Source organism: Plectropomus leopardus, chromosome 16 (assembly GCF_008729295.1).
Source record: "Plectropomus leopardus isolate mb chromosome 16, YSFRI_Pleo_2.0, whole genome shotgun sequence".
NCBI lineage: Eukaryota > Metazoa > Chordata > Actinopteri > Perciformes > Serranidae > Plectropomus > Plectropomus leopardus.
The window spans coordinates 26,700,493-26,949,429 of record NC_056478.1 but is presented as its reverse complement, the minus strand read 5'-3'; the positions used below and the strand labels follow the sequence as shown (position 1 = coordinate 26,949,429).

At 39.2% G+C, this 248,937-nt stretch overlaps 6 protein-coding genes and 1 long non-coding RNA gene across 11 annotated transcripts in view; 2 read left to right on the top strand and 5 right to left on the bottom strand.

The window, feature by feature from the left end:
- Nucleotides 1-5,522: 5,522 nt before the first annotated feature.
- LOC121955103 lies at nt 5,523-6,927 on the bottom strand. Its single transcript, XR_006106593.1, has 2 exons — nt 6,738-6,927; nt 5,523-5,935 (listed from the first exon to the last, which is right to left on the bottom strand). It is a non-coding gene; the product is annotated as an uncharacterized LOC121955103 (long non-coding RNA).
- Nucleotides 6,928-11,544: 4,617 nt separating this feature from the next.
- slc16a10 (solute carrier family 16 member 10) lies at nt 11,545-57,009 on the bottom strand. The gene is made up of 6 exons (XM_042503340.1): nt 56,310-57,009; nt 27,990-28,134; nt 24,885-25,311; nt 16,693-16,836; nt 15,658-15,886; nt 11,545-13,275 (listed from the first exon to the last, which is right to left on the bottom strand). Exons 1-6 carry the CDS (start codon nt 56,620-56,622, stop codon nt 13,046-13,048), a joined length of 1,488 nt encoding a protein of 495 aa, XP_042359274.1. The 5' UTR covers nt 56,623-57,009; the 3' UTR covers nt 11,545-13,045.
- A 2,724-nt stretch (nt 57,010-59,733) lies between these two features.
- On the bottom strand, nt 59,734-67,365 carry rpf2 (ribosome production factor 2 homolog). The gene is made up of 10 exons (XM_042503059.1): nt 67,257-67,365; nt 65,293-65,425; nt 64,181-64,218; nt 63,646-63,685; nt 63,462-63,543; nt 63,008-63,084; nt 62,447-62,546; nt 62,228-62,330; nt 61,884-62,028; nt 59,734-60,448 (listed from the first exon to the last, which is right to left on the bottom strand). The coding sequence occupies exons 1-10, from the start codon at nt 67,277-67,279 to the stop codon at nt 60,263-60,265; spliced, it is 927 nt and encodes a 308-aa protein (XP_042358993.1). The 5' UTR covers nt 67,280-67,365; the 3' UTR covers nt 59,734-60,262.
- A 2,681-nt stretch (nt 67,366-70,046) lies between these two features.
- amd1 (adenosylmethionine decarboxylase 1) lies at nt 70,047-85,192 on the bottom strand. The gene is made up of 9 exons (XM_042503058.1): nt 84,895-85,192; nt 78,165-78,251; nt 76,317-76,443; nt 75,743-75,845; nt 75,428-75,470; nt 75,032-75,176; nt 74,764-74,856; nt 73,769-73,924; nt 70,047-73,652 (listed from the first exon to the last, which is right to left on the bottom strand). Exons 1-9 carry the CDS (start codon nt 85,002-85,004, stop codon nt 73,509-73,511), a joined length of 1,008 nt encoding a protein of 335 aa, XP_042358992.1. The 5' UTR covers nt 85,005-85,192; the 3' UTR covers nt 70,047-73,508.
- Nucleotides 85,193-86,614: 1,422 nt separating this feature from the next.
- cdk19 (cyclin-dependent kinase 19) lies at nt 86,615-142,538 on the top strand. Its single transcript, XM_042503503.1, has 13 exons — nt 86,615-86,814; nt 92,801-92,876; nt 115,459-115,569; nt 118,207-118,347; nt 128,773-128,830; nt 131,771-131,902; nt 133,210-133,353; nt 133,954-134,023; nt 134,139-134,211; nt 135,739-135,836; nt 136,035-136,113; nt 137,677-137,922; nt 141,335-142,538. The coding sequence occupies exons 1-13, from the start codon at nt 86,687-86,689 to the stop codon at nt 141,458-141,460; spliced, it is 1,482 nt and encodes a 493-aa protein (XP_042359437.1). The 5' UTR covers nt 86,615-86,686; the 3' UTR covers nt 141,461-142,538.
- Nucleotides 142,539-168,263: 25,725 nt separating this feature from the next.
- On the top strand, nt 168,264-221,183 carry tab2 (TGF-beta activated kinase 1 (MAP3K7) binding protein 2). Of its 4 annotated transcripts, none has more exons than XM_042503193.1 (8): nt 168,264-168,623; nt 205,881-206,068; nt 207,301-208,993; nt 213,238-213,398; nt 215,488-215,581; nt 217,133-217,228; nt 218,079-218,159; nt 219,026-221,183. In XM_042503193.1, the coding sequence occupies exons 2-8, from the start codon at nt 205,967-205,969 to the stop codon at nt 219,163-219,165; spliced, it is 2,367 nt and encodes a 788-aa protein (XP_042359127.1). In that variant the 5' UTR covers nt 168,264-168,623; nt 205,881-205,966; the 3' UTR covers nt 219,166-221,183. The 4 variants fall into 4 exon arrangements, with proteins under 4 accessions (XP_042359127.1, XP_042359126.1, XP_042359129.1 ...); XM_042503192.1 differs by having other exon boundaries at nt 205,878-206,068; XM_042503195.1 differs by lacking the exon at nt 218,079-218,159 and having other exon boundaries at nt 205,878-206,068; nt 217,133-217,213.
- Nucleotides 221,184-237,882: 16,699 nt separating this feature from the next.
- Nucleotides 237,883-248,937, bottom strand: part of LOC121955573 (probable ribonuclease ZC3H12D) — a 13,074-nt gene continuing 2,019 nt past the window's right edge. For both annotated transcript variants that reach the window (XM_042503591.1, XM_042503592.1), the window contains exons 3-6: nt 245,378-245,517; nt 241,321-241,555; nt 241,052-241,158; nt 237,883-239,237 (exon numbers count right to left, since the gene is read on the bottom strand). In XM_042503591.1, the coding sequence (XP_042359525.1) occupies nt 238,342-239,237; nt 241,052-241,158; nt 241,321-241,555; nt 245,378-245,517 (1,378 nt within the window). In that variant the 3' untranslated portion in view covers nt 237,883-238,341. The remainder of the gene's footprint in view (nt 239,238-241,051; nt 241,159-241,320; nt 241,556-245,377; nt 245,518-248,937) is intronic.

Sequence of the window (248,937 nt, the reverse complement as noted above, 5' to 3'; positions counted from 1 at the left end):
CAGCCAACGTTGCCCAACTTAAGAGATGACACTATGAGAGCGAACATTGCCAGACAACCGGGGGAATCATCACGGCGGCGTCTTGCCAATGCTAGAACACAACAAACCTAAAAAAATCGAATCAAATATGCAGCTATCTCCATTGGACTAACACCCATATTCTAGATAAACTACAGGACTTCATGGGCGACTGTTTTTACAAGCTCACCGTCATGATCCCACCACATAAACAACCACACCTGAACGCGTCCACAGAAACAGACGAGGAAACCATCACAAGTCTGCTCGCATCTATCACCAGTCAACTCTCTATCCTGGAAATGTTACACACAGACATTAAAGAGCTCAGAGCCAGTCGTCTTTACAACACACAGTCACAACTCAAAACGATACAGACTGAGAATAACGAACTAAAACTGACTGTCGGCGCACTCGCTGCACAAGTTAAAACCATGTCAAACGGAAACAAAACCAGGAGAGAAACTATACTGGACCCGCAGAGCTGCAGCATAACCTCGTCTTCTCAGGGATCCAGAACAACAGCAGGACAATCGAGAACACACAGAAAACCTTAAACCTCCTGCACTGCATCAGACCCAAAAACATCGCTAAGTTTGAACATTTTAAACAGAAGGAACTCTTCAAAAGCCGTAGAAAGAGAGAAGAAAGGAACAAACCATGCAGTTAGAGATGTGCAAGTACACTTTTATCTGCATCTGTTCAGACGGCTGAAGTATATGTATCCAAATCCATACTCGGACGGGCGGTGCTTAAACGGGAAGTTGGCTGGATTTAATTAGGGACTGATGTTTCAAGCCGAAAATTTAGGACGATCACTAATTGAAAAGCTTTCCAATTTAAAATAAAACAGAGAACAGTCTCAGAATTGAGCTTGAGATTTTTTAAATATGAAAAATTAGATAACTTTTTTAACAACTTTTTAAGTTGTGATTGTTTAAAATTACAACCAGATAAGAAAGCTTCAGATCGAGGGATTTGATCACAAGAGTAAGAGCTATTTAAAGAGCAAAACAAGAACATAAACTTAAATGTATAAATGTTGGCACATGTATGGAACAGGTACAAATGAAAGAGTTTGATCAAGAGTTTTAAACAACTTTTTTTCTTTTTACTTGTGTGATGTTTTCGCTATTCAGTAAAACAGTGTTAATAATAAATAACCGAATGTGTTAAATAATTTGCCTGATGTGGTTTGTACGCAGTCAAAACATACCAAATTACACTGGACCATCTTCACACAACAAATAAACTGTGGGGATCACAGCACCTCCAGCTGAATAATGCCATTTAAAATCACACAAACAACGAAGATCTAACAGCATATCTCACCACAGCAACAGCACCACCATGGGACGGTGTTAAAGACCTCCCAACACCTAATACTCAAGATCACAACAAGCAGCTCCGTCAGGGAGCCGGCATGAGGTTACATCTCCCACACACACCCACACACACCCACACACACACACCCACACAGAGGGCACTCATCGCCAGCAACTCATTACCCCAACTCCACTAAAATTTGAACAATCTGCAAACTACATCATAAATTCCACAAAGAAACAAGTCCATTATGTCGCCCTCTGACACCCGCGTGCCAAAATCGTGTCACGCTCAAACCAACAGCTCAACACAGCAGTCAATACTTAACATTTAACAATAACAATAAAGTAGACCCGCTGATGAGGTTCGTGGAAAGCAGAAAAGGGCTTTTTTTCTGTTCTAGCTGTTGGCCAAGTTTTCCTTTCAGACCGCTCCTGGCTGATCGATCTTGTCTTATCTTTTCCTTCTCGAGATATGGTTAAGTCATCCAGTTGTTGTGATCCTAAATGTTTCTTTTCCAATTTCTGCTAAAGGGGTAAAGTGCTAAATCGAGTAGTTCAATAGTCTACACGATTCATCATGCAAACTGAAACATAAATGAACTACACATCAGTCCCTCTTCAGCTAAGGTAGAGCAAGACCTGCACTGGCAAAACCAAAATTATAAACCACCCCCAAAAAAATTAAAGCCGATGCACACTACAAGAAACCAAAACAGTAAGTTAAAAACATAAAACTTCAACCAAATAAACACATGCAACATATAACTCTAAAAAGGGGGTGTCTCAAGCCTGATTGATAAAAACAAACCACTAATCCACAAACATACTGCAGCAGACCCAGAAGGACGCTTTATCATCAATGGAACAATCAATAACATCTGTATTACAATTACGAGTATCTACGGCCCAAACACAGATGATCCAAAATCTCATCATAACTGTTTTACATCATTACAAAACTTATCAACATTAACTATAATCATTGGTAATGACTTCAACACAGCTATCAACCCAGCAGAAGATCATTCAATAACCTCCCATCACACCAAAAAGTGGCACTCAACACAAATAATCAAACGACACACGACGATAGTCAGAGGCAAAATCCATCAGCCAAGGAGCGCACTTACTTCTACGCATTTTCACATATTAACTTATTCTCAACAAGAAACTCCATAATGTCATAAAGCACAAAAAACACAAACTAAAACCAACCCAAGAGGGCAACTTAAGACAAGACAAGAATATGAGTCATACCTCAAGAAAGAATGGACATTATTTATGGGGAAAAAACAACTCAGTAAATGCATCACCAACACTAATCTGGGAGACAGATGAGAGGAAAGATCATCTCATATTCCACATATATAAAAAAGAAAGAAGAGGAAGCAGAAAACAAATGGGGGGGGGGGTATCAAATAGCCCTACAATTCCTATGCAGCCAACCCCACAGAACAAATACTAGCAGAAAGCAGAGACGCCAAAATCACTCATCTCATCAGAGCATCACCAGGGAACCACAAATTGTAAACAACATCCCCAGACAATACTACGAGTTATTCAGTATCAATAAAGTAAAAAAAACTGCAGAAATAGTTATCAAAAATAATTATCAAAAATTCCCCAACGGTTAGTAATATCATTCAAATTTTACTTCTCATGAAAACCATGTGTAATGGCGGTGCTTTGTAATCGCGGTAAATAGTGTCATACTGTAATGCATCGAGCAAAGCAAGCAGCGACGCAGCGACGCTGAACGTGCTGCTGATAGTTTAGTGATCAGCTGATGTCTTGTGCTGTTAACAGAGTCGAAGAACTATTAGCGCCTGAGACGGCTTCGCTGCAGGTGTGTGTGTGTGTGTGTGTGTGTGTGTGTGTGTGTGTGTGAGAGAGAGACACAGAAACAGCGAAGGAGCAGCTGCAGAGAGCAGCAGAGCCGCCAACCATAAAAACGCAGCAGAGACTCTCAGCAGAGTTTAATAGGTGACTATTTTGGCGCTGGGCGGGTGTTAATTTGGGACTCCACTAACAGTTTTTACTGTGATTTCAAAGCACGGTGATCACACATGGTTATCACGATAATTAAAATTTGAAAGATATCACTAACCACAGGGGAATTTCACCACAATTACCGTGATAACCGCTAACAGGTACATCCCTACTGTGTAAAATACAACACGTTTTGCAGCTACGGTCTGCAGACCGCAGACACTCCTCTGTGTGAGTGTAGTTCAACATTGAACCATTTTTAGCAGCCAAACTTATAGATTCCTGTAAAAACACTAACTGGATACTTTAGCTGATTATGATGATAATAAATCGTTTATTAGTTTATTTTTTAATAGTTTATTTGAGCTATGTAATTTAATAATAATCACAAATTATTAAGTCTGCTGATAGGCCACTGGCACTCTGGTGTTTGCGAGATGTAATTTTGATAATAGTCATAGTAATAATATTAATAATGATGGAAGAGCAAAGGGTGTTTGGGTGTGTGCCGCTGGGCCTCAAAAAACTTCTAAGGGAAAGACTGAAAAATATTGTTTTGGTTTCTTTTTAAGTAAAAGGCAATTGTTTGTACATTATAATGGGACGTTAGACTATCTAGTTTTCTCCTCTGTATATTACTATTACCCTTTAACAGAGCAAAATTATTTTATAAAAAAACATATCCAATTACTTGATTAATTGCAAGAATAATTGCGAGATTACTCGATTACTAAAATAACCGACAGCTGCAGCCCTAGTTACAATACCTTATCAAATACAACCACACAACAGACCACCATCACCACCCATGGCTTGATGTCGAACAACCGGTGTGCCGAGGTAGCAATTTCAGACATACCTTTCATCAGTGAAACAATCAAAAAACACAACTGCTTCAAAACAATGTAATATCCACAACTCTGACAGCCTCGTGGAAAGTCAATAAAATCAAAAACACTACATTCTCGCCCACCACACACACATTCATATGGCCACGATCGAGACTTCACTGCAAATGTATCACCTCTAACAGGCACTAACCGAAAGAAAAAGGCATCACACATCTTCACCACATCTGGGATCGCAACACTCTGTGTTTCAACAGCCCACAGACATATATAGCATTGGTAAACAATTCTTGCATTACATCCAATTAAAACATTAAATAATGGCAAAACCAGATTCAACACACCTCCGACAACCACTGCTACTGGACAAGATCAATAAAATCTCAAAATCTAACAAACAACTCTCAAAACTGTATAAACTCATATCCCCCACTGACAACACACCGTGTACTCCAACAAACAAACGGGAAAAAGACCTAAACATCCACACCGACACACAACACATAAATCTTCAACATGTCAAGAAACATTAACATTAGACTAATTCAATATAAGATCAGCCAAAGAACTCACATCATACCGCACAAGATGAACATAATGGGATTAATGGGATCAGACGCACAACACACTCACTGCACACTTAACACACCTGACAACTACCTCCATGCACTCTGGCTCTATTCACCGTATCAAACGTTTCTGGCAACAAGAAACCTTCACACCATCACAGTTCCTTGGTTGTACCATTACATTTTTCCCCTCTCTACGCAGATTTGGTGATCTACAGTAGATGCACTCAACACATGCTCAAATCAAGTCATAACACTCGTGGCCCTAACTATTGCCAAAAAACAATACTACTAAACTGGAAAAACACGTAAAAGGTAAACCCAAACCAGAGCATGTGAGCAGAGCAGGTGTGCAAACAGGAGGATTTTGGCTGGAGGCGGAGTGCCTTTTATAAAAAGCTGGAGCATCACCTTATCTCTCACTCCAATTTCACTCTGGTACCACCTAAACACAAAGTACTCCATAACCTCACTGTCAACCTCTTCATCAGGTAAACCACCTACTATGACATATATTTAGGTACTGTAGTGTTTAGTGTCCAGTCTGAATGACATCCATATTTCACCTTATGACCACTAACTGGTTACAGATAAATATTTTAAGTGGTTACAGATAAAAGCAATAAAATGCCAAGCTGTTGAACACTAAATTCTTCCTGGGTGACTCCGCAATTTTTTGTGTGGCACCTCTAGTCCTACCCTAGTGTAGTAGAAGAGACACTCTAGGTCCAAAAAGAGTAATACCTTAAATGACTCACAAAAGAAGTTGGTATTGTGTTGAACAGTTGACACATTTATTGCTCCACAACAAAAGAAAATACATTCACAGTGCTGATTAATGTTTTACAAAATAACAAAATATATCTCTTTAAGAAGAAAAAATTGGAAAAACAAAAGAATGAATCTCTGGGAGTTGGGCTCTCCAATGCTAATTGTCCCTTTGAGTTTGGAGTTTTGAGTGGTTCAATAGTTCAGTTTTCGTGTCCACAAGTGTGCTCGGTGTTCATTAATGCTATTATCTGGGTAGTGTGTGTATGCGTGCTCTTATCTGGAATCACAGTGAACGGTCAAACAAATCTGACATCTTCTGGCAGGCCACGCCGCTACGACCGTCCACAGTCTCATCAGGTTGAGCTCGCCATCACTGAGTTCAGCAGTAAATCTGGTGCTTCAAAAAATCAACCTACACAAAAAGTGCAGAACTGTAAGTTATCCTGTTCTTCTTCTAACACGAGACCTCATTAACTTCTTTCTTCTTCAATTAATTTTACAGTGTATAACCAAATACTGAGAATTTACTTTGAATAGAATGAAATTAAATGCCATGTATCACAACAATATGTGTTTTAGCAGCAAAATACACAAATTACCTAAAACAAATGACTTTAAATCAAGGTATTTTTTACAAAGTAAAGAATTGATTATCATACTAAACCCTTCAAGTATTTATTACACAGCTCTTTTTTAAAGGTTTATATACATATTTATAATTTTTTAAGACTCCAAACATGACTTGCCATGAATAATTGCTTTAAATTCACTTCAACACGTGTATCTTATAACTAAAATCAGTTACATTTATTAGGAGTTACATTAAAAAACAATGATAGTGAGTGGATTTCACATGTCAACAAAATAGATGAAATGCTCCTTGAGTATTTCGCTGCTGCTCTAGCAGACCTGAATCCGCAATTAGCTTAGCTAAGCGGTTAACTTGAGCTAGCATTTAGCATAACATTAGCACAATAATACGCCGCTAAACAAACAACATGCATTAGCAATTTGCGTTACCCACCCGCGCTAGCGATTAGCATCCTTTGAAACATTAATACAACGATACAGTGTGCATCAAAGTACACAAGAAAACATTCAACAGCCTTTTTTTCTCTATCTCCGACTGATTTTTAGAGAAGAGTATCTGGAGTTCAGCAGCGTTTAAGGGCTAGCAAACAACAACAGCTCAGCAAGAAAAGTGCGTCACTCACCGGAGTTTCAGGCGTCAGTAACTCGGCGGAAGTCATCTTATTCAGGTTCACGGCTCGTATTCCGATAGAAGAACAACTAATTGCCACAAGTATGGTTGAATACTCAAGTTTATGAGATTGAATCGTGACATTTGCAGCCAAACTCGCTGCGTTCACCGTGACTGAACAGGTATTCCTCGACGCGCCTTCTGGCCGTATCCCGGAAGTGACGTAGGAAGTGATGTCACGCACAGGTAACGCTCTTTATCACTTCTGGTCGTACCCATCGCGCTCCCTACTGGGAACCACATATAACTACATCTCTAAACAGCATATCAGGGATTAGTGGTCTGTATTTCATAGGGGGTTATAATAGTATGTTGTCCAAAATGTTAACGTACAGGATACGGTCCAAAAGGCAAAAAAACAACAAAAAACAGCAGTGCAGTATGCTGTCCAATATTTCATTAAAAAAAAGTCCGATTGTAGCTTGTATTCCAAAATGGCACAAAAAGTAATAGTATATATTACATTCTCCAAAATAGCATAAAAATATCAAAGCATAGTTTGAATAGTATTGAAAACTATGACTATGATGCCACACAATCCCACTATACTAATAATTAATTCAAAGTGCAAATAAAGTGTAAGCATGGGAGGGACTTAAACTTTGTAAAACCTCGGGAAGCTATTTCTATTTATTCTTTTTTGAAATTTAAATCTTCGCAACTTTATTTAAAAAAAATGAAAGTTGCTGGGAACGTGCTGTATATTATGTTTAATGTTTCAGTCTTGAGTAAACATTTGCTAAAGGCATTTAAACAAAGTTTTGTGTTGGGGTTTGTCATTCCAAATTATAAATAGTGACAGAAAGACGAATATCCTGAAAACATAAAAATACCTCTGGCCACAGTTATGGCTGATGTGGAGGCCTAATAAAATGAAACATATTTTGGTGGCAGTCTTTTACAGACCCCCTATAAGTACCCTTGGCTATCCACGTGTGGGGCATTCATTACCTCCCAAGCTGCCACTTACATTGAGAGTATTTGTTCTTTGAGTCAAGCCCCCCAGGCATCACTTCCTCTCAGACTGCTTACAAATCCCGCTTTCTTTAGAGACGTATGGACAACCATCATATCATAAAACATATGAGTGGTAGAGAATTTGGGTCTTATCATGGGAAGGATTCTAAGGGAGCCTAAACTCTGGGAACAAAAGTCCAAATGGACTCACTGGTGACTGTAAGGAAGAGGTGGTTAAATATTTCACGTTTGAAGTCGTAAAATATCTGTTTATGTTCTCTGGGTTCAGTTTTAGCTGACAGAATGCTGACAGCAGTATCCCTGGCTGTTGTTTTTCATCACTAAAGTGAACTGACTCAACGTTTGGCTGTTTATAGCTTTACTTTACATACAGTAAATGGAGCAGCTGATCAAACGATCTTTGGCACTTGTGTGTAAACCAAATGAAAGGCCAGAGATCAGAGATAACACGGTGTACCAGCCACAGTCACATGGAAAGATAAATTAGGAGAAAGTCACAGGAAATGTAAACATCTTGTTTTTTTTACTGTCTTGAAAATGCGGAAGTCTGATTGGGTTTACATAATGTTACATTGCATATACTGTCGTTCACCACACATTCTGCAGCACATAGGAAAGACAGGTAGAGTAATATTTAGTAGAAAACATTTTGGGTAACGCAAAAGAGATAAGCACAAAACAAAAGTAAGCAAAAGCGAAACAGAAATTAAAGACACAAAATAATGCTAAATCTGGATAAAAGAAGCAAAGATGCATTTCTTGCAGGAAAGCTTTACAGAAGTAAATGTTTCTGTACTTGCTGCAAAAACAAAATGCATTCAAATATACTGAGATTTGTAATAAAGCCAATGGTGACAGAGCCAAAATAATAACAGCAATTCATAACAAAATGTTACAAACTTTGGGGCAGCGCTAAGACAAAAAAAGAATAACAGACTAAAAAAAACAAAAACCTAAAGTCAGCTATAAACATGCATCATTATAAAAGACTGGATTAAAAGGCAACTTGTGATTTGATTTCAGTAGGAATATATATTTAGAGAGGAGAACAGATGTAAACTCTTGAAGTTTCTCATACCTAAAAACAAGGCATTTCTGGTTCTGAGCAGCATTAAAGAGCAAAACTTTTTACAGCTAGATCATCTTCTAAGACTTTGTAGTTTATTTGCGTTTCTCCACTCACACTCCAAAACTGCTCTGTCGGACTGCCTCTGATGGATCAACAGGGATGGCAGGAGAGTTTAGACGCGCGCAGAGCTCTACACATTTACAACATCTGAGGTAGAGAGTGTCACAGGTCTGCAGAGGGAAAAATCACAGGCTAACAGAAAAGCAGTGTTAGCAGGGGTGCACCCAGGAATTTTTTAATTGGGTGACCACGTGGGGGCGCTAAAAATCTTGGGCTGGTGCACAATAAAAATGTTGCCTAGATTTGGAGCGAAATTTAGCCCCCTCCCCACAAGCTACGCAGACATCGTTGGTACCAATGAATGTATATAAAGATGGATACCATGTGTCCACTTCCTCCCACTGGACAAAAATGAAACCAGAATATCCTGAATACGGTTGCTGCTAGCTTGTGATGACATTTAAAGCCCGGATCTCTGCAGTACCAAGGTACCACCCTATTCACCCAACCGACCAATCGCCACTGAACAAGAGCAAACTGACTGGCACACACAGCTGTCAATCATGACGCCAAATCTTGGTTTTGTACCACCAAATAACTAATATAGAAAAATGAACACTTGAAAAAACATTAGCGTGATAAGAACTACCTTAAACGACAGAAAACATTTTTAAGAAAAATGGTTAGATATGAGGTTTGAACATTTAGTTTGGCCAGACAATCAAAATGTTTTCAAAATGTTTTAGCTATACTGTAGTTTTGGATAGCTGATATGTCATCCAATTTTTATATACAGTCTATGGCTGGTACCAATGGATGCCTAGGGTTGTCTAGTTTCACCAGATACCATTACCCTTGCGTTAGCTTAAAAATTGCAAGTATCAGTGGGGCCATGGTCCCCACTGACCCCTCTTGGGAGCGCCACTGAGTTTTGGCGCACTGTTTTCCAAAAGGTCTCTGAGTTTTCCGACAGCGGTCAGACACTGTCAATAGTGACAGACTGATGAGTGACTTCCTAACATGTTCAGATGGTTCACTGACACGAGCTGTAGGTTTTAGGGAGACACATGACGGCAAGCAAACAGGATTAACACACTTTCAGCCATTTTCATTTCAGTACATTTTTGGTCTTCGGTAAATGAAATCAAGGCTTTAGGCAAATGCCCGTCAATTACAGTATGACATTCTCCACACAAACTTAAACAATAAATACAATATGAAAACATAAAACAAGCACCTTTCTGTTGAAGGTTAATGAACTGGGCACAGAGTTAATGATTGACTTGACTTCACTAATGGTCACGTAGTCAATGGTAAGTCAAACTCGTGTCCTCACTTCCATTCCAAATAGTGGACACTTAGTCTCGAAAATGATAAGATAATGTAGGTAAATGCAAAAAAAACCTTTTTATAAAGTGGTTAGGAACAGCATATACACCAGTGTTTTTGTTAGTCTTTGGTCCTTTTAAGAGGTCATCCATCCAAGCAGGTGATCTGTTGTTGATATGGGTATTTTATGACCCTCTATGACTGTGTCAGCTACTGGGCAAACTTCATTTTCTTTTTTATGCCAGGAAGCATATGAGTTTTTTTCCACTTTAACCAGAGGAACAGCATTGTGAATTTATGTCACACAATAAAAGTATGAACTTTTAATAATAATTTGACATTTTGGGAAATGCACTTAAGAGACTACAGAAAGTCTTTGTGCCTAGTCAATGAATAGTCCTGCATGCAACCACCCAGAACACCATAATTCATCATTTTTTATACTAATTATTGTCGTATAGATTGCACAAATGAAATCAAACATATTTGTAAGTGAGCTTGCTGAAGGTCCAATTTTGTTCCCTTTGGACAGAGCTAGCAAAGCTGTTTTTCCCAGTTTCCAGTCTTGGTGCAATGCCAAGCTAGGCTAAAATAGGTTAAGTTATGCTAAAATGAGCTATGCAAAACTGCACCAAATTAAGCTAAAATAAGCTAAAGTAAGCGAAAACAAATCTAATTTAAGCTAAAATAAACTAAGCTCAGCTAAACTGCTGATTTTAAAAATTTAACGGACAGATATGAGAGTGTTATTGATTTTATCATCAAAATGTTGGCAAGAAAGAGGTTAAGCATATTTTCCAAAATGTCCCACTGTTCCTTTAAAAATATTAATGTAAAACACTGACGAGGTTTTTCAGGCACACAGTTTGATTACAAGCAGCCCCCTTATGTTTGAATCAGTCACAGTGCAGTCAGGGCACAACAGACCCTCTATGGCACCGAGGGTCTCTATTAACTCCTCCATTCTTTCCACTCTCTGTGTTTTCTGTTTGTAGTCGTTATCATGGAATACACACCATGTACGCTTATTATAAATTTAAATAATTAAGGTCTTGAATGTGGATTTTACCCAGGTTCCACTACAAACAACCTCGAGATCTTTAAAGGAATACTTCACCCCCAAAATTATCATCTGTATATCAGCTACCAACTGCGTGATGCCTTGTACTTCTAAAGAAAATGTTGTTTTTCTCACATGCCTCCCAAGTGAATGAAGAATTCTTGATGAGTTGAAGTAAATGGAGGCCACGTTAAACAACAGCAAAACCATGAGAAAAAATCTGTTTACAAACTCTCGCACAGCTTGTGCAATATAATTCAAGTCTCATTTATCCAGTCGTATGCTCAGTACTTCCAAAAACACATGCATTTTTGCGAAAATGCTACGATTTAAAACACGTTAGTAAAAATGGTCTCAGGCACGCCGAGTTGCGTGTATCGGTTTGTGTAAGCGTTTGAACTCTGCTCAAGCAGAGCTCATATACACGCACCTACTCAGGCATGCTTAGAATGCGCTAATCATTAGGTGACGCGTTTTATATCGTTAACATTTCAGAAAAAATGCATGTGTTAAGCAAGTACTGCACCTACGACTGGTTAAATGAAAGTTGGGTTATTCTGCACAGGCTGTGTGAGAGTTTGTAAACAGACGTCTTGATATAGTTTTGCTGTTGTTAAACACGGACCCCAGTGACTTCATCAAGAAAGCATGGATTCTTCACCGTGGAGACATGCGAGAAAAAAACAGTTTCTTTCATGAATTTAACGTAACAGGAGGTATGTCACTGATAAACAAAAGATCATTTTGTGGGTAAATTATTCCTTTAATTAGGGTCCCTCCCGTTTCAGTTTATACTTTGCTTCAGTGGTGCATACAGAATCACCAAACTAATGTACTATTAAAGCTAATTGTGACTTGATGAATGTGGAGCCTTTGGGCCCCAGAGGGTCTAGGATCAAGCCTTGCCTTTTTAGTAATCCAGCCTTGAGTGCAGTCCATTGTATAAAGAAGAGATCTCCTGGATTACACAACATGCTTGTCTTGACATGTTGTGTAAGTGTTTCAGCTTGGACGTCAAATCATTGTGCTTCAACCTGCGTCCCTTAAAGTGTCCAAGCAAGTTCACACCCCAGACGATCCCAGACATCATGATTAACACTAATAATGACCTCCAGAGCACTCTTCTATATGTCCTCATGACATTTTATGGATATATTACCCCCAGTGTTTACAATTGAGGGGACACTGGAGACAGGGTGGCAGGGTTAAGGAGAAATCTACAGCAGATCAGTTTTCTTTCTTCTGATTCAAAACAAAGATGCTGATTGAGGCTACATCAAGTCACATTTCCAAACATAACTGGGTTCTTGTCTTGTATAATCCAATAAGTGTTCTTTTTATACCACATTTCTAACCTAAAACATATGATACTGTTGAAAACGGATTGTAAAGAACGGCACGAGTCCACCTTTCCCTTCTGAAGCTGTTTTGGTAAAGACACCAGCTAAAGATGTGTCAGCAGCTTTCCAACTGATTGCATAACAGGTATTCTTTCCCTTGTGAAAAAATATTAAATATGCCGTTTTCTTAAATTTCACTTATAACCTCAAGTTTTCCATGTTGTAATATTATACTACCTATCTAATGCATAGTTCCTCGGGATCACATTCATGTTAAACTTCAACCTATGACTCTATCTGATATGTTTCATCACTTTGGCATTTTCTCCAACTGAAGGCAGTCATTACAATCTTGGCTAAAAACACAGATACTGTATCTCAGTCCGACCCGTGTGCCTCTCTTTCAGTCTGTTTCAGCGGGGCACTTAGAGGACGGACTCTCCTGTTTTGCTTCGTGCATCTTCCTGAGTTTTCTCATGCTCGATCATCTTCTGGGTGACGTCCTGCTCCTTGTTCAGGGCCGCCTCCTTCTCCCTCCTCTTGCGCCTGGCCTCCACCCAGGGTATCAGACACAGCACGGCTCCTCCGAAGATCGGGGGGATGCCTGCCAAGTAGAAGGCCACGTCGTAGCTTCCCAGTCTGTCCCTCAGGAAACCTGTGAGCAGAGATGGGGAGAGAAAGACATGTGGATGTTACTACGATTCCAACTGGAAGTTTGACTAATCAAGTCAAAGTTTACTTAAAGGAATACTTTACTTACAAAATGGTCATTTGTATATCAATTACTCATCCCTCGTTACATTGAATTCATAAGGATTTTTTTGTCTTGCATGGTTATACAGTGAATTAGGAATCCAAAAACATAAAATTCTAGATGAATTAGAGTAAATTCTGAGCTAAGACTGAATACGTTAGACTTATACTGTTTGAGAGTTTGTTCTGATATAGTTTTGCTGTTGATAATTGTGCCCTTTTACTCAAATTCATCAATCATTTTCTCTCTTTTTTTTGATTCTTTGCTCACTGTGGAGGCGTGCAAGAAAAAGTTTTCTTCACAAAATCAGCAAAACACAAGGTGAGAAATTGATATACAAATAGGTGTTTTGAGGATGAAGTGTTCCTTTCAACCCTTCTTTTTAGTGCAACATCTACACATGAGTAGAAACAGCTGCTGTATGACACATAAGCATAACACTGACCATCATTCATGACACAGATCTTACTGAAGCCTGTGAGGGTCAATAATAAACATACTCGTCTGTAAGGATACTCATTCATTCATTGTCTGTAACCGCTTGTCCTCGCAAGGGTCACGGGGGGCTGGAGCCAATCCCAGCTGTCATCGGGCGGGAGGCGGGGTACACCCTGGACAGGTCGCCACACTATCGCAGGGCCGACACGTATGGACAGACAACCTTTCACGCTCACACGTATATTAGCTTATTTTTAGTACAAGGGGCTGCGAACTTATCAAAAGATCCGATGCCAAGAGTGAACATTGGGAATTGAGTCCCCACTCTCATGTTCATGTCTGTGTGCAAGCTTTTACATGCACTAAAGTAACGTGTAAGAATTGCAGAAAGGTTTCAATAACATGCTCCCTTGAACATTGTGTAACTGAGAGACTGTCTTTAATCGAAGTAGGGAGTTACAGAAACCTTATCTCCCTAACTAGATTTTTCCTGGAAACTGATGTAACTGGATTTCTGAGACAGTCACAGCTGATTACTGACCTGCTGCATGTGAACACAGATTTTTTAGTAAACATGTTACTGAAGCGCATGTTAAAATGTCATCAGTTTCCTGCGTAACTCAATTTCTCCCAGTAGCATGGTTTCATAGTTCCCTGTTCAGCTAGAGGGAAGTTCAATCCCTGTGTCTGCTAGCATTCACTTTGGTAAAGTTTCCCTGAGGGATGCTAAATCTGCAGCTGACCTCTGACCTCTAAGCATCTGAGGGGGAGAGTCACACTTTCTGTATCTCTGCATCTCTTACTAAGAAAAATGAATGCCTTGTCTTTCAGACAGTTAGAGCACATGAAGCTCACATGAGCTACTGATCTATATCAGGGGACTCCTTTAAACCAGCACAGTGCAGGTTTAGTCAATTGCATTCCAGCAATGAAGAGGTTGTGCATTTCCCACAGCTGTTAGCAAACAGTTTCTGCTTTTAATTTGCACCCTTCAAATTAAGCAACAAGGTGTTAAAATAAACACTAGGTGGTGCAAAAGGCCTGTGAATGTCAGTATGATATTCTTCTTTATCTCAGGACCTGGGCTTTATTAGGATGCTGAAATTATGCATTTTGTCTGGTGACAAGATCAGAGGGCAGAGGTCAAAAGGCCACTGTAGTTTTTGCATATATTCCATTATATTTGCATCTTCTGTTTAATAAGAAAATGTCCTCCATTATTTGTGAATCCTACCAAAAAAAAAATCTATTGATAAAGATATGTTAATGTAGAAGATCTTTTCTATAAAATAAAGCATTTATTTCAGTTAAAAATCATTAATACTGTTCAAGCACAGACAGATATTTGGCACTTTCAGTAAAATATTAATGAGACTGAGAAGAATGAGTAGTTACAAAAAAGCGTGACTTAACTACAAAGACATACATGATTTATTCACAAGATGAAGACAAAATGTAAAATGTATTCATTTTAATTATGAAAATTATAGCTGTCTTCTCCACCTTGCCTCTTTCAGTTGTATAATTTATTATTCATTAGGACTCCGTAGCCACACATAAACATGTTCTGTCAGTGCTTTTTAATAACTGTGATTTATATGTAACATTGTCTTGCAAAATAAACAATTAAATCTAATATTCGATTGATCACAGTGGAGAAAGCTTGTTTTCTTTGTTTTGCTTTCACAGAGAGGTCAGAGGTCAACCATGAAGAAGGGAAATAGTGACTTGCACAACAGCTCTACTGAATCACCATGCTTCAGTTTGAACATGGTTCATATCCACGATGACATGAGCATATCATATATTAAGTGGCTTGTTGAAATAGTGCAATTCCTGCTTTACCTGCGATGGGTGGCCCCACAGTCATGGGCACGGACATCAGGCCAAGCAGGAAGCCGATGGCCTGGGACACGTCTTTGTCTCCGACCAGCTCAAAGGCGATAGGGGCCATGATGCAAATGAAGCAGCCGTCAAACAGTCCCATCAGCAGGCACACTGCGATCAGCCCACCGAAGATGTTGCACAGAGGGATCATCATGGACATAAGGCCGATGACCAGGAAGGAAGCCACCTGAAAGGCCAAGAGAGAAGGGTGTATTTACGTTCTCACTCCTTTATCTAATGGGTTAACAGAGTGCCCCAGGGATGAGGCCCGTAAGCTAATGTCACCCTGGTTGCCTCACCAAAAAGCCTATGGGATTTTTCTATTGGATTTGGAATCATTACGGAAATTAAGCTCTGTGGTGAACACATGTTTATGATACTTACATGTTTTGTTCAGCAAGTTAATCTTCACAAATGAAAACCGCTTTCAGGATTTTGAAGCCTTACTGCAATCGCCAGAAGTAAAAACTACGGTCGGGTCTCTACCACTAACAGGCCCTTAAGCTGAATTCGGGGTGGGTGGCTCAGCGCAATAACGATTTGTAGTCTCATTTAGCCATTTCTTAGCAACCATCTTTGAAGACACATAAAAGCTTCAAAGTTCACAAGAGGGGTATTTACTGATTTATTTTATTAATTTCCAGGTTTTAAGACTTATTACAGGGGTTCTCTATAATCTTTATGCAGCAAATTTTGATTTTATTCAGTTCCCTTATAAGAGCTAAGTTTCCATACAAGTTCTTTGTTTGGATTTCAGAATCACATGTGTATCATTACACATGATCGTCTAAATGCCGTTTCATGTATTTTTCACATAAATAGAGGAACTTAAGTCATATTTAGTCAGCGGTTTTTAAAGTTTAAACTAATGTCAACTTGCTTTAATGCAATCCTATTAGGTTGCACTTCAATATGGATAAAAAAGGTTTTAAAAGTAATGTCATACTATACTGATAGAGTATATTTCCTCAAACTTTGAGGCCTGGCACTCACCTGCAGGTAGACTTTGTTGACTCCGTTAATATAGTCTGCGACCCTGCCGAAGATGAGACGGCCGACACCGGACGTGATGCCGATACACATGAGCAGAACTTCTTTATTGGCGTCTTGTCCAAAACGCTCCTCCACATGCTTCATCTAGGGAGAATTAAGAAAACAGATGAAGACAGCTGTCTTATGGCTCTACTCCAGGGCGACACCCAGGAGAAAAAATGTAAAAATGCAGAAGAGGAAATCCAACTGCAGGGGTGAAAAAAAGCTTAGCTTATAAAATATTTATAGTCTTTTTCAAAAAAATGTAAAATAATTTTGAGGGTTTTTTGGGAGGGTTTTTTATGATTTTCAGTTTTTTGGATGATTTTTTTCTTATTATTTAAAAATAGTAATTTTACTTTATTACTTTTAATACTTTAAGTACATTTTCGTGATTGTACTAACTTTTACGTGACTAACATTTTTAATGCAGGATTTTTACTTGTAACTGAGTATTTTCACATGGTGGTATTAGTACTTTTACTTAAGTAAAGCATCTGAATACTTCTTCCACCACTGGACAGAGCCATGGGTAAAACATGGTACCATCAGCAAAAAATGGACATTGCATTGCTCAGTTGGGTAGAAAATCAAAGAGAGAAATCAAAACCAGTGGAAAGTTAAATGTTAATCAAAATGTTGCTATTAACAGCATCAAAAGCCTGAAAGAAATTTACATGGAGTACAGCACAATGTTGATTTTCATCAAGAAAGTTCTTAATGTCATCCACAACAGCAGTTTATTTTTCCTCTAGACGCTCATACTTGTGAGTGAATCAAGTTTTACATTACATTACAACTTTTTCCATGTTGCTGACATGAAAACTTGTATTGGTAAATTCAGTGTTTCACATTCTATTTGTATCAAACAAGTTGGATATGTAAGCAAGGTTTTGAAGTATTTGAAGTATTTGGCAGTGTTGGGGCCAATTTAGTGATTCCACAGCTCTGTTCTGTATCAGCTATTTTTCAGGCGGGAGTTTGTTGTTACTACCATGTCACAACCTACTCATCAGCACTCTTATCCAACTCGTCTATATTATAACATTCCTCTTTTATCTTCTGTTTTTGCTACCAATGGATGTTAATTTCCACATCAGACTGTGAGAAAAGCAGCCCAGGTGTTCTTTTTACCAAATTACTCACTGCATGCGTCCCTTCTACCCCATAGCAACTTCTGTGAGGCCCAGAAGTTGAGAGCCAGTAGGAAAAGAAGGGTATGCTGTGTGGAGCACTGCCAGCTACTTTTACCTTCAGGCAGCAGCAGTCCCACTCAAAGGGCCTGTCTGTGTGCTGCCTCTATAACCCAGACCCCCCTTCATTCCCCCTGCAGGTCACACATCCATTTGCAAAGACCTCTGGATGACTTATCATCTTTGTCAATACACCACAACAACATGCTCTGTGTTAAGGAGTGTCCTGCTTAGAGGGGATTCCCACATCCAAGAAGCAATGCTTCAGGCATGACAACTGGAGGCCCAGCGTGTGTGTATGCATACATGCATCAGCAGAATAACTGATGATATTCAAATCAATTTAGGGATGACCCCAGGGGAGGAGACTTTCAAGGGAGATGCCAGATGTGACAGCCTACTGCCAGCTGGACTGTTTGAGATGTTCATATGTTAAATAGACAACTCCCTTTAGCTAGTTGCTGCCATTACAAAAGCATTGAGTTGTTTCAACATCTCCACAGTATCAAGAAATTATACATTAACAAAAAATATTGTTTGTTGATCAGTTTTCTTAACCAGAAAACCATGAAATTTTTAATAATACATATTTAAGATCAGTTGAATTCTACATAATAATATTGTGTAAGTTTTATGGTCAAGAACCCAAAGACATGACTGATGAATGAAGATATTGTTGAAACTAACTCTTCTGCAGCTTTGTGCAGATTTAAAATGTATTGCTTCCGTTTAAGTTTATTCTCTTGAGAGGAACATGGATGGTTTTTCATCTGTAAGAATTGGGCAGCAACTTCTGGCGTTAAAAAACGAAGACAACAAGGAAGTGCCAAAAAATACAATTCCTCCAATGACCACTTGAGGTTGGATCCAAGAGCAAGTCAATCCCCATACATCCCCATGTTAAAATGCCAAACTTTACAGCAGAAATAAACAAATGTTTAAAGCCTGGTACAAATAACAGTTCTGGTTTCTATCGTTAATTTTAACTTTCAGGACTGTGCAAGATGTGCATTTTTAAATATACCAACCGTTTAAATGTTATCAGGCCTTAAAGTCACACATTATTTAGGGCATGGCCATCCTTTAGTGACAGGTGGGTGCCATCAGTTGACAAGTTACTACCATGACAACAACGCTGGTTATTTAAAGTAACCATGGTGTATCCCCAGATTCACAGAGTATAGGCGTATAGATCCTCTGAGGAGTAGGATCTTCAATTTTTCCAGTTAGTAATGTTACATGTTGTTAATATGGTTTTAATCTTGTTTTTTACTGGTAAAGATTAGCAATAGCATGATCACAGTTAATCATGGACTGTAATGAACCATGCTAGCCAAGCTAGCAGCTAGCGTTAGGGTTAGTTCCACCTTCAAATATGGTCACTCCTGACTCCAAAATCTAAGATGGCAACAGCCAAAACGCCAAACTAAAGGCTTCGAAATGATGAATGACGACTGATGAATGGTGACTTCACAGTGGCAGAGTCCATTGTCTATGGTAGGAATGCACTGTGGTGCAATGTTTTGGCAATATAACTGAAATTAGAGAAAATGATCATCGATTAATAGATCAATAGAAAACAGATGTTCTGATATTTCATTGGCAAAACTATAAAACAATGAATCAATAAAATAAAGGGCAAAACAATCAATGCTGAAAACAATTAGTTGCAATCTTTAATGTAACTCTGCATCAGTCAGCCGCATTAGACCTTCATCAAGTCAAGTGGATCATTTCGCCAAGATGCTAGATAACACAAGAGTAGATGACAAGCAAGAAAAACGTGCACACAAGCAAAAACCCACTCTGATAAGATTCATGTGGTCAATTATATCTAGAGACAGACACTTCCTCTGTTGTGATGGCACACTTAGATTATTGGACAGACCTGACAAAGAAATCCATGAAGCATGGCACCTCTGTCACAGCGACCGGCTGAACGCCACTGGATGACATACCTTATTGAACTCTCTGACTCATTCACACGCTGCATCAATAATGTCTGTTATGTATTCGAGGCTTCCTGCGAGGTTGCAGGATGGTGCACCTCACGTGTTTACTCATTACAGATAAAAAAGCAAGAACAAAACAAAGTACAATTTTGCTCCTCCTATGTCCTCTGACAGATTAGATGGTGCTATAAATCTGCAGTGCTTATCTTCACTCCTGCTTCATCCAGTATCATGCTACTGTTTATCATGGAGCGCTTGTATTTATACACGAGCTGATCAATCAGTCAATTTCCGGTCTTCAAACGCTCCTTTAACCCCGACATTGAGGTTCACTAAAAAAATATATTATTCTTACAGCAATTTGTCCACTACTCCCTGAGTGACTGATACAATTATTTATTGTAGAGTGACTGATTGAGGACCACTGCATAAGACCTGAATAAAATTTAGCCAAAAATTTCAGCAGGATGTAGTCTGACTGTTTGTTTGTGTGTGTGTGTGTGTGTGTGTGAGTGTGTGTGTGTGTGTATGAGTGTCTTTCATCACATTTTCAGGAAAACAAGCTCACTCTGATGTGATGCAATTCAGAGCCTGGCATGGAACATCAAACCCTACAAAATAAATACACTCATTCACAGAAACACAAACACAGACACATGCGTTCAACACAGGCACAGCAGTTCAACTTCTAACTACTTCACGCAGACAACCAAATTAAACAGAATTGTTGTGATGTATTACATGTGTTGTTGGAGAATTCCACAAGAATTCAAATCAAACAAAACTAGACTATGTAGAACTTCCAGATTTGCATGATAATAATAATGATAATAATAATTTGAACATGGTATGTGTCAGAAACGTCGTTACAGTGGTGGAAATGTTTCACTCATTCTGCAAACACTGACCCTAGTGTTTATGTGTGAACTGCATCTTGAGGGTGTGTCGTCGTTTGGTCAGTCAACTCGCAATAAAGTAACCATTATGTGACGCATTACCAAATTTACCGCTCTCCATGGAAAATGCTTTGGATCTGTCAACTTCACATACCCCGATGGATCCAATGTATCTCTGTGATAACCCCAAACCACTAATCCACTTCCTACATTTCCCATAATGCCTTTGACCTACAGAACATGCCTGAACAAACCTTATGCTGCATTCATGTGATGTCGAAAGGTTGGGAGTTTGCGAGTTGGGAAGTCGTTCTTCTGAATTCATTGTGTTTATGTGCTTTGAGGTTGTAAAGTGGAAAACAACCTGGAAGCTACAAATAAGATGGGTTGCCATTGACATTAACACCATATTACACTTTACATTAGGTCAAAAATGTATATTTAATATGTGAATTAATAGTTTCTTACTATTGACCAAACATTGACTTTTGCCCACCATGTTTATGCAATTATAACAAAAATGGAAACCTGTGTTATAAAACAGTGTTGTTATCCATGTTAGTATACTCGCCTAAAACTACTAAAATTGCATGATATAACAAAATATATAATTTTTTACCGTAAATTGTTGACACTGTTTCCATACAGCCATTTATGCTGCCTTGAAACATCAAACGAAGTCACAACTCGGTAACTCGGGTACTGTAAAACGTTCCCAATTTCCCACTTATAATTACAACTTTGGAGATTCATTCATGTGCTTGTAATTCGTAAGTACAGTAAACATGATATTTCTGAGGAGTACATGAAGGCAAAATAACAGTAGTTTCTGGCAGGATTTATTCAATGTTGGTTTTCATCTCTTAACAAAAAAATATAGAATATTACCATACTCCTTTAAACTCCACAGTAAAGCTTTCTAACAGCAGTCAAACAGCTGTAATTAATAACATTAACAATGGCTGCCTTTCATTCAGATGTGTGTAAGTGAAGTGGAGCAATCAGTGATGTTAATAGTAGCACCTGTGCCTCTCCTGCTGTGAAATAAAAAAAACTATAGTATCTGGAATTAAATTGATATTTGACACTTGATAAGACACACATGGCACATCACCACCACCTTCTTTAAACCTGCTTTAACAGTGTGTTGGGGGGTGAATTTCCCCTTTCAGAGCCCCACTGTACACCAACCCACTTACTCTCTGCTCTCTCTATTCGCCTGTTTAATGGTCATTAAACCTCCAGCCCTCTTCGAGCCCACACGCCGCAGCCCTGTGGGTGCTCCTCATTAAACACACTGAAACAAGCTTACTTTTTAAGTAGAGACAGCTTCATACAGAACAATAGCATTCTGTGTGCTACTAGTGTAAATCTGTTAGGATTTAGCCGGGCTGATTCAAAAAAGAGGAGAGGATATACATTATCAGTCTGGCTGATAAACTTTCTCACGTGCTGTTCTTCAATATGTTCTTTTTGCAAAGTCAGCAGAGAGACGCTACCACACCTTTAATCAGCCCACGCATGGAGCAAACACAGCCATACCTGAAGGCTAACATCTTATCTCTAATCAGCAATTCATGGAAAAAGTGTGGGTCAAACACTGGACTTTAGTCTTTTATCGTCTTCACTTATGCGCGGCTTGATTTGGAAAGAGGAAAAACACACATGGAACTGTGGCAGTGTGGCTCTAAAAGGACACGTAAACACACCAGAGAAAGAAAAGGGGTGTTAAGGGCCTGTTTGGACTCCCTTCCTGAGTAGCTGAACAATACGCAGTTTGACCCATGTTTTTTCCCTCCTTCTTCCGATGCAGTGTCACAAGGCCGGTGTTTGGCCTTAAGTGCAGGGTGGGGGGAGCTCTGTGTCTGGGGAAGGACGGATGCGGGAGCCATAAGTCATGGGGTGGCGCTGAGGCTGCAGTCGAGCCCCTGCAGTGTCCCAGTCTGAGTAGCAGACACAGGAAAACAGACTGATCTCTCTCCAGCAACAGAGTCATCGTGTCCAAATAAACAGTCACCCCCTGAGTCCGTCCAACACATCCAGGATCGACTCTCCAGCCCTCCCAAGAAGGTGTTTTCTCAAATATCTTATTTTTCCATCGTAAAGCTGAAATAAAGGAACACTCAGGGAACGTGACACCTGTTTACAGAACTGTGTCCTGACTGAAATGAGAGATTGAGCCTTCCTGTCATACTTTCATCAGGACCACAAAGCTTAAGTATCTCATGTGGACAAATGCTGCTGTGAGGGGAATTAGGAAGCCGCTGTGACGTGCAGTTTGTCGGATGCAGTCACGTTGCCCGCTGTAGGCTTTTGTAAACAGTGTATTCCTATAAGCAGATATCTGCATATTTATGCCGAATCTGTAGGCAACGGGACGAGCGTTCTGGTTTCGATAAGTAATTCTATTGTAATCCAAGTAGTACTGATCAGTCACATTTTAACACCTTGGAACCAGCAATTATTACAATTAACTTTGTATGAGCTTTTTTAAATTGATCTACATTCATATGCAGATATCTGTTGATAAAGATTAGCCGAAATGACCGGTGAACGGAAGAGGAAGTCTTGACCCAAATATCGGCAGGCTACACCAGATCTCCAAAAATATATAGGCCCGTGCACCCACTCACACATTTTAACCATTAGGCTATTAGGTCAACATCTTCAAAATACTGGTGCCCCCAAGGATGGGACAGGGTGGGCCTTGCCCCCTTGACACAATTGCTGGCTTGGCAAAAATAATTGTAGGCACGTTCATTTTTTGAGCTAGCACAAAGGCAGTGGTATCTACTAAAACTAGACAACCCAAGGCATCAGTTTGTACCAACTATGTTTGCATAGCATGTTGGAAAGGGGGCTGAAAAACATTCCAACTTTAGGACACATTTTGGCGAGGGAATGACTGGTACAGCAAAGGGGTCCCTTGAACTCTTGCCTGGAGATGTCCCCACGAGTCTTCCCTAAACTTGAGAAGGCTTACTCCCAGTCAATATTTTTTTCCTTACAATAAATGTACTCCTTCACATTAAAGCTGTATATTTGTCTTTTTCTAGAGAAGGAAAACAAGCCTATTTGAAGAACAATGAGTTGCCTAACATGAATCAATACATAACAAATGAAACCCAACGTTTGTGGAACTCAAAAAATTAACTGTACAGGTAGTAGTCTATGCACATCAGATAAATAGTAACATTAACCGCTAAATTAAAAAAAACAAAGTACCAGTGTGCCATTCCTTAACACCCATGTTGACATATTTTTTCAAATAGCCTATATACTTCAATAAAATTCCTAAAATTCAGCATTTCAGTGGTCCCATCTGGCCACCCCTATGAAAACTTTCTGGGGGCGTAACTGCCTCAAAAACAAAATTTTGTTCACCCAGATAACAAAACCAATTGTCTCTACCAGTATCTGGTCATGGGAATAGTTTTGTTTTTATTTGTACGAATATTATGGAAAATATGTGCATAACTGCCTTAATCAAAGATCACATAAATAATATTTGTGAGGTAAAACCTGATGCCATTTGAGGTGTTTTTCTGACCATCTGCAGTGTATTAAATTAGAATAACAGTCTGTTGTTTCTTGTATAAAAGATTTTCAAGTGTCCTTAGAGGGCCTTTTTCTTATTTAGACCTTTCTAACAGGGACATGCATGTTGTTAAATGCTGGAGTGAATTCTAAAAGTCATAAACCATCTCATGGTAACACTCTGTACCATTGCTGAATGCCTGGAAGATCCTGGCTGGGGTTGAGACTTCCCCTTCTCACCTTTCACATTAATCAAGCTCACGTTGTGAGTATGTGTTTTGATATCTGTGTTGTTGAAGCTCTCTAGTTGACCTCACCCTTATTCCTCCCTCGTGCCAACAAACACATCCTCGAAAACATGAGATCAGGATACTGGGAAATCACACCATGGAATCCCTCTGCTGGCATTTACATGCTGTTAATCGTCATCAAACTGACCTTTGGCTTAGAGAGTGGGGTGATGATGCCCAGCAACACAAACAACACGAAAATACACATAAACTGTAAAGGTCGGTGACATCACATTTGATTGAGAGAGCAGATTAATGACGTATATAAAAAAAACACAAACTTACCAGGTGAACATAAGGCACAAAGTAGCCGTAGAGGGCTGCAGGGATACCGAAGGCCCAAATGCGATATCCCAAAGACCTCCAGATATTGATGTTAAAGATCTCGCTCATGGGCGGGCAGTTGCCTGTGCGGGTGCTTCTCGGCTTGACTGGCAGCAAGGGTTTGTAGGTGAAGCCAGCCAGCATCAACACGAACATAAGGATGCACAGGACGCGCATGGTGTTCTGAAGGCCCACTCTTTCCAGCAGGCCCGACAACACGAATGGCAAGGTGATGGTGAAGATGCTGCTGCCGGCCGTCACAATCCCGTTCACCAGACCGAGACGTTTCTTGAAGTAGTGGCCCAGGATAACCAGGCTGGGCTGGTAGGCAAAAGAGCAGCCGCAGGCGAACACAATGCCATAGGTGAAGTACATGGGACCCAGAGACCTGAGGGGATAAAAACAATCAAGATACATCACTGTAAAGCATTATGACTCACTGCTGAGATCAATATCTGCTTCAGGGAAACTATGATTTTTAAGCACGAAAATAATCAATGTGTCTTTTCCTAGCTTTTTTGTATCTGCACCTTCAAAAGCTGTCTAAATAATCACCTAAGAGAAAAAGTGAAATGATGCTGCCTTTTGAAACTGTACCAGCAGCAGAGATTTATTTATTATATTCATTTTCTTAGCACTTTTTTAATATGTTACATAGTGTCTAACTGTTTGTGATTCTACTGATCACAACATGTATATACACAAGCTGCTTTTTACAGGTTTTGATGATTCTGCTTACAGCTGGCTCAAATTAGTGATGTCAGTGGTTGACCGCCAAAAATATTTTGATAGATTATGGTCTCTGTTAATTTTGCTACTCTTCAGTATACTACACTCTGCAACATCCAGGTGTGGTGGGAGCTAGCTAGCAGTTCCACTCATTTGGTGATTACCACTAGTAATGCTGTCCCAACTAAACAGTGTTGCTGAGGAAAAATTGTGCCCACTCTCCAGTCTCCCCCCAGGTTGCCCCAGTGTGTAAGCAGCTTAACCCCTGTTTTTTAGTTCTTAAAAATTAACCAGTTAATTATGAGTTAACGAGTGCTAGGTTATCAAAGGTAAAATGAACCAAAACTGATATCCCTGATTTAAATCATACCTTTGTGTAGTCTGGAGTTCAAATCCCCAAATGACTTATAAAGGTGTCCCTCAAGTAACAATAATCGGCCCCCTTCCATTTACTTTATGAAGATAAAATGTATTTTTCAACAATTGCAATTTTATGCTGATGATATCAACTTTCGTTCCATCAGTTCTATGTCAGACTTTTTCCAGGTTACAGTCTGCTTGTGATACTTAGATCTATACTCTTAAAGCAAATGTAATCAATACAGAACATCATTATAAGTACTTTGGGTAGATAGCTGATTGTCCTAAAAACTCATGTTAAACACCTCACTTAAAAACCATTAATTCAAATGATTTTAATACTATTTGTGATTTTTTTAGTTATTGTGTCTGTAACCAAATAAATACAGCTTTGAAAAACAGATCAGTCCATACGCTGCTAAAGCTCTCTGGAGAATCTCTGGACTATCTTTAATACCACTTGTTTGTGGTAGGATTGTATTTTACATTGTTTGTTTCCCCTTTCTTTTCCTTTTCCACGTGTTTTGTTTTGTTTATACAATTACCACAGGATGGTTGTAAGACAGAAAAAGATAGTGTGTTATGATGATCCAAAGGCATGACACCAAAATAAATACAAATCGATGAATGAAAAGGCTATTACTAGGTACAATGTTTTTAAGTGTTTAACCTGTGTCAGCTGAGCCTTTCAAGCACGGCAAATTCCATCAAACAGCACATTCAAAAAGGTCAAATGATTTTAGTCTAGTGATCAAGGTACAAATAAAAACAGGATGGTGCCTCGAAGTGGTTTCAAAGTCCTGTGCAAAGTCTGTTTGTGTTTGTGAAATGCTTTTTGACAGCCACTTGATAAGCTCTATTTCAGTTGTTTTACTGCTTATTTATTGCACTTGAAAGTATTTAAGCAGGGGCTGAACACTTGCCGCTTTGTTTGGATCACACATTTCAGTGTGTCTGAGTGAGTATTTCCTCACGTGTGGACGCACGCAGTTCCAGGAAATTATTAACAACGGAGTGCTAAGTGCAAAGCAACCTACCCACAGAGTCTTGATAAAAGCTAAAAGGAGTATATGCTCAGCTTCCTGCTCAGCAGCAAACACTAGACAGACAATTAGCAACATATAAAGAACATATGGTTCCTATATCTTGAGGCAAGGTAGATTTAGGACTTTTTAATGCCACCCAGAATTAAGTTTAAGACAAATTTACAAATAACAATAATTAAAGAAGCACAATTTAATTTTGCCAAAATGTTTTTTTCTAACATAAAACATGACTTTTTTTGTCCAGTGGTTAGATTATCTACATCAAATGTTGAAAAAAAAACAAAACCCTTTTTTTGACTGGGACACATGGAAAACATGAACATGATTTATTATTGTAAAATTATCTGTTTGGTTTACCAACACAAGTGGGACATTTCTGGGCAATTATGTGTTTCTCAATCTGCATGAGTTTCCACTGCTATGATTCCTATTGTGATGACTTGAAAAAAGGAATATTATATCATTTAACAAAAAAATAGAGGTTTCCAATTACTTTAAGATTTTACAATGCAAAGTCAGAAAAAAAAGATTCATAAAATCCTATTTTCCATGTCTGAGCATTTTAGGACTTTTGAAAGATTAATTTAAATCATTTTAATAACAATTAAGGCCTTAATTTTAGATTCATGAATTATTATGTGACTCTGTAACTGGTAATTACTCTTATTAACAAGTTTGCCATGTGAACTTAAAGGGTGATTATATGTCGACATTGCCCCCCTCAAACAATGTACACCCTAACAGATATCCATGCAAGTCATGCTCCTAATCCGTCATTATACCTAGACTATTAAAGGTTAGATACATCTGTTGGTTAACTATTGTTTTTAACCTCAAACTAAGGTTACTGACTACCACAGCAATCTTGTAGGAGTGTATATGGTAAAAACATGTTGTCATTTTGAATCAAAAAACAGATTTTCTCCCTTACGTGACAAAGGAGCTGGCCAAAAGGCCGACAAGGCCGACAGCAGCGCCGCCCACTGCGGTAACTCTGCAGCCGAGGATGTCGGTGAAGACACTGACGATGGGAGAGCAGAAGAAGATCATCCCCATGGAGAGGGAGCCCACCCATGCTGCAGGAGAGAGAGAGAAAACAAGATGAGTGTATGAGAAGATCTCACACAACAAGCTGTAAGAGTAATTATCACTTCACATCCCAAACAGAAGACTGATTTAAGACACAAACAAAAGTGTTTCCAGGAAGACGCTGTTGCTTAATACTAATACCGGTGATAATAATAGGACACTGTTGATCTTGTATCCATGCACACATTTACTTACTTACTGACACACACACACACACACACACACACACACACACACACACACACACATACACACACACACCCTGTAGAGTCACTTTGTTCAGGCATCCACTCTTCAGATGTCCTAAAGGTCACAATTCCTTTTTTGGATCGTGTTCATTAATCATACGCTACATCGAATGAAAACATATTTGGGAAAAGCGACACAGAAACAATAATAAGACGACTAAGATGTGAAACAGCAGAAACACCCATTGAGTGGACGGGAACAAGTGAGCAGGAAAACACTTAGGTGTGATCTAAACACTAAGTAGTGTACACAGACACCATGGAGATGTCATCTTCCCTGTTGCATAGAAGCTACTGTAACATCTCACTGAACTCAGCCTGTCTCATGCACTGCTCATATGTTCTCCTACAAAAAATAGTGCAGCAAAATTCATACTAATCCTGCGTAATCATACGCCAGTAACTTGCGTAATACGCTTCGAGCCGTGTTCAGAACTGTGTGAACTTTGAGTGAACTAGCTGAGTTATTGAATTATTTCAAGATACATTGTGATCACCATATTTCCTTTTCTTCAACTAATTACAGTAACGACAGTAAAGACACCCCAAAATGTTTGTTTTTCTAAAACTAACCACAGTAACTTTACTTGCCTACATTTATAACAGAAAGTATAGCTTACAAACTGGAGTATGGAGTTTGAAAGACTTGGGTGTTTACCTGGCAGGAGGGGTCTAACAAAAAGATGATTGCATTATGGGAAATGCAGGATCCAGTGTTTTTAGAGCTTGACCAAGTGTATGCTATGGACTACAACTTAGAATATCTTCGCTGCTTCAATTTTGACTATTATTTTTTATCACTAAAGGGCACGTACCTGGAGGGGATGATGCATTTTCAGATTCAGATTCAGATTCAGATTCAGACAACTTTACTAATCCCAAAGGGTTATTCAGTCCCAAAGAGTATTTGCAGACAAAATCCTTACCCGATAGTATGTTATTGTCAAGGACAATTAACAACAATAAAAGATAAAAAAAATCCCAATTTCTTTGTTATATTCGAAGTCCCCCTCTCTATAAATGTATTAATGCTACATCACTAGCTTCTCACTTTAATGCTGTCATACTGCCAAACCCACCATTCACGTTTACATAAAATCCCTCTGTACTGCTTTAGCTGTGCTCACTGACCAGACCAGATTGTATTTTCTCAGGCAAAAAAAGAAAAAAATGGCACTACTCTTCAAAGCCTGTCTCTTATACCTTCCTTCCCCACCAGTATCTTTTTAGTCTAATACTAGAGCAGAAAACTGCTTACTTATTGTTCAAACAAAGCAATTCTTTTTTGATTACAAGTCAGATCTGCCTGTAAGAAATGTCAGTAGAGCAAAAACTCTCACCGCAGGAAACATCCGCAGTATTTGCTCAATGCCTAGTCAGCAGTCTTCTGTGAGTCTAAGTGAGTCTAAGGTTAAATACCACTGTCACATGCTGCAGCAGACCCATAATATAATGTATGTTAAGATATGTCGGGCACATTTACAACAATGCAGGTAATTTCAGGATATTAACAGCATTGGAAGAATCAATCATTTTAGTATTTATTTAAAGAATGTAGAGCCAAATAGTACTGATAGATAACTATGGGCAGACTCTCTAAGGTCTTATCACAAGTTGTTTTTATTTATTTTATGACAAATGGGCAGACATGCATGTGGTGACATATCCTTGGAAACAGATATTGCTATAGAAATGCTTCATAAATAGCAAGCTTTCAGCTATGTTGTTTTTATATTGCTTTTTTTATATTGCCTTTAAATCTCATCAACAAAAAGAAGTAAAAATGATGCTAGGGAGTGGACAAACAAGTAAAGCTTACACAAACGTACACAAATTGCGCAAACACTCGTGAGGTGCCCCTTGACCGTAAAAAGGATGGGGAAACCAGGAGTGAGTGACATGTTTTGGTAGGGTTGAGTGCCTGGGGCACTTTTAGCTCTCCAGTGAAATAACATATCCTACACTAGATAACTGTATCAGTATAGGCAGGGTTGAGCACGTGACACAGAATTTGTTTTTCTCAATTGTGACGCAAGGTCAGAGGAAACTTGTGGGAAAAAGTGGAGCAGTTGGAGTCTGAGTGTTTTTGTTGTCTGATTTTTAAGGAAGTTACGGGAGACCCCTGTGTCAAGTTTCAGGGTTATTACTGGTGTTACTGCTGTGTCTTATTCCCTCTGAATCTTCATTTCACCTCATGCTGTCACGGTATTATATGCTCTCAGGTTACCCCATAAGATAAATGTTATGAAGAAGTACACAGGTACAGGATAAAAACACCCTGCTACAGTATGAATCATAAGCAGCTTCTCCCTCATCAGACACTTTTGTTTTAGTGTGCTAAGAGTCTACAGCCAGGGTGTTATGCTAATTGTTAAAAAAAACAAACTTTATAAAAGGTAATATTTAAGGCGTTCTTCTTTTCTTAGCAGCCCTGGTTAAGTAAATGTATGAAATGAAATGTAGGCTAGTTATTTGACAATGTAAAATGCTCACAATGACAATATAAACATGTTTAGAAGAAACTGTTTATTCTGGTCAAATAATAATAATAATAATAATAATAATAATAATTTAATTTTTGTGGTTTTGGATCAGGCTGTGGATCTTGTGTTTACGGGTTGGGTCAGGTTGCGAAACTAATTTCTCATAAGTGTGGGTGGTGGGGCAGTTATGGATTTTGAAATTCAGACCTGTGCACAATTCACTGACAGGAATGACACCAGTGTTCAAAAAAAGATATCAATCATAATTTGTACCTGATCATGGCAATAAATCATAAGTAAGGGGCTCACTAAAGTTTTTACAGTTCATCCTGAGGGGAACATGCATGTCTATATGTATTTTTTTTCTATTTTCTGTCTTTTCTATATAATAGTTGTTGAAACACTTCACTAAACTAGAATAACTGCCTCACGGTTGCATGCCTTTCCCACCCAGTCAAGATGCAGTTTATGTCCATGTCTGTCAAGACTCAAATATGTATTGAAGACTTACAATAAATTTAATAAAAGGTACTAAGTGTATTTTTTGGCAAAAACACAAATGCTTAACATACATCTTCAACCCAGCAGCAGAGGAGTTCTATATAATCGGCACAGTTTCAAGGTGGGCACCAAAGATTTGTGTCACCAATTTGACAAAATTTGAAATATGGTCACAATCTTCCCTTCTGACCCTGAGTTATGACATTGAGTAATGGCTAGAAAAGAACATTTTGATGCCACAGTAAAGATGACCTTTACTTTTGGGAAATAAACTGTCATCATTCCATTATATTATTTTTGTCATGATTAGTGTGAATTTCTGGGACGGCCAAAAATTTGTTTTGTGAGCTTACAGGGTCCTTTGAACACCAAAATCTAATCCATTCATCGTTAAAGCCAAGTGGAATTTTGCACCACCGTAACAGAAATTTCTGATTTAAGATATTGTAATAAGATATTGTGTTCACGAGAATGCAATGTACGTATGGACAATTGAAATCATAATGCCTCCAGCCATGGCTGTCGCCAGCGTGGAGGCAGAAAAGCTTAAATGTCAGTCTGCTGGTGGTGCCAGAGGAAAAGTCAATGGATCATAAACGTCATTAGGATACATCATCTTTGGACCTTGAATGTCAGTAACAATATTCATAGCAATCTATCCAGGGTAAATTGTGATATTTCAATCCCAAGTGGTGGAACAACCAAGTGGGCAATATTACCAATCCATTTCTCTGGACCATGATTCGGCAAAAAAATACTTTCCAGGATATGCCAGTTTGTTTGCAGTTTTGTAGATGTCAGTTAAACCAAAGCAAGTTAAAGTATGAATTATTTTTAAATCTGCATTTAAGGACCACAGTCAGGTATTTTTTTTAGCAGATATTTGGGGTCTTCCCTGCCCATTTTCTACACCACTGTGGTCCAACTCATTGCCTAAAATGTGCAGATGCAGAATTTTAATTGATTGTCTTGTCAAAAACTTGGCCAAACTTGCTTACTCTCGGTTCTGGTTAGAGTTAAACCATGCCTGATGAGATCAAAAGATGTTTACTGGATACAGAGCAGCAATATCCCTCAGTCAAAAGCTGTACATATTTAAATTTCCACATATAGAAATACTGGCGTGTGACCTATATTTAGTTATCGTCCTCATGCTCAGAGCCCTGCTCTGGTTTCCCAGTGTGAGCCAACGCACAACTGAAGCTTCTACGGATCTATTCCAGACACTGTAGTCAGAAAAATGCCCAAACTCAATGGGGTCCACTCTGCCTGGTCTCATACTTGTAGGGATATCTGTCCGCTTTAAGCTACATAATGTAATAAATGGCAGTGAACAAGAAAGGCAAAGAATCCCTCAAGGACAACAGGAAATTGCTGCTGTGGTTTCATCTGCTGGCTCTCTCGATTTAAAAGCATTTACGCTTCAGACAAAGAGGAATTCCAGATTGAAAAATGTAATATCAGGATTCTCTCTGTCCCAGTGACATCCACCGTTACCCGCGGGCCCCGCTTGGACACTGACAGACAAGGCAGAGTTGCCCTAAGTCCTCTGTCTGCCTTGTTAAAGACTCCTTTGCTTGAAAACCCTCTGCTCTGAACCCAGTCACCCCACAATGACTCAACTTCCATGAAAACTGCAAACTATGCCTCTTGTAAACCAGTCTAAACGATGTGACACCTTTTGAGAGTTCTTGAACTGCAGATTTAAACTCTAGTCCTTGTTGTTTGGTGATTAATAGTCATTGAAGCTGTTATCATGCTGTGCTACCCATTTTGTACTGCCTAGAACAGTGGTTTCAAACAGTTTCATTTGACTTATACCAACAGCCTTATCAAGTGTTTACATAGCCTATTACTTTGAGCTATCTGTTTCACCAGTCAACGGAGTGATTACTCAGTACTTTGGACTAATTATTATAACTGATCAGTCAATACACTGAGCTAAAAATGTCAAAGTCTGTTACTTTGAACTAACCATTTCAGCGGTTTACTCAATACTTTGAGATAAAAATTCCAATTGATAACTCAATACTTTGAGCTAACTAATAGAACTGACTAGTCAATACTTTAAGCTAACTATGTCAAAGCCTATTATATACTTTGAGCTAACAATTTAATTTCAACAATCTATTAATTGCTTTGAATTAACTATTTCTACAGTCTATTCATTACTTTAAGCTAACGATTTCAAGTAAAGTAATACTTTGCGAGCTAACTATATCATATTATAGTTAGCTCAAAGTATTACTTTACATATAATATTAATTACTCTGAGCTAACTTTTTTCAAAAGTCTATTAACTACTTTGTGCTGACTATTTCAACTCAATTAATTACTTTGAGCTAACTATATCATATTACATTAATAACTTTGAGCTAAGTCTATTGATTACTTTAAGCTACGTATCTATCTCAACAGTTTATTTGTTACTTTCACCCAACTGTTTCAACTGTTTACTTTTAAACAATTTCAACAGTCTATTGATTATTTGGCCCAACTATTTCAGTCTTCTATTAATTATTTTGAAGTAACTATTTCAACCATGTATTTATAACTTTGAGCTAAGTATTTCAATTGTTTATACTATGAGCTAACATTTTCAACTGTTTACTTTATACTTTGAGCTAACTATTTTAATAGTCTATTAATTATTGAGCCAACTGTTTTAATCATCCATTCATTATTTTGACCTAAATACTTCAACTACCTATTCATTAACTATCTTAAAAGTCTATTCATTTATTAGAGCTAACTATTTCCAATGCCTATTCACGAATTAACTACCTTAAAAGTCTATTTATTACTTTGAGCTAACTATTTAAACAATACAGTTTATCCATTGCTTTAAACCAGCTATGGTTGGCAATCACTGGCAAAGGACATCAAACAGGACCAAGGGTGTAAAGCACAGAATGGCCCTCATGGATCTCCGATGACTTCAATTCAATTTGTGAATAAAAGCAGCTGGCTGAGTTATCTATTAACCAAAGTTAATGGAAATAACTAATGGACAGGCTTACTTGGCTCATATTGCAGTGGCATGACAGACCATTTTCCTGGCTTGGTCAAATAAACAGCTTGTCCCTGTAGCACGTTCTAGGAATCTGTTGACTAAAGATGCTCAGGCTAAAGATCTAATACCAACATGGAAAATGAAGACAGGCTTCATTTAACACCAGAGACCACTTAAAACAATGGCTGTCTCAGGCTGTTGCACTGGAATAAACATAAACTGAGGAGGAAAAGCTGTTAATAAATCAAACGCTCTCGCTGCCAACAAACCGGAAACAGGACCAGATGTCCCTCTGTATAACCACATGAACATGGAGCCATGCAGTATAGGGCTTATCATTTCTCCCTGGGCGTTTTGCCATGATGGAGTCATAACATGAATGAAAGTGCCTTTTTCAAATTAAGTCTTTGCTGTGTAAAACTGGTTAAAGAAATCTTTAGGTTTTTAAAGTTCATGTCAGTGCTTTTCCTTAAGATGTACAGTATATTCATTAGACTGTAAATTTCAGTTTCTTAAAAGATGCAAGCACTGAGTAAACTGAGAGAAAAATTCAAACAATTTTCACGAAAGGTTTTGGGATTTGTCTCCATTTACAAACAGTACCCTAAAATTTTCCTTGATTGTCAGATTTTAACAACTAACCACATTTGCCAGACAACAACAGGAAAAAACAGGAAAAACCACAAGGAAAAACAAAGATGTAGAAGAATAGGCGTTATTGATGCCCGCCAAACCAGCAAACATATGTGTTAATCAACCACCCTTAACCTAATCCAAAACCCCTAAATCTCCAACTTCATGCACTACAGTTGCACAACTGTCAGGACTAATGACTAACAAGGACAGAGATGAGGACTGAGCACAGCTGATGATGAAGCTGTTTACCTATTTTTAAAGAGACAGAGAGATGGGAAGAGAAGGTGGAAGGTGGACTATGCACAGAGATGTTTCTATAAACAATTAATAACTTACTCAAAATTATTTCAAGTAAATGGCCGTGGTCAGTCTGCTTATCAATAGGCACTTAATGTCTGTATTGATTTCTCCTCTTTCCTCTCTAAATTGACACAATGACATGTCTTTCTGTAATCCATTTCAGAATGAAAAAGATTTATTTCAGGGTAGATTTTCACTTACAAGGGTTTGGGAGGGGGTTTCTTAATTGGATTAAGGTAACATATGCAAAATGTAGTATGGCCACTGACACAAATGATCTGATTTCCCCATTTTTTGGGCTTTTTAGAGACATAAAGCAGGGGGATCCTCTTTCCCCTCTTCTGTTTACATTATCTATAGAGCCGTTGGCAATAGCAATAAGAAAAGAAGTACGGATTAAGGGAGTACTAAGAAATATAGCTGATTTGGTTAAAGATAAAGCATTTAACTCTTATGAAGGATTCAGTTTACAGGTCAACTTCAATGATAAATCAGATTTCTGGAGATATTTACAAATAAGGCGTAGTTTAGGGAATGTAGTTGCTTGGGAGGATAACATGCTGCAGCAATACTTTAAACTACCTATAAATAATCACTCTGCCTCCACCTTTTATAAGATAAATGCTAATGCAAAAAACGGAAAATGCGAGAATATCAGGATCATCTGTCAGAGGGATTTGAATTTAAGCACTGATAAGGATTCTTGGACATGGATGATCTCCAGTGCAGGCTGGTTTACAAGAAAAGCTCAGGGAAAATTTCTACACCAAGAGATGCTTCATCGATTTTACACCTGTCTGTCTTCATAAAATGGCTTTACTAGATAATAATCTATGCTGGAAATATAAAAGGCAGGAACAGGCCTTTATCCATGTAATGTGGCCTGCCCCTTAGTTTGGGCCTTCTGGAGAGACCTAATAAAAACAATACAAGACTGGCTAGATACTCCTGTTCCTAAAGTGGTTCACCTTTGACCTTTTTGGGACAAGTCATGATTATCTATAATCTTAAAACCAGCATTTGCTCTAGCCCTAACAGATTTTTATCACAGCTGCTAGAGTTATCCTTTGCTACTGGAAAAGTCAGGTAAGATGAGTTTAGAGAATGGGTTAAGTTAATGGCATAAAATGTATCATTTAAGTTAATGATAGCCAACCTGCAAAACTGTAGAGAATCAGATTTGCTTGTCTGGGATCAGTTTTTGTCTTTCATAAAGGGACTAAACACGTCACTGGAGCAATATAAAATAATAAAAAATTAAATAATATTATGAATTATCTTTTTCAATGAATTACAAATGCAACATACAGATGGGAGGAGTGGGTTTTTGTTTCTTTTACTTTGGCTGTGCCATAGGGCTTCTTTTTGATTCAGGGCTTGATTTGGAGAGCGGGTCACGTAATGATTCCTACAAGGATTGGTGCTGTGCTGATGGACTTTGAGTCATTAATGTTATGAACATTTCGCTGTGCTGCTTGTGGTCTATTTCAGTTGATGTCAAAGCACATGTAAAAAAATGTTCTCATAAAATGATTTAATAAAAGTTTGGTAGTTTTAACTGTAATAAGGTTTTTCGCATTTTAGTTGTGTAGTTTGGGGTTTTCTGTTTAAATGTGACATTCTATGTGTCATGCACCTTTCTTTGTCTATTCAGCCACTTTTGTTTTTACTGCAAATGGCGACTATCCATTGTTTATCTCAAACAAATGTTACTGCAAATATATATATGACACATCACTTCCTGAATTGGACAGGACAGTTAATCTAAGTGTCGCGCTTGATTTTCTAAAAAGCCTCATCAACAATAAATGTTACAACATAATAAATGCCTTCAATAAAACCAAACAGCTGTAGAATGACCTCTGTCAAACTGCAGCTTTTAATGGTGTCGTACTAGAACAGAGCAGCTGCAAAGACACAGCTGTCAGAAATGTCTCAACGTGTTACAAAATCTACAGAGCCTCCTGCCAAGATCCAGTGTACCCAGCAAGACACAATGCACACCTCTGGGCTCGCCTGTCCTGGTTGGAAACACATTTACACCTGAGCAGGATCCAGTTCACTGGAACTCTATAGGCAGAGGCAATGACAGATGGAGCAGCGCACTGCTGAACTGTTGCTACAGTACAGCCTCCAGTTAGCAGCCTCACCCAGCCAGCTCACATTACAATCAGAGCTTTAGACCCAGTGACCTGGGGTCAGGAAGTGGACCGTACTGTACTGAACTCACTGTCAGCTCCCACAAGGCAAAGCCTTTTTTTTTCTGATGTATGCAGTGTAAGAGAGGGAGGATAAAGAAAACAAAAGGGTACTAAAAAAGTACAGGTGAAGCATTTAGAGTCCCTTGTGTTTCCCCAATTACTTCCTAACAGAGCTTGGTTTCTTGGTTTCTTGACTCGTTTGAAAAACAAGGGAAGCCCACTCTCCATCTAAGAAAACAAAGCAGAGCAAGCAGCAGGGTTAATGGGTTTACAAGCTGCAGCCTATGTTAGGCCGAACATGTTTGGCAGAGAGCTGAGACTCATTACTTTTGTCCCTCCTGAGGGGGACTGCAGAAGCCACAAGCGATGTGACGTCTCCACAACTGTCTTTTGTCAGCTCTGAAATTTGCTCCCTGACTAAAATAGAAAGTGTGTTTTTTAAAATGTAAAGTCAGTACTTAAAGGGGACTGAAAAGCAAAATGTTCAAAAGGCCAAAAAAATCCTGAAGCTGATGATTAACAAAACTGCGGGTCCATACATGATGTATTAGTGAAACATCAGAGAGTGGCTTTTGGGAGAGGTTGCCTAAAGGAGTTTCGACGAGAGGGATTTCTTGGTAAAGGTGTGGGAAAAATCATGGTTTGGATCAAAATTAGGGTTGGACAAAACATGGATAATATATTGATATAGAAGATGCATGAGTGACTAAAGCATCAGAGAGAGGCTTTTGGGAGAAGCTGCCTAAAGGAGTTTGGACCAAAAAGGGATTTCTTGGTAAAGGTGTGGAAAAAATGTGGTTTGGATGAAAATTAGGGTTCAGCATGAAATAAATATAATATATATAATATATAATATAAATATTATATTGATATTGTGGTATGCCAGTTTGTCTTAGATTTTGGATATTAATTTTAAGTAATATTGTAAGTACTGTCTTTTCTTGGTTTTAAAGGTTGCACTACGGTAAAGTGCTGTCATTTTCTGAACTAAACAGGCTGTTGTAGCTGTTCTATTCTTGCCCATAACCACCAAGTCATTATTTTACCAGCTGGTGATTTCAAGGAGCACGAGGGGGAGTTCTGTCGCTCTTGTGACCAAAATGCAATCCCCCTCCATCTCCTAAGTCCCAGACGCAGTCCCGTCAGGACCCAGACTTACAACTGATAAATTATTGAGAATCATTCAGTTTTTATAGAATGTTTCTTACATAAAAACATTTTAAATATGTTACAACTACTTTTTAGAAATGTTACAACCAAAACCAAATCCATTATTCATAGTTTTGCTGTCAGAACTTTTCCATTTTAAAAAGTGCAGCATTTGTAGACTGGTTTAGTGTTTTGGAAACTCAGACCAAATGCTTGCATTCAGGCGATCTCACATGATGCCATTCAGTCACATCTGTGCATTACAACTCCAGTAAGATGAGATGAGGGAAAACAATGTGAGATATGAGTCAAAGAAGCATAATTTTACATGGCGTGTTCATAGGATAGCAGAAGAAAAAGAAAATTAGCTTTGAATCAAGAATGGATGGACTCTACTATGGTTAAAAATAATAATGTGAATCTCCAATACATGAAAAAGCACAGAGAATCATTTAAGCACACACACTCAGTCAAATGCACAGTGAGGGCAACACACAATATTAAATTACAATATTACAATATTAAATGCATTACATGCAGAGAATATGTTTTTAGCTTAAAGAATTTCCTCATTTGAAACAAACCCTGTGCACCTTGGTGTTACACTGAACCGGTCAAGTCTTAATTAGGAAAGCCCCAGTTAGTCATTTACTGCAGATCAAGAACCAGAAACAGTTATGATTCATGATTAATCCCTATTCGGACAGGATTAGCTCAACAGGAGGTGCAGTGCAAAAAAAAAAAAAAATGAAAGAAAGAAAATCCGCCTGAACTGAGTTAATCCAGATTTGAGTCTTCAAATTCATCATATGCTATTTTGTTAATATCAGAGAAGTGGTCTGCCATGTTTGAAGATATCAACAATTAGATAGCTAGAAGATATTTTATCCTAATTACTTGGAATTCTCCAACTGCACTGAAAGTATTTCACCAAAAAAAACAAAAAGCAAGGTTCTAAAGAGGGGCACCCAGTAGCTCACCTAGTGGAGCGGGCACCCCATGTGTAAAGGCTTTTGATGCACGCCCACTATATGCGTCCAATTCGCCGCCTTCTTCTATACCAGCATCACACAAATATATTATTTACAAAAAAGTAATAGGGGATTTATACACAGCTGTTTTAAAAGTCACCTGAGCTGCTGCTTTAGTGTCTGTGCTGATGGGAGCACCACGTGAATTTTCAAATTATTATCCCTGCGTGCTTTGTTCAGCGAATCAGTCGCTTACAATAACCAATGAATGGGAGCAAGTTTCTGATTGCGCATGGCTGCATATAGTGGGAATGCACTGTATGTCCTTGCCACAGTGGCTGCAGGTTCAATTCCAACCATGGCCCTTTGCTGCATGTCATCCCTTCTCTTTCCCCCTTTCATACTAAAACTGCCTTATCAAATAAAGGCAAAAAAGCCCCCAAAAATAATCTTTTAAAAAAAGGTTCTATAGGGGTACTCTCTGAAAAGCAAAACAAACATTATACAGCTGATTCCTCATGATTATTAAACTTATGTTCATGTATGCAATTGGAGCGTCCCTTTGAGACTGATTCAAGTTCAAACTGACATTTCACAGTGTAGGGTGGTGTAACCGGTACACGTCCACGGGTTTCACCCCCATCCACGTCTGTCAAATCTGATCTGAACTTAGACATCTCTGCTGCAATAATTTCACCTGAAATAAGTAGGTGAAGGAAAACCACAGGAAGCCTGGATGGATGTTACACAACAAAGATTCCTTCAGGTGATGCCTGACTTTTTCTCAGCATGGGGGCACCCGAGGAAATTCTTGCTACTATCCTCAGCTACAACTTCAGTCCTTTAACACACCGTAGACTTAATGCAGTAAAACAACCAATCATGTTAAAGTAAAGCTGTTGCTGTTGTTTCATAAAGGTCCCAGTCATTACCCTAATCAGGGCCCCCTGGTGCTGAAGAAACACATCTGGACATGGGTGAAACGTATAGAATCACGACCATTACTTCTGCTTAAAGCAGCTGGAAGCCATTTATACTGGGCCGCTCCTTTGGAGGCTCTGAGGGGGAGAGGCAGTGAGAAACGCCAATTTTTGTGCGCTTGCATCCCGACTCATGCCCTTCATGTGTTTTGTGGCCCCACAGCGCAGGAAGTGAAACTTTATGCCTGATGACACAGCACGAAAGTTGGAGAGCAGCCGCAGAGTAATTTATGGCTGTGCTTAACAGAGAGAAAACACATCACATGCATGTTTGGAATGAATTCTCTCTGCAGTGGATACAACAGGTCCATATGAAAAATGTTAAATGGGAGTTGTGGTCCGTGTCGGAGTAAAGGGAATGGGGTGGTGTGTTGGGGCTGGTTGGTGATTGGGGGAGCTTTATCCACCCCCTTTTTAAGTGCAGAGTATGGAGATGGATCCAGGCCACAAATGTGTCTCTCTTTTAGACTTGACAAAATCAAAAAAGACCTCCAACTCAACTTGGACTTTAACACCAATATCTGAGTGACTTCACTCAGATTCGAGCCTTTTGATTTGAAGATACTTTACACCTTCCTTGAAGCCCAAAGATTAAAAACTATGTTATTTAAAAAGTGTGCCACGAATCAGTTTATTTCCTGACTCAACTGAAATTAACACGATTTAGTCCAAGCAAGTTGACACTTAAGTCTCCAGATCCACTTTTTTGGAACCAATCGACAGCATCCAATCAATTTGCGGGTGACAACCATGAAGAAGTAACGTTGTGTTAGAGTGTCAGTCAGGAAAAATGAGGAATTGTAGTATTTAAGATGTGTGTCCAAAATGACAGACGGAGACGCAATCATTTCTAACAAGCATTTAAAAACTCTTTTTTTTTAAAGTATCAACGATTTTTTGCAAATTTATTATGTGATTAATGTGATCTGTTGTTAAAATGACATTACATTTGGTGAAAAGCCTATTATGACTCAGTCACTGCTTCTTAGCAAACTATGTTTTGTGTAGGACTTGCCTGTGTCGACTTGGGACTTCCCTGTTTTGACTTAGGACTTGCCTGTCTTGATTTGACTTAGGACATAAACTTGGGTCTTAAATTAGAACTTCCTTCTCTTGACCTTGGACTTGAATTAAGTTGAATTAAGTCTTAATTTGGGACTTGAGTGCTAAGACTTGAGACATCTCTGTAACTTGCAAAACAATGAATTTGACCCACTTCTGCTTATACTGTATCTGCAATCAGCCTGAGAATCAAGTCACATCCAAGCTTTACACTAATTTAACTGCAGACAAATGGCGACTTTAGATAAATAAAATACAAATCATTAATCATTTTTTGAAATATTTTTACTTTGCAGATCTTTTTTAGTATTTCTTGACACAGAACATGCTTTTAAAACACTTAAGTTAGTGTGCAAAACCAAAACAATGACCTAACACACTGTAAAACGCTCCATAGGGGAGGGGAGCTTCAGAGTCAGGTCATAATTATCCATAGTTTTATCACTCTGCGTGGCATCTTTTAATATAATACAGCTATCTGATCCTTTATTACAACAAAAATAGTGATTGAAGCCGCTTTAAAAATGGTGTACATGTACAAAGTATCATTTTTCCCCCTTTTTATTATACCTTTAATAAATCTTCCAACAGCTGTTAAGAGCTGAAGCTTAATTAAAAATAATATAAACTAGTAAACCCGCACTCACTAATACAAGAAAAATAAAAATGCATATGTATGTATATATAATAAATTCCTAATAGTAAACAATAACAACATATTGTTTTCTGTGGCTCCCACTGTTATTTAGAGATGGTGTCCATTGCATCTCTGTGTACATACAAAGACCAGACTGATCATAAACATAAGAATCTTGTTATCCTGCCAGTGTGGTTTCCTACTGTGTATGTGATGTATGATAAGCTCTGAGCTGTTCTCTACTAACTTAATAACCTCCAGAAAAATGTTTTCTTTTGTCAAGCGCAGCATTCAGCGATGCACAAGAGGGTGAACTGCACCCTCTAAAAAAAAAACAACCGAATACTAAAACAGTCTCAGCAAAAGACTACCACCTTTAATCTCTCCCTGGTTGTATTACTAACTGCACGGTGCCTGAGGCCTTCACAGCCATTTGCTGGTTTGTTTTCCAGCCCCTCAGGCTGTGGCCTGATGATGTATGTCGTGTGCAGGAAGCCAAACAATTGGTCCTCGTGCTGCCGCTGAAGTGCTGCTCTGCTTCCAACATGTTTACCCGCTCTTGGCTTTATCTCCTGACAACCTTCACCTAAACTCAGACTCAAGCTTACACACGCCTGAGATCAAACGGCCTATCAAACATTAACCTGTGTGTGCTCAAAACTTCAAATTTTTTTTCCAGCAATTCGATCCATGTAGTGTTTTTTTTTTTTGCTTAAATTGGCCACACAGGCCAGCTGTTAGTGCTCCTGACTCCAGTCTTTAAAGGTCTGAGATACAGAAAGAGGCATATTGTAATTGAATCCAGTGAACACATACATAATTTAATGAGAGACATACATGAACATCTGGTTTGAAAACATGATGGGATTCTGCTGGGGAAGTTGTGCTACTTTAAGGACAGTACAAGATCTTCTTCAAAAAATCTGAAACAAAAAAATAAAAAGCAGGACTATTGTCTGTTCTTTTTGTATGTATTTTTTCAAAACAATAAATAAAATATATTTATATCTTGTTGTTCATTGCAAAAGTTTGTCATTGTAGTTGTCAAAATCAGTCATATTCAGATATGCTTATCAACTGACTTTAGTGGGATTTGTAGTAACAGTAAGAGTGATAAAGAAAGAGAAGGTGGATTATTGCAAGCAATTCTACTTTAAGTTCTTAATAACAGAACTACTTTTAATTTGCTCCACCATCGTAGTGGTGAAAAAACAAAACATACATTCCTGGAGAATTCCAATACTGATTTGGATGCCAAAGCTTCAAAGATTTTGGTTAACCCTAATAAATGTATTTAAACAACATGAAGTCTATCTTTAAACATGCAAAAAGTTTGAATGGACATGCGGACTTGGTGTGCATCAGAAAGTCTACACGTGAATTTTTCCAAATTGTTGCAAATTATTCTTTTACAAATCTAATTATCCCTGGCTTTTGGCAGTAAACTGAATTACCATTTAAACTGGTTTGCCTTTTAAAGTTACGGGACTACCCGGACCTATAGGAGGAACCCCAACAGAGTTTGATTTACGACCACCTCCATATAAACAGTTTCTTCAGATAAGCTCAACTGACAATAGCACTTTCCTTGACCTGAAAAAAATGAGGACAAGGCAGCAAGAATCCAAAATGTGAAAAACTAAACAGCAAAAAAAGAGGAAGGCCTCACACAGAGATTCCTTCCTCTCTGATCTGTTCAAGCTTCAATGAGTTCTGCCTCAAAGGACAGGCTGCCTTACAGCTCTAAGTCAGACTGGGGACAAAGACTGTGTGGGGTTGTTGCATTATCTCCAAAATGTGATGGATGGTCATTCAAAACATATCTTCATACAACGGTTTGTATGATATCTCATGAATCAGTGCCCCACAAATTACATTACAAAGTAAGGTACTTAACTTAAGTATCACAGTATTACAGAATTATTATTATCAAGTGAAAAATGAATGAATTCATGAATTAATGAAAACAGTAGATTTGGTTATGCAAAGGTTATAATCAAAACTTGAAACCATTTTTGATTGAAGTATATTTAAAAACTCTCCCTTCTGAAAATGACTAAAAAATGCATTCAATTGCATTTTTTTCCCAATATTGTACATGGTATGATAATCACCAACTTTCATATCACAGTATACTTTAAAACCGGTATATCACTGCAACCTCATCGGGATGTTTACAAAATTTGGTGCAAAAGTTTTAATAGGAAAACCTATGAACAGGGCATGAGAACATCCTATCATGACAGAAAATGAATGTACCAACTAGAGGTGTCACGATATACTAGTATTATCAATGAATGTGATATTTAAAAATGCAATATTGATATCAAGTCATGTCTCTTTTTGTCTCCCTTCCCAAAAACCATCTGGTTCTCTTTTCACTATCCATGAAGTCTAACTAATTGCTCTTTTTGTACAATTTTGTACAGTTATAGTTACAGACTCTCAGATTTAGAGCATGATTCATTTGCCAAAAAAAACAAAAAGTCCACAATAAAAAAATTTAAAGTGTAGTGAAACTGACACTGTGCCAGCCTTAGTATCAGTAGCACCATGGGAAACCTGTTCCCATGTACAGGAGTTAATATCCAATTTGCGTTGCACAAACCCACCTGAATCAGGGTTATGATTCTAGTTGCTGGATTTACAACTTCTGAACTTAGGCCACGTTTAATCTAATGTTGGCCAGGTCAAACTCCAACCAATTACTCGCACGTCAGTTGCCCAGCTGCTGTTGCTGTGTAAGTGATCATGAAACACATATCACAGCTACCTCACACTCAGCATGACAGGCCCTCACACACAGTGATACTGAAACAATATTTTCAGCTTCATCGCACAGTCAGTGTGTCAGTTTCACAACCAGGGTCAAAACATCAATTTCATCTGTTTTCCTTCCACACCGAGTGGAAATAATATTCAAATTACAGCCAGATGACTTCTTGTTATTGACATGAATAGTCAAGCACGTGACTTCAGGTTACTTAAGATTCATCAAAACAGCACAATCAAGGACTCCAAACTTTATGGTTGGTCCAGAGGTCTTTGGCTGCACAAACTTAGATGACAGACAAGTGGCTTTTATGGCACGAGGCCCAGCAACAACCCCATCTGGCATTCCCACAGTGAGGGAACCAGGGCTTGGAACGCAGATGTGAAGGCCACTGACCTCACACATCAGGCCAGTCAATGGGCTGGACCTCCCCGCCCCAGCATCACGCACTGTGATTGGTTGATTATGATTTCCAATTTCCCAGTTTTGTGCACATTATCATTGGCACTAGAAAGGGCAACAGCTGCCATGTGATATCTGAGGACGTCATTAAGCCCATCATGTACCAGTTGCTCCTTTTCACATGACCATAAAAGTGCAAATTTGTCTTTTTGGCTCTGCTGAGATGAAATGTTAATTGCACTTCTAAACTAGATTTTATTGCAGGGAGCTTAATTATTGTTTTCTTGAGTGTTTTTAATGTAATAAAACAGACCTAGATTTAAAAAAAACAAATAAAAAAAAAACAGGCAGAGCCTTTGGTTTAAGCAATGTGATCACAGTGTGATCACAGATAGAGAAGTTCAAAACAGCCACATCAGTGAAAAGTGCAGCTCACACTGTGGAGATCCTGCTGAGACTAAAACGTACCGTACAGTACAGGTTTGCTTTTTTTTTGTTTAAATCTCCTTGTGGTTAATCATAAAGAACCCTTCGCCACCCCAGCCAGCTAAGTGTTAGTTAATTAAATAACAGTGAACTCAATGGGGCTGTAATGAAGTAATTTCCTGCCTTAGAACAGAAAACTAGGATTAAACCATTAAAACCTCAGGCACTAATTAGGATAATTTTTTTTTTTTTTTAAATGGAATTGTCTGTGTGATGCAGTTAGCAACCTAATTTAACCCAAACTCTCCTTATTTTCATTCACATTAATGTGGCTAAAGTTTCAAATATTGAGGTAAATGCAAGTAAAAGTATTCTGAAGTCATTCCCTAAACCTGTACTAATTCTGAATACTATATTTCTCTACTTTTAAGACAAGCTAATGTCAGCTCGAGATGCTTTTCTTTATACAGTCATCTTCTCTGGGCACACTATACACTGCTACGTGTAGCTACCTGCAAACATCAGAGAAACCTGAAATCTTGGAAGACAGTATTTATTTCTGACCGATCTGGGATCATATTCATGTTGGAACATGCCCTGTTGTGGAAGATTTCTGTTTTACAAGCTTTTATTGGTGATTTTTCACAGCAGAAAGTGCAGATAAGCAAAATCCGCAAATACTGACTAATCACAGCAGACTGGGCTTTTTCATGAGGGGGGCTCTATGCAAAATTCAGAGAGTATGAGTTATCTGGACATGGTTCTCAAACTGGAGGTGTCTGACAGCTAGAGGCTAATGGTGCTTATCCCATAAATGGAGCAGAATAACAGCAACAATGCAGACTGAGCTAACAGTGTTAACCAGGGAGGTACTGAAGCATGCGCCGCGATGATGCCGTCTCAATATCAGCTGTAACTGCCTATGAGTCCAGTGTAAAGTGGGCTTAACCAAACAAACCACAGAGAAGCTCAGATCACAACACACATGGAGAGGGAGGACACCTTTACGCCACCATACTCTCACATAACAAATAGTGGTTTGCTGCTATAAATGTTCTGATCTGATCTGTTGTACTTTTCAAAAGACAAGCACTAAAACAGAGCATTTCAGACAAAATGATTAAAAATGTTCCAGCACAAAAATTATAGGGAAAATAAAGTGTTTTGTTGAACATGTTCTTGTAGAAACCCCAAATACAAGTAAGAACCTGAACATAAGCATACATTTTCCTCTTTAACTAGAAAGGCATCAAGCTGCTGGAACAAACTAAGCTTCTTCCTGAGAATCACAGCCTGTCAGGATCATTTGATTTAGCAGTTTTCCAAGGAAAATTTTCAGCTATATTGGCATCAGATCAGAAGGTAGTCTTGAGTTATAATCAACTTTTTTTTCCCCCTGACAAACATGCTGAACAGGCATCATTAGTTTTTAATTGCGTTTCCAGCGGGAGTCCTTTAACAACAGCCAAGTCATGGCCCCCAAAGTGAAAGGACACACATGGGCCATACTAATTTGATTAAAACAGGACTCAAGGGAGATTTTCATTTTGGAAGGAATTTCAAAAGCCACCATGAACTGACAAGCTGTGACAGATGCATTCTTGTCCTAGAAGGGAGAGTGGGATTTTTTTTGAAATAGGGTTGTGTGAGATACTTCCCTATGGTCAGTGTATTAACTACATACATGGGAGTCAACACACCCCCAGTTTGGAGAAGCAGACAGGAGTGCTGCCATGGAAGCTAAGCAATGTGGGGCTGTGGACAGGGGCAGCGAATCATATTTTAGAAGAATAAAAATAATAATAATAATGTCAGTTAAAGTGTTTGCTCAAGTGTATTGTATGCTATATTTTTTTCTGCTTTACCTTACTATCAGACGGCCCTTTTTGGCGGGGAACCAAAACTGCTATCTTCAAAGCCAACAGATTTCATGGACAAAAAGTAATTTTACCTCGCAGAACAGTGGAGCTGCTGGTCTACTGCTGCCTCGATCAGTTTAGTTTTTTCGTGTTATTGTACAACCTTGGTGTATCCAAACTCACACTTTAAGACCCAAAAGTCACGCAATAACAGAATCTACAGATTGAGGCTTCAGTTCCCCGTCAGAGGCATGTCTTCCCGCTTCTCTTAAGTGGGGACATGCCAACTGCCATCTACTGTAGGCAAGACACTGACTATGGATACCTCACAAAACCACACCTAAAAAATCTGACCCGTCCCTTTAACACACACTGATCACCACAGTAACACAATGTTTGAATCCAAAACATTTACTGTGACCAGAGTGATGTGCTGAAAGAAATTTCAGTTTTCTAATTACAAAGGTAAGGAAGAGGAAGTTTAATATGGGAAATGAAATTTAAGTTTTAATAATACTGTAACTTTCATACAACTTTTTGAGGAACTGAGCTAAAATAGCTGTTCATATACCTTTAACCTTAACATATAAAAGGCATAAAAAGGTTGTTCCGACCCTGGAAAAGTACATAAAATAGACCAAGTCCCCAAACCCAAACTATCCATGTAATAATTTTAAAATGTTTGGTGGTTTAACATTAAATGCTCTGTTGTATTTCACAACTTAAATGTTTAAAATACCAGTTTTTCATGTGGAGGTGTAGTTCCTAAGCATATGCCGACTCAATGGCACGTGAGTTTGAATAAGCAAAAGAAGCGTGTTACCACATGTACGTTGGTATGTCCTCTGTTGGGTCTCACAGCACAGGGAGCTCAAAGGGGTTTTCAGTGTGTAACTGCCAGTCCCACCGGCTGACATTAAGTCTTACAAACACATACTGCTTGCACTGGTTTCTACCGTGAGTATGCTAAAGAGAACAAATGTTTTTAATGACCTATCACTGCATTTTTGTGATCACATCTATCCAAACTTCACCCATGTGGGACAGATGGAAATGACCCCTAAACAAACCTGCTCATCATAACATGACAAAATTACAGTCACTTGATTTTTAATACATCACCGGTTAAGGCCAAAGTAGTGTCATATTTCAAGCGCAGAGTGGCCAGTCACTCACTTGACTGAGATGAAGTCTGAATTGTGCCAAAAACAACCTCTTTGAAGTCATGCCCTAGACCTGCACTATGTGATAAGAAATATGCTAAAATGTCTGTTAAGGTTGATGTATAGATAATCTGTACAGAGCTACATGCACAGACTCAAGGTGGCTGCAGTGCAGCTGTGGAGTTGTGCAGATAGGGGAGGTTATGTCCTCAGACAGGTTATGGTGGGTTGTACCTCTTTTAAAACAGTATGTAAGGGATGTGTCTGTCTGGAGGGCAGACAAATGCTATGGGAAATACTGGACAAACAGAACGAGTTAGGGTTAAAATCAGAACTTAACATGGTAATTTGCAAAAAATGTGAAAGAATTTCTTAACATTTCTATATTAAAATCATAAGGGTTGCAGCTAAGCAATACTTGCATTATTAATAAGTCTGTCACTTATATTTTTCATTTACTTTATCCTATAAAATGCCAAACCTATTTTTAAAATATGGACAGCAAGTTGACAAAGCTCAAAGTGATGCCTTTCATACAGCTTTTTTGTCTGACCAACAGTCCAAAACCTAAATAAAATTACTTGGCAATAATATAAAACAGAAATAATTAGCAAATCATCACATTTTGGAAGGCCAGTATTACATAATAATGTAGATCGACTGATTGATTGGTTTGTTTATTTAAGTGTGATGCACTTAATTGTACCCAGCCCACATGGGCTTATAAGACACTGACATGTACAAATTCATGGTTTCCAGAAATGTACAGTGCCAACATCTATTCTATCAATTGGGTTAAAACCACAGATTATACTATGCAACTTTCGCCATAGGCTGAGTAGTATTATTCACTTACTATTTCATCATTATTTTAAATCACAGAACGTTCTACTGCAGTAGCTCAATAACAAATCCATCTAAATCATGAGAACATGATTATGAGAGATGATAAACACTGAGATCTAATTATCTGTCCAGCTATGAGTCATCCTTCAATGCCATTAAGAGAGCTCACAAAGGTAATTTAATTGCTTTGCATTTACTAAGTCTTTGCATTACAACTTGCAGCAAACATCCTATGGTGATCGCTATCATTCAGTTCTGCTGATTAAATACTTCTTTTCTACTGATAGCACTGAGTTAAAAATACCATTGTTGGATGGAAAGGGATCCCATTCGAATCATTCGTGATGTTTATCAAGTCTCTCTGAGCTCTCATCCTGACTGTCAAGGGAACCGGCCCCTCGCATCGCCTCCTGCCATCCTCTGCGCTTCCTCTACACCAGTGTCCAACTTCGAAACCACTCAACAAGCTGATTAATGCCTGTCACCACTCCTGCCACGACAGGAAGACCTGCTGTAGAGCATGGTCATCTTGGCTGAAGCAGCACTTCACGTTCGCTCTCAGAAAGGACAAACAGGTTCGGGAAAAGCACGCAAATGAATGTGTGCTCATGTCAGGAGGTGGACTAGTGCAGGAAAAACAGGGCATAGCAGGAAATGCATTGTTATTGTCAACAGAAGAGCAAGACAGCAAGACGCGGACCAAATATAAACCACCTTTAAATCTAAACATTAAATCTTCAGTGTCAGGCGTCTCTATTTTAACACACAATTGACCATTGAGAAAAAACTGGTGTCCCAACTACTGCCAAGGTTCATCCCAATGTCATACTTCAGAGGAGAAAGCTGTTTATCTTCTGCTGGTGTGTCTAAGAAAAGAAAGCCAGACAGACTACTCAAAAGTATGCAGTAAGTGATATATACACCACGACACAGCAAGTACAACGATAAGGAAAACTGTAATGCTACAACACTATGGACTAGAAATCTGTGGCATTCAACTTCGATGATTACTATTTATGGCTAAATGAAACAGTGACAGGAGGGCTGTGAGGGGTTTGGATGACAGCTTGAGATGATGCAGCTCGTACATCGGATTACAGAGTAAGAGCACAAAGAAAAGGAAATCTTGCAGTACATGGTATTCATGCTGCAGACTTGTTTTTACAAAGCAGCAACTTTCAAATATTGGCTGTGAGGTGAGAAACCATGTTGTGCCAGGATAGGATGTGAAGCTAAATGAACACGTGGTGAGAAGAGAGCACAGAAACACTTGGCAGAAGTACAAATAGTACTGACAGTACTTTGGCTGTCATTCATTAGGACTGTAAACAAAACAGGGTCTAGTCTTGCATGAGATACATGTGCAGAAAAAGATATAAGAACCAGAATTACCACCTCGCATTGTATGTCTCCATCAACCAGTCAAGCTGCTTTTTACACCCATATCTGTCCAAACTCATGTGGCCATGACAGTAGATAACGCTTCAAATGTTGCTGCAAAGACGGTACATATTCTAAAACATGAATGCTTCACACTCATCTTAAACCTGGCAGCACAGAAGATCTATACAATCAGCACAGCTTCAAGGCGGACACCCAAGTAATGTCACTAATTTAGTATCTGACTAAATGTCTCCTTTTTTGTTTCTGAGTTATTGTGATGACTAATGGCCAGAAAAGTCTTGTTGCAGAACATAATGATGTCACAGTGAAACTGTCCTTTTGGATATAAAATGTCAATATTTTTTCCTTTTCCACATTTGTGTGAAATTTTGTCATAATTAGCATAGGTTATGGCAAAAAATGGTTTTACAAGGTCACAGTGACCTTTCACCTTTGACCACTAAGTTCTAATCAGTTCATCTTTGAGTCCAGGTGGACATTTGTGCCAAATTTGAGGAAACTCCCTTAAGGTGTTCTTAAGATAACAGAGGGCTGACCCTAAAATATAAAAGTTCAGCTCTTTCAACTTTTTTATTCACTTTTTACACTTTTGTGTTCAGTCACGTTTTATGTAAATGATCAAAGGTTGAGTTGACATTCAGTGTTACTCACCCTTACACATTGTGTGTTTCTTCCAAATGTGTCAAGGGTACAACCTCATAAAACAATTTCAAAGCTATGTTTTAAGTAATTTAAAAAAAGCATTGTTTACATCCATGTTTACAGGCTTGCAGTCTTGTCGCATTACTACCACCTTTAGATCAGGTGGGTTTCCCTTATATCAGTTTATCTGTGGCAGCCCACCAGAATTAAAACATCTGCTACCATGTTTTGATTTTCAGAGCTGGACCGTTCATTAGAAGTGCTGTTAGAATATACTGTATATAGCGTTTGGATATTTAATGTTCTACATTTTAGCAGTGCAGAAAGAAGTCCTCATGTATAGATCTGATCTGATCAGCTCTAATCAGATCGACTGATGATTTATCCGCCCAGCGACACCCACTGGGCACTGGATGTATAATGTGTAATGCCGAACTGTCTGATACAAACGGAATTCCTTGGACAGTTGGCTGCTACATGAATAAAGCATTTCAAAAGTCATGTTCGGCCCCAAGGCATATCCTAAAATAACGCCCATAATGATGACTTCCGACAGATGGTAACAACTAAGAGCCAAGTGACTGGGTTCAATATGTGTGATGTTTTAGATTCAGAGCGTTGTAGATTCCTTGGAAATGAAACACAGAACCGGCAAACCAAGATGAGACGGCAAAGTGACCACTGAGATAAATGATTCAGGCTGAAATAGGCTGGCACATTTGCCACTTTTCGTTTTTGAACCAACCTGTTCTGGACTCAAACCTGACTGGGCACATCGGTAATCATCAGGAGTGACTTGACGAGTTCTGACAAATACCAACTGCCTTAAAACTCCAAACAGAGCAGAAGTCCTGCCCACCTTTGTTAAGATCTAATCGATTCCAGAGAAGCCAGGTTCAAAGGTTTGAAGGGACCACAATAATTACATAACAGGCTGAATTTGAACCAACACCAAGGTGCACAGTGCATTCTGTTTAATGGTCAAACCACTACTCTGCATCTCTGACAACAAACTATAGAGACCGACATACCTGCTAAATTATTACATGTAAGCCCTAAAACACTTATTTTTACTAAATTCTTTGTTTCATTGCTGTTGAGTTCACTTATGATCATTCCAAGTTCACGTGATTAAAACAGTCCTATTAAGGCATAAGAAAGACTCTCTATAAACACACATCTGCATATGCTGAGTCTGTAGGCAACAGGACAAGATTTTGGCATTAGAACTGTTCTGGTTTCAGTTTGTAGTCTGAGTAGGCTAGTTTTGCCCAATCAAGTTTGAACGGTCCCTGTGGAGAGGCGTAACGTAATGGCCAAAAACTCGGAACCCATCAGCTATCATCTAACAACCAGTAGGCTAAATATTAGCTTTCTTAAAAATTGCTATTCTTACAGATCTGCCTATTAAGATTAGCCAAAATGTATGGTGCATGGAAGAGAAAGTCTTGTGTCTGATATCCGAACATCAAATCAAGGTTTCCAGGAAGCTTTGAAGTCAATTTTCATAGTGGCCAAACAGTGGAATTACAACTTCCTGGTTGGTCACGTGATGCCATTAGGCCTAAAAAGACATTTTTGCCATAGACTAATATAGGGAAAGAGACATCAGTAAATTAGTGGATACATTTTTTTTGAGTGTCACAACCTCCACATTTGATCTTTTCAATATCATTTTGACGGTCTAGAAGAGCTGCATGATTATGCAATTTTTATCCCCATTCCAGTTAACGGAGGGCTAAACTGGCAGTTAGGAGCTCGGCTGACAAAAGTCTGTACAGTTCCAGTGATAGAGAAGATCTGGGCAATTTTACATCCAGGAATACCAACTATTTTTGGCTTAATGTACCACTGAGCAATTTTTATAGGAATAAATGGAGCCGGTCCTCGAACACTGTATGTAGTCCTCTTTATACATACATGATCAACCGGAAATTTTGGCCCTCGCCCCCAAAGGATCATCGTCATCAGACCGATAGCTGATGGGCTCTGACACTGCATAACAAACAGCCAGATAAATGCCCTAAATTTAAACTGTTTCTGGTTCAAGAGTTCTGTTATCACTTAGGAAAATAGAAGTGAGAAGTTGCATAAGCAAGCTTTGAGTCCAGCTGTCGTCTCCTCCTCCTCCTCACATTCCCGTCGTCCAGTTGTTTAAGCCTCACTTGGGGCAAGACATCAATCATCAAGACAGAGTGCCAATGAACTCAGCCATTGGGAGAGTGAGTTGCTGGTGTGTGCACATTTGGACATTTGGGTTTGATTACCCAAATGTCCAAATGAGAGTATATCCTTGTCATATTGAGCTATAACGGCAGCATTATCAAATATATGTATGCATTTGGTAAAAAAGAAAAACTAAGTTATTGTGTTGAAGTGGATTTGTAATGTTTTGTTAGATGCAGTAGACTGTCAATAAAGTTAATCACAATAAGGGGGGCATTGGTTACATTTTACTGCGTTATAGCACAAACTTTTCAGAAAGCATGTGTGTGTGAGGTTCGGGGGGTTTCTGCAGCAGCAGCAGCAGCAGCAGCAGCAGTTACTTTTTCTTGAAATTCAAGCTCACACCCACAGGAATTTCAAGATCCTCGAAATCATAACAGCTCTCAAAACTTCAGGCCAACACAGATTGAGGGGGATGAATGAGAAACTTCTCTCAGTGTTGCTGCAGTCTCTGCAGTTACGAGATTCCCAACGGACCTTTGAAGTTTCCTTTAAAGGTTGGTTGGTTGTTCTAGTGGGGACGTCTGGTTCATGTCTGTGCATTCAGACAAGCAGGCCAGTACAACAACATAACGAAAATGTAGATGTTTGTATAATTACATTGGAAAAAGAAGAATCTGTCCCAGAGCCACACTGACTCATGTATAACTGGATTTCTACTACCTTGAATTGTTTATATTCTAGATGACCAAAAAGAGTTTCCATACAGTTCTAGCCATCCCTCCAAACAGTGGCGCCAACAACAGGTGGTTACAATCACAGCAGAACACCACCAGGTCATTATTCATGGGGTAAAGCTATACCTCTGCCTCACACACACATTCTCTCTCTCTCTCTCTCTCTCACACACACACACACACCCTAAAAGGATTTTTTTCTCTTTGACCGGTTCCTTTAACACCCTGTTACCTATGCTACTTTATTTATTATAGAAACAGGGTCGCTGGGGTGTAACTGTTTTTTAAATCTTGACCCTCACCAAAGATACAATTACAGCAAATTTGATGAGCAAAATGTAAATCCGCCTTAAAAATAATGTGTCGAGGGACTGTCACAAATTCACATTTTCACAACTTAGTTTAGTTTCTGGTGTTATTTTTTTTTTTTTAAGAAAACATGCTTTTCAAACCCCAACAGCAGGATTGGGGTTCAGAAAAATTAAAATTAACAAGAAACACAACTATTTTAAAAAAACTACTTGCAATATATTGCCATTTATTCTTAAAGTATCTGATATCTCCTGCACTTTTGCATCAGAAGTAATTTTGTGATATTAAATGTGATTAAGAAATTCAAGGAAAAAAGCAACTAGACAGAATTTTGAGAATTAGGTTTACTTCTTTGTAGGTACACCACTTAAAAGTGGTGCCTATAGTAGTTGAATAAAAACAAAGTCTTTTTTCCAACGTAAAAGATTGAAAGAACAAAATCCAGTTTTTCCTTCCTTCAGATTTCTTCATGCATCCCTCTCTTCCTGCCCAACTCCTCCCTTACCTATTTTGGAGTGAGTAACTGTAATGCCCCCTCATAAATAATGAACTGTCCCTCATTGAATTGCATCATAAGAGCCACAACATAATGTCTGTTTCCTCAGTGAGAAGGTGAAATAGTCATAAAAACCTTACTTCATTCACAACAGCAGCGCCACATTTCACTCCCTCTGTTTCCACTCACTGAAAGCATGCTGCAATTACAAACTGTTGACAACTTTCACACTGGGCAGAAACCAGTACAACCACAGAAAACAGGGCCACCACGTTGGTGGTAGTCGCCAATAGGTATTAACCCACTTCTATCCCCACAGCCGTGTCATTGCATCACAGTTTGGGTAGTTTGAGTAACATTTTCCCTCTCTGTCACTAGGAAACGACATATCATATTACCTGCTAGCTTCAGCTAGCTAACATAACGTACATTAGAATACAGTTAGCTGAATGGAAAATACTTTCTAGTCAGGTTGTTGTTTAAAAAAATGCATAAAAGAAGGTAAATAGGTGGATAGTATGGAAGTCACGGGTTCAGTTTTCTGTCACAAACTGTTATGTTTCCACGAGAAAGACACTATTAACTTTAATTCAGTTAGTCACACATGAGGAGACGTTACGTTACATTTCTGCTATAACAGTCTCTGTGTACATAACTGACTTTAAAACAATTAACGTTACATGCTGAATTTTTAAGACGCGCAGCCTCTTGTTATGACCTTAATTTGAGGTGTGTGCCCCCCCTTCATCACTCACCTGTCCTGAAGCGCAGGTCATCGTCGTGCTCGGAGCCAAACTCTCGGAGCAGGGACAGGAAGAGGATACCGAAGGCGTTCTGGATCCCGAACACCGACCCGTTACACCACATGGCGGCCAGCATGACCATCCAGCCCCAGCCCCCCTCCGGGTGCACGAACTCTACCTCCTCCGCGGTCTGCTCCGGTACGGTCACCCTGCTGTCCCCGTTCTTCTCCTTCTTCTCCTCCTCCATCCCCTTCACCTCTTCGGGCACGGGCACCACATCCGAACCCGCCGCATCACCTTCTGCCATGTTGGACCCTTCTGTCATTGTGGTTATGTCAAATTTAAATTTAACTGCAAGGACACGACAGCAGTTTTTTTTTTTTTTTTAATGTAAAGGTATGTGACGCCTACAAGGACGGAGATAAGAAAAATGTCAAGTCAAACTATGGGTATTTTTGAGCTATGTCTTTCCAGTTAAGATAAAGTCGCATCCACTGAGGTGAAACTGTGGTCAGAGACTCTCCGCAGCATCTGCTCCAGTAGCTGTCAAACAGCGGCTGTTGCAGTGTTATAAATAGACAATGCGAGGGGGGCGGGGCTCCGGGGAATCCTGCAGCTGATTGGTGGCCGTTTTTCCACCGTGACGATGAGTATGTAATTTCAGACAGTATTTTGCTTTAGTGCGGATGTTTTGCACAACTGGTGATAAAAAAAAAACTAACGCATATATACAGTCTAGTGTCCCCCTCCTCTTTTGCAGCTCCCTCGTTGCAGTGAGGAAAGGTTTCACTTCCCCTTTCCAGCTGCTAAAAATAGACAAACTGCAAGGCAAGCAGATGGACAGACTTGCAAGAGGTCATGTGCAGTGCGCAGAATATCACAGGAAAAGTAGAAGTGAGTGAGCTGTGACTGGAAGATTATAAGACAAAGAAACCAGGAAAAAACAAAACTGGAATTTTAAAAACAGACTTAATATGATCTCCTTTAGCCCTTTGAAACCTTGGCAAGTTGGCTTTCTTTCTTTCAAAAACATGGGATTGATATGTGCCCCTCGCCATCAACATTGAACACATTGCATCAAATGGACCTGTGTTGCACTGAGCACTTTAATATTACATACTTCAACGCCTAGGCTAATTTGTATGCAACTCCTTTTATTTCTTGTTCCTAACTTACGGTTTTTAGATCTAGTTTTAACAGGGTTTTTTTTAAAACATTTTTTTAGATAGACAGTTATTTAAACATATATATTTAATTTTTTTGTTATCCCAGCCCACTGCTGCAGTTACGTACGAAAAACGAAAAAGTAAAAGACAAAAAGAGACAAGAAAATAACAGTTAGAAAGACATAACATAAAATAACTTTAAATATAGAATTGTAAGAATGATTAATATAGTATATATCCAGACTTTTTTTCCCCTTTTTTTGTGGATAATCTCCCAACAGCTTTTTTTTGCAATTTTCTGTACATCTTTCTTGTCGTGTTGCTCTCTGCCTTTTCCCCATGTTTTCATGAGAAGGATTTAACCAATTTTATCAAGTTCCATAGGTTTAAATGAAAACCAAAATTGATGCTGATCCATATTCTAAAGGGTTAAAATAAACCCACTTTATTCAGTATAATTAATTTTTGGTCACTAGACGGAGAGATAAGCCTCCACTACAAGCTGCATCCACACTAATACACAGCCTAACCCAAGACAGTGCAAAGGATTTCTGCTGCGGATGAACACGTGTCCACCCAGACACTGAACTAGTATGACTCAGATTTAATTCAGTAAATTGGATTGAGAAAAAGTGAAAAAATATTACATTACCAAATTTGTGTTACCCTGCAGGGTAATGTTGTTCCAATTTTCTGCTGGTAAGCAATAACCTAATAGGTCGCCCACTGAGGATTAGTTGTGCTTTCAGCTGTCAGACAGCAAACTCTTGTGGTGTTACAGTGTAATGAGATCTGGTTCACGAAGGATTTACTGCACAGCATTTAAGAAAAGTATTTCCTTTTTAAAGATTTCAAGGGATTTTTTTCATATGGTATTTTATCATTTTAAGAAACAACACACTGGAATTAATTTAAACATCACTAAATTTGAAGTGTAATGTTGTGAGAATTACACACAGCCTTAATTATTAAGCCTCTACTGATCCCAAATCCCCAAAATGCTTTTATAAGATTGAGTCCACAAACAGATTTAAACATCATTTTCAAAAAAGCACCTATGTGCGAAGTAATCTACTCCCCATGGAGTCAAAATAACTATTTGTGATAGTGATTTTTAACCGTAGAAACATAAACATATCATTCAATAATGTATGCTTTGTCCTGATTGTGGTTTGAACCTCACTTGTGTATGTAATTTACCATTCCTGCGTGTTTTGTCACACCAGCGATCGCTTTTAAGCTGAAACCTGTCCATTTCCATTTTTACCCATATTTAATAAATGCACTTTTCTGGATGCCGGTGTTCTCATTCTTTAATAATCCTAGAAACAGAAACATTAACTACTGCCTAACTTGACTATTTTAACTATTTAATTTTGTCTTTTATCTTTTATTGGTCTGTGTATCTTATTTTATTGTTTTCAGTTTTTTTAATTTTTAGTTCATATGAATTATCCTGCTTTTTTGTATTATTTGTGATTATTTTACATTTTTTCACAACTGGGCCTGTGACAATTAACAAAACTGATTTCACATTATTTGGAAAGAACATAATTAGTTTGACTTTATGATGGGAACATAAGCTAAATCAAAAGTCATACGGGGAATCAATATAAGGACTGTTTTGGATACATACACTGGGCACCTCAGCCCCTAAAGGTCTACATGAGGATTTTGACATGTGGCCTTTTCTGTAAATTTGTAAATATGTATGTAATCTATTGTTTCTCCACAGTTGTCTGTCTTCTTTGTTTTTCGTGTTTTTCAGTGTGTATATTCTCCCTACATTGATACCTATTTGTTAATTGGAGGCACCTCTTATAGTATTATATGACAGCTTTTAAGCTTGAACCGTTTTGGAATACTAACTATTATGAGTTGCAAGCTATTGTTGTTTTGTGTAGATACACGATATACGCACATCTTTCATTGTGTGCTATCCTTGTGTGTTGGACACAATACAATTATAGAATCTTCATATTGATTGTCAAATTTAATATTTTTTGGATATATTCTGTGCATGTACTAATGCATAGACACACTTATTTATCTACACACAAACTTGTGTGATACAGAGAATATACTTTATTGAAGATGTTTTCTTTTTTTATCTTTAAACACTATATATACTATTTGTTCTCACTACTTCTAATGTGATTTATATATTTGTATTTACTCCCTCATCCATGATCAAGTGACCTCAGCTGTTCTTTGAGTCGGGTGATTGTTGACGTGTATTAAAGATGGTGACTCACTAGAAGACATCTAAATCTGAGGAAGAGCGTTTTTAGCTCAAAACATCATTTATTTTCACAGAATAAAATCCTTTAAGGGGAGCTCACCGGCGTGCGGACCTCTTCAACCAATACAAGACAACTTTTTCTAAAAAGCTCTAAACAGCCTGATATAGTTTAGAGCTGGATTTATTTTCTTAAAGTGAGTCATGCCAGTGAAATTACTCACTTATACAAGAAAATTCTGCAAATTCCAGGCAGACTTCCCTTGCAACTGCCATCAGGTCACATTTCTTGGACTTTTTTTCCTGATGCTCGCGTGGTTTTTCCAGCGAGCTCATTATGCTCAGGACAAACACGTATCTTAAAGTCACATGGAAAAGAGGACAGGAACAAAAGAGGCAGCGATAAAGAATCTGCCTCCTCTGTGCCTGGAGCCGCACTGACAGTAAAATCTGGCAACAATGAGCGCACGATCAGTCTTACAAACAAGGTGACTGTCCTGTCCTACAGTGATGGACACTGACAGGTACGGGACAGTCATCTGTGTGGACAGGAAGTGACCTCAGCTCTCCACTTTGGCCACTTTGGGTGCCTGTCCGGCCTGCTCTTCAGCGACCACCTCTCCCCTCCTCTTCCTCAGGCCCTTCATCTTACGTGTCTGCAGCTTGGACAGATCCTGCTTCTGCATGTGCACCCGGCCAAACTTGGTGCCAAAGGCATCATGGGAAATGTTCTTCTTCTTCTTGGGCTGCAATAGTGATAAAGATAAGTTTGTGAAAACCATGCTTTGTTATACTTTGGTCATTTTTGGGAATTTTTTAGGAAACAGCTACATGAATACTGGCAAAAAAACATCAATTTGTACCACAGGCCCCACTTTCCCACTACTTACAACTGTCTCCAAAACATCCACCCTCATCTCCTACATTACTGCAATTTTTGGGATAAGTAGTTATGTTTTTAGTTTTTGCACACAGTGGTTTGTGTGGGATCGACACTCTCTTGTATTGACAGATTCATTTTTAAAAGGGACATCAGCTGTTCTTTTCTACAAGGGACAATGACGGTTATTTTATTAGTCAGCTGGTCCATCATCTGAGTGTATGTTTTCAACACACTTACTTTATATCTACATCCATTAGAAACTGTCCAGACAGTTCTTTCCTAAAATTCAAATATTTCTATATAAACTTTAGGGGTTAAAAATAAGGATTAAAAAAATGTAGATTGAACATTGTTGAGCTGCAAAAGCATGAGTGTATAGTGAGGGTTAGTGGGGTGTACAGTAAGCACAGGTCAGACTGTTAAGGGTTAAGCTCAGTCTGACAGAGTAGAGTGTGAGATATCCCAAAATGGTAACCATAGAGGTTCAACCTTCACATTTATGTAACGCTGTAGTCTTTCCTCTGGCGCCATCCTCTGGACAAACTCTGCATGTTTTCAGTCTTAAGTGTCACTTTTTTTCATCTATCAAGTTTGTTTTTGGTTTGTAATAAGAAGTGCAGCTTTATGAGGCCATTAAAGTGGCCAGAATGGACTTTTAGTATTAATAATTTGTTCATATGCAGGGACAACTTAAAATAGCAGGGAGAAAGCCCCTTTTAGGATCTGATATCCAACATTTTTATTTAATTCCTATTTCCCACCAGTTTAACTTAATTTCATTTATCTATTTAATTATTTTACTTGCCCGGTCAGGCGGGTTAGACAGAAATCTACTTGTTCAAAGGCAATTTTGAGTTTGCCTACACAAATTGTTTTATTGGCAGTCATCAAAGACTTAAGATAATTGTTATTTTTAAAAAAAGACACTGTTTTATCCACCTTGCTCTCAAAGTTGCAGCAAACTGTGCAAAACATAGTTGGAGTTTAGCCCACTTCCCCTAACAACAACCAACCAAACGCCTATTTCCAGTATAAATGAAAGTGTGCCCATTTGGTGCTGAGCATGTGCATCTCTCAACAGAGATAAGAAGAAGTGAAATGATCACTCCTGCCGTCATCAGCTCCACAAGAAAATGATGTGTTAAAGTATTATTTTTTAATCACTTGCAGCAAGTAACTGGGCAATAAGGTTACTAGATTTACTACCCTGACGAGGCATTTTACTTGCCCACGGCAATCCTTCTTATTAAGACCTGCCAATAAAGTAAAGCTGAGAGAGTCTGAAGAGATGTTTTTACCTTCAGAGCTTTAGGCTGTCTGTGAGATAACTTGTACAAGTCATCTGAGGCCAGATGTGTTCTTCTTATGACAAAGTCAAACGATGGGCCGATTTCCTCGAGCTCGATCCTCGGCGTGCGGCACCCAGACTTCTTCAACAGACACCTACAAAAACCCATAACATCAATATCTCTGCTGTTGAGGGTGTTAGCAGAGAAAATATGTGTGGCTGGTGTATAACAAAACTTCAATTTGTCTCTAAAAAGGATCAAAACACGACTTGGTTACTCTTGGTAACTTTGTTACTCTGACCGATCTAAATGTAAACTTTTCTTAATCAAATTTTCAACCAAATCTACTTCACTTGTAGCTGCGCATGTAGATTTTCCCATCCAGGGCTGTGAAGTGCAGCACATGTTCCAGACCTGCCAGACGCACCGCAGACACAGTGGGACCTCTGAAGAAGTCTGACAGGTGGGGCAAAGAAACGGACAAAGACTTTTATCAGCAGTAAAACAAAAACAAACCGTTTCCATCTGAACTAAATCTAGAGACACATTCAGCGAGTGTGATCGGTGTGTACCTATGAGCAGACTCTTCAGACGTTTGTGTTCGTTGTCTGTGTCAAAAGCTTCCCCTGCAAACACCAGCATCGGTTTGGTCCCCTCAGGACATTTGCTGGTCTGCAAAAGAGAAACACAAAAACTAGATTTTAGGAGACAATGTGGTTATAACCAAGACCTCTCTTATTCACTGGAAGACAGGACAAAAAAAATGATGTGATGGCATGTAGCTACGAAACCAAACAAAGAAGGTTGAAAAAATATGTTTTTTTCCTTTGAATATGAATAGAGTCCCTTTCATACATTGTTTTCTGGCAAACAGCTGCATGTTCAGCCCACAGACACTCAATGAAAACCTTTCTTAAATAAATTTAGACAAGGAGGAGTGTGGTCTTGCATACTGGTTTAGTTGCCATAGTAATACAGCAGTTCAGTCCGTCACGTTGGTTTAATGACGTTCAGTTTTCTGATCTAATGATCTATTGACTGATTTGTACAGATCCTTCATCCCACTTTGACTGAAGAGACTGAAAATCTAATTTCCAGGAGCAGATATTAGCTGAACAACTGAAACCTGTTACCTTGATATCACTCAGAGAGACAAACTTCTCAACTCCAAGTTCGATCATATCCAGCACATGAAAGTCAAACAGACGACCTGCAAACAAACCAAAGGAAACAATATCACACACACACACACACACACACACACACACACACCATGTACACTTCTTAGAGAAAAAGAATGATAGTCAACAGAAAGAAGGATTTCTCCTTTTCATACATTAAGGTCAGCTAATTAGTGATAAGATTTAGTGACAGTATATTGATACTGGGTAACAGGATAGGACAGGGCACCTTTACAGTTAGCACGTGCTGATTCTTCATTACTACATAAAATATGTTGTGACACACTGAAAGTCAAAAATTTACTGTACATTCAATTGAAGATACACATACAGATAAGATTAGATCTGATCTTTCAAGGTATGTATAAACCCGAGTGAGCGATACAGAGAGTAAGAGAGAATTTACCAAATATAAGGTTGTTGGGTCGTTTCTTGTTGTGGGAGCCGAACAGAAACAGAGAGCAGTCGGTCTTCTTGGAGAAAAATTCCTGATAAAGAGTTCAAATAATTAGTAATAAAACTGAAAACATAGCAAGAGATTTAATAGTAATTAAATTTGGGTTTGGGTTGTTAGTTTCTTGTACACTTACCAGTGACGTTGAGTCCTCAAACGGCCGCGTTATGTTCTTCCTGAGAAACAAATACAGATTTTATACACTTGGTTACTTCAACACGTTTCCTAACGTTCATAGATAATTAACAGGTTTTACTTCACACTAAAGATCATTTTTTATTCTTAAATCCCACTCAAATTCAGCTTTGATTTGATATCTAATTTGATCTGCCAAATTCAGCAATGATTCTACAACAAATACTTTTTGTTTGTTTTTTGCTAACAACACCCATTCTGAGTTTCATTCTCAGTGGGAGAAAAAACACAATAAATAGTGTACATGGACTAAGTAAAAATTAGTAAAAAAATAAAATAGTAAATATATGTGTGTGTGTGTGTGTGTACTGGGAAAAAAATACACAAAATCGTTATTTAAAATGCTCAGCTTTTTGTTATATTTAAATGCATTTTTATTTCACTATAATTCATTTTTATTTTTAGAATGTAGAATGACTTTGCCCAAGGAAAACAAAGCACAATTACATGTATCAGTAATAAGTAATATCACCTACTTCTTGTACAGCACAGCACTGGGCTTCTTCAATGAATACTGCAGGAAAAAAAAGATTTCTTGTTGGAATGAATCATTGAAAAGCAGCGTCCTGGTGTCCTCGCTAAGCTTTCCAACAAGTCAATTTTATCATTTCAGAAGTCGGAGTATCATCTAGTGGGCTGCGGAAATGCTGCCAACTGGTTAGATTAAATAAAAATTTCTAGAGGTTATTTACAGAGCTTGTTATCTTTATAAATGTGCTCAAGACTTCACATTAATAAAAAAAATGTCAACCTAAACCGCATAATTTCAGTGACGAGTTTTGCTTGAAAACAACCACACCAATCACGACATATCATCTCACCCCCGTGCTTTGCCGCTGTTCGCTGGCTAACTTTGCCTGGGTTACAGTGACACAAAATGGATTAGTCTTCAAAACAGAAACGTGATGTGAGAGACAATCCTGCGCCACTAAAAGCTCCAAAGCATGTGGTGAGAATATGACCCTGAATACATCGAATCTGGATCCATATGGCAGACAGCGATGCTGGGTGAGTGTCATGTTATTTTTGGAAGGTGATACTCTGAATTTTTCAGAAGTGGACCTAACGTTGCATAATGTTGACAACCCTCCTGCGCGCCAAACAGACAGATTCACACAATGACAATCAGGTGAAGTGACAGGTGCCTGGTGCTGCTTTCAAAGACATACATTGAAACCGCAGGTTAGAAATGGACTAAAATAGACTCCAAAAGCATTTCTAATACCTCGCGATCCATTTAGTTATTATAATTCAGATGCAGCGGATTACGTGAGGTGAACCTGTATTGGATGTAGCTGAATTTTTAGACTGATATGTCTCTTTATATAGGGACAAACAAGTTTCATTGGGTTGGTTTTTCTATTTTGGGTAATTTCACATTGAAATTAAACACAAAAAACATTTTGAAAAGGAGCTACTAAAATCACTTATACAGAAGAACACACAGTGTTGTTGTGTCTACCATTATCAACATCTTTTTTGAGCTCGATAAAGAGGACTATTAAACCTTAAAAGCAACAGCATCTGCGTGATTTCAGCCATGTCTTGAGGGTCTTTTTTTTACCGTGTGCATCACCAGTTTACTTACTATGTCCTTGAGGGCCTGTGTGATGGTTTGACTGGTGTTCCCTCCTTTCATGATCATGGCAGTTTTCACATCCTCACTCAGCTTGGGCGCTCTGCTCTCCAAGAAACGCTTGGCGCGCTTTGTCTTGGGTTTTCTGAGGACAGACACAAACACAGGACAGGATGACAAACTGCCAGGGCTGCTCACTGCTACACAGAAAAAAAAGTTGTTTAACTCACAACATGTGACAGGATTTAGGAGTTGTTCATTATGTAATATCACTAGTTATTAGTGGCAAATGTACTATACAAATTACAATCTCACCAGTTTTAAATGATTAAAGCAAGAGAAAACATCATATTAATCCTCTTTTAATCTAGCATTTGCCATTGATGTCTATTCTTAACTTAAATTAAATACAAGAAATTAAACATAAAACTGTTTAAAAGAGTTAACTGCACTTGAGAGAATCCACACTGTTGTTGAACGGACTAGCTGATGTATATATAATCTACTCTGAAGGAAATGCATCCTAATTATGCTCATTAGTCTTTGATAAAATAATTTCTTCACTGTTCATAATACTGTTGTGTTTCTTGGGCTAAATGTGCATAACATTATTTTAGGTTACTTAATAATGTAATAAAAGTTAAAGGAGCAATTAGTTCATTAAAAAAAAATACAAATAAACAAATATTTAAAATATTTGTCAATTTCAGACATATCTTGACTAACAGCTGCATGACAAAGGTAAACAACAACAATCACCTAACATAATAATTGATATCTTCCCTTTGTTGGAAAATTAAATAAGAACAAACTCTCTCCATTTATGTGCTAATATATATATATAAACATGGTTTGATATAAGGATATAATCAGACAATTAAGTTAAAGATGGCTACTTTTCATAGTGTTGCTGGGAAATTATTGCCTTCATCTATCTGGGACACACCATCTAAACATCTCTGCCACAGAGAAGAAGCTCTGACCAGCTATTGAGAGCCACTGTATTTTGGCTTGTAAATCACCAGCATTAATTTCACTGAAATCAGGGGTCAACAGAATATGGGCCTGGCTTATTATTAGGGCCGATATTTGGCATTTTGCAGATTATCTGTATCAGTGTTTTATTTTGATGATCGCAGATTAAATTAATGAAAAGGTGTGCATACACTCAACCAACACCAGGGACTCTGCAATACATGCAAATAAAGTATCAGCACAGAAGGAACTTCACTTTGTAAAACGTCAGGGAGCTATTTTTATTTATTCATTTTTTTAATTTTTCACTTGACTTTTTAAAAAAAATAAATGCTGGGAACTTGCTGTATATGATGTTGAAAGTTTCAGTTTTTATTGAAAATTTCCTAAAGGCATTTTAACAAAGTTTTGTGTTGGAGTTTGTTATGTTCCGAATTGTAAATATTGACAAAAGGATTTTAATTTTTTATTGTAAATGCATATGGGTTCCAAAACCGGTTATTGGTCTCAATAACGATTAATAATCAGTGTCAATGTCTGCCCTGAAAAATCAATATCGGTCGACCCCTATAACTCAATGCTAAACAAACCGCAATGGACAGTAACAGCTAGTCTGTGTAAGGGTCACTCCGTGTATAACTCAGCAGCCTTCTCTTCGCATAGGTGCATTTAAACTACTTATATATATATATATATATGTTAAATGCTGTGACTGAACACCAGCTTGACATAACGTGGTTTGTACTAAAAACTCACTAAAAACAACCGGATAAACAAAACAATTTCCCTCACTGCATTAATAAAGTATTTTTATTCTATTCTAAATTCAACTTCTCATTATGAAAGCAAGAATATCTGTCTGTAACTCCAGCTAATGTTAGCCGCCATGCTAGGCTAAAGTTAGCGGTCTAAACAAAGTTAGTTTCATGAATACTGGGCAAAAAAAATACATACAGCCACTAAAGCACAATAAATGTTGAATAAAATAGCGCCAGACTTACATTACACCGTCTAACTGCGTCATTTTTGGGTCTTTCCTCGTGTCCCTTCCAGCAGCACGAGCACTGACGCTCGAGGATCCTCCACGTGAATACCAGCGGCGGAAGACAACAGTGGTTATTTTCTTCTTCGTTGGTAAAAGAGTAGCTGTTTTCCTGCTTTAAGTGAATCACCGCCATCTAGTGTCGAAACTCCCCCAAAACTCCTGTCCACAGCACAGACTGTCCAGCAGAGGAGCTGCAGGCTAAAGTATCCACAGACCTTTGAGTGCTGACATGCATGTGAACCATAAACTGTATAAATACAGCGTTATAATATGTACAACCTAAATATATAATAACATTTAACAGTACTTAATGTGAAACCCAGGTGTAAGTCAGTGCTACCGCAGGCTCTTTGTGTCCTGGGTGTTATGTGCAGGTTGCTATATGTCAGAACAAATCCATGTTAATTATAACATGCAAGGATTCTGTTATAACCATTATTACATACATGAAATTGATATAGTTATAAATATGGTTTTCTGGACCTTTGTCCTTATTTTCTTGTATATTTTTTGCTAATCCTCCCCACTTTTTGAAATAAGAGCATTTTCTAATCACATTTTACTAATTTCTTGCAACTTGTGGGACATGTCTTGCCAAGTTGGTCATTGCCTCAATCAATTACCTTAGGAAAAAAAAACCTGACAAGTCCAGGTTTCAAAGAGTTAAAAGAACTACATGCTTATCTGGCACCCACTTTGTTATACATACTTGGTTTACTGGTTCCTGTTGTCTGCTGGGAAGGGCAGTACTTAAAAAGCAGAAATGTAAAAGTGAAAGGATGTGGGATTTGTGTCTTTCTCTCCGATAGCATTGTTTCTTTGCATCTCTCCAGGAAAGACACTTTTGGTTGACCCTGCTTGTTTCCGTGTGTCTAAGGAAAACTGTTGCAGCTGCATGAATTATCTAACAAAGAGTTTTTTTTTTCTTTTTTTCTTCAGACGAGCCTACATGCAGATTTTATTCAAAGCAGCTGCTCTCCACTCAGAGAGCGATCAGTATACTCACCGTCCACCAGGTGGTAGCTTGCACACTGAAGTGAAAGGTCACACTCATGTTGGTATGATGATGGCTTAGTAACAAGGTGAAAGGTGAAAATGCGCTTTTGGTTGGCGAGTCAAATGTTCAGTCAACTCTATTGTCAGTTTTGGATTATGGTGATTTTTTGAATACGCCTGCAACCCATTCCACACTGAAGTCACTGCTGATGCAGTTTACCACAGTTCAATATGTTTTATGATTGTGAATGGTTTTAAAAACGGCGAGCTTTATCCGAATGCCATGTGGTTACTGTTTATAAAGCACAACTCGGACAGTTACCTCCTGTTTAACTTTTTTTGAAAAATGATATCCACCTCTTATTACACACGCTCATAGGAATTTTTGTCCCTTGAAAGTCCTCAGATCAGTAGTGAGCTTGTTAAATTAGCTTTTATGGGTTTTTTTGCACCAAATAAATAGGAAAAGTGTTAAAATGAGACGTGTCTGTAGATCATTTTAAGTGTATACTGGATAATATGGTTACTGCACAGCGCTCCTGTATTAGTTGTTTCACAGACATGATCGTTATTTATTTTTATTTTCATCTCTTCTTACTGTTTTTTCTGTTGTGTTGTTATGCATTTTTTTCTCTAATTGCAGATGTTTGCTATTTAACTTGGCCATCTTTTTTTTAACTGATTTTATTGCTATTTATAACTTTTGGTAACGATTGCTGTGAGTTATTTGTTTTAATTGAATTTATTATCATTTTTATAGATATCCTTTTAGCCCACTAATGTGAATCCAGGGCATTGCTGTTAAACAGCTTAATGCTCAGTCAATTTTCCCTGAATAAACAGTTTGAAGATTGGTGTTTGATGATGTTTCTAATATTTGGCCCCTGCACTGATGACAACTTCAAAGAGAACAGAGCATTGATTCAGTATGTTTTTTTCCAGTTCTTCTTGGGTTAGCTCAGGTGAGCCGCAGTTGTATTTATTTTGCCTTTATTTGGTTTACAAAGTATTAGCAGTGGTGGAAAGGAACTGAGTGTATTTGCTCAAGTGCAGTTTGAAGTACTTACTTTATACTTTTCTCCACTAGCCCACATTTCAGTAGCAAAAATTGCATCTTACAATCCTCTACATCTGACAGCTCACTTGCTATTTTTTAGATCAAGGTTTTATATACAATACATATGCTCCGACTTAAAAATTTGATAGTAGTTTAACTCTAGAAATTCAGTTTCAATATATATATATATATATATATATATATATATATATATTTTCAAATTCAGCAAATATCTCTGAACAGTCCGCTAACTGTCCGCTTTTGTGTGCGTGCTGGAAAAAAAAAAAAAAAAAAAAAAAAAAAATGTTACTTTAAGTTGCAATTATTACACAGTCAGCATAATCTATTTACCTGTGATGAGCTGCCACCTTTGGCTTTTTGTTTAGTCACACAACCCATTGTGCCACATGTTGATGACTAAACTAAGAAAGGGTAATTAGTCTAATTATACTGATTATTACTTTTCTTTGTATTATTCAATATGCAATCAGCTCTAGTGTTTACAGTATTTTTTTCTTTGTATTTATTTAAGGCTTTTTAAATGACGACAACAATGGCTTCAACATGTTGGGGAGACTGCGTGGCCATCTCTGATCTACTGTCAGCTTCTTTTGCTTTAAATCTTTCGATTTCGTATCCTTTCTCCTCCAAGGCAATCTCATCCTTCAGGGCTTTCAAAAGAACGCACAGCACTTGCACAGATAAGTATCTTTTTTATTGAAGCATCAAGCTCGTAGCACAGATATATTTAGCACATCTTGACCATCCAAAGAACAGCAAAAGAAAGAATTAGAACAGCAAAGTTTTTCCTTCAGTACACCCTGCAACCACACCCTCTGACCCAGGGGACACTCTCCTTTCCTCTGGAGAGAAGCTTCACAGAGGAAAGGAGAGTGAAAATAAAAATAAAAAACAAAACATGATGTTAAGTCCGTTTTGAAAATGTCATCCCATAAAACTTCAGAACAAACTGGTTTCACAACAAAATAAACATTTGGACAAAAGGGGAAGAGAGAGAGAGAGAGAGAAAAAAAAGATTGGTCCGCAGCAAAAATACAAAATATTATTTTTGTATAAAATTCTATCACCATTCAACTGCAAAAATGCATTGAGTTCACCGTATAAAAAAATAGCATAATGATCCACACCAACAAGGCTAAAATGTACTTAATCCGAGAACAGTTAGTGTTAAACTGCTTCAGTATTTTTTGAAGAGTTTAAATCCAGAAAAATGTGTGACTTCATAAAGGACCTATAACAGTCATGGCAGATCACCTCGGACGTGGAGTTTAGAGCAGTTCGCGTTAAGAGCAGCGATTGGTCCTCAGGAAAGAAAATGAAACCACTCCAAAAAGCCATGATGGACAAACTAGAGGGAAACTATTCCAAGTGTCAATGTCACTGCTTGGTTTTTACAATAACTGCTCCAACTTGACTGGCCCGACTAGCTCATCGAGAGGCTTCGGCGATGAATGTGCTGCTATAGGTGTTGATGCAATCACCGCACATGTTTCAAAACAACAGTTTCTACTGCACCACGGGGGGTGAAAGCAGGTTAAGACTTCGGCCGCGTCTTCTCCGAGTCAAAACTGAATTCTCTGGAAGGAGAATGAACGGCAAACGGAGAGGACCGAGCTTTAAAATAATAAATAAAGAAACTCAACCTGCTTTCTGCACATGTCCACAACTTGAAATGAGATTAATACAAGTTAACCTGACCCCTAAAAGAGAAAAAAAAAAATCCCCGCCTATCTGAAACGCAGCTGGTTAAACAAGAGGAAAGTGAAGCACACAGACCCACTGACGAAAAAGGAGGAAGAGACGGCGCTACACTACACTGTCAAGCAACACGGCACTAGTAGTCACATGCACCATAGTGTCACAGGATTTTCCCCCTCAATGAACAAAGGGCATTGATCCAAAACAAAAAAAAAAAGAAAAAACTGCTGGGGGAGTCACATTTTCGACCGATTCCCTGCAAAAAATGTCTGGGGGGGGGGGGGGTGGGGGGGGGGCACAATAAATTTAATAAAATGGCAGTTTTATGCAGCAGGTTACATGTGGAATGATCCGGGATCACCCTGGCATGCTCAGACTGGTGGGCCTCTATTGTGCGCTTACAGATTTCTGTATGGGGGCGGAAAGAGACAGAGAGAGGATGGATATTATGCGGGAAAAAGAAAAATGCTTTGCTGGGCAACTAAGCAAAAAGTGTCTGATTCATTATTTCCCATTCAGAGCGCGCGCGGCGGGCCAGGAGGGCTCGTCATGTCACGGTTCTGGGGCCAGCTGACAGTCTGACTCTGGCAGGGGGTGGAGGGGGGGGGGCTGCTGCGAGGCCGGACAATGGCTGGTCGGCAGAGGGCATTGTGAGCTCTCTGCGTGCGTGCGCGTGCGTGCATGTGTGTGTGTGTGTGTGTGTGAGAGAGAGAGAGGGAGGAGGGAGGGTGCTCCACTGGAGTCGTACATTCAGCTCAAACCCCGGTCCGGGCTTTTCTCTAGAGATGCCTACATTCGAAAAAAGGAGGGCCGCTGTGCTACATTCAAGCTACTTTGTGTGAGAACTACAGGGCTCAAAATAACTGGGGGAGGGATTTTTAAGACCCAGAGGCTTCCTATAGATACAGCATGCTGTAAAATAAAATAAAAAAGAAGCTTGGGTGAAAAAGTGTGCATGTCTTAAATGATTCATACATTTTCCAGGCGTACAACTTTAAAAAGGGGCCGTGTCCACAAAAGTGTTTTTTTTTTCCCCCGTGCTCGTCAGGAAACGCTCAGCTGGGAGCGTTTGAGAAAAGTTAAACGTGCTGGCACACGGTAGAATACCTGCTCTAGATTGGACGACGGGTTGGTCTGTGTGGGATCATGAGAGGAACATTATGTCACACAATGTTAAAATATTGCCACCTTAGAATTATAAAGTTTTATCTGCATTCTGAGCGGTTTTGAAATATTGAGCTTTAAAGTTTTCCATTCGAAACAGCATTAATGAGAGTAACCGTTTTGTTTTTTTAAATTAAAAAGCCCCAAAAACACCTCCCATAAGGTTAATTAGTTGTCGCAGAATAAGAATATATGAATATAATTGTAAGGTGGTGATATTTCTCCTCCATTATTGTTGTTGTTGTTCAGCACGTGTAAATGTCAGATGTGACTATGTGTTTGTCCCTCGTCCACTGTGATTGAACGGTTGAAGTAACCGAAAGTTGAACATGTTTCAACTCTGTATGCTCGAGGGGTGGGGAGGGCTGCATAACTACGCAGTGCTCCCATTGAAAAAAAACAACAAAAAAAACCACACCACCTGCCTCAGAGGAAATAAAGCACTTTTGTGGACACGGCCTCTAAAAGCATGTCTATTTGGGGAATTTATGATTGTCGAGGTGGAGGAGCTCCAATGAATGAGTTCTGGTCCAGCAAAGCAGTAGGTCTTTTGCTTAGATGTGTTTTCCAATGAGCTGCAAACCTTTTGTCTGATAACATTAAACAGCAAGTATGGCGTTTGTTTTCAAAGGAAACACGGACAACGATTAGAATGGCCAAAATGACTCTTACATTCAGTTAGACAAAAGGTAGGCCTTTTCGTACCGCGACTTGACAGTTTTTTTTAAAGTGCACTCAAAAATTAGCTCCTAAATACCAACTATCAAAATGGAGAGCAAATTAAGTATGGACTGCTTTGGTTGACTTTCGTTAAGAGGCGGACTGATCTGAGCATGTCAGGGCCCTGGCTTAGTGCGGGCGGAAGCCTTGTCTGTGAGGGATGAGGGGCGAGACCTGCAGGAAGGGACCGTTGTACTGGGCACAGGTGGACAGCCTCAAACAGAGCGTGTTTAATTCCTCTACATGCACTTCAAGATCACAGCAAGAGTGAGCTAGAATATCGAAACAGAGAAAAGAGCTTTCATGCAAGAGATCTAAGTCACAGGTACAACAATGCAAACAACTTAAACTGGGGGGGAAGGGGGGGCTTGCGACCGCGTCTGCAGCACCGGGGAATTCTGGACGACGACAGCAGCGGGAGGAGGGGAGGAGGAGGAAGACGGTAGGGGAGTTGGATGAGGATAAGCTCTCGACTGGGGGCTGGAGCCAGCAGCGGGGAGGGAGCCCCGAGCGGCCGCCTTTCTTTTTACGCCTCTTCTTCATCCTCAACCCTCAGCTCTGCTGGTTCTGCTGGCGGTTCTTGGCGTAGCTTGTGAAGACAAAATTGTAATCGTTGAACTGAGCCAACTGGCGGTCGAGGCGCTTGTAGCCCTCCAGTTTCTGGGGTGGAGAAAAGACACTGCGACATTTGGAGCTCTGCAGGGGCAAACGAGAGAGATAAAAAAAAAAAAAAGAAAAAGAGAATTTACTCAGTGACAACTTTAATTAAAATCTCTCTGAATCAAAGCAAGCTTGTATTTTTTAAAACTTACCTGATTGACAAAAAGCGTAGTCACAAATTTTCCTGGCTTGAACACCTCCACCACTTTACTGACCAGATCATCGTATGATGTCTGGGAGAGGTTGGTTTCGAAGCTGACGTAGGAGAACTCTGGCTCCGGTGTGATGTGGATGGTCCAGTAAGTTCCCTGGAGGAGACGACAAGCAGAGCCACACATTACAGAAATGTTTAAAAGAGTACTTCACCCACAAAATGACTTCATGTATGTCATTTGCTCTCTGCATGCTGCGATGATTTCATTAAGAAAACCTTGTTTCTTAATTTTAAGTAATCAGAGTCTGCATTTAACAATGGTAAAAAAAAACGCTCTCACATATCTACTGCAGCATAACCCAAGTCTCATTTATCCAGTCCATTTTTGCTAAAACCTTTTTTTTTTTTTTTTTAAAAATTCACAATATGAGCATGACCGGATTATGAGACAATGGGCCCCTGGGCATAGATATGCAAAAGCCCCCACCACCTCTCCTACACAAGAGCAAGACCAGGGATTCTCACGTTTATTTTTTGTTTTGGCACTATCAAAACATGTGTTGTCACAAATTCAATTTCTATTTCAGAGCTGGACCATTCATTAAGAGTGATAATGGAATATATATACCGTTTTCTTATGCATTGCACCACACTGTCAGTGTGCAGAGTGTACTCTTGGCACAAATGGAGCAGCAGAACACCAGGCTCCTCTCATCCATTGATCTGATCAGCTGTGACTCGATCAACAGAGCAATTATCCACCCCATGAGTTTAACTAAGCTTTGTGGTGGTTTTAGCTTTTTTTTTTTGTGGTTGTTTTGCATCTCTCTGTGGACTTCTGGTTGGTACATGTTACAGTAATTTGAGTGACATTTTGCAGATGAAGACCAAGGGGCCCCTGGGAATGTGCCCACTTGACCCATTTAGTAATCCATCCTCTTAATGTAATTTAAATTTTTTAAGCAAAAATGCATGGGGGGGGGCGGCACTCACATCAGTCTTCATTCCATTCATTGAGTATCCACAAGGGTTGAACATTGTGGCATCAATCACAGAACCTGGTATCAGGTCACGAATTCCACTCATCTGCAACAAAAGACATCGAACACCAAATGAACAATCACAACTCCTGAATCTTCCATGTCTGCTTATGTCTAACTGCTGACCTAACATGACTGAAAAAATCTGTTCCTATCAAAACAGTTGAGGGCATGTGCGTGCCGACGCCTGCTGAGATGGGCAATGGTATGCATCTACTTACACGAGTGACATCACTTGCAGAAACACCATCTTTCATATAGAACTGGTCCATAATGGCTGGATCGAGGTCACTCATCAAAACTTCCAGCGTCTGATCCGCATGCTTGTTCTCCCAGTACTCTGGTAAGTCCAGGGTAAACAGGTACCTTTGTGTAACAAGACAGTCAAACATTTACCAGTTATTAAATTTTATCACTGAGGTTAACCATGACAAAACAGCAATGGAGGATCACACATGCACAGACATCCAGAGAACAGCTTTGACCTTTTTTCCCCACCATCTAATGAGTATCAAATGCAGTCATTATCTGTACTGATTACTACGAATAGAATATCCACTGACGTCAGCAACGCTGGCAGAAAATACGTAATGTACAGGAAACTGCATGATGCTTACCAGCAGTCAGAGTTCAAACGTCCCATACAGTAGGCTGCACCATCTGGAAGAAGCAAAAAGCAGTAGCTTTGGTTTAGTTGTTGTTGTGGTGAGGTGTCCTCACATGATAAAATCTCTCATTTGGAATTGCATGCATCATTTTGCGGATTTCTGGAGCCCAAAGCAACTTTTTAAGCCTTCCAAGTGGCACAAAAGATATGCTGGAGGCTGTGTCCCATTTTGGTTTCTGTGAAATTCATTTTCAAAGCATTTTTCAGGAGAGAAAAACAGGGCAGACAAAGGAGGAGGTCTGTGCTAAGATTCTAGGTTACGCACTTGGGAAAATCTGGCTGAGAAAATCCACTTCCTCCTGAAAGTTTCGATGAGGGAACTCTTGATGGGTTGGCTTCATAAAATTCTTGCGGGAGTAAAAGAAATTCTGCAAAATGAAAGCGTAGAAAAATGTGAGCAATGAACAGGAACCAGGTATTAGCTACAGAAATAATAATTTTTTCCCCCGTCTCTTAATGAATCAGTTATTACTAGGGCTGCAACGATTAATCAATTAGTTGTCAACTATTTAAATTGACGACTAATTTGATAATCAATATATCCGTTTGAGTAGTTTAAACAAAAATCTGATTCTGGCTCCTTAAAAGGTGAATATTTGCTGGTGTATTTGCTCTTTTATGACATAACTAAATATCTTCCAGTTGTGTACAAAATGACATTTGTAGACGTCATGCTGGACTTTGGAAACCACTGCTTGTCGTTTTTCAACATTTTCTGCCATTTCATAGACCAAACAAATAACCGATTGAGAGAAAATAATTGATGGAATATTCGACAATGAAAATAATTAGTTGCAGCCCTTGTTTCCACATATTCTCAAATGCTGTGTGGGCCTTACCTCGATGGCATCAAAACCGCAGTACTCCCTGGCGAGTTCCAGCAGAGGCACCAGTGCTTGCAGTAAGAGGGTGGTTCCGCATGTCTTCAAAATGAAACGTCTCTTGGAGACAAACATGCTACTCTCACTGTGAAGCACAAAGTACAAGTGAGGGGTAAAACATCTGTACTAACTGTATCATCTGTTATTCATGCGGTTAGGTAAGGTAAGATATAGGTAAATTTGGTATTTTTCAACCTGGGCTTATTTACCTATCTTTTTGTGTCTAAGTGATAAAGGGGAAATTTTGAAAATGGACTAGTATTAAGCGAGGCTGTTGCAGCCAGCAGTGGAAAAAAAAAGGCTGCAATGTAACCGCTCTGGGCATGTTTTCACCAAAGATATATGTCCACTAAAAGTGCTCGTTTTTGCCACTGACAGACTCAGATTTGTTCGATCCATTTTGTTTAATCAGAAACAGCCATCACCAACTCCATTTAAATATATAGTCACTTTAACCAGTACAGGGCCAGCATAATTTCATATCATACTGGGTGAATTAAGGGTTTATTTTAACCAAACCAGAGTTGGTGATGTTAGAACAGTGGAAAGATAAACATGTCTTTTGTGAATTTTTATTTTGTTTGTCGATTTTGAAGGAAGTCTTACTCTAATGATAATAAAATTTTAATTTAATTTAATGGAGTGTGGTTGGTTTTGTGATGGCAATTTCGGTGAGGTTTCTGGTTAAGGCTCTTACCCTTCATCAAAAAGAGCCATCTCTGTAGGACTCCTTTATACAATGTTGTCAAGACACGAGAAATAACAGAGCCTGTCAGTGGCAAAAACAAGCACTTTTAGTGGATGTAAAGTGACAGTGCAACCATGCTGTACTGCCATTTGCAGCACTCTCGCTCAATGCTGGACCAGTTTTTAAAAATTGTTTTTCCTTCAGTCACTTCGACATATAAACATGGGAAAATTGGGTCCACATGGTTGAAAAATACCATAGTTTCCTTTTTGGGTGGCTCTCTTTAATCTCGTGTTTTTATCACCACAGAGGTTACATAACAGATCTAATTCAAGATGGGCACAAAAATATTCAGCACTCAACAGACTGCACTTGTTGTTTTGTTGTGGGACTTCTTTTTTTTCTTCCGGCTAAATTTGTCAAGCATGGTGCCAACATTTCCAAGATCACTTTCAACACACAAGCATTTATGCACACGTGAATCTAACGTTTGAACAGGGCTAGATGTATAGATTACTTGTAAACAAACTTCTTGGTAAACTCCGTTTTCACTTGCCTCAAGGAGACTTCAACCACATAGCAGCATTAATTACAGGAGGTCCATTGAGCAATTTATGAAAATCTTGCTGTACAATATTCCTGGGAAATTTCTGACCATCTGATACCAAAGCTGGTTCAAATTAATGATTTCAGGATGTGCAATTTGTAGTATACTGCCTGCAGTCTGTTTAGACCTGAAGAGAGGGAACAATATCCCATCACACATGCCCACAGCTGTTTTGACTGTGAAAACAAAGAATGAAATCGCTTCCTGGTCGCCATGAAAATTTGTTTTACCTGGAAGTCTTGTTCTATTCTTTGAATTTAGTACAGAAAAAGAGTCTTACTGAGCTCATCAACCCTAGTGTGCTCAGGCAGGATTTGCCCTTGGATGTTATTTATACAATGGAAGCTATGCAGCATGTAATGTGTGCTGATGGCTGTGTGTCATCTCCTGAGACGGTGACTGTGCTGTAAATGACAAGCGGCTTACAGGTGACCGCTGTCTAATCCTGCCTGCCTTCTTAATCAGTCGGAAAACAGAGGAGACGTACTGTAAGTAAAGACCCGGCACTCACCTGAGTATATAAGCTTCCTGCTTGTCAGACTTTGTCACACTTATGATCAAACAATGCACATTCTCCAAAAGTTTGTCCCACTCAAACCTAAAAAAAAAAAAAAGAAGATAGGAAAAGGCAACAATTAGTGGGTTGACATTTATCTGCCATATTTTATATGTTGGTTTCAACTTTGGAAATGAGTGGAAGGGAAAACACTTTGATTGTGACCACACACTGGAAAGAAATCAAGAGTTGTTTTGAACAAGTCTTTAAATGAAAGGAAAACACACTTCTGTATAGTCATGGTCAGCAGGGTAAGTCACAACAGGGAGGGAAGGATTCAGTTCCTGGAAATGGTGGTGCTAGGGGGAATGTCAGGAGCTAACTATTTGAAATGGATATGGAATAGACTGTCGGTATCAACCAGGGTTTCTCACTCATTTGTGGCAGCCCGCCATGATTTAAAAAAAATCTGTGGCCACATTATGATTTTATATTTTTGAGGTCCATTAAGAACACAATTAAAATACCATTCAATTATTCATTGTACTGGGTGCACAGAGCATATTCTGGGTGCAGATGGAACAGCAGCATGTCAGGTGCAGTAAAAGTGAAACATGACTGTTCACTGTGCTGGGTCTAAAAGTTTGCGGCTGCTGCTCCTCTCATCCATTAATCTGATCAGCTCTGACAACATCGACAGATCAGTTATCCACCCCAAAACTCAAACTTCCCAAACTGCTGCTGCGAGAAAGAAAAAGAATTAACAACAAGTTCCACCCGTGAACATCCATCAGAACACAGAGATGACTTTAAACACAAACTGCAGTGGAACCCCCAGTTAAGACGAATAGTCAGAATTGGCTGTATATATGTCTCCTAAAAAAATAAAAAAAAAATCAAATTCACTCATTTGACCCTATTTATTCACTGTCCAAGAGGAGGGTGGGGGATTACTACAATCAAACACTGCAGTGTGAAATTTCCAAAGAAGAAATTGCCCACACTGACTGGAATAAGGCACTTGCTATTTGCAGGAAAGCTGCAGGGTAATGTGGAACTGGGTTGTTTGGATGCTGGCTCCAGTTCAAAGTGAAATCACAGGCTTGGGCAGACAACACAGCCTGGCCAGCACTCTCCACGACAACAGGAGCCGCCTCCACTCCCACTCCTACTCCCACCACCACTCAGAGACAGCTGCAGTGCAAATGCAGCTGCGTCACATTCTCATTACAACCTTGGCAGGGCGGCATGGACCCATTCAGAGCGTCCAGTAGGAAGAAAGCACAGCCCGGGGTGGTAGAGAGAGGCCGACAACGTTCAATGGAGAATTTACCAGCAGCCAACGTTGCATAGTTCACCCCCTGAGAGTTGGACAGGGCTGCATGAGTCTTTTCTGGGGGAACCTCTGAACGACAACTGTGCCTCAGCATTGACTAACTGGAGTCAGCACCGGGCCTCTAAAGGGCAGCGACAGCTCTGGTCAGAAAGCAGGTGTGAACAGTATTTAGTCATGTTCTCGCTTAGTACAAGTGAAATTACATAGCTTTCATCCACCTGTTGCCATGTTAAAGCTGCTTAGAAAAGACAGTGGAAATGACAGAAATTGGGGGTGGGGGCTAGTTTCTAAAATGTTTTTCACACATGGCTATGGTGGACACCTTGGCATTGTGGCTGGGTGATATAGAGAAAAATCAAATATCAACTTTGAAAAAAAAACCAACTCTCAGACTTCTACATCAATATTGTGACAATATTGTAGAGTTGACCATTTGTGCTTTCACAAAATACTTACATGGAGGTTTTTGTTAAATAATCATCAGTCATGGGTATACTGACTAAGGGGGTAAAGGCAAATAATGAAACACCCAGAACAGTCTGATAAGTTCGGAAAATTACATCACTTTACTGTAGTGACTCAATTTTTTTAATTCACAAAGAAAGCAAATTAATTTTCACCAATTTTGTTTGTACCTTCAATGTAAATAAGATGCCAGACTATATATATATCCAATACCTAGGAGGATATCTAGCCTAATCATAATATTGCTGTCAACACATTGCCCAGCCACATTTAGCATAATATCACACTTAACAGCACTCACTCTTTAAAACCTCCGCTATACCAAAACTATAAACCAAACCAAAAGAAATCATAAATTATTATAATATAATTATAATTACATATTATAAGCAAAAACCTAATGACAATACAAACATTCCTGGGGCTTCAGGTAAACAGTTCGTCTTTGACTTTCTCACTTTAAGTCTGAACTCTGGCTGGGGCCCCTTGATGTATGCCAGCCCCTTCATCCCCATAGCAACATGACACAAGTGCTAACCACAGAAACAAGAGTTGACTGAGGTAACAGCTACAACAAGAGGGAACCAAGCATGATATGAGCACATTGCAAAGCAGGGGCGATGAGCTAGCCAGTAGGTTTCACACATGCATGTGTAGCTGGATGGGCATACCACAACAAACCACAGAGAAGCTCAGAATTCAACGCAAACACACAGATAGTGTGACTTCATTCTCAGCTCAGGACAGCATGACTGCACTATATCTTTACAAAGCATAGGCATATTTGTTTGAGAAGGGGAGACACTGGGGACCTGTTCCTCTCAATATTTAGAACATGTACATTTTTCCCAACCCTGAAAAAAAAAGTATCAGGGGGCTTTTAATTTTGATAAAACTAAAGACATTCCCACCATCAATTGATGTGGAAAATGGCAAAAACTGGTTTGCAAAAATTCACCCGCATAGCAGCAAGTGGAATTTGGATGACACACCAACATCTGACAACTGTCATCTCCTGCTGCTGAGTGATCAGCCATTTGTTAGTGAATTCTGGCCCCAGACTGGTGAGGCACCTCATGATGATAAGAAGCACACACATGCACACACAAGCTATGCAACCAAACTTAAGTAACACCTCATACAGAGGACTGGATGACAAAGCAATGTGTCAGAGCTACAAAATGTCTTCTTCCTAAATAAGCCTCACACTGTGCAACAACAGTAGCTGCACTGCCTGCATGTTATGGCCCTCCAAATCTAATTTGCTCCCCATAAAGAATGACATAATATAATAATCAGGTCGTGCAGCAGGCTAAAAGCCAACAAGCTAGCTTCAGAGTCCTATAACGTTTCACTCATACACTGCCATTAAAATCACATTAGAGGATAAGAACCAGAGGGGTTATATGAAAGTAAATTGAGACTTGGCACATATTTACAATCTGCTTCTGTTTGTGACACCAGTAAACCATACTTTTCTAACTTACAATTAGCTTAAGAAGAATTAAGCACAATACTGTGCCAGACTAAGACAAATTACAGACCTCTCAGGCATTTGACCTCTACTGGTCAAAATTTGTTTAAATGGTGAAAAATTGGCCATTGACAATGCACCACATTAACCCCTACTAGAGAGAGTTCTATGTAAATTATATGTGTCCTTATTGTATATTTAATTTGATTTGAACCAACATCAAAGCTGCCTCTTTGACCATTACAAACTTGGTTTTCACTTGATGACATCAGAGCTGTTGCAACATGTCGGCCTGCCGGTTTCATACCAGAGGGACAGCGTTACTGGAGACCTGTGTCAGCTCGCGTTTCAGTGTGAAATGCACACCATGGGCTATTTCTGGTTGCTCAGCAGGATCAGATTTTCCTCAAAGAAAGAGCGGTCTCTAAGAAAAGGGATGCATTTAACACCCAGCAGACAGAGATAAACGGCTTATCAAGGAGGCAGATTCTTGGAATTTTATCTAATTTGGTTAATGAACGTATAAATAATCAAAAGACAGCAGAGCAAAAGAATGGGATAATCACATAAAACAAAAATCAATAGATAAACTCAAGATGTCATGACCAACACTTAGTTGCAGAGCCATGATGACAGTGAAGGCCACATTCGGAAGTATGTACAAATGACAACATGAACTGGCCTTGAGTAGTAGTTGCATGACAACCACTAGAAGCAGACGGCAATCTCCTTCAGAGAGCCCCGAGGCAGGACAGGGGCGGTAATGTGAGCGAGCTCCACTTTTGTGAATCAGATGCCCTTGTGGACTTATTTGGACATTGGCTGACGTCCAACGAGTCTGATCCACTGACAGTGTCCCTCTGAGCCGTTAATCTGCCCTCTGGCTGTAAATTAATGCCAGTCCTCATTCACCCGACCGGCCACACACTTTTCTTAAACCAACCTCTGTGATCTGGTTAATGACCACAAAAGTCACTCATAGTGCGGGCAGATTTAGCCTTGAAGCGTGCTAAGGGCCATTCACATAGTATTGCAATAACAGGTAGTGTCAGGAAGTTTTAAAAATGATAAATCCTAAACAATTAAAACTGAACAGCCAATGTAGGGGAAAGAGGATTCACAAGGAGAAATTATGATTTTTGATCAGCAGTTGCCCTCGTAAAAATATATAAATTAGACTGTGGACACTAGGCTTGGGCAGTATAACGGTATACAAGGGTATTTAGAATTTTCGAAGGTATGTTTTTCAATATCATCATAAATACAGGCAGTCCTCTTTCTATTAAACTCACTGTATGTAGTGCACAGCAAGCACCACCAGAGCTTAGGCTTCTGTCTCAACTGGTAAAAGAAGACAGCTGAGCTGAAAGACACAGCGACACCTAGTGCTGGAGAGATAGGTTACAAGACTGTAAACAGCCGGCAGCCAGAAGAAAGACGGTGGGGAATAACAGCACGTTTTTTTTACAACTCACTTGGTAAATTAAGGATTTATTTCAACCAAACCAGAACTGTTGATTGTTCGAACAACTGACTCACAAACTAGATTACTAGCAAGAATAACCGAGACTGTGTAGGTGAGTTTTATTTTGTTTGTCAAGTTTGAAGTGTGTTTTATGATCAGTTAATGAGGCAATTAAACAACTTCAGTCTTGTGTCACGGAGAGAAAGAAGAGTTTGAAAGGTGTACAGTTGCATTTATCTGTTTAATAAGGTAAATATATATGGTAATGGTGTGAGAATATTACTTTTGATAACATTTTTTGGGTTTCTGTTTTGTATTAGGGAGGGGGGTGGTGTTGTTAGCACTTCAGTGGGTTAATTATTACACAAAAACCTCCAGTAGCTCACTGTCGAATCAATCCCTGCCATATCCAAACTACAGATCTTCCCACACATTCATATATTTGTGTCAGCCTGCCACAAATTAAGCATCAGTGGCCACATATTGATTTTCTATTTTTGGAGTGCTGTTATATGTGCACATTAGTTATTCATATTGTAGGTATACTTTGGGCACAGATTGAAAAGCAGAATACCAGACTCAGTTTAAGTTAAACTCAACTGCTTATTGTTGCTGCTTATGACAACTGTGGCAAAAGCCCCCAAGTGCTTGAGGCACAACAGATTTTGTCGCTCTCAACAAAAGGTCAGCCTTTTTCAGCCATTCACCTTCATTTCTTGGCACATCCCATCACCCAGACACCCTTTTCTTTGAATGCAGCCAAGGGCCTCCAAGCATATCACAGTGGGGAGACCTTCTAACCAATCAGGGGAACTGGGAGGAGAGTGCCTGCATGGCTGGGAATGTGACCGGAACAAGTACTACATGCATGATCAGCAACATGTCTTGGGACCATGCAGTGAATGTCTGTCTGCAGGGAGAGTCAAACCTTTACATGAAAACATCCCATCAACCACAACCCAAAATATTCCCTGGTGACTCATGCTCTCTGTAATCATAGTGGTGCTTTTTTTCTATTGGAAGCATTTGAGGTCTTGCTTAGCCTATACCCACTTCTTTTAGTTGTAAAACAAATCCCATCTGGTTGAGCAGAAACTAACATTTGAGTGACTTGTGCGCGTCCTGTTGGGGGCTCGTGTCGCTGCAGCACGCGGTGACGACGGGCGACCACATGCTTGACATCTTCAGCGAGGCCCCCGTCGTTGTTGAATGACGCAGAAAGAAATAACCTCCCAAAATTCAACAAAACAAACACCTATCGCCATTTTATCATAGCCAGATAAGCTACGTAAAACAAGTGGCGTTGTACAGTTTAGGCCTTTGAATGAATGTTATTTAACAACGTACCAAAAATCAATGCGGGAGCAATAAAACGCACGCGCACTATTGAGGGAAAAGGACTCGGCCCGCCTAATGTCGGCACCGTGTGAAATGACAAAAACCGTATTAACTATAAATTAGACGCTTGTTCAGATAGTACAGTCGTGTGAGTAAAAAGACAGCAGCAGACGGCGGAATATTTGTGTATTTTCGCCCAGCAACTAGCAAGAGTTAGCTAAATGTTAACTGTAAACGGGTTGACAACTTGCTATCAGACGGCTTTAAAACATACAACTATTATCTACCGCTTATCATAACGTGTGAAGGATAATGCCAAAATGTTAATTGCCACTTATTTCCTCGGCGAAGAATGAATGACTCAGCTTGGAAGGGCCACTGCTGAAAGGGGGAGGTGGCCATTTTCCAGTGACGGCGTTAGCTAGCCCCCTGGTCGTGGGCTCTGGTGTCTGAGTTCCCCTGTCTAGCTAGAAAATTAAGGTTTAGCTAGTGACTTAACAAAGTAAAATTAGCTCTAGGGCGCAACGTGTAACCACATTTAGCTGGTTACACGTCAGGAATGCAGTACGGGAGCGAAGCCAAGCATGTGGCCGGCGTTTCAGCCGCCGTTTCCACATGCTGCCGAGAACTGACACGACACCCGAGAGACACTTCAGAGGACACAAACCTTGGGATGGTACGGAGGTCCCCGGTTCCTTTGGTCTCATCCTGTCGAGAGAACCACACCTCCAACAGCTTCTCGGTCCCCTCGAAGAAATGTGCACCGTTATCTTCCATCGTGAGACAACAGACACCCAACAAAAAAATATTAAACTTCGGTTGTAACGTTTACAACTTAATTAATCCTTCTTCGATTAGTTATAATTTATTGAGGTACAGTCCTTTAAGCAATCCAGGTGTTGATTTTCTTGAGTTACCGTCTTCCCTTTAGCAGAGAATACCGTTAGCGAGTGCTAGCTAATATCGCCGGCCATACTGTGTAGAGCACTCAATGGAGATGGCGCGGTGACTTTATGTGCTGGATGCGCCGACGTCAGTCTCGCGTCAAGCCAATCAGGTTGCAGGGCTCTTGGTTCTGAAATGTGATTGGTTTAAAGCTCTATCACTCTTTGTAAAAAAGGGTTTCCTCACGTGACGTTCTATATTTTTGCAGCCTGCACGGAGCATGCATGGCCCTGTGCAAAGACATGAGATTACAGTCGTCTAAATGACATTTTAGCGGGATATTTTTACTATATGACATTGTGTGGTCTTCATTCAAATCCATATTTGAAAACGGGTGACTATTTTACTCACTCATTGCAGAAATGTTATGTTTTAGAGCTCCAATATGCTTAGGCAGATGTTCACTAAGTGCTTCTCTGACGTATGTTTTACTTGTATACACATGGATTGCATGTCTTAATACTTAATTCCTGTCACGTAAAGCTTCATGACCGTGATGCATTAATTTATTGTGTGCACTCCATGTTGACATAAACAAATACACATATATTTAACTATGAAAGCCAGGTGAAAATGAATAATATTACTCTACATTGAATGGATATATCTGTTTATATATATGTAATACAAAATTAGGCTTTAGGTCGATTGCAGCTGACGAAAACATAATTTAATTTTTTTGTATTGTGCAATTTTAATTAGCATTTTTAAGTACCATTGTTACTATATATATAAAAATTAGCAACCTTGTTGAGTTTACCATTAACTACAATGAAAAATGGAAAGAATATGTATAATTAAAATGATGTTGCCGAGGGGACTGTGATAATTTCAGCGTGTTAATTTACAACTTATGTGATAATAAAATATTTTCAGAAAACCTTAGTTTCTATTATTCTAAAAATAGCATGTGAATGCTGTCGTTACAGCAGATCTGTTGCTGTCTTTCATTCTGTACTACAAGTAAAACCGTCCTTTAATAGAAGTCACCACACCTGCATAAATTGTTATGAATAAATATTCATTGATTTAAAAAAGAAAGAATATACTTTATTTTGAATTTAAAACAACAAAAATACTAAGCAAGTGAAAAAAAACCCAAAATAACATAAACACACACACACCAGATTTTCAAAAAGATACATACATTTTAAAATTATATACTTTAAAAGAACAATAAACTGTTTGCACACCATGAAATATACAAACCACTGTTCATGAGCGTACATGAGTACGCAAAGTGCAACAATCCGCAGCGAGAAACGCGGGTTGTAGTTTTCTACGTCTCCGCTGTCGAGCTAGAGAGCCGTGGCGCCTGCTCAGAAGAACTACGCTTCCCAGCGATCCCCGCGCGCCAATTAGAAACGTCAACGAGCCAGTGAACATTAAGCGGAGCAGACCAAAATCCCAAACAAGGAAATGGTGGGGGATATAAACGACCAGATTATTTAATTAATGCATGTAATAATTAATATTTTATTTTATTGTAAATTAAGACGTATTTATGGGTTAAAATGGATTACGACTTCAAAACAAAGCTGGCGGCCGAGAGAGAGAGAGTAGAAGATCTGTTCGAATATGAAGGTTGCAAAGTGGGTCGAGGCACCTACGGGCACGTTTATAAAGCTAAGCGCAAAGACGGGTAAGATAACCGTGAACGTTATTGTTTATACTGACATGAAGCTGACTGTGGGCTGCATTTTCTCTACACACCTTGGTTGTGTTTTAAACGGGGCGTTAGATTTGAACCTCCCCGAAGCGATAACCCGTGTCTCTGTGTTTTTGTTTTCATGTAACGCACTCACTCACTCACCAACGGTCCCCCCACCCCTCCTCCTTTCCCTCCTCCCCCCTCCTCCTCCTCCCCACACCCCCAAAACAACACACTAAAACAGCGGTGCTATTTATTTTTTGACAAGTGTCGTCTTTACGGTGAGGACAGCTAAGCCCCTATGTGTTCAAACGCGCTGCTGGTATCGTCATTCAACGCGATAGTGACATGTCTCTTCGTGGCCAAGCTACTCCCCCATTTGTGACACTGAGCACTGCCAAACTTTTTTTAGACTCAGTCGCATGTAATGTGTTTGCTATTCTGTTTTACATCTTTACGCTGCCGCTGTCAAGCATGTGAATGCAATGTATATACCAGCAACAGGAAGATGGACAGATGTGCTCTCACATTTCTGCTCAACTACGTCAACAGTGTCACTATTAGTAGCTAAAGTTGCCAACTGGCAAATTCCCAGTTGACACTTACAATTGATAGTATAGTTATATTTTAATGGAATATAGTTAATGCTGAATTTTGCCCCAAAATAGGGTTAATCAGTCTGACCTGACCGCTTGGAAGGTATATTGAATGCAAGTAGTGGCCTTTTCAGGGAGGACAGTGCACAAGGAGTTGCTTTTTTTCTTCTTTTATTACTTAAGAAGTGCTTGTTAGTTTTTTTTTGGTTGCTGGTCAAACAAACTTGTAAGGCTGATGCACCATTCCCGCGTTCTAGATTGGTTTTCATGCCTATAATGACCTCATTACATGGATCAGGTATTGGAGACACAACCGAGTCCCGTCCAGTCTTTGTCAGTTTTGCCATAAAATTGTAATAATAAAAGTACTCAGAATCATTCAGTAGAGTACTCCAAGAATGATGTTCCTCAGTAGGCTGATGTGGAAGTTAGCGTCACCCTGGTTCCCTTGCCAAGTAGCCAAGGGGATTTTTCTATTGGATTCTGGATTTTTGCAAATAATAAGCTCTGTGGAAAAAAACTCAAGTTTATGATACAAACTGCACCACGGCTGGTTGACTTAACATGGCCGTGGCAACAAGGCAGTAAAGAAGTGTTCAGCTTGATGTTTTATTGTCTTATTCAGTCACTTGTTTCCAATCACCTTTTTTAAAGACACCTGAACTTGCAAAATTGATGAGTTGGGTATTTACTGACATATTCAGTGTCGTAATACAAAGCGTGGAAGCCTCTTATGCTTGTGTTAACCACACACCTCACTTTTCAGGTCATCTAACCAAAATCCCATTCTGAAAAAACTTATAGGGTTTGAGACAAGGGAACCGGAAGTACAGAAACTTGTTCTTGGCAGCACCCTATAGCCTGAATTGAACTTTTTCTACCAGGAGAGAAAAGGTTGGATTGGTTCAGCCCTAAACATGTCATTTGCATTTGTCATATCTTTGGCATTGCACAGTAAGCAACATGATTGTCTTAGATAAGCCTCTCTTCTATTCATCATTGACTCACAGAGTTGTAAAGCTGAGTTAAGGCTGCAGGCGGTGTCTTATCGTATTCGCCTCTACAACATGGGATAATGGAGATGTGATGCGGGTCAGAAGGTTAACACAGTGCAGGTCACAGGCAGTAATACCTGAGAGCTTGTTTAATGCTGTGAGGTAATGACATCCTGCAGGGGTATTATAGATTTTGTACTGGATACAGTGCATGTAGAGTATAAGGGCTTCCTTACAACATACTGAACAAATTAAAGAAGAAATATGACTAAATATTCAGTAAAGCATAGATAGTGGTGATTTAGGGGGGGGTAAATGTGTCATTTTTTATTGTCGCTCATTGTAGTAAAACCTCATGGCTCGTTTAAATGCATCATCAGACTGCCTGTAGATCCAGTTATACTTTCCCAAGAGGAATGTGGAGTAGCTAATAGCTGTGACGGTGCTTTACTCCTTCATGCTTTGCCCCCAGGATACTGTAGGTATTCATTGATGGTTTTATGATATATTCTGATGTATTATTAAGGAAGGTAAAACACGGTTACAACTAATAACATTAACAATGGAGTACATGTTTTAAATTAACTACAGCTGTGCTTTTTCTGCCATGACAAGTTGAAATGCCTGCTGTAAAAAAGCTTGTCAATAGTATCGATATTGATATTTGGTGCATAAAATCCATTAAGAGATCAACTTGTTCCAATTGAAGTGACTGTATGTGATCTCTAAGCATTTTGCAGATGCTTTCATGCAAAGTTTTTCGCCATAAAATACCTGGAAAGTTTGAAAAGGAAAGCAGAATTCACTTCCGACATAAAAACTTCACTTCGACTGCACACAGAGATAAGATTTTATTTTGTGTTTGTTGTGAAAGCAGTGGCCTTGACAACGACATTGCTTCACCTAAATACCACTATACAATACGGCTTGTGTAATGTATTATTGTGGGGTTTTTTTTGTCTCTAGAAAGATAAACTATTCGACTATAAGTGGAATGTAGAGTGAGTTGCTGCACTGCAGCCTGGATTGTATTCTCAGAGGCTATAAGTGAGACCCCAGGGATGGAGGCCATCACATATTCCCAGTGAACGTAACCTGGAAGGCTTATTTAAGTGAAAACCGAAAGGCAGCAAACCACTTTTTGTCCCTAGTGCATAAAGGTGTGAAAATGAATTATCACACATGCATGCTTTTTTAATGTTTGCTGGCTTCACACCTACGGCTTAAGGAATATGCAGCTTTAGCCACTTTGTCTCAGCTGGCAGGAAAAGGACAAGTATGACCCTGACATGGTGTAAAGATGTAGTATCAGTGTTTAAAAAGGTAGATGGAATCTCTTCATATGAATGCTATGTGGAATTGTGCCTATGTTGTAGGTCTAGGTATATTTAAAAAAATTGCAATACCAGTACCAGTTCCACTTAAATGATAGATTCAATATCTGTCATTTAAGTGGAAGCATTCAGTTGCACAAAATGCCACCAGATATCACAAATATGTATTATAACTGCACTTTGGTGGCATCACGGCATGCTTACCTGCCAGTACCATCAAATACACTGTGCTCAACTTCACAATACCACAGATCTGGGTACAAAAAAGATCGACTGCAGATATCGTTTGACAGGAGTTTCAGTATTACTTGATACTGAGTTTGTTCAATACTTGAAAGTAACACCTACTTATATGCAGGAGCCATGATGGTAAAGCACCACTGCAAAGTATCCTCATATAATGGTTTGTGTGATATCTTATGAATTAGGGTCCCTATGGGTCAGGTTAGGTTCAGAAAATGTGTGTTATGTAGGTCTACTATGGGTACTATAATAATACACAGAGCGTTGGGTTGTCTGTCCAGGTCCAAAGTAAACTTTGTTTAGACGTTTGCATTGCTGCTTGTCTCTGGTGGTTTTTTAAGCATAGGCTTATGGTGCTGGCGTTGCTTAGTGCCCACCAAGAGCCAGTCACCAGTGCATCCGCAGACCACAGTGTTCCAAATTTTGAGAGAGACATGAAGGGACTGCATGCAAACCGCAGTGACGTCCCTGCAGAGGCCTGTGCTGGCGTTTCTGGCACACACTAACCAGCAAAAGAGGTACGCAGTAAATGGCCCTGACCAACCACGCCAACAGTTACTCACAGGGTGTTGTTTGGCTGTGTGTGGCTGACCATCGGCTATAGATATTGTGGCATTTCCTTCACTGTTGAATTTCTCAACAGCTGTTCCAGCATGTTGAATTTGCAACAGAGGGAGTCAGGGACAGAGTTCTCTGATTAGCCATTCAGACTCGTTAATCAGTGAACACAAAACTTTACAGTGCCACATGAAACATTATTTCCAACATTGGTGAGTGATAAATCACATTCACAATGACATGAAAATAGTTTGTTTTTTTATCTCTTTTTGTGAGACTGGTGACCAGTCATCTCCTTTCTGTTGAATGTTGTCTATGAGATGTGTTCAAAACCTGGAACAATTAGTTGATTAATTGATTTGTAGGTGAGCCAACAAATAAATGAGCAACTATTTTGGTAATAAATAAAGTTTTGACTAATTAAAAAAAACAACAACCTAACTTTCTCTGGCTTGAGCTTCTCAAATGTACAGGATGTTCTTATGCACAGTTTATTTATGTATCCCTACAAAAAGTAATGCAACAGTATTCATATTTAACCCACATTATTATGAGCCAGTAATTTGTATTTAACTCATGTAATCGGGAAGACTGCAATGGGCTGACGGGATAAGTATTACAAAGAGTGAAAGCCCACTTAAGAGGTTGGTCATAGTGGTGGATTGGTCAAACAAACTCACAACTTTTCCCCAGGAGACTGGTGTTTGTGTCTAGTGTGAAACTATGTGAACTTTGAGTTATTTTAAGGTACAGCATCATGTCAATATGTGAAGTATTCAACTTCACATTCAGTATATTATGTGATGATGCCCAACCTTGTTTTTTCCCAAACTTAACCTCTGTAACTTTTCTTTTCGAAGGCTATCCTCATAAACTTAACGTTTAGTTCACATTATGACAAGGCCTAATCACGAGGCTTCTGATCATAAACTAGATGATTTGTTGGGTACTAAATTGTTAGGTATTAAATAAACGGTTGTATAAAGAAAACATAATTTGGATTTGGACTGTTTGTCCACAGAGCAAGCACAAAATTTGGCACAAAAAAACCACTTGGACTCAACGATGAAGTGATAGACTGACCTAACAAACCACATGTTTGGCCATAATTCAAGAATTCATTTGTGCAACAACTCTTTCCTGGCGATTACCTAACGCCATAACTTAGGAACAGAGGAGGAGACTTTTGGGTAGATACTAAATTGGTTACATTAATCTTGGGTGTTCACCTTGAAGCTATGCTGATTTTATCGATCTTCTGTGCTTGAAACGTTGTCTACTGTCATGGCTACATATGACTCTGGACAGACGTGGATGTGAACTGGAACTTGGCTGCTTGGTGGAGACATGCAACTGGTCGGCAGTAAATCTAGCCTGAAGTTGGCTTCATGTGTCAGGCCTTAAGAGAGCATGCGCAGACCTGCTGCAAACAGAAAAATACCAGTTGAAATATCACAAGGATTATGTGGAGAAGCTGGTTTTCTTATCATTTTTTTCCTCTGCTTTTGCATCGAGGATTAATGGATAAACTATTTCATTATGTGAATTTGACTAAATTCATATGAGGAAATTTTGTTTACGAACCAATAGATTAAATGTTATGAGCTCTTCTGAGCATCTGTGCAGCTCAATTAGTATTAGAGATGTGTGCCTGAGAGCTGCAGTTAATCCATGACCATCTCCTGTGCAAATTAGGCTGAAGTGGGTTTGATTTTAACACCACTGGGACCTGTTTGATCTTTGCAGGCTTCCCACTGAATTAAGTTGTTATTGGATGCTGTCCACAGATTGTGTTTACATTTTAATCATTCCTCTTTACACTATTTTAGATATAAAATAGTTACTTTTAGCCCTCGGTTCTGCACCGTTCTCTGCCTAGGTTGCATTTCATATGCTGGAACAATGCTCATCTCAAATAATCAATATCTGTCTGCTGATCATGCTCCACCCATGCCATCTCATATTTCACTTAGTAACTGGTTTTCACGCACAAATGTGATTTTCAAGGGCAAATGACAGAATGTAAAAACAAGGACCAGCCATAGCTGAAAGCTGTAGCTAAGCTGGTGTGTAGTTTGAATCCTGAGCATCTGTCTTTGCATCAGGGGTGAAATTCATGCAGGGCAGTGATCCAGACCCTGCGGGAGGGGCAGCATCAGAGCACTTGAGGTTGATGTTGAAAAGGCCACTGATAAAGAAAATCTGTGCCATCTAGTAATCTTGCTCCCATTTTCTCTTTTCATCTCTACAGGAAAGATGAGAAGGAGTACGCACTGAAACAAATAGAAGGCACTGGAATATCAATGTCTGCCTGTAGGGAGATCGCTGTAAGTTGCAACTTTTTTCTATTGTGTGTTTGTCAGGCCTTGGATAACTGTTTCGTTTTAAAGGAAAAGTTCAACACTTTGTGAAATATTCTACTTTGCTTACTTTCTGAGATTGATATGAGTAGATGGATATTTAATTTATATCTGTGCGTTGACTAAGCAGCAACCAGGGCATAAGAAGATAATGCAGGAAATGTCAAAAACTGCAGTTCCTCTAATGGCCTCTTGAGGCAGGCTCCAAAAGCAAGTGAATTCCCATAGACCCCCATGTTAAAATGCCCAACTTTACAGCAGAAATAAACATGTTTATGGCCTGGTACAAAAAACATTTTTTGGTCTCTATAGCCAATTACAATTTGGGCATCTAAAAAAGTTATGTTAATCATTTGATAGTACTAAACAAAAGTTGGATATTCAGGTTTTCTGGTGAGTTCATTTTGTTTTAATGGTTTTAAACCTGTTTTTTTGCTAGCAAACATTAGCATTAGCATTATTACTGGTAACAGCAGACTGTAAATTTAACATGATAACCAAACTAGCAGCTAACTTCCAATTTAGCTCTGCCCTTTTGTCCAAATTTGGTCTCTTTTGGCTCCAAAAATCTAAGATGGCAATAGTCAAAGAAAGTCCGCAAGCCATGGGTGATGTCACGGTGGCTAGGTACACTATTTTTACACAGTTAATGGCTCTATTGCTGGAGTCAAGTCATGGTTAGCCTAGCTTCGTGTAAAGACTTGAAACAGGTGAAACAACTGGCCTAGTCATGTCCAGGGTGAAAACGTGCTTAAAGCTCACTGACTAACACATTGACTTAAATTTCTTAAATGTTTACCAGTCACTATTACCACCAGCAGAAATGTAAAAATGCCAATTTGTCGTGGTGTTGCTAACTTCATCCAAAACCACTTTTTTTTGTTTGTGTGAGGGTAAGACAAAGATGAATTTATAAATAAGTCCAAATTATAGTTGTCTGTAGGTGTATTTTACAACTTTGACAGTGCCAGGCTAGTTTCCTGCATCCAGTGTTTATGCCAGGGCTAAGCTAGGCTAACAGCACCATGATGCAAGCTAATACTTAATGTACAGACATGAAAGTGGTATCAATTTTCGGAAAGAAAGTATATAAGCCTATTTCTTTAAATTATTTTTTGCTTAATTGCCAGTACTGTATAAAGGAGTCTTAATAGCTCAACTCTCTATTGACTGTCTGCCCACTGTGGCTGTGTAGATCAGGATACTCTGCGCTCTAATTTAATTGAACATTAAGCTGGAGAATAAACAAAGAAACAGCTTTAGCTTTACACTTAATTATCCTCTTAATATACCGCTCTCAGAATCCTGCTTTTAATGTGGTGATTCAGCTTTTAGAATTATAACATAATGATTAGGAACTCCTTCTCCCCTCTGAGAAATGGTTTCATTACTTTGTCTGATTAATGTAGCAGCATTTTGTAGTCGAGGAACAATTTTCTGAAAAAATGGAATTATTCTACTGCTATTTTTGGATTAAGGCACAATTGGGATTTACCTGGAAACCACTGAAGTCTGAACAGTCCTTTACCGTTTTTATACAGCGAGCCCCCTCTTAGACACTAATGCCAATCTCATGTCTCACTAACCACACATCATTTTTATATAAAAAGCCATGGCGGCAGTCTTAGTTCTTTCGTCCTCAACACATTTAACACGGAACAAGTCAACATTAAAACACACGTTTGTCAGGCCTAAAGAACACAAACAATGCATTTGACTAACACTGAATAAATATACTTTGTTAATTTACTAAAAACTCCATAGGGCATCTTTAACACACTGAGAAAATCCAGTATTACGAAATATTTGACCAAATACCTCAATATTGATACTGCAACAATATCGACTATTGATGCGTTCACAAAAATATTTATAAACAGTGCTATTTTCAAATAAATAATCATCAGTACTGTGGATATAATGACTAAATTGGTAAAGGCAGAAAAGCTAGAACAATCTGGTGAGTTCAGAAAATGACTTCACTTTACCGTGGTTCAGCCTTTAAAAACCAGAAAAAGACAACATTTCCAGTATTATGATAAACAAAATCTGAAGCGATATCTCCTCTCACATCACGATATAGATATAATATTGATATATATTGCCCAGCCCTACTTAAACATCTTGCCGTTCAATGCTTGTGCACTATTCCCCCGCTAAATGTAAAACAGAGCAGAAAATCTAATAGGGAAAAGTTTTTCAAAGGTTTGATACCTTCGTGACCCCCTTAAGACAACATTGAGACAACTGGGCCCCCAAACACCCCAGTCTACCTTTAGACCCTGCCTATTTGGGGGTTTAGGGGGATTTGGTGAATTGGTGAAATGGGACCACTAAAAGTAAAGAAAGCAAATTAGCTATTAGTAGCTCCTGATTGCAGTGTACCCATTGACTGCTTTGATAAAGACAACTTAAAATCATGATTTTTCTCAAGCAGATTCTGATGTTACATTAAGCCTGCCAGTTCCTCTTCCTCTCTGTACAGAAAATAAACTGTATGGTAAGCGAGTCTCTTATTTAGACAGGCCTTTATTTGTCAATGTGTGTAACCACACTGGGCTAGTAAAAGGGACTCGTCACCTAATTGGGACTAGGCTTATATTTGAAGTTTTATGGTATTTCCAATAGGTGAGAACAAGTCTAAAATGGACAATCTTCTTTTGTGTACTACATGTGTGAAAGGGCCATATGGACTTTATTTGAAAAAAGGTTTATTTAGATTAAGGGTTTTAAAGGAGCAAGGTGTCCTCCATGATTTGCATGTGACAGCTGCAACTGCTAGTAAGGACATCAAATCAGCTGCCAAAGCCATCTTCTCTGTAGTTTTAGAGCACTTCTTCGTCTCTTAAACCTCACACAGTATCTTTGCATCTTGTCTCTCCCTCCATGTCTCCCTTTTAGACCTCTGCATTAGGGGATTTAATGTGACGAGGGGACGAGTGTCTCTCAGCCCATCATGGTGATTAACATGGCTGTAAAAGAAGTTTTAAAATCAATCCTTGACGTAGCCTGAGGCAGAATAGGTGATTGTTTTCTCCAATCATATTATGACTATTTAAACTAAATGCTGGATACTGATGATACCGGTGCCAAATTTTGTGAGAGTATTGCAGCTCTTTTCATAACTGCCCAGTATGAAAAAACAACATTAGGTACACCCTTATCTGAAAGATATGGCTTCCAGGAAGCACTTGAGTGTAGGTATATAGTATTTGTGTGGGGGCTGTGCAGCCTCAGGGCAAGTCAGCATGCCACTCAGAGACGATCTGCCAGAGAAAGAATGTGGCCCCTCTGACAGGCTGCTTGGTTCTTATGTAAAGGTCTCCAGTTTCCAGTAGAACATGTTCATCTGGAGAGGGACTATGGGCCATATGGTGCAAACAGCGGCAGTGACACTGTGCAAACACTCCACATTACTCAGCAAACTCTCTGTAGTTTAACTTATAAAATATTTCCATGACCTCGAGCTGCACATTAACATTTGTTGTACATTCAATAGCAGACAAGATGTCACATATTCACAGTTCCTCTTTTTGCCAGCAATAAGCTGCAGTTTCTTAACTCATGTTACTGAAGTGTGTGCGGATGTTGTGGGTGGTGGAGGTGGTTTTGGTGGTGGTGGGGAGCTTTTCTTTGCTTGATATTTTCCACAAAGAAAAGAACTATAAAAAACCAACAGAAACTTGTTAAAAGTAAGAGAGTAAAAGCTTCCAGTTGACTGTCAATGTGACGGGAGAATAATCTTCAAGGAGCAAACCAGTGATTTTGCATGTTCAAGCCTATTTTGTTTTAAGCCCAAAGTCTGCAAGCTAATTTCCACCAGAGTATAAAAAATCACCTGAAACACTAACAGTATATCTTGGAAATGATTGGCAGTAATGGAAAGCATGCACTATATGAAGTGCATGAGCTAAAGACAAAATCCTGAACCACCAGCTTTAATTTACAGCCAACCAGTAGAAAAGGGGACAAAGGTCAGAGTCACATCATAGTAACTGAGGAGTGCTGATCAAACATTAGATAACATGTGGAGAGAGTCCCCTCCTAGTGTTTTAAAGAATTTTCTTAAGAGAACTAACATCGCTTCCCAAGATACATTAGCAAGTACTTTGTATTTCTCTTTTCTAGCTGCGTGACAGTTGTATCAGATCAACTAATGCAGTAGATTTGTGGTTTGATTAATGTAAAAATGGAAAAATAGTCCAGTAGATAAAAGGAGATGTATTGTCACATAAGAATCTCCTGATAAGCTATCAAAGTATTCTAGGGCCGGTTTCATATGTCTCTACCATCTAAGAAGAGTTATCAGGAAGCAGATGAGGGTGCAGACACCTGCTTGGTGAGAGACACCGTGCCAACCCCCCGACAGTTTTAACGTCAGGTGAGAGAGACACCTTGCGCCCTAGAGCTTCACTGTCAGGTGAGGGAGAGACTGTGTGCTTCACAGATTCACTGTCAGGTGAGGGAGAGATGGGATTCTGACTGTCAAATTGACTAGTCTCTTAATCCCGGGTTCAGATTACACAATATCAGCCTGCTGACAGTCATTGTTGGGCGTTGGGTGACAATTGATGTTTTTATTTGAATCATAGTAGACGTCAACCAATGCCACATCTGGATCACGATATCCCAACAAAAAGACACGTGTCAGATTTTTTTGCCGTCTCTCATTGAGTGACACAGTCCATGCTGCATTCCCTGACTTGCCTCTCTATGATATCATGCAGGTTATAAAAGATGACAAGCTATGATTGGTTTAAGATCAACATGTGGTCTGCCATGTTTCTCCACTGAGTCACAGCAAAAATTTGCGGTTACATTATCGCCTAATCTGACATAGCGACTGTTTTATCAGACAAAAATATAGTCTTTATTAGCATTAGGCTACTTTGGGTGGAACAAAGACAGCTGACGCGCAGCTTTACTTTCTAAAGAGCTGTAATGTTAATTAACCAAGCAGACAGTTTCTCTGAATTAAATATTTTTACAAAACTGTCATTACACAGAGTATTTTCTCATGATTTATAAGTCTCACAAAGCCTAACGTAAAACAGGTGTGTTTTACAGGTGTCTACATTCCTGCAGGCTTTGCTTTCTGTAATACAACTCTCCTTGATTATAGCAGCCGTGTTGGGTTGAGTTGTCACTCACATGGTGACGGTGAGGCTTGATATGTGAACAAGTGACAGCTGTGCTCACTGTACATACTGTACCTCTCTATGTGCTGTTGATGTGTTTGCATACATGCGGAACCACTCCAGGACTCATTTTCGCCCCTCACAGGAAACATCATGCTGTCATTCATTGATTTAAAGTATGAAAAACAACCTCGGAGACTGGAGAAGTGGCCGGCTAAATAATTCATGTGGGAAACATGAGGCCCTCATTTAATTTTCAAGTAGTTCTTTTTTTGACCAAGTGATTTTTTTTCACTACCACAATATTGTCTTAACAACATAATCTGTAAAGCAACCACAGAAGTGACCAGACAGGTTTTTAAGTCCACAGCTAATGGAAAAAAGACAAGTGTTAGTTATTACTCAACCTGTTGTACATAAACGTGTTGGATTCAGTGAAATATTCTGCAGTGCTCTTCTTGCAATTGGACAATTAACAAAACAATTCAGGCGTGATCACTTAAGTTCACTTCTGTTTTCACTTCCATGTGAAAGCGAACTTGGTTAAATCCATTTTAAATGGGATTTAAACATGCAAATTTGGGACCCCGTGCAGCTGACATGGGTTTCACATGTGTCACTAACTATGTTTACATGCACACTAATATTCCACTCTTCTTCAGAATATAATAATCTGCTGAATTTGATACTGTTCATGTAAACAGCATCTGTTTGAATATTCAGAATTAGGCCTTTTTACGGGGACACAGTCGAGCCGTCTCGTGGTCTGTACGAGTTTTTTTGGACCATATATGGCTCAGTGTCAGATGTTAGCTCATGCTTAGTGGGCAGATGTTGAACTGACCAGAGAGTGGCTCGGAGATGGCCCCTTAGCGCTTCATCTATCATGTGTATTATTGGCAGCGAAAGAAAGTTTGCGGAATTTTCTTACGTTAACTTTTAAGTCATGAATTAATAGGCTAATTTAGGTCTGAGCAGCATATCAGTAACATATTAATATTGCGATATGAGACGATATTGTCTTAGATTTTGAATATCTTAATACTATAAGTGTTGCCTTTCCCTGGTTTTAAGGCTGCGTTTCAGTAAAGAGATGTAATTTTCTGTACTTACCCGACTGTTCTAGATGGTCCATTATTTGCCTTTGCCTAGTTAGTCTTAATACCCAAACAACTGATGATTAATTATCCAAAAAATCACATTGTGTAAAACCTTTCTCAAGGAACCAGTAGTCAACCCTACAACATTGTTGCAATAACCATATTAAGGTATTTGCTCAAAAATATTGTGATGCATGATTTTTTTCCATTTTGTCAGTGGAAGATGAAGTACCTGAAGGCCATATCTAAGTAAAAGTACAGATATCTGACCAGGAAATGACATTGGTCTTTAAGTATTTGATATGTACTTTACTTAAGTATCAAAAGTACTAAAAAAACAAGCAGTCAGAATTTTGAGAATTATGAACTTCATTTCTTTGTGACATACATAAATCTATAAAAAACAAAATAGAGCATTTGTAAAACCTGAAGAAAAACTTTATTTTTGTGCAACTTCAAAGATTTAAAGAACAAAATCCAGTTTTCTTTCCCTCCTATTCTTTTGTCCATCCATCCCCTCTTCCCTCCTTTCTTCCCTATTTTTTTGTAGGTAACTAAAATGCTGAGGGGAGATGTAAATGTAAATCAAGAAAAGTAAAAAGAACATACCACCACTGAATATTGCCCAGCCCTGAGCCAATTTACATGCCATTTTTACATTTGACTTTTTTTGTGAATACTCAATAAAAATTAAATGTGAGTATTTGAATATGGAAGTCACATAAAACGCCCATCCCTACTTGCAGTGTTACTGCGTGTTCAGACCAAACCCAGCCCAGCTTAGTAATTAGCTGATAGTTGATGAGCCGGGCTTAAAAAAATGTCACATTATCTTTTGTGTTTATATAGTCATGCGTTCAACTGTCACTTTGATTCATCTTAATAAGGATTGACTGGTAGCATTACAGAGACATTACTCAGACTGCTGTTTTGCTTTGTCTTTTAAACTTTGAAAGAAAAATTGTCCCTTTCTGAAGCATCTGATGATGGGAAAGTTGGCCTGTTTTTGGTATCTGCTCCACAGGGAAACGTAGAATAAGATGAGCTATATTTTATTTTTTTTCAGAAGCATTAGCAGCATTCCTTTCCCAAATAATCAAATCAGACCATGACAGTGTCTCCTGGGGCGAGCAGACAGAGACACTGCTGGGGCTTTTTTTTTTTTTTTTTTGCTTTTTTGAATGCAGACAGATAATTATTATCTACTGATATCTGCTGCTTCTCAGTACAATTAGTATACAGAAAAGCTCCGGTGTCATGTTTTGGCTTTTTAGAAAGATTGGAGAAACCTGCCTGATGAGAAAATGAGCTGACTGGCTGAGGCTTGGTTGAAAAGGGGTGTGGGCTTGGGTTGTCTATCAAGATTATTTAGTGTTCTTTAGTGTTTTTGTCATTCTGCAATGTTTTTCTATTTTTGCCTTTTACTTATTTTCTTTGCTGTGTGCAATTCAGTTCAAGGAAAAAGCAGAGATGAGCTGATGCAAAGTGTTTGATAAGGCAGCATTGGTCACAGCTAATCTTTTTATTGGGCTTTCAGACCCAAAATAGCACTGCAGTCTATACATGCAAGGGGGCATGCTGTACACAAAGACATGCAATCCAGAGTCCAGAGGAATACACACTAAACAACATAGCAACTCCACAGGTGTTGCTTCTGTAGGTGCTAAAAGTTCATTGATAGAAATGTAATATCAGTACCTTGAACCTTGAGTCTCTTTCTTGAGCCTTTCCTCTGTACATTTTGCTAAATGGGAAAAAAATGTAATGCAAGTTTGCAAAGTTTCATGGCAACCTTGCAATAAAGAGTGCAGAAAATGTCTAGATTCGCCCTGGAAAAACAATATGCAGTTCTTTGTTCAGAGTAAAGGTCTGCCACTGCCATCATATTAATGAATTATCAAGCACTTGCATGCAATACTATCGAGCTTTACTCATATTACCTTTCTGCTGTAAATGAATGTAAAACTCTATTTAATGTGGAATGTTGACCTTAGCTGTTACTAAATCAGTTTAATAAGATCAGGATCTGCACCAGTACAGATCCAGAGGATTGCATCCGTACATCCCTATTTATAAATCCATGACGGTGAAGGCTTACGAGATTCTAAAACACAATAGCAGGAGGAAGGACTCCATGGAAAGTTATGGCCAGCGTAGTGTGTTCCCAAATTTTGTCACATTACATTACATGCAGAAAAAAGTTGAGCTAGTTTTAACATTTTTTTCCTGAAAACCCTGCAGTTTTATGCTGGATCTCCCTGATCCGGCACCCACACTGTGCCAACACAGTCTCATTGAAGTGAATGAAAAGACAGTGCTAAAATCAGTTAGGTTTTTGTTTGGGTAAACAGATAAAAACACAGTTGCAGTCGTCTGTCTTAGTGAGATAAAAACATCTTCCATTTATTTCCAAGGCTGCTTCAGACATCACATCTCTTTTTCTTGTATTTTAAAGGATGAAAGAATGACAACCTTATCATTGCAGCAAAGTCGCAGCAGATGTTTAGTTTAGAGAAGTTTTTTTTTTTTTTTTAATTTTGTGACAAAGGCAAAGCAACTGCTCTTTTTCACTCTTTGTCATATGAAGGCCTAAGAAAATGCTTGAGAATGTAGATGTAGAGGTAAACTTAACAGTACCTCTAAAACCATGTGCAGGACGTACAGCTCCATGTACCTGTTAGTCCTCACCAACATGAAGCTGAGGAAGACAGAGTTATGTCCCAGCAGAGAATGCCTCACTCCGCTTCTCCTGAACACTGCAACCACCAGAAATTGGTTTTGCTCAAAAAATCTTCTAGACTTGCCCTGCAGAACAAAGGAGCTCTTTGTGCCTCCCAAAGCACCACCTCGCTTCGTTTAGCACACTGTGCAGTTCAGCAACTGGCATGCCACATGCAGGCGAGTTGAGGCGGGAAGGGCGGAGAGAGGTTGGTTTGGCTGCAATGTGTTTTTGGTTTTGCTGCATAAAATGGCCGGGGTCTTTTACGATTTTTCCGTGTCTGTGTTGCCCCTTAAAGGATTGAAGAAATACATGCGTGAGCAGTAAAGGAAATGCCAGTCGCATTTGTAGACCTGGTTTGTTGTTCGATTGATTTAATCAGACATCAAAAAGTTTGTTATGCAATCAAACATGCTTTTCACATTACACAAGGTGCAAAGTGGTGCAGGCTGAATGAGAGCAACATCAAATAAAATGGAAAAACTAGCAAGTGATGATAGCTATTGTGAAATGGTTGAGGTGTTGCTTCTGCCTCAGAAACAGGGTACATTTCTGATCAATTTTAATTGAATAAACATCCCAAATTTCATACACTGTTGTTACCACACTTTCAAGGCCGCCACTTGCTCTGAGACAGGTGGATAGTGTACTTTCTACATCTATTTTTGGGTGTTGAGCTCAGATGAGGATGAAAAACAAGAACAACTTCGGGTCTCAGAAAGAGAAAATAGGAAATCGATATCTGAAGTAGGAGTAAACAAGGCAGGTTGAGCTGAGCTAAATCAGGAAAATAGAACTTGCAGCTCTTGACTGATACAGCTTATGATATTTGATTGTTTTGCTCATGCTCCTCAACATAGATGTCAAAGCATTTCAAGGGCACCTCGTCAGGGTGTCACGGCCCTGAATATGTTTATTTTTCTCCCTTTTTACTACCACCTGGCTTTTTTGGACAATCCTAGCAGTTGCAGCTGCTCTGCAATCTCTCAGTCAGCTCAATATGGTCTGCAGGTTGCATAACACGGCCCACTGATGTTTCACAGCCTTTAAACCTCTGTGACAGAAGCTATCTGTGTTTAGATAATGCTTGAGCGACTTTGGTAAATCCTCTGCCTGCCGGTTGTAGGAGGAAAGCCAACCTGTGTAGGTAAATTTCATCAGGGTGGGGCTTGTCGATGGAGGGAGTCCAGGTAGGGTGGAAAACAGGAACTTGTTTGTTGTTTTGGGATTGTATAGAGAGCTCTAGGTTCTTGGCTGTAGTAATTAGTTACTTGATTAGTGTTTGTTAAGACCATATGCGTTTGAGGACAACAGTTTCACGACTAGATTTTGGTTTGGAATCATATTAAGCTGAATGTCAGTGTTACATTTGGCATACATGTCAGTGTCAGAGCAAAGAAAGCCCAATAATAATTGATTGCACTTTTATTCGGCCCAGCTAACTGCAGACTAATGCAGTATTATACAACACCCAGCAAAAATACTGCCTTCATAAAGGTTAATGCTCAGAATCAACTTCTCTGAAACAGTTTCCACGAAATGAACATAAAACCTGCAGGGCTGATGTATTAGGCCGCATCAGTTTTAGCTAGGTGGACACAATAATGTGGTCAACTGTATGTAAATAATTGTTGAATTAGGTTAGGGCTGGTGATACGGACAAATTATTGTCATGAACATCCATTCTAATAAGTTATCTCTAACTTCATGAGAAGTGTTTTTTTATTTGCTTAATGGATATTGCAAGTTCTTTATAATTTGGCCATGTCTTCATATTTTTGACCATCATTTCAAGGATAACATTGCACTCACGAAAGTGACATCTGGAAACACTGTCAAGGGAATAAAAGGTGGTCAATAAATCACACAGATTATAATCAAGCCAAAAAATAATCTAAACCTCTTGATTTAAAATGAAAGTGAGTGCGCCAAAAATGTTAGTAGTAATCCCTAAATGCGCAGAAAAACAACTGTGGACAACTGTAGTTATTAGGCTATGGTAGGACAAAGTTGAACCAGAGTGCGGTTTATTAATTATGGGTTAGGGTTAGGGTTAGGGGTTAGGGTTAGAGTCTCAATGAGCTGATATTTTTGTCTAAAGATGTCAGAAGCCTACTTTATGGTAACATTGCTAGCTTGTCTACTAGCATAAAAATGAAATTAACAGATAGTGGTCAGCAGCCAATAAACATGCTTGCAAATTAGGTTGCTAGCAGTGCTGTTAGCTTAGCTAAAACATGACTTTGTTAATGTTAACATCATGATTTCATGAAAACCACATTTAAGGTTCCTCTTAAGGTGGAATGACTCTCTGATATGGTCTCTGATTATCGATGATAACAGTCACAAAATTCACAACATTTTCCCTCCAATTCTTTTAATGTGTAGTAGGCTACTGTCTCCCCAGCTAATTTCTGTCCAGGTGCCATTTCTAGGTTGTAAAAAAAAAACACTCAATTTTTAATAATCATTTTCGATTTAATAAACCTGTTGTAGCAGTTTGGTATGTAAGCACAGGACTGCTACTAAACATAGCGGCAGATTACCTTGCACCATTAGCTTGTCTTCCTATGTCATGTAGCAAAACCTTTGCCTTACATTTTTTAACTGTGACAAATGTTTGCAGTTTGGATAATAACTTTACTGTTTACGCTTGTTTTTTTCCTCCAAATTAGTTTGGTCACCTTTGAGGGTTTGCTTTTAAACCTGTCTGACTTCATCTGGGCTACATCATTTTAGCTATGTGGACATGTTCCTGTCTTAGCAGTCAACCCCAGAGAGTAAAGTAAGATACTTTTATCAATAGCACTGATGGCAAAACTAGGAAAATGAAGCCCTATTTAATCATCGAATCTCCGGTGACATTTTTTCACCACAATTCGAATCTGTTGAAAGACAAATTAAATTTATACTTCTCCACTTTTCATCATAGGACCCACAAATTCTCCAGTGGTTTTATTATTATTTTTGAACTCCGTTCACCCACCTGCTCCTGTTTCACATCTGTTCACTGCATTAAGTTTGACCTTCCTGAATCGAAACATTGTTCACCAGTTTTATGATTCCCATGAAATGGATCTTGTTTTCCATGTCAGCCACAAAGGCTTTTGTTCAGCTAAATGTCCTGACCTCATAAATATTCCCCTTCTTCCCCTGCCAGAGCAGCACATGTGGGCAGATACAGTGTGAAGCATTAGATTGTTTATGATGGTCTTTTTCCTTGAGAAGAGAAGTGTGCAATCACTCCCTCAGTAATAATGATCTCCTACAAGAAAATTACACACTAATAAATTGGCTGAACGGTCCTTTCACCTGAAAGGTAGAAACATGAAATTACAGTTTTGCTTTGTATTTCCTGCCTCAGTACCCAGTCTTTGCCATCATGCTGATCAGTGCAAACAGCGACATATTTGAGGTGTATTTGTAGAGGGTGCAGGTAAACAAGTGAAACGCATGGTTGCTAGGAATCAAATGAATGCTGATGTCTCGCTTTTAATTAAATGGAAGTGTTTAGCCATTATTTGGTTAGGACTCATCTAACAAAATAAAATGTGACTATACTGTATATATGCACAAGTAAATCTGTGACAGCTGCTGTTGCAGTAAATGTAACCAGACAATGTGCTCCTGATCTGAAGCATATTCATTCTGAAGGATCCTGCACATCGTCAGTGAAGCTGCAGCATGCGGCCTATCCCAGAAAGCCTAGTCAGCACTATCGGTCTGTAAATAACACCAAATGGCTGCTGCTGCTGCGCTGATGTCTCTTTGTGCCAGTGACTGTCACTTTGTGCATTCTGGAGAGATAAAGCTCGCTGTGCATGTTTCCCCCTGCAGACAGAGCTGCAGTGGCAGGCAGAGCCCTGCACAGAGCAGCTTACAGTGGGTTTATCGACCCGCTGCTCGCCAGCCTCATAAGAGTGGCCATTAATCAGTCCTCGGGAGCAGGATGATCCTGGGCAGTGCTGTTTTTCCTTTGGGCTTGTCTTTCCTGCAAAATATCGTCCTTCTGCCAGTCTGATGTGTAGAAATGTAACTCACACACATTATTTAGCTTACTTTCTCAGAGCCCTTCAAATCATTGCTAATTTTGATAACTGGTTTTAATTGAGTTTGGATTTAGTTGTAGTCATCTGATTAGGTTTTGTTATGAAACGCTAACCTCTCCTGTTGTTTCAGTTCCTACCCTCGAGTGTTTCCAACCTTCATGATAACCGAAATTTGCCCTCATTACTCACCTGCCCATGATTTTGCCATCTGCCCAGCCCACTTATATAATTTCTAGTTTTCCTTGTTTCTCTGCCAGATTGTCTTTGTTCTGCCCCGTGTGCTCATCGCTTTCTAGCAATTCCCAGAGTTTGTTTCTGTGGTTTTTGGACTATGCCTCCTTCTCTGGTCTTTGGATTTTGTCTACCCCTTATCTGGATTTGTCTGATCGAACTGACTATCTGTGTATGATTGCCTGGCTATCCAGTAAAGATTTTGCCTTTTTGAACTTTACCTTGTGTCCTCTGCTTTTGTGTTATAGGTTGTGTAGTTGTCATTTTCAGACTTCGGCTGTTTGACCATAGTGGCTCACTCTTTGCTGTTCTTGCTCACTTGGCGTTACTGCAGCTACCTGTGCTCATCACTGCAACACAGTCAGATCATCAAGAGGCTGTATTCACCCACTTGTTCAATAAAATACGGTTTCCTGTGGTTTGAGACTAGCAGCTAGCAGCTATAACAAACCTATTGCCAGAACAAATGTTGGTATTCTACATTTCTGCAAACCAAGGCTACATTTGTGCATTTCATATGCCACACGTGTAAACTTACTGTTTCTTTACATTTCAATTTATAATATTGTGACAGCATTGTGGTTAATATGTGGTTAGGTTTAGGCACAAAAAAGCAGTTGGTCAGGGTAAGGAAAATCCAATGTTTTGGCTTAAAATACCTTGTTTGGTTACTGCAAAAATACCCAGTTTTGTCACTACAAAAATGACTCGAAATGTCCTAAACTCTGGTTAAAAATACCCAGTTTTGTTTCTCTAAACATGCTTGGAAATGTCTGAAACTCTGGTTTTATGAATACCTGGTTTTGTTCTCACAAAGATTACAGAAAATGTCTCGATCTCTGGTTAAAAAAATACACAATTTTCTTGTCACAAACATGACTGAAAAATGTCCTGAACTCTGGTTGAAGAATACCCAGTTTTTTTGTTACAAACATTACGGGACATGTCCCAACCTTTGGTAAAAAAAAATACTCAGCTTTGTTGCTGCAAACATGGCTGGAAATTTCCCAAACTCTAGTTAAAAAATATCCAGTTTCAATGCTACAAACATGGCTGGGAATGTCCCAAACTGCTTAAAAATACACAGCTGGTGATGTCCCGACCTCTCTCTGTTGTTGGTCTTGTACAGTGGTCTGCTGCTGTCTAATAATTTGAATAACATAATATGTACAAATGTGTACATACAAATGTAACATATCAGTGGTTTGCAGAATTGTACAACATTTGAGTGTGGCGACTGGGCTGAGCTAAAATGTATAATCACATTTATTTCATAATGTTCCTGAAGTGAACAGTAGTGGCAGATTATGATGATTTGGAGCTGATGTGCACCTTTGGTTATCCCTGCCGATTGCCTGTACACATAACACATAGCCACCTGAGAGCAATAGTTATATAACATCTGTAGTTTATTAACGCTTTTGTTTTTTAAAGATTAGTTTTTGGGTTTTTTTGCCTTTATTGGATAGGACGGCTTAAGCGTGAAAAAGTTTTGTCAGTTTTGTCAGTATACTAGAAAGCATTTTGAAGACAGAAAAGGAAGAAGTTGTGGGAAAGGTCACATGCATGATTCGTGGCCTCTGCTTCTAAGTAACAGCCAAACTGATATCGGATATCTTTTTGGTTTCAGCTCTCTAAAACCAGAGGTAATATCAGATGCTTTCAGTCAACTCTAACCAGAGACTGAAAACCGCCTTTGCTAGAAGTTGTTCTGATCCCAGGCGCAGTTTGCATTCCAAAAACTGCCTACCAGTGTGATGTGATGGTCAGTGACCTGAAAACACATTTGGGTCTTGAGAAGCCTCTTTAAAGGTGGACTGGCAGGACGGGCCAGAGTCTGGCTTAGCTGCGAGTATTTGGATCCTGTCCAGTGAGCGCTTTCTCTCGGAGGCCTTTACAAAAACATGACCTATTTTACTCGGAAAGGGGACAAACAGCCTGTTCTTTTATTCCTGCCATGGCTGAATTCTTGCACCTTCTTTCTCATTGAACCACAGATTTTAACATATTTAATAGTTTTTCTATGCACTATGGCGTTCTTGTATCAAGTGGTATATAGTTTTGGATTGATGATTGTCATCTTTTTTGCAGCAGGTAACAGTTCAATATGATTGTGATATTCACCAGTCTGCACATATTGAAGAATGGCCTAAATCCTTTGACATCACTTCTTGTGCTGTGTTCAGATACCTTTAAGTATTTAAACCTTCAAAATCTGAGCAAATTGGTTTGGTTTCTTTTGAAAACATGGGGAAAAAAGACAATGAGCAACTTGGCAAGAACTGTTCTACAAATTGCAAGAAATTAGTAGCTTTGGAAAAGCTTTCTACGTTTTTTTTTTTTTCATCTAATTTTTAGGATTTTTACAATTTTTTTTTATTATTATTATTATTATAACTGCTAATTTTTCGGTAAATTCTTCTTAAGATGCTTATTGCCCTTTTCCCGTGTTTTTGACAGAAATAAAGCCAATTTGCTCAGGTTTCAAGTAACCAATAGCACATGAAAGTGAGTCCGAACACTCTGCACATGGAAAATTTTCCCACAGGACACCAGGCTTTCCGTGGCTAAGGCTGGATTACAGACATGTGATTATGGCTCGTAGTGGCGTTTTCCCAGGACTTGGTTTTATTGTTTTGTGTCATTAAACCAGCAGCTTGAAAACTAACACTGTAGGTCCTTGTGAAAATGTATTTATTTACAGCTGAGATAAGTATATGTTTTCCATGCAGTAATGCGTCATGTGGCTTAAGAATTAACATGCTGTTTGGCAATCATCATGTGTGAAGTGGTGTGTCTGTATTAACATGAGGAAACAGCTTTGAATAACTGCCATGGTGTTTGAGCAGGTAATGTTTGTATGTTGGTGTATGTTTACACTGACAGTCACTTATCTTTTGTTAAACCAACATCCCAAGATGAGCAGAGCATCTGTGTTGAAGATGATGCAACTTAATGAAACTGGCTTGATAGTTTAACTTATACAGCCTTGTTATTCCACTCAAGGCATAATTGAGAATTAATACTAATTAATACTACTTAATTTCCTTTGGCAATATGGCCAGTACGTTTATTTATAATTTGTGATTTTGTGAAAAGTGGCAGCACGGTGGTGTTGTGGTTAGCAATGTTGCCTCACAGCAAGAGGGTCCCTGGTTCGGTCCGTGGGCGGGGGCCCTTCGCCCTTCTGTGCGGAGTTTGCATGTTCTCCCCGTGTCTGCGTGGGTTCTCTCTGGGGTCTCCAGCTTCCTCCCACAGTCCAAAGACATGCAGCTCAGGTTGATTGGTGACTCTAAATTGCCCTTAGGTATGACTGTGAGCGTGAAAGGTTGTCTGTCTCTATGTGTCGGTCCTATGATAGTCTGGCGACCTGTCCAGGGTGTACCCCGCCTTCCGCCCGATGACAGCTGGGATTGGCTCCAGCCTGCGACCCTTGCGAGGACAAGCGGTTACGGGAAAATGAATGAGTGAATGAATGAACGTCAAAAAGCTAAAAACTATAGAAGAAAATGTTTTTGGAGCAAATAAATTTTCCAACTTCAAAATTGTCATAATTAGGGTAATTAAGTACATAACACCCAAACATTTTTTTAAATAATGTGGTAAAACTGGTGGAACTACTTAAATTTTTGAGTAATTGACTAAAAAATTCTTGTTTATGTTACCAATCATTCAGGTAGTGCTACTTAAAAATACCTTTGATTGTAGAAGAAAAACTAATTCCCCTAACTGTGCAGTTCATAAGAAGATGTCATAATTCAAAAAGGATCGATGCCATCCATTGCATTATTTTTTTAAATTTTATTATTTTTTTAAACCAGAGCATTTGTTTTTAGAGTGTATAACCAAACCAATAATGACACGCTTGAACTTTCTCAGTCAGACTGTTAGGCTACAGGCTGTGTGCAGACGCAATAAAAACCTTTTTATGGCTCTTTCCTTTTTTGATGGTCTTACTTAAAGGTGCCCCTGTGGTGTTTTCTTGTGTACAAACACAGATTCTGTGTACACTGTGTACAATAGCCTTGAGACCTGACAAACATGTTGAGTACAGTTTTTTTTTCTTTTTTTTTTCTGTTTTTCTTTAAAGTACACGTTTGCTTGTTTGCATTGTACACATGCATGCTTCGCATACTTTTTGTTCCCTAACTTGCTGGTACATTTTTGTGCTTAAGTAGACAGTGACAGGCCGTCCTTTAGGAAAGAGATAAATGGAAATAACTGTAGACTTAGTCAGCTAATGGAAATAAACTAGATTTGGTTTAATAGCAGTGATTGACCCCAATGCAGACTAGGAATTAACACATTACAGTTGTAGTACTCCTCTACATGGGTTAAACATGTGTCCATGTGTCAAACACTGGGTTTTTATGTGAAAGCAGCATTATTGCCACGTTGAGTTAGTGATGACAGTGGGTCGCCCTTATCCAGTGCACGGCCCTCTGGGTTGAAAGTGGTGCCATAGAGCTGGGTGTGTACAAGCCCTAAGCCCAGGGCTCATTACTACAATGCCCCATTATAGCCGGAGGATTAAGGTTGTGATGAAACACAAACCTCATTTCCCATCCTAAGGCCGAATCAGCCTGAGTACAATTCCTGCTTTATACCTCTCAGCGTGTCCCTCCCTCTGTCACTTCCCCAGCTTAGTTGACATTGTGGGTACAACATTACAAAATGTTTTTGCTGCACAATTGATCCAGTTATCACAATTGATGTAGTTCATTCTGGTTATCTTTTTTAGAGCATCAAAAAGCATTGGCTCTGGTCCTCAAGTCTGTTTTGAATGCTGTAGTTTCAAGTTTCTTTGCTCATTAAGAATCTGCTTGCTTGGGTTAGAAATCATTAAAACAACACGGCTCTGGAATGACTTCACTATTAACACACAATCAATATTCCCTCTTTCAGAAAAAGCCATCAACTTTAATGAAGGAAAAACTTTAAAGGTCAAAGAAAATAACTGTCTCGGTCTTTGGGGTAGGTTAACTACGTTAAGGCAATTGGTTTCCTTTCCAAGAAGATTCTTGTGTCATTAGAGCGGTCTCAGTAGGATTGTGGTTTCAGATTTAGACTATAGGAAGCGTTCCCCATAGAATTGTGTGTCGGTAGCTTATGGTGTGTATGTGTTTGTGCCAAGAGTACACTTTGTGCTCCGGTGTGCAGTCAATAACCGAATGGTATATATATTCTAGTAGCACTCCAAATGCGCGGTCCAGCACAGTGGCAGATGTGTTGATCATGGCAGGCCACCACAGAAAGGGAATGTTTGGGAAGCCCTGCACAGGTACACTTCTATCCGCCTGTTTTGACTTGCATTTTCAATTTCAGCGCAAAATTTTGAAAAATCTGGAGATATCCCAAAAAAGTTTTTAATGCTTACGGGAGGTGGGAAAATTGGTGTGTTGATAAAGGATAAATCAAAAGATATACAGTAGATTTAATGGATAAAAATAGACGTTATGTCATTGTTATTGTGTAGGCCACTGCAAGCTCTCTTTGCTGTCTCTGAATGGCTTTTGATAAGCTTATGCTCACAGGACTGTTTCCAGAACTCTTCCAAGAAAACACAGCTGTAATATTAGTGAGTCAAAACTCTGTATTTTCATTATCCAGTATGCTCTCCGTTATTATACATGCATTACTTTCCTTCATTTGATTTCTGCTTATCTCGATGAACCAATTCCTAATACTGGAATAAAGTAGTTGGAAGAAAAGCACGTACATTTGTTTTTTCTTTTGCAATTCTTTTCTTTACCATTTAGATGGAAAACCCAACTTTTGATCAAACAGGTCATTTTCCTCTGGTCAAATATTGATTCTCTCTGCATCACTTTCATGCCACAATGTGTCATTCCCACAGTGAATCTTAGGCTACCATTAGCCAAGTTAGTGTCTGAATAGACATGTTAACATTGGGAATTTGTTCAAGTCAGATGTGTTGTCTTGTTTAGGAATGATACCTGAACCTTTTGATTTGAACATCAAATGGACCATGACACAAAAAGCATTTTAACAACTATAAAGGGAGAAGCATGCTTGAAAAGAGTGCTTGTTGGACCATTGTCTAAGAACAAATGTTACTCCCAGAATTCTGGCAGTGGGTTTCAGATTAGCAGACAGGAGACAGAGAGCCCTCACAATGTGAACGGTAGGCTTTGGGGGTTAAAACAGTATGGTATCTGATCTTAAGTTATTAAGTTACAGCTAATTTTGTGCCATCAAACAATTTACATGAATGACACTGTCTAAAACAGTGGCTGTCTCAGCTGAAGGTATATTTGTGTGTTGTCTACATAGCAATGAAAAGATGTGATGTTGGATGATTTTAACTGGGAGATTGCGTACAGAAAATAAAATTGGACCAAAGGTAGAACCTTGCGGAACACCACGAGTAATGTGAGTAGAAGAGAATGAGTGATTACTTATGGTGGCCTATGATAATGCCTACATGCCATTGTGGGCATGTAGATCTGCAGTGTAGGTTGAAGTTCACCCGAATTCTGGTGATGCACCTGATCCCCTTACCCCAGCCCAGTTTCTTTATACCAGCATGTTAGATTTGCACTCTCACACCATAGGTAGTATTATTCCTCTTAGTATTTGTTTAAAACCGTTAGTTTTTGAAATTCCACACAGAGTTGGATCAGATCACAGTAAACCCTACCGTCCCACATCAGGCTGATTAGATTTCTGAGGGCAGCGTTCAGCCTCTTTGTGGGTAAGAGAGCACCTCTCCTATGTTACCCAGGATTTGTGTCAGTGGATTCTCTGAAATTAGAGCCTTTCCCTTTAAGTTTCTGACCTGGTTTCAAGACCTTAAGGTATTTACACAGCTTTAGGTACTCTTTGACTGTACCTTTGAGTGTACAAGCTGCAGGTTCACATTGATATTTGTTGCCAAAATCTCGTATTGCATTATTGTGTTGTCATGAGGTTTTCACTGCAGTGTTCTCCCTCATCAGGTTCTCCATCTGTACTACTACCAAATTATTTAGAAATTAGGATATTGGACTTGAATCAGCCGCCATATGTAATGCAAAATTTGGGTTCGGACAGAAAAACAACCACGTTAGTCACAGTGGATTGTGCATGTTACTGTTGGTGAGGTACAGTAGGTGTCATGACAGCCTGTAGTAGTGAATAATTCATCAATGGGCTGGATTGACTGTAGGCTGTTGCAATTGTGTTGCCCTTCTGACTGAAACACCCTGCAGACATGGAAGCCTGTCTAAAGGGCATGATTGATTATGGATAGTCTGTGCTGGGTCAGCAAATAGCACCGTGTGAATGGGAGTGGGTGAAACCAATGAACCAGCCAAAAACACAGAGAAAACGGCTCTGCTTGAATGATGCAGCACAGTGTGCAGCATTAGCCAGGATGGAAGGTCCTCTATTATGCAGCTGTCTCGCTGCTAACTTCCATTAGACCTTCAGCTGCTGTTAAAGCCAGGGACTTACTGTTAAATGAAAAGACAACAGTACAAGTTTCCATACTGGCGCTTTGAAGCTGGTACAATGGATTTAACTCATTTTCAATTGGGACACCTAATTGCTGCATTTACGTGCTTAGAATAGATTGCTGTTTCCATTGGAATTACATCATAGTATGTTTCACTTATATACGGTGTGAAATCAAATAAGCTCTGCACTTCATGTATCGGAGCTAATTTGCCGATGCAAGGAAGTTGCTTTTCTTTTAAATGCTTGTGTGTCCCTTTGTATTATTTTGTGTCCCCTCTCTAAATTAAGAGGTTTTTGCGGGTCCCGTGAAGGTAGTGTCGGCGAAGCTCTCCCTGAGTTCTTTTTTTCCTTAGTAGCAGTTTGTGGCTCACTGGTTAGATAATTGATTTGTTGATCCATTCAGAGCTGACCAGGTCAGATTAATGGATGGGAGGAGCAGCTGTTGTGAGTGACTGCAGATTTTTAAAAACAGCGCAATTAACAGTTAAGTTATGTCAGTTAAGTTTCACTTTCAATGCGTCGGACGTTCTGCTGCTCCATCTGTGCCCAGACTACACTCTTCGCTCCAAGAGGGAGGGTGCTGAACTACCGTAGGGTATATATATTTCAACAGTGCTCCTAATGTATGGTCTAGCTCCAAATAAAGAAAATCTATTTGTGATGGCAGATGCTTTAATCATGGGGGGCCACCACAAATGAATGAATGTGTGGTTAACCCTTTATAAAGCTACTCTCAAACCATTAGCACCTGATTGTCACACTCAGTTTCTGAGTCACAGATTTGTTGCACAAACTTTCAGATTCATCATGACTTAAACTTTTACACTAATATTTTTATTTGGATGTCTATTGTGAATAAACAGCAACACAAATAGCCCACACTGATTTCATGACAACATTATGCTTATTGTTTAAAACTCTAAAGCATCATGGGAATGGTAGTTCCTAATCAGGATAGATGAAAATCAAGGGGATCATTGTGATAGTGTTCACCATCTGGAGACAATGAATATATTTCCAAAATAGATCTTTCACTCTGGATCAAGGTGTTGGTTAGACACAATGACATCTCTGTTCCTTTGAAATGAAATTGCCCAAGCTTGATGCGTCAGTCTCATGAGTGTCATGTATCCATTCAGAATGGATTAAGAAATTTATCTTAATAGGTTCCAATAATATAGGATTAACAACATCAGATGAAGAGCTAAAATCCCACCATTACTGGCATACTAAACAAGACATTTCTGAGTTTTTAGATGTCTCATTTTAGATATTAATTACTAAATGTCTTTTATGTGCAACATGTGCCCATGCTGTAAATAAAGTCATTTAGAATACTCAGGGGGTTTTGTGTGAGAGCTTTCAAATGGCATGTCTTTCATTAACCATCTCATTATTCTTTGTAGTTTTTTGGCTGCTACAAGGGATCATTTTCAAGGGAATTAATAGTATTATGTTTGTGTTTTAGAACAGTGGACATGGTTCGTGCTTGTGTACAGTTATATTCTTTCTCACATTTTTGCACATTATTTGCAGTGTATTGGTTCTGAAAGCCTCGGGATAAAGTTTGTCTTGGTAATTTGACATTAACTTTAATTTTAGCTGCTATTTACGAGCCGTCACATTAAAGGTATTTGCACTTTGTCTCATCTCACTATTTTCGAGCAGTAAAAGGAGCGCTAATCTATTCATTCTGTGCTCTTTTTGGTCTGGTTATTATTATATCAATGTCATACACCGACAAATTTCAAGAAAACATATTTGCTGTGCTTACTCACAAAGTGGCCATTAAATTAAATTGTTGTCACATGTCTTGTTTTTAAATTATTCACACATTTTTGACGTTTCTTTCAGCTGTTAAGAGAACTGAAACATCCAAATGTGATCGCCCTGCAGAAAGTCTTCCTGTCCCATAGTGACAGAAAGGTTTGGCTCCTCTTCGACTATGCTGAACATGACCTTTGGGTGAGTCTTTCCATGCCACATACTACATGCAGCAGCACGTGTGTGTATGTGATGTAACCTGATATTTCCAAAATACATGTACAAATATACTGTCACATGTTTCTCTGTCAGTATAACTGGCAGCAAACCTGATGGCTCCTGCACAGAGAAGGATTCCTGGTGTTCAGATTACTTGTTTGGATATTTGCGATATGACTTGAATATACTTGTATTTATTTGATTGTAGTTAAATTAAATTTAACTTCATCTGGCTAACACAGCTCTTTTAAACCTAGACTTAATCCCAATACGTCCCTTGGGCCAGCCACTTAGTCCTAACCTCTGTTTAACCATTGCTTTTTCTTTGATTAATGTCATTTAAATGTTTTATGGTTCTTTTACTTCAAAAGAAAAAGCAACATAAAAAATTGTTAGTATGCCAGTGTCTCCAGCTAGCTAGCATGGCTGCATCCAAATATTCGGCTCATTCTCCCTTTTATTGGGAAGGTATTTGGTTTTCAATTTTGGCATTTGTACATTTGTATGTTTTTTTTTTGGGGTGGGTGGGAGGGGCTTCTTGCAAAGGAGGATTGTCATTTCAGTGTTTGTGATACTGCTGCGCCTGTCACACACACAGTGACAAGAATGATCGTTTTACCCTACGAGCGTATTGACTAACACTTGACTCCCCACCCCCCTGCAGTTTGCCCCGGTTAGTGCCCTTTTCTGCAGCACTGAGCAAGAGAATTTCAGTATCTTACATAATGAGGACACTTTCCATTTCAGATAACTGATAACTGTAGGAGTTTTTTTAACTTTACAAACTATAAATTGTCACAACCGCTGACAAGTAGTCGCAGACGCAGGGGGCTCTCTCTCACCTAACACTAAAGCTCCGTGGCGCACGGTGTCTCTCTGTGGGGGGCATCTCTCCCTCACCACACTCGCCACGCTCCCCCCACCTGATGGTGAAGATGTGCGGCACATGGCCCCCCCCTCATTCACCTGACGGTGAAGCTTTAGGGCATCTGCCTTCCTCCCCCACTGACCAAAGTTACGATTATTTGCCGTTGCTTAATGCCAAAGCTCCCTAACCCAAATGGGGGACAGCCATACTAACAAGTTTATTTTAGATTCTTATTTTTAAATTGTGCATGGCAGTCCCACATTTTCATATATTTTCTTTTTGCATTCCCCTCTCTGATGGCACATGACACCCAAAACTTACAGCAACATTGTGCAACATTTAGCTGATTGTTGAGTCTCATTCCTGTGTCATCAAAAACAGACGTTTAGGTTTGGCGGTTCGGACCGACCATCAGCCAAACGCATTGGTGTCTGACAACCTGGGAGTGAGCCTCAACAATCAACTAAAAGTTGCATAATGTATTTTTAACTTAAGTCCAGCAGTTGCTGCACTTTTTACAGCTCCTCTAATATCAGTGCAGACCAGCCACCTGCCACCATACAAATGATGTATTAGGGTTGTGAAGGGTTGTCCCATTTCATAAGAAAAGTTTTCAACCGCTGCCCCTTGTCACACTTTGTTCTTGAGGGGCGAAGTGGGACTTGAGAATCCAAACATCCTATCTGTTGTACCTTTAGGCAATCCACAAATGGATATCTTCATCTGCAGACTCTGTAAGATACAGGACAAGATTTTTCTGCATTCTTGTTTCTGTTTGTAGTTCAAGTAGCAGTGATCAGTCAAGTCTGAGCAAGCTTTGGTCTGCTGCCGGGAAATAGTGTTTGTTGAGAGCAAAAGAGGCAGAACGCATTGGCCAGAAAAGTAATCTTGGAACCCATCAGCTATCGTCTGACTACAATTAAGCTTTTTACTATATTAGTTTTTCTCTAAATTACCTGTATTCATATGCAAATATCTGTTAAAACAGAGTAGCGGAAATGTTGTATGGACCTATCTTGAATTGCAAATCAAACTGTAAACAATGAACAGTGCACAGAAGGGGAAGTCTTGGCCCAAATATCTGCTGGCTAACCCCTAAATATTGGTCTTTGTCCCCAAAGGCAAAATAGTCATCAGACTAACAGCTGATGGGTTCCAAGATTGCCAAACTGCAGGCTTAACCAGAAAAAAAAGACATCACAGAGGTTGTGTTTGAGCAAAGTACAAGATTTGAACCATTTCCATATGTCCATATTATTGACTGTCCTTGTAGATAAATGTATTTTTACTGATTTGACTCAATCATCTATCCCTTAATAAACTCTGTGTTGTGTACTTCCGGACTTTTTCTCTTTGGAATATTTTGTATACACCATACCATGTTGGCCAAACACCAGTCAGCATCTATTATTTTTTTTTTGCCAATAATATGTTCATACTAAATGCATTAAACACTCCAGCCAGAACCTGGAAATAATATTTCCTTCTAGAAATGTTGGCCTGCTAAAGTGTCTGCCGTTGTTGATTTTGCACTCTCCTGAACTTTACACTCAGGAAACTTTTTCTGTACCACCAGCTGTTAATAATGGTACACAGTGAGATTACAAAATACATAAATTCTAGTATTATAATTTGCCTTCATACCAGGCACCAGCAAGCTGTTCAGAAGCTGTTTTCTTGTGAATGTTGTAGCTACATGGTCAGACCTGACAAGTCACAGCTGAGGTGAAACCTTTTTTTCTGCCTCGTAGCACATCATCAAGTTCCACCGCGCCTCTAAGGCCAACAAGAAGCCCATGCAGCTGCCCCGAGGGATGGTGAAGTCTCTCCTGTATCAGATTCTGGATGGGATCCATTACCTCCATGCCAACTGGGTGCTCCACAGGGATCTGGTGAGCCGCTATATTAGCTTCACTGCTCCAGTTTCTCTTTACAGACATGCCAGCTCCAGCACACACTTCATCCTAGAGCTGTTTCCAAAAGGAATAGCGTTAATAACGTCACAGAAACACCGTTACCCAGGAGGGTCAGAAGTTTCCCTCTAGCAGCCATGGGTGGTGTCGTCATACGTGTTCAGCCAATGGTCAGATAAATGTAGAGTTTAAAAACTGACTAAAAATACAACAACTGTGCCACAACAGTAGCTTTAGGGAAGTTTTTTGTAAGTTTTGTGGTGTAACAATTTTAAAGAATTACTTCTTCCCTTATTTGACCATTTGTATGTCAGTTACTCTCCCCTTTTTACTTTGAATTGGTGAAGAAAGCTTTGTTTTTCTCGTATGTTTCCATGGTGAACGAAGAATCCCAAAAACAAAGAAAATTTACAATGAACTGAAGAAGGGGGCCTTCTGTAACAACAGCAAAACTAAACCCAAACACAAGCATTCTTCCTAAAACATTAGTATTTGAAACTGAACTGAAAGTGAAACTTACAGCACTTTGCACTGTCATGTTTATATGTGGTTCAGTTGTTCAATAAAGCATAATGATAAAATTAATAATAATTTAACACAACTGCTACTTATGCTATAGTATTAGCTTATTTTAGTTTGCACGTAAATAGGTGTTTACGTTGAAAAAATGATGGTAAGCAAATTCAATAAATGATCAGCCCACATTCTCTAAACTCAGAATTAACATTGTGTTTGTTGAATTGTTGACATCTTTCACCTTGACAGCCTATCCCCTTACGGTGCACCTCTTCTCTCTGCCTCACTGAACCATTCTAGCCAGCAGAGTGGTGTTATTTCAGTGCAGAGGCTGTTATGTCTGAGTGTGCTGTATTATTATTATTATTATGAGTTTGATTGTCTGGAGGAGTGTGATTGTAAAGCCTGAAGAGCAGAATGTCCTGAACTGTGAATGCTGTCTGACTCTTGTCTCCCCTTTAACCTGGCTGCAACACCCTGTTGGTTCCTGTGGGATTCTCTCCACCTTGGTTTTCCCACAGTGCTTTGGGTCAAGGGACATTTCACTCTCTGCAGCTGAGAGTCAGGCTGGAGCCAGAGCACAGGGCTTCTCATTGTGTGTCTTAAAATATCTGTTAAGGTGGCAGATTGGCTGGAATTAAATCAAAATAGTCGTATGTTCATGGGAAAACTGCGACCAGTTAGCCAATAAATAGAGTGTTGCATTAACTTTTATCACCACAGTCTTGATTGGCTTAGCTAGTTGAATTTTCAGCAGGAGTTACCACACTGACAGTGACTGATAATGACATGGGACATGTTTTTTGTTATTTGTTGGTTCACGTCATCTGAAAATGCTAATGTCCAGTTGTTTCTGTCATGAAAATGATGATACTGTTGATACATTTCTAAAAACTGAGACCTTTTACCTAATTTTTGAAGAATTAGGTAAATCTAAGCTAAAGAAAAGCTAGAAAACAAAAAAAAAAACACCTTGGTTGAAGTTCCAAATGAGTTTAGCCAATACTAGAAGGTGGAGGTTCTCCACTTCTGTGTCACGATACATCCTGCACAAGACCGCAGTTTTTAAACAGCCAAGCTACAGCCAATAGTAACTGCAAATTTATTTTTTTTCATCACTTTAACCAGATTTCTTTAGCCTGCAAAACTATGTCATACACTACATACACTACGCTATATTGGCTAAGGAAGTGCAAACATTCGTGAATTGAGTTTAGCCGCACCATACAGGCATGAGAATGAGGCATTACAAAACATCAGATCTGTCACAAGTGTGATTTAAAAACAAAAATTGGAACACTTTTGTTTGTCTCATATCTGAGTGTAAACTCCCACAGCCCATCTGTATGTGTGGCTCCCTCTCGCTCATCTCTGTATCTGTCACTCCTTAGCGAGGAACATTTGTGAGCCTGTGCTTGTGGAGGAAAAAAGTATAATTAACCAAACACTTTCGATTATGTGACAAACTTTAATTTGATTACCACCGTTCGAGCTTTGATGTCAGATGATCCGGAGGGAGACTATTTCCAGTTAACACTCACAGGAGAATGACAGACTGAGATTATAAAGTCTGACTGAAATGTAGATCAGCTGTTGGTCAGTTTCTCTGAATGCACCTCTAAGTAGATCAGATGGGTTCAGAAGTCAGAGGGCCGAGCACTCACACAGTTCAGGCGTCCATCCATCTACAGCGTTCTGTCTTGAATAAAGTCGTCCACGCTTATGTAATCCCTGACAATCCTCGGTGGTCATGTGGTGGCTGGACATCACATCACATTATGTAAACCTGCGGGGATCAGGGAGTGAGCTTTTACACTATCTCTCTGGGGTGATCTGCGGGGCATCACTGCTGGCATTAAAAGCTCAATTTATCAATCAGTGAGCTCTCAGCCTTTTTTTTTTTTTAATCCATTGCAGTCGCAACAAGAATATAACTTTAAGTGTTTTGACAAATGAAGCAAGGCAGAAATAAGATACATAGATGGCGATACAACAACGGAAAGCTACACAGCACTATTAAACACAAGCTAGATGAAACTGGAGCAGAGTTAAGATAGAATTAAAACCAGAGGGAAATAATGCAAGATGGAAAATAACACAAAGAAATAGACGAAAATACAAAAAAAAAAAGAAGCAATGAAGTCCCTGAAGCAATTAAAGCAATAAAACCACAAATTAAAGGAAATGACAGAAATAAAACATAGATTAAAAAGGTAAAATGAATAAAAAGAACTGAAAAGAAGGCAGTTGTTTATCTGAAATGACAATATGTTGGTTGAAATTGTGCTCTGTCATTGGGAGATTCAGTCAGTTTCAGATTTTAAGCAAATCATTACCAGAACTTGACGTCACAAAGTAAGTCCAGTAAATAAATGACTCAGGTCAGACACTTAAGAGTCCTGTTGCACACGTTAATCTCAAATTACTCTCCCTGGTGCTTTCAGGCCTCCAGACTCATACTTTAAATTGGTCATACTGCTATAAATTATTTGTTCACTAACTGAATTTAGCACATTTTGTCACATCCACATCCAAGAAAGCGTTACCTTTAGGCTCAATGAGCTTTATATAAAACATATAATACCGGTTCCAACATGAGTAATCAATGTTGCGTGTATTGGTCAACTCATGATGAACATGTCTTTCTTTCCAGTGTTGATAATGACAGCACACTTTCTTTTTTTTTCTTTTCTATTAAAGACAACAGAATGAATGGTTAAGTTTCATTTTCAATGTGCCTGATGTTCCGCTGCTCTGTCTGTGCCCAGAGTGCCCCCTGTGCTCCGAGAGTGTGCTGCTGTTGCAATGATTAACCGAACAGTATTTAAACATTTACATAAACATATAATTATAAGAATTATGAAAATAGTTTTCTGAAGATGTTTTCCTTTCTTTGGATAATGTCTCATAATTTTCCAATAGTGTATTTTCTTGTCCCCCTTTTTTTTTCAGTTCTCAAGACATTTCTTGCATAGGTTTATATGATTGTGATTGCAGCACAACAAAACTGATGTCGATCCAGGTTCTAAAGGGTTAACAATAACGTTATCACTATTAACCTACATGGACTGTACTATATATGTGTAGTACTAAGTGTATGCCTGTTTGTCGCACACATTCTGCAGCACAGAACAGATGCTGATGCTGCTGTTATCAGGACTGACTCACGAGGAATTGAAGGGTGGAGAGGCGGTAAATGATTAGTCATATCAGCCTTGCAACAGCACTGCTGTATGATGATACATTGGAACATTTTGGATGGTTAGAATGTAATTTACACATTTCTATTCTCCAGTGATCTAAGTAATTAACAATAAGTATTATGCTTTTCCGGCCTTACATCAGGCTACAGTTCCTGTCTCTTGTTTTCACTGTAGACAAAACAGTGATGTCATTCACCGGTGCATGACTCTGCTTCATCAGGATGCCAGAAAAAAATGTAATTGCGGACTTTTAGGTGGTTTGGGTCCTGCCTGCAGGCAGGTCAAACGTGTGCGTTGTGAGTGTGTAAGAGTTAGTGTGTTGTGTTTTAATGGACACACGTCTGGATGTATGAGGTGATCTTCGGTTAGTAAATAAGTTTAAGATATTGCAGGTAGGAATAGCACAAGCAGAATTCACTGCAGTGAGCTGTTTGATGAAGAGCTGCAGATGACTTCTGTGGTCTGTTTGTGATCCAGAGACGAAAGGAAAAAAGGCCACACACTGGACTATACCACAGGAGCATAGTCTAGTTTTTGTCTCTTTTCGTCTCTTGTATGATTTCTTTTCCAGCACCTTTTTTTTTTGTTTTTCTTTTTTTGTTGTTGTTGTCTGGGTGTACGTGCTTTTGCAAACACTGTGTGTGGACCAGCACAACACCAACAAATCATCAAGCTTGCTTTTACCCTGCTGTGCTATGAAACACTTGCCAATGTGATTTGAAGGGTCACAGTTCCTCATGGCTCGGCTCAATGCAAGTGTTTCTACCTGCATCATGTCAGGTGTTTTCAATAACATTAACAATGCCTCTATTCTATTCAAGTGTACCAGAAGGTCATGACACTCACTGCATTTACATGCACAAAATATTTTGTTTTTTTCCCTTATTTCTCTTGTTATGCTGTTTACATGGCTAATGAAAATGAATAGCATGCACAGTACCAGGGTACTGAAGCAACTAAATGAAATACAGCCATCATACTTTATATTATATAGATCTGTGCACATGCAAGAAATGTATTCCGTGAGAAAAGCTTTCAAAATAAATACAATGCACTGCTGTGCTATGATGTTAAATCTTTGCATAACCCCACATAGTGGAATCAGACTAACCTTTATTTTGTAGGCTCTGCATATTTGTTCAAAACATTGCTCTAGATTTGGATAAAATATTGGAAATCATCAGAGGGGAACCCTTTCTCTTCACAAAAACAGAAACTCTCCCACAGGAGCTGCGTGCTTGTTTTGCTCCCTGAAGGTCACACCACTCTTATCTGCACACCAACTCTTCCGGCCCTTTATAACTATTTTCATTTCAGCCGGATGGAATTCTCCATTGTCAGACTGTATGTGACTCTGCACTGATGTATTGCAGTTGGTGGTGTTATTTTGCTGTCTCATTGCCAGGGCTTCCTGCCATTGTGGTCAAAGAGCTCCCTAAATTCTCCTCACTACAACTGCTCCTTTTTGGTTGTTGTTGTTGGTCAGATTATTGTGTGTGTGTGTGTGCAGGTGCTTGGCTCTTTGTCAGGTCTTTGTAAGTGTGAGTGATAATAAATCGAAATGCTGTTTCTGCTTCATGGAAAAAGCCCTTGCAAGGCCTGTCATTGCTTTCATAGTTAATATGAAAGCTACACGTCTGGTCATGTTATGTTCAGATATGTGAGAGGAGGAGCATCAAGACAGATCTGTGTGCGGAAAGGTACCTCCCCCCCACCAGCACATCTTTCATGCTCCCAGTACATCTGCTGTTACATAACTGCGTGTTAGTGCTGGTGTGCAGCATGCTCTGCGTCTGTGCAGCGCAGGTACAACGCATGTGCTTTGCATTGCACCATTGCATATAGCTCCCATCCCCCTATGTCCTGCCACTCCTCCAATCCTCTCTCCCTGTCCCACCGTCCACTACCCACCCCCACACTAGAGGTGCTTGCCGTGCCCCCCCCCCCCATTCCCTCACCCTTACAAGTCTTATGTAACAGTCTCTAGCTAGAGCCGAGCCCACTGCCCTGCATGGCTAGCTGAGTCAAGATGCTGACTTAGCAGCTCTGCGGGCAAAAGCAAAAGCATCTCAGCAGACTATACCAACAGTCCCTGCCAACGAGGGGACATTACTGAAGGTGCAGTAAATCCAGACTAACCTATAAGTACTATAACTGCATATGTTCCTGGCTGTCCCACACAGACTGCAGCAGCACGGGCCACACACACACACACACAAAGACACACACACACAAGTTCTTGCCAAGCTGCTTATTGCCTCTTTCGATGTGTTTTTTAAATAAATCAAACCATCTTCTTCAGGTATCAAAGGGTTAAATGCTTGTGAAAGGCTGCTGAGTACAGCACCAGAAAATTGATGTCGATCCAGTTTTCAAATGATTATGGTATTTATGCTGGCCGTAGATGTAAACAAAAGCAGTGCCCTAGAAAAGGACTGCAGATGCTTTGCCACAACACCTAAAAAAGTTCCAAAAGTCACACAGTCGTGTCAGCTTGCTCAGCCTGCAGACCTGAAGACCAGATCTCTGTCTTAATTTTGACTGTACCAATTCTAAAAAGAGTTAATCTAGTGCACCTCGGCTTTAAGGGTTCAGTGTTTGGGCCCTGTTGGCTTTGACTTTTATAATTATAGGACAGTGTGTTTATCAGCTTACCCAAACTGCTGTAGGAGTGCGCCGTTGGCTCCTGAATTGGCCCAGTTTTCGAGACAAAGACGTAGATGGTTTTCATGTAAAAGGGGGGCATGTCCCTGAGGATCGACTTTACGAGTCCTCAGCGGGACGGAGGCTGTTTATTTTCCCTCGGCTCCTGATCCATTTGTGAAGCTAACCAACTGTAACTGATTGATTTCACTGAATGAATTCAAGTCTCAATTTGGTCCATATTTCAGAAAAACATGAGTTCAGCAACAATAACACTTCCTGAATGTCCTACCTTTAGAGCCAGCCAATGCAATAAAGGCCTTTTAACTTTTGTCCTTAAGCAAGTGCCTTGGTCCCTTCCTGTTTTTTTTTTTTTTTTTTAATAGATTTGTTCACGCCCTTCACCAAAGAGCACCATCTTTTTTGCACTGTTACGAGTTACAAGAAGCTCTCCTGTTAAAACAGCAGCAATATTTGACAATTATGTTATGCACTTCACTGTGTTGAGCTGTAGTTTCACTTGTCCCGTCCCGTTTATGTTTGTATTTTTATCTCTTGGAAACACTTCGTCCTCTGTTATGTTTCATGCTCGTCTGGCATTTTGAAGAGGCACTGACACTCACTCAGGTCTTTTACAGAACACTCACAAGCTAATAGGCGTCTTTCAAAGAGCCAAAATGAATATGTTGAGGCCGGTCATATTAATTCAGTTAGGCCTGTTTAGAATTTGAAAGAGGAGCTGGTGAGGCTGAACTCCTCTGGCCTTTTAGGAGACGTTTGTCTTTGTGTTTGCTGATCGTGGCGTGTCGTGTTGTGGGCGTGAATAATAGGTCTCATTATTAACGCTGTTTCTATAGCAACAAGACATGTTTGCCAGGCAGATCTGAGTCCGCCGAGCCAGAGGGTTCACACTCACATGGATACCCAGGGAGAATCCACAGACTGTTTGATGGCGAGCAGATACCGAATCCTGCTGCAGGAGAAGGCAACTGTAAAGTTAAAAAACGTTTTCCTCTGATTTAATGTGCAGCAGTGTGCCTGCTTGTTTAAACAGCACGGTACTTCTAACTCATAATTATGTGTAGGAAGTGTAATTGGTGTCATTGATGCATGTTACTGACCTTTCCTAAGTCCCACCCCATCTCGCTCTGTGCTCCAATTACTGTTGAGCAAGCTTGGTACTAGGCAGAACCTCGGTCAGATATCCCTTAGATATGCTATTTTAGACTTGTCTTTATTGAAAATAGAGATTTTCTTTGTTTCTTTTTTCTTAGTTTTTTTCTGTACTTAAAAAAGCATACTATTAGTACCAGTTGAAATAATTTGACAACATATACTTTTTTTAGAATTTTTTTTTTTTTTAATTTTTTTTTATCTCTTTCCCACTTTAATGTTAAAAACAGAAAATGATAGTAGTCTAAAGTAAACTTAAGTATGATGTGCTGTTTAATGTACACTAAAAATGTTTTGAAAATGTGAAAAAAAAGAAAAAGATTCTGACACTGCCCGGCTGACATTTGTATGTGAGCCCATGTGGGCGGTAAATGGACTGAAAAATGGCCCCTATGTGGGACTGACCACAGGTTCCATAAGGGCTTTACCCAGGCGGGCCCCACATGGTTTATGTTAGGGCTACCTGGGTACCAAGTGGGCATGGGACCAAAATGGCCATGTTATCTAGGGACCACAAGGGCCCCACGTACACATGATGGCTGAGTGAAATAATTTCACCAAGTTTTATATTGAACTGTTCTCACTGTTAACATTTTATTGCGTATGGTATACATTACAATATTATTATAGCCAATACCACAAGCAAACATATGAAAATTCAATTGATATCACTTAATTTATCACCTACAGGGGCAATTAAAAGGCACGCAGAGTAGCACACATCAATTTACATATGGGAAGACTCACACATAGTAATAAATGAAAAACCTCACTTACATTAACTCGCATGAAATGACGTAGAAAACATATAAAACGTGTAAACTACTCTCCGCACCGTCTTAAAAAGACCTCAGCTGTCCTACAGTTGGAGATATCGTTGTCACTATATCAAACGTGCACTAACATTAACTGATGCTAAATTTGTGTGACGCTGCACAGTATTTACCTTGAAAGTGAGTTAATTAAACACAGTTTTAATGATCATTTAAATTTCAAACAGTATTACTAACCGTAATTTCACGGTGGTTTATCATGAAACTAGTAACCAATGGATCCCTCGTTGGAAAAAAATCAAATTACGAAGACAGTTTAAAGATGTGGCTTGGGGGCTTGTATAGACGACACAAAACAAACTACTGTGGTGTCACAATCCTAAAGGGTAGAATAAGATGTAAATAGTTGCAATTTAAATTAGCTAATGTTTGTAGTAAGACACTAGCTGGTGAACTTAGTGAACTATGTAAGCAGTAAAGAGGAGATATTTCCCTGGAGCGTTGGTGTTGAGCAAACCAGAGCGACGACAAACATAAATATTGGACATACATTAGTCAAGTGTGCAAAACTATGTTGCTTCACTACTTAAACAGGTTTGTTGACTCTTTTTGTGAAAACTACATAAGATATATCAATATTATGTTTGCGGCTTGTTCCGTTGACAAAAGAAAACAAATTAGCACCAGCTAACTTTCATTAGAGGAACAGTTCACCCAAAAATCAAAACTACATATTTTTCCACTGACCTTTCGTGCTGTTTACCAATCCAGATTGTTTTGGTGTGAGATGCCGAGATACCAGCCGCAGAGATGTCTGCCATCTCTTCAGTATAATGGATCTAGATGGCATGTGGTGCTTAGAGCGTCAAAACAACTACATTTTAAAATCTTAAAAGCAGTTTCTCTTTTCAGAAATCATGACCCGTTTGCTCAAGATAATCCGCAGACCTTGCTGTGAGCAGTTTCATGTGGGAACTACTTTCTTTCTACCAAACTGCAACCGCAAACTGGTTGACCATGCAGAAGGAAGCGTGCATCTACTCATTGACGAGGGGCTCGTGATAGCACAAGATTCAAACATTAATGGCGTCCTCCTTGACTGAGCTCTAACGTTAGCTTACTTTTGCACAGTGATGTGTTTGGTCGGTGTAGTTTGGTTGGAAGAAAATAGTTCCTACATGAAACTGCTCACAACAATGTCTGTGGAGGAAAGACACATTGCTGTTAAGCTTTGTAAATGTTTTTTTGGCACTTTGAGCACCACAAGCTGAGTGCCATCTAGTTCCATTATATTGGAGAGAAGGCAGACATCTCTAAAGCCGATATCTCCAACACTCTGCAACTCACACCAAAACAATCTAGCCTGATAAATAACACTGCAGGTAAGAGGAAAAATATGTATTTCGGATTTTTGGGTGACCCGTCCCTTTAAACTCAACATATGGGACCGAATGTGTTTCACCAGGTACTTTTTAAACACGACTGTCTCCCTTCCATGTAGGTCAGTCAGCTCTCTCAACTTTTTGTCGGAAATTCCTCACCCAAAACCAGATGTAGTGCACATAGTAAGGTGCTTGCGTGGGTTTGACCCCGTTCCTGTGAGGGCTTGTGACCAGATGCCATTAGAGTTTTAAGTGCCACTCTCACAAAATGGCTGACTGACATGCTCATGTGGTCGTGTGGTTCAGGGGCGGCCAATACAGGCCACCAAACAGGAACATTTTCCTTTTTTTTTTAACTTTGGAAAAGAGAATCACTAATAAAACTGGGTGTATTTCTCAGAGTTTTGTCTTGTGTGACTGTTACAATAAATACATAGTTTTTCCTCTCTCTTTTCCCCCCTTTTTTTTCTTTTTTTCTCTTTTCTTCTTGTGCAACTTTCTATTATCATGCCATCTTGTTGTATATTTGTTCAGACCTACCGAGGGACTGCAGATGTGAATTTGCTCTAAGCTATAATCTGGTACAGTGCATCAAATGGTCTTTCTCTGGTCTTTATCTTTTAAATAAAATCAAATAAATGAAATAGTATAATGTAAAAAGATTGTTTTATTAGCTAATATACATCAGATCTAATATTTTTCTGTCTCCTGCAGAAACCAGCCAACATCCTGGTGATGGGGGAAGGTCCTGAACGAGGACGAGTTAAAATCGGTAAGGAATATTTCTCTCATTCAGACTTGTGAAGTATGAAAATTAGAGATACTGTTATCATTGTGACAGTGGATCGATGAGGCTGTTGACTTGTTTGTCCTGTAGCTGCAGTGTTTAACCTTCTGGCTCAGGGGTTGACATATCGGTGCTGTTGCATAAGCCAGCTGGCCAGGGGACTGTTGAAGGGTAATGCTGCAATGCTGGAGTCTATTTATAAACCCTGTGCACACATATATAGTACAGAGTTATTGTCTTACTGCAACTGGATACTCTCACTCACCAGGCTCACACATTATTATGTTTTTTAATATAATATTTTACATCTGTGAAAAAACCCAATTTATTTAATTTTTAATCACTTCATTCCTGTTTGCAAAAAATAATAATAAATTCAAAATTTAAAAAAAACTAGTAAGAAATGTATTGATTTGAATGTTTTAAATGTCTAATGTCTAAGATTATAGTTAGATTTTATTCCACTATAAAGTGATTTTTCTTAATACATATTTTCACTGTGATTGTTGTGTTCATGCATTAACCCTTCGGGCCAGCTTTAATATTACATACACTCTTATCGCTCTGCGCACATAATGCGCTTTTCAAAATCAAGCTTTAAAGAATGTTACACATCAATAAGATTTTCTACTTTCATTAAGTTAATTTTTTAACCAACATCAGTCCTAATCATAAATATCAAATATTTATTATTCAGTAGCATTTTAGCCCTTTAAATGCCAGGTTTTTGTCATGATGCCACATTGTTTTATTATCTCAGCCTGGGATTTGTCAGTGATTTACAACAACATTGATTATGACAGTGCACCTGGTGGATATAGCATGTATTTTCTCCATTTGCCAAAAGAAATAAACACAACAAAAAATGACAGCCAGAAATAATACAATGCTTTGTAAATGTTTTTATGCTTTGATGGCTGTGGGATCAAAAGCTGCTGTCTGAAAGGGTTTCAATGACACATTTTTTGCACTTAGCAGTATAAATGTAACAGTTTTGTTTACACGGTGTATTTTAGACTTATTGTAGGAGCTGAGCCAGAAGTTCCAAGATGAAACAAACGTGCATAATCTTGCCAAAATATTTGCAATATGCATGAATAGCCAGATATATCAAAAAATGTAAGAATGAAAAGTGTGAAAAATGCGCCAAACAGTCACTGAGGGTTAAAAGAATATTTTGTGCTGGTGCTGGTGAGTATTCCTCTGCTGTCACTGAGCGACGGTCACAGCTCAGAGCTGCTCCAACAAGCTCACAGTTCAAGAGATATTCAGCTCATTAAAAAGCACTCCATAAAGCAAGAAACCTGTCGAGGGTTTTTTATATTTTTCAGTGTCTTTTGTTGTCACTGGAGTGCTGCCTTGCTTAATGCAGCTTATGTTCAACAGTCCCATGTTCAGACTGTTCTGACTGCTTTTCATGCAGTTCGAAGGAAAAAGCCGAGCTCTCTCTGAATGAGTCAGTTTCAGATTTCATGCTTAAGTTCTGAGTTGTTACTTTCTGGCAGAGAGGAGCACATTCCCAAAAACCAACGCCTGTATTTACCAAACTCTTACAAGTGAAGTTTAGGACTTTGGTTAAAGATCAAAGTAAAAACATTCACAAACATAAGAATAAAAGTTTTTTTTTAAACAAATGCTGTTTAACTGAAGACAGTAAAGCAAGTAAATGGCTATAACTAATTTAAAAGAATATAGGAGATTTAGGTTTATTGTCGTTTAAGAACTTCTCTCAAAGATTGTTCTTACACTTCACAGTAAATAGAAGAGAATCGCTCTATAAGCATGTTCTTAAAAATATGTGATTCTTCATATTTAGTTCATAACTTTTTATACTTACAGGGGTCTTTTGTGGGAAGCAGTTTATTTTCACTATTTAATTCACTCACAGGTGTCTGGGGACCTTTTTTTTTTTTTTAATTGACCAATTTTGTCCCCATCAATTTTAAAAGCATAATTTGTTAGGAAAATGCTTTAAGAAAGGTTCATTTGCGCATTAAGAAAACACAAATACAAATAAATACAAATTCTTGACAGTTTCTTTATATATATATATAAGTATTCTGTTCCTTTTGTAAACATGACAACATATATAAACTGTGCTATCTGGTCGGGTTGAATCTTGGAAATTGGTTGTTCAAAAGAAAAAAAGGATTCTGAAATCAGATTAGATGATTAGATTTTGATCTGGATCAAAATATGCTGTTCAAAACTTTTTTAGAAGGATTGGGATACACTCCCAAAGGTCTCCATTTCAGTCTCTGTGGTGGCACCTGTGGTGTTAAATGCTAATTGGACTGTGTGCCAGAAATTATTATGAAATTATTTTCATATAATTGTCTTTCCCTCTTTTTAATTTATACGTTTTCTGTCAGCTTTTCCTAATTTATTGCAGTTTTCCAGATGTCTGGTGCCAAGTTGCTTGTTGCCTTTTCAGCCATGTTTTTAAAAGTAGTCAAACCTATTAAATCAGAGGTTTCAGAGGTTTCACCGCTTGTGAAAGTTGCCTAAATTTGGCACAAATTACTAATATAAATCCAGGTTTCAAAGGGTGAAGTGTGATTACTCAAAGTTTGACAGGCGTAGTATGTCATTTTGGCCAACACAGTGATATTGTGGTGTCTGACGGAGAGAAGACGCTCTTCTCTGTTGATTTAAACTCATTTTAAAACACAAATATTGCCTTGTTAGCTTTAACAGCTGATGATGTTTGAGCTTTAGGTATGATGTTTGAACTCTGGCCCTTTAACCTCACTGACACCATAAGTATCTACGCTGCAGGTTTTAAGCTGATTACTTTGCTGGAGGCGCCCTCGGAGACGTTAGGAGCCTGCAGGCCTGAGCGCAGGGCCGGACTGCACTGCATTCATACCGCTCTGTCATAACGTCTTTGTTTGCTCACTTCCTCTGTCCTCTATACTCCTGCAGCTGACATGGGTTTCGCAAGACTCTTCAACTCTCCCCTGAAGCCGCTGGCGGACCTCGACCCTGTGGTGGTGACCTTCTGGTACAGGGCCCCTGAGCTGCTGCTGGGGGCCCGACACTACACCAAAGCTATTGGTGAGTCTGGGGTGAAATGTGCAAAGCAAACCATCCTGTATTTGAGTGTGAACATACGATTCCCTGCATTGACTCAGAAATTTGACCGCTGATAGCTGCTCGACTGAAAAAGGTGTGTTTCAGTGTGAGCGTCATTTCTGCATCATATTTACTGTTTTAGCACATGTCAGCTACGTGTGAATGTATACGCACATGCTTTTTGACAAGGTCTGAGTGCCCATGCTATCTATGGTCTTCATCGGTATGAAGCAGGTGTGTCTGCACGTCTATATTTGTAATTCCTGGAACTTGAGACAACACTGTCACTCTCAGGGCTCCACCGTGTTTAAGATTATCTCGAAAATGGTCAGTCAGAAAGACAGTCGGGTATGAAAACTGTCCCAGAGTTAAACCCATTGAAACCTGAGCAAACTGGCTTTATTTTAGTTTTTTTTCGTCTGTTACATACAATACACATTTCCACCAGATTTTTAATAATATCTAACAATGCCCTCCAACTAATTTTCAGGTCATTTTGCTGTCACCTTCTAGTAATTTTCATCTGCAATTTGTGGGCCATTTCTTTCCAAGTTGCTTATCATGTTAGAAGAGAGAGTGACGTTGTTTCGCTTTCTAGCAGAAACTCATCCAAATGGCAAATTTTCAAAGTAAATGGAGTCCACATTTAACGACAGCAAAACCATATCGGAACATATGTTTACAAACTCTCACAGCTCATACAGTGTCCTTGCTCGTTTATCCTTGCTTTTTAAAACTCTTCTCCGTTTTTGTATTATTTGTTAACCACAGAGAGATACGAGAAAAACAAAGTTTTCCTCATGAATTCAAGGTAACATGAACATGTAACATGTAATCGACAGCGGTAGGAACAAGTCATTGTTTCGCAAGTTACAATTAAGTCTCAAATCTTTGGACTTAAGTCCTAATTCAAGTCCCAAGTCCTGAAATTTGAGTTTCGATTCTTAACAAATCGTAATGTGCTCTTCACCAAAAGTTATTTTAACAATAGAGTGTTATTATATTACATTTAAGGGGCTCCTTGGCAGGGTGTGAAAGGAAAAGGAAGATTTACCCAGCTCTGCTTAGCAGGTGGCTTGGACCAGGACACACACACACACACACACACACACACACACACACACACAAACACATGCACACAAACACACACTGTGGTAAGTAATTTATTATAATACTCAGACTTGAACAACTGTCTTTCATTTATTCTAGGAAACTACTGTAGCTAATGAACCTCAAGATCACGCAAATTAAGTGACATCTGTGTGTGTGTGTGTGTGTGTGTGTACCAGATATTTGGGCCATTGGCTGCATCTTTGCGGAGCTGCTAACGTCGGAGCCCATCTTTCACTGTCGCCAGGAAGACATCAAAACCAGTAACCCTTTCCATCATGACCAGCTGGACAGGATATTCAGCGTCATGGGTTTTCCTGCAGGTCTGCACTCAATACACACAACACACACAACTACAACTACACACTGACAAGACCACAGCCTGCGTTAGCCTGATGACCAGTGTTAATCAATGATTTATGCTGTTGTCACACTAGTTTTCAAACCACTGTGATATTATTTTCATACCAGTGAAACACAAGGTTTCAAGATTACATCCAAAGCTTCTTAGTTCTGCTGAGAGTTTTCTCAAAGGTGCCCCGATTCGTGGAAACAAACAAAGCTCTGTTTGCATCCAGTGTGTGTGCATGAGTACATATCCCATAGCTCTTGTATACATGTTAAGTGCATATCCTGACTTGTAAAACACTTGCAAAGAAAATTTGCTTGCAAATTCCTTGCAAAATAAAAAACAGAATTTCTAAGATTAAAGTTTTAAATTTACAACATGTGAATGGTTTTCACAGTGTGTTATCAGCACCCTTACCCGGCTCTGAATTATTATTTTTTACAATGGCCCTAATACGCTGTTAATCTCCACTTCCAAAACTGGTATTAAAAAGAGAAAACTCTAAGTCTTATACATTTAAAGTATGTATGTTCATGCATCTCTGTGCTTGGCTGCGTTCCTTTGTTTTGAACAGATAAGGACTGGGAGGACATTAGGAAAATGCCAGAGTACCCGACACTGCAGAAAGACTTCAGGAGGACGACGTACGTGGATGCCGAGATGATCTGACCTTAATCAGAAACACATACACCAACAAACAAAATAAGTTTACAGTCAAACTGTTTTTTAAGTGGGTTGTCGTGTTTTCTCGTCTAACAGGTATGCAAACAGCAGCTTAATCAAATACATGGAGAAGCATAAAGTTAAACCAGACAGCAAAGTTTTTCTCTTGGTGGGTAAAAACACAAGATCATCTGCATACATGTGTTTAATGTCGAAATCCATGTTCATTTGACTTAGAATCATTTGGGGGGGGGTGCATTATTGCAAACAGCCCAGAGATATGTGGGAGGATTATGTCATTATTTGCAGGTTAAACATGTAGAAATCTTATTGACAAAGGCATTTTGCCTAATGGAGCCTTGATGGATTTGCACAATTCTTTTTTTTTTTTTTTTTTTTTATTCATTGGGTGATTCAAAGATTACAACAAAAGATGTTACTTTGGTGTCATATTTAAAAACAAAAAAGTCAGAAAGTCAGTTCAGGTGTCAAAGAAGTATTTATTCCAATGTGGAGAAAGGCAGGCTACCTGACATGACTGAACAAAACAGGTCTGGACCTGACCTGTTACACATTATTTTTGCATCATGCAGAAAATTCCAAGAATCTAAGCGAATGCCAAAGATTGTTTGAAATCAGTTGTACTTGACAGCAAAGAAGCTCTTTGTAAGAGCGGTTCTTGTTTGAGGCAAATATCCTGCTAAACTGGTCGAAAATTTCAAGTTGCCATGTATAACAAGGACCAGGAGCTCCACACTGCTCAACACTTAAAACTCATAATCATTGATCCATTTGAGGTCTAATGTGTTGAAGCTGAGCCAAAAAAACGCAGAACGTGTCCTAATACTTTCTGCACTGTAAAATCTGACAAGTTGATTTTACATTAAAAAAAATCTAGGAAACTGATCACCTTGAAAAATGTAAGTAAATAGAACAATTAGTCCTGATTAATGTTTACTTTATATCTGTTAAGTTAAAAATGATATATGTACTTAGTTTTGTGAAGCTGTGCAACTTAAAAATGAAACTTTTTATTAGATCAATCTTTCTAAGTTTTAGCAGCTTCACTAAACTGAGTTTACTGTGCTATTTATCTGTATTATGCTGGCTGCAAACTAGTCAGTCATAGTTTTATTTTCTTAAACATTCTAACAAAACAGAACTTGTAGATCTCCTAACTTCGTCGTTTGCAAAATCCTCTTTGTGATGATCAAGTTAAGTCAGACTAACTTGGTTTACTGAAGTTGCGAACACTTAGAAAGAACAAAGTAATTTCACTTGTCATTTTTAAGTTGCAACAACTTCACAGAATTAAGTAAATACATCTTAATTTTAAGTAAGCTTAAACGTTTGATATAAAATAAACATAAATTAAGATTAATAGTTACATTTAGATTGTTTTTTCAAGGCAACCGGTTTCACAAGATTATTTTAAGTAAGATGAACTTGTCAGATTTTACAGTTTGACTACACAGTATATTTAGGAGTAGTGCAGACGCTGAACTATCACATTCAGATTCAGGTTACTATGTCTATATCCGTAGGTAGATTTAGTTTGCAGTATAAAGTGAAAGGCATCTTATTCGACATAGTTTTCAGACACCACTGACAACATACAGGCTAGAACATGACAAAATATTTATGTTTAAATATATAGAAACATGAATAACACTGTGTTATTGTTGTGTGCATTCAGCTGCAGAAACTCCTCACCATGGACCCCACCAAAAGAATCACATCAGAGCAGGCGCTGCAGGACCCGTACTTCCTGGAGGAGCCTTTACCAACCACTGAGTGAGCTTTATAAACCTTTACAAAAGGCTTTCCTTTGTCCTCATTCAGCAAAAAAAATCAGGTCCCGAGAGATTTTCTGCTTTGATCTGCTTTTTACCTTCCTGTTTTTATCCGGTGTTTGGGTTTTTACGCTGGAGTCAGAGTGTGACATGATGTTAATGCAGAAACGTTGAAACGACTCTCTGTGATTGCCTCTAGTGTGTTCGCCGGGTGTCAGATCCCCTACCCAAAACGAGAGTTTCTAAACGAAGACGAGCCAGAGGAGAAAACAGAAAAGGTAATTCTGACAAGTATGTCATTACACAGAAATAAAGGCTAAAGGATGTCTTAATGTGCTCAACTCAATGTGGCCCCTCATAGCAGACAAAGTCATCAATATTTAACCCTTAGGGCCCTCTTTAATGTTACACACACTTGTGTCACTCTCAATGCGTTTTCCAAAATCAGGCTATAAACAAAAATTACGCATTAATATGATTTTCTCCTTTCATTCTACTTTGGGTTTTTTTTTAAACAGTGTAATAAATCACTGTGTGACTTTTCCCAAGGCACACTGTACATGTAGAAACAAAGGGCCGCCTGACGGGGCCCCAGTGGTGGACACTAACAAAGTACATTTACTCAAGCACTGTATTTAACTTTTAAGGCACTTGTACTTAAATGAATATTTCCATTGTGTGTTACATCATACTTCTACTCCCCTACATTTGAGAAATATTGTACTTTTTATAGCACTACATTTATTATCAGTAAAACAGCAGTAGTAGAGAGACTTTACTATGTAAGGCAAATTAAGTAGTTTGAGTCAGAGTGTGCCGTCCTCTTATGGTTGAGTCACATGAAAAGCTGCACAGATTCCTGAAAAACAGCTCTGGGCCACAGATTCTGCAGCGTGACCCCCCCCCCCCCAGCTGGCCTCTTTAGAGATTGTGGAAACATTTGTGTAATAGATGATATATTAATATCACATAGCGTACACGTGAACACATGACATGAGCCGTCGTTTTAATCTAAATACACAAACAGGTAGCTTTGAACTGAGATACAAAATGCGTCTTTCTTTGTCTCGTCAGTGGTGAAGTTATTCCTCGTGTTCAGAGGTTTCTCATCATATGGATGTTCCCTTTGAAACCTGAGAAAATTGGCTGGATTTTTTTTCAAAAACGGGAAAAAGATAATGAGCAACCAAAGAGGAAATGACCCAAAAATTAGTAAGAAATTAGTAAAAAATTGTAAGAAAATTGCCTGAAAATTAGTTATAGCCCCAGTCCAAATAAAAAAAACAAAAAGAAAAAGAAAAAATAACACAAAGACAAAAAACAAAGAACCAAAACAAGAACAGTAAAAGAAAAAACATGAAAATTACCCTAAAAAGTGTCGAAGATTAAGAAAAAAAATTACTGTTTTCTGTAACATTATTTTTAATATATAAATGACTTTAAATACATTTTCTGGACATTTTTCCCTAGTTTTGATAATTTATTAGTAATTAATCCCCCCTATTTATTTTTTTTTTGTTAATTTCTTGCAATTTGTGGGAAATATCTCACCAAGTTGGTCATTTTCTGTTTCCCCCATGTTTTTGAAAGAAATCAAACCATTTTTCTCAGTTTCCAAGGTTTAAAAAGTTCAAATATTGTGAAAGGCATGTGAAAGTAGAACAGGAACAGTGATATAGCTCAAGGTTTCAAAGGGTTAAAATAACGATATCACAGTAGTTCGACTGCATATCTGTCAGTGGTAAAGCAGATGGAAAAGCACACACAAGTCCTCCGCTCCCTACAGCCAGACTCTTTATGACGTTTGCTAAGCTTTTCTGGGCTGTCCTGTGTGTGTGCAGAACCAGACCCAGCAGCACCAGCAGACGACAGGCCAGACTCAGGCCCAGAACCAGCAGCAGACGGCAGCGCAGCAGGCCCCCTCCCAGCAGAGCTCGGCCCAAACCAACGGCACTGCCGGAGCCACGGGGGCCACCGCCGGCGGGGGGCTACAACACGGCCAGGACCAGGGGCCCCCTAACAAGAAACCTCGGATTGGGCCCTCTGGGGCCTCCTCAGGCACTGGGGTGCTGCAGTCAGAGTACCAGGTCAGTGAGACTGATACTCCTATACTGTTCTTACAGTCAACAAATCCCATAAAAAGAGCCAAACCTGCAGTGAAGTTATCTGCTAACAAGCATTGTGTGTGTGTGTGTGTGTGTGTGTGTGTGTGTGTGTGTGTGTGCGTGTGTCAAAGCCTGAGAGACCCTCTTCCTCTGGGCCACAGATGTTATTGAAGGAATTCACACCAGTTTTCTCAGGGTACACAGGTATAGATACTTGTGAAAGTCGTCTGAAAGCAGCACAAAGGAAGCAGTGTCTCATCAGGTTTCAAGGGGTTAATGCAGAATCTGTAGGATAAAATTTGGGAATTGGATGTGGGATTTAAGTTTGACAATTTAGTTTTGCATTAGATTTTTTTTTAAAAAGTATGTTTATTCATATGTAGATATCTGTAGAGATGCATGGCATTGTGGTGCCGTAGCTGGCACTGTCACCTCACAGCAAGAGGTTTTTGGGTTCTGTGTGGAGTTTGCATGATCTCCTTGTATCCGCGTAGCTTTTCGCAGGCTTCCTCCCACAGTGCAGAGACATGCAGGTTAACTGGTGACTCTGAATTGCACGTAGCTGTGAATTCAAATCTGAATGGTTGTCTGTCTGTGTGTCAGCCCTTTGTTGGTCTTGCAACCTGTCCAGGGTGTACCCCGCCTCTCACCCATTGCCAGCTGGGATAGGCTCCAGTCCAGCTCCAGTCGAGGATAGGCGGTTCCAGACAACGGATGGATGTTTATAGAGATAAGCTGAATTGACGGACCCATAGAAGCAGTCTTGGCTCGGATATCTGTTAGACACACTGGACTCTTGAAATGTGGCCATTGCATCCAGAGACTTATCGTCCTCAGACCAATAACTGATGGGTCCAGAGACTGGAAATAACATGACAACAGCACTTCTGTGCTGTCAAACCCAGTGGTTCAAATGACTTTTGCCTGTGCGCGCCGAACCAGTAATTGTGACGTGTCTGAAAGGGCCTTTAGTTTATTCATTAAGAAAAAGAACAGTTTGAAATGTTAATGATTTAAGTCATTTATCAGCAAAAGAGCAGTCACTGGTTCCAGCTTCTCATATGTGATGTTTAACTACTTTTCTCTGTTACATCTGATAGTAGATTTAATGTCAGACAAAACAAGCATTTTAAAATCGTGCAAGGCATTTTCGGACATATTATAGACTACACATAAACAAGTTTACACAAACCAGGGACTAAAGACAGACAGGACAGCTCCACTTCCTTCCAGGGTACAAAATGAAAAAAACAAACAAACCCAGATTTGGCAGTTGAAGTCATTTGAAACCAGAATCTGTGCTGCAGCGATCTCTGCAGTATTGAGTTCCCGCCCACCAACACTTCCGACCAATCCTTTGCAGCCCCATTGATCCCAAGCACACTGATTTACACACACAGCTGTCAGTCATGACATCAAATCCCCTTTATATAGCATCAAATAACTCACTAAGACCAAAGGTATCAGAAAAATGCAGATTGTGTGATGAGAGCTACCTGACAGAATGACAGAAGTCATCTTTTGTGAAAAAAATTTTGATGCGAACTTTGAAGTTTTTAATTTGGCTCACTCACTGAGAGTTTATGACTTATACTGCAGACAGACACCAGGGGGGAGATTGAGATGTTTTGGCTTCATTTTTGGGAGCTGATCCGTGATTTATCTTTATATCTTTAGTCTATGATACAAACACATACAGGATTCATCAGAAAATAATTCATCAATCAGGCCAATTTGCTCTGTTTTTTAAAGGGTTAAAGGTGCAATATGTAAGTTTTGGACAATATTTGAGTTAAAAACGGTCAAAAAATGAACTACTCCTATCAACAGAGTGTGAAGAAGTCACACTTTTGACGTCATGTCCGAGATGCTTATGTATCGTATAGCAGAGGTATCCACTGCTGTAATAACAGGTCCTGGCCTGAGAGGCGATGTTGAGTCACCGCAGCCTCTACTGTGAGAACATGAAGAAGTTGAGCCGAGAGGAAAAAAAACAAAAAACAGGCAAACTAATTGGAGCACAGACTCATGGCGTCTCTGTCTCTATAAGGACAAAACAGGAAAGGCTTTTTGTTTTGACAAAAACTGAAATGAAATATTCCCACCTGCTGGAATTCCACAGGAATCTCAGGTGTAACATTGAGATTTGGTGAAACACTGCCCCCTGTTCTGTTTGACTGGGGGGCTGGAAATTATAAATTGCACCTTAAGACTTAACTCTCCGGTGGCTGTGTTATAGCCTGCCAGTGCCCCGATGGTGAACATTTCTTGGATGCATTACATTGTTAGGGAACGGCAGCAGTGTAAACCATGTTTGTGTGCACTGCTGCGTGTTTGGCAGCTGTAAGAAAGGCATGCACACAACAACAGCCTGTCGGCTAACAGATAAGGACTCTGCATGTTCCACGCTGTCCTGCTGACAGAGCTGATATGAAATCACAGAGGTGCCTGCTAGCCTCTGTTTCCGACGCTGGCGTCTGTTGTGTTGCTGGCTCTTATCAAAGAGAGGGAGATCTGTGAGTGGTGGGGACAGTGTGATGAAATAAAGGCAGGGATGCATGAGCATGCGTCGATGAGTGTTCTGCACAGTGTTAGAGGTGACTGCAGTGACCTCTCCTGCCCCTGGATGACTGTGGCGTGTTGGTGAGGCCACATGTGGGCGTCACTATCTGCAAATGTGTAAGTATATCACAGATAGATATATATAGCAGCAGCTGAGACAGCTGCTGACTGTCCGGCCTCAGCACATGTATAAATAAACCAGAGGAGCGGGCTGACATACCAGGAGTTTGGCTAGCTGTGTGACAGCGCCCTACTTCTCCCCCTCATTGATCCCTGTGTCACAGGCCATCCCACCATGCATCACTCTCCAATCATTCTCTTAAATAGATGCAGTGTTGCACATGTGACCTGCACTGTAGTCATGTAATGAGTTCAGCTGAGGTCCTCACTGACAGCTTCCTGTGACTCAGCTGATTACAGCGACAATGAGGATGTCCGGCTTTACACTAAAGTGCTTTTTATCGTCTTTCTTTTTGCTGGTGAAAATGCTTTATCCCTTTAATGAGTTTTCGAGAAATACACAATAGTGTCGTGCTTCTCTCAAGTTAGAGGCTAAAGACATTGATTTATTATTTTATTTTCTAGTACGGGTCAAGCTCAGAAAACACTGGGTCCTACATTTGGATACACATTGAGTTATTTAATGATGGATTTATAATGATTTTTACAGTATTTTTCTTTTGCATTTTTTTCTATTCTATATTTATATTTTGTGACTTTTGTAGTACTTCCTTTTATTTTTATTTTCTTTTACTGTGTTTAATATCTCGTCATCATTGAGCTGCTAACTTCTTTGTTTTCTCTCCACCCTTCCCTTTTTTGTCTCCGGCAGCACTCCGGCTCCCGCCTTGGTTACCAAAGCAACGTCCAAGGTTCCACTCAGCCCCAGAGCACCATGGGATACTCGTCGTCATCCCAGCAGAGCTCCCAGTACTCCCACCAGGCCCACCGTTACTGAGGCTCCCACTCACTCCTGAACCAGCAGAGCAGTCCCCTCCCCCACCCCCCCCACCGCCCCCCCCCCCCGGCTCCTGCCAGTGCAACACTCCCAAATCCTGGTCGGACCTCCCTCCGTGCATTACATCATTCCACCTCCACCACCCTCCTTTTTAACCCCTCCCTCACCTTTGACCTTCTCCCTAACAGCCTTCACTGTAACATGAAGGCAAAGGAACATAGGAACCAAAAAGTTCTGCCTCGTCGGGCTGCTGAACTGAGAGTAATGTAAGATAGATGTGAAGGCGTCACACACACACAGACTTATGGCACTTACAAACACGACGGTCCTCGCCGGGAAGAATCGCAGCTGTGTTCATATGTGTACATTATATAGCACCTTTTTCTATTTGATTTGTTTTTCTCACTTATTTGCTAGAGTTTTCAAGTTTACCTTGATAGTTGATGTCATTGTACATATTGTTACATACGGAAGTGAGCGGATGAAAAGCAGCAGGACAAGCCCTTTACTGTCATCTGTAGAGTAATATTACCTTGGATAATCAAAACGAAACGAGCTAACCCTGTCCTTTTAAGAAAAACAGTCACATGTTTCTACAAGGAGAGAATCGGCACTTTAGCTGATGACATTGCAGGGAAATATTAAAATGCGCAATTTAACTTCTTATTACACGGTTTCTATATTTAGACCTCTCTTTATCTAGATTTGGATTTGGAAAGTGAGAAAAGTCTTTTTAACAGCGTTAAGTTGTGTATATTCGGATTCACTCCACTACCTAGATAAGAAACATTTGACGGACGACAGCCTTCGCAGGAGGCTGGACGCCTCTCGTTTGTGCCAGCAGCTCCGGACTGTTTTCTTGCTCAGGAGCTGCCGGTGGACACTTTGCTCCGACACACACCTTATCGAGGACCCTCAAGACTTTTTCTGAACACGAGCGTGCGCATAAATGTACAGGGCAGCTAACAGTACGGCCCCCCCTTCATATGCTTCTTGAGACTGTTACTGCCTGATGTCACTTTGTTTTTTTTAATGTTATCATTGTTGCCCTGTGTGTGTGTGTGTGTGTGTGTGTGTGTGTGTGTGTGTGTGTGTGTGTGTGTGTGCGTGCGCGCGTGTGTGCGTGTCCACAGTTTTTTTATGCATGGTGTTTATCCTTTTACTTACTAGAACTGCACTGACCGCTGAACTGATCTGCAAAGAGCTGGAACAAATGGGGAGTGAGTTTTGGTGAACGCTCATCAAGGCTGAGTAGAAACTAGGGGACATTCAAAGACAAAAGGTGCGTTCTCTAATGCATACCATGCAGGCCGGAGCAACTGTAATCACGTATTGGTGTAATTGTGCATCATGCGTCTTCAGTGCCCAGACAAAAGTATTCTCTGATATACAGACAACGGTACAATCAACCCCTATAGGTCTGTTTTATTTTTGCATTAACAGGTCAGTATGTGGTGGAATGTAACAAAGTACACTTACTCAAGTACTGCACCTAAAGGGACAGGCCACCTCAAAATCAAAAATACATATTTTTCCTCTTGCATGTAATGCTATTTATCAATCCAGATATTTTCGTTGTGAGCATCACCGAGATAGCTAACATTACAGCCGGTTGCATGCTTCCTCCTGCACAGTGATACAGTCGGTGGGTAGACTTTAACCGAAAGAAAATAGTTCTTACATGAAACTGCACACAAGGAAAAATATGTATTTTATATTTTGGGTGAAGAGTTGCTTTAAAAGAATATCTTGACATTTTGGGAAATATGCTTATTTTATTTTTTTTGCCAGGAGTTAAATGGTCATATTGACGCCAGTCTCACGTCTGTATGCTAAATATAGAGCTATGGCCAGTTAGTTTAGTTTAGCATAAAGATTGGAAGCTGTTTCCAGTCTTTTTGCTAAGCTAAGCTAAATGGCTTTACTTGAGTATGTTGCTTCTGCTCCACCACATTTATCTCAGAGATTAAGTTTTTAATTTAACAAAATCACATTTGGTATTTTTCTTGCAAAATAGCATTACATTCTGTTGCATTTTCAATGCAAAAATCTGCTCAGCAAATTATCGAGACTATACTTCGGTCCTAACCCATGTATTTTGCTGTGCATTAAGACTATCATGATGTTTTTTCGATGCAAAACAGTTTTTTTTTAGCTTTGGGCTTTTGTACTGTTTGAGATTAGTGTTGACAGTATATAAAGTATACTGTCAAGTATTGTTAAAATTATCTGCACTTCCTACAGCAAAATGCTGTTTACACATTGATTTTCATTCACTATTGCCTATTTTGTAAGTAAATCTTGCTGAAAATACTAAGGTAGGATTTAAGGCATGACTTTTACTTGTAAAGAGTATTTTGGTATTATATTAGTCTTACTTAAGTGAGTTATGTGTATACTGAAAGTAACACAGAAGATACTCTCAGCAACACAGAAGATACTCTCAACAACGAGGCTTGTTTTCTGCCTCTTTTCTCCTTCTTGTTTCCTCACAACTTGCTCCACCCTTACTGGTCCTGCTCGGTCACATGACCAGCCATCGTGCAGGTTGTATTAAAGAACGCACCCAGTGACTCCACTGTAACTGTAACTGCGTTTGCTCCAGTACAGACGTGGACAGCATGATAAGAGGGGGTTGTGTTTGGCAGATATGTGGCCTGCAGTGGGATAAGGAAACACTGACATCTGGTGGCTGAACAGAAGAACTGGATGTAAAACTGCAGTCAGTTAGATTTGTGTAGTAGTTGCAAGAGTTCAAGCAATTTTCAGCGTAACATGCAAAGTTTCATACCCTGACACTTTGATCTGGAGTTGTTTGGTGACAAAAACTTTGAAAGACTGGATCTTGTGTATTTTACACATACTTAAAGCTGCATTTATTGATTTTTTGGGGGGGGGGAGCAAAAGCACTGTTACCACATAAACTCTTTATAGAGAGCTGAAGTCCTGACATCAGAATTCTCATAAAGCATTTCCTCCATTGGCGTGTCTGAGGGCCTGAAGCATATTTCTGCTGTTTACTACTCAAATTCTTCGACAAACAAGCCTCACTTTAGGACTTGCTGTGATAAGTTTAAATGTTTGAGAACTTAGAGTTTAACAAAAATGTATTTCTTAGCATACGAAAATCTGCCAAAAATGTATTAGTGGTGCAGCATTGGCATAAGTTACAGATCTTTAAACTTAAAGTAACACGGACACATCTGAGTGAACCACACATGTTCTCACGCTCAACTTCAAGCTACGAGTCTTGAGGTATCCGCGTACAGTCAGTTTTGGTTTTTTGCTCAGGGTCAGCATGCCAATTTCCTCTTGTTACATGCATAGTGTCTTTGCCAAAAAGATTTCTGTGTTCACAGGAAACAGGTTTCATCACCAAAAACACTTCAAGTTAAAAAAAAAAAATCACAGTTGGTTAAAATAACTAAATTTTTTAAATAATTAAAGTAAGTTAACGGCCATGTCATGTGACCCATGTGGTATGACAATTATGTCACGTGACGTCAACTATGTAAACAAACAAAAAAAATTAGACGTTTCACACAGGACACAAACAGCAGTCTCCTGGGTGAAAGTCCTGTCTTAAGTCACCACCCCTCTCTCCCAGTCTACTAAGATCCTCGCTGGATGCGATGTGTACCTGCTAACATCAGATTGTTTTATTTTTTTTCACAATGAGGATGTCCTAATCTGCTTCCTATGTTGCTGAATAGGCTAAGCGACATATTGCTTGTTTAAAAAAACGTTCCAGTGGCTCTATTTTTGCAAAGCTTTGCACATCTCCGACATATTTTTAGTGCAACAGAGAGCTGTTACTTTGGTTCATTCAGGACCTGACAGGCTCCCTGAACGTTTTTGTCACCGGTAATAGATCTGCACAATTTTTCATCTCACATAGACGCTAAATGGTGCCTTGTGTATCAGAATCAGGTGCCACTGCCAATATTTGACGCCCTGGAAATGAGAATGAGCTGATGAACCACAAATATTACAAGACAGGACTTTTGCATTTTGAGTAATTTGCATTATTCCAAAATTCAGTTTGATTTTGAATGGTTTCTCACCTACCTACATTGCTTCAGCTTTCTATAAGTGTATATTGCTAGTTTATTGGCAAACAATGACTTGTTTTTACTAGTAGACAACATGAAAAATAATTTGGAGTCATGTTTCTGTCAAATATCGCTCTCCTTTTAGCTCTGCTTTGGTCTCCAAGTCCTGTATATAACAAAGTAGCTGTTAGGTATTTTATTACCTACACTAGCTAGTTGCCTACTTTTTATATCTTAAACAGCTAGTTTTTGTAAATGAAAGTAGCGGAATGTGGTTGTAAGTGAGGCTGATAAAAGCAGAGTTTTGGGACTTGGAAACCAAAACAGTGAGCTTAAAGAGGCTAAAACACTCAGTAGATCTCAGCAGAACTGCACAGTCGGGTGATAATTCTCTGTGATGTCGTCACTGCAAACAACCCCTTTAACAACGCACATCGTCATTTAATCCTTTTTCAACCCTTTAAAGCTTGATCAAATTGATGTGACGTCTTTCAAAAACACGTGAAGAAAGACAATGAGCAACTTAACAAGACATGGCCCAAAAAGTAACAAGAAATTTGTAAAAAAAAAAAGTTACGAGTAAATTACCTGAAAATAAGTAACAACAAAAAAAGGGAAAAAGTAAAAAAAATAACCAAAAAATTATCCAAAAAATAATAATAATAATACATACGCATTTTTTAAAATAACATACATTTTTATAATAATAGAATAGAATAAAAAATATTTTCTTTTACATTTTTTCGTCTTTTTTTATTTTTTTAAATAATTAAAAATTAATTAATTTTCATGGCATTTTCTTGTTACCAATTTCTTGCAATTTGGGAGTCATGTCTTGGAAGGTTTCTAGCTGCCTTCTGCCCCGTGTTGTTGAAAGAAATTAATTTGCTCAAGGTTTCAAAGGTTAAAATATTTATGAAAGTCATCCAAAAGCAGCACAGGAAAAGTGATGATCCACGTTTCAGAGGGTTTATAAAAAAGTATCAGTAAGTGCAGCTTTAAAGACAAACTTCAGGTAATGAATTCCCTCCCTTTTTGGCAGTAAGCTCTTCACGATGTGTTGCTTTCGTTGTTTGGTTCATCTTGTCCACTCTGGCAGGCAGGCAGGGCAGATCCAGGGGGGGCTCAGTCTGTTCACTTATACATGACGGGGATCAAAACCAGCAGCTATTCAAAGGTTTTCTCCTCCCTTTAGTGTATTTGAAGTAGCAGCGAGGATACGTTAAGACACTTTGATGTAAATCTATTTCTCTCTTCACACAAGCGAGGTGTCACAAGTATTATTGAGCGCAAGGCTCCAAATTACTGTCAAACAACTCCTATGCAAAAAAAAAAAAGAAAAAAAAATCCCAGATGAAAGCTTTCACTTAGGTTGCTTAGGTTTTGCAGATGACAGGTTTTATTTTATGTCGAGGACTGATGTGTATTCATTCCTAATGTAATATTGAGTAATCACCGCTCACTTGTGTCCTTTTTTCACAGCATTTGAAATTGTACTCTAAATGAACTATTGTAAAGAAATGCATATATATGGATAGTATACAATCATATTTATTATTTCCATACATCTATGAATAATACACTTTTTTTTAAACTTTCCTCTGCCTTAACTATAGTAGCTATAGAAAGGGACCTCTGTCAGTCAGGCATCGCTAGACCATATTTCTTGTTCTTTTAGAGTCGCTTCCTCTCTATACGCTCACACGAAATCATGTCTAGTAACTGAATGTGTCAACGCCACCTCAATGTACAGTCGAATGAAGGTGACGCCGTCAACTCGGATCACTCGCCGGCTTCTTCGTGTCATGCGGATATTCCACAGTGTAGCTGTTTTTGTTTACGGGAATGATTATGATCCACGTTTTGATTTGTGTGGATGGTGCCTTTTTTCATCTTCTGAAGATGTCATGGGAATTTTTTTCAGGATTTTTTTATTTTTTATTTTGTGTATTTTCATGCCTCCTCTGTCAGAGCTTTGGGTCGATTACCTATGTCTTTTTTTTCCCTTTTTTTCCCTTTTTTTCCTCATTACTATGTAGCATATTTTTAAATTTACACAATGTGGAAGCTAGCAGCTAAATGTTTTATTTCACCTCTAAAGACTGCGAACAATCCTGACGGAGGATTGTTTTCTCTTCTCATAGACGTCCTCACACATTATAAGTATGTTTTGAAATGCTGTACATAAAAAACACATTTTAAGAATTTCTCATTGAGATATTGATACAATAATTGTCTTTTAATGCACTGTTGTTGCTCAAATATTTAGTGGTAAATAAAAGTATTTAATGTTTTTTTTTATGTCTTGCTTTAGACACTAAAGTCCTGGCAGCGCTATGAAAGTTATAGCGCAGACGATGCTCCTCTGTGTGTGTAGATATGGACAGACACACATTAGTACACGCCTAAATGAAATCTAGTGCAGCTCTAGGCCGCCTCTCCTCTCACATTTCCTCCTTTTTGATAGTATTGCATGTGCCTGTCTTTTTTCCAATGGAGAACATAAGCACTTATTGTCACCCTCGCTGAACGGTTTGTACAGACAGACGGAGAGACGGACGCTCCAGCTGCAAATCAAACTTTCTGCGATGCCTTCACTGTCTGTTGTAGCGTTCGAGCATTGTAAAGCTTGAGTGAATAATCCTCTCTCCCAACAGAGCATCTTTTAATAAAGAAGAGAAATTAATGATGTGGTCTGACACACTGTAAAAATATACTATTTTGTTTTAACTTTTTTTTTTTTAAAAGTTGGTGAGCAGGCTGCCTTAAAATTTTAAGTTGACTGAATTTGAGAATACAAGTTGAGGTAATTTTTTAATGATTAAACTTGTTTTCTCAAACACTCAGACAACTAAAAAAATTTTAAGGCAGCCTGCTCACCAACTTTTTTTTTTTAATTTTAAAAGTTTATTTTTGCAGTGCAGAAAAACAAAAGAAAAAACAAATCAAAATTTATTTGATTGATTGATTTTTTAAAAAATCATCAGCAAATGCTTTGCAGGATGGGCGTCCATCCGCTCTCTTACATGCATTAATATGTGTGTCTGTGTGTGCACACAGGTTTGAAATATACACATGGCCTAAATGTATTGTCTTTTCATAGCATTTATAGATAAGGCAGCAATAGCTCAGCGCGGGAAAATCCAAAAAAAAAAAAAAAAAAGACATTTATTTAGCTGCTTTTAGCAAACTTGTCCAAATCTCACTGTACAAATGACTGTTAAATGAGAAAAAGTCATGTATATTTATTTTATATTCTCTATTATAATAAAATCTCTTTTGTCTCAATCACTTTCGTGTGTGCAGTCGTGGATGCAGCCACCGTCTGAGCTGCAGGAGCTCGACGGCAGCTGACCAGAGTGTTGCTGTTCCTCTTCACCACTTGATGTCACCCAAGGGTGCCTGTTCAGCATGCTGCTGCCATTCAATAAAAATAAACTATGTTTCAACTTAAAAAGAAAAGTTCCTGGCTGCCTTAAAAATTTAAGTTGACTGAATCTGAGAATCCAAGTTGAGGTAATTTGTAATGATTCACCTTTTCTTCTCAAATTCAGTCAACCTAAAAATTTTAAAGCAGACTGGACAGTAACTTTGTTTTAATTTAAAACAAATAGTTTATTTTTTACAGTGTACATGTTGTTTTCTGTCCTACAGCACAGGCTTGATTAAGAAAACAACTTTTAAAATGTATGTATTTAAAGGACCATGGCATGTCTTTATATATGTTTTTATAAAAGCAACAGTTATATATCTAGAAAATTTCCCAAGAAATTTTGACCAGGTGCCTGCTGCAGCCACCGAGTATTAAGTACATGTACATATCTACTATATCATTTATTTACATTAGCCTCAATTAATGTCCTCATACTCATACGTACATACTGCAGGGAATAAACATAAGGAATAATATATTGCACCTTCTGCTTCACAGCAGGCACCTGAAAATGTGTTTTGTACAGTTTAATTTTTTGGTCATGATGTCACTTTTTCACCAAGTAACCTCAATATCAATATATCCACAATAGAGTGGCGTTAGCTGTTGGTGCTTCCACAAAATATTAACACAGAGATTTTCAGATATATTGACTGAGTAAAGGCGAATAATAGATCAGTCCAGTCAGTTCAGAAAATGACATCACTTTGCTGTAATTCAGCCTTTAAAACCAGGAAAATGCTACACTAATGATATATGGAACCCAGAATCAAACATTTTTTACCTTTTTACTGAACCCAAGTCTCCTTTAAAAGAGTAAATTATCCAAAAATAACTATAGCATATTCAAGTCAGAGATACACAGTCAGCACCATTACGGCAACTATTGTGATGATCCTGGGTTTTTCTTAATATTCTGTTGATTTTGGACTTTGTTTTAGGGTTTTCTGTTTGTTTTTTTTCCTTGTTTGGTGTATTCCTCTCAATCAGTCTGTTTTCTGATTTATTTTGTAGGTTATTTCCTCATGTGTCATGTCTTGTGTTACTTCTTGCCTTTGTCTGTTTCCACCCGCCTGTTTTCTGTCACACATGTCTTGCGTCAGCCTTGTTAATCCTTCCTGCTCCTCACCTGAGCTTCTTCGCCCTTTTTTTTCTCCAGCTGCTCTTCATCCTCTTGTCTAGTTTGTGTTTAAGTCCAGATTTTTTCAGTTCAGTCTTTGGTCTGATCCTTGATTTGTTCCTGTGATGCTTGGTTGCTGTTTCCTCAGAATAAATACTAATCTTTTGAGTTCCTGTCGCCTGCTGTCTCCTGCATTTGAGTTGACATAGCCTGCGTTCAAGCCCAATAAAAACATTAATTTCAACAGAAACGGTGGTGCTTTTAAAAGCCCTGTTGTGTTATGCAGGCACACTGCCTGCTTTCACTGCAGGGTTTATTCAGTTAATCCAGAGGACTTTATTGGCAAAGGAAAAGAATATCAGAGTTGCCAAAGCAAGTGTGGAGTACAAACAAAAAAAAAACGATGTATAATAAGGAAAGATTTATCTGAATTTGGTTTATATTAATGTTGCTGTTGATTGGGTACACCTCTGACAAACCCACCAAACGGAAGAAAACATACTGTGAAGCTCGTTGCTCATTATTTGACACCATTTTTGGGGAAACATGTTGTTCATCCTGGAAACTGGAAATGGTGCAAAACATTTACATGACAACTATAATGTTGTTAACTCTTTCACACATAGAGGTCACAACAGTGGACAGCTATTTAAATCCCAGTGCCTTGCTTATGCATGGGTTTAGATTGCTTCAGTTCCACATAAGCCACTAGAGTGCATCATGCAGCACACTGCCACCCACTGGCCAGGTGATGTAAGTGCATTTTTCCGAAAGCATGTCAAGATGTTGCAGTTCAGAATATCTTGCCAATCCTTCCATATACAAAGAGCCTGTAAGGTAAATATAATTTAGTAACATCTAAGGAGTAATACCGTTAAGATTTCCAATGATTCATTTTATGTTGTAAGGAAATTACAATTATTTATGTGTCCACTAAATTGAACACCATGCATCATCGGCTATATTTTAGCTATAGTTAACATAATTTTTATAATGTTTGTGTTCTTTAGAATACTTTATCTGCAGTGACGTTTTTGGTTATAAATCCATTAATTGATGTGAGAAGTCTTTTTGTAACAAAAAAGCAATGTAATATATCAGTTTTTTCGTTTTTTTCACTGGTTTATATTTTATCTTTTTATTTACCTTCCAGACAGCTTCTGGTTTGAGAAACCGCATGTATTTAATGCCCACAGAAGAAAAAAAACATTAAGGAAAACAAATCTGTAATGAAGTCGACATAATTCCTGTGTTAATAAATTATATTGTCAGTGCTCTGGACAGAAAACATCACTTTATTTGTTAAACCTTCAAAATAATTTGACTCTGTAGATCAGGAGCCATTGCTTAACAGATTAAATTATATTGAAATAGTTGACACAACTATGAAATCATTCAGAAATTAGAGTACACACAATGTACTTTTTTTAAATGATCTAAGTCAGACTTTTTAAAGATTTCCAAAGATGTCCCACAAGGTTTGATTTTAGCTCCCTTTTTATTTTCTAAGCTTAAAAGTAGCATCAGGAAGGACTTGCATACTACTAAATTGCACCTGTATGTGGCTGATTCATTGGCATTGGTTCCCCTCTGAGCCTTCAGATTGCATTTCAACAGTGAAGAGGCTGCAATTACGGATAGGTTTAGATTTTCAAAATAAGGCTTGTTTAAACATGTTATCCAGGAAAAACTTGTGCAGGTTACATTTTCAGTGTTTTGGACATGGTGATGTTGTCTGCATGCATGCTGTCTCTTGTACACTCCACCTTTTAGATTGTGCGTATCACATTGCTTTAGATTTATTACCAACTCTGGATCCTGTACTCATCATTGTAGGCCTCATGATTTGGTAACCTGGCTGCCACTAAGACTACAAGATCATGTAAACTCCCCTCATACATGTCTCCTGATCTCCTGATGTAGCGGCCTTCAGCCTTAGTCCACCAGGTGGTTTTCTTACCAGGTTCCAAGGGTTTGCACTAAGCTGGAAAAAACCTCCAAAAAACTTAGACTGATCTACAAATTTAAAATAATCTACAGAGCATAATCCGTTTCAATAATCTAGTCCCCTAAGAAAACTGTAACATTGTTTTGAAGCTCAGTTTCTATTTCTATTTAAACTGGAATTGGTGTTCTGTCTTTGCCAGGTCTCCCTCTGAATAGAGATTTTAACTTCCTGGTTAAAGGTCCAGTGTGTACGATGTAAGAGAATATAGTACGAGGGTATAAAGTGTCCCCACTTTGGGCCAGAATGCCTCCTTTAGTTGTTCTTTTAATAAAAGTTATGTCAGAAATAAAGGTACATGGGTAATAAAACATTCTGAATCAAAAAATGAATAAATAATAAACTCAACCCAATCTATATGGCTACATATAAGTTTACATAAAGTTTTCTGTAATTCTTACACTTGTGTAATTGCATAAAAGATTAAATGCTTCTTTACCCTTTCCTAAAAAATGTACCTTCCAGACAGCTACTGGTTTCAGAAACCGCATGAAATACAAATTCCAAAGACTTGAGTAAGGCAATTCATCACAGTGAGCATTTAGCTGTCCTTTTTTTTGTCAAAGTCAGCAATAATGGATACTATATGGGAATCATGGTTAAAAATGAAGATCTAATATTCCGCTGATGCAACGAGAGTCAACAAAGCAATAACTGACAAAAACATCATGTACAGATACAGCACGACCGACACATACCTGTATGTGCTGAGTATTGCATAACGTGAACTTGTCCCTGGCGTCATATGGTCACACACCACGCTTACTCATTACATAGGAGTGAATGTCTTTGGATGATCTGAGCACTTCTATCCACCATCAAGACATTCAGTGCTCTTTATGGGCTGGTGCTTTGACAAGTGAAACCAGTGCAGGCAAGCTGAGACTTGGCATCGACCCCGTGAGTTCTGGCAGAAGCACTGGATCGACGGCTCAGCCTGCAGTGTTACTGCTACCACTTGAAGGAAATTTACGACTTGGAGAAAGCTCAGCAGAATGTGTTAGCGCAGATGATCCCATTTCCTACTCGGCCTCCAGGTGCTGCTGCTCAGGTCAGCTACTGAGGAGCGAGCACCCCACACATAAAGAGCTTAGCCGCTGCACGCCGGAGGGGCCGCTGCACACCAGAGGGGCCTAACGTGAGCCGCCAGCGGGCTCACGTTAGGCCGAAAATGGATAAAATTTGTATTCAAGGATTATGTTGGCGATATCGCTAGTAAGAAGGCAGCGTTATGGGAGGTCTGCAGCTCGGGAATCGGAGAAATGAACACCATGACATCCAACTTTATCCTAAAACCTACAAAGAAAGGGCCCCATACGAAGACACGTTGTTCCGGAAATACACACTTCCCGGAGAGAGAATCAGCGGCCGACCTGCGCAATCCTCATCGAACCTCACGAGGACTATCAGGACGCCTTCGACGAGATGTCCAACCTGCCCAAACCTGTATGAGATGCCAGCCAATGAGTGAGCAGCTCTGAGGTCTCTGCAGTCATTCAGACACACTTTAAAGGAGCAGGCCGCCATTATTGGATACCTGGAAAAGTCATGGAATTTTCAGAAAGAACTCTCCAGGCCTGGAAAAATGTAGGAAAACAATATACCCTCAAAGATTTAAAAAAAAGTCATGGAATGTGAATTTTCAATGATAATTTCTGTTTTTGTAGTTTCTGACTGTGATAAATAATGCCTTGGTGTTTTGGTGATTTTTAAAGAAAAACACAGCTTCAAAACCTGTGGGCCAAAAGTATGTTTTCTTTTTTAAAAAATCCCAAAATTGAAAAATAAATACTTTTAAAGAAAAACTGACGTTTTCTTTTTTTTATTTAAAAGTCACCAAAAACTTTAAAAGGACAAAAAAATCTCCCAAATGCTTTGTAAAAACAAATCACCAAAATATTTAAAAAATTGGCAATTTTTTTTTTAAAGGAAAACAAATCACCAAAATGTTTTCCTTAAAAATCTGTCTGTATGGTCCTTTCCTGTTTAGCCCAGGGGACAGAACGTCCCTGATGAAATGTGGCCTGGTCAGACCACTCAGTCCGTCTGAGATGAGCTCGGAGAAGTCGGCGTGTTTCTGGTCGTCGTTGATATCTGGCTTACACTTTGCATGTTGGAGTCTGAACCTGATGAACTGTGTTTACTGAAGATTGTTTTTACGTGTCCCTGAGCCTGTGGACTAATGTCCTGCATGCAGTAATAAGTGCAGCCTGAGGGGTCAAAGGTCACAGTTTACGTGCAGAGATTTCCGCAGATTCTCTGAATCTTTGGATGATATTCTGGATCGTAGACGGTGAGCTTATGTGTTGATAAATGATGTTTTTAGCTCCAGCCACTAGGAGGCCACTAGTGTTTTTTCTTGACATTAACTACAAAAATATTTGGGTTTAAGTTTACAACAGTAACAATGACATATTTGCAACAACAAATTATTTTTATTTCATATTAATATTTATTTTATTTTTTTTTTTTTTTAACCAGGTGCGATATCACGTCACAACAAACACACAAACAACAAATGACAAACAGACACTCACAACAAATCACCTGGAGAAAAGACACATAAACCTAACCTAACCTTAAATCAACCTAACAGGCACGTTTTTTTGTAATTGTGGGGGAAAGCGGAGCACCCAGAGAAAACCCACACAGACACGGGGAGAACATGCACACTCCACACAGAAAGGACCGGGACGGCCTGGACCTTCTTGCTGTGAGGCGGCAGTGCTAACCACTGAGCCACCGTGCTGCCAAACTTACCCGGATTCAAACTAAACTGGACTTAAACTTGAGACCTTTTTGATGTCCTGCACTGGTTCCCCCATTTATAAAGTCTTAGAAAACCAGAAAGCCCTCATGGACATCAGACCTTAAGTCATTTTACATGTAATCAATCAATCAGTCATTTATCATTCATTCACATGGAATGATACAAGGTAAAACTCCAGTGATAGATGATCCCATCCGCATCAAACTAGTCTTTATTCACTGACTAGCACGATCTTCCTTGATGTTTACTGATTTTTTTCCCGAATTCGTTTATTGTCACGTGTACAATAAAATTTTGTTGGGGGAAACCGGAGCACCCGGAGAAAACCCAACCATTTATTAACATTTGATAACATCAACCTTGCTAGCTAGCAGCTAGTTAGATGCTGACTGAAGTTTTACAAGTTGTATAAACCCATATGATGAATAAATGAGGATCGACTGATTAAAACAAGGTAATACACATCTTAGCACTATGAGAGGAAACCAGGCCACCTGGAGAATACCCACATGAACATTAAAATGTGTAAATTTACCTGCTTACCTGGATTCATACATGGAAATATCTTGATCTGAACCCTTACCTAACTACCCAAACTTCCAACCTACTTATTTTCGAGTGAAAAATCTCTTAAATCGACTCCACCCCGAACGCTTCTTTCTCTGTGACCCTCCTTCCGCCCCATCACTATTGGTTTGAGGGGCCTCTTGAGCAGGATTTGCCCTCAGCAAGTCCTCTGGCACAGTGTTCGCGGTGGAGGTGCCATCATGCTCCGTCACACCACAAGCTTCACTGACACCAGGAACCTCCTCTGACTCACCGCTGACACCGTTCAGGTCTACATTATTCTGTGACTCTGAACGATCACATTTGAGAACCGGCTCCTGTGACTCACCAGTGTTATTTTGCACTTCTGTCACGGGAGCCGTCCTCACTGTGTTACCTGCACATGAATAACTTGTTGAAGGCATTTCATCTGTCTCTTCAACAACTGCCTGAATTTGTGATGGAGCGGGGACCCTTAACTCAGAGTTGGTAATACATCTTAGTCTTAAGTTCGCCAAGCCCTCCAGTAAGGCATTCTTTTTTTCCTCATAAATTTGCGAAATTAGGACGCTATTGTCGACCTCAACTGGCTCAGGAAGTTCCGCGGTCCTCCTCATTTTCCAAAACTTCAGCTTTTTAGGGAACTTCCGTTTACGCCGCCGAGGTGCTTCTGTGTCCCCAACTGATGCATCAGTAGCATCCGGTTCATCTATGAGGGTAGCCTCAGGATCACTCAGATGCTCATTAACTAAACTCTCCATGTCCTGCAATAACATGGCCCTCTCCCTCTCCCAGGCCCTGAGCCTATTGTCCAGATCCTGGGACAGTCTTTCCTTCTCTAATTGGTAATTTCCACAGAGCTCCATAAGGGTCTTATTTTTTTCTATGAAGATATTACTTTGTTCCATTAAAGTGTGTTTCTGGTCCATGAGGGCATTGGTGTGTTCTAGGGCCTTTCTTTGTTCCATGCTCTGCTCTGATAAAATCTTTTTTTGCTCCTTAAGAGCACTGATGTGTTCCTTGAGGGCTTTTTCTTGTGCTATAGTTTGTTTCTTTATGGCATCATTTTGTAACATGATGGTGTTTTTAAGTTCTATGATGGTGTTTGTTTGTTCCAAAATGGCCCTGTTTTCTTCCATGTATTTGTTCATGGAGGTGTTTTTATGTTCCATGGTGGCGATTGCTTGTGCCTGTATAGTTTCCTCTTGTTCATTGTTTTTTATCTGGAGGGTCTTGATTTGCTCCATGAGAGTCACATTTTCTGCAGTGAGAATGTTAACGTACTCACGGAGTTTCTCATACTCCTCAAGGGGGACAGTGTTATTGCCACTCATTTTGTCTCAAGATTTCTAATCACCGTATGTAACGCAAGGATTTCTACCTGAGGGTCAACGCAACTGAACAGCTCTAAATCCGGTTCTGTCTAAAGCTTCCACCTATCTGAACAGCCTTCTGTCAACTGGCTTCTGGCTCTTCTATTCATAGAGTGGAGTTGCCTTTAATAAAAAGAATGCTTTATGACGTATGCTTACGTAATGATGACTTAATAAACGCCAATGGAACGCTAACCATGACGTCACGTTGCCAGGCGACACAAACGGGAGGCGGGGTCAATTTTAAAAAGTAATGGACAAGACAAAATGGCGCTGTTCTAGGCTATTTTTACTTTAGATAATTAAAAAAAACAACAGAAATTTTATTATCAACCAAGTAACCTCGTATTTTAGTACTCATTCAGGACGCTTAAAGGTAGGCTAGTAGATACCGACCGACAAATTAGCATAACGTCAGCCGCCCGCCGCCGTCAACAGGTGTTTTCGCATGAAGGAAGAAATACCGAAATAACGACGTCTCTGTTTCCCGGAGCTTTTTACCTTCAGCCGGAATAATTCTCGGCTCTGACCAGAGAGGACGGCAGTGTTAGGACTCTGTTTCTCGGATTTAAAGTGTTTCGGATTGTTTTGGGGACTTTTACGGACTAAAGGGATGTAAATAACGGAGGAATGGACGCGCAGAGAGCCTCTGACAGCTTCAGCTGCAGGTAGGAGTCAGCTCTTTGTTTCCGCTCAGTCTCAGTCAGTCAGAGGCTTTTTTGGTGTTGATGGTTCAAATAAACCGGAGGATGAATTGTAAAGAGTCCAGGCGAGCTAACAGCTTTGTAGCATGTCCGCACTGACAGCAGCAGCTAACGTGATGACGGTCATGTTTGGATGTTAAACCGCTGAGAGCTAACGTTAGCTTCAGCCGGCTGCCGGGCTTTGTAATGTTTTTATACTTTGAAAGGCAAAACTTTGTTTATGTGAAATTAGATGAAAACCCACCATCCCACTGATCTGTGTTTCCCACCTCCTACCTTTCTGTCATGACGCCACAATGTTTTTAGATGGAAAAAATAATAAAATTCGTTTAAATAACAACAACAACAACAACAACAACAACAATAATAATAATAAGACCTTAACCTTTACCCTGACAGGCAGCGACGTAACACTGGATATTAAACAGCAGACAGAGATCAGGGTTTCTCTGCACTTCACAAATTACAGCTGCCCTGTGTAATTGCTCCGTGTCATGCAGGCACTGTGGAGGAAAAATGGCTCTAAAAACATCCTGAGGTTTCCATAAATACTGGAAAGAAATACTTTGGTCTAATAAGAATTAATAGCATAATTTAGTTTGGTTACTTTATCCAAAACATTATTTAGTGCCATGCAGGTACATGAACGTAGCATGTCACAATATGACATGAATGACAGCAAAACATCATGACAAAGACACAATGTACACATGACACAACACAACCTAATATCACATGGTATCACAGCATCATTTAATGAAGTCATACTTTTATCTAAAGGGTTGTTCCACTCAAATAATCGAAATAAAAAAACAACACTGTAATATCTGACAGGTTGTAAAAAAAAAAAAGGTTAAAAACCAACCAAACCAAATTGTCTTAGTTAGTAATTATATCCATCTTAAGTTATTTACTTTATAAGTAATCATCAATCAAGTTATGTTTATTTGTTAACTCTATATGTAAGTAATATACTAAGTGAGCACAACTATTGGTCTTAAGTTGTGTGTTTTCTTTATAACTTAAAACAACTATTACTCATAAGTTATGTTTACTTACTTGAGACTAACTATTCTTAAGTGTATCCCTCAGGGTTCCATACTTGGTCCACTGCTGTTTTGCCTGTAGCCTACATGTTTACCTTACAAAACTATTAGTTTAAGCTATGTTTACTTTATAAATAACTATTAGTTTTAAGTTAGGTTTACTTTATCAATAACTATTATTCTTAAGTTGTGTTTACTTTACAGGTAACTATTAGTTGTAAGTTATGTTAACTTTATTTTATAAAGTAAACATGACATATTACGTAGTAAATACAGCTTAAGACTAAAAGCTACGTTTACTTTCCTTTTGATTTAACTTTTTCCTATTTTGGTGACTGTTGAACCAAATGCATCAGTTTACCATGAAAAAATATGAAATGTTATTGGCTGTGGCTTAAGACGTAAAGTGATCATCCACTTATAACAGAGCTGAAGGTTTGGTCCCTGGCTCCTCCTGTATGCATGTTGAAAAGGTCTTGGGCAAGACACTGAACGCCAAGTTGCACTCGCTGAGCAGGCAGGCGCCTGTGTGTTTTAGAGGTTAATTGGTTGTTAAGGTAGACAAATGCTACAACTGCAGCCCATTTTTATCCTGTAAAGTGAATGTTCACTAAGTAAAAGAACAGTTGCTGTCTGCCCACAGTGTGAGACTATAAAGATAGAAATTGTAGGCGTACAAAAATTGACTTTACAAGGAAAGGTGGGTGGCATTAGTATGAATGACAGTTAACAGGAACAACGTGTAGTGTAAAGTGTAAACAGGAAGTTGATATCACACAAACAGATGCCACCATGACAACTTAATGCTCTGCTTATCATGCACAATGTTGGTAGGACATATATCCGCGTAGTTTCATTGACGCATGGCTTATTTCCATAACAATGACATCCATTTACTATTAACAAGAAGTAATCTTAAAGAAGGAAGCACAGCAATTCATTTCACAGACTAACTTCCTCATATTTTATACTTTATACTTCATCATACCATATTTTAGAATAAAGTCATATTACCCATTGGTATTTCATGAACAGATAATAGTTTTCAAACATAAACTGCACCTCCTTAATGATCTTTGCATCTGCAAAGACTTGAACTTGGATTGTCTCTGGTTATTTGGGGTACATTGTGGGTTTACAGTAATACAGTACCAGCCTCCACCTCTGACTCTCTCTGTTGACCAGCTTGCTGGCGTGGGATGTTAGATGGATGTCTCCTTCTCCTCCTCAGACACAGTTGTGTGGTGGAGCGAGTGTGTGTGAAACTATAGAATCTGAATAAGTAGAATGATGCACTTACAAGAAAATGAAAATCAGTCAGTCATTGTCTTCACTCACCAGGAGATTTTGTTAGCCCTACGTTACAGTAAAAGTCAACTGTATTGTCAATTCTGCCATATGTGCATATAAGTAAATAAGAGAAAAACATTTGAAAGTAGTTAAGTACTAACTTTTTTTTAAAAGCAAATATTGAGCCAATTACATATGGCTTTTGTGGCTTAATTCATGAGTCTCCGATCTAAATGTCTTAAATTTAAATATTTGCCCCCCATCTTCTGTATTTCCCCTGTGGCAAAGCTCCAGGTGCTTTTGTACTCTACATTCACAAGTCGAAACTTTGTTTATTATGTTCACCATCTTAGTTCAGCGTGTTAGCATGCTAACATTAGCTAATTAGCAGTGAACACAAAGTCTGGCTCAGGCTAAATGTCATTAGTTCTGCAGGTATTTGTTCATAAACCAAAGGTATTGCAAACATTAAAACGCTGACCTGATGATGGCACTACATGGAAAGACAGACGATCACTGAAGTCATTAAACGTCATCAACTGGGGAGCATGAACATCTGCACCATATTTCGAAGAAATCCATCACATGGTTGTTAAGATATTTCAGCAAAAAAGACAAATGTCAACCCAAGGGTTGCGCTTGAGGAAAAGTGTTAATTACCAAAATTAGTAGAATATATCCTCTGGAGATCAGGAATTTCTATGGTTTGAAAATTGTAAAGTTTGTTTGACAGTTCTATAATTTGACAGTTGAGATATTTCAGTCTGGACCAATGTGGTAGACCGTCTAACTGATCCACACAGTAAAATTGTCAGCGTGGTCAAAAATACTGTTGAAAAGGTTTGTAAGTTTCCATAACGATGGCAAAATCTTTTTACTGAACACTGAAACTGACCATAATTTAAAATGTTCTCAAGCTTTATCAGCCTAAAAGCAGCCATTTTGACTTTGGCTGATCTACCACTGAGCTGCAGATCTATGTGTCCTTTCTATCCTCTGCAGTTCTAGTGGGAAAGTGCCGAGCCCATCCACAGAGTGTCAGTTTGACCTTAAGGGTAGGAGATTGGTGTCTGGAGCTTCGCCATCACACCACTCACTCCCAGTGTGCTCTGAGAGAAGACTCCAACCACAACTTGATGCTTACACTCCACAGACCTTGACATTTGAATTGCCTCTCAGTAATAAACTCTCCACTCTTCTCCAAAACAGGCCCACACTGTGTTTGTGTCATTATCTGTTACCTCTCGGTCTAGTTCTAAAATAAGCTGCAGATTTTCTTATTTTCAGTAGCTTGTTTCATTTAAAGATGCCACCAGATAGGTCATTTTCATATCTTTTTATATTTTTAGATTTTTTTTTTTTTTTTAAATCTTTGATGTTTTCATCTAACTATGCAGCATGTCATTTCTGTAGCTTCCTCACTGCTACTGGCAAATGAAAACCTCATGTTCCCAAAATGCATTTTTATCTAAAATCTATGAAAAATAGCCTTGTGATTATCTTTCCCAATCTACATTTCCTAGTTAAACAAATATTTTTAATATATTTACCCTTAAAACTTTCTTTCTAGTTTAGTATTATTAGATTCGAGTCAGGGCCGGCTCTTGGCATAGGCGATATAGGCGGTCGCCTAGGGCGCCATCTGCTGGAGGGGCGCCGCCACGCCGCCAGTCCCCCTTGGCCTCGAGGGAAAATAATAATAAAATAATAATTTTCTATGCTCACTGGCGCCCTCACTTAGTCTTTTCTGTCTAGAAAAAAATATATATATTAACATTACAAATAAATAAACAGTGACATGTTCCTAAATTATGTGTGAGCACGTGATGTGTCCTTATTGGGTGCGGAGATGCGGGTTAGGGTTAGGGTGCCTAGGGTACCAAATTGGGTAGAGCCGGCCCTGCAGACCGTGACTGTTTTTTCAGTGGGAATAGTGCCAAAAAAGAAGTCATTTTTCACAGAGACACTGCTGAATTTCCAGCGCACATTTTGCCACCAAAGTCAGGCATTTAAGCCAAAAAATGCTCTTTTCCTGTTGGCATCATCACTCAAGGAGTTGGTTGGTCTCTGGCTAAGTGCTTGGTGCCTGGTTTACATCTGATATAACGTAACATTTTTTTTTTATTTTTTTCTTGTATTATATTGTTTTTTCTGTCGAGGGAAGTTGACATAGTACATGGAGTCCCTCAGGGGTCGTTATTTGTTCCATTGCGGTTCAGCTTTTACATGTATTTCAGCAAAAGACAAAAATCAGAGAACTTAAGTTACCATTGTCATCCAGATAACACAGATTGATTCTTTTTCTGTTAAGTTACCAGCTGAATGCATTAACTCTTTGAAACTTCAGTAAATTGGCATGATTTCTGTCAGAAACATTGATAAAAAGCAATTAGCAACTTAACATGAAATTAATCCGAAGTTAGCAAGACATTAGTAAAAAAGTTACAAGACAATTACCTGAAAATTTCTTTCTCAGAAAATAAGTAATAAACAAACAAGGAAATGACCTGAGAAAAAAATGCAATGCAGAAAAAAATTGAAATAAAATAAACAGTATAATCAATAGTATGTATTTTTCCCACTGTAACATAATTTTAAATGTAAAATTGTAATGATAATGACTATAGTTTTTTGGACAGTTTTTTGTGTCTTTTTAAAACTAATTATCTTGTTATATGATTTTAAAAATATGCACACAATTATCCCTCCCTCCAACCTAAGACAGCTTTAACACAGCACAGATGAATGAAAGTAAGTACACTGTCACATTGACTATGAACTAAAAATGTCTACAGATGGAGAATTTAGTTTAGTTTCAGTTTAGCTGCACACAATTAACAACTGCATAAAATCCAGATGAATTAAAAAACAAAAAAAAAAATGCGAGAAGAGGTCAAGAAGCCAGAAGCTTATACAAATGGACCTCCCCAAAACTTGAAAACAAACAAACAAAAGCCCATAAACTTATATTTTACTGAAAATTTTGACAACAAAGAGCTGTTTTTTAACGTATTTGTGCTTCCGAATTAGTGTGCAACCGTTTCTCTTTTGGGTCCTGATAATAAAACAAGTGTTTTCATGTGCCACTTTTGTAAGTTTGCAAACAGAATAACTTCCTGCCCTGCGTTCCTCCTGTCCTCGATAAAACTGTGTTGAGTGTGCTAGCACCGCAGCGGCTTCATAACAAGTTTGCTTAAAAGGAGAATAATGAGTGGAGACCCACTGCAGACCTAAATCTAAACTGCTGACCCATGACAAGCTGTCCTAAGACCGTGAGAAACGGGCCTCTTTCCATGCCAAGAATGTGGGTGGCCGGACTTGTTGCTCCAAAAAGCCTATCTGAGGAGTGTGGCCAGTTGCAGAGTGTAACAGCAGGTTTTTATGTCTGATTTGTCTCAGGCTGCTGCTCTTACTTGCACATATTGCCCCCTGTATTTTTGTTTTATTGTCCTCCGGCTGGAGCTCACTGTCATTCTTGTTATCTTTGTCTATGTACAGCATGTACGCGGGGGGGTGTAATTCCAAAGAAGGAAGGACAGAGGCAGTAAAATACAACCACATTCTCGAGGTTAACTCACTTGAAATTCTTAAGGATTTTGATACTCCTGCTTTTGTTTTTGCTGATTCACTAGCCTGACACACAATCCCCCCCTACCCCTTGCACTGCCAGCGCATCACAAAGTGTGTAAGGCATTGTGTACTGTGTGAAAGCGCTGCTCACAGAGGATAAGAGGATGCACTGTGCTGTCAGTTTGCCGCTCGCACTGAAGGGGATTTCAGCTCCCCGGGCTTCAAACCCAGAGTCAAGGGGTCATGGTCTGTGCGAGATAGCAGGGGCCACAATTTGTGTGTGAGTGACTGTGTGTGTGAGTCACTGCATTACGCCGACACACGAGACGCCATATGTTTCCACCCAGTACACTGAAGAACAAATGCGCTGTCTTTTTTCATGAGAGTTCCCACAAGCGTCTGTTTTCTCCCTCACCCCGTGTGTGTGTGGGTTGATCCAGCACTGAGCGGGGAGCAGGAGACGGCGTCCACATCAATTATGTCGTAAAAGATGAATTAAATGGGACACCTGTTTATGATGTCCACACAGAGCGGAGAAAAACAGTGTTTAATTTAAAAAGTGGAAAACTTCCTGATTTCTTGGTGGGCAGAAAAAAGGATTTAAAGCAGCATTTTGATCATGTGACCTCAAAAACCCTCAACCAAAACCAGTAGCATAACTCCCCGAGGACTTGAACTGCACAAACTGTATAATGTTTTTTTTTTTTTTTTTTAATGGTATAGCATTTTTTAGCAACATTTTTTTCTTTTCCAATATATATTCTACAGTTTAAAAGTGTTAGTGCTTGTAATGAAATGGTCATGATGCCACAGTTTTAAATGATTTTATTCCCATTTGAAAATCTTTTTTTAATCAATAATTAACAAAATAATCAATAATAAAATTCATAATGTAATATGCAAGAATAATGAAAACTAAAAACAAATGCTTGATTGATTTTGAAAGTTAATGCTTGATCTCGGGAACCCTGAAAAAATATTTTACAACAAAAACTAATTACTCAAGGTCCACTTACTAGCATGAAAAACTTCTCATGGTTTTCCGTAGCATGAAGTGTCAAACATTAAATTAATAGATTACATAAAAATGAACAAAACTACAGGTCTTTTTACACTGGGGGATCGTTTTTCCCCCTGCGGTGAAGTTGCATGTCCAGAACTATTAATTTTTGTCACTTTCACACAGAACACAAATATTACACAGCAAAAAAAAAGCTACATAATTTTATTCGGAACAAGGTCAAACTGTCATATAAAACTGCATAGACGCGATATAGATTCAATATGAATTTTTGGGGCAAAAAAAGTGGTAAAACAAATCATGAAGTCACAACAATCGCAGGCTTGTTGCAACTGTCTCATATTTGCACTGCTGAGTTTGCATTGATAAGTTTCACAAGTTAAAAGTTTAAAAAAGAAAGAAAAATGAATTAACAACTCGGCATGCTGATATTTCACCACGGGAATATCGTTGTTTTTTTTTGTGTCCACTCTCCACATTAGAACAATTTGTTATTGTACAGTTCTGGAAATTCACATCACAATTACATTTCATCCATCTTTCAGTTCAAGCTGTGGTCAGCTGAGATTAGCTGGCAGCTCAGGTCAAAGGTCAACAAATTTGAATTTTCAGCACACCCCTGCTCTGCTTGACTCATCGCATTAACACACCACATACACAATAATGAAAGAGCCACCCAAAAGCTGTTTTTTCTGCAATAATTCATGGTTTGATACAGCGCCTCATGATTCATCCTCCGGGAAACATGAATGTCTGTTTAAAATTTCAAGGCAATTCATCCAATAGCTGTTGGATTAACAGACTGACTGTCACTGCCATTCCTTTTTCCTTTTCTTCAAACACCATTTTTTATTGAAATTTCAAGCATATATCAAAACATGTACATCAATGTACAAATATATAACCCCTCATACAGTCACACATTTCCACAGACAATAAAATGAATGATAATAATAATAATAGATTATAAATGGATGGGAATACATAAATAATTAATTAGATAAAAAAGTAATATAACAAACATAAAAGTAATAAAATAAAATGAAATAAAACAAAAGAATAATTAATAAATGAATAAATAAATAAATAGATAAAAGGCAGGATCTATACTTTCATTTTATCACCATTAACATTTTCTTTTCAGCCAGTGATACATGTTTTGTTGGCTAAGAAGCACATAAATGAGTCCCAAATAAAAACAAGTTGTTTTTGTTTACCTTTAACAACTTCTTTAACAACCTCTCCAGCCAAACACACATCATTAGCTCCTTTTCCCACTTTCCAAGTGATAGTGGTTCTACATTTTTCCAACATAATGCAATCATTCTTCTTCCAGAATGCAAACTGAATACTAATAACTGAAAATTAAGTTGCTTAACCCTTTGAAGCCTAAGCAGATTGTTCTTTCAAGAACAAATGAAGAAGGAACTTTAAAAGAAATTACCCTAAAAATGACCAAGAAACTAGTTAAAGTTACAGTAAAATACCCAGAAAATTAAGAACAGTAACAAAAAAAACAGTAAAAAAAAACAGTAAAAAACAATAACAAACAAAGAAATGATATTAAAATGGGTTAATAAAATTTCTAAATACATATTATGGAACATCTTGTTAAATATATGATTATAATTAATATATTTGTAGTTCCCTTGACAGTTTCCCTATTTTTGGATAATTTTATAATAATTTTCTCTCTCTCTTTTACCACGTCATTTACTTTGTCACATTTTACCAATTTCTTGTGGGACTAATTTTTGGGACATTTTTTGCCAAAGTTGCTCATTGCCTTTTTTTCCCATGTTTTCAAAAGAAATCAAACCATTTTTTTAAAATGCTTGTGAAAGGCGTCTTGAGCCAGCAAAAGATTAAAAAAATGATGTTGATCCAGATTTCAAGGATTAAGCACACTTTGCACTGATGCACTTTCAATTGCTAAGTGACAGCCTTCCTCTGCCTGAATAGTTGAGCAAAGTGTGTTTACAATTCTCCAATGAGAAGACGCATCCTGATCGTTCTCCTCTCGCCAGATTTTGCCGCTCACCCTTTTCGGATACACAGTAGACAGTACTGCAGGTCCAAGTCTCATCTGATTGACTGTTTGCAATGTTGGCTCAGTTTGACAACGCAGACAACGACACACAATCATGCATATTTTTCTAATGTTAGTCTTAAATATTGCTTGACAAAGATCTTTCTCCACAATTCTGGAGGCGTCAGAGCTCAGAGTGCGTGGTGTCGTCTCTAACAGCCTTTTGACAAAGACTGTTAACAGACGACAGAAACGTCAGATGAATGAGCCTTTTTCAACCCCATGAATCTATTCCTTGGCAGTGGAACATGAATTTTGAATCGCAGCAGACTGAACTTTAAAAACTGCGAGCAGCATGCTTACTGTTTGACCAACTTCTCTCCTCTGTGAGCATGTTACAGAGACATGATGGCAAAGCTCTCTATAGAGCACTAATAATGCGCTGCTATAAATAACACAGCTTTGTATTTCACACTCGAGTATGAAACATGTTGTTTCCTTTGGGTGGAGAAGTGTTCATATCAGATAACAAAATTTCATCTGGTCAAATATAGCTAAAGTGTCAATAAGTGATAAGAGGAAGCTGTTCTCTGCCCGGCCCTACTTTGTGATTTTCCTTGATAAGACCACCACAGCTGCTCAGACATTGTCTTGTTAATTCCTGCCGAGAGATAATTGCACAAAGACAACAGCAGCCGAATTGTTGTGAATGTGATATATATACTTCAAATATCCCAATAAATTGATTTAAAAAAAATGAATTGAAAAAAGTTCTCTAAAATCATTAGAAAATGTAATCATAATCATAAAAAAACTAAGAAACTAAACAAATTGCTTTTATTATTACTACCAGTTCCAGTATTGCACCGTCCTGAAGCTCTGCTCGTGGTTTGTCCAGTTGCTGTTGCAGTACCCCAGCAGAACATGGCTCATGGGCATATTCAACTAATAATATAATGTCTTTATGAAATGGTGCAGGAATGACTGCTATAAACAGGAAATGAGTTAGCATTTTAGCACTTGAGTGGTCAGAAGAGTAGAAAAGATTTTACAGTTACAAGCTTTACTGCCTCTGTGGCATTGTTAAGTCATGTGATTATGGTGTAGTTTGGTTATAGCATTATATACACTTTCTACCTCTGGCGATTGCTTCAGAAATCATTATAGTAGTGTTCATTTGTGATGATTATCTTGCTGATCTTGCTGCTCATGAACATTTATTTGTCACACAGATTATTTTCTGAAAAAATCCTAAATCCAAAGGAAAAATCCTGTTGCTTTTCTGATAAAGTAAAAAGGGGGACACTAACTTATGCACCAGCCTACAAAACAAACAAACAAACAAAAACCTTATCTGCAGGACTTTTCTGGTAGGTAGGTTTATTGCATGCTTGTATAGTAGTGTATGGCTGTACTTGATTACAATAAATGACACAACATACTAGGAAATTAGTTTTCAAATTTAGAATTGTTTTCTGTTTATGTGGGTGTGGGTGTTTTGGGGGGGGGCACCAGAAGATTTGGCCCCCCCGCCTTATGTTGACTCAGTGTTGGCTACGGCCCTGCTTAAAACTATCTTCAGGACTGCTGATCTGACCTCTGGCCTTCAACCTCTTTGTGAAGACAAAATGAACATGAAACAAACAATCCATGTATTGATGTAAATAATAATACGTAATAATAATACTAATAAAAATAATATAAGTCTGGTTTTGTTCCTCTCTTTCTGCATCCTCTGCAGCAGCAGCAATCACTCCTCTCCCCCCCCCTCAGCACAACTTTGGGGAAACTAAAAAAAAAGGAAAAAAAAGAAAACAGCTCTTCCTCTCGCGATAGTAGCTTGCTTATGCAGCCGCCATATTCTGTGACAGTATTTTGATTCGTATCTGCTGGAAGTGAGGAAAAAGAGAAAAGTGAAGGGCTGTCGAGGGGAGGGGGGGGCTGAAGAAGAGGAGCTGTCAAAAAGTTATTCCCGAGTCTCTGTCAAACGGCGGAGAGCCGAGGCTCGGTATCCCTCCCCCTGACGCTATTTCGAGGACACACAAGGCCCGGGGCCTCGGTGCAGTTGGCTCTTCGTCTGCCTGGTAGTAGCTGGACTGCTCTCGGCTTCTCCTCTCCCAGCTCCGCGGCCCTCTGGAGGTCCGGCGGCGGTGTCGGGTGTTGAAGGCGGCCCGGGGAGCGGCGGCGGCAGCGGAGACGGAAAGGTAAGTTACTTTAAGTTAACTTTGGCCAGTTAGCAACAGCCGGAAGAAATGCAGTTTTTAAAGCGTTATTGTGAAATATAAAAGCACTTTAGTGTCATGTGAGATAAGCGCTTTTATATAGCGCCTCATTCCGTTTGAAAGAAAACGGAGAGAAAAAGTTTTCAGATGTGGAAAAAGTTTTTGTCTACAGCAAGCAGCTAGCTTAGCTGGCTAACTTAAAGTGTTTGGAGGCTGTTGCCGTCTCGGCCGAGTTGGCAAACCACTGTCTTAATCCGAAAGCACATTCGGTAACTTTAACCATAAGTCCAGTTTAATATGAATATCTGAAAATAGATATTATGGGTGTTTTTATTTTAGCATAACTCTGGCTGACGCTACATGTTTTGTAGCCCATGTTAGGCTACTTTTTCCATTGAGCTCTCCTTTGAAACGTCGCAAGACTTGTCGTGGATGGAAACGTTAAATCAGAAAATTATAGCTTCACTTCGCTTCATATACGCAGTATTTTGTCTCCATCGAGCCTCAAAATAAAGCCGTTACACCTCAATTAATTGCTTATTCATTTGCTATCACGCCGAAACGATTTTTGGTGTAATATTGAAAGTTTTGATAAGTAGCTTGCTACTTTGGTACATGCTAATTGTGTGTCCACGTTAGTGAATTTACAACACACAACGTTACATGTAAGTGTTCCTGTAATATTCAACATATGTTTCCTGTCATTTTCATAATAACGTGATGTAAAGAGAGCACAATAGTTGCACAACTGTGGCCATGATGAACCACAGGAGACACACAAAGCCCAACACTGTGTTTGGTTGTTTTTGAGAAATCAGGTGATGAGTGAGTCACTTCACCTGCTTGATAACTTTGTCTTACTGCATGGATCAGGTGTTTCAGGTCAGTGGTGATGGAAACTTATAAGGAGGGGTGGGTCTGAGCCTTTGACAGCCAAAATGACAGCACAGATGTTGTTTGTTTACTTGGTATAGTTAAAAAGATAACTTGACCTATATTGATTTTGCATTTTCTCTCTGGTTGTATTTATTCTTGTGAAGTCACTTAAGGTGCCCGGATGGACTGGTGGGGACAGGTTTCAGCATTTGACCTATTTATTAAGGTTGTATTTTTGTTTTTGAGAGTAGAGTCATGTAACTGGAAACCCAGAACACGGTTGAGTGATTTTAAACAAATCTGTAGGTTCACTCATTCACAGACGATCGTTGAGATGTTTGGCGGCTTTGTTTCTTCTCGCTATTGTCATGCAGTCTAAATTGTATTTAACCCGCTGATTGCAGCCAAATGTAACACAAATGTAACAGTTTGTTAACAGGGGTGGAGGAAAAATTGATACAGCATAGATTTTTGTGAGGCAATATTGTATCGATACACTGTTCCAACAAGTATCCATTTTTAATCATTATATAACTATGAATATTATAAAGACAAATTAAACTTTTGGTAGCCTATTATAGAATAATAAAATCAATAGCTTTTTCAGTCCGCTAGAAACAGTCCTGTCAACAGAGTGATTTGCCATGAGAACAGAACAGGCTGAAAACTTTGTTAATAAATCACACAGATGTTAAAAAAGTTCTCCTTTGGGGACATAATTTGCAGTTGAAAAAAGGTAATGAATGGAAATGTATTGCAGTTTATGTTATCGCAATACCCAACGTATCCCAGCATGTTTGCAGTGATGTACTGATTTCAAGGTATACTGTGGTATGAAAACCGGCGGTTATCCTGTGTACGTTTGCTTAACTACGTTATTGTCCAAAAAAAACGAAGAAACTGGGTGGAAAAATCTCATCTTTGTTTCAGTTATTTTCACAAAGGAGACTTTTTACACATACTTTAACATCAAAAATAGTTATTAATTTCAATTTAAGTATTTAAACGGACACATTTTTGTTTTTTAAAATAACATAATCCTTCTGTTGTAATTCCTTCAAGGATCATTGTAATTGATAATAATTATAATATCGTAAATCGACATACCGTCGTATTTTCTGGGACGTTCGTTGTACCATAAAGTAGTGCCACTTAAGTATCATGATAATATTGTATTGTGGGGCCTCTGGTGATTCCCCCTCCTTTATCATGACTGGTATTTTAATATCTCTGTAATTGCAGTGTGTGGTTACGACACCTCTTTCAATTCATGGTAGTGTTTGGCTGTTTGCGGTGGTCTACTTGGCACGGTGAAAACCCCTCTGGGTGTGTTGAGATTGTGTTTCTCCATGTTGTATCACTTAAGGCTGGTCTTCATATTAACACAAGTCAAGTGATGCGAAACGCTGGTTGTGTCTGAAAAGTCAACTCTTAAAAGTCTGTTTTGCAGGTTATCAACCTCTGTCCAATTTATGTTTTTATTCTAAATCTGACTGATAAAAAATGGAATTACTCTTTGAAATCCTGAATTGACTTTTGTAATGAAAAGGTAGATTTTCCACTGTTGCGTAGTTAAAAATCTCGCATTCAGATAACACCTGGTGATTGTGTTTTTGACCAGCTTCTCTGCTTCCAGTTTGTTCACAACTCCTCAGAATCACTTCTCTCTCTGCCTCTAAACACCTCCAATCCAACCTGTGTTGTCATAGCTAGACCGTAAGAGTGTATATCATTCATTAGCAGCTTGTGCCTGTCTTGACTTGCAGTCAACATTGCACTTCCTGACCAATAAGCTGCCATGGCCAACTGTTTATAGGTGCAGACCCCTAACTGAAACCATGTGTGCCTGTAGCAGGGCAAATATGTTGCTAGGAGGCCGTGCTCATTTGCCACTCTTTGGAAACTCTGCAACGAACGCTCACAGAGCCTGTATGATGAGTGCTAAATCAGGATTTTGGTGCGGATCATGTGCTTTTAGAGAACAGCAGGCATCTAATTGCTGTGTTTGGATGTAATTTGGCATAAGCTAACAGGCTAAATCAACACGGCACAGTTTATAGATCTAAACTTGCAGTGTGTTTCTTAAGATGCTTCGATCCTTGTTGACAGAGGCGAAGAATTGGGCTCACTTGCAGTGTTTGCTTTTATACAATAAACAAGCAGGACGAGCACTTGTGTTGAAAAACTTTTACAACAAGCTGAGGTTGTGGCATGTTGTCACGAGCTCCGTGCCAATGCTCAAATCTTCTTTCCAGAAAAACCTGTTTCCTGATTTATCATTTGCAGTTTGCACAACAACTTATCACCATTCAGAGCAAAGGGTGGGGGTGTGTAGATTTTCCCCTTTCACAAGGGAAACGATAATTACTATATATGAGTGTGTTTGGATGGAGAACAAATGCTTGTTGTTTGTGCAGAGTCAGTTTAACCCAGGAAACGATATTGGCTTACCTTTCTCTTTCTGTGTGTGTCACAACAGATTCTCCGAAAGAGGCTGCAGACTGAATCATGTTCTTTCAGGCAGCTCACTGATCTGTCCACATGTGTGTTTATACACTGTGTGTTTTCTTCAGAGTAAAAGTGTCAGGGTACGAGCTACAAGTCGTAGGTGGAAGGGAAGGATCCATCACATTATGCCCATTGCTGCAGACTCAGGAAGAGGGCTTGGTGTTTTTAACCCTCCCCCACTCCAGTGTGTGGCTGTCAGGAAGAGAGGCTCTTATTGAAGCCCCCTCCCCCTGTCGAGCTCTCCTGACTTCTCCGCTTTAAATGGAGTCCTCCATTACACATGCTGCTCGTGGTCCTCTCCAGTTCAAGGGTTAAATTGCATGCATCGGGGCTGACACTGCACAGTCCACTACACCTCTAACTGTCGCCTGCTCAGCGCTTGTTAATTCTGCAGAGTGCATGTAGTAGGGTTTGCCACTTTTGCAGCAGCCTTTTAAATTGTGATTGCACAAAATCATTTGAAGTTCAATCATCTGTTGCAATGTGTAGTTTTGCATGATTAGGCTTTATTTGGACATGATAAAGTTGCATTAATTGGGGTTTTTTGGGCCACTTGAGGCAGAAGAACTCCTTAACAAGTGGACAAACCCACAGCCTTGACAAATTCTGGAGTTATAATTGCCTGTTGTTTACACATCCTGCAAACACTGCACAAGCATTCATTTGGAGTTGTGTTTCTGGCCACCTGATATATACAAGCCCAATGTTACTTCTCATATAAGCTCTGGGCTGGTCTCCGTAAACCCCTGTGAGTAACATCTGGGTCTTTAGTGGAAATAAGCTTGATTTTCTTTTTTTTTTTTTTGACCAGCTTGTCTTTAACTAATGCTGAGCTACATTTACCTTGAAAGTCAGAATTGGGAATGACAGTTGGGAATCACAACCTCGTTCCAGTACAAGTAGTCAGAAAACCAAGATATTGTTAGCAATACCACTTCTAGTCAGGTAAGCCGTTGTCACCAATACCAGTTTAAAACAGCGCATTGCACTGTGTTTTGTACATACAAACATTGTAACAATGCGTCGACAGATAGAAGTTGGATGGACTGTGTTTACAGCCGTTTTAATGAGAAACAAATAAGACAGAATTGCTATTTAACAGCTTCCACCACCTTTCAGCGGCATTCCTCTCACTTGAAATTGTGGACTGCTGTGCAGTATTTGTTATGAATGTGTTGAAATTTATATATTACAAAAAGTAATCTTTCTTTAAAGCTAATGTAAAGTTAAGTGACTGTACTAAATTTATTATTTATTAGTTTATTAAAGTAATCAATTGGTAAAATGCAGAAAATATTTTTTATTTAATCAGCTATTTTGCTCATGTATTTTGTTAAATAATCTACCTTAAAGTTCTTGTTAAAAATTATTTCATGGTGCAAACTTGGCATACATAACATCATGTGCCTCATTTTTAGTTCAGAAAGCCTCCAGAGGCGTATAGTTTTGCTTATATCGACTTATATTGTATATAATTTTAAAGTGTAAAGTGAAAGGACAGTACCACTGTGCAGGAGGGACCTTGAGCTAAATGACTGCTCAGTTGTCTTTAGCTGGCATTTCAAAGCATAATGTGTGACATCATATGTAATGTTAAATAAGCAAAATGTAACAATTTAACTATGAAGAGCATGTAGCTCAAAACATCACCTTTTTGGTAATTGAGTAAAATATTTATCGGAGCATAGTCTAGTGTATGGACTTTGTTTTTCTAATATTTGAAATGTAAAGATTAAAATTAAAAATAGAATTTAAAAAAATGTGAAGCCTCCCAGAAATTAATTTAATATTGTAACTCAAATAGTGCACTCAAATATCATATTTTAAAAGTATTATTGTTACTATCTAGTATTTGGTAAGTATGTTGGTATGAAAACCCGCTTTTTGAAATTTAACCAATGTGGTTTCCAGTATCGTAAGTACATGTCTTGCATTTGTAACAAATCAAATTGCTGGAGAATCAGTCTAAACTTTAGCGATAGACATACATGCATGAATAGGTGCAGCTTCACTCTATCAGTACAGCCACCACGTTGACGCATCACTGCAGTGAACAGAAGCGGCCAATGCAGCATCTATGCGTATATATCGATGTGTAATGGGCAGGTAGCCTATCTGGTTTAGTATAGCTTGGTTGCTTCAGATATCAGCCTGTGACTAAAAACAGGGTTAAGCTGAGTGGTGAGACTGAATTATGCAGTACATTTTTGGCCTGTGAAACCGAAACAGCTAAATAAGGCTAAAAAGCTCCATAAAGTCAAAGGGCTGCTTTATAATGATCATATCTGACACTTTAAGAAAACCTTTTTTGATTGGTGAAGCTAAAAATATAACTTTTATGCTACTTAGAAAATACAGATGATTCATTGATAGTGTACGAAAGATAAGTCATGAGTAAAAATATAACCAAAAAACTGCACATTTGTATAACTGTACGTTTCTGATACTTTCTGATATTGTTTGTGCTCTAATGTACTGAAATTCTATACCCAACCATAAGGTTGACATTTATTTAGCAGATGTGATAACGAGCCAGGATTTCAATGCTAGACTGACTGCCTGCATACGTGGGTGTTGTGGTAACGTACAGATTAGGTAATACAGACAGGGAAACAAACATCTACTGTATGTAGATTAGGTAATGTCTGATAAAAAGTAAAGTTTTAGATCATAAAGGTGATATATCATAGAAGAGAGCCCCAGGTCATTTCTGTCATTGTAAAAATGACCTGTCTCAACACATGTGTACGGTCTCCCATTTGCTTGATCTGGAAAATAAAGAGAAGTGCCACTGACAGTTTCCATTTCAGTTGCAGGGCACAGTTATGGCTCTTGTGATTATACGACTTGGAAGATCTAGTTTAATGACACTGAGGTGTTCATATATATATATATATTTGTAACTCTGTTTTTATTGGTTTATGTGAATGAATAAAAACAAAATACACAACCAAATGAACATGAAGACCTTGCAAACATAGAAAGAGGACATCTTTTAAAATCAATTAATAACAAGATAAACTAAAAAGATAATTGAATAAATAAAATATAATAGTGGGATAATAGGTGGGAAATAGAAAAAGGGGGGTTTATTAAATAAATAAAAGCAATGAAATAACGTAAGGGTAGGATGGTAAACAAAAAGATATGTTCTGTAGACATGGGTAGTGGATGATTTGATGAGGTGGTCATTTTAATTCCAGTCTGCATATGTAACTTTGAAGGACCACGGAGGACCAAGCTCAACATGCTCATGTTGTTTGGGCGATGATGTATGAGTAATCGTCCTGCTTTTTCCTGATTTGTCAGGGCCTGTGTAGCCTACAATTTGTAGATCCCTGGCAGTAACTCTAGCTTTAGCGTGTAACAGAACTCGCGTCTTGGTTTAGACTTTAAACTTCTCATAAAAGTTTCGAGTGAACTTTGCCACACTGCGCAGTTCAGGTGAAAGCTGCTTCAGGTGACTTTACACCTCGTTTCTGTCAGCAGTTGGTTATTGTAACTCTGCACACAGGATTCAGTTCCAGTTTGTTGGCCTTCGGTTGTCACTGCTCACACTCTGCAGTCAAAGGTGTTATTACAGCTAACCTGCTTATTGTCTTTTGCGTTACATGCATCTCTAAACAGAAGAGTAAAACACATCCTGCACATCCTTTTCCACCCCTCTTGCCCTTGACCTGGACTCGAGGTTTCTTCTCTGAAGGCTTTTCTATTCCTCTGCAATCAAAAGCCCAGCTTCCCGAAAGTGACACATGCTCTGTCATAAGCTGCCCACTCCTCTAGTTCCATGGGTCCAATTCCTCAAAACTGTCTAGAAGGTTATTTTAACCCACTTGAGCTACATTTAAAAAAAACCCAACTTAACAAGTTCATTATCAGTACTCTTGATTCACTTTTGCACATTTGCATGCATATTTGGGAGTGGCTGTTCAAAACCACAATCTCTCCTGAATGCAGCAGGGAGCAATATGATTGGTACAGTAGAGGGTTAAATGTCTTGCTCAACTGGGATTGGAGAATTTACCTGGCAGCCCTCTGGTTGTGTTCTTTGAACATGATGCTACTGATGCTATTATATATTTTCTTATTATGTTTTTTGTTACAAAAATGACACAAAACTGTCAGAGGCAGAATTCAGGTGGACATTTAGATTTTTTACCAGTGCCAGTGAAACAGAAGTTAAAGCATCACAAGCTTCTGTATTTTGACGTTGTTTCCAAGTGAAATGGAATATTTGATCAGTGTACAGTTACAAGAGGGATTTAAATCACATCCTTCCCACTTGATTGGGCTGCTAAAAGAGAGGCTGGATTTAGCTGAGCTTTGTCAGCAAACATATGTTTTTTTTATTATGATTTTTTGTGTGCGTCCCTTTTTTATTATTTTGTTTTCCCTTTCTAAATTTGGACGTTTTTGCAGGTCCGTGAATGCAGTGCGGGCAAAATTCGTCATGAATTCTTTGACTAGATTGATCCGTCAGTCTAGTCAGAGCTGATCAGATCGATGGATGAGAGGAGCCACTAAATGCAAACCTTTAGACCCAGCGCAATAAACAGTAAAGTTTCACTTTTACTGCGCCTGAAGTTCTGCTGCTCCATCTGTACCAAGAGTACGCTCTGCGCTCCAAGAGTGTGGTTGATAGTTAATAACCAAACAATATATTTCAACAGTGCTCCTAAAGAACTGTCTAGCACCAGAATATAAAGTCAGTATGTGACAGCAGATGTTTTGATCATGGCAGGCTACCACAAATACGTGAATGTGTGGGAAACGCTGCATGCTGTTGTTAGCTACCTAACCATCTCTGTGCGGCTAGAAATTGCAGATTGAATGATGGGTGGATGATGTGACTTCATTGGTTGAAATTGGTCGATTCTATCTTATGTAAGCACATGCCATGTATTGTTGTACAGGAAGATAACATGGAGGATTTTGATATAAGAATATGATGACATACATTTTTTGTCTCTTTTTTTATATTGTGAAATAGGTACATGAGATGTCTGTGGATGTGATATAAGAGTCAAAAGGGCATTTTTCTTTATTTCATCTTAACTTAAGGTTTTTTCATGTACAGTCATCACTTGTGTGGCATTCCACATGATTATGGTGCAATGCATCTGCAGTAGAGTGATACAAGTGTAATAGCCATTTTGATGGTTATTTTGACAGCCATTTAAATACATTTGTTACTTGTCGTAGGATGTGTCTGAAGTTAAATCATTAAATCATTTAAACTTGATAGAAGCAAAAATTCTTTGAATACAAGAAAAATGCAAATGCAGAGAGTTTCCCATGTCAGTGTTGTGCAGAAATAAAGAGTTACTGACTGAAATTGCTAATGCCATTATTTTTCAGTTTGGAGACAAGGGTATTAACCCAAATATCACCAAGGTTTACCCACTGGTGAATTGTTCAGCTAAATAAATTAACTCAAAATAGACATGTCGTGTAATGGCACTTGTAAATCAGCCTGGGACGCGCTGAAATAATTAAAGAGCAGCTTTTCATGCTAATGAAGTGTTTTTCAAGTTTTCTTTGCAGAAACTGGCCTGTGAAATAGGATAGTAGCGCAGCCATCAATTAAAGGAATATAGAAGAGCTCCTCCGCCGGCTCCCTTTGGATGTAGCATTTAAGCTAATTGGAACCAGAACTGCTGGTGTGTTAAACAGGCATGTTTGGAAAGACTGCAGTGGAGCTCTTGAGACACTTTGGCATTGTTAGTGGGATCAGTGTTGTGCTTGAAGCGTTCATTTCCACCCTTCTTTCGTTTTTATGATTTATTGGTCAATAGAAGCAGAAGACCAGATGGATTAGATCGCCCTTTTATTCTGAGTGACAAGAAAATGTGTTGTCACAGCAGCATCACATTAACACACAATCTTTTGAGCCCACAGAAAAGTTGTTTACTTCCTGCTGATGGTTTTTTCGGTGTGATTTACTTTCACATTTAACCAGGTACCTGAACCAACAGGTTTGACAAAACAAAAGAAAATTATATCCAAATATTCATATACTTGCAACTTTTAACAAGAATCTAATGAAATTTTTTTGGTTTAAAATTAGAATTTTTTACTTTTAATTTCTATGTGTGTTTGTGTTGGCAATCTGTGTGTAAAATATACGGTTTTTCTTTCTTTCTTTTTTCAGTCTCTAAAAAAATGATGTTAACTCCATCATGGTTTATCAGTAAAGGCCAAGCTGCCAGCAGCATCATATTCATCCACAGCAGTTAATGGCTGTTAGATTTCAAATTGGCAGTCTGCAACTTTTCCGAGACCCATTCTCAAACCAGTGCTGTTCAGCATTCACAAACAAGCAATCAAATATTCACTATAATTAAATAATTATCATAATTAAGTATTCCATTCAATTGCATGTCCGCTTTCTTTTTACATCTGCAAATCTACCGGCCTTTCTAGTGTTATGTGGCAGCGCACCTACGACACAGGATGCTTTCTGATTGTAACACCGGAGTGACTGACAGCACACAGGAAGATGTTTCAGCGGTTATCTTTGGCCTCTGTGCTCCTCAGAGCCATGCAGACCGTTGCCTCCGCAGCAGGATATGTGTGTGTGACACAAGCACTTCCTCTTATAGTGCAATGCTCTGAGAAACACCTCAGTTTACATTTCCACATTTCCCTCTCTGCTTGATGCTTTTGGGGGGGTGAAAAGGCCAGTTGTATAGTAACATTAAAAAAAAAGTGTGCAGGATGTAAATGCAGCTCACGCTGTGGTTTGCAAGTTTATTTGAAAGATATAATCTTAACTTTGAGCAGTAGTAATTTTTGAATGATTAGACCTCTGTGTTTGCTGCTACAAGAGAACACCGTTCATCACAGTTCATAGGAAACAGGATCCTTTGGTGGTGAGACGTGGAGAAAAGCAGACGCACACTGATCAGCCCAAAATTTCTGCACGATATATGAACAAAGAGGGTGTTTAAAAATGTTTATTCGCAGAATTGACAACTGGATAAGAATATTTAAAGCCGCTGGTAACTTGAAATTAATGACTGAAGGAAGTTATACGATACTTGATACAGACCTATATTATTTATACAGTCTATACTATAGACTTAGTCACAATCATAACTGTTTATTTACAATAACTTTAGGATAGAAAACCACTGCATCAAGTACATGACCAAACACCATCCAACAAACTCTGCCTTAATTGATTCATTTGAGCCACCTAAAAACCAATCAATATCTGTTTAATTTTGTGCTATGTTAAGAATATTTTCACTTCTTTACCTTGCTGTTAGACAGGCCTCATCGACAAAGATTTGAAGCCGTTACATCAAACACACCAGACTCCGTTAAGAAAAACAATAATTTTACTCCACCAAATGGCGGAGGTACAGGTTAAAGAGGAGCAAATACATAAATATAGAGTACAGTTAAACTGAAAGGCCTATAGATTTTCTTTTTAGGTGGCTAAGATATGTTTAGCTGCCTCCATGTCCACAGCAGTACATCGCTTAGCTTCCATGCCGGTGTTGTGGGACCACTTTATTTATCAGAGGAGGGAGGTGGCTGGGATAAGCACATCAGGCCGACACGGTGACTAGGACCACTAGGAGATTTGGGTCGTGTGCCCCAATCCTCTGGTCGTCTTAACATGGTAGCTCTCAAATCATGTCAGGCTAATTTTAATTCCCAATCTAAGCTAAGTGCAATGCACAATTTAAAAAAAAAAAAGGGGGACAAAGTATGAAGTGTTGCAGAGTCAGCTTGGCAAAATAGACTCAGCCATATTTCTGCTAAATGTGACTGGGCAGACATTTGTTATGTGATTAATGATCTTACATGGGGCGGCTGTGGCTCAGAGGTAGAGTGGGTCGTCTTCTAATCAGAAGGTCAGCGGTTCAATCCCCAGCTCCTCTGGACAACATGTCAAAGTATCCTTGGGCAAGATACTGAACCCCAAATTGCTCCTGATGCTGTGTCATCGGAGTGTGAGTGTGTGTGAATGATTACTGTAGCAGGTGGCATCTTGTACGGTAGCCTCGGCCACCAGTGTGTGAATGTGTGTGTGAATGGGTGAATGTGACATGTAGTGTTAAAGCTCTTTGAGTGGTCAATAAGACAAGAAAAGCGCTATACAAGTACAGTCCATTTACCATTTTATGTAGCCACACCTAACTGCAACCCAGTAACAGGGCAGGGAGAGAAACTCTTTATAAATCAGAGCTAAGTCAAAGGCAATCTTCTGGTGCTTTTTAGGTGTTTACCATATGCGCATTAGATTAGAAGTTGGATAATTAATAGCCAGTCATCAGTTTGCCCTCCGAGGGGCTTTATTGATCTACCTGTCACTGCAGTGGTCTTGGCCTGGTTTTGTGTGGTCTTCTGTTGCCTCTTTACTCTGTCTCCCTTTAATCTTTTTTACAGTCTCTTTCTGTCTTTTCTCCGCTGTGAAATAAATACTTGACTACACACTGCACCAGAGTGTTTCCAGACCTTACATGACATCCTTGAACCTGCATGTTGGTTTCGGGGGAAGTTGAGGGGAGGTTAATGTCCTGGTCTTTGTGCAGCTTGTCTTTGAAACACTCCAGCCTGCTAAAATGAAAGCGTCCTATAGTGCCGATACATTGACTTAAAGGGTGAAGCATTTACGGCTTTCAAAGGATGCAGCAGCCACGGTGACCTAAATAAATCTATTTTTGTTTTGCTGTCTTCAGCAGAAAGATCACTGTGAATGAGGATTGACTAGAATAGTTTTGCAGTGCATCATGGACTTGATGTAGTGTGAGTAAGCAGATTGTTAGTTGACCTCCCGTTCCGGCTGCTTGTTTTCTGTCAGATGGATAGTGCAGGCTGCTGTCTTATCACTCCCTTGCTTATCCTGTGGGCAGGTTCTGGCCCCCGGTCCCCTCAGACTCCCTCCGACGTTTCCTCGCAGACGCAGCACAGAAAGCTTCTCTTCTTCTGTGCTGTTTGTAAATGCCATACAGGGACTACTCTGTCCTTCATCATTTCTCCCACAGTCTGCTGACGGTCTTTCATCTCTCTCAGGTTTTTTGTCCTCAGACGATGGGAAAGGGCTTTGATCTGGCGTCCTATCAGTAACAGCGTGGGCCTCAGGCTCTTGTACTCCCCTGCTCCCTTGCTGTCTCACTCTGAAAACATATTGTCAGGGCGTGGTGGACAGCGGAGTCCACCCAGCTGAAAAGCCTTTGTTTGTTGTGGTTCAGTGTAGCTTTGCCAATGGCAACTGCCTGTGTGGGTCTCTATGAAATTCTTGTAGCAGTAGTGGTCTATTAAATTAGACCCTACATTTGGTGTTTTGCAACCTTGCCGCATCTCAGATAAAACCACCTGAGGTCTGGGGGAAGAAAACAAACCTCCCCATAACGCTTTGAAGGGAATCTTTTTTTTTCCCTCCACTGGAGATTGCACAACAGCTCTGCAAACATACACACGAGTTAACCTTATGGACTCTTAACTCTCGCATCTGCAGAGTGCAAAGACATCAGGGTTTTTTTTAAACCTCCACCGATGATAGGCATTATGTTTTCTTGTTGTCTGTCCGTACGACCATCCATCGTTCCATACATCCATCCATCCTGCATTCTTGTGAGTGTGATATCTCAAGAACACCTTCAGGGAATTTCTTCACATTTGACACAAAGATTCCCTTGGACTCAACAAGGAGTTGATTAGATTTTGGTGGTCATTTTATTTAATTTAATTTTTTAAAACTATGTTTTAAATTATGACTAATAAATCTACCTTGTACCTTTTAGGTCAAAATGAAGGTCCCTGTGACGTTGTCTGTCTCATTCTTGTGAACGCAATATCTCCAGAAAACCGTAAGAGATTTTTTTCAAATTTGGCACAACCTTTAATTTGGACTCAAGGATGAACTGATTCGATTTTGGTGGTCATAGGTCAAAAGTAATGGTCACTGTGACCTCGTCTGTCTCATTCTTGGATACGCGATATCTCAAGAACACCTTGAGGGAATTACTTCACATTTGGCACAAACACTGACACAACATACTAGGAGACTCGAGGATGACCTGATTACATTTTGGTGTTCAAAGGTCAAGGTCACAGTGACCTTGCAATCATCTCATTCTTGTGAAAACGATATCTCAAGAACATTTTGAGGGAATTTCTTCACAATTGACACAAACATTTATTTGGACTTTACAATGAGCTGATTCAAATTTGGTGTTCAAAGGACACTGTGACCTTGCACCTGTCTCACTTTCTTGAATGCAATATCTGTAATTGGCCATTACTCAAGAACCTTGGGTGCCTACCTTGAAACTGCTGATTGGGAAGATCTTCTGTGCTGCTGGGGGGGAAGATGTATGTGAAACAGACATGTTTTCACGGACATGGATGTAAATGTAAAGTGCAAGTTGTCTGGTGTGCAAAGGCATACAACCATGTGGCGGTATTTCTAGTTTTTCTAGAACTGATCCAGTACAAAGAGAGGACGGGAGCTTTGCACTTTCTCCCAGTTGCCCAAAGCCTTCCTTTGTTTGAAATGTTTCTGATAGTTTCCCTGTTCTCAGTTACTGATCCATGGAAACTTCTCTTCAGTTTAAAGAGGGAAATGGAGTGTTCAGGACGGGGATATCCCTGGGTTAGCTAAGTCCACCCCGCTCCCATCACCCTCCTCTCTAACCCCCCTTACCCTTTTCCTCTCTCTCTCTCTCTTTCATGGTGCCCTTTGGCCTCCCAAACCCACTGGCCTGCCTCCGCTCCTGGTTAGAGATGTCATAACAGAGCCGGTCTGCTGTGGTATTCCTTAGAGGAATGTGCTGCCCTGGGTTCTGGTGTGTGTGTGTGTGTGTGTGTGTGTGTGTGTGTGTGTGTGTAGTTTGGCTGCTGCCTTTGCAGCATATCAGGCCAGTCTGGCGCTGGCACCCTCTGAGGCACACCTGTTGGTGCCAGTCTACGTAGAACCAGGACTGTGTTGCTCTTCCTGTCATCTGCAGGCACCAGCAGAGCCGATCGCTGCCTGCACACACTGCACCTCCACAAATGAGCCAACTCTGTGTGTGTGTGTGTGTGTGTGTGTGTGTGTGTGTGTGTGTGTGTGTGTGTGTGTGTGGGAAAAGACAGCCATGCAGACATAAAACCTGCCCATCCTGCAGCTTAGTGCACGGATGATTTATTGAGCTTCTCAAAGTGTCCTGAAATTGGCAATAATTATAATTTATACTGCAATCACCTTACTAAACAGAAAGTGTGGAAAATGTTCGGAGTTGTTGTGTCGGTGTCAGCAAGTTTATGAGCAGGTGCTGAGATATCTGGCTTCCAGATCTCTTTTTGCAGGCCATGCTCTGTTTTGGGAGCAAAAATCAACAGCCCTTGTAACCTCTCCTATCATTTGCAATTTTTGCTTCACAACATGTTTTAAATACAAATATTAAATCCTTGCTCAAGATAAAGGAAGACAAAGGTGTATTGTTAGTATCAGAATGCCCAAAAATGGAGTCACATTTATGAGACATTTCACAAAGAAAAAAAACTTCATGAATCACTGATAGAGGACGATAAAGGTCATGGAGAACCATTGATGCCCTTTAAAATCAGCTTTCAATGCTGATGAGATTATCTCTACTGCCTCTATGCCTCTTTTAAAGTACTTTTTTTGTGGTAGACTATTAGATGTTGACATGTTGCAGTAACTGTTTCAGGGCTCCCAACTCAGATTATCTCGCTTTGAGTTTTTTAGTTAAAGTCTTTGAGAACATTCGTGTTTGTCATCTCACTGTCTTCATTACAGGGACCCGTGCAGAACGTGTTTAGCCTAGCTTAAATAAAAAAAGGTGGAAAAAAATCAGTTTCACTCACTTTAAACTCTGAATGTGCAATATTAGAAAAAGCTGACATTGCGATTTTTTCTCTGCAATATATATATTCTTTTTTTTAAAAAAAAATGCAATTATGCAAATTTGACATATGACTTGAATTGTTCTAAATAATATAATTCTCGCATTATTGGTGTCGTTTTGTAGGGGAGTACATCTGCGTAGAAAATAGAAATAATAAAAACTGAAAATGACTCATCTGATGATTACACACCTACTGTCACTTTGGAAAATCATGCACTCCGCTGTTTATCACAGGCTACGTGTGTAACCTGTCTTAAAGGGGAAAGCTTGGCAGGTAACACTAGTCATGAAAAAAGCTTTGAAGATGTTGGAATTTTTCTTCACTTTTGATTGAGCCAGGCAAGCAGTTTTCCCTTCCTTCCAACTAGGGATCGACAAATTATTGACCCTTTTTAATTATTGAAAAAGTGTGCATATTACACGCCACCAACTCCAAAAATACTCACTTGACTATAAAAAAAAACAGTTTCTGGGAACATCTGATGCTGAAAGATTCGGTTTGGAATAAACATTTTCCAAAGGCATTTAGTGTTTTGTGTTGGATTTTGTTACATTCTTCTCAATAAGTGCTAATAATTGATATTCGTATCCGCCCTGAAAAAACAGTATCGGTTGACCCCTGCAATCCAAGACTATTATTTTTAATTATTGTGAAATAATAGCTATACAACATTCTCCAACTCAGATTATTTTATCAATTACAAAATTAAAACATCGCACAGTGGCTGTAGAGAGAAATAAATACAGATTAATTTAATACAGACCATATATACTGATCACTAATATCAGAGGGCTTAGGCAGCTTAGTTTTTGTGATGATATTAAACGGTTATTTTACAAGTCAATTACCCTGGTGTGGGTGAAAAGGGCCAACTCGCTTAGGGAGACAAGTATGACTTGAATGTTTTGAGAGGGCTGGATTAAGACTGAATGGCATCTCAGCAGCAGAGGAGTCACGTGACCTGGCTGCTATGTGTCTTTTGGTTGGCCTCAAGGTGGAGAATGATACTCCTAACAGCTGCAGGAAGCATTTCCGGCGGAGGGTTTTCTCCTCAGCCAAGCACACGGACGTCTAGCAATACACTGAAGCAGGGATGCATCGATAACTTCTTCTCCACCACCAATGCTTAACATTTTGAAAGTGTGGAACTGTGCTTGTTTCGAGGCCTTTCTCCGATTGAATCTTATCATGTGTGGGCCACTCAGATTCAGATATTCATTGCTCCGTTTTTAGCCTGAACCAAAATGTGACAGCATCTGTATTCAGGTGTGGTTAAACCTGCCGGAGGTGTGGTTAAAAGGCTTCACAGAGGCCTTTTTTCTCTGTGTGTAAGGACTCGATAACACCACGAGCTTTGGAGTGAACTGATGGAATGAGCTGACCAAAGACAGAAGTGCTGTTAATGTCCCGCTGTCTGTGTGCTTCAAAGAGCATGATGACATACAGTAAGTGCATTTCGTAAGGCAATAAAGGGTGAAGATTTGGCTGGTGCATACTTGGCATGTCATCGCTAAGTGCCTGAGTGCAAGCAGTCTCATTGTGTTCAATTGCCTCGCTGTGAGTGTTGAGAGACGGCGCTGCCACCCATGCTCCAGCTACAGTCGGCCGGACGGTCACCAGTTTGAATCCCAGGCCAGCTTAGTATCTGAGGTTGATGAGAAATGCTTTCGCCTTCCTTAGTAGCTGTAGTGGATGTGCCTTTAAGCAAAGCAGGTTTTTTTTAAATTCATTTATTTATTTTTTTGCATTTTAAGAAATTCTGTGACATAGCAACACTGGAGTTACTGATCATCAAAGAATAAAAAGGGAAAAAAATGCAAAAAGCTAAAAATACAAAACAAAACATACAACAGAAAAATAAATAAATAAATAAAAATACTAATAATAGTAAGTGGTACATATATGCAAGTTCATATGAAAAAAAAGGTTACATAACTTCAGTTACATAAGATATAAATTACTAATAACTAATAAATTTAAGCCAGAGGATAACATTTAGCCAACATAGCAAGGCACTTGGAGCTTGAACAGTGAATTAAAAAAAACATGTGCTGGGAAAGTACGTCAAGTACATTGTAACAGTTACAGGGCATTTAATTGAAATGAAGGATTTGCCCCACTTAAAGTGATTTAGCATTGAATTGGTTGATTAATAAATTAGATATTGTATGACAATATAAAAAAAAGATGAATATTAGGGTTGCCAACAATTATTTTTGTTATTGAATGATCTGATTAGATTTTCTCAGTTAATTGATAAACCGTCTAAACTGTATACAGTGTTTTCCCGAGGGTTAAATGCATTGGCCAGGCAGATATGGGCCTTGGGGTGGTGGGGTTACTAACAGAGCTGCCACTCCAAACTCTCTTCTCAACTTTAACACTTAAAAATGTATTAAAATATACTTTGGTTCAACTTCTTTTCAAAATATTTCTCAGTTACTTTTCAGATCTGCATGATCAAATCTTCACATTGTCATAACTTTAGATCCACAGCACAACACTTATTTGAAAGAAAATATGCCACTTTGAAGCTAGTTTTCCTGTTAACCATCACAGATCTGTTTTCAACCGAATATGTTTTGGTCTAGTTTAGCTAAAACTGCAAAATCACAGAATCCGTCAGCACGTAAGTGTGTTGTTAACTACCAAGCCTGTTGATAACTGGCCCCAACATTATCTTCACTTTACCTGTTCTCCCGACTTCAGCAGTTTGTTAACACACACTCACACTCTCCTGCTGTAATTACTGACATGTAAACTAACCACAGACACACACTTGCCTCTTTCATGGACTCACGGCTGTGCCCTACTGCAGGATGAAGGGGAAACACTCCGGTGGACAATTGGTATTATTTTTGGCATTAAAGAACTATATTTTTGGCCTGCTGGGGGTTCCCGTTGGCCTGGTGGCCTGTTAGGCCTGTACAGTTAAAGGGGAAACACTGGAGAAAGCTCATCACAATATCCTAGAGCCCAAGATGATTTTATCAAATGTCTTAGTTCGTTCAACCAACAGTTAAAAAAAACCAAACTATTTATTCAGCAACTATCTAAGAAAGAACCTGGAACTAGGGCTGTGCCTGACTCACAATTATGTCAGTCGAATCACATTTGGCTGTTCAATACGAATATTCGAGATTTATTTTGTTTTCTGTACATGCTTTTAAAATTTGATCGTTGTCACGTCATATAGTGAACAGGCTGAAGGTGCTAACCACAGATCACAAATGTGCAAAAACATTTTTCGCCAACACTATCAACAAAAGCCCGAGACTGTATTATATGAGTGAGCTCTAAAGGTTTCTCCTCTGTCCCCATCTGTGCCGCTGCCTGTATGTCCACAGCTCCAAAGAGTAGCGAGTGGAGCATTGTCTCTGCAGCAAAATTTGGGTAACAAAATGTCTCCAGGAACACAGCACAGCAAACTGACTCGCAAAAAAACACCCTGACTGCTCAACTTGAAGCAGTCTCAGTCAACTTAGGGGTGTCCGGCTGATTATTAGCCTTACCTGGAACTGCCACGTTTTTAAATATATGATTATTTTAGTAGTTGCAGATTAAAGTCATTCTCAATACTTCTTGACTAAATTATTTTTCAATCAATGAAAGAAATAACCGACTAATTATTGAACTGCAAAATAATCAATAGCTGCACGTCAAGTTTAAGTATGTAAGTGTGAAGCAGGGCCTAGCTCCAAAAAAAAGGTGGAACACTTTGTGTTTTGCAGATGTATACAGTTTAAAAATAAAATCAAATTTGTATGCTGTGCAATTTCAACATCTAAAAAAATCTGTTTTCCTTCGCAGGAAACATTGGGTGTGATCTTTGAGCAAGATGGCATGCTCTGTTTGCGTGTCTGCATTGTTGCGCCACTGAGAAAGAGGTGTGTGTGTGTGTGTGTGTGTGTGTGTGTGTGTGTGTGTGTGTGTGTGAGAGACTTCCTCTTGAAGGTGGGGCTGTGGAATGAGATTGACATGGAAGTTATGTCTGGTATTTATGGCTTTTTGTATGCAGCTTTGTTATCTCAAGGACAAGGCTTAGAGGGCTGTTAAGGTTCCAGACGACAAACCAGGTATTAGTCAACCTCCAGACTATTATGAAGATGTTACTCATGATTTCGAGTTCACAAACAGTCTTGGGTGTCTCGAAGGTCAATACGCTGCACAATTTTCCCCTTTATCTGACAGATAAACTTGCATTTAATAATTGATATGACAAAACAATTATAACCACAACAGAGCTGACTTAACTGCAGGATTTCTCCAGCTTTTATGGGTATGTAATTACTGATGTGCATGTCTAAATACTTACTACAGAGCTAAAGCTTCAACTGATAACTTCTGTCACATCCTCCCTTGTATGCGTCTGATGCTAAGCTAAAGATAACTCAGTGAATTCCCAAGCTTAACAGCCCTCATTGAGGCAGCCGGCAGCAGAAATGGTATGAGAGGTTGCAACTGTGGCTCTGAAACTGACAAATAATCTGTAATTGTGAATCATGGAGTGGAGGAATCTGCTGCCACGCAGCTGGCCAGTAAAGCCAAGCGGCCTTAGAAACTCCTGGCGGAAAATCTATCAGAACCAACTGTTTCTGAACCTTTTTTTAGCCCACCACCCCACTGCAGTCTGCGTCCTCCCAACCCTCACTGGTATCAGATCAGTTTTCACATAACTTGGGTTTCCTTAAATTCATTGGCGTTCGTCTGTGATAGTACAAAAAGGAGCAGTTGTGTTGTTCTGAGCAGGGCAGTGGGCAGTCTCCTAACAAACTCTGGATGTTTTGTACCTGGTAAATGTAGTTCACAGGCTGCATGTACAATGCTCTCTTCCACTTAACAACTCAGCTGGTATTCAGTTGTTTTTAGTAGCAGCCAGCAGGTTCACTCTGCCACATGTCCATGAGTCACCGTATGACTCGTTGTGGATAGACTCAGGAGCTCCTCTGCACAGCACAGTGTTGCTGTGATCAGTGAAAGCAGAGCTCAGCTGTGCGATCAATGAGCACAGTGAAGACCTTTTACCACTGCTTCAGCTGCATCTCAGTATACAGTAATCTCTTTACATTCCACACTTGGGTTGCAGTGATATTCCGGTTTCAAGGTATACAGTGATATATGAAAGATGATGATTATCATACTGTGTACTTTATTGAAAAAAAGATTGACTTGAAGGGGAATCTCACCTTTATGTTTGCCATTTTCAAAAGGGAGACTTTTTATACCTATTTCCATTAAAAAAATATATATTTTATAGTCTTAATTATAGTGCCAAAACATTTGTTCAACCAAAACTAACTCCTCTGTTTTCATTTCCTTTAAGGGTCATTCTGACTGATTACAATAATAATTCTGTAATACTGTGAAACCGCGGAGTAGACGGTTAGCATTCTGTGAAAGTCTCCATTGCAACCCTCAGGGTTTCCACAGTCATGGGAAACCTGAAAAAAAAAAAATTGGAAATCAAAATCACTTTTTTTTAGCCTAGAAAAATCATGGAATTAGTAAAAATCATAGAAAGTTTTGGAAAAGTCATGGAATTTTGTTGTGTGTGTGTGTGTGTGTGTGTGTGTGTGTTTGATGAATTAATTACTGTGATTTCCTGAAATAACCTGGCACGTATAGTAAAATAGCAGTACATTTGTTATTTATTATTTTCTGTAGCTGTTGACGTTACGTAGCTCTAATATGCATGGCAACATTTTGTTTACCATTAGGTAGGGTTTATTTTCTCCCCGAATTCCGTCTCTTAGGTCATGTATGCCAGCTAGCTGAAATTATGCTTGAACAGAGTTTAAATCTAATATGTTTAAAGAAAAAGGGGAGACAAGTTGGTCAAGATTTAAAAAAAAAGGTTTCTTGAAAAGTCTTGGAAAGTTTTAAAATTTTGTCCATGAAAATGTGTAGGAACCCTGAACCTTATTCCACGCCCCACTGGAAATACTGGAAATTCGAGGCAACATTATTACAGTTAAACATGAATGTTCTATCAAGTAAAGTGGCCTACTTCGAGTCATCTTGGTGCAGAAGTTTCTAAATCGTGTTTTACCGACTTTTAATCTTATGTTGAAAGCACGTTGATTTGTACCTGACTGAAAGTTTCAGAGTGAAAGGCTCTGTTTCTGTTCAAGAGCTCCTGTATTCTGCTGAAATCCTGTGTGTTTGTGACTCAGAAGCTGAACACAGTGGCTTTATAATAACTACTTGACAGCTGGTAAATGGGAGCTTTGGACAAACACATGAAGGCAGCGTTAGTCCTTCCAGTGATTGACGGCTCCCGGCCAAAACCTCTGGCAAAATCAACAGAGAGCTCTGCCATAACCGAAGTTTACCAACAGTTGGGTTATGTCTGGTTAGTTTTTCTCACTTGAGTCAGGCCCATTTGTTTTCACAGACGTTCTTAATTTGAATTGATGTGGTGATGGCTACATGCCTTATTTGAAATGTATCTCTGGAATCCTTTAACTTCTTCAGTTTATAAGCTATCGGTTTGGTAATGTATTGTGGATTTAGGGCTGGACCTAAATATTCAAGTATTCTAATATTTGTTAATAGGGTAGATTTTTAGTTTTCAGTGTAGGAAATCTTTTGCAGAAGATGATTGTCATGTTTGTGAGAATAAATAAATAAATATGTTTTTAGATTTGTTGAAATTAGTATGAGCGGCCTCTGTTTCACAGGGCTTTACCAGTACCAGTGTTAGTAATTTGTAGGTCTATAATAAATTGTCCATGATAATAAAAATTGTCACAAGCTGTGCAATGTCATAAAAAGTGCATAGAAGATCATTGAAACCAATACCTCTGGAGTTTGACATGTCTTTAATGAGCGATCACAACAATTCACACGAAATTAGGCAATCCCCTTACATTCTGCGTGGCCTTGCAATTTTGTCAAATCACTGCAACTTTGACATCGCAACTTTACAGCAACTTTTCTCTTTGCTATTTGGGACCGCCCTACTAGGTTTAGATAATTAAATATTTGCAAATTTTTACATATTGTCTCAATGTCAACAGCCAAATTGAGAAGAAATAGGGGATTTAGCCTTACTTCTGACTTGTGTGTCTAGAGATAACATTATTCTCTCTCTTCTGCGTATAAGTGGTGAATTTACAGCTCACAGGAACTTAATACGATACAGTTTCTGGCACTGGTTTGTTATCTAGTGTCAGCTAAAACTGTTGTTGCACATTTAGTGTGGCATTAGTGTTGTCAGCACACATCAGCTCGGAGCTTGGCGTTTTACTCTATTATTGTTGGTGGGACAAAAAAGGGATCTCGGAGAAATTACCTTGGGCCCTAGGAAACCATAATTGATATTTTCACCATTTTACTAATACATTTTCCTCTCATGTAGTAACTGTGTTTTTTCTTGTTTTTACCGTCATTGTGTCTGTTGTTTAGGAAACAATAGCCTTTTTGTTAATACACAAACGCACAAACCATGACTCATTCATGTTTAGAAATACATTTTATTTGGGTGATCATGCTGGTTCACATTCTGATTGGAAAAGATGACAGTCATTAGAATCAGTAAAAGGGGAGGCTGACTTGTGTTTGCTTTAAAGGAATAGGAAAAACAGGGGCTTTTGGTGACTCGGAGCTGCATCACTAAGTCTGTCAACATTCTCAGGAGACACAGGAAAATGTCTTTATTTGTCTGGTCACTCCTTCCTAGTGCTCACAAACAAAATCTGTCTCATCTGCATCCTGCATTCAGTGTCTTCCAGTATTTAATGCTCCACACGTTGTTTTTGGAGTGCGTTGTTTTGAAAGAAGATCTAAGAAGTTTTCTCTGGACAAAACGAAACACTGTCTTAGAGGCTGTCCAAATACAACAGGATCCACCAAGACGTGTGGAGATGGGAACAATAAATAACAATATATGGAGCAGAAAGCCTGTAACTGTTCAGTGTTTGGTCAGGCCAGAGCCCTGCTGCTGCACTGTGCTGACTCTGTGCTATCCTGCGATATAAAGTTCTCAGACATGCATCCAACTGCTTTATATACCCATTTTAAAGGTTTGCATTGCTGCTTTTTTTCCTCCCATTGTCTCGGCTTGGATTGGCTGGGTAAAATCTCCACCCTCCTCTTGGCCTGTGGCAGTATTTGGAAGAATACTGCACTACTTGCAGTGAATGCCAACAGTTTGTAAAGTGGTTGCCTCCTTCCAAGCACGCTATCCCAATAAGGTGTGAAAGTAATGTACACGGTCACATGGTTTGGATACCGCTGCTTTGCTGAATGTTTTATGGCTGGAAAAAGAACCTTTATCATGTAACCTATCTTTCCTGAGAGTTGATTTGGAAAGTTCAGCTTATGGATTATGCTATACCTGCTCAATGAGAGGCTGTGTCGGGGCTTGTCAGCTGGCAATTAATGTTTCCACAATCTAAGGAAAAACACTGTACAGTGTCCTGCTGAGACAGTCATTGTGAATGTCTTTCTTTGCTCTTATTATTTTTGTTTTGTGGATAGGTCACACCCTCGTTTTTAATTCAAATTTCTTGGAAGAAGCCATACAAAATAGATTAGTGGTTTAGGATAAGGCTTTTCATGTTGCTGAGGTTTCTATTTTAAGCTCAGGCTGTGGTCGTGACATATAATGCCTAAGGAAAGTAAAGCAGGGAGGAGGGCCCTCAGAAACAACTGTTCTGCAGAGGTGGAGGATTGTTGCACAGCCTCTCTCTAAACAGCTGCACCTTAGGTTAAATTCGTACTTTTTAAAATTTTGTGTTGAAGAATGTGAATCCTGATTATGGCTTTATAAAAACTGAATGGTGCACAGTAGGGCTGGGCTGGATATTTTGTGGCTTTTTCATGATAGACTATATGTATCTCGATATTTTAACATTTCCTCCAAACTACAGTAAAATAACCTGCAAAATAAACTACTGTTACAAGGTGCAAGGTAGATTTTTTTGTCATTTTTCTTAAACATGGTTTAAGAAGAAATGAAATTAAAGTTAACCCTAAATCCCGCTACATTTTATACATCCTGCATGAAAGAAGCCCTGATACATTGCGAATTATCCATATATCACCCACCCCTAAGTGCACAGCGTTGTTTTTAACACTTTGAGTTTGAAAACACCAGTTTTGTGAGACCCAGGATTTCACCAAATAATTTGTGTCCTCGCTGTCCGTTACCATCACCATTAGGATGTGATTTGTGGTCGGTGCTTACACTGGAGTAAACTCACGGCTGGGCATGTAGATGACTGCCTCTCATTCTGACACACAGTCAGGGTGCGCTGGGCATGTTTGGAGCTGGGTCAGGCTTTAAAGGACATTGTGGTTGTGTGATGTTTTGTATGGCAGAAATTTGTAAGGATGCTTTGGTGTCCTTTTACAGTTTTTTCCCATGTGTCCTGTACTCTAATCAGTCACTTATTCTCTCCATCAACCCTCTGTCTCATCTTCTGCAACCATTTTCTTTTCCAAAGAATGAGCCAGTCCGTCTTTACAAAAATGATTTTTAGCGATGGTTTGTATTTGCAAACAGGGAAAATCCTTTGAGCCTAATCTGCAGCAGATTTCAGGAAGCCCTTAAAGAAATCCTCTCAGTGAAATTATAACTTATCATTTTCTCTAAAATGAATGGACAGATGTATGAATATATCTGCTTCATAAAGCCTTGTTGAGGAAAGAAAATCCAACATTAAAATGCCATATATAATTACGCAGATCAAGCCTGGCATAAATAGTTTGCTGCTATAGATTTACTTCCTGATCTTTCTCAATAGGGCATCTGTTGACTGTTTGCTGTGTCACTCCGCTTTGTGGTTTCACTGGCACCACTCTGGTAGAAAACGAGCCCCCTGTGATCAGCTATGGAGCAGTCTTCCTGTTGTCCTTAGTGTCTGCCAGTGTGGTTTATGGTTTGACCTTAAAGGAGCCCTATTATGCATTTACTCATTTTCTGTCATATATATAATGTTGCAATGTCGGATGTTGTCATTTAATGTGGCCAAAGTTTCAAATAATGAGGTAAACTTTTATATAAAAGTAATCCCTGTGAGCAAAAACATCAGACTTCGCACTGCCCCAAATACTCTGTTTGCGTTTTTTTTTTCTACTTTCAAGACAAGCTGGTGTCAGCTTGCTACATGTACAGTGCTACATGTAACTACATGCTAATGTGAGTTAAACATATAATCTTAGTTGTTGTTACTTTTTCCCCAATTTGCAATCATATTCACCATATTTGTCGGAAATAAACGTTTTTTTGTCCACCCGTCACTGTTGCTGGTGGATCCCAAAATCTACCAGCCACTCAATAGATTGGCATTGGTTTTTTGGCTGGTGAGTGATGCAAATTTACCAGCAACTTGCATATTTTACCAGCATTTGACTGGTGGCTGGTCTGTGTAGAAGCTTTCATCTGTATTTTTTTCGCAGTAGAAATTGCTGCTTTTTTCTGTTACAATAATTTCCCCAGCTGTAAGTACATTGCTACATGTAGCTACATGCTAAAGTGAGTTAAACATAGAGTCTTGGTTGTTGTTACTTTTTCCCCAATTTCCAGTCATATTCACCCTGAAACATGTCCAGTTTTGAAGATTTTTGTTAAGAAGCTTTTATCTGTAATTTTTCACTGTAGGAAGTGCTGCCATTCTCCGTTACAATCATACCCCCAGCTGTAAGTACACTGCTACATGTAGCTACATGCTGATGTCAGGGAGACATGTAATCTTGGTTGCTGATACTGTTCATTTTCCCAGATTTCAGATCATATTCCTCCTGGAACATATCCAGTTGTGTTAAGAAACTTCTATTGGCAATTTTTCAATGTAGAAAGTTCTGCTATTTTCTGTATTTTCCTTGGCTGTAAGTACAATGCTACATGTAGCTGCATGCTAACATCAGGGACACAATGCTGTCTTGTTGCTGTTGTTGTTAATTTTCCTGTGAAATACAAGTGTGACCCGGAAAATTAGCATAATAGGTCCCCTTTAATCTTTTTATTTCTGAAGGACCGCTGAGCACTCTGTTAACTAAATTACTTTAGATGAATTCAGCCATGTTTAAATTAAGATATTACTTGTTAGCGCTCCTTATTCAACTTGAGTCCCAATTCTAAAAGCATTCAAAGATTGTTACCAGTTACATCCTGTGTGATTTCATGTTGTTTAACAATAAAACATTAAACACTTTATAAAAGTGCCGTATATGATTTTCATCATATCCATCTGACATGCAGCCCTGCTGCCTTTCTTTAACCAGTACAAACCAGCCGCTGATGCAGAGCAAATTATTATTTATGATCAGCCTGGCGGAGATGCTTGGGAATCACTTTCATGGTGTACTATGTTAATTTAAATTTTCAGTCAGTGTCTCCACTAATGCAGACCAGACGCGCTGTTGACTATGCATTAGCATTTTTATAGCAGTGTGTTTACTCAAACTGTGTATGCTTTCACTCTGCATCTCTTTCATACCACAAAGAAGACACAGCTCTGTGAAGATAAGCTGGTTTATGTGGTTATGGATAGTTGACCCTCTGGTCATTTGTTTCCACATGTGGACATGGAGTTGGAAGATAGTTTACAGTAGTATGTCATGAATCCATAATAAGAAGGAAGAGAAAAATCCTCTCTGAGGGTGGCTAGATTAACTTAGATTTTATCTTTTTTTATTTGTATGAAAACATTTTCTTATGCTCTCTGCAGAGTTGCTAAGTCAGCAAGTATAAATCTCTGAAGGCTGTTGAAAAATGCTCTGAAGCTGATTTCTGCTGTCAAACGTTTCAGTTGTCCATAATTTTCAAACCTCTGTAGTTATTTAAAGGTGAAATAGATATTTGGCGAGTGTTTGTGATGCTAGTAAAACAACACAATCTATGTTTGCAGTTTGAATCAGGGTGAATATGGAGGAGGGCAGCACGGTGGCTTTGTAGTTAGCACTGTTGCCTCACAGCAAGAGGGTCCCTGGTTCGAATCCCGGTTGGGACAGGGTTGGTCCGGGCGGGGGCCTCTCTGTGCGGAGTTTGCATGTTCTCCCCGTGTCTGCGTGGGTTCTCTCCAGGGTCTCCGGCTTCCTCCCACAGTCCAAAGACATGCAGCTCAGGTTGTTTGGTGACTCTAAATTGCCCTTAGGTGTGTGACTGGCAAACTGTCCAGGGTGTACCCCACCTTCTGCCTGATGACAGCTGGGATTGGCTCCAGCCCCCCCCGACCCTTACAGAAAATGACTGACTGACTGACTGAATATGTAGGAACTTATTGCTTACTTATTGATTAACATGATATGATTACAATGCAGTAATGATAGTAAAGATGATAGTAGTGATGTGCCAATAAAAATAAAGAAAAAGCTGAATAATGTATATTTCATTTAATTTGAAAATAGCAAATATTATATGAACACCTTTCTAAGGGCACCATCATGTCATACGTGCAAAACTAGCATTGGCGAATATTCACCTTCTGTTCACTTCCATTAAATGCGAGTGGGAAATAAAACATTTGCTTTCTGTCGCAAAGCAAATTTGCATCTTTGCTGCAGCAGCATTAAAAAGAGCTTGGAAACCGTCAAAGTGGAACAATGTCTACACGTGAGCAATTCAATCAGAGTGATGCTCACTTCTCAGACTGTTTCACTGAAATATTAGAAGCCCGAAGAGGCACAGTAAAGACATAAAGTTTGGATAAATCAGGAATATGTTATTTTTTCTGTTTCTCTGTTATCTTCCATCTCTATTGTGCAGTAAATCAAAAATGTTTGAGCTTATCAATAATGCTGTGAAGTTCTTTGGGTCCTATAACGAAACGTAATTTAAATCAAAGCACACCCAAACTTTGTAGCAAGTCCAATTAAGGATAGTAATCCACTGTTGAAATCCAAGTTGAAATTGGCAGGATAAGAGCTAGTTAGCTAAATAAATGAGGTTGCATAAGGTTTCATTGTGATGTGTTCAAGTTCGGCTCAGTAAAATAACTATAAGCAAAGGTAAATAAAATGTCATCATGATGTGTTCAAATTTAGTTTTTGGCGTGAAAAAAAAGTTTTTCATTAAATTGTGCTGGTATATGTGTACTTTTGTTAGTTTTATGGTATCATGAAGGGGGTCTGTTACATCAGCCATGTTTATTGAAGGCTAGAGTTTTTTTGTTCTATAATAGAAAAGTATTGACAGTGGTGTTGATAAAGACTCAGAATCGCCAAGAAGTCAGGATAATGGTATCAATGTCAATCATAAATAGTAATACCCTTCCCTATTCTCGACCTCTAGGTAGGGAACTACTATTTTCGGCCAACAGCATCGACTCAGTTGAAAGGCCTGAGAACATTTTGCTTGTGGTCGAGGTGACTGCAGGTGAGAGCAGCTGTCAGGCTCGCTGATGAAACACACACATTTGCACTTTTAGAAGCTGCTGGATGAGCTCAGCATTTTGTTGCCCACAGAAATCTTGTGTTGGAGAGGTGGGAGGAGGAGGAGGAGGAGGAGGAGGAGGAGGAGGGGAGGTCGAGAAAAGCAGGAGGGAGGTTGGAGTCAACCAGTGTCTGAGCCCGAGCACACACACTCACACACACACACACACACACACTCAGAAAAGCAAGCTGCAGCAAGCGCCCAACAGCTTCACCTACTTACTGCTTCTAAATACCCCCTTTCCTTCTCTTCCTTCCTTATACGGCCAAGACAGACACAACCGGCCTGGCAGCTTTTTTAAACGATATTTACAGTGTTTACAGGGGAAAACAAAAAGTTGGCTTGGCACAGAGAGCCAGGAAAGAGGCGCTCCTCCATGTTTTCTAAGACCTCCCAGTTTCCCACAGTGCCTCGGGAGGGGTTGGTCGACCTGGGGAGCTGGTGCCCTTGCCTGCTTCCAATAAACCACCAGCTGCAGGCTGCGGCGCTGAAGAATTTTTGATTTCCTGCACACACACACTCCCCCAATTCCATGCACATACACACACACACACGCTCGCACACAAAACACTCTCAAACCCCTGTTTTCAAAAGTGGGCAACTAAAAGCCGAGCAGGCTGTCTTGCAGAGCCGATCCCAGCTCTGTGTGCGCTGTGAGGCCCAGGCTTCATGGCACAGTTGAGTGCAATTTGGGTTCTGCACATAAAGTGTGGTTTGTTTCTGTTCTGGAGACATCGCCTGGAACAAAAGAGCTGCTTCTTGTGTGGGGCTCATGTGCAAGCCGAACATACTTACAGTAAATCTGTTGTGTACTAGCGTTGTCATTATTATGATGAATGTAAATTGTTTAAGGAAAATGTTATTGTCTAAAATGTATTTATCGCTCTAATGTGGAGAATTTTTCATTCTAAGCACATAAACTGGTAATCAGTTGTGAGATTTACGGTCTCAGCCTGGCTTGACCTTTTTAACATGAAGTTTCAGCATGTTTTAAGACAATCTTGTTGAAGATGCACAACTGTTTCAAGTTTCCATGGATGACACAACAGCAGTTTATCTTAAAGTTTACTTTAGTCTGACATTAATATGGTGGGAAATCACTTTGATTCAGTGGGTCACAGCTTTTGTGATGACTTGAAAAGCTCTTCTGTTAAGACTAGTCTCCTTGGTAAAGTTTCCATGCAGGCGTTTGCGTTCCTACGCTCTGTGGGAGGCAAGGTATGGCCTGTGGTTCTGTAGTCATTGAATCAGAATGAAATCTAAAAAAAAATGTATGAATCAAGTCGCATTCTTTAAGCACGACGAGGGTATATGAGTTGTTTGCAGAAAAATGAAGAAGGAATGGCATGAGAGAAAGTGTAGCAGACATGTAGGACTGCTGCTGATGGTTATTTCAATCAGGGCTGCAATCTGCACTGCTAGACTTGTACTTTTTATATTTTATATTTTATATTTTATATTTGTATCTTCTATTTTAATCGGGTTTTTTTTTTCTATATTTATGTTGCACAAACCCACCAGAACAAATTCCTCGTATTGTGTTAACTATACCTGGCAATAAATCTTTTTCTGATTCTGATTCTGATTCTGAATCTGAGGTGCACTCTCTTGCAAGCTGTGCACAAGCTCTCAGCAAGTGCGCCAGGTTTTAGAGCAAATTTTAAATAGTGGCCCTAAGTGGAATTACACTATCTCGTGATGCCATTGGGGCCCGGAAAGACATTTTCCCATTGACATAAACTGGGAAAGAAACGTCTTAAAATCAGCGGATGTATTTTTGTCCGTGTCAAAACCTCCGCGAAACAACTCATTTCCCTATCAAGATTTAATCCATTCAGTTTGGTAACATTTGGAGTCTGCAAGATCAAATCATTTAATTGTCATTCAAGCTAGCAGAGCACTTAACCCTAAGTCAGCTGCTCCGCTGCTCCAAGTCTCCTGTGGGCACGCTTTGAAAGATTTGGGTACTTTCAGACTGCAAAAACACAGCGTTTTTTTGCTTCCTGCACAACTGAGCAGCTCTCATAGGAATGAACAGGGCCCTGCCTCGATGCTGTATCCAAGTTTTCTTAATACATCCACGGCTGCACAGCTGAAACCAGTCTACATTTCAGCTGAGCAAAACTGTTAATATTTCAACATTATGTTGTCATACAAATCTAATTGGTGCACCAATTGTGATCTTCTGACCTGATACCTGATACTTGTTTAAAGTAACAATTTGGCTGATACCCATATCAGTGTTTTTGTTTTTTTTTTTTTTTGTCTGTTTCAAGGTCTCCAACACATCAATTTATTTTGGATGGCCCACCATGATTAACATGTCTCCTGCCACAAATAGATTTTCTATTTTTGGCGCTTGATTATTCATTATAACTTTGGGCACAAAAAGACAGGGCAGAAGAGCAGCATGGAAATGAAAAGTTAAATCTCATCTTCATTCTGCTGGGTCTAAAAGTTTGCTTTCACTCGCAGCAGCTGCTCCTCTCATCCAGTGATCTGATCTGATCAACTCTGAATGAACTGACAGATCAGTTATCCAGAGAGTCACAAAGTGCTGCTGAGGAAAAAAAGAATAGGTAGAGAGCTCTGCTTGCGTTGTGTTCATGTTAACTTGCTCTCCTCCTGCCAGTTGTTGATCACATTGTAGCATTATCAGGGAAACAACAGGGTGCGTCCCCTGTCGTGTTGATAGTGAGCTTACTGTGTCCTTTCATCCTGAAAGTGTCTCTGGGAAGATCTCTGTTTGTCTCAAACAGGCTTCTATTGATGACAGGACGCCATGGCCTCAAGCCCTGCTTTTAGCCAGTGCAAGCATGATGTGACGCAACAGAAAATCACTGGCCAGTGCAAACATTGAATCCCATCTTATTTGCAGATTGACCGATAGCTGTCAACAATGTTGACATATTAGCTGTTACCGTCGTGTGGCCGATAAGTCAAAACATCTCTGATAATATGTAAGCAGTATGGATTTTTTCTTTTTCTCTCTCTGCATTCTTTTCCTTCTCAGGCATAAATAACCATTTGATATTTCAAACTGACCTTCCAACAGCTGTCAGGTGCAACATTACACTCTCCTAAGTGGAGATGTTAGTTTTGTTGTGAAAATGAGATCATGACTCATACCGTGATTGGATATTGGTCAATGATTACTTTCAGCAGTTACTGGGGTTCTTATGCTGCTCTGTGCACGTGTCCCTTGCTTCTTTGGAAGACTGGGGTCGCTGCCAGCAGCCCTCAACAGCGTCCACTGCCAATTAGTCCCTTTATTTGTTTAAATTTTGCTGGACCAAGACACAGCAGTTAGACATTCCACGCAGTGCCGCCGGGCTGCTGCTTAAAGCCGCAGAGGATGTTTCTGATTGAAGTTCAGATGGGATCCTCAGCGTTTCCACTGTATTCAACGTTTATCATATTTGAACTACCATTTCCGCAAACTCTTTGGAAGATTTGGTTTGACGACATCAGCACTGTCTCGAACAATCACGATCAGAGCACATCGTCTTTGCATGCTGAAGAGAGAATGGCATGACATTTTGTCGTGTGGTTTTTGTTCGCAGTAATGTGTGGCCCCTTTGTTTACACCAGTTAGTTTTGTGTGGGCTATCTCAGTGGCCACAGCTCCAGGTGCTGAGCTGATATTTCTGCCAAAGACTCCTGTTGATTATTTATACATTTTATTTGGGCTTTAATTAAATTGGACGTTTTTAGGTGCATTCACTCTGGCAGAGTGAATGAGCCCATTGATGGAGCATGGCAGGCCTGCTACTTCTAGAAATGAGAGTGGGACTGTGGGTCAATGCTTTGGCACAGTGAATAACAGCCTCAGCAATAGAAGCTTTGTCTCTATCTCTGCTGGCAGCGCGGCGCTGCCTCAGGCCCTGTTCCACCAGCTCCTCCAGGGACAGCCAGGACTAATCTGCCCCCCTTGGAGCCAACCCCCACACATTGGGCCGGCTGCGGGCCTATAATTACGCACAGTGAAGAGGTGTGGACCTTTTTGTTTTTGAAGCCAGGAAACAATCTAACCACACTGTTGACCTGTAACTGGGTCAGCCGCCAAGTAGTGAATTTCCTTTCCCACAATGGTTGAGCTGCCTGGTGTCCTGAGCGAAGCCTGAATGGTGGACTGTTGTTCTCTAGCTCTGTAGCTCATCTTGGCCTGTAATTTAAATAGGTAGTTTTTAAACTGATAATGTGTTTGGATTCAAAAGGGGTGTGTGAAGTTGAAAACTTTAAAAGCCTCATTTTCTGCTGGAGGAGATAGAATTTTTTTTTTTTACTTGAGGCAGGAGATGATTTGCTCTAAACATGTAATCCGAGATATAACAAACTGTTCTCCTCTGGTTTGCATTTTCAGGCTTTCCATGCTGCGTATTGTGCTTTTTTTTTTTTTTAAACACGCAAAATGAATTCCACAGTCTGGTGGGCATAATTGCAAAACTTTTATTTTCCTTGTATTGCAGAGTTGAAAAAAGAGCACTGACTGATCCAGATCCAGATGCTGATGAGTCCTCTCTTACACAGGGGGCCTTATAGTAGCTCAGAATGTAAAATGCATCTCCCTTTTTAATGCTCAGACTCTGAGTTAAGCATGGCTTTACCTTTCTAGGATTGTCACAATATCCGCATAACCACATTATTATTGCAATAGTGCGCTTTTGATATGCCAACCGCAGGTGATGGCAACCCCAAAACCAATATGTCCACATGCTTTCTTCTTTCTTTTGATGTGAACGCTGCATATTTCCACTATGAAAACAGGATGACAAGGTGCTGAGCATTTTTTCTGTGCTGAGAGCTGCACGTTTTTTTCCTGCTAGTTGAAAAATATTCAGCTTTTGCTAAAACGCTGCAGCTACGCATCACTTATACCCAGCAGACCAATCACAGTAGAGGAGGGGTGGGACATAACACAAAACCACCCATCACCTCGCTAAACAACACCAAAGAAGGAGAAATCAACCCTTTGAAGTCTGCAAATGAAGTAATTTGTAGTAGTAGTAGTAGTATAAAATAACATATATTTCTCAATGCTCCATACATTATTTGAACTACATACATTATTTAGCTATTGCAATATGCTTATTTTTATGAGCAAAGTGCAAAGGCCTTGTGATAGATTCATTCTTCATTCCTCTGGTGCCACAGCACATTTTATTGTGATTTTGCATGTAATGTAGTGCAGTGACATCATTATTGATACTAAATAAATAAATGTTCTATCCATTATGCTTCTCAGTTTATATCTTTTTAAAATGGATCATGCAAACGATGTACTGCCATTCGCAGGATGTTCATTTTTAAAGGGTTAATCATGGACCGGCAGATCCGTCCTCTCTCCTTACGTGCTTCAGCTTTCCCTGTTCTTTTTTTAACAATGAACGGGTATTTTTATTTTAAAACTGTGACACCTTTGTCATTGAAAAAGCAACAGTATATTAATAATGACCTAACAATAAAGCACTTAAATCAGGGTAAATAAAGTAATTTGCAAAAACAACAAAAACATAGTGGTTATACTCAATATTTGGCAGTTGAGCTACCCTGAATCACCGTAGGGGAAATTCCTATTCAAATCAGTTGAGTTCAGGCTCCTCCCTGCAGCTGGCACTCTACTATTGACAGTAGCCAAATGGCTCCTCCTTCTGTTATCAGCTACATGCAGATGTTTTGCAAAGTCAATTTACAACTTTTCAGTTATGCCATTACACATCCTCATAGCTGAGATAAGACAGAAGCACAGCTGCTCAGATAAATGCTTCTACTTGGCAGAAAGACGAGGCCAGTGTGGATGGAAGCACACACTTGACTTTCCCTCATCATTAAATAAGTGTGTTCAAGTGTCTGAAAATTTTGTTGTGGGTTATTTCAGTCCTCAAAATTCACCGTCTGATGTATTGAGATAGTTGTCTCACCCGTTCTTTTAGTCACACTGCATTGATCACCGTAGAGCAGAACAGGGCGTGCTGCATGTGTCACAATGTTTTGAATGGCATATCTGAACCTCCCACAGGAAGATGTTTCGAAAGAGTGCGGTTAGAAGAAAAGTGTGGGATAACACAAGACACGGCTGTCATGCACTTACACTCACAAGTTCTCATGACTGTTCTGCTCCGAATCACTTTAGTGTGTGTTTCTAGTCCCTTAACGTAGTCGGGTGATGGTTGCAGAAGTGAGCTTGTACCTGCAGGGTTGGCTAGATCAAATTCCCAGACTAGCTTTCAAAAAACCTGGGTCCAACGAGAGACTGCAAGGCAAGTGTCTGCAGCAAAGCCTTGGCTGCTATAGTGAAGTTACACAGTGGCTAGTAGTAATTGTGTGGTTGCCTTGGCCAGCTCCCACGTATGAGTATAGCTTATGGATAGAATGTGGATAGGAAATAGTCGAGCACAATTACATCTGCCAGCCTCTCATTTTCTCACCAGCAAACATGTGAAACATACATACAGTTCCAAGTTTATTAGGTTTCCTCTGGTAAAACATGACTTTTTCTTTTGTTTCTTACTATACTGTTGCTACTGTAACTATAGCGGCTCATAGTTTATTTCTTCGCTCAGTGCCTCTTTGTTCATCTGTCTCTCATGACACTACTTCTGTAGCCAATGTTACCTAATGGGTTTAACAACAGAGTGCAGCCTTTTTGGTGTCAGTGTGACTCTGTTGGGACAGTTTAATGGCTACATGTTGGATGTTAGCAAGTGCTACTGTGTTAGCTGCCTCCGGGTCATCAGTTTTGGAGGGGTGCTGTGGTCAGCTCCCAGTTTTATGCCATGTCCCTGAAGAGGTTATAAGACTCCAGCATGGGCAGCAGCAGGCCCTGCTGTCTCATCATATCCACCATAGCTAATATAACACAACATATATTTTTATCTGTTTCACCGATAGTTTTATCATAGTTCATCATATCATATTATCATATCGTATCATATCATAGATAGTATATAATCGAAATTCTTATTGTTGGGTATCGGTGAATTATTAACATACCTACCTTGGTCTTGTCTGAGAGGGGGTGAGTAAAGCATTTTTGTCACTCTGAAGTGTTTATGTGATATTAAGGTAAAAAACTGTGAATGAGATGAACAATGAATCAGAACACATAACTAAGCAATTTGTGAAGGAAATGTTTTGTTGTACTTGTATGTGCTGTAAATGTTTCCCAGTTTTTAAACAGCACTGTTAAGTTTGTAAAATTCATGTGAGCATTGGGAGCATAAATCACCAGTTTCATCATGATAAGATATTATATAGATTCTTTGGACAACAACATGACATTTGCTGATATCACAAAGTCTACCACAATACGATTTTGATTTGATTCGATTCATTGGCCTGCCGTCCATATGAAACAATGTCATCTGCCCATTTAACACAACCCATTGCAGAAGAAGCTGTTACCACTTTCGTTTTTGCTTTTGGCCAAAGAAAAATAGAAGAAAGCAGTACAAAAACTCACGCACACTGTTGGAGTGAACTTTAATAACGTTTCAATGCAAAGACCTTCATCAGGTTATCCCGATGAAGGTCTTTGCACTGAAACTTTGAAGTGAAAGAAAGTGAAGTAAAAAGTGTGTGGGAGTTTTTGTTCTGCTTTCGTCAGCCCTTGGCCTTCTCCTACGCACCTGTGGACGTACAGGTGTGCAAAAGTTTTCACCCAGGTTCTAAAAAAATCAAAATGTGCAGTAAGGTTTACTTTAAATGGACACCACTGACACACATTGAATAGCACATCGGATAAGTTCATCTTTTGGGCTTTCAGTCAGAAAGCCCTTTCTGAAAGAAATGTTTTCATGTAAACCCAAATTATGATCTTTTTCCTAAATCATCAGAGCTATCTGTCAGAAAGCCCTGAAGACAAACTTCTCCCAACAGCCATAAAACAGGGATTAATAACAAGACCATTACTGTTGTTCTTTTTGGAGAAGCCTTCTCTCTGGTTATTTTAGGGTTATGGTATTAATAAATATGAATTCCCCTCAGACTTATGCATCAGACAGACAGTTTATAGCCCTGCAGCTCTGTCTTTCGGCTGCACCGTCAGAAATAACGCAGTGATTCTCTGGAATCAACTGTTCTGCAGAGCTGCATTACGCTGGAGCTTAACAGATCTTTATGTGGCGAATTTTTTCTCCAAACCAGACTACTGTTGGCCCCCCTCATCTCCTTAATAAGTGAATGTTGATGTTAAGATCAGTTGGAAAAGGTGGTTTTCTCAGTCGTCAGTCAGAGGTGGTTTCCTCCTCCTGCTACTCTTTTATTAAGGAGCTCAGTGTGGAGGAGGGCTCCTGAAATGAATGCCATCTATTCTCGTTGAGGATCTGTGAAGTTTTGTTTTGCAAGCTGCCAGGCATAATGAAATCGACAACCTCAAATGTCTGATGGATGTCTCGCAGAGTGGGTTCGCAGTTGACCACATTGGCTCCTTCCCCGCTACTTGGGCATGCTTCCTTTTTCATTGAGTGTTAACAAAACACAGACGTCTCCAGCTCATATCACTATTCTGAGTATGGACCAGAGAAAGGCTGGATTTTGTGTTGTCATATGGAGAGAACTTTTTCATCTGATGTTTCCTTTTTTTTCTTTCTTCTCTTTGACCTCAGAAGATGTTCAAGATGAGGGCGGTTTGCTGCCACGACTGACGCCCCAGTGCGCTGAACAGAACAAGCAGTCCTGACCTGGCAACATACGAATGGCCCAGGGAAGCCACCAGATTGACATTCAGGTTTTGCATGACCTGCGCCAGAAGTTCCCTGAAGTCCCAGAGGGTGTTGTCTCCCGGTGTGTTCTGCAGGTGAGCAAGCTCAAACGCCTGATTTCTGCAAAATAAAGCCTGACTGATAAAGCTTTTTGCATAAAGAATCAGACCTAGCACATATGACTAATAACAAGCAGCAAGTGTTTAAAAGCCTTTACATAAATAATAGCTTATTTTTCTAATGTAAAATTTCCTGCTTTGTACTTATCTAGGTCACAGTTCATAAAATATCCACATTAACAACTTCTTTAAAAGGGGTCTGTTAAATGTTATGTGTTTCTGTTGAAAAATAAAGAATAATCATGGCAGATATATTGTCATCAGATTTCTAAGTTGTTAAATGTGGACAGCGGTATCAGCCTGACCTCTACTGAAAAGCATCATTTTTTTAACAGAGCAATAAATGAGTCCAAAAGTATTACTACCTGAAAGAAATTATTACACAGACTGACAATAGATATACAACCATGAGAGAGAAGTGCCTAGAAAGATCCGAGGGAAAATGGTAAATTAGAGGAAACTCGACATCTGTGAAGAAGTGGTTTATTTTATGTCAGCCTGTTTTATTTCACTGTCTGTACCTCCGTGTCTGTCTGGCTGGCTAGAACAACAAATATTGCAGGCCATAAATTTAGCTGGTATATATTGTGTTAACTAAACCTTAATTAAAGTAATTCATTCATTGTCCGTTTTTCCTTGTAAGGGTCCGCAGGTGGGGCTGGAGCCTATCCCAGCTGTCATTGGGCGGGAGGCAGGGTACACCTTGGACAGGTCGCCCGACTATCGCAGGGCCGACACATACAGACAGACAACCATTCACACTCTCATTCGCATCTACGGGCACTTAAGTCACCAATTAACCTGTCCTGCATGTCTCTGGATTGCTAGATTAGATTACTGCTAGATTGGAATTTGGTCTGCATTTGAATGAATGAGAGAGTGAGGGCTGGCTCTCTCTTGATCCGCTGTACTCTGTGTGTCTGTGATTGCAGGCATGTGAAAATGCAGAGGTACACTCTGTAGTTTGAGCAACAGCCTCAGGGCTGGGAAAATGTAAGCTGAGAGATGAGCAGGAATATCTAGGTGCTGGTTATGCACGGAAGTTTACCACAGTTCATTTACACGTACTACCCACATTGTTACGCAAACATGTTGAATTCGGTAAAATATTTCGGTGTGATGGTATGGTATGTTCAAAACAGGTGTGAGTGTTGTCGTTCTCATATGAAACAGTGACATTAAGTCCAATTCTTCTCTCTTTATTTCAGAACAACAACAATTTAGACGCCTGCTGTGAATACTTGTCCCAGGTCAGTCCGGGCTACTTGTACAGCGAAGAAGGAAACCTCAGCTTCTCCGACGACCCCAGCTTCATCAGGCTTCGTAATCACATGACCCAGCTGAACCTGGGCCTGCAGTCTCAGAATGTGCACGCGGCCCCGGTTCGGGACGGCCTGAGAATGAACGGCAGCCGGACTCTGGCCCACAGCCTGAGCGACGGGCCCCTCCCGACAGGCCAGGCCCCCAACAGTGACTTCTTTCAGCAGGAGCCCCAGTCAGCCCCCGTGCAGGTGCCCTCCAGCATCAATGTGTTTGGTGTGATGGAGCCGTCACGCAAACCGCAGCCTCCACAGCACCTCGGACTCTACCCTCTGGGTGTCAAAGGAACGACGATGGGCGTCCAGCAGACGCCGCGCTTCAATCCCATCACCGTGACGCTGGCCCCCAATATCCAGACGGGCCGCAACACCCCCACCTCTTTGCACATACACGGCGGCCCTCAGTCGGGGCTCAGCAGTCCACAGGGTAACTCTATCTACATCCGGCCCTACGTCAGCCAGACCGGTACGACCCGGCAGAACCAGCAGCAGGGAGGCAGGGCCCAGTACAGCCCCACGTCCCAGCCCCAGCAGCAGATCTATCAGATCTCACATCCCTCCCTGTCCAGCTCCTGGTCCGGCCCTCAGCACGCCTCCTCCTCACATACCTCACAGCACCAGACCCAGGGCCACCAGACCTCTCACGTCTACATGCCAATCAGCTCCCCCACAAACCCCCAGGCGCCCTCCATCCTCCCCACTGGAAGCCAGGCCTCTTCCTCTGGTGTCTCCTCCTGCTCTTCTTCCTCCTCCTCCTCCTCTGTCATGCCCACCTCCCTGTCTGCCATCAGCCAGTACAACATCCAGAACATCTCCACCGGCCCGCGCAAGAATCAGATAGAGATCAAACTTGAATCTCCTCAGAGGAGCAACTCCACAACCACGACCGCCGTGCTGCGGACGAGCAGCGGGCCCCGCTCCTCCTCCACCTCCTCCTCCTGCCCTTCCTCTTCCTCCTCTTCAACCGGGGTGGCTACTGTCCCCACCACCCCTCTCTCCATCGGAGGCCCAGGTCTGAGCCGCAGCCAGCCCACTGTTTACATCTCCGCCAGCCCGCCTACTGCTGCTACCACTCCCTCTGACGAGGCCGCCGTGGCCTCAGCCGGCTCCCGCTCCCAACCCAAGTTTTACATTTCTGCCAACGCCTCCAGCGACGATAGTGGGGGTCGGAACCCTCCCACAGTCTACATCTCAGCCAACCCTCCCTTGCAGGGTCCGTCGGGGGCCAGGAACATGGGGGGCCAAGTGAGCATGGGCCCCGCCTACATCCACCACCATCCACCTAAGTCCCGTGCCTCTTTAGGAGGGGGAGGCACTGCTTCTTCCCCACGTGTGGTGGTGACTCAGCCCAACACCAAATACACTTTTAAAATCACAGTGTCCCCCAATAAGCCCCCAGCTGTGTCCCCGGGAGTCGTGTCCCCGACTTTTGAGCCCAACAACCTCCTCAGCCTACCCTCAGACCACCACTTTGTGGAGCCAGACCCCCTGCATCTCTCAGACCCGCTGTCGCCTCACAGGGAGAGGCCGAGTGAGCCTCGCAGACTCAGCATGGGCTCTGATGATGCAGCGTACACACAAGGTGAGCAACGCTGAGTGTCTTCACTTTGATCATAACCCTGGTCTCTCTGCCCTCATAGAAATAAATGCAAAGGAAGTTTATTCATATAGAGCAGTTTATACAGAGGGGCAGCTCAAGGTGCTTTATATAATGAATTTTTGTAAGTCTGACAAGTATGAGCAGGGGTGGGTGCATCGAATCAACTTGTTCCATGTGCGATGTATAAAATGACAATAGCATGAGCATCGAGTATAAATTGTCACATCATCTTTGTTACTGGCTTCGGCAGTTTTGTTCTGTCCCTCTCTCCTATGGTTCTCACTAACATGATCCGTCACACACACTCCTAAGCCCATCCTTACTATTCTCTCATGAACGATAGTGTGTGAGCAGGCGAGTAGTGTGTGAATAAATCATCACTTTTAGCAGCGCTGCGTTAACAGTCTAAATTAGTGAGTTCAACTGTAGTGTGAAAAGACGAGGCGTGTGTTTTTGTATCTTCAGGGCTCCAGACTAACTATTTAGTCTCATTTTGCAACCATAAAAACACCATGAGGCTTGTTAAACATTTGTAATATATGAAGTGGAGAGCTGCTAGTTTGATTCCAGCTCTCAGGGAATAAATCCTAAAGTTTAACAGTGCCGTGGTAGCAGTTTAATTTTCTGCTAACAGCTAACTATTGACTGGAAGCTTTAACTTCACAACAAAAACATTAAAACTTCTGGCCTGAGACAAGCAGAGGGCTTCAAAATAAAAGCACCAGTGGTCAAGATGTATATTGTGTATTGCGATAAAGCTTAAAATTATAGCAATATTATTTTTGAGTCATCTTGCGCAGCCCTTGGTAGGATAAACAAAAGTGCGATAAATTTCTTTGTAGATAAAGAAATTTAAAAAGACGCAAGTGGGTAAAAACAAACATAAAAATAAAATGTAATAAAATTAAAATATATTACAATTATGAGGGTAAAAGTAAACAAAAAGGCAAAATAGGAAGACTTAACATGAATGAAAACATCTAGAAAATTTGAAGTATTCACAAGTCAGTGTCAGTCAGTACATATGTAAAAGGTACATATGTGTACCTTTTATTCAGAGTTCATTTCCTCTCTGGATTTTTTTTTTTTTTTAACGATACTTGACTTTATAGCCAGCATTGCAAAGGTGCCAGTTTCCTAGAGCTATTTTCACAGCACAGAAGTTTGCAGATACAAACTACAGATAATGAGTTCACGCCCACAGCTCGGACCAAACAGGCAGAAAAATGTCCAGAAATGGTTCACACCTTCATTAAGTAGGCCTCTGATGTCTCCGTTTGCTCTGTTGATTGGTTGTTTAGCAAATGTCAAGTGGCTCTAGAGAGCGCAGAGATGAGGCAAAAAGAGCCATTTCAGACCCATTTTAACTGAGTGAAGGTTTTTTTTTTTTTTTTTTGCTACCAGCAGTGGGTCTAAATGCTTTTTCCATTGCTTCCTGCCAAGAAAGTCATTTTACTATAAAGTATACTGTGTGATTTTAAAAGTCTCTTTCCATAACATTGTCCGTAATGTATTTCTTGAGCCAAACTGTGTATACTTGCCGCCACTAATGTTCAGTGAGTGCAGAAACACCGTTTAGCGTGTCCCTCTCTATGAGGCAGATAAAAGCAAAGGTGACTCGCTCAGTGAGGGCTGGTGTGATGACGGCAGTGTGAGTCGTCCTCACTAAATGCTGCGTTTGCTCTGACGACCCCTGAGACTGGTGGATTCTGTAGTGTGAGTCAAACGTGTCAGAGCACACTGCTGTTTCCTTTTTTGGGCTTTTGACTGTATTACGTGTGAGTCACCGGCTGTGGCTCCTGCACTGCGGTGACTACCACCAAGAGGGGCTTCACAGCGGGCATGCTGCCTCTACTGTTGACCCTCATCAGCCCATTTCCTTCTACTTGATCTGTTTTGGTTTGGAAAAACACCAAGACTGTACCTGATAAAGACACACCTGTCACCACATAGCTGTTAACAAAACAGTAATGTGTTAACCATCACCAGACGCCATTCACACCAGATCTGTAGCTGTTGCTGTTTGGCAGTAGACTAACATTATTGTTATTACATAATTTCGTTGAAGACATGGTTCTGGTTGACAAGCGACAGCCTGTTTCAAATGAGACAAATAAAACCTGGTGAAGTGAGGCATTAACCATTTTTTTGTAGCGCGCATGTATGTTATTTTTATTTTTATGCGTTTGTTCTTGAGGGTATAGTGGACTGATTACCTCACACAGCCAAATAGTATCTTGTGAGCTTGTTTAAAGGATGAGATTTAAGGCGCACACTAACCACAAAATGTTATTTGTATATCAGTTACTCAGCCTGTGTTACGTGCATTAATGAAGAACATGTTTTTCTCACATGCCTCCATGGTGAATGAAAATACCAAAAAAAAAACCAGAGAATTCTTGATGAATTGAAATAAATGAGGGCCACATTTGACAAAACATACGTTTACAAACAATCACACAACTCATACAGTATAATCCAAATCTCATTCATGCAGTCGTATGCTCAGTACTTCTCAAACACATGCATGTTTTTAAAAACCTTACTATTTTAAGCTGAACTCTTCAAAGCCAGACTCCACTAACAAGAACAGTTTTACATGGCTGAGCACGGAGCTGCTGGTCTACCACTGCATCGATACATTAGTTTGTTTTTGTTATTATGTGGCTTTGGTGAATCCAAACTAACCCTTTCAAACATCAAACACACTGATCGACACAGCGGTAGACCAGCAGCTCCCGTCTATAAAGAGGTAAAATTACTGTTTTTGTCAGTGGAGTCTGGCGTTCAGTTTTAAATATAGATGTTGAAGAAAAAGTGCATATGTTTGGGAAGAACTGAGCATAATACTGGATTAATGACACTTATACACTTGGAGTTGTGTGACAGTTTGTAAAATGACATTAAAATATTGTTTTGATGTTGTTGGAGGGTGAAACATCCCTTTCAGAACAAAAATGATACAATTTGAATATATAAATCTCAAAAAACAATAATTAAATTAGGTGTTATGGATATAAAATGTAGTGTTTTTCTGTAACTGCAGGACCTATTTGTCAGCTTAAATTTGCCGAGCAGACCTGAGCAGAAAAAGGCGTGTTGGGCTTTTACATTTATACCATATAGTGTATACTCTCTCACACTCTATTAGTCACATTAACCCTTTAACAGCCGTTTTTTTTGCATGGTTGACATTTTTTGCAATCAAAAAACTTTTTAAAAACTAGGCAAAACCCAATTTCATTTCATACAAATGTTTTCATACAATTCATTTTAGTATTTTGAATATACTGTAATTGTATTCAGTTTTTTTAAATATTAAATTGACTTTTTTTCTGAAATTACATCTATTTTTTTTTTTTAGTTTTTTTTAAATTTATTTATTATCATAATTATTTGTATTGTACACAGTTACTTTTATTTTCAGATTTCTGTTATGTTAAATTGACTTCTGCACTTTTTACAGTGCAGTATACTGGGTAATGTTTTTTAATGCATTTTTTAGGAAATATATTCTACAGTTGAGTATAATGTATATTTTTTGCAAGGGCATTCCTTAGTGTGGCTGTAAAAGGGTTAAGCAAGCTGGCAGCACTTTGGCTTTAAGACACTGTGACGGGAGAACGTGTGTATGATCACCATCTTCCCATAAGTGGTGAAGTGTCTTGAAGTGTTTGTGTGCTGCAGCAGAGAGAGAGAAAGAGAGTTGTTTATCACTGAGTGTCTGTGCAGGAGGTGTTACAACCTGCCAACAGATGCAGGAACTATATTGAATTATGGGAAACACGCTGTAGAGACTTGAGCGGGACATGTGCACGGTTAAGGTGCTGTATTAAACAGCAGAATTTGCCTGCAGCATTCTGCTAACCGGGATAGGTCTGATCTCTCGCTGTAACCACAATAGGTGATGAAACGCAGCTCGATAGAAAGCCAAAGGAATCTGATGTAGTTCCCCCGTCTCTCCTTACATAAAGTAGTTTTTATGCTAAATACTGGTTTGACAGCTGATAGTGTGGTGGATCTGAAAATCTGATTGTTGACAGCAGTTTTCTACCTTGTGTTGATCTTTTTAGTCACAGGGAGCTTCTCAGTATTATATTCTTTGAATTTCTTTCCCTCTCTTGATTTTGTATCATGCTAAATGATGTGCATATTTTTCAGTTTGCTTGTGGATAGTAACACACAGGAGACAGTGGATAACAGTACTTTGTGTGTGTGTTTTCCAGCATTGTTGGTCCATCAGAAGGCCCGCATGGAGAGGCTGTGGCACGAGCTGGAGCAGAAGAAGAAGAAGCTAGAGAAGCTAAAAGAGGAGGTCAACGAGATGGAGAACGACCTGACAAGGAGACGGCTGGAGAGATCCAACTCGGCCTCTCAAATTCCTTCTGTAAGCTCAATTCAGTGACTTTAAAGGGGACAAATTCTGCTTATTTTCAGGTTCACATGTTTATTTTGGGTTTCTACTAGAACATGTTTACTTACTTTAATGTAAAAAAAAAAAGCCTACTTTAGTTTCCTCATACTGTCTGTGCTGGCATACCTGTACTCACCCTTCGTTTGAAACTCTCAGTTTAAGTGTCTGTCCATTTAAGAGCCCTCCCGAAAAAGGCCAGTCTGCTCTTAACTTTTGAGATTCAGAAGTTTTTAGATATTCTGAATCTCAGCGTCTCTGCACTGTTGTTGCAACTGCGGGCAAGACTATAACGACATATAGCTGCACTTTCTACCATGAAAAATCACCAATTAAAGCTACAATACAACCGGACATGTTCCGGCAGGAATCCGATGTGAAATCGGGTCAGTTACATATAGCAATGCGGGCTGCTTGCTGTAGCGTCCCTGGAGCAAATGACCATATAAAGAAATCCATCAGGACCGGACGTCATCTTGTCTCAAAAATATAAAAACATTGGAAGCGGAGTACTTGGAATGATCTGAAACCTCAGGTTTTTGTTTTTACACGCTTTTATCTTAATATTTGAAACTTAGGCCATGTTTAACCCTTTGAACCCTGAGCACATTGATTTGATTTCTTTTGAAACAACGAGGAAAAAGGCAACAAGCAACTCGGTGGGAAACGCTGCAAAAAACCAAAAAAAAACGGCACGAAATTAAAATAATTAGAAAATGATTTTTTTTTAAAAGCCTAGAGAAAAAATTCCTAGGGAACTATATTGAAAGGTATTATAATTTTTTATTAAAGATTATTTTTTAGAGAATTATTGTAACTTTTAAGAAGTTATTTCAGGTCATTCCATCGTTTCTTTTTTTTTTTCTCTTTATTTTTTCTCTGCAAAATTTCAGGTAATTTTCTTGTACATTTTGCTAATTTCCTGCTGTTTTCTGGGTCATCTCCTGGTAAGTTTTTGAAAGAAGACCAATTTGCTAGATGCAAACGATTAATTTGAACATCCAACATTGCAACATTATATATGTATATGAAAGAAAACACAGAAAGGGATAAAAGGTATAAAACATTGTATGACTCTAAAAAAATAATATAATAAATACATAAATGTGTCCACTGTGAACTTTTGGATAATTTTCTGCTTAAATTTGACAATGACAATTCAGAGAGACAGGAAATGTGAGGAGGGGTAGGAGGGTTTGTATTAATACATGCTGTCCAATATGAATCTTACAAACTGATATTTATTGTTGAGAACAGTAATCATCAGCTTTCGTTAACGGCAGCCAGAATCTGGGACGTTTGAAAGGGAAAATATTAAAGAGCTCTAACCAACGTCTTCCATCAGCAGATAATCAATTTAAAAAAACAAGTTCCATATGATTTTACCAGCAGTCTCCAGAGATGTTCTTCATAAGTGCAAACAAATGTTTTACTGGTTATTACTGACAGATAAAAAGCTGAACAGACAAAAACAAAATGATCTGGGTCACATTGCCGTTCTTGGTTCCTGCCGATGCTCCTACACCCTGAAACTATGCTGATTGCAGGGTCTGTTTATGATTTGGCTGATACAGTTCCATATTTTCAGACTGACAGAGCGCACAGATTCACTTCACTGTTCATCCTGGAGCTGTGCAGCTAAAGCAGCGATGATGAGAGTTCAAAAGAAAACACAGCGAACGTGTCCATTATATTTATCTTCCGCACAGCTTCGTGTTTATGTTAGATTTGCGGCGGTGGGTTTGTTGAAACCTCTCGGGTTCAGACGAAGTGCCGCTCTGAGTTCTTGTTGAGTCAGCTGTTTTCGTCTGCTGCTCCAGTTTGAGTGAGCGGACGGGGAAAGCGGCTGGGGAAGGTTAATTGGCCGGTGTTGCTGAGCTCAGTAGCTCCTTGGTTCAGTGTTGTTTACTGAGGCGAGCCAGTTCTGGAGAGTGGAGCAGCTCTCCTCCTGACACGGTCACAGATCTGCTCCGCTGACTTAGAAGCAGGATGTCCTAGAGCTGCTTGCGTGTGTGATGGCTAACCAGCTGATCCCTTCCTGTCTCTCTCTCTCTTTTTTTTTTAGATTGAGGAAATGAAGCAGTTGCGATGCAAAAACAGGTTACTGCAGATCGACATTGACTGCCTCACCAAAGAAATTGATCTCCTTCAAACAAGAGGTATGATTCTGTGCTTCTCTCTCTCTCTTTTCAGCATCTGAGTGTCTCAAACAGACATTCAGCACATGTACATGTCTGCCTGGTGTAACAATAATAAAGTTAACTGTAAGTCATTGAGGCAGGGAGGTCAGATTTGATCCAGGCTCTGCAGCTGCTCCACATCCTCTCTGCACACGCATTCAAGGTGCTGCCATTGTGCTGTTAACTACCAGTTCTTCCTGAATTGCATCCTGTTGCTGGTTGGTAACAAGGGATTTATTGGCCCCCTGGCAGCAATCCACTGCTGACAGAAACTGAGCCGCCGACCAGCCGCTCCACACAGGTGAAGCAAGGTTCACATATGAATAAGAGCGCATGTTACTAAAGCCATAGACCTGGTGCTACCTGGGATATAATGTCAGACATATGACCAGCTAAGATGTGGTGTCACAGTGTTATTTGACATGGCTCAAGAGGCCACAGCTCTATAATTACTATATTTAATAAAGGTATCAGCCTTTATCTAATACGAGTAAGGGATGCACGATATTGGATTTTTTGCCGACATCCAATATGCTGATACATAACAAGTCATTTGGCCGTTAACCAATACCGATATCAGTGGAAAACTTTTGGTTTTTATTGAAAAACGCATAAATATATAAATGAATGGCTTTCTTTTTTTTCTTGGCAACTAACCATGGCATAAGCAAGAAGAATGGCCTCATGGTCATTCATTAATACCTGGTAACGGGCACCTTGTTGGTCGTCCTCCCTTCTCCCACAGTCTATTCAAAACATGATTGAACCTTTCTGAACACGGTCGCTGCTGACATGCGTTTGCATCACTGTGATGCTTGTAATGTATCTATTGATGGTTTTGTGTAAAGTTGTAAATGTGCTTCCTCCAGGCTTCATAGAAACAAAATGTATTTCCACTCGTTATGCCTCCGTGCCATCAATATCCTCGGCAGGAGGCATTATGTTTTCAGGTTGGCCAGCAGTCCCATTCTCCTGAACGGGATATCTCAAGAACGCCTTCAGGGGATTCTTTCAGTTCTGGCACAAACGTCCACTTGGACTCAAGGATAAAGTGGACTAATTTTAATGGCCATATGTCAAAGGTCAAGGTCACCTGACCTTGCATCTGTCTTATTCTTGTGAATGCGATATCTCAGGAACACCGTGAGGGAATTTTATCTGCAAATTTGGCCCAAACATCCACTTTGAGACAAGGATAAACTGATTATGAGTTAGTGGTCAGAGGTCGCTGTGACCTCGTTTGTTTCATTCTCACGAACACGGCGTTTCAAGAACACCTCAAATGTGTGACATCAGTCTACTTGGACTCATGAATGAAATGTTTAGAAATTGGTGGTCAAAGGTCACAGGCCACCTTGAAACTGCTGATTGTATAGATCTTCTGTGCTGCCGGGGGGGAAGACGAGTGTGAAGCATCCTTTTCTCTTTTTTTCTTTTAACAGACATGGATGTTAACTGTAAGTGAAATTTGACTGGTTTGTGGAAGCTTACAACGGCAAAGTGGTAATTGTAGTTTCCCTTTGTTTACAGGACCACACTTTAATCCAAGTGCAATCCATAATTTTTATGACAACATTGGATTCCTCGGTCCCGTCCCACCCAAACCCAAAGGTACTTTATCTATTGGTAAGTTTAGAAAAGATTGCATGGTCACATATCTGAACAGTTTTCATTCCAAAGGACACATTTACTACATTAGTATTGCCCCCCTTTATGACCCTGTGTGTAGATATTATGAATTTCTTCCATATATTTCCTTATGTTTTAAGATCAAGTCAGGGATATGTCTGTAATATCCACTTTTCATTCATTTATTGCATGTTGCAGCTTTTCAGACTGTACTTGCTGACTCAAATGACTGTATCAACGGTGTTGCGTGTTTACAACTTGTGTTTACTAAAACACACTGTAACAGATCATATATGTAAAAACACTCGTATAGCCCCTAAAACACCTCAAAGATTAATGGTTCTAACTTCACTGTTCATTCATGATTTGTTAGGGGTTACACCAATATGGGTCGGTGAAGGCCAACATCAAAAATCTTTAATTATGCCATTAACAGTGTTTTATGATGATTTGAGAGTTAACTGAGTCAATAAAGCTTTCCAGTGAACTGTAAATGATTCAAGCTCACAGCTGTGAGATACACACACACACGCACGCACGCACACACACACTCACACACACACACACACACACACACACCTCTGAACGCATCACTGCAAACTGAGGGATACATTTACAAATAATAATACTAATAAATGGCATTGATCACGTTTTCCTCATTTAGATGGAGTCAGTCAACCCAAGATATTGGTTTAACCCTTTCTCTAACTGACTGATTTCTTCATGTCTGCACTTTTCTTCTTTCACTCCTACCTGCTCCTCAATCCTTTATCATCCATCCATCCGCCTGTATCCATCCATCCATCCCTCCCTTGCTCTCTGCTGGGCTCCATCACTCCTGGGCCAGACAGGAGAGGGTGTAGATATAATGTGACCTCTGAGCTCATGATGGAGCCCACCTCTGGTCCCTCCCCTCCTCTCCCACTTGGTTGGTATCTCTGCTCCTCCCTTCTTCTTTCATTCTTCCTCCTTTTGTCATCATTCATGTATGAAGCTTCTTTAGCCTTCTCGATTTCAAGATTTGAAATTCAAACCCCCTCTTTACGTAATGTAGCAGGTCTTTTAAATATTTTTAAGGGACAGTTCTTCTCAAACGCAAAATGCGTATTTTGCCTCTTACCTGTAGTGCTGTTAAACAGTTGTGATTGTTTTTGTGTGAGTTGCCGAGTGTTGGAAATATCAGCCGCCTTCTCTCCAACATAATGGATCCACATGGCACTCGGCTTGTGGTGCTCAGAGCGCCAAAAGAAAAACATTTAAAAAACTCAACAGCAATGTGTCTTTCCAGAAATCATGACCCGGTTACTCGAGATAACCCACAGATCTTGTTGTAAACAGTCTCACTGAGGAACTATTTTCCTCCTACCAAACCACACTGGCCAACCTAATCACTGCACAGATGGAGGCATGCATCGACTCATTAATGTTAGTGATGTCCCACTCTGCTGAGCTGTGACATCGGCCCACAGACGGGAGTGATGCTCACTTCCTTCTGTGGGGCGATAGACTTGGTAGTTCTAGGTTGGTAAAAAAACGCAAAAATAAATCAAATGAGTGACAAACACAGCAGGGACAACGCTTTAATCCAGTTTTTCAAAGGTTTAAATACTTGTGCAACTGAACACAGCACAAGAAAATTGTTTATCAGCCCTTTGACACCTGGTTCAGCATCAGCTGTTTACTTCACCACAGCCACAAATACAAATAATTTGCATGTTTCAAGACTTGATGGATACACTTGTTGAGTTAAACTTCTTCTGTGTCCTGACCCCCTTCTTCTCCTCCTCCTCACAGACCCGGGCAGTAAGATTGTGAAGCCCATCGCAGACCAGGAGGAGGACGAGGGGACGCAGTGGGGCTGCACCGCCTGCACCTTCCTCAACCATCCCGCCCTCAACCGCTGTGAACAGTGCGAGTTCCCGCGGCACTTCTGAGCCAACGAGGCTGCGCCGCGCCGCCCCCTCCTCTGCCCGCCTGTCTCCAGAGCAGAATAGAAAAGGGCCTTTCTTGTTTCTTCTTTTCCCTAGTTTTTATGAAAACTGGGACGGGGCGTAGTCATCGTGCATCGTGCATCCTGTTTTCCTTGATTTTTTTTTCCTCTTCTCCTCTCTAAGGTTAGTTGAATGCTGTCCACTGAAGGCTTGACTGGATAGTGTTTACAGCTTGTGTTTTTTCGTAAAGGCTGGCAGAGTCGGATGATACCTCACCTTCGAGACTCGGATGGGGGTCACCTCCCCCTTTTTTTTTTTGCTCGACGGGTGACACCTCGGGGGGGATACCTCGCTGCTCCCACTTACAGTATTATGAGTGTGGCCCTGCAGTGTGACGGCACACATACACACACCTACACACACAACACAGGTGCCGATGTGCCTTTTTTGCTGATTACATTTTTTTTTTCTTCCTCTGCGGTGGCTTGACCGTGGGATTTGGGAACTGTGTTCAGCCACTGCTCTCCACCTGAAGGGAAAACTAACAGACTAATCGTGGACTTTAAAGTTTGTTTGCTGTTTCTAGAGGATGTCAAAAGGGGGAACCGGCAGCAGTGTCGCCGCCGCTCAAAACGTGCCTCTCGTCCTCCCCCTTCAAGTATCCCTTTTTCTGTCTCTTCAGTCATGAGTTAATGAAAAAAAAAGAAAGTTGCATGCTTTGTGTACAGTACACGGAGGCAGAAACTCCCCTTGAGCTTTTTACTGTACATAATTTTAGAATGTGCCTTGAAAGCCTTCTTCCTCACACTATGAATCACTTGTATTTCCTGTAAGTATAGCTTTATAGACTTTATTAACTTTTTTTGTGTCTTGTTTTGTTTCCCTCTTTCAAACGAATAAGCACCATGCTCCCTTTTTAAGCTTTTTTTACTTGATTTCTGCGAGAGTTGAAGCCTTGCAGAAGGAGAGGAGCAGAGCGGTAACAACCCCTCGCAGTCATCATGAAGCTACGTCTGCCCCGGTCCGTTCATCGCTTGTGTAATTGCTGAGTTTCCTGTGTACGATCTGCAGATGCAGCAAAGAGGAAGGCGATGGAGGAGTCTGTTTTTTTTTTTTCTTTTTCTTTTTTTTTTTTTTTTTTTTTGTTCAGGACGCCAAATATGTCGGGATTGTCGGGGGAGGGAAAGGGGTCAAAAAGCAAAAAAAAAAAAAAAAAAAAAAAAAGTACAAACTGCCATCTTATCTGACAACTGGAATGTAGGTTTAATGTTTGGGGACAGCTACACCTCAGTGCAGAGAGACTCTCATTTTCAAGTACAATCAGGACGTTACTGCAGACGATGTTAAAGTGTCCTGGAACAGCTGATTGGGGTCAAAGTCTCCATGTTGCTGTGCACCTGAATTGGGTTTTTGTGAGGTACCGTGCCTGATATACCTGTTGCCTTATTTACAACAATCGTTGACATCTTTGAAGCAGACAACATGACTGTCCACTTTGTATACTCTTATTTTTATTTGGCTCATTTCATCCTCCTAAGCTTTTATCCATGAGGGTGTTTCTAAAGTTTACTTATCGTCATTAACTTACCTTAACTGTGGAGTAGTTACTTTGTTTTTTTTTTTGTTTTGTTTTTTTTCCACACTTGTGAAACGTTGCCTTGCATCAGTGCCTTTAGAACTATCCAATTTGTATTGATAATCTATTCTCTCACATCCGAGTGCCATTTTTAAAAAACTTTTTTTTTTTTTAGTATTGTTTAATCCCATTTAAAAGTAGAAGATGAATTATTGTCTCTTAAGCACTTACGCCATACTTTTTTCCTTTTTTTTTTCCAATCCAAAGAAACCAGTTTTCAGCTTTATCTGCACCTTGGTGTGAAGAGGCAGTTTATTCATGTTTTATTAAATGGAGAAAAAAAAGTAATTTGGATATCTAAAGTGTTTTTTTGATTTTAGCTGGGAAAACTGTCTTTGTAACAGATAAGTTATTTGTAAAAATAATTAAAAAAAATCTATTCTGATTTTTTGGGGATTTGTGTTTGTGATACTGATGCAACAATCAGGATGTTTTTAGCCACTAGATGGCAGAAGAGACCAACAGGTTTCATCAGAGGCAGCTCACATGGGAGTACCAAATACTTAAAGGAATAGTCTACCAAAAATCTAAAACCTGTGCTTTTTACTGTAACCAAAACTGTAAAAATCTCCTAGCAACAGCTTGTTATCTGATCATTAAAGGAAAGGCACAGGTGTAGTGACACAATAATGGCACAATTCAATTAAGTGTCCCTCTGAGCCAGTGTGCATAATCTTAGAGCCCTTCCACTGATACAAGCCTGAGTCCAACCACAAAAAAACGTATTGTGCATCATATTCATCCTCTGAGGCTCTTTGTGGTCTCAGAAAAAGTGTTTTAATTGAATGGTGTTAATTAAAGTGAAACACCTAAAAAAAAAAAAAAAAGCAAACTGACTTAAATGGAGGCTGAACGAAGGATGGTCATGAAGGTTAAAAAATGTAAAAAACTGCTAATTCCTGTGCATCCAAGTGTCTTTCTGTCTTTAAACTTTTGCTAAAGAAAGCATTTTTCAGATTATCTTGATTTGTTTAGTGATAATATACGTGTCCATGAGCCCACAAATGGAAACAAGAAACTTGCTTTTTTGAGGCATATTTAAATCTCTGTTTCTGTCTTTCATTCAGATCCTGTTGAAGTCTTTTTGCACTGATAAGGTTTCGTTTTTTCAGGCTCTCTGTTCCCCTTAACCCCACTAGAAAGAAAAGTTTCCTGAAACCGTAGAGAGCTTCGGGCAGTGAGTACTATTTACAGTTCACATTGTTTTTCGGTGCACTATTCCTTTTTACCAAAAATTGATTAAGAAAAGTGCTTATAATTTGCAACCCTACACTAAATAAATGTTTTTTTTTTCCTACTGATTTAAAGCTAGACTTTGGAACTAGAAGTCACAGTCTTACTCTTGTGACAGTAATGTGATGGTGATTTTAAAAACAATAATATTAAATTCAAGTCAATTTATTTCTGGTATGACCAAAAGCTCGGGGCGGTTAATGTTAGCATACTGAAGATACTTTCATACAGTGGATATGACTCGTCTCTACGTCTTGTGTTTTAACATTTACCATATTCCCTATTTTTTCGTTTTTGTCAACATTTTCAGCTGTGTACCTTTGAATCCTGGAGAAATTGGCTTGATTTCTATGAGATAACAGTGCAAAGGCAATGAAAGATTAAGCAAGACATGGCCCAGTAATTGGTGAGAAATTGGTTTTAAAAAAATGAAAGAAAAAGAATAAGAGATTTACCTGAAATAAGCAACAAAAATAAAGAGAAACTGAACCTAAAAAAGTGATAACTTTAAAAAAAAAAAAAAAAGTAAATATTTTTGTTCTTTTTCATTATTGACATATAATTGTATACATAGACACCAATGTTAGCTGGTCCAGGATGGTGAATGAATGAATGCATGACTGTTAATTCCTTTGTTGGTTGCTGGACTCCCAGTTTAAAGCCCTTTAGTTAAGTATTTTGGACATTGCCATCTTGGTTTGTCGGAGCTAGATTGGCCATATTTGGATGAGTGGGTGAAGCTGACTGAAAGCCCGGGGACATTGCTGGAATAGCGACTTGTCAATCACAGTGTATCCATACTCTAACGCATACCCTGCTTTATCATCTATTTTACTCTTACAGGGGCCTTAATTTACTAAGTAAATATCATTTGGTATTGAAGAAGGCTTGAAACTAGCAATAGAGAGATGGAGGTGAAAAAAGAAATAACAGTCCTGTAAGTCACTAAAATTAGAAACGTAATGATGTAGTATCTCAATAATAAGAACTTAGTATCTCAAAAATAATGACCTTGTATCTCAATATGATCACATACAGTATGTCGAGAAATATGGTATAGCATGTTGAAAAAAAACAACCATAAACTTGATAGTATCTCGTGTCATGAAAGCGACCGAAAACATCATAGTATAGTATATCGAAAAATCTTAAAAACAACTAAAAACCACAAAGTATAGCATGCAGAAACTCGTCATAGTATAGAATGCAAAAAAAAACGGCCAAAAATGTCATGATTTAAAATATCGAAAAGGCCAAAATTAACATACTATTGTATCCCAAAACCACTGGAAACATGTAAAATGTAAAAATGTCTAAAAAACTGCTAAAAGCCAAATTAAACCACATGTTATGACGTGCCGAGACACGCCATAGCAACGGACATTGCAAAAACAGCCAAAAAATTCATCATAAAATAGCATGTAGAAAAATCCACAAAAAAATGCAAGGTTATAGTAAGGCAAAAATGTCAAAATATGACATGTCCAAAAAACTGATGAAAACCACATTAAACTGTATTTAATAGCGTTCCGAGACACGCCATAGCAAAGGAAATTGCAAAAAACGGCCAAAAACACTATAAAATAGCATGTTGAAAAATCCACCAAAAAATGCAAGGCTATAGTAAGGCAAAAATGTCAAAATATGACATGTCCAAAAAACTGCTAAAAACCACATTAAACCACGTAAAATAGCATGCCGAGACACGCCATAGCAAAGGAAATTGCAAAAACGGCCAAAAACACCATAAAATATACCATGTTGAAAAATCCACCAAAAATGCAAGGCTATAGTAAGGCAAAAATGTCAAAATATGACATGTCCAAAAAACTGCTGAAAACCACATTAAACCGCGTAAAATAGCATTCCGAGACACGCTATAGCAAAGGAAACTGCAAAAACGGCCAAAAAACCCATAAAATAGCATTGTGAAAAATCCACCAAAAATGCAAGGCTATAGTAAGGCAAAAATGTCAAAATATGACATGTCCAAAAAAACTGCTGAAAACCACATTAAACTGTATTTAATAGCGTTCTGAGACACGCCATAGCAAAGGAAATTGCAAAAAAAGGCCAAAAACACCATAAAATAGCATGTTGAAAAATCCACCAAAAATGCAAGGCTATAGTAAGGCAAAAATGTCAAAATATGACATGTCCAAAAAACTGCTGAAAACCACATTAAACTGTATAAAATAGCATGCTGAGACACGCCATAGCAAAGGAAATTGCAAAAAAGGCCAAAAACACCATAAAAATAGCATGTTGAAAAATCCACCAAAAAAATGCAAGGCTATAGTAAGGCAAAAATGTCAAAATATGACATGTCCAAAAACTGCTGAAAACCACATTAAACTGTATAAAATAGCATGCCGAGACACGCCATAGCAAAGGAAATTGCAAAAAAGCCAAAAACACCATAAAATAGCATGTTGAAAAATCCACCAAAAATGCAAGGCTATAGTAAGGCAAAAATGTCAAAATATGACATGTCCAAAAAACTGCTGAAAACCACATTAAACTGTATTTAATAGCATTTCCGAGACACGCCATAGCAAAGGAAATTGCAAAAAAGCCAAAAACACCATAAAATAGCATGTTGAAAAATCCACCAAAAATGCAAGGCTATAGTAAGGCAAAAATGTCAAAATATGACATGTCCAAAAAACTGCTGAAAAAACCACATTAAACTGTATTTAATAGCGCATCTGAGACACGCCATAGCAAAGGAAATTGCAAAAAAAACGGCCAAAAACACCATAAAATAGCATGTTGAAAAATCCACCAAAAATGCAAGGCTATAGTAAGGCAAAAATGTCAAAATATGACATGTCCAAAAAAAACTGCTGAAAACCACATTAAACTGTATTTAAAATAGCATGCCGAGACACGCCATAGCAAAGGAAATTGCAAAAACGGCCAAAAACACCATAAAATAGCATGTTGAAAAATCCACCAAAAAATGCAAGGCTATAGTAAGGCAAAAATGTCAAAAATATGACATGTCCAAAAAACTGCTGAAAACCACATTAAACCGCGTAAAATAGCATGCCGAGACACGCCATAGCAAAAGGAAATTGCAAAAAAGGCCAAAAACACCATAAAAATAGCATGTTGAAAAATCCACCAAAAATGCAAGGCTATAGTAAGGCAAAAATGTCAAAATATGACATGTCCAAAAAACTGCTGAAAACCACATTAAACTGTATTTAAAATAGCGTGCCGAGACACGCCATAGCAAAGGAAATTGCAAAAACGGCCAAAAACACCATAAAATAGCATGTTGAAAAATCCACCAAAAATGCAAGGCTATAGTAAGGCAAAAATGTCAAAATATGACATGTCCAAAAAAACTGCTGAAAACCACATTAAACTGTATTTAAAATAGCATGTTCCGAGACACGCCATAGCAAAGGAAATTGCAAAAAACGGCCAAAAACACCATAAAATAGCATGTTGAAAAATCCACCAAAAATGCAAGGCTATAGTAAGGCAAAAATGTCAAAATATGACATGTCCAAAAAACTGCTGAAAACCCACATTAAACTGTATTTAATAGCGTGCTGAGACACGCCATAGCAAAGGAAATTGCAAAAATGGCCAAAAACACCATAAAATAGCATGTTGAAAAATCCACCAAAAATGCAAGGCTATAGTAAGGCAAAAATGTCAAAATATGACATGTCAAAAAACTGCTGAAAACCACATTAAACCGCGTATAAAATAGCATGCCGAGACACGCCATAGCAAAGGAAATTGCAAAAACGGCCAAAAACACCATAAAATAGCATGTTGAAAAATCCACCAAAAATGCAAGGCTAGCTATAGTAAGGCAAAAATGTCAAAATATGACATGTCCAAAAAACTGCTGAAAACACATTAAACTGTATTTAATAGCGTTCTGAGACACGCCATAGCAAAGGAAATTGCAAAAAAGGCCAAAACACCATAAAATAGCATGTTGAAAAATCCACCAAAAAATGCAAGGCTATAGTAAGGCAAAAATGTCAAAATATGACATGTCCAAAAAACTGCTGAAAACCACATTAAACTGTATTTAATAGCGTTCTGAGACACGCCATAGCAAAGGAAATTGCAAAAACGGCCAAAAACACCATAAAATAGCATGTTGAAAAATCCACCAAAAATGCAAGGCTATAGTAAGGCAAAAAAATGTCAAAATATGACATGTCCAAAAAACTGCTGAAAACCACATTAAACTGTATTTAATAGCATGCTGAGACACGCCATAGCAAAGGAAATTGCAAAAACGGCCAAAAACACCATAAAATAGCATGTTGAAAAATCCACCAAAAATGCAAGGCTATAGTAAGGCAAAAATGTCAAAATATGACATGTCCAAAAAACTGCTGAAAACCACATTAAACTGCGTAAAATAGCATGCTGAGACACGCACGCCATAGCAAAGGAAATTGCAAAAAAGGCCAAAAAACACCATAAAATAGCATGTTGAAAAATCCACCAAAAATGCAAGGCTATAGTAAGGCAAAAATGTCAAAATATGACATGTCCAAAAAAACTGATGAAAACCACATTAAACTGTATTTAATAGCGTTCCGAGACACGCCATAGCAAAGGAAATTGCAAAAAAAACGGCCAAAAACACCATAAAATAGCATGTTGAAAAAATCCACCAAAAATGCAAGGCTATAGTAAGGCAAAAATGTCAAAATATGACATGTCCAAAAAACTGCTGAAAACCACATTAAACCGTATTTAATAGCATGCCGAGACACGCCATAGCAAAGGAAATTGCAAAAAAAAAAGGCCAAAAACACCATAAAATAGCATGTTGAAAAATCCACCAAAAATGCAAGGCTATAGTAAGGCAAAAATGTCAAAATATGACATGTCCAAAAAACTGCTGAAAACCACATTAAACCGCTGTATTTAATAGCATTCCGAGACACGCCATAGCAAAGAAATTGCAAAAACGGCCAAAAACACCATAAAATAGCATGTTGAAAAATCCACCAAAAATGCAAGGCTATAGTAAGGCAAAAATGTCAAAATATGACATGTCCAAAAAAACTGCTGAAAACCACATTAAACTGTAAAATAATAGCATGCTGAGACACGCCATAGCAAAGGAAATTGCAAAAAAAAAACGGCCAAAAACACCATAAAATAGCATGTTGAAAAATCCACCAAAAAATGCAAGGCTATAGTAAGGCAAAAATGTCAAAATATGACATGTCCAAAAAACTGCTGAAAACCACATTAAACTGCGTATTTAATAGCATGCTGAGACACGCCATAGCAAAGGAAATTGCAAAAACGGCCAAAAACACCATAAAATAGCATGTTGAAAAATCCACCAAAAATGCAAGGCTATAGTAAGGCAAAAATGTCAAAATATGACATGTCCAAAAAACTGCTGAAAACCACATTAAACTGCATAAAATAGCATGCCTGAGACACGCCATAGCAAAGGAAATTGCAAAAAACGGCCAAAAACACCATAAAATAGCATGTTGAAAAATCCACCAAAAATGCAAGGCTATAGTAAGGCAAAAATGTCAAAATATGACATGTCCAAAAAAACTGCTGAAAACCACATTAAACTGTATTTAATAGCATGCTGAGACACGCCATAGCAAAGGAAATTGCAAAAACGGCCAAAAACACCATAAAATAGCATGTTGAAAAATCCACCAAAATGCAAGGCTATAGTAAGGCAAAAATGTCAAAATATGACATGTCCAAAAAACTGCTGAAAACCACATTAAACTGTAAATATAGCATGCTGAGACACGCCATAGCAAAGGAAATTGCAAAAAACGGCCAAAACCACCAAAAAATAGCATGTTGAAAAATCCACCAAAAATGCAAGGCTATAGTAAGGCAAAAATGTCAAAATATGACATGTCCAAAAAACTGCTGAAAACCACATTAAACCGCGTAAAATAGCATGCCGAGACACGCCATAGCAAAGGAAATTGCAAAAAATGGCCAAAAACACCATAAAATAGGCATGTTGAAAAATCCACCAAAAATGCAAGGCTATAGTAAGGCAAAAATGTCAAAATATGACATGTCCAAAAAAACTGCTGAAAACCACATTAAACTGTATTTAATAGCGTTCTGAGACACGCCATAGCAAAGGAAATTGCAAAAAAGGCCAAAAACACCATAAAAAATAGCATGTTGAAAAATCCACCAAAAATGCAAGGCTATAGTAAGGCAAAAATGTCAAAATATGACATGTCCAAAAAACTGCTGAAAACCACATTAAACTGTATTTAATAGCGTGCCGAGACACGCCATAGCAAAGGAAATTGCAAAAACGGCCAAAAACACCATAAAATAGCATGTTGAAAAATCCACCAAAAATGCAAGGCTATAGTAAGGCAAAAATGTCAAAATATGACATGTCCAAAAAAATGCTGAAAACCACATTAAACTGTATTTAAAATAGCATGCTGAGACACGCCATAGCAAAGGAAATTGCAAAAACGGCCAAAAACACCATAAAATAGCATGTTGAAAAATCCACCAAAAATGCAAGGCTATAGTAAGGCAAAAATGTCAAAATATGACATGTCCAAAAAACTGCTGAAAACCACATTAAACTGTATTTAATAGCGTTCTGAGACACGCCATAGCAAAGGAAATTGCAAAAAAGGCCAAAAACACCATAAAATAGCATGTTGAAAAATCCACCAAAAATGCAAGGCTATAGTAAGGCAAAAATGTCAAAATATGACATGTCCAAAAAACTGCTGAAAACCACATTAAACTGCATAAAATAGCATGCCGAGACACGCCATAGCAAAGGAAATTGCAAAAAAAACGGCCAAAAACACCATAAAATAGCATGTTGAAAAATCCACCAAAAATGCAAGGCTATAGTAAGGCAAAAATGTCAAAATATGACATGTCCAAAAAACTGCTGAAAACCACATTAAACTGTATAAAATTATGCTGAGACACGCCATAGCAAAGGAAATTGCAAAAACGGCCAAAAACACCATAAAATAGCATGTTGAAAAATCCACCAAAAATGCAAGGCTATAGTAAGGCAAAAATGTCAAAATATGACATGTCCAAAAAACTGCTGAAAACCACATTAAACTGCATAAAATAGCATGCTGACACGCCATAGCAAAGGAAATTGCAAAAAAATGGCCAAAAACACCATAAAATAGCATGTTGAAAAATCCACCAAAAATGCAAGGCTATAGTAAGGCAAAAAATGTCAAAATATGACATGTCCAAAAAACTGCTGAAAACCACATTAAACTGTATTTAATAGCGTTCTGACACGCCATAGCAAAGGAAATTGCAAAAAAGGCCAAAAACACCATAAAATAGCATGTTGAAAAATCCACCAAAATGCAAGGCTATAGTAAGGCAAAAATGTCAAAATATGACATGTCCAAAAAACTGCTGAAAACCACATTAAACTGCATAAAATAGCATGCTGAGACACGCCATAGCAAAGGAAATTGCAAAAAAAAACGCCAAAAACACCATAAAATAGCATGTTGAAAAATCCACCAAAAATGCAAGGCTATAGTAAGGCAAAAATGTCAAAATATGACATGTCCAAAAAACTGCTGAAAACCACATTAAACTGTATTTAATAGCGTGCCGAGACACGCCATAGCAAAGGAAATTGCAAAAACGGCCAAAAACACCATAAAATAGCATGTTGAAAAATCCACCAAAAATGCAAGGCTATAGTAAGGCAAAATGTCAAAATATGACATGTCCAAAAACTGCTGAAAACCACATTAAAACTGTAAAAAATAGCATGCTGAGACACGCCATAGCAAAGGAAATTGCAAAAACGGCCAAAAACACCATAAAATAGCATGTGAAAAAATCCACCAAAAATGCAAGGCTATAGTAAGGCAAAAATGTCAAAATATGACATGTCCAAAAAACTGCTGAAAACCACATTAAACTGCATTTAAATAGCATGCCGAGACACGCCATAGCAAAGGAAATTGCAAAAAACGGCCAAAAACACCATAAAATAGCATGTTGAAAAATCCACCAAAAATGCAAGGCTATAGTAAGGCAAAAATGTCAAAATATGACATGTCCAAAAAACTGCTGAAAACCACATTAAACTGTATAAATATTAGCATGCCGAGACACGCCATAGCAAAGGAAATTGCAAAAACGGCCAAAAACACCATAAAATAGCATGTTGAAAAATCCACCAAAAATGCAAGGCTATAGTAAGGCAAAAATGTCAAAATATGACATGTCCAAAAAACTGCTGAAAACCACATTAAACTGTAAAATAGCATGCTGAGACACGCCATAGCAAAGGAAATTGCAAAAACGGCCAAAAACACCATAAAATAGCATGTTGAAAAATCCACCAAAAATGCAAGGCTATAGTAAGGCAAAAATGTCAAAATATGACATGTCCAAAAAACTGCTGAAAACCACATTAAACTGTATTTAAAATAGCATGCTGAGACACGCCATAGCAAAGGAAATTGCAAAAACGGCCAAAAACACCATAAAATAGCATGTTGAAAAATCCACCAAAAATGCAAGGCTATAGTAAGGCAAAAATGTCAAAATATGACATGTCCAAAAAACTGCTGAAAACCACATTAAACTGTATTTAAATAGCATGCCGAGACACGCCATAGCAAAGGAAATTGCAAAAAAGGCCAAAAACACCATAAAATAGCATTGTGAAAAATCCACCAAAAATGCAAGGCTATAGTAAGGCAAAAATGTCAAAATATGACATGTCCAAAAAACTGCTGAAAACCACATTAAACTGTATTTAATAGCGTGCTGAGACACGCCATAGCAAAGGAAATTGCAAAAAAGGCCAAAAAAACAGACATCAAAATAGCATGTTGAGGTAAATCCACCAAAAATGCAAGGCTATAGTAAGGCATAAATGTCAAAATATGACATGTCCAAAAAACTGCTCCAAAACCACATTAAATGCAAAATTTAATAGTAGGCATAGCAAAGGAAATTGCAAAAAAAAAACATGTCCAAAAAAATGCATTAAGTTGAAAAATCACATTAAAAGGGCTATTTAAAGGCAAAAATGGAAAACGTATGGCAAAAACTTAAAAATAGCATGCCAGACACGCCATGTCAAAAAATGCTGCAAAAAATACATAAAATAGCATGTTGAAAAATCCACCAAAAATGCAAGGCTATAGTAAGGCAAAAAAGTCAAAATATGACATGTCCAAAAAACTGCTGAAAACCACATTAAACTGCATTTAATCCAGCACGCCATTAAGGAAATGCAAAAACGGCCACAAAACACCATAAATTGCATGTACTGTCCACGCAACTACAATGGTAAAAAGTAGCCCCAAACACATGTATATATGTACAGTCAGTTTTTTTTTATGTTTTTTTTTTTTTAAGCGCAAAACACCATTTAAAATAGCTAAAAAATCCACCCAAAAATGCAAGGCTTTAGTAAGGCAAAAATGTCAAAAATATGACATGTCCAAAAAACTGCTGAAAACACATTAAACATAAATAGCATTCCACGCCATGCAAAGGAAATTGCAAAAAAAGCCAAAAACACCATAAAATAGCATTGTTGAAAAATCCACCAAAAAATGCAAGGCTATAGTAAGGCAAAAATGTCAAAATATGACATGTCCAAAAAACTGCTGAAAACCACATTAAACTGTATTTAATAGTAGTTCCGAGACACGCCATAGCAAAGGAAATTGCAAAAAAAACGGCCAAAAAACACCATAAAATAGCATTGTGAAAAATCCACCAAAAATGCAAGGCTATAGTAAGGCAAAAATGTCAAAATATGACATGTCCAAAAAACTGCTGAAAACCACATTAAACTGTATTTAAAATAGCATGCCGAGACACGCCATAGCAAAGGAAATTGCAAAAAATGGCCAAAAAACACACCATAAAATAGCATGTTGAAAAATCCACCAAAAATGCAAGGCTATAGTAAGGCAAAAATGTCAAAATATGACATGTCCAAAAAACTGCTGAAAACCACATTAAACTGTATTTAAATAGCGTTCCGAGACACGCCATAGCAAAGGAAATTGCAAAAAAGGCCAAAAACACCATAAAATAGCATGTTGAAAAATCCACCAAAAATGCAAGGCTATAGTAAGGCAAAAATGTCAAAATATGACATGTCCAAAAAACTGCTGAAAAACCACATTAAACTGTATAAAATAGCATGCCGAGACACGCCATAGCAAAGGAAATTGCAAAACGGCCAAAAACACCATAAAATAGCATGTTGAAAAAATCCACCAAAAATGCAAGGCTATAGTAAGGCAAAAATGTCAAAATATGACATGTCCAAAAAACTGCTGAAAACCACATTAAACCGCGTAAAATAGCATGCTGAGACACGCCATAGCAAAGGAAATTGCAAAAAATGGCCAAAAACACCATAAAATAGCATGTTGAAAAATCCACCAAAAATGCAAGGCTATAGTAAGGCAAAAATGTCAAAATATGACATGTCCAAAAAACTGCTGAAAACCACATTAAACTGTATTTAAATAGCATGCCGAGACACGCCATAGCAAAGGAAATTGCAAAAAAAGGCCAAAAACACCATAAAATAGCATGTTGAAAAATCCACCAAAAATGCAAGGCTATAGTAAGGCAAAAATGTCAAAATATGACATGTCCAAAAAACTGCTGAAAAACCACATTAAACTGCATAAAATTCATGCTGAGACACGCCATAGCAAAGGAAATTGCAAAAAAAAACGGCCAAAAAAAACACCATAAAATAGCATGTTGAAAAATCCACCAAAAATGCAAGGCTATAGTAAGGCAAAAATGTCAAAATATGACATGTCCAAAAAACTGCTGAAAACCACATTAAACCGCGTAAAATAGCATGCCGAGACACGCCATAGCAAAGGAAATTGCAAAAACGGCCAAAAACACCATAAAATAGCATGTTGAAAAATCCACCAAAAATGCAAGGCTATAGTAAGGCAAAAATGTCAAAATATGACATGTCCAAAAAACTGCTAAAAACCACATTAAACTGTATTTAATAGCATGTTGAGACACGCCATAGCAAAGGAAATTGCAAAAAAGGCCAAAAACACCATAAAATAGCATGTTGAAAAATCCACCAAAAATGCAAGGCTATAGTAAGGCAAAAATGTCAAAATATGACATGTCCAAAAAACTGCTGAAAACCACATTAAACTGTATTTAATAGCGTTCCGAGACACGCCATAGCAAAGGAAATTGCAAAAAAGGCCAAAAACACCATAAAATAGCATGTTGAAAAATCCACCAAAAATGCAAGGCTATAGTAAGGCAAAAATGTCAAAATATGACATGTCCAAAAAACTGCTGAAAACCACATTAAACTGTATTTAATAGCATGCTGAGACACGCCATAGCAAAGGAAATTGCAAAAACTGACCAAAAACACCATAAAATAGCATGTTGAAAAATCCACCAAAAATGCAAGGCTATAGTAAGGCAAAAATGTCAAAATATGACATGTCCAAAAAACTGCTGAAAACCACATTAAACTGCGTTTAAATAGCATGCCGAGACACGCCATAGCAAAGGAAATTGCAAAAAAGGCCAAAAACACCATAAAATAGCATGTTGAAAAATCCACCAAAAATGCAAGGCTATAGTAAGGCAAAAATGTCAAAATATGACATGTCCAAAAAACTGCTGAAAACCACATAAACCACATAAAAATAGCATGCCGAGACACGCCATAGCAAAGGAAATTGCAAAAACGGCCAAAAACACCATAAAATAGCATGTTGAAAAATCCACCAAAAATGCAAGGCTATAGTAAGGCAAAATGTCAAAATATGACATGTCCAAAAAACTGCTGAAAACCACACATTAAACCGCATATTAAATAGCATGCCGAGACACGCCATAGCAAAGGAAATTGCAAAACGGCCACCAAAAACACCATAAAATAGCATGTTGAAAAATCCACCAAAAATGCAAGGCTATAGTAAGGCAAAAATGTCAAAATATGACATGTCCAAAAAACTGCTAAAAACCACATTAAACCGCGTAAAATTTATAGCATGCCGAGACACGCCATAGCAAAGGAAATTGCAAAAACGGCCAAAAACACCATAAAATAGCATGTTGAAAAATCCACCAAAAATGCAAGGCTATAGTAAGGCAAAAATGTCAAAATATGACATGTCCAAAAAACTGCTGAAAAACCACATTAAACTGTATTTAATAGCGTTCCAGAGACACGCCATAGCAAAGGAAATTGCAAAAAAGGCCAAAAACACCATAAAATAGCATGTTGAAAAATCCACCAAAAATGCAAGGCTATAAGGCAAAAATGTCAAAATATGACATGTCCAAAAAACTGCTGAAAACACATTAAACTGCGCATAAAATAGCATGCTGAGACACGCCATAGCAAAGGAAATTGCAAAACGGCCAAAAACACCATAAAATAGCATGTTGAAAAATCCACCAAAAATGCAAGGCTATAGTAAGGCAAAAATGTCAAAATATGACATGTCCAAAAAACTGCTGAAAACCACATTAAACTGTATTTAATAGCGTTGCTGAGACACGCCATAGCAAAGGAAATTGCAAAAACGGCCAAAAAACACCATAAAATAGCATGTTGAAAAATCCACCAAAAATGCAAGGCTATAGTAAGGCAAAAATGTCAAAATATGACATGTCCAAAAAACTGCTAAAAATTACATTAAACTGTATTTAATAGCGTTCCGAGACACGCCATAGCAAAGGAAATTGCAAAAAAAACGGCCAAAAACACCATAAAATAGCATGTTGAAAAATCCACCAAAAATGCAAGGCTATAGTAAGGCAAAAATGTCAAAATATGACATGTCCAAAAAACTGCTGAAAAACCACATTAAACTGTATTTAATAGCGTTCCGAGACACGCCATAGCAAAGGAAATTGCAAAAAACGGCCAAAAACACCATAAAAATAGCATGTTGAAAAATCCACCAAAAATGCAAGGCTATAGTAAGGCAAAAATGTCAAAATATGACATGTCCAAAAAACTGCTGAAAACCACATTAAACTGTATTTAAATAGCATTCCGAGACACGCCATAGCAAAGGAAATTGCAAAAACGGCCAAAAAAACACCATAAAATAGCATGTTGAAAAATCCACCAAAAATGCAAGGCTATAGTAAGGCAAAAATGTCAAAATATGACATGTCCAAAAAACTGATGAAAACCACATTAAACTGTTAAAATAGCATGCGAGACACGCCATAGCAAAGGAAATTGCAAAAAATGGCCAAAACACACCATAAAATAGCATGTTGAAAAATCCACCAAAAAATGCAAGGCTATAGTAAGGCAAAAATGTCAAAATATGACATGTCCAAAAAACTGCTGAAAACCACATTAAACCGTGTAAAATAGCATGCTGAGACACGCCATAGCAAAGGAAATTGCAAAAAAGGCCAAAAACACCATAAAATAGCATGTTGAAAAATCCACCAAAAATGCAAGGTTATAGTAAGGCAAAAATGTCAAAATATGACATGTCCAAAAAACTGCTGAAAACCACATTAAACCGCATAAAATTGCATGCTGAGACACGCCATAGCAAAGGAAATTGCAAAAACGGCCAAAAACACCATAAAATACCATGTTGATGTCCAAAAAACTGCTAAAAACCACATTAAACAACAGAAAATAGAGTACCGAGACATGCTATAGCATAGTATGTTGCAAAAACAGCTAAGAACACCAAAATAATAACATGCTGAAAAATCCTCCTTAAATGCCTAAAATCACATTAAAGCTGTACTTAGAATAGCCTGCCGAGACAAGCCATTGAATAGAAATTTACAAAAAGGGCCAAAAACACCATAATTTGGAGTGTCTAAAAAATGGACGAAAATGCAAGACTATAGCATTGCAAAAAGTATCAAAATTCAGCATGTCCCAAAACAGCTTGAAACCGCCTAGAATAGCCTGTGGAAACATACCATAGCATAGAATATAGCAAAAACAGCCAACAACACCATAATATATCATGTAGGAAAATTGTGTCCCAAAAACAACTGGAATCTGCCTAGAATTGCCTGTTGAGGCACGCTATAGTATAGAAAGTTGCAAAGCAGGCCATAAATACCATCATGTGGCATGTTGAAAAAATGACCGAAAGTGCAATACTACAGCAAAAAATGTCAACATTTGACAAGTTCCAAAAACAGCTGGAAATTACCTAGAAAAGCCTTCCGAGACACGTCATAGCATAGAGAGTTGTAAAAAAAAGGCTAAAAACACCTTAATATGGCATGTCGAAAAAATGACAGAAAATGCCATGCTGTGGTTTGACGAAAAATGTCAAAATATGACATGACCAAACGACAGTTGAAAACCACATAAAATAGCATGCCGAGACGCATCTTAGTATAGAAAGTTGTAAAAACAAACAAACACACCATAATATGGCATGTTGAAAAAATGACAGAAAATGCAAGACTATAGTATGTAGAGACATATCATATTATAGAATGTTGTAAAAAACGACCAAAAACGTCATAGTATAGTATGTCGAAAAATGTCAAAACATGACATGTCCACATACCACACTATGACATTTTGGGCCATTCTTGATGACATACTATAGTATGATGTTTTTGTGTCAAGCAAGGGCCCCGGGAGATCCGGGGGTGTGCTGGGCTCTTGCCCGCCATGACTTCCCTCCTGTGTCCACACACCCAAGTGTGGAGCCTGCTGTGTTTCTATTTCCCCATCAATGTGTTACCCTTATCTAAACATGACCCAAGGGACTGTACTTTTCTCATCAGAGGATCTGACTTTTTTTCTCATCTTTAATCAAAAAATCTTATTCATGGAGGCGGGAGTGTGAATGATCAGGAAAAACATTCATAACTGCAGGGAGGGTCAAGATGATTTAAAAATGAAAGTAAAATAAAAAATAAACCCAGCCACACCCCTCTTAAGTCACGTGACACTGTGTAGAACCCGAATGGCCACTGTTGTATTTTAACATATAACAGGTAACTACTTTTCTTTTTGCTCCTTTCTTTGTAGAAAATTAGCAGAGGAGACTTTTTAGAGGAGCTGGACCTCGCCATCCTCCGTATACTGGCAATGTAGTTTTTATCTTGAAGACAGTCAGGACTGATTATTCTTATTATTATTTGGTGATTGAGTTGGACTATGCATGTTTTGGTCTAATGTACAGTCATGGTGGGCACGGACCCCGCAGATCCCCGGCCCTCTCTCCAGGACCCTGGCTTGTCTCAGTGCACAGTGAGCCAGCAGGCTTTGCTCTGGTGCGTCTCCTGTACTGCAGCTCAGGCTCCCTCCGTCTCACAGTGTCACTCCAAAGCTCTATTCTAATTTGCACAACATGCTTCGATGACTTTTTTTATGCTATTATTTAATGACATGCCAGACTATGTTTGTTTTATGCTATTTTTGACGATGGTCCAACAAAAAAAAAAGCACGTCGGCCAACTAAGCATAAAAAAGTCATAGTAAAGTATGTCGTCCAAAACAGCAAAAAAGAAAGTCATGGGCTACTATATCATCCAAGAATGCATAATAAGACATAGCATAGCATGCTGTAAAGAACAGCATAACAAAGTCATAGTTTAGCGTGTCGTCTTTAAAGTTACTGGCATAGCTTGTCCTTACAAGTGGTAATTAAGTCGTCATAATGTGAAACTTTGTCAAAACAATGACTGCATCTCAAAATAATAAATCATTTCAAGTCATTATTTTGAAAAGGTTTCTCTTTATGAGTTTACCAGATCAGGTTTTTTTTTCTTCATCACAGTGGCGTTCTGTACTTATCATTCCTACTAATTAGGACGTTAATCACTGACAGATATCCAGAGTGATATCCAAAGTTTGAGTTCTTTTATTTTACAGGAGCAGCAAAAACACAAGCCTCTAGAATTCATATAAAAACAGGTAAATGACATACTTCACACAAGTACAGAATAGTATAATAGAGTTCCTCACTTTGAGGCAACATGAGAAAAACAACACATGCTGCTTTAAAAAAAAAAAATCATTTTCACTGCTACAATTAGTAGCATGTATTTAGCGTAGTGCATTGCACTTTAAACTTAAGAACTAGCATTTTGTCTGCTACATTTTCAAGACTTCATCAGATCGAGTCATTTTTAATGCTTAAAACAAAGGCTGGGTTTGGAGTGTGCTCAAGCAAGCGATAGTTTTGCCATAGTATGATTTGCAGTCATTAAGAGAGTAAGGCTTTTCTCAGATTTCACTTTGCGTCTAAGATGAGAACTTTGGATGTGGACTCAGTTTGAGTCAAAATAATAGTCTTTCTAATCTAGAAGGAGATGTGGCTGGTCCTGTAGCTCTGGATAAGAGAAATCAGTTCGGACATGTCTGAGATGTGTGGGTAAGTGTTCATGACTTGCTCCACTGCGCTCTGAGGGAAGAGCGTGCTCAGCTGGCTCCTCAGGCCCTTCCTCTGCTCGCTAAGCTGGCTCTTGGCTCTGCTCTGCGCCCATGGGTCCCTTGGTAAGCTGTGGCTCTGTCTGTTGGAGGGCTCTCTCAAGTACTGCTTCTCTGAATAAAAGCCAGGATGCTCCCCATTATGTGGAGGCAGAGCTGGGCATGAGCTCCATGCTTGGTGGTGATGGGACATCCTTGTCTCCTGGTGACCACACCTGCACTGGCTGCACACAGCGTGCTCGCAGGACACTGAACCGTTCTGATGAGGGTAGTAACCTCCTCCGCTCAGGCAGGGCCTCTGGCTGTTGCCTCCAAGGGACCCTGTGAGGGAGTAGTCATCGTGGCTCAGGCTGTAGCTGGCCACTCCGCTGCTGTAGCTGTGGGGCACATCGTGGATGTAGAGCCTGGAAATGGAGCTCTCCATGGAGCTGAAGGCCTCATCCACATCCAGGCTCGGGCACAGGTGGAGGCCTGAGTTTGGTTGGCTTCTCGGGCTGCTGGTGTCTCTGTGATACATGAACTGCTCGCTGGGTGAAACCCTGAGGGATGGATCCTCTATGCTCAGAGGCGGAGGAGGGGTGGATGAAGTGTATCCGTGCTCTCGCTGATATGCAGCAGGGCAGTGTGTGTCCTGCACGCTTGCTGTGGGCGAGAAGTTCTTTGCTCTGTCTCTCAGTGCCCTCAGCTCGTCCGCCACAGACAGCTGTGATTGGTTAGCCCGCTCTGGGTGGTAGAACTTGCACTTGACTCCATAAGTGCACTTCTTTCCTAAAAGACAGAAAGAAGAGGCTGTTTCTGGGCTCCGCAGCTGTAAACCTGTATCTCCTGAAGAAATTTTCCACACAGGATGTGTGTGTCTGATTTCACTGCGAGCGTTCTCCTCCTGTCTACTGTAAACATACTTCACACACGTAAACACTAGCTTTCTTTGTGCAGACAGACTGCAACTGTAGGACTCTTTGTCTTGATCCCGTGAGTGTCTTTCTGGCCCAATCACTGACTGACAGGCATGCAAATCAATCACTTGTCAGCTAAGCTCTTCATGACAGGTGAGTTTCCTTGTGAAATTTCACATTCTCCAGCTAGGAGTGTGAAAGGAAAAGAAAAAAAACAGCACCCCCTACTGGCCTGTACATCTCTCTGAGAGTGTCCTCATTTGTCTTCAAACCAGCAAGAAAATTTCATCAAACCTACCTTTGCATCACCTTAACTGAATGCTCATTTATAAAAACGTCTCTGATCTTTAAAAAAATGTGTTCGAAACATTGTTTCAAAATAAGCACAGCTTCTACTTTTCGGGTTACTCAGAATCTCAAAATTGCAATATGGGAAATGTTTCTGGACTCTGCACTTCCTCTATAGCTGGAGAAAACATTTTAGTCTTATGAAATCTTTTCTATACCAGTTGTATAATTAAAAAAAAATACACCATTGTCAATGTGACGGACAACCCCATAATCAGTGTCAGCAATACTGCACCCAGCTGGCATCAGATGTCAGAAAGATGTTGGTCTCTTTGGGTTGACGAAATTTTAAATGGCTAACGACGTTAGAATGTCACGTTGTGTTAATGTTAACATTATGATGTTCAGCATACATTGGGCTTTTGGTCTCCACACCACATGACATGGTATGGGAAACTTGGACAAAGACAGAGTTTGGTTTCTTATCAACCCAACAAGATGCCATGTCATCGGTCATAAGTATTCTATGTATTCTATGCGTGAGCAGAGCAACTTAGAGAGACATTGCATTAAAATAACGATTTTTACAAGTTAGACAGTGTGTTGGGGAATTAGTCTAACTAGATGTTCTCCTGACATTGAATTTTCTGTCATTTGACATCACAACCTAAATTCAACCAAACATCAAATTCTAACGTTGTTTGCCATCTCGGGCGATCTCTTTTTTAAGGGGGTGGGGCTTTGGGTTTGAGGATACCACATGGACACCACGGCTCATGCTATTATGTAGTTATAGAAGTTTTTATTCACCACTTTGGTCCAAAGTGAAGTATCTGAATGGTTGCTGTCTTTTCATAATACCATCTAATATTTTTGGTTCATTTTATAAATAACATTCCTGCTAAAATCATGACATCCTCATCTTCGGCTGGTCTTTGTGTCAGTACTAGTTGTGGATGTATTATTTGATCTGGGTACTGGACCCCAAGATGGTGCCAATTCAACAGTTCCACAGATGTCTCTTTTGTAATGGTTGTCTATGGGGAAAAGGTTTTTTGTGCCAGAGGGGATTTTTTTCATAAATGTTAGAGTGCTAACATGCTAGACTAAGATGATCAACATTATACTGGCTACACATCAAAGTGTTCATTGTGAGCATGTTAGCATAGAGGTATTAGCAGTTAGCTTGGACCACAGCTGTGTCGAGCCTCGCTGAGCTGCCAGCACACCTGCTGATTCTGGGCTAACCACAGGTACATTCACTGGAATGTAAAATGCATTGCAAGTAGTTTCACTAAACTGGTTGTTATTGTGCTGATTTTATCCCCCAGGAGAGTACAAGGAAGTGTAATGTGAGCAGTTGTGCCTGTTGTTGGGTGAAACCAAGAGGAAACCAACCGTAGGGACAGTGCTGCAGCTTGTTGTCTGGAGTCCATGGCTTTGTTCGCAGAAAATCATCAATGGTGGGACCATTTCTACCCAGAGGGTCATCTGGAGGCATGAACCTGCACCAGCAAATGGACACAGTTGGGATAAAGTGACGTGAGGTGTCATTTTAGATCTCTATGTACAGAAGAGGTGTCCCTTTTTCATTTCCCTGTGCCCTGACACACTCCGTACATGCCCCCTGAATGCATACATTGATCCACAGCCGCCATAAGTCTTACTTGTCGTTAGCGAAGGTGTACATCAGCAGCCTCTCCTCTATAAACTTCTTCCATTTGGGATTCTCCGTCTGCAGGTCACGGTAGTTGTCGTTGGACACGATGATGCCGTCGGAGTCGACGGCCAGCTTGACGATGTAGCGGTCGTCGTAGCACACCACCCTCTTGCCGTTTACGCAGCGGGACGGCGTGTACACCAGGATCTTCCTCCTTTCCAGCTCATGGAGAATATGTTGATCTTTAAAACACATGAGAATATTCTTATTATTATTACAAAGCTTATTATTACAAGCTGAATGAATAGCAATCACCTGGTCCAACAAGTATGTCTACATTTAACGATCATCTCAGTGGTTTGGTAAAGCATATTTTGAGCTGTGATAACTTGTGGAAAAACTGAGCTGACTGAGCCATTGCTACCTTGGCTGAAGTATTTTAAGCCCCCAAAAACTCCCAGAGTGCACTGTGATTTTCAGACCTAGACTTTTTTAGGTTGCTTCCTGAAATAAACTGTAAAATTGCTCTTGGAGGTTGTTTTTCAGGTTGTTCCTTATGTTTTTCAGTTTAACCCCTTGAAACCTAAGCAAATTGGCGAGATCTCTAGAACAAATTGGCTTGATGTTTTCCAAAAAAAAGGCAATGACAAACAAGAAATTGACAAAAATTTGCAAGAAACTAGCAAAATGTTACACGAAAATTACCTGAAACAAAAAAAAGAAAGGTAAATGAGAAAATTACCTTAAGTTGGCACTAAATATAAAATCAGTATTTTCTGTAACATAGTTTTAAATATATAATTCGAAAAAATATTTTATAGTTTTTTCCCTATTTTTTTTTTTGATAGAATCTAATAATCCCCAAATGGAGGAATTATGGAGGAAAAGTCGAATTTGGGTTTAAAATAATAATTTCTGGTTTGTTCCCACCCATTTCCAGTTTAAGCCACACCCACTGCAGAGTTTAGATATGGATACAGATAATACAGTTGGTTAAGCAGATAATGGTGTACTCGCTCATTTCTAGTAATGTTTCACCAAAGTCAGATTTAAGCACAACCCTTGTACACTCTGAACACTTCACAGGTAATCACGGGGGGTATTTATTTTGAAGTGTACAGGAAATACTTAGTTTTATTTGTTTCACAAGTCAGCAAACGATTCCTGAAAAACTGTTAACATACTGATAAGCAAGTCTGATCTATCACAACAAAGGTTGTACAGCATGTTATATAATATATTACACTGCCAGTGTGCTTGATTCCTTTTATATATATGCATCTTCAGGTCTAATTTTTTTTTTCCATTTTCAGTTATGTAAGATGTTGTATTAGTTTTGGACATTGCTCTTGTCCATAAAAAGAGAAGTGTCATTAAAAAAAATCTTTTACTTCATTTTACTGGGTGTCATATTACTGATATATAGGACATGTGAACAGTTGGGTAGGGGGCAGGGCTCATAATCAAAAAGTCGATCTAAAAATTCTATCATGTTAGTACTTTGAATGTTAAAAAAACAAACATAAAAAAAAGTTTTTGCATTTTTTTATGTGGAGCCATTATATGAATGTGCATGAAGCACAGGATCATGCTCCACCACCAGAAGATTAATGTAAGAAGAAACATTAATGTAAGAAAAACAAGTTAGTGCTGGTTGAAGGGCTTTCACTGAAAATCAACTGAGGTACATGTGATCTGGTCTTAACCGATTATTATCAAGGTGAGCACCACATTTCAAATGAGCAGGGAACATGTCCTCGCTGATAAATAACTGTTTACTGAGACCAGTGTCCAGCACGTGGTAGTTCATCTGAGCTTTTATCTTTATCTCTGTATCCTTGTTTTGATAGCGAGTTTTACACTGTGATCATAAAAGGTGTGAAACTGTGCTTGGCACCGAGCACGCTTCCTTGTAAACCGCTGAAGATCACTTTCAGGAAAGAAGCTATTTTTAACTGACTTGATCCAACATGAACAAGTTACTGAATTTCAGTGTTTTTTGTGGTTGCACTTCCTTATTGATGAAGTTGTCTCAGGCAATTTGATACTTGTTTTCACAGCAAAACTATGTGAAATCCATTGGATGGACTCAAATAATCTGTGGAGGATGAGGCCGGCCAAACAGGATGAAGATAACGTGCCAGAACAGTCACAAATATGTTTTCTTATTTCCTTGATTTTGCTGATAAGGAATCTTTGTTTAGTGCTGTGGCTTCAACTTTTTCTTTCATTTACTCAAATGAACCCACTTGTTTTGCAGCTGTAAGTTTAAAATTCATCATTTATTGTGAGGTCAACTTTAAATTTACCAGGGTAAAGAGGAGGGAGGTTAAAATGTGAATGAGAATTAATCAAAAATATTAAATTACAGTATATGATAAAGAGCAGCAAAACAAACAATTTCTTACAGTTTCAGGGGAGTTGTTTACTCGCCTGAAACCCCAGGCGAGTAAACAACTGATAGATGACTTAACTACAGTTACTGAAATATAGGATCTTATGTTGTGATTCACTATGTGTAATGTGAAAGGGGTTGTTTGTATTGACAAAGTATTGTCACTTTCAGGTCAATTGAGCGTTTTTAGCCTCTTTTAGCTGATTTGTTTTGGTTTGACTCTGCTTCCATCAACCTTATTTACAGCTGCATCTGTTTTCAGAGGAAAAAAGCTCTGATAAACTCACTGTACACTTCCTGTTCATCCACAAACAGCAGACAGCCAGAGTTACACACTAGCTGGCGAACTTACAGTGGAGCATTTAGCAGTTAAAGCCTGTAACACTCTGTGCTGAGGCTATTGAAGCTGCGTGACGAGACGTATTAAGGAAACTGGCACGTCCAACAGCCAAGTCACAAGAATAAAATGTTGGCACTGTTTGTTTCTGCAAACCACAGATATTTTACATTTGTACATTTCATACTTATGACGTATTTTACAGCAGAGTTTCTCATCAGGAGGAGGAAGGAATGGTTAATGATGTGACACTTAGGCAGGATGGTTGCCAGGCAACAGAGAGCAGCAGGCCACTGTTTGAAAGGTCGGGAACATGTCAAGCTGTGTTTGTAACGACAAATGCGTGTATTTTTTAACGATAGTTTGGGACATATGCAACCAAACCATGTCTTTTTGAACAACAGTTCTGGACATGCCCAACCGTGTCTGTAGTGACCAAACCGGGTATTTTATTGCGACAGTTTTGGACATGCATGACCAAACTGGGTATTTTCTAACGACAGTTTGGGACATGTCCTGCTGAGTTTGTACTGGCCAAACCAGTTATTTTTTAACAACAGTTCAAGACAAGTCCAGCTGTGTTTCTAGCTGCCAAACAGGACATTATTTAACAAGAGTTTGGGACATGTCGAGCCGTATTATTGGTGACTTAAACAGGTCTTTTTTTTAACAAAAATTTGGACCAAACCAGGTGTTTTTAACGACAGTTTGGGACAAGTCCAGCTGTGTGTAGTAACCAAAATGGGTGTTTTTTTTTTATAACTGTTTGGGACATTATCCCAAGCTGTGCTTGTAGGTTTTTGTGCCTATACCTAACCACACTTTACGCACCGCGCTGTTACAAAACAAAAACACAAATTTAAATGCAAAGAAAAGTAAAGTTTCAACATATCCACATTATATAAAATGAATAAACTTATCCTTGGTTTGCAGAGATGTAAATGCCAATATTTATTCTCGCGACTGGGTTGTGTCAAATCTGGTTCTGCTACAACGGTGACTTTGTTGATGCATAAAATTGTAGAGTCAGTTGGTGAATCCATTAAAGAGGTTTAAATTCTGGTTGGTCCTGATTAGCAGTCCTTACATATGAGGGTAATTGTATGTATTGTGTGGCACAACTCCCTCAACCAGTGTCCTGTGGGACAACAATCGCTGCCTCATTCAACTGACTGTCTAGACTACCTGCAGGAGTGTTATAATACAATATGACATCACAATTGGCTGATGTCATGCCTAAGCCTTTAAGGGAAAAATGTGCACAGAAACCCTGATTAAAAGGGTGGCACTCTTCTTTAACTGACCTCACAGTACAGTACCAGGTGTCCTTACCCGTCATGGGTGCCTCCGGCCGCGGCTGCTCCTTCCTCCACAGGGGAACAAACACAGTGATGTCTCGTAGTCCTTTGTCCCAGAACCAGTTCACTGCCAGCTGGAGGCCCTGGCACGAAAACACCTTCTTGTCTCCATGGCTACAAAGACACAGAAGCAAGAGCCAACATTAAAAAAAAGACTTCTTCTTTTGTGTTTCCGTGCACGTTATGCACACACATCTTTTCTCCCTTTTTCAGGAAGTAGATAGTGTTGCAAGGCATGTGCGTGAGTTCTCTATATCGCAATTGCAAAAGCAAGAAGATGGGTGACTTCACACAAAACGTAAAATGTTCATACGCAAAGCAAAACTCTTGTTTTAATCCTAAAAGAGTGAGTGAAAAAACGAGGACTCTGTTCATTTTACTCCTGAAGCACGCTGTGCCATATCCCTGAGGTAGACCTTGAAAACACTATTGAAAAATCCTTGAATTCAATGAAATGAGTGTGAGAAACCTGGAAATCATTATCATAACTTGTGTCAGTGCTGCAGTGTAATCTGGCGAGCTATCAGATCTGTTAGTACATCTGTTCTCTGAAATCTAAACCTACTGGATTACCAGGATGCATGTAAGAGCCACTGAAGAAGTAAACTGGATGGTTTTGCCTGTAGGATGAAGCAAAAGTGTGTGTCTGTGTGCGTGTGTGTGTGCGCGTTTGTGTGTGCAAACGCGCGCATGGGTGGGTATATGTGTGTGTGCATGCACGTGAATAGGGGTTCCCCTTCTCTTCGTCAGCAGGAAGTGGCGAGGCACTTTGCATACAACAGGTACAGAACAGGCCTGGCATGAGATACTTTCTGCACGTCAAAAAGCTAACTATGAATGATATTTCCTTGGTACTTTATAGCTGCAGTCTGTAGCTCTTTCTGCAATGTAATCAATACTGACAGAGAATTACACATTCAGCAGCTGCTTTATTTGCAAACTTGTTGTATATCTTTGTTTAAATGGGTACATTGCCCACATAATTTATGAAGCCACCAGAGACACATGTAAGGAGCAGTGCTATAATGAAACAAGCCATCATGAGGAACTATACTGCACTCATGAAATGTGAACACTGAAAAGCAGAACGAGTCATTCTGAAGACTGGTCACTCTGCAAAGTATTTCAGTGTTTTATGGGATCATACACTGTTGGCTAGTATTGCAGCAGCAATAATTGATTTTTCTTTCTTTCTTTCTTTTTGTTTCCACTTTGGTTCAACATAACATGTTATAATGGGTACAACGGCTGGTTAGCGAACTGTTGCCTATTTGAACATCCAGTAGAAACAGAGAAACATTAGCATTCATTTGGAGTTTGTTTTTGGCCACCTGATGAATGTAAGTCAGTATTTAGGCTACGTTTACAATGACTGAAGTGAGATTGTCTGTGAGATGAGAAGAGTTCAATTTTTTAGCTGCAAAACCCCTTTAGCATGATAATTTTTAGCTTTGTTGGCACCATTAGCAATGTCAGCATGGCTAGTGATGCCAACATAATGAGTTAAAAATCCTAAAGTGGTTTTGCGGTGTAAAATGAAGCCGCTTGCTTACTGAGGCTACCTGGGGGAAGACCGGAGGATGGCCACCATATTTCTGCAGTGACGCCATCCTCCTAACAAGATGGAATTACTAACGTAATCGCCTAATAAGTGGTTCAGCTAGCTAGCTTCTACCAACCCTGGTGGTGCCGTGGATGTATTAAGAGGTGTGCAGTGGAGAGTGGCCAAGGCTAACATTAGCAAACCAGCAGAGGCTGGAAAGTGGGCAGTGGACACTACTTTTCCATGTTTTAATGCGATTAGCTGTCTGTCTGTCAGCAAAGCTAACAAAAAATAAAATAATAGACATTTACATCATGAAACAATAAAATTTCACCACTTCTAAATGGATAGTGCTTCGAAATGAGGCACCAAAGCCCACTGAGTCATTGGAATACTAAACTGAAAGGAAAAGCTTCTTGAATTTTGTGTCATTTTGCTTTTTGTTTCCTTTTCTTAAAGTTAAGCAGTTAGTGACCGATTAATGGGTGTCAGGCAATCAAAAGAAAAATGAACCCTAACGAGATCTTTAATTGAGTTGCATTATGGGAAATGTAGGAACCAACATTTTTGGAGCAACATTTCTATGTTTTATTATTTTCTTTAGGTGAGGTCCGGAGAGCTACTTCACCTAGTTTCACCTAGTTGTGCAAATAAACTAAACTGGACTGGACTGAGCTAAACTCTTACAAGCCTTCCAATTTAATAAATATGAAACATAAATCACTGTAGTGCTCCTTTAACAACTGAAAAAACAAACAAATGTTGAGGACGACAAAATGAGAGGGTTGACTCTTAAAGGACAGTAGCGAGAGTGAATGACGGTGGACGTGGTGATAGCTGACAGCAGAACAGGACAGCTCTGACGCATAAAACAGGGAAATAAAGAGAAGAGCCTCCCTCCCAGCCTCTTAGATTTCATGCCCGAGGGCAAATAAAGGTCCGCTGCCTTACCTGGGAATAAAGGTGTGACTGTAAATACTTAAGCCCTCTTCCTCTTTCAAGTCACTTCATGTCCTTACAGGAATATGTGCTGTGAAAACATGGCTCTTTTGTTTTTGAAATCATATCAGGCCCTCCTCCAACTCACCTTGTTATTTGTTTGAGAAAATTTAGACACAGAACTTCCTTGTTACTATACCAGGTCAGGCACATAAAGGTGGTAACCATGTGATTATATGATGCAGGAATTTCACCTCAGCATTGTGTTACAAATAATGCAAGTCGCACTAGATAACAGTATCATCTAAACAACTTGTACCTGACAACAACACTGAACCTGTCACTTTGCCCTAAAGGTGTTATGTAATCTCAAACTGATTTGACCAAAAGGGAAGAATATAGGCGCGCCTCATGTTTTCACTTCCCACATCTTTTAAGAGGAAGCATGGTGTGATCAAATCTGTGAAGTGAAACAAGATACGACACAAATAGAGACGCTGGTGTGCAAACAGAAATTATTCGCAACATTTATACAATGAAGTTATAATGTTCTTTCTCCATTTTCTTTAAAAAAAAAATTAACATGAATAAACATCTCTGCTCTTTTAAAACAACATACCTGAAGAAGGTTTTTTTTCCAGGAAGCAAAGAAAGAAAATATTTTTCTCTCACTGCAATGTAAAATATTTGTTAATGTTTGTCTTGGCACAAGAGAAAACAGAGCATTTGTGGCACATTGAAGAAAAAAAAAGATTTTTAGAATAAAGTCATAATTTTGAGAGAAAAAAAGAAAAGGGGAACAATGTAATTAAAGTCAGAATATATTCTAGTAAAATTATGACTTTTTTCTCAAAATGATGACTTTATTTATATTTTTTGTCCTCAATCTGGCCCTAGCGAAGAGTGAAATGCCATCTGGTTGAACAAAGTACATTTACTTTATTTGATTTCAGTACATTTATTCAAATTTAATTACATGACTTTTGAATTTGTTGATGGTCATTATCAAAATGAGATTCCTTATTGTCCCGTAGAGTTCCCATAAGTAATCT

Coding starts and splice junctions, on each gene's coding strand:
- rpf2 (XM_042503059.1), bottom strand. CDS start 67,279: ATGACGCAGTTAGACGGTGTAAT. Junction 65,426..67,256: donor ACGCAGTTAGACGGTGTAAT/GTAAGTCTGGCG, acceptor GTCTGTCCTCAG/AAAACCCAAGACAAAGCGCG. Junction 62,029..62,227: donor ATCTACATGCGCAGCTACAA/GTGAAGTAGATT, acceptor GGGTTTTTGTAG/GTGTCTGTTGAAGAAGTCTG.
- amd1 (XM_042503058.1), bottom strand. CDS start 85,004: ATGGAAGATAACGGTGCACATTTCTTCGAGGGGACCGAGAAGCTGTTG. Junction 78,252..84,894: donor GACCTCCGTACCATCCCAAG/GTTTGTGTCCTC, acceptor TTTTTTTTTTAG/GTTTGAGTGGGACAAACTTT. Junction 76,444..78,164: donor CAGGAAGCTTATATACTCAG/GTGAGTGCCGGG, acceptor TGTGCTTCACAG/TGAGAGTAGCATGTTTGTCT.
- slc16a10 (XM_042503340.1), bottom strand. CDS start 56,622: ATGACAGAAGGGTCCAACATGGCAGAAGGTGATGCGGCGGGTTCGGAT. Junction 25,312..27,989: donor TTGGCCAGCTCCTTTGTCAC/GTAAGGGAGAAA, acceptor TTATCCCCTCAG/GTCTCTGGGTCCCATGTACT. Junction 13,276..15,657: donor TGTGGGGCCACCCATCGCAG/GTAAAGCAGGAA, acceptor CTCTGCTCACAG/GTTTCCTGAGGGACAGACTG.
- tab2 (XM_042503193.1), top strand. CDS start 205,967: ATGGCCCAGGGAAGCCACCAGATTGACATTCAGGTTTTGCATGACCTG. Junction 208,994..213,237: donor TGATGCAGCGTACACACAAG/GTGAGCAACGCT, acceptor TGTGTTTTCCAG/CATTGTTGGTCCATCAGAAG. Junction 215,582..217,132: donor TGATCTCCTTCAAACAAGAG/GTATGATTCTGT, acceptor CTTTGTTTACAG/GACCACACTTTAATCCAAGT.
- cdk19 (XM_042503503.1), top strand. CDS start 86,687: ATGGATTACGACTTCAAAACAAAGCTGGCGGCCGAGAGAGAGAGAGTA. Junction 115,570..118,206: donor ATGCTGAACATGACCTTTGG/GTGAGTCTTTCC, acceptor TCTGCCTCGTAG/CACATCATCAAGTTCCACCG. Junction 118,348..128,772: donor GGGTGCTCCACAGGGATCTG/GTGAGCCGCTAT, acceptor TGTCTCCTGCAG/AAACCAGCCAACATCCTGGT.